Here is a 288,358-nt window from a genome sequence, read left to right on the forward strand (position 1 = left end):
TCAGGAAATAAAAATAAAATAAACAATGATCAAACTAAATTGAAAATCCTGAAAAATCTAAAACAGCATAATATTTTGAAAAGTCTGGATAAATTCTTATCCTGTGATGAAAGGATAGCAATACTGGGACCAATTAAACTTCATTTAAAAGGCATTTGATAGCTGGGGGCCACCACAGACATGGTATCATTCCTAATTCCTACAAAACAAGCTTTCTATAGTTAAAGAATTGTGACAAATAGGCTCATGGTACAGGAAGCGATGCCGATTCAAATTTGTGTAAACTAAACTGTTTAAGTAAATGTTAACAGCAACTCTTGGCTTCTAGACACACCCATATCAAAAACATTGATGGAAAACAATGCCGCATTGCTGACAAGGAGATGAAATGCATCTTCACACAGAGATATACACATTTCCAAGGCTTGTGAACAACCTCAGCAAAGATAAAATATTCACAGATTTGTTGGGGAAATGACTTGAAAGGTATGACAAAGGTTTGACATGTTTTTGGTTAAAAACGAGAATAGTGATACCAATGTCCCTTCTTTGTATGTACGTGCTTTCAAGTCACCTATTGAATTATGGCAACCCAATGAATATTATAAGGTTTTCTAAGCCAATGATACTCAAGTGGTTTGGACAGCTTCATCTTCTGAAATATAACTTACAACACCTGGAATTTCTTGATGATTTCCTGTCTAGCCAGGGCTGAGCCTGCTTAGCTTCCGGGATTCAATAGGTTCTAATGCCTTTAGGGTATTTAGACCCCAATGTCATAAATGATTCTTCCCTGATATCCTAATCTTTTTATGTCTGGAAATGTTACTATTGCAGGGCATCTATAATCTGCATGTACAGTATAAAGAATCCCCCACCCCACCAAAGAAAGGAGGGAAAAACATGGAGGACAAAGCAGCTTCAATAGAAGCAGAATCGAGTGGCCATGTAAAGCCTCCTATGGGGGAGGGAAAGGCAACACACCTAGATATGGAAGAAATGCTGACGAGATGGAGACAAATTATGAGGGATGAATTGGGAAAACATTCCCAAAGTCTTAACAAGGTAATGGAAGATAAGTTGGAGGAGGCAATTCAGAAAATGGAAGGAAAAATTCAAAAAATCACAGAGAATCATAGAATCATAGAATAGTAGAGTTGGAAGAGACCACATGGGCCATCTAGTCCAACCCCCTGCTAAGAAGCAGGAAATCGCATTCAAAGCACCCCCGACAGATGGCCATCCAGCCTCTGCTTAAAAGCCTCCAAGGAAGGAGCCTCCACCACAGCCCCGGGGAGAGAGTTCCACTGCCGAACAGCTCTCACAGTGAGGAAGTTCTTCCTGATGTTCAGGTGGAATCTCCTTTCCTGTAGTTTGAAGCCATTGTTCCGTGTCCTAGTCTGCAGGGCAGCAGAAAACAAGCTTGCTCCCTCTTCCCTATGACTTCCCTTCACATATTTGTACATGGCTATCATGTCTCCTCTCAGCCTTCTCTTCTGCAGGCTAAACATGCCCAGCTCTTTAAGCCACTCCTCATAGGGCTTGTTCTCCAGACCCTTAATCATTTTAGTCGCCCTCCTCTGGACGCTTTCCAGCTTGTCAACATCTCCCTTCATCTGCGGTGCCCAAAATTGGACACAGTATTCCAGGTGTGGTCTGACCAAGGCAGAATAGAGGGGGAGCATAACTTCCCTGGATCTAGACGCTATTCCCCTATTGATGCAGGCCAGAATCCCATTGGCTTTTTTATCAGCCGCATCACATTGTTGGCTCATGTTTAACTTGTTGTCCACGAGGACTCCAAGGTCTTTTTCGCACACACTGCTGTCAAGCCAGGCGTCCCCCATTCTGTATCTTTGATTTCCATTTTTTCTGCCGAAGTGAAGTATCTTGCATTTGTCCCTGTTGAACTTCATTTTGTTAGTTTCTGCCCATCTCTCTAGTCTGTCAAGATCGTTTTGAATTCTGCTCCTGTCTTCTGGAGTGTTAGCTATCCCTCCCAGTTTTGTGTCGTCTGCAAACTTGATGATCGTGCCTTCTAACCCTTCGTCTAAGTCGTTAATAAAGATGTTGAACAGAACCGGGCCCAGGACGGAGCCCTGCGGCACTCCACTTGTCACTTCTTTCCATGATGAAGACGACGCATTGGTGAGCACCTTTGGGTTCGTTCGCTTAGCCAATTACAGATATTCAAAGCAGGCGGGAAGAGAAGCTGGAAGAGAAGATAGAGGCAAAATATAAAGCCAATAGTGAGAAAATTGAGGAGCTGAATGGGAAGATCTTGGAAATACAGAAGGAGGTGCAAGCTATACATCTAGAACATGGGACTTATAAAGAGAAACAGCAAGAAAAACACAAAAATCAAAAAGCTAAATTCACAGAGTTTGAAAAAAAATGATATATTTAGAGGACTCACAAAGACGCAATAACATAGTAGTGAAGTATTTTCCAGAGAAACAAAGAAAAGAACAAAAAGTTAATTTAAAGGAAGAAATACTGAAATGGCTACAGGACATTGCTCCAGCACAGCAATGGATAAAAGAAGACCTAGAAAGAGTTCACAGATTATCAGATGGAGGAGGGAAAATCATACCCAGGGATACAATAATAAAGATAACACAATATGACAAGAAGGAGCAACTGATGTACTTTTTGAGGAAAAATCCAAACAAACTGGAATATAGAGGCGTCAAACTGCAAGTATTTAATGACTTATGCACACAAACAAAGGTATGGAGACAAACAATGAAAGTATGCACTATTCTTCTTCTGAAAAAAGGAATTAGGTATTCCTGGGGATACCCAGTCTGCCTGAGATTTCAGTGGGCTGGAAGAAGATACAAGATCGACTCGGTTGAACAAGGCCTTCAATTACTAAGGGAACTAGGGATCCACGAGGATAGAAAAGAAGGGACCGGACTGAGCAATGAAACATCTTAAGGAGGAAAAGAAATATTAGAAGTGGTACAGGGAGAGTAAAAGAAAGAACTATTTGAAGAGGATGAGGCAAGGGATGGGAAAGAAGAAGAAGTAAAGTAGAAGACAGATAGAAGAATCCATAGATCAAGTTAAAGAAGAATTTGACATTTTGTTATATGAGCACTCGGGGGGAGGGAGAACAGCGGGCCTGGGATTACCACTCCACCGCTCTCCACAAGTTGGCCTATGGGGCCAGGGCTGGGACGTAGTGTCTCAGAAGTGGAGAGGAAGAAAGAAGAAAGGGGGAGGGTAAGGGGACAAGGGGGAAAATGGGATGGGGACTTTGGGGGTGGAATGCACATAAGAAAGCCAATAACAGAAATTAATATTGAATATAATGTCTAGTAAACTGAAAATAGTGACACTGAATGTTAGAGGTCTGGGAACAATATGTAAAACTAAAAGAATTGGAAATTTATTGAAAAAGGAACAAGCACATATCATTTTTTAACAAGAAACTCACCAGAAAAAAAGGGGGGGGGTTTGAATGAAATAAAGGCAAATTGGATTAAAGATTAGGAAAAAGCATATGGAAGTTCCAAGTCAAATGGGGTAGCAGTAATTATAACAAACAAATGTAATTTTGAAATTAAGAGTGTAACAAAGGATGATGATGGGAGATATATTATTATAGAAGGGGAAATTGGGGGAGATAAATATGTATTGGTAAATGTGTATGCCCCAAATGAAAATCAAGGAGAATTTTATGAAAAAATATTAGGAGAAATAAAGAATTGGTAGCAACATTTTGTGATTGTGGGAGGGGACTTTAATATGCCTATGGATAGGATGAAGGATAAATCAAACCCAACAGTAAAGGATAAAAATAACAACATAACTGAATTAAATAGAATTATGAATAAATGGGGACTAAAAGATTCATGGAGACTATTAAAGGGAGATGAAAGAAAATATACATATTATTCAGCAGTACATGAAACATATACCAGAATAGATAACCTTTTTGTCTCAAAAATATGATAGATAAATTATTCAATTCTGAAATAGGAATAATAAGAATATCAGACCATGCAATAGTAAATTTAGAAATTATAAATAAACAAGATTATGAACAAACAAGAAGATAGAGATTAAATTCCAATATATTAAATTATGAGGAAATTATTAGAAGAATAGGATTAAATTGACAAGAAATATGGGATATAAATGACAATAATGTATCAAGAAATATATTATGGGACACTATGAAGGCAGTGGCAAGAGGATTATGCATAAAAGAAACCTATAATCTCAAAAAGAGACAAGAAGAAAGGAAAAACAAATTGGAAAAGGACATAGAAAAATTAGAAAAACAATATATAATAGAAAAAACAACACAAATATATAATGAATTGAGAGCAAAGAAAGAAGAACTAGATAAGATAGAAATAGATGAGGTTCAAAATAACTCAATATATTTGAAAAGGGAATTCTTCGAATATAGCAATAAAAACTCAAAAATGTTAGCCAGAACCGCACAAAAGAAAAAAGAAAAGAAAAATGAGATAACGCAGTGAGAGATAAATCTGGAAACATTTGTAGGTCAATGAAAGACAAATTAAAGATATTTGAAGAATTTTATAAAGAACTCTATCAGGCTGGGAAATGCTCAAAGGATAAAATTCATAAATATGTGGAAGCTAATTGGACAGTAAAAATAGAAGAAACAGATAGAGAGTTATTAGAAGCACCCATTAAGAAAGAAGAAATAGAACAAGTAATTAGGAAATTAAAAATTGGGAAAGCACCTGGACCTGATGGGCTGGGCCCAGAATATTATAAAACATTTGAAGCAATGATAACTCCAAAATTATTAGAATTATTCAATGCAATAATGAATGGAGAACGAATACCAGGATCATGGAAACAATCATTAACAATACTATTACCCAAACCAAAAAAAGACTTGACAGACCCTGGTTCTTACAGACCAATATCATTAATTAATCAAGATGCCAAAATTTTAACAGCAATTATTACCAACAGAATGAGCAACTTTATGTATAAATATATAAAACAAGATCAATGTGGGTTTGTTAAAGGGAGACAAATGTCCAACCTGATAGGAAGAGTAATAAATAAAATACAAACAATAGAAGAAAAAAACAAAGCGGGGATTCTAGCACTGGATATATTTAAAGCCTTTGATAGTGTGGAATGGCCAACTATTCAAACAATAATGAACAAATTTGGATTAGAAAATAGGATCAAAAATATAATGAGCCAATTGTATTCAGATAATTATACAAAGATAATACTAAATGATGGAATCACAGGAGAGATAAAAGTAACACGAGGTACAAGGCAAGGATGCCTTATTTCGCCTATACTATTGGCAATGGTAATTACTGGCTAATGTAATAAGAAAAGACAAGGAATTAGAAGGCATAGGAACAAAGTTAGAAAAAAATAGCTTATTTGTGGATGATACATTGATAACAATTAAGGAGATAATGAAGAAAATGGAAATAATTAAGAAACATTTAACAGAATTTGAATGGGCAACTGGATTGAAGATAAATTGGAATAAATCAGAAGCAATGTTATTTAATTATACCAAGCAGGAAGAAGAGGAGTTTAAAAAGCAGATGGATATAAAAGACATGAGAATATGTGTAAAAGAAAATATAAAATACCTTGGAATAACCATAACCAAAGATCTAAAATCCATAGAAAGGAAAAACCTAGAAGAATTAAGAAAACACATGGAGGGGAAGTTAAAGGATTACAATAATCTAGTAAAAATGAAAGTCTTACCCAAAATAAATTTCTTGTTCAGAATGATACCATTAATCATTTCAGAAAAGGAAATAAATGGCAACAAATGATAAACAAATATTGCAATAATGGTAAAAAGAACAGATTAAACAAACAAATTTGGTACAACCTCCCAAAAGAAGGAGGATTGAGCCTTCCGAATATAAAAAAAATATTATGAGGCAAACCAATTAAGATATGTAGTAGAGAAGATGATGGATGGAGAAGGTTTGGAATGGATGGAATCAGGGAATAAGGCAGTTGAGTGGAGAAAGGATAACATATTCTTTAAGAAAATCTCAAAGAAAGAGATAAAAAAATTGGAAATATATCATTAAGAAATATAATGGAAATATGGAGTAAATATAAAGGACAATTAATTAATAAGAATTCAGTTTTAATGCCAATAATAATGGGAAAAGATTTCCCAAAGGAACTAAAAGGAACACTAGATAAAGAATTAGAAAAAAGGGAACTAAAAAGGGTAGGAAATTGGATAGAACAAAAAATTGAAAAGGTAAAAATGAGAAAAGAATTGAGAGGAATAAACATTTCTAGAAAAATTATTGGAAAAAGAAGATGGGAATTTACCTCCAAATGAAGAATTGAACCTTTGGTGGGACTACAGAAGAAGAGATGGCTCTGGGGAAGGGGAGCACAGGGGTGAATCTAAGTAAAAGAGGGGGAAATGTATAGAATATGTTTATATAATTGTAACTTTTTCTCATATAATAATAACAATAAAAGTGTATTGTGAAAAAAAGAAAATAATCTGCATTATTATTATTACCCCGCTTTATCTCTCTCGAAGGGGACTCAAAATGGCTTAAGATAAAAGCATTAGTACACAGTGTAAAATATACAAACATACAAACATTAAAACAGAATTAAATGTAAACAGTATTAAAATCCACCGTTAAAAACCATTCAAACATATTCAATACATACTCAAAGTTTAAACCACAGCACTCTCTGAATTGAATTATGAAACAAACATCCCTTCCAGGCCCGATAGCAACTTGGAACATCTTGTTTGGTTATAGAACTTTAATGTGTTTGTGTCATAAAGTCTATTGATTAAGGAACCTTGCAATCTATCGTTCTGGGTCAAGCAGGAGACATGAAATCCTTATGAGTTGTGGCCTGCTTCTCTTTTTGTAAAATCTTTGCTATGGGCTATTACTTAATACTTTTGAAACTATTTGGGTTTCAGCCTCAGGGAAAAGAAAAGATATAAATAAATACAGCTTGATTACCCCTTATGCAAAATGTTTGAGACCAAAAATATTCCATACTTCATATGTTTTTCAGATTTTGGAAATGGGATCAAGATCTAAACACAAATGCATTTAGATTTCATATATGCCTTAGGTAATTTTATATACAATATTTTGAAAAAATGTGCATGAAACATCTGTGTACATTGAACCATCAGAAAGCAAAGTTGTCCCTATCTCAGCCCCCTATGGGGACAATTTACAATTTTGGAATTCTGAATAAGAGATACTCATTTTGTACAAGAAATAAATAATACAGGTTTGCAATTGTTTGGGATGCAAAGTTGTCATTTAATCCTGCTCTCTATGTCTATAAGAATGTGGGCTTGTGATACTCTATCAGGAGAATTCTTGATGATAGTGCATGAAAAAATGTTTTCATGCAGAGGAGACATATTTTGGTTTATGTAATAGGTTCTATAAAATCTGTCACAAACCAGCTGCCTCAGTGTCACCTACCTTTGGGGATATAAATATTTTTCCACTGCAAATAACAGGGGCAATTGGAGACAGTGGTAATAATTCACACAAATAAAACAAACCCCAAACCTCCCAATGTCCTGAAATGAAAGGAAATACAAAAGCCTATAGTCAACACTGCACTCTCCATAAAAACTAGAATAACGTGTTAAATCAGCAGCTGAAGTGTTGTATATATAAAACATTATTACCTTATTTAGTCACAGACTTTTTTAAAAAAAACCCTCCTTAAGTGGCTTTTCATTAAAATAAAAATCTGGTATCAATTTTCACATCCCTCTGTGTGCTTTGGGCTGAGATTTAACTTTGTAGATGTTGTTGCTCTTAACGCCTCACAGTCCCACCTCCTGCCTCAGGCCAGGTCCCTTTTTCTTCTCAATAAAGTCTGATCTGAAAGAAGGATTTGCAGGGATACGGTGCTGCTAATTTACAAAATCTCTGCCTTTTTGGAGATTATTCTTGTCAAAATTAGTGTAAGCATCAGTGATCCAAGATAAGAAAAAAGAGTGCTAGCCTGCTAATATGTTTCTTCTGAAGTTTGAAAACCTAATTTAGACTCTAAATGTAACATGATTTAAGGACTCCAGCAGCATTATTGGAAACTTCATTTTTAAGAAACTAAATTATCAAAGAGTTCATAAATTAAGACCTCCTTCACCACCACCTTGGTCTGTCAAATCAAAAGATTGAAGCTGATGGGTAACAGGTGGTTGCAGTCATTGGCAAAACATGGCAACCATTTCAGAAGGCAGGTGTTGTCTGGAGGGCCAAAAGCAGAGACTGTGTTTCACAAGGACTCTCATAGAGTTACTTGTTGGAGACTTTTAGGTGGGTGTGGTGAGATGAATTTAGCTCACATAGTTCTGAGTTGCCTTCTCCTATCCTGGAACAGCTCTACCTGAGCCCCTTATCCTAGGCCAATCCGGAGTGGCAAATCCTGAATTGCTCCAGGGAAAGAAGGAATCCCAGGCACTAGGATTTGGTGCTGCTTTGTGGCCACCCTTACTATATATCCTTTTTTTTTGTGGCAGCCAGCAGAAGCGACATAGGATGTGCCAGTTGCTTGTAGCTTGAAGTGACTCAGAAATGGGAGGGAGGAATTGCCTCCTCTTTTCTCCAATCATCTCATTGATTTGTCCAACATCAGTCCAAATGACAAACAGTTGGCAGGATCAATGTTGTGCCTGCTGGCTACCACAACAAGGAAAATGGGGTGGAGGGGAGGGATTGGTAAGTGCCATTCCATGTCCCTAGGCTGCCTGACCTCAGGGTATACAGAATGGCCATGTAAATAAATGCTTACACACAGGCCCAAAGTCATGGTTTGCTCTGAATTCCTTGAGTTGAACACAATCCACCATGAAGTGAATTTGGGATAATTGGTTAGTGTACATATGCCCTCAACTAGAATGGGAAAGAGGGTTCCAGTAGCAGACTGGGAAGGCAGTTTTCTATTGAATTCTGGGTCAAGAGGTGGAGGACAGCTTTCTAAGCTTCCATCTGGTTTCCTGAAAGTCTTCTTCACCATTTGATTATAGTATCCTTGGATGGAATTGAGCGATAATGGGACATGGCCGGTTCTCTAACTACTACCATTTTCAGTTTTAAGTCACTATTAGCTAAAAATACAGAAAGGCAGGGTCCATTTTGTTTCTTGCTAAACAACCAGACCCAAAAATTACTGCATATTTTGCTCTGTATATCTGATCCTACAGGGGAGAGATTTGGTTTTTTTAAAATAAAAAAAACTTATGCAAGCTCTAGTGAAGAAAATGAAGGCATGAACAGTGTCACAGTGAGCTGCTGAGCACTGGGAGGTCCTTGTGGGTTTATCAACTGTATGGAGTTGAGAAATACTTTTTCAGAAAGAAAAAGGACAGATACAAGCCCCTCAAGACTCAAAGTATTGCATCTTCCCCACTGAAACAAGTGAATGGGAGAGAAGAGGGGGAGACACCACGTACCCCAGTGAAATTGTCATGCAAACATATGCAGACAGAAACAGCTTTGATTCACCTTTTAAAATACTATATTTATACAAGGTCTAAAAGAATGAACTAAAAGATGCCCTTTAGTCTGCTGTAAATTTACCAACTTTGTGGGCAAAAACATCTCTGAGAGGTAAACCATTGGAGATTGTAGAGATAAAAAAGGACTTTAAAATCCAATTAGTGGAACTTTTGTTCAAGAATGTTTAAGCCTGCTGGATGAAACTATCTGGTGAGACCAACTACAAAGGGTGAAAGTGAATTAATTTGTTAAAGATTATGCTATAACAACTGTGGGAATTAAAATTGTTTAACATATCTAAGAACTCGATAGCCATAACATTCTGGGACCACATGGAACATCTAGATTAATTCCAAACAGAAAATATGGCAGGAAGTAACCATAGAGAGGAACCATAGAGAAAACCATAGAGCTTGAACTACATCTTGAAATACAGAAAAAAAGGAAATCAACTATGGGCCCTTTCCATACAGCCCTATAACCCAAAATATAGGGGCCGGGCTGTGGCGCAGCTGTTGAGCAGCTGCCTTAAATCACTCTGACCATGAGGTCATGAGTTCGAGGCCAGCCCATGGCGGGGTGAGCACCCGTCAATTAAAAATAAAAAAATAGCCCCTGCTCGTTGCTGACCTAGCAACCCGAAAGATAGTTGCATCTATCAAGTAGGAGATAAGGTACCACTAAAGTGGGGAGGCAAGATTAACTAATTTACGACCTGGAATGAGGAAGTGAGGAAGTGCCGTCAGTGTGGATGATGAAGCAGCTGCTCCCCCCTGTGGCCAGAATCGAACATCCCCTCAGAAGAAGGTTAACTTGCCTCTGCGTGTGTCTCTCAGTCTCTGTTTGATGTGTTTATGGGCATTGAATGTTTGCCCTATGTGTGTTATAATGTGATCCGCCCTGAGTCCCCTTCGGGGTGACAAGGGCGGAATATAAATACTGTAAAAAAATATATATATCAAGGCAGATAATCCACAATATCTGCTTTGAACTGGGTTATCTGAGTCCACACTTCCATATAATCCAGTTCAATGTGGATTTTATACAGCTGTGTAGAAGGGATGTGTTATTGCCCTTACCTTATTTTCCATCTTCATCACTATGATACGTCACCTTGTTGATGGGAAGCTTCCCACCAGAGTGGAAATCATCTATCGGACAGATGGCAAGCTATTCAACCTCAGCAGACTGAAAGCCAAAACCAAGGTCACCACATCTGTTATAGAACTTCAATATGCCGATGACAACGTAGTCTGTGCAGACTCAGAAGAAGACCTACAAACCACTCTAAACACCTTCGCAGAAGCATACGAGAAGCTCGGCCTCTCACTGAACATCGAGAAAACCAAAGTGCTCTTCCAACAGGCACCAGCTAACCCCTCTGCAATGCCAGGAATACAGCTTAATGGTGTAACATTAGAAAATGTTGACCATTTCCGCTACCTTGGCAGCCACCTCTCCACAAAAGTCAACATCGACACTGAAATACAACACCGCCTGAGCTCTGCGAGTGCAGCATTTTTCCATATGAAGCAGAGAGTGTTTGATGACCGGGACATCCGTAGAGATACCAAGGGGCTTGTTTACAAAGCCATTTTCCTCCCAATCCTGCTCTACGCCTGCGAAATATGGACGGTCTACAGACATCACACCCAACTCCTGAGCGTTGCCTCAGAAAAATCCTGCAAATCTCTTGGGAAGACAGGCGGACAAATGTCAGCGTGCTTGAGGAAGCAAAGACCACCAGTATTGAAGCGATGCTCCTACGCCATCAACTTCGCTGGACTGGGCATGTTGTCTGAATGCTCGATCACAGTCTCCCAAAGCAGCTACTCTACTCCGAACTCAAGAACGGGAAATGTAATGTTGGTGGGCAGGAAAAGAGATTTAAAGATGGGCTTAAAGCCAGCCTTAAAAACTGTGGCATAGACACTGAGAACTGGGAAGCCCTGGCCCTTGAGCGCTCTAATTGGAAGTCAGCTGTGACCAGCAGTGCTGCGGAGTTCAAAGAGGCACAAATGGAGGGCTTAAGGGAGAAACGTGCCAAGAGGAAGGCCCATCAAGCCAACCCTGACCGAGACCACCTTCCACCTGAAAACCGTTGTCCTCACTGCAGGAGAACATGCAGATCAAGAATAGGTCTCTTCAGCCATCTACGGATCCATCCCCAAGATAGTGAAGACGGAGGACCATCATCCTTGAACTACGAGGGACCGCCTAAGTAAGTAAGTAAGTAGAAGGGGCCTAAATGGGCTGTAAGGTACTACAACAAATCTCCAAAAATTAGATGTCTGTTTTTTTTTAAAGACAGTTTGACCACAGAAATGACTGCAATGCCAACAAACTCAAAATTCAAAGAGGAGAAAAAAGCTTCCAGGAGAGGCTCTCCTCCACAGGAAGAAGATTCAATAAGATTTCTTTGACCCAATTAAGAACCATTATAGATTGAAAATTTGGAGGTAGGGATTGACAAGAGAATTACACAGCATGAAAATTATTTACATAAATGTCAGAAGAAAGATATGCAACAGATGGCAGAAACAATGAGTGGAATTTTGAAGCAGCAGGAACAGCAAAAACAGAAAATAAAGATAATTGAAGAGGCAAATGGATTTCCAAAGAGATTCAACCCAACTCAAAATATTAGAATATTTGCAAAAAGAATACTAATTGAGGTTGAGAGGAATACCGGAATCTGTACAGGAACTTGATATAGCAATAACCAAAGTTGTGGCTGGAATCCTTGGTAAACCAGAGCAAGTGGTTGAGACTCAAATTGACAGGTCCTTTAAGGTGCAGTCCCAACATGCAATAAGGAATAAACTTCCAAGTAATGTGATTGTGTTGTTTTCAAGAATAAAAGTATGAGACCAAGTTTTGTAAACTCCCGTCAAAGATTCCATTGAAATAGGAAATACAATACCTGGATTGCAGTATTAAGAGAACTTCCATCTCAAACAATAAAGAAGAGATTACTTTTTCCTGACAGATAAATTTAAGAAGAAAGGCAATAGATTCAGATGGGGAAATCCAAAAGGAGTGATGGTATCTGTCAAGGTCAGACGCCAGCCAATGGATGGAAATACAATTTATTGCATAAAACAACTCAAAAAAGCTCATAAAACAAACAGAGGAGCTTGCAACACTTGAACTTCAGTGTGAAAAAGACATTTAAACTGAAAAAACTCCAAATAACCAAACCGGAGTATAATCCGGATTATCCAGAGATATAATCCGGATTAAAACAAAACTGCTTAGATTCAGCTCAAAATTGCAGGATGACTTGAAGAAGGCAAAACAAACTGCGGTCCGAATTCCCAAGGGTCCAAAAAAACAAACAAAACAAAACAAAACAAAAAAACCAGAATCCCAGCTGGGTTACAAAATAGAGTTTTGAGGATCAAAACAAACAATGTCCCAAACCGGGCCAAACCTTGCCGCCGGAGACAGCGCAAACAAACCGGTGCCAGAAACAAAGTAACAAAAGGCAAATAGTTACTGCAGGGTTAGAAGCCAAGCCAGTGGCCAGTAACGTAACGTAACTGCAGAACCAGGAGTCAAATGGAATTGGGAGCAGAGTGTTACTTCGGGGTCAGGAACGAAGCCAGCGGTTGGTAACGGAGAGTAGTTACAGGGTTGAGAACGAAGCCAAGCTGGAATAGGGAGCGAAGAGTAATGCCAAAACCATGTCCAGTCCAAGGTCCAAGATGAGAAGTCGTCACAGCAAAGTCCTCGTCAATGGGTTGACATAAGTAGCCAAAACGATGGAGGCGAACTAATGCAGACAGTAATCACAATGCAGTCTAAGGAAAACCCACACAGTTCCAGCCCCTGTCGTAGAAGTAACCCGGAATAAACTTACATCGGTTGCACAGTCCCAAGCCAGTCTTCAGGAACACGAACACGAAACCCAATGGTGCCCAACAACCACCTTGCCACACGCAAGGGCCCTATGGCCAAATGCCCTCAATCAGGGCCGGCCCAAGGTAATTTTCAAGTGTAAGCGAACAGAATTTTGGCGCCCCCCCAAAACAATCGGATATCGAATTGTTGGCAGTTGTGAGGCTACCCTGAGTCCTCTTCAGGGTGAGAAGGGCGGGACACAAGTATGGGAAATAAATAAATAAATAAATAAAATCAGGACAGTAAAAAAGAACACTCAAAAACAGGGGAATTCCAGACATGAAACAATCAGGGCCAGCTAACACCACCCAACAAAGATTCCCTCAGGCAGGAAGCAGCCAGGTTTTGAATATGTGAGGGACATTCAATGCTAATCAAGGTGGCCAACTGCAACATTCACACTTGCCTCAAAGAGTTCTTTATCCCACCCTGGACATCATTCCACAGATATATAAACCCCACTTGCCTAATTTCCAACAGACCTCACAACCTCTGAGGATGCCTGCCATAGATGTGGGTGAAATGTCAGGAGAGAATGCTTCTGGAGCATGGCCAGACAGCCCAGAAAACGCACAGCAACTCAATAATGATAATGATAATGATAATTTTATTTCTTACCCGCTCAAGACGGTTGACAACATTGCTAGAACACATAATAATTTAAAAACACTCCGTAAAATATACATATGGAAACACATTTCCATAAAATACACAAAACAAAAAGGAGCCCCGGTAGCGAAGTGTGTTAAAGCACTGAGCTGCTGAACTTGCAGACCGAAAGGTCCCAGGTTCAAATCCCGGGAGCGAAATGAGCGCCCGCTGTTAGCTCCAGCTTTTGCCAACCTAGTAGTTCGAAAACATGCCAATGTGAGTAGATCAATAGGTACCACTTCCGGCGGGAAGGTAACGGTGCTCCAGGCAGTCATGCTGGCCACATGACCTTGGAGGTGTCTACGGACAACACTGGCTCTTTGGCTTAGAAATGGAGATGAGCACCAACCCCCAGAGTCAGACATGACTGGACTTAACGTCAGGGGAAACCTTTACCTTTACCTTACACAAAACAAAAATTAGACATAGAGTGGAAGTTTAAACAATATCATGAAAAGGGCGAGAAATCTGCCCCTCTCCATATGGTATGAATCAGGGGTCCCCAAACTAAGGCCCGGGGGCCGGATGCGGCCCATCGAAGCCATTTATCCAGCCCCACGGCACAAGGGCAGAAGGGGGTTGGGCTAAGTAACCCAAGGGGTCTCTTCTTCTCTTACAACCATTATTATTATTATTATTATTATTATTATTATTATTATTATTATTATTATTGAGGCTGGGTGGCCATCTATCAGGGATGCTTTGCTTGTGCTTTTGGTGCACAGAGGCAGAAGGTAGTTGGACTAAATGGCCCAAGGGGTCTCTTCCAATCCTATTATTATTATTATTATTATTATTATTATTATTATTATTATTGAGGCTGGGTGGCCATCTATCAGGGATGCTTTGCTTGTGCTTTTGGTGCACACAGGCAGAAGGGGGTTGAACTAAATGGCCCAAGGGGTCTCTTCCAATCCTATTATTATTATTATTATTATTATTATTATTATTATTATTATTATTATTATTATTATTGAGGCTGGGTGGCCATCTATCAGGGATGCTTTGCTTGTGCTTTTGGTGCACACAGGCAGAAGGGGGTTGGACTAAATGGCCCTAGGGGTCTCTTCCAAACCTCTTTCTTCTTCTTCTTCTTCTTCTTCTTCTTCTTCTTCTTCTTCTTCTTCACATTGACGCTGGGTGATCATCTGTCAGGGGTGCTTTGCTTGTGCTTTCGATGCACAAAGCAGAAGGGGATTGGTGACTCTGGGGGTTGGTGCTCATCTCAATTTCTAAGCCAATGGCCCAAAGGGTGTCTTCCAACCCTCTTTTTTATTGTTATTATTATTTATTTATATATTTATTTATTATTGCTCAGTGGCCAACTATAGTCTGGCCCTCCAACGGTCCGAAGGATCGTGAACTGGCCCCCTGTTTAAAAAGTTTGGGGGCCCCTGGTATGAATAAAGAAATCCACTGGACTTAACTGGCACTTGTATCTTTATTTCTCCATTGGAAGAAGTGAGGCACCGTGGAATTAACATAGTTTGGCTCCACTTTCACTGCCACGGCTCAATGCTATGGAATCCTGGGAGTTATAGTTCGGTGAGGCATCTAAACTATTTGGCAGAGAAGGTTTAAAGACCTTATAAAACTACAATTCCCAGGGTTTCATAGCATTGAGCCATGGCAATGAAATTGGAGTCAAACTGCATTAATTCCAAAGTGCAGCTGCCCTTTGGTGAGATATATGCATCCCTCTGAAGTACTACACTACAATATACTCTTAGGCCCTTTCTGTATTGCCATATAAAATGCAGGTTATCTGCTTTGAACTGGATTATATGGCAGTGTAGACTCAGATAACCCAGTTCAAGGCAGATAATGTGGATTATCTGCGTTGATAATCTGAATTATATGGTTATGTAGAAGAACCCATACCCTGCCATATAAGATCCAGACTATCTGCTTTGAACTGGATTATATGGCTGTGTAGATGCATATAATCCGGTTCAGTGCATATGACCTGGATTATCTGCCTTCATAATCTCAATTATATGGTTATGTAGAAGAACCCATACCCTGCCATATAAAATCCAGACTATCTGCTCTGAACTGGATTATATGGCTGTGTGGATGCATATAATCTGGTTCAAAGCAGAAAATGTGGATTATCTGCCTTGATAATCTGTTTTCTATGGCTGTGAAGAAGGGGCCTTGGGAAACTATAAATCCTAGGAGTAGGCCCACATGTCCCAGCTTCTGGAACATGGCCAGGCAGCTGAAAAACCTGCAGCAACCCAGCCTCAGGCCCCTCCATTTCCCCCTCAGTTGCCAAGTTGGCCCAGGCCTGCCCTGGAGACATGCCTGGCGAAATGCTGGGAACAGGGATGGGTTCCTACCTGCCCCGTCTTCATGGCTGAGAGGGTCCCCAAGGAGGTGCATGGCAGGGGCACAGGCCTGCTCGACCTGCCAGAGCTCCTTCCAGCCACAGAGGGCTGCCGGGCGTTGCGAGAGGAATCCAGGAAGGGTGCAGGTGGAGCAGCAGGCCCAGAGGCCTGGCCTCAGGTCTTGTTCAGGGGCAAGAGGGCTGCAAGGGCGAGAGGGCCGAGTGCGAGAGAGGCGTGAGTGGGCCGAGTGCGAGAGGGGCGTGAGTGGGCCGAGTGCGAGAGAGGCGTGAGTGGGCCGAGTGCGAGAGAGGCGTGAGTGGGCCGAGTGTGAGAGGGGCATGAGTGGGCCGAGTGCAAGAGGGGTGTGAGTGGACCGATTGTGAGAGAGGCGCGAGTGGGCCGAGTGAGAGAGAGGTGCGAGTGGGCCGAGTGCGAGAGGGGCGTGAGTGGGCCGAGTGCGAGAGGGGCGTGAGTGGGCCGAGTGCGAGAGAGGCGTGAGTGGGCCGAGTGCTAGAGGGGCATGAGTGGGCCGAGTGCAAGAGGGGTGTGAGTGGGCCGAGTGAGAGAGAGGCGCGAGTGGGCCGAGTGCGAGAGAGGTGCGAGTGGGCCGAGTGCGAGAGAGGCGTGAGTGGGCCGAGTGCGAGAGGGGCGTGAGTGGGCCGAGTGCGAGAGGGGCATAAGTGGGCCGAGTGCAAGAGGGGTGTGAGTGGGCCGAGTGCGAGAGAGGCGCGAGTGGGCCGAGTGAGAGAGAGCTGCGAGTGGGCCGAGTGCGAGAGAGGCGTGAGTGGGCCGAGTGCGAGAGAGGCGTGAGTGGGCCGAGTGCGAGAGGGGCGTGAGTGGGCCGAGTGCGAGAAAGGCGTGAGTGGGCCGAGTGCGAGAGGGGCATGAGTGGGCCGAGTGCAAGAGGGGTGTGAGTGGGCCGAGTGCGAGAGAGGCGCGAGTGGGCCGAGTGAGAGAGAGGCGCGAGTGGGCCGAGTGCGAGAGAGGCGTGAGTGGGCCGAGTGCGAGAGGGGCGTGAGTGGGCCGAGTGAGAGAGATGCGTGAGTGGGCCGAGTGCGAGAGGGGCGCGAGTGGGCCGAGTGCGAGAGAGGCGTGAGTGGGCCGAGTGAGAGAGAGGTGCGAGTGGGCCGAGTGCGAGAGAGGTGTGAGTGGGCCGAGTGCGAGAGGGGCGTGAGTGGGCCGAGTGCGAGAAAGGCGTGAGTGGGCCGAGTGCGAGAGGGGCATGAGTGGGCCGAGTGCAAGAGGGGTGTGAGTGGGCCGAGTGCGAGAGAGGCGCGAGTGGGCCGAGTGAGAGAGAGGTGCGAGTGGGCCGAGTGCGAGAGAGGCGAGAGTGGGCCGAGTGCGAGAGGGGCGTGAGTGGGCCGAGTGAGAGAGATGCGTGAGTGGGCCGAGTGCGAGAGGGGCGCGAGTGGGCCGAGTGAGAGAGATGCGTGAGTGGGCCGAGTGCGAGAGAGGCGTGAGTGGGCCGAGTGCGAGAGAGGCGTGAGTGGGCCGAGTGAGAGAGAGGTGCGAGTGGGCCGAGTGCGAGAGAGGCGTGAGTGGGCCGAGTGCGAGAGGGGCGTGAGTGGGCCGAGTGAGAGAGATGCGTGAGTGGGCCGAGTGCGAGAGAGGCGTGAGTGGGCCGAGTGAGAGAGAGGTGCGAGTGGGCCGAGTGCGAGAGAGGCGTGAGTGGGCCGAGTGCGAGAGGGGCGTGAGTGGGCCGAGTGCGAGAGAGGCGTGAGTGGGCCGAGTGAGAGAGGGGCGTGAGTGGGCCGAGTGAGAGAGAGGCGTGAGTGGGCCGAGTGCGAGAGAGGCGTGAGTGGGCCGAGTGAGAGAGAGGTGCGAGTGGGCCGAGTGCGAGAGAGGCGTGAGTGGGCCGAGTGCGAGAGGGGCGTGAGTGGGCCGAGTGCGAGAGAGGCGTGAGTGGGCCGAGTGAGAGAGGGGCATGAGTGGGCCGAGTGCAAGAGGGGTGTGAGTGGGCCGAGTGCGAGAGAGGCGCGAGTGGGCCGAGTGAGAGAGAGGTGCGAGTGGGCCGAGTGAGAGAGATGCGTGAGTGGGCCGAGTGCGAGAGGGGCGCGAGTGGGCCGAGTGAGAGAGATGCGTGAGTGGGCCGAGTGCGAGAGAGGCGTGAGTGGGCCGAGTGCGAGAGAGGCGTGAGTGGGCCGAGTGAGAGAGAGGTGCGAGTGGGCCGAGTGCGAGAGAGGCGTGAGTGGGCCGAGTGCGAGAGGGGCGTGAGTGGGCCGAGTGAGAGAGATGCGTGAGTGGGCCGAGTGCGAGAGAGGCGTGAGTGGGCCGAGTGAGAGAGAGGTGCGAGTGGGCCGAGTGCGAGAGAGGCGTGAGTGGGCCGAGTGCGAGAGGGGCGTGAGTGGGCCGAGTGCGAGAGAGGCGTGAGTGGGCCGAGTGCGAGAGGGGCGTGAGTGGGCCGAGTGAGAGAGAGGCGTGAGTGGGCCGAGTGCGAGAGAGGCGTGAGTGGGCCGAGTGAGAGAGAGGTGCGAGTGGGCCGAGTGCGAGAGAGGCGTGAGTGGGCCGAGTGCGAGAGGGGCGTGAGTGGGCCGAGTGCGAGAGAGGCGTGAGTGGGCCGAGTGAGAGAGGGGCATGAGTGGGCCGAGTGCAAGAGGGGTGTGAGTGGGCCGAGTGCGAGAGAGGCGCGAGTGGGCCGAGTGAGAGAGAGGTGCGAGTGGGCCGAGTGCGAGAGAGGTGTGAGTGGGCCGAGTGCGAGAGGGGCGTGAGTGGGCCGAGTGAGAGAGATGCGTGAGTGGGCCGAGTGCGAGAGGGGCGCGAGTGGGCCGAGTGAGAGAGATGCGTGAGTGGGCCGAGTGCGAGAGAGGCGTGAGTGGGCCGAGTGCGAGAGGGGCGCAATTGAGCCGAGTGCGAGAGGGCCGCGAGTGGGCCGAGTGCGAGAGATGCGCGAGTGGGCCGAGGAGTGCGAGAGGGAGCCTCAACAGCGCCCCCCTTGACGTGCGCCCGAAGCGGCCGCTTAAACGGTCTCCATTGTTGGACCAGCCCTGCCCTCAATTTATTTACAACTCGTCTTCAGAACTCTAGCCGGGCACCGCCCTTCCCACAGGTTGCTCCCATTCTTCATCTGAGCTGGAACCATCCTGCCGATGCCCAGACCTACCCGCAGCTGTGGAACTACCCCCACTCCTCCAATTAGACCACCTAGGGTCTGATCCTGAAGGACCCCATGTTTCCTCAGCGTCCCCACTACCAGTGAGCCCAGTCTCCCCATCACAACCCTCTGGAGCATGTGTCCAGTCCATGCCATCCTCTTCTGCACGTACCACATCTACAACGTCCATTTCAAGCCCATAATCCCCTTCAAAACCCTCAAATGAATCCTCATCTGTTGATTCCTCAAATATCTCTCTAATCCTCTTTCTCTGTAACTCCTCAAATGAGTCTTGCTCCCAAGGAGTCTTTCTTCTTTTCCTGCTACTATCAGTAGTATCATTGACCCCAGAAGGCTCATTCACGACAGTATCTTACAAAAGACAAAGGTGTTGGTTAACATCAGTCATGAGGGCCCAGGACTTTTATGAGAAATTCAAAAAATACCTAGATTTAAAAGAAAGATCAGAAACAAAGGAGAAAGATAGCACTCAAAAAGGCAAGAAAGATGGAAACCTCAATAGATTCTTGATAAGGAAGAGATTTGACAACAGCAACAAGCCACTCCACATGATGAAGAATTGGATGATCATCTACTATCTCAGGAATGAGGACCCTAAAGATCAAAGATAATGGTAAAGGTTTCCCGCTGACATTAAGTCTAGTCATGTCTGACTCTGAGGCTTGGTGCTCATCTCCATTTCTAAGCTGCCGTTACCTTCCTGCTGGAGCGATACCTATCAATCTACTCACATTTGCATGTTTTTGAACTGCTATGTTGGATAAAGCTGGGGCTCTGATAGCGGGAGCTCACTCCACTCCCCAGATTCAAACCTCTAACTATTCAGTCAGCAAGTTCAGCAGCTCAAAATATAAATTGACTAAATTTTCCAAACAAGAGCAGAAGAGCTTTTCATTATTTATGATTGCCAGAAATAAGAAGAAATTCCCATTCAATATTTATGAATTACAAAAATAATGGATCTGGCAGAAATGGAGAAATTAATCAGGTCTATACAATCACCAGACTTTTCCAAATTTGAAGAAGAAATCTAATACTGTAATAATTAGAGATGGGAAAATAGACTAGGCTTATGCAATCATCAGCTCCTTCAAAATCTGAAGAAGAATGACAGTGTTTTATAGACTACTTAAAATGAAAATATTGGGTTTTCTATAGTATCAAGGGAAAATTAGTAGTACAGGGATGTAAATACAACAAGAAAAGTATGTGATAAGAATAACAAGATCCCCAACAATATCCATGGGATCCTGAAATGTTAATCTACCAGAGATAAAATATTTATGACAAAAGAATAGAGTTTTTGATTATGAAGAAGACAGCAGAGACAGGGTAGGAAGCATTAGTTAGAGCTTTCTAATTTCCATTTCTCGACTTTTCTGTCTCCTTTGTTTCAAAACACTGTACACCTACTTTTCTATCCTTCAGTTTTAGATTAGAATAGAAATATTTTTTTCTCATTTTCTTTTTTAAAATCATAGAAATCTTTTTTTTTTTTTGCATTAGATAAGAATGGAAGAAGATGAAGATGTAAGATGTTTTAAATGCCCCTGTTCTGTATCCACTCTGGTACCCTTCTCCATTCCTCATATATTTATATAAAAATTATATGAAAAAAACTCATGCAAGTTTGGAGTCTGGATGAGATAGGTAATTGGCGGTATCTCTAGAAACTGAGTGAAATCTAATCACCAGGATGGTGTGACAACCCTAGCGGAATCCTACTGGTTTGTACAACTGGGCTTCTTCACTGAATCAAGTACAGAATGCTGGGTAAATCTCATGGATTCATCAAGTCAAAGTGAGTTGAGAATAACATTAGGATACAGATCAATGTTTCTTGAGTCCTGTACTAGCACTCTAACAAAAAATGTATCATGTTAGTGTTTTAAAAATTACAACATCCAAATACTTTGTTTTCTGTGCTCATCCACCAAAACATATTCCAAACATGTTCCAAATGCAAGGATGGTAATTATGATAGTTGGATTTATCATTTAATTCCTTGCCTTTTTTACCTCAAGCATCTTCTCCCTTTTCTTCTAATTCATTATCCCTGTATATCTCCAGCAAGTATTGCTTTAGTACATGCCAAATAAGCTGTTAATTCTGCCTTTTATTAGAAAACATGATCCACTGCTACAGAAACCCCCCAGTTTTACATTTATAGACATACAGACAGAATAAACTGTTCATAGCAAGTTTCTTGTGATATTTATTTCCCACTCAAATACTTTTATTTATTTTTGTAGCACACATTAAGTTATACAACGTATAATAAAATAATACACATATAATTTCTCTGCTTCAAAGATACAAATCATTCATGCTTTTCATTATGTTTTGCCAAAAAGTTGAAAAGTGCGTAAACATGCTAGCTTGATTCTACATGTTTAATATCTTCTTTGAAAAATAAAACTTTTCTTTATAATCTTTAATCAACTGTGTATTAATAAAATTAGGTCTTCCTCATTAGCCCATAGCAAGAAAGACAGAAAGGGCAAAATGTTCTTCACTTACATTCATGTGGTTACAGTTTTCCTATGCACGATTGGTCATTTGGTTTATGTCGGCATAAAACCTTCCCAGAATGTATCTGCTTCCTGTCATGGTAATTACAATAATTTAGCTCTCATCTTATATACATCTATCTGCTGTTACAGGTTTAGTTAAAAAAAAAAAAAGGATACCCTGGTAGTGCCATTTAATATGTTGGGGATGAGCTACAGAAATGGCTGGATTATGACTGATGTGAATGATCCCATACTTGCAGCCTTCTGTCAACACTTTCCTAATGCTAGTAGAAGTACTAGCATCAGCAACATGTCCTGATGCTAGTAGAAGTATGATGCAGCTTGGTTCACTTTCAATGGTTTAGCAACAAATTTTGAAATGTAGGTCCTGATTATGCAAGGCCATGTTGACAGAGCTCTAACAGGAGACAAAAAATAAGCAACTATGTTCATCCACTACAAGGAACCTGTTCTAGTCATTGCAATCTCCATCACGGACAGATCTTTTGCAAAGCTGTAATATCTTAATAATTCAGTACCAAACTTTCATAAAATAACTTACACAACAATATTGCAGTATATATTATCCCATTCCCTCCTTCAGCAACTGTAAGGAATGTTCCTAACTGTCCCTTACCCAACCCTTGCCTTCTTTGCCCTGTGACATTAAAGGGGCCCCAAACCCAATCTTAGTTATTGGTATCCAGTATAAATTTGTCAAGAACAAATCCTGCCAAACAAATCTTATATCTTTTTTTAAATGGGAGTCTCGTTTAGAGGATGCTGTTTGTCTGGATTTCAGCAAAGCATTCGATAATACCCCACGTGATTTTTTTGATTAGAAAATTGATTAATTGTGAAATATAAGATAACACTTTCAGATGGATCCCAAGTGGCTGAATAACTGTGTTCAAAGAATTACCATCAATGGATGTACTTCAATCTGGAGGGAAGTCTTGAATAAAATAAGTATATGTTGATGTTGTTTGTTTGACTGTCTATGATTTGATGTGTTTTGTTATGTTTTTCATGGCATTGAATGTTTGAAAATTTTTGTTGTAAGCCCTCCTGAGTCCCTTTTGGGAGATAGGGCGGGATAGAAATAAAGGTGATGATAATGATGATTATTCCAAAGTGTTTGCTATGCCCAAAATGTGCTTGGCATCTAGACAAATCACAACAATTTGGGAGAATGCAGGACTTGGGAGAAAATATAAGTACCACCAGTTCGTATAAATATTTTGGGGCAGCACATACTGGCATCTAACATGTTGTTGACTTAACCTAGAGTTATGGGGGGGAAAAAACACTTCACAGATACTTCTGACCTCCAGCATGTTAATCTTATCCATTGAATGTTTACATATAATTTTTCCTGTCTAACCTCCCTGAGAGCATTCATAAAAGTAGAAGTGAGGGCAACTCTTTTCAGATTTCTTCCATTCCCATGGTGACAATGCACTGGTTAAATGTAACTGTGACACCTGTGCTACCTTATCAGCAGTCTGTACATTAAAGAAATGAGAAAAGAGTTTTGTATCTCTGTATAGGTGCACACACATGATTACAGTTCAAATTGATTCTTAAATCAGTCTTGAATGTGAGCATAAACTGTTGAAAAGCTTGAAAAAGTTCCCTTAATTAATCCCTTGGAGAATAATTAGTGTAGCTGAAAATATAAAATTTAAACCTCCCAGGTGGCATTCTTTATAACAGTCTCATGGAACACTAATAAAACTACTACACTTCCTACGAACTAATGCACTCGTAAAATGACCAGAGCATAAAATATTTGTGTAATAATCCAAAGAAATGGAGTAGGAAGCAAGAAGCTCATTTAAATAAACACAGCAACTATCAAGAAAAATGAGGATTCTTTTCTATGTATTAATATCCCCCCCCTTTTTCCTCCTTCACTTTCATGAATGTCTCTCCCTCCTCCCTTCTCCTTTCTGCAATGTGACCACTTATTTGTAGGGGACGAGAATGCATTTATTTGAGGTTAGAAGTGATCTACTATATGTTTTCATTTGTGCAGAACTGGATGCAGCCAAGGCTGCATGTACAGTGTAGAATGAATGCAGCTTGGCACCACTTTAACTCCTGTAGCTCAATGCTATGAAATCATGGGAGTTATAGTTTTCTATCAATGAGTGCTGATGCCTCACCAAATTGTCAATCCCAAGATTCCATGACATTGTAGATAGTGTCAAACTACACCCATCCTTTCCTCACACTTTCCAAGAGAGATACAGTTTGTATAGTATTGTGCTGAAAATTTCTTCTACTTTCTCTCCCTACACCATTTTGATTTAATTTGATGGAAAATGAACTGCTTCCAGAATTTTTACAAAAGAAGAAACCACTGGTGATATTTTTATGGATTAAGTATTGGTTTATTGAGCTTTTCCCCATGACAATGTACCCAAGGGATTGTGTGTACGTGTGCTGTCTTTCACTGTAGATTCATCTTTCTACTAGTCGGCTGCTTCCCTAGCTTCTTGCCCTTCAATTAAAGTTGATGGGAAGATGTCAATACATAATTCCTCCAGTGGGACTTTTTCAAACCAGAGAGTGGTGGCAGCTGGGGTGCTGCAGGATGCTGCAGAAATGTGTAAGAACAGCAAAGAAAAACACAGGACTCTTGCCTCTCCACAAACTCTGCAAACTTAAAAACAATCCCAAATGCAATATAAAAAGAAAATATTACCCTCCCTGGGAATGAAATAGCAAAACAGAAGCTAGTTTTATGGGGAAAGTAAACCTTACAGAAATGCAGTGGGTAGATTTTGGCACCACACTAACAGTGTATGGCTTAAGGGAGTGTATGTGGTGCCTAACAGTGTTTGGCACCACACTAACAGTGCATGGCTTAAGGGAGAAACGTGCTAAGAGGAAGACCTGTCAAGCCAACCCTGAACGGGACCGCCTTCCACCTGGAAACCGATGTCCTCACTGCGGGAGAACATGCGGGTCAAGAATAGGTCTCTTCAGCCACCTAAGAACCCACCCCAAGACACCAGAGATGGAAGACAATCTTCCTCAAACTACAAGGGATCGCCTAAGTAAGTAAGTATGTGTGAACTCATCCCCCATATCCTGAATGCCTGGAGGGTCTGGGATGTTCAAGGAAAGGGATAACAGAAAGTTGGTTCACATGGAAAATAAATGTAAATGGAATATCTTTCCTGAGATAGCAGCATTTCAAAATGTATTTCAAGCTTCTTCTATTGGGAGGTGGGATCTTCAACACAGAAAAGGCCATGCAGGTTAGCTAAGACAGAAGATTTCCACTGCTGCACTTTATTTGCATCGGCAAGCAGTATGCTGAAACCAGTCTATCTAAATAGCAGTTTTGGCTGTAAAACAGGAACATGATGCTCATCAACCATGGTCTTTTCTTTCTCTCTGGGATAGTTAATGCCAAGGTCTCCTACAACTACCATGCTATGACTTAAGACAAGGCAAAACTAAACAAAACTATGAACATTGAAGAATATCACATTATCATTACAAAGTGGAGGGACTTGTTTCCCTGTCACCCAGTTTGTTTGTGCAGAATTCTGGGAAATGTAGTTTAGGTCATGGCCTTTGAAATTCTCAGCAGAAGTAGTCCCTGGGTTCCCTAAACTACATTTCCCAGAATTCTGAAGAGGGAAATGATTGCCTTCCCAACAACAAGGTGTAGAATCATGAAAAATAAGGTTGGGGCAATAACGTATCTGATTGACACCTGATTCCGCCTTATATGGGTTACTTTGGAAGCCACTGCTGTCCAAGACTACTGCTGTCATGGAGGAGCTACAAGATGTTCACAAATTTATCAGGGCATCCCATTTTTAATAGGATGACCCAGAGAACATCGTCATTCACTGTGTCAAATACCTTTGCAAGATCAATGAAAGTAATGTACAGAGGCTGCAACCATTACCACTTGCTGATTAATATGGGACTTTTGTTGGTTTTCTTTTCTTTTTGTTTGAAAATGCCTGTGTGTTAATTTGTTTTATGTATGAAAATCAGTGTACACCTGATCAACACACAGTCTTCACAGAAAGAGGTTCAGATCCAGTGGTGTGGTTAATCTGATGACTGGTGGCCCCTCATATGTTGCGGCCTTCTTCCATCTTCACAGCTGTTGTAACACGTACCATGTTATTGTCCTCCTGCTCTGCCATTGAGGACTTTAGATCGTGCTTGGTCTGGTTCCTCCCCTATGACCTTGCTGCCCTGGGATCCTCCCCCTGGGAGGAGATGACTCTAATGGCTTCACCCGCAGATTCAGTGGAGCACACAAACCATGACAAGGTAACAATAGAAAAAGGGAGGGGACATGGACAAAGATGGGAAATGTACAGATTGAGAGGAGTTATGTTCTTGAAATGGTTCTTGAAATGAGCTTTTTCAAAGTATTTTCAATACTGGACTATAAAATAACATTATCAACTAGGCTCCTAAAATGAATTTTGCTGTCACAAACCTGTGCTACTTGAGACTAGAACATGCCTGCCTAGCCCTATTTCTTATCATACCAAACCGATTGAAAATACTATGAGAATAGCAAACTCCAAGAGTTCAGCAGTTAGAAGTAGCACACCTCTGTACTTCTGGGTTTTCAAAGTATTGAAGCACCATCCTTTGCAAACACTTAAAATATTAATTCAATATAAAAGAGCATTTTGCAATTAGTTGGATTTTCATGTTGTGTTTATTCTATATTTTTGAATTTAAAACTTTTGTTAGCAATGCCAAGCTGTGGAAGAGTAGGGAATTCTGAAAAATGTTATTGTGAAATGTTTAATTAAGAGGGAAAATTCATATTAGAGGCTTGGTGCAGCCACAGACTTCATATATTTTTAAAAGAAAGTAATCAGGGATGATCAGGTAGAAAGTATTAACTTACTGCTTTTCAGGAGAGAGAAGAACTACCGCACTACACACCCACAATAGACATCACTACTCACAAAATCACTGCAAAAGCAGATTGACTGTAGTGCATGAAAGAAATTGTTCTGGAAAACTGTTTGAATGGACATTCAGAAGACTTCAAATGGAATGTAACATTTTCATAACATTGTCCTTAAAGAACTGGATTACACAGCCGATCCTCTGCATGAACGAGTGGAAAATTGGAATAAAAATCTATCAACTGCCTTAGATATAGTTGCCCCTAAATGGGCTTTTCGACCCCGCCAGAATAGATCTCCGTGGTTCACGGATGCATTACGTCAGATGAAACTTGAGCGGAAGAGATTAGAATGTAAATGGCGCAAGAAACCTGATGAAACATCGAATTTGGCTCTCGAAACACATCAGAAAATCTACGAAGCAGCCACCAGAGAGGCCAAAAAAGAATATAATTCCTCACTGATAGCTTCTGCCAGATCTCGACCTGCTCAAATATTTAAAATTGTTCGCAACATCATAAATCCAACCCATCCAGCCAAAGATATGGCCAGTCAAGATATTACAGCAGAGACCTTTCAGAGCTACTTCATAAATGAGATCAATCTGCTTCGTGAAGGGCTACCTCCCACAGAGGACACATTGAGGGAACTAGAAGCTTTCTGGCCATCTAGTGACAAACTTCTAGAACTTTTTGTGCCATTAGAAATCGAAGATCTGGAAAAGACTCTAGCTGCAGCAAGTCCAACTACCTGCTCCCTCGACCCTTGCCCCTCCTGGTTGGTTAAGGGGTGCTGGGAGGGACTACGAGATCCCTTAAGGGACATCATTAACAGCTACTTGGAACAAGGAATTTTCCCAGAGTGTCTTAAAGAAGCAATGGTTCACCCTCTTCTGAAAAAAACAAGTCTAGACGCCACCATACCTAGTAACTACCGCCCAGTTTCAAACGTTCCGTTTTTGAGCAAGGTGATTGAACGGACAGTGGCGGGACAGCTATAGCAATTCTTAGATGAGACTGCGGGCTTAGACCCCTTCCAATCAGGCTTTCGTTCAGGTCATGGGACAGAGACTGTCTTGGTAGCTATTACTGATGTAATTTTTCGTCAGTTAGACCGGGGCGGATCAGCGCTATTGGTACTCTTGGACCTTACAGCTGCATTCGACACCATGGACCATGACTTGCTGATCCATCGATTGGCTATGTCTGGTATACAAGGTTTAGCTCTTCAATGGTTCAATTCGTTTCTCCGGGACCGGAGACAGAGGGTGGAGTGGTCAGGCCAAAGCTCTGAGAGCTCCTGCCTTTGCTGTGGAGTTCCCCAGGGTGCTCTCCTTTCACCCCTGTTATTTAACATCTACATCCGACCACTTGCTGGACTAGTGCGGAGCTTTGGCATAGAGTGCTACCAGTATGCAGATGATACCCAGCTACTCTTGCATCTCGAACCTGGGACAACCACGATTCCTGAGAACTTTAAGCTGTGTTTGGAAGCAGTGATGAGTTGGCTGCGAGCGAGTAGACTAAAAGTGAATCCCGCAAAAACTGAGATACTCTGGCCTGGCCAGCCACCAGAGTTAATCCAGTCACTGCCTGATCTCGATGGGGAAGTTCTGGTTCCGTCTGCTACTGTTAAAAGCCTTGGGGTTGTGTTGAACTCATCACTGACAATGGAGGCCCAGATCACTGCCATAAGTAAGCAGGCCTTTTTTCATCTTCGTCAGGCAAGGAAATTGGCATCCTACCTTTCGACAGAAGCATTGGCAACGGTAATCCATGCAACAGTCACCACTAGGTTGGATTATTGTAATGCCTTATATGCCGGCCTTCCGAAGACAAAAACCCAGAAGATCCAAATGGTCCAAAATGCGGCGGCCAGGCTGCTCGCGAGACCATCTATAAGATCCCATATTACACTGATTCTGAAACAACTGCATTGGCTACCAATAGAACATTGGATCCCTTACAAGACACTGATCCTGACATTTAGAGCTCAAAATGGCCAAGGACCATTCCTTTTTTCCATCAGTGGTCACCTCGATCCTCCCAGGAAAATCTCCTATACGTACCGGGCCCAAGGGAGGTACACCTGGAAGCTACAAGGCGTAGAGCCTTTTCGACCTATGCTCCAATTCTGTGGAACTCATTGCCTCCATATGTTAGAGCAATGTCGGAGTTGCGACCTTTTGTAAAAGCGCTCAAGACTTGGCTGTTTGGTTGTGCATTTAAGTAAATCAGATCTAATTTGCCAAATAGTCACTGTTGAATGTTTTTATGTTGAATGTTTTTATGTTGAATGTTTTTATGTTGAATGTTTTTTATATTGTGAAATATTTTAAATTGTAAGTCGCTCAGAGCACTCTGGTGGAGAGCGACTAATTAAGAAATAAAGTGAAGTGAAGTGAAGTGAGGTGATAAAGTAGATCTTCAATGCATTTTGAAAATTGGTTTGCAATGGCTTTAGGATGATGTCATGTGCCGGTAATTTTTTTCATTCATGCCTAGGGAACCTCCAGCCTCATATGGTAACATCTGTAGTTTCACTTTTTGGAGGTACTCTATAGCTGGCCATTCACCAACCACTGGATCTGAAGTTGAATTTCTGCAGCTATCCTCCCTCATGACTAATCCATGGCTGGTGAAGGAGGCAGGTGATTTGGGAAACACCAGCCCTTGCCTCTCTAGTGCAGTGGTTCCTCCAGGTGGGCCGTACCCAGATGGTGGAGCTGGGGGACTCCTGTTCAACTCCCTGTCCCCAGTGCTGATTAACATTTACATGAGACTGCTGCGAGAGATCATCCAGAATGTTGGTGTTAAATTTACACCGATGACAATCCAACTCTATTACTCCTTTCGATCTAAAACCAAGGATGACGTCCTGCCCCTAAACTGGTGCTTATCATTAGTGGTTGACTGGATAAGGGCTAATAAGTTGAAGGAAAATCCAGACAAAACAGAGGTACTCCTGGTCAGTCAGAAGCTGGATCAGGGTATGGGGCTACAGCCTGTGCTGAATGGAGTTACACGCTCCCTGAAGACACAGGTTTGCAGCTTGGGGGTGACCCCGGACTCATTGCTGACCCTGGAGGCCCAGCTGTCAGCAGTGGCCAGGAGTGCCTTTACACAATTAAAACTTGTGCACCAACTGTGCCCTTACCTTGAGATGCCAGATCTGGCTACTGTAATCCACACCTTAGTTACGGTCCATCTGGACTACTGCAATGCTCTCTATGTGGGGCTGCCTTTGAAGATAGTTTGGAAGCTTAAACTGGTTCAAAGATTAGTGGCCAGATTACTAACAGGAATGCTGTACATGGAGAGAAACACCCCCCCCCCCAGCTCCACTGGCTACCGGTCTGCTTCCGAGTGAAATACAAAGTGCTGGTTATTACCTATAAAGTCCTGAACAGTTCAGGCCCAGAGTATTTGACTAACTGCATCTCCATATATAAACCAGCCCGGGCACTACGGCCTGTGGAGGAGGCCTTGGTCTCAGTCCCACCCTGTCTCAAGCATCATTGTTGGGAATGAGAGAGGAGGCCTTCTCTGTGATCATTCCCTGCCTCTTGAACTCCCTCCCTAAAGAAGGCCTTCTCTCCTTTAAAAAACTGCTTGAAACATATTTTTGTTTTTTAGCTTGCGGAGAGGAGGATAGAATATTATGTTTTACAACCCTGACTAGAACACAGCACCTTATTCTGGCTTGTTGGCGAAAGACAAATAATATAACAATGTTATTTAAACTGTTTTAATTATTTTTAAACTGATTAGTTTTGTTACTTTGTAGGTTTAATAGATGTATACGTTTTATTTAATTATTTAAACTTTGTAAGTAGTTGTTATAATTTGTTACAGATGATTTATTCATTGGGCTATTTTGAATGTTTGCCATCCTTTATTGGAAACCGCTCTGAGTCTCCTCGGGAAAATAGGACAGCTTATAAATAAAATAATCCTCCTCCTCCTCCTCCTCCTCCCTCTTCTTCCATGGAGATAACTATCAGGAAAGCTTGAAAAACTCAGGGAGCAATATCATAAGGACTCGTGCTTATTTCCATCAGTCTGGAAGATAAATGTTACAATATCCCTTATACTGTAACTGTGCCTGTCTGTTCATCTTAGTCCATTGAGTTGTGGTGCTTCCTCTGAGTATTCTTTGCCTAAGGACAACCTCTGTAAGTAATGGGGTTGCCAATGTCATATGTTGAAAGCTACTTGAAGGCACATACACAACCAGATGGATTTAGCAAGAAATCTTCCAAACTTTGATTAGTTACAGAGCTATCCTGTCTCTTAGCACCTTCATACAGAAATTGAGGTGTTGATATTTTTGCAGGGAACAATATTTCATCACAGGCATTAGATAGTGGATAAATAACCTTTCTAAGACATTCTGAATGGAGTGGGTTCCCAGAATTTGGAGAGAATTATCTTTTGATCCATGCAGACAAGTACCTTTTAAAAAAAGAAACGACCATATATTTGTTTGCCCTCAGCTAAACCGCTTTTAAAAGCATATCATTAAAGGAGAAAAGCTAATATATCATCTAGAAGTTCCATGGCATGCTTGCTGTATTGCTTAAAAACAGTCTGTTGCTCCACCAAGTCCTGCTGCAGCTTTGCTAAAACCAAGGGAGGCACATAGGGAAGGAATTTAGATCAATAGGCTCATATTGACACAAACTAATGCTTATATATCTGTCATTAAAGCAATGACCCTTTAAACTGAAACTCTGTGTACTTAGCAGTCGCTGGAATCAGATGCATACAACTAAAGTTTAAAAAGTTGAATGCTGCTACAACAAAATTGAAGGAAAGAAACTGACCACCACCAGCAGCAACAAAAAATGTTGGTAACTTTGATCTACTCAATAGAAATATTAAACCCACGCATTCTCAGAAGCCACTCTCAGAAACCACTCTGCACAGTGACATCAACAGGCAATTATGGGCCAGTAAATCTTCACTTTAGAGTGTAAACTGACCTTCAACTCTTACTCATTCCTCTGATTAAGTGGACATATTTACCCATGATGCAAGGTTGCCCTAAGCTTTGTTTAACCTCTTTTTTCCTATTCATTATGCCATCTATCTTGGGGAAAGGGAGGCTTTAAAGCAGAGATGGGGTGGGAATTGTGTTACCTTCTAGATGTTGTTGAACTGTATGCCCAAACATTCCTCATGACTGACTTTACTGGCTAAAGTTGATGGGAATCAGAATTCAATAAGTCACATAATTCCCACCCTTGCTTTAAAGCAGTGGTTCCCAACCTTTGGGCCTCCAGGTATTTTGGACTTCATCTCCCACAGTTCCTAACAGCTGGTAAGCTGTCTGGGATTTCTGGGAGTTGAGGTCCAAAACACCTGGAGGCCCAAAGGTTGGGAACCACTGCTTTAAAGGAATGGGGAATGCCTGTAGCATTTACCAACATATAATTACATATGAATGCTGAGATGGGCCAGAGAATAATCAGGAAGCATTTGAGGTCCAGTATGGAAACTAAATTAGAGTGCATCCATACTGTAGAATGAATACTGTTTAACACCACTTTTAACTGCCACTGCTCAATGAAAGGATGTCATGAGGAATGTTTGTGCATACAGTTCAACAACATCTAGAACAGGGGTCCCCAAACTAAGGCCCGGGGGCCAGATGCGGCCCTCCAAGGTCATTTACCTGGCCCCCAGCCTCAGTTTTATAATATATTTTTATATCAGTTTTAATAATATAATATATTGTATATACATATAATATTGATACTAATATTATGTTACACAATATAATACTAATAATAATACCATATAATAATATTAATTCTATATTACATATAATATTACAGTATAGTGGTATAGTTCAATATAGTAATATATAATGCTAATATTCTGTTATGCTAATAATATAATATATTGTATGTACATACAGCTGCTCTGAGTCCCCTTCGGGGTGAGAAGGGTGGGATATAAATGTAGTAAATAAATGTAGTAAATAAATAATTAATTTTAGACTTAGGCTCGGCCAAACTCTAAAATGACTTGAAGGCACACAACAACAACAATCCTAATTAACTTGGCTATCTCATTGGCCAGAAGCAGGCCCACATTTTCCATTGAAATCCTGATAGGTTTATGTTGGTTAAAATTGTTTTCATTTTAAAATATTGTACTGTTCTTTCATTGTTGTTGTTGCTGTTTTGCACTATAAAAAATAAGACATGTGCAGTGTGCATAGGAATTTGTTCGTTTTTTTTTTTTTTAAATGATAATTCGGCCCCTCAACTGTCTGAAGGATTGTGGACCGGCCCTCTGATTCAAAAGTTTGAGGACCCCTGATCTAGAAGGTAACACAATTCCCACTCCATCTCTGCTTTAAAGCCTTCCCCATTCCAAGATGTCATAAGGGGAGGGAGCAAGTTTGTTTTCTGCTGTCCTTGAAACTAGTACTAGGAGCAATGGGTTCAAGCTACAGGAAAAGAGATTCCACCTGAACATGAGGAAGAACTTCCTAACTGTGAGAGTTGTTCAGCAGTGGAACTCTCTGCTCCAGAATGTGGTGGAAACTTCTTTGGAGGCTTTTAAGCAGAGGCTGGATGGCCATCTGTCAGGGATGATTGAATATGATTTTCCTGCTTCTTGGCAGAGGGTTGGATTGGATGGCCCACGAGATCTCTTCCAACTCTATGATTCTATGAAAATATTCATAGCGATTTTATTTGGCATATCTATAGTGAAATGGCCACCCCACATGATGCATTATAAAGAACACTACAAAGAATCCTTCTTTGGAGGCTTTTAAACAAAAGCTGGATGGTTATCTGACAGGGATACTTTGATTGTGCTTTTCCTGCATGGCAGGGGTTGGACTAGATGGCCCATGTGGTCTCTTCCCACTCTATTATTCTCTGATTCTCTGATGGAAGGTATACATTAAGTGCCAGCTGCTGAAATCGGTTCTGTTATTACAGAGACATTTTAAAAAAACATCGTTAGTAAAACCACATAAATAAACTTGAGCATTAAAGCTGGCAGCAATCCTAACAAACAAGCCACACCACAGACTTTTAATAATGCAAGTGTAAAATGGATTTCTTCTTGCACACACATAGCTAAGCATTACAGAAATGCTAGATATTATTATTAGTGAGTATGTGATATGGGTATTTCTAGCTTTCAGCATGGAAAATAATTAAAAGTGAAGAATAATTGATAAAAAACACACTCCCAAAGAAAGTAATTCATAGTTTGCACTGTGTGTTGAAATAGCTGTAAGATCATGTACCTGCAAACAACAAACTCTTGCATATCACTGGGACTTGTCCAACATGTGAAGGACAAGATACTCTCCTATAGAAGAAGCCATTTGGACTGATGATTGAATCATACTTCAGTGCTGTCAAATGGACAAGGTCCTCTATCACATCTAAGACTCTTCACTGTCATTTAATGTGAGTTTAAACTGCATTATTTGGCAAAATAGAGCCACTCTTAAGACAGAATACCTGAGACATGTGATCTAACTAATTTTTTTAGTGCATCTACTGTAGAATTAATGCAGTTTGACTCTGCTTTAACTGCTAAGGCTTAGTGCTATGGCATTCTGGAAGTTGTAGTTTGGCTAAGCACTAGCAATCTTTGGTGGAAAAGATTAAATATTCCATAGTACTCATCCAAGTCATCCATGGATTCTGTGACTGGGACCCCTCTTGTCACTCCTGGAGTTGAGGGTATTGAGGTTCCTTTGAAGTCTCTGGGCTTTGATAGATTCATCTTTGGATCACCATATGTCAGAAATTTGTATGAACATTTGTATGAAATTTGTATGCACATTTGTATGAAATCGCTTACCGTTCCTGTTTGTTTCATTTGTATGGCTCCATTTCTGTTTCCGTCTGCCGCTTATGAAATGGGTGCCTATATAAATGAGCTTTTCTTTCCAAGGTCCAAAAAACCCAAAAAGTTTTCAGGCCTTGGGTGGCAAAGTGCCAGGCCCAGCAGCCAGGGCCTACAATTGAGTGCTCGATGCTCATAGGCCTGGCTTGCAGGGCCTACAGCCGAGCACTGAATGCTCAATGCTCATAGGCCCGAGTGCTCAGTGTTTGATTGTAGGTTCTGTGAGCTGGGTCTATGATTATCAAGCGCTCGATGGCTCATAGGCCCTGGCTGCCAGGCCTAGCATTGAGCGCTCGACCATAGGCCCTGCAAGCTGGGTCTATGAGCATTGAGCACTTGATGTTTCCTAGACCCGGCTCACAGGGCCTACAGGCAAGTGCTGAGCGCTCGATGCTCGTAGGCCCTGCGAGCCAGGCCTATGAGCATTGAGCGTTCAGTGCTCGACTGTAGGCCCTGCGAGCCAGGCTTATGAGCATTGAGCGTTCAGTGCTCGACTGTTGGCCCTGCGAGCCAGACCTATGAGCATTGAGCGTTCAGTGCTCGACTGTAGGCCCTGCGAGCCAGGCTTATGAGCATTGAGCGTTCAGTGCTCAACTGTAGGCCCTGCGAGCCAGGCCTATGAGCATTGAGCGTTCAGTGCTCAACTGTAGGCCCTGCGAGCCAGGCCTATGAGACATTGATAGTTCGATGTTCGTAGACCTGGCAAGCAGGGCCTATGAGCATTGGGCACCTGGCGCTTGGCTGAAGGCCCTGCGAGCCAGGGCCTACAGCCAATCAACTAAAATCAGCTAACCAAATGGATACCATTCCCTTCTGTCTTTTGTTTCACTGTTTCCTTTGTTCCTGTGGGGTTGTACCGTTCCGTGCAATCTGAATGGACAAAACAGTACAAAATCACAAAAGAAACAGATGAAATAGGATTCAAGCCCAACCCTACTGTAAGGAGAATGCAGATGATGGAGCTGATGAACAGGCTAAAAACACAGTCCCAATCAGTTTACTTAAATGTAGGCCTCATTGAAGCTCATACTTAAATTAGGATATGTATGTTTGAACCCTAAAGAAAGAAAATAGCAACCAAGGAAATGATTTTGAAATGATTATGTAGAAAGCCAGTTCCAAATATTTGCAAATGTCTGTGCCAATGAAATCCTTGTTTACTGCCTCATACATTCTGTTTATGTTTAGCTTGTCTTAAAAACAAAAATGCTTTAATCATATCAATATACAGTATATCCTTTTCACTGTAGATTTTAAATCTGATTTACAGATGGGAAAATGAAGAGAAAAAAAGCAATTATGCATAAAGCAATTCAAGTGTCAAGTTGTGGCTGATGGCCACACTGTGGAAATTATCCGATTTTTACTTAATGTCACACTGTAGCGGAACCAAACAGCTACGATTCGTGCGAGCGCACCGGGAGAGATTGAAGACGGACAACTGGAGTCTTTCCAAGAATACAGATTTATTGGCAAACGGCCGTAGGGGTTCCCCCATGCACAACACGGTGCTTTCCAAGGGAGAACCCCGAGCAAAAGTCAAGTGGCTATTTATACAAATTACAGGGTTCGGGTTAAGCCCACCCTTACAGTGCCTATTGGCAGAAAAATATGGCGCAGCAATAATATAGTCCAATCAGCATTTAGCAATGGCGGATAGTGGTCCGGGAGCAAAAGTTTGACCCGTGTGCAACCTTATATAACCAATCTCTACTGCGACTGCGCACGCATGCTCAGTTCTTACATTTTTAGCGTTCGTTTCTCCAAAAACATGTGATTTCCCCGAAATCATGTGATTCGGGCTCCCTATGCACCCGACCCGCTAGCCGCCGCCATGTTTAACCATATATAGCATTTCCGGGGGTTTAGCCTCCCGCCTCACTCCCCCATTTTCTTTTTGCGAAGCATGTTTACAGAAGCAGAGCATAGCATCATGGTTCTGTCCAATCTCGTTTAGCTTGCAGCAATATCATCTTGTCAGCAGGGAGGGATTGGGAGATACACCTAGTACACATTTGCATCATAATTGGAGCGCAGCACATCACAATGAAAACAATAAACAGTCCCAGAATTCCCACCAATAGAATTTCCTTTAACCATCCTACCGAGGGCAGCCAGCTGGTCAACCAGGAGAAGGGAGTCCAACCTCCTTCCTCCTGGACATTATTATAAATCAACTTTTGCAATGACTCAATATCATCTTCAATAGTACTGTTCAGGTTATGAAATTTTACTACACAACGTCCTTTAACCATGGCACACAACCCTCCCCTGGCCGCTAACAGGTAGTCCAGGGCCAATTTATGCTGTAAGGCCATCTGACTGATTTCTTCTACCTCAGACTGGATCTCCCTGAATATTTTCCCAGTAGCATTTATGGATTTCTCAAGGCGGCAAGTCAGGCCCAGAACACTCCTACGATTTGCTTGAGCTACAATCCCTGGGTAAGCACCCAGGGTCAACAAGCCTGTGATCAGGCCTCCTCCTACATGGGAGGCTTCTGAACCCAACAGGGCCTTGTTAATAATGACCTCATCCGAACATTCTGGTCCTAGAGGACCTGTTTGTACAATGTCCCGTTTCAGGCGCTGACGCCTTTGGTGTAAGACCCGGACTGGGAATGTCAGATAACCCACGCCTGCACACTGGTAGTTGCCGGGGTGATAATTTGTGGCCCATTTATCAAAGAAGAACCATAGATTTGGATCCCTGATTTGCCATAACGGACAGAGGCTTTGACATAGGCTTAGTTGGGTTAATTGTTGCAGTATGTTCATGTAAGATTTTAGGCCCTCAATAGAATCATTCACACTAAATGTGGGATAATCTGGATACATGCTGGCCCATTCAGTTGCTGTTAGGTTTAATCGTGAGACATAAGATGTATTAAATCGTCCATGTAGATAGAACCGGTCTCGACAATGGGAGTAATTGCCTAATCGGGAAAAGAACGCTTGCCTAGTTCCCCAGTGTCTCCACTCAGAATTCCATATTCCCGATCCTCCGCAACAGAAGCACAAACCTCTGGTGGAGGCATGGTATCTAAGCCGTCGGAACCGAGTCTGATTTATTTCTTGTGGTATGCTAGAAAACACGGTAGGTGGACCCTCCTGAGCCTTGGACAATCCCTCCAACACAATCTGTGGTTCATCAATCAAATCGGGAAGAAATGAAAAATCTCCTATGGTGAGGGGGTGTTCATATATTAATGCTACCTCTTTCCCGTGCTGCTCAAACATATAATTGGCATGTCTTTTTATCCAATTGCCATGTACCCCTTTCAAAGAAGAAATAAAACTTAACACAAACAATATGCCAAACACAGTATGCTTTCCTCCCCCCCTCATAACTTGTCTCCCACTTTTTCCTCTCAAAATGTTCAGCCACCATCTCCCGGAGAGCGCTTTCGGTGCGCCACGCTGCGACATACTTGACCACCGACGCTCCGTTGCACCCGAAGAGATCAGCTTCATGGCCTTGTTGACCCCTCAGGGAGTTTCCGGATGATCCTGAGTCTCAGGTCCTCCCCAGGAACTTGCTCCGTCCGCCACTCCTCTGGTGCTAGATTTACACGGGTGTAATGTATCCACGGCTTAATCTCCTTCACCTTCACTGTAGTGGGGGTAGACAGGAGCACAACATATGGTCCTCGCCACTTGGGTCCCAATGGCTCAGTCTTCCAATCCTTAACCAGAACCTCGTCACCTGGTGAAAAACAATGTAGAGGTGTGGTAGGGAATGGTGGGTTCAATTCAGAAGTGTATTTATCTATCTGCTGCACCTGTTTGCCCAAAGCTTGAACCTGAGCCAATGTCTGCTTTTCCCCTATGAGATGTTGCTCAGCTCCTGTCTCCAAGGCTCCCTTCAAGTTTAAAGGGGGTCGTCCATAGAGCCTTTCAAAAGGGGAGAGTCCTATCCGTTTGTGTGGTGTACATCGAATTCCTAACAATGCCATGGGCAGAACCACTGTCCACGACAATCCTGTCTCCTGACAAAGTTTTCCAAGCTGTGCCTTTAATGTCCTATTCATTCTTTCCACTTTTCCAGAAGACTGGGGCCTATATGCACAATGGAGTTTCCATTTGATGCCCAAAATTCTACACAGTCCTTGCACAGCCTGCTGAACGAAGGCTGGGCCGTTATCTGATCCAATTTCCAAGGGTATACCAAATCTAGGAATAACATCTTTCATCAGGGCCCTCGAAACCTCCACTGCCTTCTCAGTCTTTGTAGGGTACGCCTCTACCCATCCTGTGTAGGTGTCCACAAACACCAGTAAATATTTGTATCCTTTGCATGGGGGCATTTCTGTAAAGTCAGTAACTAGAGCTTCAAAAGGCATCCCACCAACATGTTGGACTCCTGGTGGTTTAAGGGGTCCTTCTCTGGGATTATTCTTGATACACGTCCAACACCTTCGGGCTGCTGCTGCTGTTAGACTATGTAGTCCATCGATATACAATAGCCGTCCTAGCAAACTTGCCAGTGCCGTCTTGCCTAAATGTGTGTTTTGGTGCATATGTTGGACTATGTGCCATGCCAAGTCCTTAGGGACGTAGACACGGGTGTCTGGCATCACTATGAGTCCTCCTGACCACTGACCCTTCTCTTTTAAGGCCCATTCCTCTTCCTCTGGTGTATATGTAACATTATGTTCAGTTAATTCTACCTGTAGGGCCATTACCTGATATTCATCATGGGGCAGCCTAGCTGCCTCTTTGGCTGCCAAATCAGCCTGCCTGTTTCCTTGCACTACGGGATCGTCTCCACATTGGTGCCCTTTACAATGCATCACAGCCACCTGCCTTGGCTTCCAAACCGCCTCCAGGAGATCCACAATCTCTCCAGCATGTTTCACGCACTTCCCTCCGGACGTAAGGAGCCCGCGCTCCTTATACAATGCCCCGTGTGCATGGAGGGTAGTGAAGGCGTATTTTGAGTCTGTGTAGATGTTTACCCGCTTTCCGTTTGCTAATTCCAGCGCTCGGGTCAGGGCAATCAATTCGGCCTTCTGGGCAGAAGTCCCCGGGGGCAGCGATCCTGCCTCCAGCGTCTCTCCCCCCCTCCGGACCACCGCATAGCCCGAGCGTCTTTGACCATCTTCTATAAAGGAACTTCCGTCTGTGAACAGGGTATCATCCACCTTCGTCAGTGGTACATCCTTCAAATCCGGTCGGCTGGAAAATACCTCGTCCATAACCTGGGCACACTGATGGATTGTGGTGTCTCCCGGAGTCGGGAGCAGGGTGGCCGGATTCAAAGTGGAGCAAGTCTCCAGGGTTACCAACGGGTTGTCGCACAACAGTCCCTCGTATTTCATCAACCTCTCGCTCGTGAGCCAGCGCGGTCCCTTAGTGTCTAACAGTGCCTTAACGCTGTGGGGTACCTTAACTGTCAGTGGCTGTCCTAAGGTCAATTTATTCGCCTCCTTGATTAAATCTACTGCCGCCGCCACCGCCTTCAGGCAAGGTGGCAGCCCACGAGCCACTGTGTCTAACTGTTTTGACAAGTAGGCGACTGGTCTTTGCCATGAACCTAATGGTTGAGTTAATACTCCAACCGCAGTTCCTTCTCTTTCCGCAGCAAACAGAGTGAATGGTTTTTCCAGATCGGGCAATCCCAGTGCTGGGGACGACATCAATGCTTCCTTCAATGCCTTAAATGCCCGTTGACATTCTTCCGTCCACTCAAATGGATCTTCTCTTCCACCTCTCGTGGCCTGGTACAGTGGCTTAGCCAACACGGCGTAATTGGGGATCCACTGTCTACAATATCCCGCCGATCCCAAAAATTCCCGCACCTGTCGCCGGGTGCTGGGAATGGGAATTGCGCAAACAACCTCCTTTCTCTCAGTCCCCAGCATCTTTTTTCCTTCGGTCAGATGGAACCCCAAATACTTCACCGTGGGGCAACACAACTGGGCCTTCTTTCTTGACACTTTATAACCCTTCTCCTCTAATTCTTTGAGCAGCCTTAAGGTATGTTCCTTGCAGCCTTCCCGCGTTCGACAGGCCAAAAGGAGGTCATCTACGTACTGGAGCCAAACTCCTTCCCCTTTGGGTATTTCAAAATCTTGCAGGTCCTTTGCCAGGGCTTGACCAAAAATGGTCGGGCTGTTCTGGAATCCTTGAGGAAGGCGGGTCCAAGTATATTGGGCCCTCTGTCCTGGATGTTGGGATTCCCACTGGAAGGCAAAAATCGGTTGGGACACAGGGGCCAACCGAATGCAAAAGAATGCATCCTTTAAGTCCAATACAGTAAACCATTTGGCAAATGCTGGCACTAGGCTCATCATGATGTATGGATTAGGCACTACTGGGGTTAGGGAAACAGTGGCTTAATTCACGGCATGCAAATCCTGAACCGGGCGATATCCTCCTTGTCCTCCAGGCTTCTTGACAGGGAGCAGGGGTGTATTCCACGGGGAACTGCATGGTACCAATATCCCATGCTGCAAAAGTCGCTCCAAATGTTTTCTGATCCCCTGCGCTGCCTCTCGGCTAACGGGATATTGTGGCTTACATATGGGCCCCATTCCTCTTTTTACTTCCACTACCACTGGTGGAACATATTTAGCCAGTCCTGGAGGATTGTCTTCTGCCCATACTATAGGAGTCTCATGCCATGGCCACTGTATTTCCTCAGAGAAAACCTTAACTTGAAACAATCTCCATTCCTCCTCCATGGGAAATGATAGTTCCATTTGTCCATTCTTCATGAACTGAATCTGTGCTTGCAATTTTGATAAAATATCTCTTCCCAATAAAGGGACTGGGCAGTCTGGAAGATACAACATCTTGTGTCGGACTTGATGTCCAGCTAGGTTACAGGTACGTTCCTTAAGGAGGGGGCACTTCTGGGTCCGTCCAGATACCCCTATTACTTTTGTAGTCTCTCGAGTTGGTGGGCTAATTTTTGTATTTACTACTTATTTTTCCGCACCTGTGTCCACTAAAAAGTTCAATTGTTGGTCCCCGATTTCAAGTGTGACCATCGGCTCCCCGGGGTCCAACAAAACAAGAGCCTGGCTTCCTCATTCCTCATCTTCATCCACATCCTCCCATTCTTCTTCCATCACGGCTGCTGCTGCCACCACTTCTCTGGCGGGAAAAGGCACGTAACTCCCGCGTCCGTGCCCGTGTCCTCTTCCCCTTCCTGGGTTCCTTCCTCTCTCGGGTCTTCCTTGTCCCCTCAATCCTTCTTGACTTCCCTCTTTTCCTTCTGGGCATTCACCTTTCCAGTGTCCAAATTTTCTACAAATCGCACACTGATTTCTTCCTAGGCCCTGAGAGGGGCCTCCTCGTCCATTTCCCCCTCTCTTCCCTCTATTGAATCCTGCTCGTCCGCGCTGTCCACATGCACTTTGTTCCATCATGGTTACGAGGGCTTGGTACCCCTGTTTTTTCTTACGATCCTTCTTTTCTTCTTCTACTTGGTCTCTGGCCATATACACCTGATCTGCCAATGCCAACAGTTCATTCATATTTTTGCCCAAGAACCCAGGCTGCTTCTGAATTTTCCTCCGGATGTCGGGCGCCGCCTGACTAATAAAAGACTGCTGGATTGCCCTCCGACCATTTTCGTCCTCCAAATTATACAGGCTATATTTTCTATATGCCGCCTCCAACCTTTCCAAGAAAGCAGTGGGTGACTCAGATTTCTCTTGCACTATTCCTTGAATTTTAATAATATTGACTGGTCTGGGCGGTCCCCGCTTAACCGCATCCACCAGAATGCTCTGGAATTGTCTCAATCTTTGGCGGTGTTCTTGGTCTCTCGGCTCCCACTGAGGGTCTACTTCTACCGGGAACCGTCGGGCTTCCCAATCCGTGGCGTCTTCTCCTTGCGGTGCCCCCATCTGAGCTATATTTATCCCGTTGTTGAGTACGGCCCTCCGTTCCTCTGATGTAAACAACATGTTCAATAGCTGCCTGCAGTCCTGCCAAGTGGGATTGTGGGTGGCCATAATTCCCTCCAGAAGTCGGGCCATGGCCTACGGTTCTTCACTATAAGGTGGGGTGTTATTCTTCCAATTTAACAGATCACCTCTACTGAACGGAACGGCTTGATATGCTTGCACAATTTCATTCCTGTTATTCATTACTGGCACTTCTCGCACAGGCAACTGGAGAACAGGGCCGGCCTCAGGTGGAGTCCTAATAGGCACCATCAGACTGCCTTGACTCCGAGTCTGTGCTGGAGAGGCATCACTAGGCATACGGTTGGACTTCTTTTTCCTCTCGTCTTCTTCCAGAAAATCTTCCAGCCTAGGGTATTGTTTCCTAATTGCTCCTGTTGTTGTTGGGGAATAAGGTGGGGGATTTTCCACTGCCGCAGGGGCGGTGGGAACTACTGCCTGGGGCGGCTCTTGTAATGGTGGGGATGGTGGAGGGAGTAATTCCTGTTGCCTGGCCAATATAGCTTGTTGCAAGTCTGGATACTCTGCCTCATCTGACTGTAGGATCTTTCCTTTTCTTGCTTCTTTCTTCAACACCAGGCACTTCCCATCTTTACACCGCCGAATCCAATCTGGGTCTTCTCTGACTACTCGTTCCCAGGTCGCAATGTAGACCCACTGGTTTGGATGACCCACAGCACAGTATTCTTCTACTGCTCGGATCAGTTTCAGATCCCACGTCCCCTCCTCTTTCCATCCAAGGCCAAAAGTCGGCCACTCACCCTGACACAGGTTCCTCAATCTAAAATCCCTCAAATCCCTAGGATTCCCTGCCACTGCTCTACTAGCAAACGAACTAAAATTGTCTAACATACATTGGAGAGGAGTGGGGTTTTTAGAACTCTTCCCTCCCATCCTGCCTATTGTAGAGGACCATCCTGGCCTGGGCACCCGGACACTCAACGGTATGCGTCAGGAACCGCAAGACGGAACCTCTTTCTACCTCCCTGGGAGCCTTCGTGTATCCCTCCCGGCGCCGGTGTATGTGTTCCCTAGTGTCTTACTTGACCACTATACTTGCCAGATTGCTGTAGACGTCGGAACAACCTCCGCCCCTGGACTTTTTCTGGATCCTTCTCCTCCCAGCTGATTTCTGTGGGACCCCGCCGTTGTTGCAGCCTCTCTCGTCGGTCGGCGTTGGCTGTAGAGGCAAGCACCGCAGCCGGTCTTGTTCAGGGGCCCCTTTCTCATCTCACGGTAGTTGTCTCCGGCCCCCGCCGCCGAGTCAGGACAGTCCCGCCAATGGGATCCGTTGTCAAAATCTCCCCGGCTCGTCTTACAGCAGATATCACGTCGGGGTCATCAGAAAAATGTAGCGGAACCAAACAGCTACGATTCGTGCGAGCGCACCGGGAGAGATTGAAGACGGACAACTGGAGTCTTTCCAAGAATACAGATTTATTGGCAAAGGGCCGTAGGGGTTCCCCCATGCACAACACGGTGCTTTCCAAGGGAGAACCCCAAGCAAAAGTCAAGTGGCTATTTATACAAATTACAGGGTTCGGGTTAAGCCCGCCCTTACAGTGCCTATTGGCAGAAAAATGTGGCGCAGCAATAATATAGTCCAATCAGCATTTAGCAATGGCGGATAGTGGTCCGGGAGCAAAAGTTTGACCCGTGTGCAACCTTATATAACCAATCTCTACTGCGACTGCGCACGCATGCTCAGTTCTTACATTTTTAGCGTTCGTTTCTCCAAAAACATGTGATTTCCCCGAAATCATGTGATTCGGGCTCCCTATGCACCCGACCCGCCAGCCGCCGCCATGTTTAACCATATATAGCATTTCCGGGGGTTTAGCCTCCCGCCTCAACACATCAATGCAAAAGGAATGCATGTTGGGAGGGATTAAGAAATGTTTGAAAAGCTCTTCATGTTGTGAAAGAGCCTTTAAAAACATGGGATGTGACAGTTTATACAAGTGACTTTCTAACTGAGCTTCAAAAAGAAGTACACCTTTCCTTAAGACCTCACCATCAATAAAAATGACATTTTCTCAAAAATCCAGTTTTGTAAATGAATTAAATATTGGTAATGCTTATCATGTAACCTGATTATGTCTAATGCTTTAATTGTGTTTCCCAATGATGGCAAACAACTTTATCTTTTGTAGGAACTTTTCTGTCAGAATTTTAAAGGTAATGCATGTTCATGTTAAAGGTTTATCCCTCTTCTATGGCAGAATCTGTCAATCTCCTTCTTGAAAAGGTTACTTGCCTAGTTGCTTGGCTGAATTATAATTTAAAACATCTGTATTCACTTCTTCATGAATTAAGACTCTAATATGGGGAGGGAATCTGTTCCAAGTAATTCCTATGTATAAAAATAAGTCCTTTGTTGAACGGTGAACTGGATGAAGAAAAATGGAAACAGGAAAACATTAGCTTTATTTGCTGCTTTCCCACTTTTACATTTAAACTCATTCTCTTGGTTTGCAGTTGTTAGTGGCCAATATGATTTCCAAAGATTTCTCGGCCTTTCTACTGTGACACTTTTGCTGCAAGTGTGAAGTGAGCTATAATGGCTTAAACTATTTTCTTAGCTGTTGTGCTGGCTCATAATTGTTCTTCTAGATTCCCCAGGATCTGGTGGCTGAGCAGTTCTGTTTCTCTTCTGTTTCTATTTTCCAGTTAGTCTTAAAGATGCTACCACTTTTCTTTTCTCCTTCTCCCATCTGACTTTTTTATGCTGGTAGAGACTTACCTGGCTAGTTCTTTGGAAACTATCATATTAGGGAAGGGAAGAAATCATTTAACAAGAATATTGGGGGTGGAGGATGTCCTTACTGTCACCTTAGAAGACAGTTTCAAGCTCATCTTGGCTGAAACTGGCACACTACGAATGGTGCTCTGCATGGGCTGAACATTGAAGACAGGAACTCCATTCCTAATTAAATTTGGTTGCTATGAGTGTGTTACTCAGATACTTCAAAAATGTGCTTTAGAGTTGGAATGAATTTCTTATAGTTTTTTTTAAAATTTGGATTTTTAAAATATCAGCATTGTGAAGCTACCTCATTTGAAGCTTGACATTGAGAGCATTGTTACATGTCAAAGCAATAGCTTTCATCTTGTTGAATTTAAATATTTTTCATCTTAAACAATACGCATTAGTGATAATTTTGTGAATTTAAATGCAAAATGAGCATAGGATATTACTTTAAAAAACCCACCTTTTAGGGTTTTTTTTTAATGTGGCAGTTTAACTACCATGCAGAAGTTACAAAAATCTTGGCCTTGTATTTGATGAAGTGCTTACAATATCTGCTTCCATGATCTTATTCACTCCCCTGAGCTCTAGAGCTTACTATCAGAGAATAAATATTTTTGTTGTTAAATGTGGTCAAGTTGGTTTCAACTTATGGTAACCCTATGAATAGTAAAACACAAGGTAATACTATCCATCTTGAGGATAATATCATCAACAGTCTTGTTCAGGTCTTGTAGACTCAAGACTGTGGCATGCCTGATTGCGTGTATCCTTTTGCAGTGTGGTCTTCCCATTTTCCTACTTCTTTCCATCTTGTCAAACTTTTTTTGTCTTTCCCAGGCCTCATCTGTACCAGGCAGGTTATCCAAGTGAAAAAATAGGTCTGGGGCCATTGTCAGGTGCCCTGAGACTGATTTGGCCCCATTGGCTTGTTAGCTCCTCTAGGTTGCTGCTGTTGCTTCTCCTAGCCAGCATGGGACTGTATCCGAGTGCCTGGGCATTGTGGCTGCATTTGCAGATGTCAGTATGTGATTCATGCACCCACCTACAAGAAGGAGAAGATTATCAATTCCTTTTCCCTGTACTAATTAGCACAGTAAAAATGATAGTGGTGGTGTCTTTCTGGGCAGCAGATCAGGCTGAATCAGACTCTATCCAACTGTCCAAACTGACTCAGTGTCCTAGGATATTCCAGAAAACTCTGGAGTATCCCACAATTTTTCTTATAAAATTGAGCAGATTCAGAGTATAACCCAAAATCCTCATGAAACTCATCAGAAGCTGTTATCATAATGAAGACAGTCCATTTACAGTGATTACAGGTTCTTTGTCCCATGTAGACAAGATCCTAGTGAGCCATGTCTTCTCATGATATGATCAAAGTACAACAGCTTCAGTTCATCTTGGTTTCTAGGGGAAGTTCAGGGCTGACTAGGGTCCATTTATTTGTCTTTTTAGAACACAGAATCATTAGTTCTCCTGCATCACATTTCAAGTGAGCAGATTGTCTTCCTGTTACTTTTCTTCATTCTTCAGGTTCTACAACCAGATAGAGAAATTGAAAACATGATAGCAGAAAAAAATCTTAGCTCTAATATTCAGTGATATATTTTCTTCTGATTTCTTGACTGCAGGTATGGAATCTCTTTTTCAGTGTATTCATAATTTACTTAAAAATTATCTGTATCATTACACCTGCCCTGGTCTTATTTTTTCAATGAGCAAAAAGAGGCTTCTTCAAATTATGTAGTCTATTTGATTTCTGGTTTGGCTGTCAGGTGATGTCCATATATACAGTCACTTCTTGGGTTACTTGAAGAATCATTTGTTCATGATGAATAAATGGTTAGTCTCCCTGAATTAAATCAATCACTTTCGTGTTTCATTTCTTGATCTTAGATCAATTTTTCCTACAGTTTTCAATTCTGCTTTGTTTTCTACTTTTCATTAAAATATCTGTGATAAATAACAAATTCTGCTTTGCTGTGTGATCAATTTTCTTCTGGACTGGAATCTCTCAATTTTCTCTTCTTTTGCCCCTGTAGTTGGAGCACAAACTTTGATTACATTTAGATGGATGAGTTTTTCTTGAAGTCTTATTGATATCATTTGGTCAGATTTTACATTATACTCCTTGACTCTTGCTACATCTCACCTCACTATTCATATCACCCCCTTTCTTTCAATTTTATTAATAAAACACTCTTTCAGGATCCTACATCATGACTATTTTGACCATGTCTAAGAAAATGTATTTCAAATATTCATTAGTACTCAGCATATACCTAGATGTAAATCTATGTTGATACATATTTCTAAATTATCTATCTCTCTGTCTCTCTTCCTTACGTATAGACATAACGTAGTTTGCCGATATGTCCCATCTGGGGTATGCCAAATCCACTTTGGCAATCTGAAGAAATGAATTGAGCAGACCAGGCTGACATTAAAGAAAAAAAAAAGTATTTTGCATAAACTTCAATACTCATAATCCAAGGCGGGGAGGAAAGAAATAATGTCTTCCAGATGACAACTTCCTGCATGGGAGCCTGAAGCTTTAAGCGAGATATTTTTTTTCTTCCCATTAACATTCAGATTACATGTCATTTTGATTCACACTCTCTAAGGAAGCTAATTTGGATTGCAGCCAGCCTTACAGTGTGATGACAACCCAACATGTTCCCCCACCTTTCCCTTATTGCTAATGATTCCTTGAATGGCAGCTGTGGTCTCTGAGCTCAGCATGACACTTCACCCACCAATGTCAGAGCTTCTCTGTGCTTCGCCGTAGTCTTATACTGCTGGCCTTGTGCACCTCCTCCTGCCATGTATATGAATTGCCCTCCACACCCATGTTTCCAAGGCTTATTTGATGCTTGCTATATCACAATCTGGGTGCTGTTACACACAGATTCCTTGCTATGCTAGTTCTCTAAAACATTCTGTCAATGTCTAGGAAAAGAATGATGGTGCCTCACACAGAGGAAAGCAGTACAAACCATTCTCACTCTGCATTCCCTGGTACTCAGTTTTCAAAATGTCATCCCAGGACTTCCAAAGCAGCTGTCCTGTCCTCTGGTAGCAGTGCCTAGGAATTTCTGGAATTAAATCACTACAACACACATAACTGACAAGATAGTACAGACAATTAGTATACAGTCATATACTCTAAGAGGGCACATCTACGGTGACACTATAATGCCATTTGGAACCCGTTTGGGAGGAACTGGTTTTGCTGAGTGGGTGATTAGAATGACAGGTCTGGATCTGGTTTGAGGATAGGAAAGTGATTGGATCAACCATGGATTCTGGCCTTAAATTACTGGGTTTTTTTTTTCATTTCTAGGAAATATGTGCACCAGCACTCCAGAGGCTTAAGGAAAAAAAGGACAAAGGTCATTTAAGAGTGGAGGTATTCGATTACCTTTCCCAGGGGGTCAATTAGCCCCCTGCTAGCAAGCCATGCCCAAAAGGCACTTTAGCAAAGGTGGATGTCTACAATGCACTCCACACTTTGTGAAACCTAATTTGCCCTGTGATCTCGGATATATTGGGATCTGCTGCAGTGCATCAAAGAACCACTCAGACTTTGTTGTAAGTTTCTTCATTGCACTATATAATCTTTCATTTGTGTGGCAGGATTCATTAGCAGCATGCATTTTTTGGCTTTTGCAGTTTTGAGTCAGCTTACTCTTAGCATTAAATGCTAAGAATAGATGAACTCAAAGATAAAGAAATATCAAACTGAACTCAAATGTTCTCTTGTATGGACTCCAGAAGCACAGGTTTGTTATCTGCTGTTGATCAGAGACTCTATGTTAACTACGACTTATGGCAGTGGTGGCAAATCTATAGCATGCGTGCCAGAAAGGGCACACAGCGCTCTCTCTCCTAGCACATGGGCTGTCACCTGCCCCCTGTTCACCTGCCCGTTCACCATCCTGCCCCCACTTCCTCACCAGCTCACCATCCTAGCCCACACCCACTTCCCCCACCCTCTGCTTGCTTGACTACTCCCTTGCTTGCACACCCCTTCTTGCCCACTCGCTTGCTCACCCACCTGCCCTGCTTACTGTCCTACCCTCACTCACTTGTCTGCTTGCCTACTGCCCTCACTTACTAGCCCTCCTTGCAATCCCCCTTGCTTGCCCTTGCTCACCCCCTTGCTCACCCCTACCCCGAGTAAAGCTATAAATATTTTCCACTTTCCCATTTTAAAATGGAAGGCAGAAAGGTACAGACATACACACACACACACACACACACACACACACACACACGCATGCACACACACTATAGAGAAGGGATGCCAGGGAGACAGACATACATGTGCATGTGGGAGAGAAGGAAAGGTGAGTACAACATACAGGCTCCTTCTACACTGCCATTTAATCCAGATTATAAAAGCAGATAATCCACATTATCTGCTTTAAACTGGATTATATGAGTCTACACTGCCATATAATACACTTCAAAGGAGATAATCTGATTTTTTTTTTATGGATGTGTAGAAGGGGCCACAGATACAGCTGCCCCATTTAGGGGTCCAAGAAGTTGTGATGTTGAGAAACATTGGGCAGATTGGGAGGAGTCATCCGTCATCTGTGTGATAAATCAAATGCATATTATTTTATTAGATACGGAAAAGAGAGAAGTTGGTGGTAATGTATCCAGTCCTCATATAGCCTTCATAAACCATGGGTTGCCTAATTAAACGGCATTTTCTGTGGTATATGTGATAAGGTCCATATTTTCTCTTCCTTGTTATTTCCACAGTTTTGTTTCTCTTGTTCTACATGTGTGGGGTAAAAGACAATGTGATCATGACCAGTAGTAAGGCTGGGAGGACATTGAATGACTTTATAATAATGACACCCCTAGGGTAGTGGAAGAAGATAAAGAATTAAGTTGGACATTCAACAATTCAAGGTGGTCTCAGAGGTAGTCTGTGTCTTTCTGAGGCAAGTATTTGTTGCTGTGGGTGAATCTTCACATGCTTCCTTGATGCTTTCTGCATCATTAATATTAGGAGTTGGTTTAATTTTGCTGATCCTCTCATGCTCCTTTTTCATGTAAATGACCATAAGCCTTTTTCTGTGTGAACAAGAATTTTTACATAATAAAAGCACCAGGGTGAATCTGTGGTTACTGGCACAGAGCAAAAAATTCATCCATTTTATATCAGGATTTAATTTTAAAGTCTGGATTACTTAGAATGCATTTATTACATCTGACCTACTTTTTAAATCTTTAATATTCCAATTTGATTTCTTCACAACATGGTGCTTGAAGATATGCTTGCTTTAGCCAGCTGTATTTTTGTGCAGCGGGAAAAGGAAGGTTGCTTTACAATAACACGGTTCATGTGTGTGTGTGTGTGTGTGTGTGTGTGTGTGTGTGTGTAAGGGGGGGAGCACAAGAACTGCACACTTTTGAAATGCCATGGTTCTGATACACAAAATCACATTTTTGTGTCAAAAAGTTATGATTTCAAGGAGAGACTTGTCACAACTAATTAATGAGTCGAAATTCTTTGGTTTAAGAAAGAAACATTTGCTCTTGCAAAGAGCTTTTAGCTGCTAATGAAGCTGGTCCAGGGCTTCACATCTATGTTTAATCTTTCCTCTATCTCAGCACACTGGAAGCTGCTTTATATGTCTTAATTATTTTAATCTACAAAATAAAATGAGCCTGCAAGCTGTAGAAATTTGAGAGCTAGGCTAGTAAACCAGAATTTGAATCCCTACTCAGACATAAAAACTCACAGGATGGATATGGGCAATTCATACTTTCTCAGCCTAAGAAGAAAGTTATGACAAATCCCTTCTGAATAAATCTATGAAGGGTTGCCTTGCCATAAATCAAAGTCTGAACACATCTCAAAATGAGGACTTCTGAGATTAGCCCAAGGATTGTGTGAGATAGGACCAAGAGAAGGGTTTCCAATCTTGCTGTGCTAATACTAGTCCAATGGGTTGGGATGTGCTGCACTTTTGTTAATACATGTTGCAGACAGACTCATGTGAATATTTAAACTGCAACGTTTAACTACATGCAGATTGTGTGGCTGGGGGAGTTTTCTGTGTTCCTTGCCATGACTATTCTTAAGGGAACAGTCTCTTGCCTTCTTTAATGTAACAGGCTTTGGGGAGAGCAAAGGATCCCACTGAAAGGAGAGTTTTTAAAATTGCATAGCTCATTTTTAGTCTTCAATCTATTGTTGTGTTGTCGGTTGCTTTATTTGAATTTGCGTTGTATTCTGTTAATTACGTTATTTTATGTTATTTGGTATTGCTCATTGATTTAGACAAACTTTTGTTGCATTTTATGTATTCTGTATTATACTTTTGTTGCCATGTAAGCTGCCTCGAGTCCCTTCAGGGAGATGGTGGTGGGATATAAATAAAGTTAATTATTATTATTAATAATATTAATATTATTAAAATTGTGTCCCGCCTCCTTTAATGTAAGGGGCTTTGGGGAGAGCAAGGGATTACATGCAAAGGTGAGTTTTAAAAATGATGTCCTGCTTCCCTTAATGTAAGGGACTTTGGGCAGGGTAAGAGTGGTGTCTCAAAAAGGATGCCTGTTGGTAACCTTGAAATGGGAGGAGACATTGTTCACCTGTGTGATGCGGATTAAGCAGATGTTTGATCTAGAAAGGGGAGTGATGGCAATGAGAAAATTCTCCATCTTCTTTAATGACAGAACCCCATGAAATATATAATACTACTACTACTACTACTACTAGTAGTAGTAGTAATAATAATAATAATAATAATAATAATAATAATAATGACAACACTTTTATTTATATTCCGCCCTATCTCCCTAAGGGGATTCAGGGAGGAGCACAGTACACATACATGGCAAACATTCAATGCTGTTTTTGGACAGACAGAACAGAACAGATAGAAGGAGGTATGTTGTGTTTTGAAGTCCAGCTTTGGTGCCTTGGAGGTTGTGCTCGGAGGTTGTGCCTTGGAGGTTATGCTTGGATCCAGCCCTTAGGGGGTGCTCTTGCTCCATTCTCAATGACAAAGAGCCATCAGATCTTCGTCCTTCCTTTTGATCACTGATCACTGGCATTTTATGGTGTCGTAAAATACCCCCCCCCCCCCCCCGCTAAATTAGCAGTATCTAATTTCTCTACTTACAGCTCAGCTGTTTTCAAACTACTTAGGTAAACAGTGAGCAGGGCTTGACAGTCGAGTGCTCACCACAATCGGGCTTTGAACTGGCCACCTTTCCGTTGGCATATAAAGGAGAAGATTCCATCCCCCCTCCACCCCAAATGGGATGAAATCCTCCAGAAGTGAGGCTCTGTTCTCTTTCAGAAAAATGAAACATGTGGCGAAACAACATCAGATTGTCAATGTGGCAAAATGATGAAGAACATACCAACTAGGAGAGGCTATAGCAGTTTGTTTTTCCTTGACTCTACTGGGAAGACCAAAATTCTGCCTCCCCCTCTCTTCTCCGCTCCTTGGGCTGAGTACATATTATTTTTGCACTTTGAACTCAGTTTGCAGCAACAGAAGTAAGTTAAAGACAAAGAGTAAAAGTGTGAAGAGGACAGACACACTGGTAAATTTTAAAAGCAGCTGAAAAAGTGGGAAGCCCAAGGATTAATTGAGGTCATACCTATGGATAGGAATAGGTGGAGGGCAATGGTCTCAGCAACGTGGCCATTTCACAAGGCCTAGAGGGAGGGAAGTGAGGCTAAATGGAACAAAATATGATGTAGGGCAGCAGACTTGTATGTACTGTGCTTTTAGATCCAGCTAACCTTCACATGTTGTACACACTTTTAATCAACACCTATATATATATATATATATATATATATATATATATATATATATATAGAGAGAGAGAGAGAGAGAGAGAGAGAGAGAGAGAGAGAGAGAGAGAGAGGGGGGATTCAGGGAGTACAAGCCTGACCATCTCCACTACCAGGAAAAGGGATTGAGGCTTACATGACTTGGACATTACATCTTTATGCATATAAATTTTGTCTTATGTCCTGTTTGGAAATATAAAATGAGCTCAGGCCTAAAGTAACCTGAGTGATAATGCATTGCATTTATTTTTGTGGATATATGCAAAGCTACTTTTCAGTAGGAAAAAAGCCTATTGCTGAAGCAGATGAGGCACAAAAACATAAAAAGAAATCCAAATAACTGCTAAAGAAATAAGATTTTTTTAAAGATCATGTAAAGACCTGGCTTATATGAAGCTAGCCAGGTAGAATGCCACACACATAGACATTTTTATCCTACTTGGTATCAGGTGGATGTCCAGCTTAGCTCTACTGTGGATGCAACTTTGTATCCAAGATGGGTCAGTAACTTTTTAGGAACAGCAAAACTAGATTCTGATCCAATTAAGACCTTTATCCCCACATCTTCATACCATACAAGGATAGGTAGGCCTTCAAGGTGATTCCAAATGTGAAACACATGGGTGAATTTGCAGGAGCAATATCAACATCTTAAAATGCATGAAAAAGGGAATGGCATATCCATAATTCATGTTGGTCTAGCAGAAATAAACAATGAAGCAAAGAAACTCTCAGGAACCATGTCAGTGTTTGAATAGCTAGCAAGTGAGACAGTTTTGACATTTATCATGACATTTATCACACCTAGTCAGACACTAGTTTAGTTCCCAAGAGGGCACCTGTGCCTCTCAAAGTGAAGCATGATCATCTCACTTTCTTCACTTCCTGGCAATGCATCCTTGGTGGGTGGGTAGATACAAGTTAAAACTGGGATTCAGTGCTTCAAAATCCAGTCCATGAAATCTCATATTTAAATTAGGCAGATTGTAGGGAAGTTACGTTTTGTTTTGCCCTGCTGTTTATCTTTTAAAAGAGCAGAGAAGAGACAACAGAGACATTTATTTGCAAATGTATATATATTTATAAACCAATTTATTTATACAATTATTTAAATTGATTTTTTTTACAATATTTAATTGTAATCAAAATTACATATATATTGCAGATCCTATGAGGCAATACAGCAGGAATAGGAAGTATTGTCATCCAGGTATTGTTGGATTGCATCCCCAATGATCAGAAAGAGCTGTTTTACCGTGGAATTATATTGCAAGGCAGCAAACTCTCCTTCTTTGAAAGTGTATGAACAGAGCTTGGTGGGCCACCTGTCAGAGATTCTTTAGGTGTGGATGTCCACATTGGCAAGGAATTGGAGTTCATCACATTTGGAGTCACTTTCAGCTCTATGATTTCTCTATTGATAGCCCAGTAGTAATCATGTATAGAGATTTTTTTTTTCCATGTCAGGAGCGACTTGAGAAACTGTAAGTCGCTTTGGGTGTGAGAGAATTGGCAGTCTGCAAGGACGTTGCCCAGGGGATGCCTGGATATTTTACCATCCTGTGGGAGGCTTCTCTCATGTCCCCATATGGGAAGCTAGAGCTGACAGACGGGAGCATACCCCACTCCACAACGGTTTATAATCATAATCATAATCATAATCATCATAATAAACACAATCCAGAGCAGAAGAGAAAATTGGCAAAAGAAGGCTCTCCGTGGACAGTTGCTGGGAAAAATCGAGAGGCAAATTGACAAAGAAAAAACATGGCTGTGGCTCACAAATGGAACTTTGAAAAAGGAGGGCCTGGTTCTGGCAGCCCAAGAACAAGCCATTAAAACCAATGTCATCAAAGCCAAAATTGAAAAGTCGATGACAGATCCCAAATGTAGACTCTGCAAGGAAGCAGATGAAACAATAGATCACATCCTCAGCTGCTGCAAGAAGATTGCACAGACAGACTACAAGCAGAGGCATAACACCGTTGCTCAGATGATTCATTGGAACTTGTGCCACAAATACCATCTGCTTGTGACAAAGAACTGGTGGAATCACAAGCCGGAAAAAGTTACAGAGAATGAACATGTCAAGCTACTCTGGGACTTCCAAATTCAGACAGACAGAATGTTGGAGCACAATACTCCTGACCTCACGATTGTGTTAAAAAACAAAGTATGGATTGTCGATGTTGCAATCCCAGATGACAGCAGGATTGAAGAGAAACAACTGGAAAAGCTGGCATGATATGAGGATTTAAAGATCGAATTGCAAAGACTGTGGCACAAGCCAAATTACCATCTGCCAGCTGCAGAAGGCCACCTTGCTGGGATCTGTACACATTATTCGCTGATACATCACACAGCTTAGACACTTGGGAAGTGTCTGGCATGTGATCCAGTACAACAGCCAGCAGAGTGTCTGCTGTGGACTCATCTTGTTGTGTTTCAAATAATGATAACAACAACAACAACAACAACAACAACAACAACTTTATTCTTAGCCCCATCTCCCCGAAGGGACTCGGGGTGGCTCACATGGGGACCAAGCCCAAAATACAGCATAAAATATAACAGCAAAATGCTCTAGAGGTGGGCCAGAATAAAGTGCAATCACTGGGTATAGGTGGAGGTAAAAGGACAGCGTCAATTGTGCCGAATCAGTCAAATGCACATTGAAATAGCCAGGTTTTCAGCTCTTTCCAGAATGTGACCAAAGTGGGGGCTAATCTAATTTCCCTCGGGAGGGAGTTCCATAGCCGGGGGGCTACCGCAGAGAGGGCCCTTTCTCTCGTCCCCATCAGCTGTGTTTGAGACGGCAGTGGGAGCAAAAGGAGGGCCTCCCCAACAGATCTCAGGGATCTTGCAGGTTCATAGTAGGAAATGCAATCACAAAGATAAGCTGGACCTCAACCATTTAGGGCTTTATAGGTGATAACCAGTACCTTGAATTGGGACCAGAAAGTTACTGGTATTCAGTGGAGCTGTTTTAATAGGAGGTTTGTCCGCTCTCTATAATTCGCCTATTGCACCATTGGGGACTCCATGTATAGGGATGATCAAAGACCAACAATATTTTGAGGGACATATTTTTCCCACCTCTAGAATATAGCATTAACTAGAAGGAGCAGATTGCATGAAAGCACTCACGTTTCCAATCAAATTGGAAGCTGCAGCTAGTGCAAAAAGGAACAAAAAGGCAACTATAAAACCACAAAAATAAAACTAATCTTAAAGGGCTTCCAATTTTCTTTTGCTATGAATGGGGACATTCAAAACACTTGACTCTTGAGGAGAACCTCCCCTTACATCCCAGGTCCTCTCAGAGGAGCATATCTTGCAAAAAAAACAAACAAAAAAAACCCAAAAAACACCATGAGGGTCTTTTCTGTCATGGCACTCCATTTGTGGAATACCTGACTCTGGGTCCTGGTCTCAAGTAAAAAACACAGCTTTCAGTGCATTTGTCTTTTAATTGTACATAACCTGGTATTAACTGCTTTAACTTTTCAAGTTGTTTTGACTGCTTGGCCTGCTTCATACATTTGTATACTTTATTATATTTATGTCCAATTGTTTAACTTGTTTTATTTGTATGCTGCCCAGAGATCCCTTAACAAGGGAGTTAAGGATGGATGGGAGTTTTTCAAAAGTGAAATACTCAAGGCGCAAATGCAAACAGTGCCAACAAAGAAGAAAAATAAGACAAGTGCAAAGAAGCCAGAATGGATGTCCAAAGAACTTCTAACTGAGCTAAAGCTCAAAAGTGACATGCACAAGAAGTGGAAAAGGGGAGAAATCACCAAAGAAGAATTCAAACGTATAGCCAACACCTGTAGGGAAAAGGTTCGCAAGGCTAAAGCGCAAAATGAGCTCAGGCTTGCCAGGGACATAAAAAACAACAAAAAAGGCTTTTTTGCTTACGTTGGTAGAAAAAGGAAGAAAAAGGAGGCGATAGGGCCATTGCAAGGAGAAGATGGGGTGATGGCGACAGGGGCCAGGGAAAAGGCAGAACTACTTAATGCCTTCTTTGCCTCGGTCTTCTCACAAAAAGAAAGCCATCTTCAACCTCAGCAACATGGAATGGACGAAGGATTGGGGGAAATCCAACCCCAAATAGGGAAACAAGTTGTCCAGGAACACCTGGCCACTCTAAACGAATTCAAGTCCCCAGGGCCAGACCAGCTACATCCAAGAGTACTGAAAGAACTAGCGGAAGTTATTTCAGAACCACTGGCAATTATCTTCGAGAGTTCTTGGAGAACGGGAGAAGTCCCAGCAGATTGGAGGAGGGCGAATGTGGTCCCTATCTTCAAGAAGGGAAAAAAGAACGACCCAAACAATTACCGTCCGGTCAGCCTCACATCAATACCAGGCAAAATTCTGGAAAAGATCATTAAGGAAGTGGTCTGCGAACACTTAGAAACAAATGCGGTCATTGCTAATAGTCAACACGGATTTACCAAAAACAAGTCATGCCAGACTAATCTGATCTCTTTTTTCGATAGAGTTACGAGTTGGGTCGATACAGGGAATGCCGTGGATGTAGCGTACCTGGATTTCAGTAAGGCCTTCGACAAAGTCCCCCACGACCTTCTGGCAAACAAACTAGTAAAATGTGGGCTAGACAAAACTATGGTTAGGTGGATCTGTAATTGGCTAAGCGAACGAACCCAAAGGGTGCTCACCAATGCGTCGTCTTCATCATGGAAAGAAGTGACAAGTGGAGTGCCGCAGGGCTCCGTCCTGGGCCCGGTTCTGTTCAACATCTTTATTAACGACTTAGACGAAGGGTTAGAAGGCACGATCATCAAGTTTGCAGACGACACAAAACTGGGAGGGATAGCTAACACTCCAGAAGACAGGAGCAGAATTCAAAACGATCTTGACAGACTAGAGAGATGGGCCGAAACTAACAAAATGAAGTTCAACAGGGACAAATGCAAGATACTTCACTTCGGCAGAAAAAATGGAAATCAAAGATACAGAATGGGGGACGCCTGGCTTGACAGCAGTGTGAGTGAAAAAGACCTTGGAGTCCTTGTGGACAACAAGTTAAACATGAGCCAACAATGTGATGCGGCTGCTAAAAAAGCCAATGGAATTCTGGCCTGCATCAATAGGGGAATAGCGTCTAGATCCAGGGAAGTTATGCTCCCCCTCTATTCTGCCTTGGTCAGACCACACCTGGAATACTGTGTCCAATTTTGGGCACCACAGTTGAAGGGAGATGTTGACAAGCTGGAAAGCGTCCAGAGGAGGGCGACTAAAATGATTAAGGGTCTGGAGAACAAGCCCTATGAGGAGCGGCTTAAAGAGCTGGGCATGTTTAGCCTGCAGAAGAGAAGGCTGAGAGGAGACATGATAGCCATGTACAAATACGTGAAGGGAAGTCAAAGGGAGGAGGGAGCAAGCTTGTTTTCTGCTGCCCTGCAGACTAGGACACGGAACAATGGCTTCAAACTACAGGAAAGGAGATTCCACTTGAACATCAGGAAGAACTTCCTCACTGTGAGAGCTGTTCGACAGTGGAACTCTCTCCCCGGGGACGTGGTGGAGGCTCCTTCTTTGGAGGCTTTTAAGCAGAGGCTGGATGGCCATCTGTCGGGGGTGCTTTGAATGCGATTTCCTGCTTCTTAGCAGGGGGTTGGACTGGATGGCCCATGTGGTCTCTTCCAACTCTACTATTCTATGATTCTATGATTCTAGATCCTACAATAAAATGCAGATTATATATTGATAAATAGATAAATAGGTATCTAAAGCAGCTTAAAAGAAATCACACTGTTCAGATATTTCATTGTCAATTTGTTCAAGGAACCCAAGCAGGGCATCAATGGTTGGTATTGTCTTGATGATTCATGTTGGAATAAGCCTCTGTTATGCCAGCATAAGGCACATATTGGAATCATGTGCAGCAACAGCAGTGGGGACAAAATATAAATCCAACTTTTTGCCAGCAAAATCTGCTTTGCCAGCAACTTAGGAGATCAGAAACTGGCAGGGCAGATTTCTCTATTGACACAGATGACTTTCTATGCCACCCCTCCCATTGCCATGGAAATGGCAGCTTTTTTACCCCTGCTGCTGTGCCGCCTTGTCCGTCACTAATCCTACTTGTGCTGTCATAGTTAATCCAACGAACAGGATCATTGCCAGAATGCGCTCCTCAAACTGTCCCTGCACAACTGGGAATCTGGAGTTGGATTTTGGCCTACATTGTGAAACTGTCAGTCCCAGTACCTTTCCTATATGCTTTTGATTTTTTCCAGTGCAAATGAATTGAATTTAGTTTGTAAAAATAGAAATATATGTATCCTAATACCATGGTAAGAGAAGCAAACATGAGGGGGCAGGATGAGACAACAGCTATTTTAGCATGTTTTTTCCTTGGCTGTCTCGCCAGAGAGACAGGTAATCTCTCTGGGTAAAGTTTAGTCCTAATTAGAGTAATGTCAGTGGAACAGTTATTGTCACAATCAGGGGCACAGCAGACAGGTGGTGGGTAGGAACATGCTATAAAGGATATGTTTCACGTAATAAAGTCCCTGGAGATTAGGATGATCTTAGTGCTCTTTCAAAAATTGCCCTTTTCATTGACAATCAGCTCCCAAACTCATCTCTTTCTCTCTCCTCCTGCTCTTTTTCATTTTCTCTCTTTCTCCCTCACTATATCACTATATAAAAAGGAGGTGAACAGAAAGTCACCTTTAATGAGTTAATATATAGCACTTTTTCCCTTAATGCATAGGATATGATAAATACATGTTGATTCTCCCTTATCTGAACTGCGTGGGACCAGAGGTGATTTGGATTCTTAAAATTTTGGAATACCTGTATTTATATATGTGCACATAATGAGACATTTGGAATATGGGACACAAATGTAAACACTTGTGTTGCATATACATCTTATAAACATAGCTTGAAGGTATTTTCATACAATAGTAAGATGCATGAAACAAAATGTGTATACATTGAAGCAAAGACGTCACTATCTCAGCCCAATCATGTGGATAATTTTGGATTTTGGAGTATTTCAAATTTCTGGATAAAGAATGCTTCATTTGTATACTGAAAAAAAAAGAAAATATATTTGTTACCTGTTCTATTGTGCCAATGTTGTTTGGACAAGATGGGAAGACTCACATAAAAAAAAGAGAACTGAACCAATCAATGTATAATCACAGGGGGATCATTATTCACGTCTTTATCCGTGTTACCCTGTAATTCCTTGAAAAAAGGAATGTCTAAACCTACTAAAAATTAAATCCAGATTCTATCCTGTAGACTACCAACAATTTCCTGTATAAAAGTTTATTAACTGGACCATTTGAGCTTCAGTGGTGCAATAGGTTAAATCCTTGTGCTGGCTGAACTGCTGACCAGAAGGTTGGGTTGCTGACCTGAAAGTTGCCAGTTTGAATCCACGAGATGGAGTGAGCTCCTGTCTGTCTTCTCTAGCTTGCTGAACATAAGAGAAGTCTCCCAGCAGGATGGTAACACATCAGGGCATCCCCTGGACAACGTCTCTGTAGATGGCTAATTCTCTCACACCAGAAGCAACTTTCAGTATGTTTTCAAGTCACTTCTGAGACAATTAAAAAAACTGTCACTACTGTGGTTACATCCCCAAATTTTAGAACAAAACTGATGGTCCTTCAAAGGGTGACCTAACCATGTTTTTGTTGACGAATGAAACTAATACTGGCATTAGTCAGGCCTCCAAGGGGAAGGCATTCTACAATTATGTTGACATAATTGAGAAGGTCCCCCTCCCCGTGTCCTTTCAGTGTGCATTGACCTCACTTGTCCAAAAAGTCACCTGTTCATAGAGAGGGAGCATCTACCCCTGATTTGGGGAAGTGAAATATGGGGAGATATAGCTTTCAAAGCTATATCCCCCCATATCTCACTTCCCGAAATCAGCTTTGTGGTATAACAGATATGTTGTGTGCAGAACGTTGATTCTCAGGTAACTCCAGGAATGAAAATGCAATGTCCTTGCATGAATTGTCCATTAGCTACTGCCAGACACTACAGTCAAAGTAGGGAATACTGTGCAGTTTTTTTCAGGCTGCCCTGAAGGCTATTTTGTGGCATCCCAGATCTTCCATCTCTTTGAAGTCCATCCCAGACCATGTTTAATTAAAGAAGACAAACTTGTTTTCTTATTCTGGAAGCATTCAGATTTCCTATAACCTGAGTACACACCAAAATGTTAAAACAAACCAACAAATAACTTTCAGCCACTGCTGGTTTTATTTATTAGCATTTCCAGGCCTGGTGCAGTCCTGAAGGTGTGAACAACAAACCTGGACCATTCAAAATTGCCCAGCCCTGATGCAGACCATACTACACATTTTTGTAAATAGCCTGTCTCAGTAAAAGAAAGCTTCCTCTATCTGAACCTTTCCTTCCCTTATTTAACTTAGCTAACTCACCAATGCCTGCATTATTTTTCATGGGGGAGGGAGACAGGAGGGGGATCTTTTTCTTGCAAATGAGTGGCAAGGAGATCTTTAATGGGATATGGAACCATCAACAATTTTTCTAAGGAATGCTATCTTTCATTGTTCTTTGTAACAATGGCAAACCTCAGAAGACTCCTCAGAACCTAATGTATGAGTGAAATATGCTGTACTTTTGAATTTTGGAACAAAAACATTTGCCATCAGCCCAGCAGCTTCCATGATTTCCGCCTCCTTTTTGCACTCTCATTTGCCTCCACCTGTTGCTTCTGTTTCTGAACTCTATGACTCAGATTATAAATGGAAGGAACTGGTCATCCTTCTTCTACTTTGATTTTAAGCACTTGGGAGTTGATAATGCATGGGTTTTTATTTTAGGACTAAAGACCCTTCAAACTTCATATTTAGGATCATCAACTTGGGATGGCATCTCTATGGGCCAAAAAATGGGACATTAATTACATAAAACAATTAAAATGAGAATTTTGAAATATTGAAATAGTTTTACGAATTCTTCTTGAGCACAATTGGGACCAAGAAGACAGAGAAAAGATAGCCCTCCCCCATCATTCCATATTGTGAGCCTAATGAAGCTATACTTCACTTCTGCACAGATGGCAACTGAGAAATTTTTCACTGAAATGTTTAGTCATGGACAGATTGGGTGGTCAGTCATTCGGATAACAACATGATAAAAATATCTTGCTTGTAGGATTGCGTACAATACCCAAAAACTATACCATTTTCAGTTCCATTTTCAGCTGCCCTTCCATTCCATTTTCTGGGAAATTCCTGAAATTGGGAAGGTGGTGTCATTTTCATTCTAGTAAAATTTGGCTCTTTGGCACCAATGGGGAAACTTTAGAAGCTTGGTTTCCTGTCATTTTTAGGCCTATCAGGATGAAACTTGACTGACTTGTAGGTCAAATTTACAACTCCAAGCTTGTTATGTTTTGGAATGTTTCATCAATCCACTGATTTTTGGGGAAAAAATTTAAATGTTTACTATAACATTAAAAAAACACACAAGAGAGAGTTCTGGGAATTGAAGCCCCAACCAGCACCCACCACAAGAGGGGAGAAGAATGGATACAGTCAACCAGGCATCTGATTGCCTGAGAAAGAAATGTGAGAAACAGACAGAGAAACCTCAATGGCCATTTTGCCCCTGGAGGCAGTGCAGAGGCTCCTTCAATGCCCGCACCATGTAAAGTGCTGCTGGAAAAGCAAGTTCCCAGTAGGGCCATCTCTTGAGGAAAGGCCTAGGGAAGACTTTCCTACCTTTTCCTCTCTCTCTCTCTCTCTCTCTCTCTCTCTCAATCTCTCTCTCTTTCAGGCCTTATTTTCCTTAAGTGGATGCTCCATGGGGGGGGGGGGGGGGGACTACAGGAAGGGATGGAAGAGGCTGCGGGGGGAAGAAAGGAGAGGAGGAGCTGCTGTTGCCAGGAACTCGCTCTTGCTTGATTTGTTAGACCTCCTCCTCAGGTAAAGTGCTGCTCAGCCCCATCACCCCCATTAATGAAAAGATCCAGCTGCTCTTGATCCATTCTGGTTAAGTCTTCAGCTGAATCCTGCCCTGTCAATTTTTGTTTATCCAGCTGCCAGATTTCTGAATTGTCCCAAATCCTGAATCACCAAACAGAATTCTGCACACCCCTATTGCCCTGGAAATTGTTGCAAATATGTAAGTCCTGGAGAAGATTACTTTTTAGAACTACAATCTACCATAACTATGCATTTTAAAAGTTGTAGTACTAAAAAGTATCGTTTTCTAGCTCTAGTTAATTGCTTTCATAGACAGTTTTGTTGGGACATAATTACTTTCAGCTGTACAATGTAAACCAGCACAGGCAGAAATCAGTACATCTGTTTAATAAACTGGACATAAAGTGGGTTAACATTAGAAAAAACTTCAGCTCTCCTAATAAAAACAAACCTTCTTTGGTACCCAGAACCACCCTACACATTGCAAGTCTTATATTTTTATTTATATGAATTTTGAGTTTAGCCACCTGGCTGTAGTGGTCTTCATTCACAGGCATTCTATACAAGCTGGCACACAAAGGAGAGCTTTCCTGAAAACACTGAGCAGATCTGTTGTTTCTATTGGAAGCCATAAACTCAATAGATTGTTTTAAGATGAGGTTTTGTTTTCTTAAACCTATATCTTTGGAACATAGCCCTTGTGGAAGTTATAAATTTTAACTGCAAGTATAGCAACACAGAGAGGAAGCAAATAAGGAGGATACAGAAAAGGCTCTTCCATTTTCTTCAGATAGTGCTTCGTTTTATTAGGGAAAAACTCCAACTACACATCACATTAGTTGAACAAAACTTACTCTTTTCTTCTGAAATGAAAAGGCATTTAAAAATTAGGCTGGTGTAACAAGCTGAAGTCAGGAACAAAATGGTTGATTTCTTAATGACATGTTATATATATGACTAGCTTGGGGACCCGGCAATGCCCGGGTCATTTGAGAATGGTATTATTTGTCTTTTAATGTTATGTATTCTGTTTGGAGTGGGTGAACTACAATTCCTAGAATCGTGGCTGAATCCTCCCCAAACCCTGCCAGTATTATAAGTTGGCCATTTTGGGCGTGTGTACCAGGTGTGCTGCAGTACTCTCTGGATAGGGGTGAACTATTGCAACTTCCAGATTCCCAGGGCAATTGCCCCCAAATATCTATCAGTATCCACAGCAGGCAATATTCAGTCTGTGTGCCAAGTTTGGTCTAGATTCGTCATTGGTTGGGTTCAGTGGTCTTTGGATGGAGGTGAAGTACAACTCCCAAAATCAAGGCCCCTTCCCAGAAATACCTGCAATATGTTCAGTAGGTCATGAGGCTTTTTTTGTGTGAAGTGTGGTCCTAGTGCATTGTCGGTGGGGGTCAGTGTTTATCTGGTTGCAAACTATAACAACCTGTTTCCTAAACTTGTCCAATATGTTGTATTGGTTCTGGGGGCTCTGTGTGCCAAGTGTGATGCTCATTCATTGCAGGTGAACTATAAATCCCAGTACCTACTACTCAATTTCCAGGCCAGTTCCCCTCCAAACCCACCAGTAGTCAAATCTGGGCATATCGGGTCTGCATGGCAAGTTTGGCTGAGAGCCATCATTATTTGGGTTCATAGCGTTCTGGGTGTAGGTGAACTACAACTCCTCTATATTCCACAGTAGGAGTGACAGTGCTCTGACTTGATGCACGGTGAACTACAACTTCCACCATGTGGAGTCAATCCCTAAACTCCTCCAGTAAGTTTAGTTGCAGCTCAGTTCTGCTCTGTTTGTTATGCAGAGAGATTGGAAAGGAAAGGGCAGTGGGCGGGGCCATGCAAATTCCACAGCAATGGAGAACCCTGGGATGCCTGCCTGTGGTGGAAGAAAAAGCAAAATCTAGGATGAAATGGTTCCCAAACGAAAGCATTCCTTGGGTGATGGGCTGTAGTGTTTGGGAAGGACATTGGCAGGGGTTGGGCTGCATGTTCACTTTTTTTTCTAACCATATGAACTGGACACATCTCAACAGCCCAATGTGAAATAGTTTTTAAAAAAATAAAATAAAATAAAAATAAAAACCTTCCTAAGGATAGAAAGAATATTCAAAATATTTGAAATGTGGTGAAAAACATGTTTCTTGAGTGTCAAGAAAATCTGGACTGATGACAATATTCACACTTCAGGACTTTTTTGACACAAAATTTGCACATGGGGGTTTGGCATAGGAAACAGTTTTCGATAGAAAAAAAAGTGTGGATATTGTTCGGAATAAATCATAAACTTAGAATAGACTTTGGGAAATGCAGTTTCCAGAGATTTTCTCACAGTGGGGAAAATCCTAAAATTCTTTGTTGCTTCCTTTGAGGACAAAATGAGATACACAATAAAAGAGAGAGTGGGAGTAAGAGGGAACACAGAAAGTGAAGAATTTCATCCCTGTTTTCCACAGGCAAGACAGCAGTTTCAAAACATAAAATCCTCTTTTCACAAGATAAGAAAGAACTGTCTCTGACTCACACATGGTTGATTCAGTTTCTAATGTGTGGTTGCTTTGGTATGTCACAATGCTTTGAAAGCATTTTTAGTGTGCAAAATTCCCACTGAACTGGTTCTGGAATGTTGTTAGTTTAGCATTAGTGAGTAAGCCTGAGAGTCACCAATTCTTCATGCTACGGGAAGGTGACGAGATTTATTTTCATCATGGATGATGAGGTGAGTGCTTACTCAGTGACTGGGTTTATAGGACTATTCAAGCAGGGGGAATATTGCTGTGGCCTGAGCTCCCACTTGCCACAGGGTAAATGAGTAGAAATTATCACAACTGCTGCTATTTCTTCCATGAATCTTTTATCTTGAAGATTGGCAAGTGAGAAGGGAAGACAGTATCTTTGAATTGTGGCTCAAGTACAACTAAATATTAATTCTTGTCCAGTCAGTAGGTTCAAGCTGTTTCTCTGGGAGAGCAGAAATTGCTGTGAAAGGCCACGGGGATGTATAATCCTTCAGGAATGTCTCCTGTACAAACCTCACTGAAGGGGATGGGCATTATGAAAGGGCCTATTTGTGCATTCCATTCCACTCAGCCAGGCTTTCAGCAAATTCTCAAACAGATTGTGTCCGTTGTCTGCCAAAAGGACTTGCAGTGATATGTCTGCATGTCAGTATGATCTCTGTCAGAAATTTAAAATTCCATATTTTATTTAAAGAATTGTATGTGGTGGAGAAGGAGGATGAGGTAACAATTAGTTGGTATATACAAGAATACAAGTTAGAATCTCAGTTCTGTTTTACAGATTCAGTTCTGTTTACTCTTTACTTTTTACACAACGACTAACTGCAACATGGATATTTAAGTTGTGGATGCTTATGTGATGTTGACATGCCACATATCCACTTTGCCCATCGAAATCAGTGAAGCATTAGATTACTTTAGTTCAGTCCATTATTCCTCCCCATTAAAGCTGTTTCATGGCAACAAAATCTAGCATATTCCAGGAACTTTTAAAAACAAATAAATATTTTATCTTTAGATGATGACAACTAAGAAGAGCACTATAGTAACCTTGGATTTATCTGGTATGACCCAAGTACAGTTAAATCTCCATTTCTCTTCAATCAGTAGGCTCAAAGTTACTGAGCTACTGGGGAAGAGGCAGAGGGTCAATGCTGCTTATTGTGGCTGGTATATTGGCCACTGGTTGCACAGACTGAATGTATGCTACTACAGTAAACCTGGACTTACTGGATTATAATACCGCACAGAGCAATGGGTAATATGCTCATGCATCCATCCACTGTACAATAGTTAATCCAATTCTTCACTGACCAAGGCCTTGATTTACACAACCTCCCCAAAATTGCTTCAGGGTGACAAGGATTCCATAATTTTAAACAGAATACCCCCTGTATGGGAAATCCAGAAAAAGGTTTTCCCAGTTTATCAGGATCCATATTTGCATTCTGAGCATGTTTGCATCTCAGGGACTCATAGGTTTTTCCATACTTCAGGAATTAATATGCAAGCCAGCTGAGTGGGATGAAATGCTTTTCTAATTTTGTTCTCAAAGGAATCAACAAGAAGCAAAATAGCAAAGCCATTTCTTCTACCGAAACTCCTGTCAAACTGTAATTTGTCATCTGGTTTGCAGAAAATTCTGCACTTGGGAATTTATTCTGCAAAAAAAAATCACAGGTGTTTTTTTTAAAAAAAGAAGAAAAAAAAGAAGAAGTTTCAGCACAATTTGCAAATGTAACAGCATTTTCTGGGCAGAAACTTTCCTGTGTAAAATATGTTTATAAATTTTGCACAGAATAAGTTCCAAACTGAGGTATTTTTCTCAGTCTAGGATGTTCTCCTCATCAGGATTTCCCCTAACCAAGATTTCAATAATATTTTCAACCACTTTTTTTCTAAACATTTTTGAAAAAAATCTTTCTTGAGTGTCAGCAAACCCTGATGACAAGAATCTTGGATTAAGAAGATTTTCAGGAGTTCAGGACTCATTCTGTATAAAATTTCCAAACACTTTTGCACAGAAAACAACATTTTCTACACAGACAATACGGCTACCTCTGCAAAAAGTGCCATTTTCCATAGAAATAAATAAATAAACCCATGTGAATTTTTTTTGTAAAATAAAGTCCCAACTGCAGAATTTTTCACACAAAAATACAATGTGCAAATGAAGTATTGAACTGCACATTTTGATAGGAATTCCAGCAGAAGAAATATTCTTTCTCCTATTACTAATCAGACATAATTTGCTTGCCAGATTCAAGTGACAATGGGGAGCAGAGGAGGCTTTACTCTGTTCAGCTTCCTTGGTGATATAAAGAAGGCAATTTTCACACTAAGAGTCATTTGGCTCTTAAGCATATGGGTCTACTTTACTCCCAGGTATCAAGAGGACTACATAATGGCTTCTACCTCAGTGGAGACCTACAGCTGTCATGCCTGAATATCCCAGCCTATCGGCTGGGAGAGTTGATTTCCAGTTGGCCAACATATGGGTTGACTAATGTCTGTCTGAACCATACTCTGACAAACCTTTTAAGCTGAAACCAACAAAGTTGAAATTTTCTCCAAGAAAAGTTAATCTATTATGGAATGAAGTCCCACTCCCACTGCTGAGTGCAACCACTTCATAATAACATTTTGTTAACATGAAAACACAGTAGGATTTCACTCATTTAAACAAGAGGTATTTGTCATTTATCTGAATTACATAAAAATAGAGCAAAGAAGCACCACTTCAGAAATCTTCTATGGCTTTCATTTAACTTGGTGCAAACAGTCCCTATTACTCTGAGAACAATGGCATGGGTTTCAGTGAAAATATCACACAAGTTCTGGCTTTGTCAGTGTCTCCTTCACCACTCGGAGAAAAGTGCTAGCAACCTTTCAAAAAGAATTACTGCAACATTTGTACTTCATGGAAGTCCAGCTGGGAGTTAGTTATTTAAGCCTCAGACACAGAATAAAAGATGACACTCAGAGATATATTATTCTACGAGGTCAAGTATTGGGAACATAGTAGGACAGATGACAGGAAAGCTATCAGTCAGGATGGGAAAGTGAATTGCAATAGCCAGGTAATAAAAGCACTAGTAAATTGAATGCACAGGAGAGTCCTTTCCCATCAGCCCTGTGGTCTGGCAATGTGTGAAGTCCACAAAACAGCTTGTGGGTGAGGAAATGTGTTTGAACAAATGATTTGATTTTTCACCTCTCTTTGGATGCAATAATTGTATTATACATTTAGATATTGTTTTGGTAGGATGGAAAGAACTCTACATTCATAGCCCTATACTGATGTAACAGTGGCAACCTTCTGTGAGTGGTCTGTCTTCATAAAACAATGTTATGCAGCACTGCAAATTCACACATAGGTGTGGCTTCTTTTATGTGAAGGGCGAGAATAGTAGTTTTTTCCGCTCTTTCTTTGATTCTTTTTATGCAGATGAGGGCTGCCAACTGGCATGAATTTGCAATATCTGGGATGTTGGGGTCAGCACCAAATCTTGGCTCATCTCAGAAGGGCAAGATTGAGTCACCCACATTCTGAGTTTTGGCAACCAATTCTTAGTTCAATAATGGGAACTGTTATATGTTTGCCCATGAGGCAAGTACCAATATATTTCTGTTGAGTTATAGACCTCCCTCCCTCCTTGACTCTCTTACACACAATTTCAAAAAGGAACATCTATAGCTTGAACTCAAACATTTGTCAAAAGACATAACAAAATAAGTAATGTATGCAAAGAAGCTATATAATGCCAGGTATCAATTAAAATGCTCATAAATCTCCTTATGTTCCAGTGCTGGGGTTTTAATCAGTTCCATATGCTGCTGTCAGTCAGTTGTACATACACTCATTTATATACTATATGTACATAAAGTATGCTGTAGACTCAGTTATACCAAATCATATCCAATAAGCAATGGAATAGCCTACAGTGAGAGAATGAGTTCTACCTCCTGCTTGTAGATTATTGTAGCCTCCCTAAATCTGCTTATATAGAATGGATTTGACAGGTAAAAAAGGCATAAGGGAATTGTAGAAGGGTAACACCAGTGCAAAAGTACTCTTGGTCACTGCTGACACCTGGGCCTCCAGGTTCAGAGCTGAATCCAGGAGTACCCCCAAACTGTGAACCTGCGTTTTAAGGGGGAATGTGACCCCCATCTAACACGGGCAGACTCCCTATACCCAGATATGTTTTATGACTGACCAGGAACATCTCTGTCTGGATTAAGCTTCAATTCGTTCACCTTCATTCAGTCCATTACAGCTGCCAGGCACCAATTTAGCACAGGAACAGCTTCCTTGGAATTAGGTGGAAAGGAGAGAGCTGGGTGTAATCTGTGTATAGATGGCACTGTACTCCAAAACTCCATATGACTTCTCTCTGCTGTTTCATGTATATGTTGAACTGCATGGGTGACAACACAGAGCCCCGAGGGATCCCATAGGCCAGTGGCCAAGGAGTTGAACAGGAAGAAACAGAGCCACTGAAGAACAGCACTTCCAGGCCCCATTACAGAAAGGCGACTCAGAAGGATTCCATGGTCGATGGTATTGAAGCCACTGAAAGATCCAGGAGAACCAACAGGGACACATTCCCCCTGTGTAGTTCTTTGCATAGGTCATCCAACAAGGCGACCAAAGCTGGCTCTGTCTCATAAACAGGCCTGAAAAGAGACTCATTCAGGAACCCTTGGAGTTATTTATTTATTTATTGCATTTCTACATCGCTTTTCTCACTCCTGGGGGGAGTCAGAGCAGTCTACAACATATCAAATGGCAAAAATTCAATGCCCAACATACAAATAAAAGCATAGATATCATAATTAAATCAATAACCTATAAATATAAATTAAAACCATTACAAATTAAACAAAAGAGATGGGCATGTTTAGCCTGCAGAAGAGAAGGCTGAGAGGAGACATGATAGCCATGTACAAATACGTGAAGGGAAGTCATAGGGAGGAGGGAGCAAGCTTGTTTGCTGCTGCCCTGCCAAGGATGTAGAGCAATGGCTTCAAACTACAGGAATGAAGATTCCACCTGAACATTAGGAAGAACTTCCTCACTGTGAGAGCTGTTCGGCAGTGGAACTCTCTACCCCCGAGTGTGGTGGAGGCGCCTTCTTTGGAGGCTTTTAAGCAGAGGCTTTGATTGAGATTTTCCTGCTTCTTGCAGGGGGTTGGACTGGATGGCCCGTGAGGTCTCTTCCAACTCTACGATTCTATGATTCTAAAAGACATCATACCATAAATACCAAAATAATCTCCTTTCTGCTACTTGCCTGTAGACTTTGGGAAAAATCCAAGCAGGGTGAATATCTTCCTAAGTGTGCATGAATTTTAATTTTAATGAATTTTAATGCATTTTAATTTGCAATTCACATAACAAATGTACACAACTGAAATAAAGGAGTATCCATTATTAGAGTCTTGCACAACCTGCAGCCCTCCAGCTGCTCTGGCATCCAACTCCCAGAAGCCCTAGTAGGCAGCTTGTCCAATGGCCAGGAATTCTAGGAGTTGGAGGCCAAAACAACTGGAGGGCTGCAGGTTGTGCATTATTGTGTACTGACATCATCAGTAGGTTTGTCATAGTATCGCTGTTGTCATATGCTCTCAGATCACATCTGACTTTTTAGGGTTCATGGTAACCCTAATGGAAGGAGAAAAATGGTGTATCAGCAGAATGCTAAACCTGACCTGAGTTGCTCCAGTACCTTGCCTAAAAATGGAAGATTGGAGATTGGTCTGTAGTTGTCCAGTACAGTGGGGCCAAGGGAAGGTTTTTTTTTAGAAGTGGTCTTACCACAGCCTCCTTGAGGTTCGCTGGAACCCTGCCAGATTATTAGGGATGGGGACAGTTTTGAGGTGACCAGCACCCTGTTTTTAACTTTGCCCATTAGGCAATATGCCTGCCCCCCCCCCCATTTCCATATCTCCCTCTCCCCTATATAACTTGGATAGTTGCTCCCTGAAGGCCATGGCTCCTCCCTGCCTTGGGGTAAGACCCACCTCTCCTAACCTCTGGATTTTCTACAGCATAAAGTTCCCTTCACAAGTAGAGGGGCTTTCCTGGGCTTTTTCTTGTTGTCTGTGATCAGCTTGGAGATGGAGTGTCCCAACAGAGATTGTGAGGAGAAGTTTTTATACTGTAGGCCAGAAAGTAGGTAGAGCAAGAATGCTGGGTGTAAAAACTCTAACCTCCCAGGTTGTTTCTGCAACCAAACAAAACAGGTTCTTGTAGATTTTTGTGGTCTTGCTTTTTGCTACTGCTTTGGAAGTTAAAAGCTGAGTAGTCTAGGCAGCAGTTACAAAGCAGCCATGCCCAGTTTTCTGGCTAAGATGGTTCTAAACAGAAGTTCTCATATTGAAGACCAGAAGGTAAGCAAAGCAGGAACATTGGATGTAAAAGCTCTAACCTTCTGCAACCAAGCAGTACAAGCTCCCTTAGGCTTCTGTGGTCTCCCTTTTTGCTGCTGTTCTCCAGCTCTGGGAGTAAGGAGGGAAGGGGGTGGGGATACTGACATTTCCATTCACACCTGGACTAGGGGTTCTGGTATTATTCACAATTTCCTCTGGCTGAAGGGGAAATTGCAGGTAAATTTTCACTTACAGCAATTTGTTACAGTGAGCCATTCCTGTTGTAATGCAAACTATGTTGTGGTTAAGAACAAAACTGCTAGATTGGGTTAACTGATGTGGACTGAAAAAGCTGTTTGCATTTTTGGACTCTCCTTGGTGGCATGTCATAAAAAACCCTTCTTCTTCAGAATTCATCACTACATCACTATTCCAGGTGAATGGGACTATCATAAGAAGCAAAATAATTGGGTTGTTGTATGTCTTTTGGGCTGTGTGGCCATGTTCCAGAAGTATTCTCTCCTGACGTTTCGCCCACATCTATGGCAGGCATCCTCAGAGGTTGTGAGGTATGGATAAATTAAGTAAGGAAAGGAAAGAATATATATCTGTGTATAGTCCAAGGTGTGGCAAGAGTTCTTTGTCACTGGGAGCCAGCATTAATGTTTCAGTTAATCACCCTAATTGGCATTGGAAATGTTTTGTTCCTTGCCTGGGGGGCATCCTTTGTTCAGTCAAGTCCTTATTGTGTTGGTTCCCATCTACTGTTTTGATTTTGGAGTTTTGTAATACTGGTAGCCAGATTTTGTTCATTTTCATGGTTTCTTCCACAAGCATGTGGACAACTTCAACAGAAAGGAAGAAACCATGAAAATGAACAAAATCTGGCTACCAGTATTACAAAACTCCAAAATCAAAACAGTAGATGGGAACCAACACAATAAGGACTTGACTGAACAAAGGATGCCCCCCAGGCAAGGGACAAAACATTTCCAATGCCAATTAGGGTGATTAACTGAAACATTAATGCTGGCTCCCAGTGACAAAGAACTCTTGCCACACCTTGGACTATACACAGATATATATTCTTTCCTTTCCTTACTTAATTTATCCATACCTCACAACCTCTGAGGATGCCTGCCATAGATGTGGGCGAAGCGTCAGGAGAGAATACTTCTGGAACATGGCCACACAGCCCGAAAGACATACAACAACCCTGTGATCCCGGCCATGAAAGCCTTCGACAACACAGCAAAATAATTGTTGATAAGATTAGTTAGGGTACAGGATGCTTTCATACATCCTTAATTATGTGGATCCTTTTCATCTATGGCTCATAATTATTATTTGGATAAACGTTTCATGTATACTTCTTATAATTAACCATAAGTGGACTTTGTTTTCCATCAACTTCCTGCTAAATGTAAATCAAAGTTTAAAAGTAAACAGAACATGTTTTTCCACATCATCATGATAGGGTAATTGGGTGCTGAAATACCTGAAAAGCATCAGAACCCATCTGATCTTGGAAAATAAGCACAGTCAGCCCTTGTTAGAATTTGGATGAGATACTGTAAATGGATACTTAATGCTGTATTTCAAATGAAGGAACTGGCAAAATCACTTCTGGGATTTGCTGAGAAACCCCTATGACATTCATGTGCCATAGGTGATAAGTGACTTGAAGTCACACATACATATTCAAGGCAATAAAAATAATCAATGAACTGCATAATGACTGTTTAACAAAACCAGAAAACATAGAACAGGTAGCTTTATAGAAGTTATTAGACCTTTCAGTTAGCCCTTATTTCTCAAAAGAGTCATAGTTTTCAGGTACATAACTGGTAAGAAAACATTTCTAGTAGACATCAGGAGGTTTTAGGTTCAGGCTGACTCAAGAATAGAATGTGAATTCTTGCACTGTACATGATCATGTCTCTTTTTCAGATGAATGTTTCACTGCATTCCTTGTCTTTCATGCCAGATGGGTTTGTATTGTGATTAAATGAAATCATTTTGAAAAGCAGCAGCTATATATACTTTTTGAATGCCATCCAGGCATTGACTGAAGAAGCTGCCTGCAGCCAAGATATTATTATTCATATTATTATTAATTTTATTTTATAGAAACTCTTTGTGTTTCTTCTGCTTCTCTGAATTCTCAAATCCCTCTCCAATGAGGTCAGATATGATGGGATTAGTTTAGTTTTCCTAGATGTCTCTCCAGATGCCTTTTAGACCAATGATCTCACTCCACGTGGCTAGGCATTAGGAATGTGTAGTCACCATCCTGCCAGTAAGAGCCAACTATTCTGAAATGCTTTAAGAAAATATGGAGTCAGCTGATGTTGTATAACATAAGAAATACAGTGGTGGTGTAATGTTTCTGAGGTGTCTTTCATGATTCTGCAAAAGCACTGGGTTTTAGGAATCATCAAATCTATTTGGAATTTGCTTTTGACTCATTGTGGTATTTCAAATGGCATTAGCTCATCCCACACTGTTCCTTTTTTTAAAGGTGATAATGTTATAGAATTAGAGATCTTTTTGTTGTCATACTGGAGATATTAAGCAATTACTACAGAATTTTGGTCTGTTCAATTTGTGAAGAAGATTTGGCAATGCATTTTTCTTGGAAAATACTTGGTAGAGATCAGAAAAATAAACATTTAGACTGCAGCTCTTAGAATCCTGCAGCTAATATGCCCACTTGCCATGTGAGGGATTCTGGGAACCACATGATAAGTGGCCACACCAGGAGCCAAAAAGTTGGTTTTTTGAGGTGTGGTCTTCAATATATGCAAGATTCCCTACCGCACTGTATAATCTATCCATTGCATTGATTACTGGAATGAAGGTGCTGGTATAAGCATTGCTTTTGGACAAAGCATTCATTCATTCATTGCCTCTTTCAGACACGTTTGTAGAGTCCCTCACAGAAAGAAATTGATTTTAAAGTGATTTTAATGTCTAATGGAGATAACTGTTGCTTTCATTTAAAAGCTTTTTTAAAACTTCAAATCTTTTTTAGCTAAAATATGAATCTGTTCATTTTGACTAATTAAAAACAAAAAACTGATGTCCTGCCTAGATAATAGTTTTGTTCCATCCTGCCTTGCAGATATTAAGAAGGTGAGGCTTTCAGAAAAAGCAAGTTGGCAACCCTAATTGAGCACTGTCGGGCCTTAAGTCATTGAAATCTGCTTTGTATTCTAACCCCACAGTATAGTGTATTTCAAAAATCTGCCAGAAATAGAAATTTAGGCTTTCACCATTGGAATAGCCCAGAAGTAACATACCACAAAAATCCAAAAACAGGAACCATAACATTTGTTCAAATCACTAACTTCTTGTGTGGCACAGTATCATATAACCTATTTCATCACTGCCTAAAATTAGTATAGTATGGAGCGAAAATTCCTAACAGTCTCAGTGGAAGAGATGAGAAAGAGGTTATAAACAAAAGAAATATCCCAACTGGGCATCTTTCAGATAAGATTAGTTGATTGGCTCCATTTTAAACTAGTTGCTTGATTTTGTTAACTTACCATAATGAGTACTATCATGTTATAACTGGAGGTGACAATTTGAAATTTCATTAGGAACAAGAACGTTCTCTGCTGTGCATAGAACTGGGCTAATAGTTTGTGTTATCTTTTGAATTTTTCTTTAGGTGTTGCATGTAAAATTAGCGTGGAGGAGGGTAGAATTTGTCTTTCTGTAGTTAACAGCTTCCCAGAAAATATTTGACAATTTATTTGGCATAAATCAGAAGGTGAAAATAAACAGTAAGATACGAGGCCTGTGTGATCAATGAAAAAAATGTTTCAATACTCATTATAAAATTATGGGGTGGGGAAAATCATTTTTAACATGTTTCCAAAATCAGGCAGGGTCTGTATCATAACTATAAAGAGTTAACTACTTTTTCATTACTTTTCATTAAGTAATTAATTGTGCCAACGGGGAAACTTCAGGGACTCCTTTCTCCCTTGTTTTTGCAGCTAATGATATGAAACTTGCTACAATTATAGAATGCATTTACCACAGTTAGCCCATCAAGTTTCAGAATGTTTCCCTCATCCACAGATTATTGGGGAATTTTCAATTTTTTTATAAGCAACAATAAAAAACTACAAGAACTATCTCCTTGAATTTTTGATAGAATGACACAAGATAATAGGGATAATTCCCCCAAAGTTTCAGAAATATTCATACATCTACTGATTTTGGGGAATTTTAAAAAAGTGTTGATGAAAACTTTTTTAAAAAACAGTGACAATGGCTATCTCATTCAATATCTCTCATATTAACCAATAGAACAATTTAGTGATTTCTTCCCAGTCCATTACTGATTTACTTACTTGTATTGAAGGATCAGTCAGTCCTGCTCTTTGCAGATTCAACAATTTATTGGAACTCTGGCTGCTGCTAGAAGAGACAGATCTCTCCCCTATCCTAATTGGGACTTTCTGATGCTGAGCAGAATTTTGGAAAATGTAGTTTAGAGCAGGACCTTTTGAATTCTCTGGCATAGGGCTCCTTGCCTTCCCAAATTACATTTCCCAGAATTCTGTGCACTCTCAATCTTGTTCATTCAGTATGTCCTGCCCTGCTACTTTCCTCTTCTCGTGGTGATAGGCCATTAATTTAAAGAGGAATCGCAACCTTTTTGGCTTCCCTTGCTTGCACTGAAAATGAAACTGACTTTGATAGGCTTCCATGCTTTACAGAATTGAAACAAAAAATATTGGGTGAGTTTTTATTCTTAAGTTTTTGTGTAGGCATCCCCCCACAGTGTTTCTTAATATCTACTTGTATGTATCAAACCTACAAATTAGATATGACTTACTCATTAAAAATTAAATCATGCACAGCCTTATAAGACACTCCATCTAATTGTTCTAATTATTACAGCTTATGATTCTCAATCAATTTGAGGTAGGTTTCTTGCAGATAGGCCTAAAAATGCCAGAGGATTGAGACTTTAAATTTTCCCATTGGGCCGAATATTTGCCAACTGAAAACGACAACACCCCTTCCCATTAAAGTAACTTTCTGGTAAACAGAAGGAGGGGTCAGCCAACAATGGACCCCAAAATGGCATGCCTTTTGGCCGAATTGCACACCTCTAGTAGGTAGGCTCAGACATCTACAATAGAATTCCATTCTATCACAGCTCAAGTTTTACTGCATCTTTTAATGAAGAAATTTGGCTACAACCTGTTACTGAAAATCTGTTTTTTGCAAGTCTTCTTTCATAATCCCAAAGTCGATGCTGCTCAAAAGCCTCCAGTTCTTTCCCCCAGAGGCTTTGTTCACAGAGATATGCCATTAATTGAAAGAAGGGATTTAAATTCAATTTGCACTTTCATAACCTAATAGTTCCCATCTTCCTATTGTCACAAATATGATGATGCCAATGATGATGGTTGCATGAAATCTGATTTTGAATACATTTCATACACAGAGGACCCTGAGAAAATGCTCTTATTATGTCTGCTAAACTTCTTTTGATATGATCTGACTTCCACTGAAACATGGGAGAACTACTATCCGAGATTAAAGATTGCAGTGCCTAAAACATTTTTTCCATCATTACTAACTTCCTGTCTCCCAATTTTAATCAACATGTAATTTCTCCCACCAATAACAGCTAAAATAAAATAAATGAACTAAGCAAATGTTATGGTTTTGGTAATGTAGTCTGAACTGGGCAAGTAGTGTGCCCAGCCTGACATTGGCCCCATTCAGCCGGTTATTGTCCCTGCACCTGCTTTGCCAGGGGCACCTGCCTTGCCAGAGGACTCTGGGTTAGGGCCTGAGATGAAGTCAGAGCCTCCAGAGGACTCTGGGTTTGGGCCTGAGATGCAGGCAAAGCCTAAGATTCAGAGTTTGTCCCAATGGATTCTGGGACCAGAGATAGAATATTTGCAAGCAGGCATTTTGAATCACATTCCTCACAGCAGTCAAGGTTGGATCTCCAGGTGCCAGATGGACATTCTAGTTTGGATGTGGGAGCTGATACAGTGAAGAGAGATGATAAGTTTGACAGGAAGACAGCGATAAGTCACCAGAGGAGGGAAAGGGAGTTTTTGAGAAGGAGCAGACAGTTGCTTTTGAAGCAAAATAATGAGAAATCTTCTCATGGGAAAAAGACCTTGAATTTCCCTTTAAAATGTTTGTTTTCCCTGACACAGCCAGAGGTGGTAATGATGCTAATTCAAGAGAGGAAGATCTTTGTTCCATGTTCCTGTGTATTCCTGCAGCCGTGTATCCTGCTTCAAGTTCCAGCCTCTTTTGGCCTCTGAATCCAGTTGGATAATGACTTTGCCATTTGATTTCTATTCTAGTCAAGACTCTTGCCTTGTGTTTCAGCATTGACTTCATACCTTGGACTATCTTGGAGTTTAATCCTGCTTTCTAGTCTTGTTTTCTGTGGTTATCGTTTGACTCATGGCTTGGAATTAATCTTGTTTGGACTATTCTTGATACCTTTCTTGGGAATTCTTTGATATCCAGGTTTGGGCTATGTTCTTTGAGTGACTTTTATAGACTTTTGCTTCAAGATTTCCAAGTACCTTGCTCTTGTGGATTTAAACCTATTTACCGACTCTGAACTTTGTTTTGCTATTGCTTGCATATAACCTTCAATAAACAGCTCGCTTGCTTATATTCTGGGGCTCAAGTGTGGTTTTGAGGTGCCTACATAGCCTAGGGGGTTCAACAGTTCACCACCTCTCAAAAGCACCTCGAGACCCAAACCCCAGAATTGATGATGTGGGAGTGGCTGGCACTGGAGCTTCTGGCCCCCAGGTCCAGATTTCCCAGGATGAATACCAGCGTATGCGGGACACAATTCAGAATCAGGAGGGCGAAATCCAAGGACTGAGGACACAAGTTGGGGTGCGCTCTCCCCCCTTGGCTTTACCAGCAAAGTGTTCTGGAAAAGTCCAGGTTTTTAATCACCAATGTTTGGCTTATTTGGACACACGTAGAGCAGATTTTCCCCATGAAGAATTAAAGGTGTTGATGGTATATAGCCTCCTGGAAGGCCCTGCAGCAGTGTGGGCTACAGCCCTTTATGAAACCCAGTCAACCATGCTGAATACAGCTCAAGAGTTTTTGGATCACATTCAAGCTACTTGGGGAAGTCAAATCACGCAGGACATGGCTGCCCATAAGCTCCGGCACTTGTTCCAGCGAGAGAAAACTTGGGCTCAGTACATTGCTGATTTCTGATAATGATAAGGAGATCAAAGATTTGGGGGTCTCACTGGAAATGGAGACCTGTGCTAGACCCAGAAGGAGGGTTGCACAACACCTGGTGAGCATGCGAGAAGCAAATATTTCCCTATTCCCAATAAAAGGCTCACCAAGTTTTAAGCAGAGGTCACCAAGTTTATTCTGGTCCAGCTGGAGTAGGATGATGGCAGCAATAAGTTGCAAGAAGAACCAGCATACCATTACACAGAAAAATACACACTTTATACTTTTGCATTTTGAATTTCCCACTCCCGCCCACCCAACTGGCTCCTCGCTGATTGGTCAGGAGAGTCCCTGATGTCAGGAGCCAGGAGGAGTGTTCTGGAAGCTCACGTGCCTCAGCCAATGACATCTCTCCCTGGCTGCCCAATGGGGGAGATGGAAGCGTAGTAACAGGAGAAACAAAGGCAATCATATGTTGATGACATGATTAATGAGTGACCCTATATTGGGTCCTTTATCAAACAGTACAGCGAGTGTCCCAGGGCCCTGCTAACCGGACCTGTCTATTTCTATACTATTGAAATAACAAGTCCCTTGGATGGGAGTCTGACACCTGAGTGTCAGCTCTATTGTCAAAGGAGCAGCAACATCAGAAATCTTGATGGGATTAAGAGGAAGGGAGATGGCTTTGTCTTGACAGCAGCGGCTTACCCTTGCCTCCCCACAGAGGAGGTAAGCCATTTAGGTGAATGGTTGGAATGTCCAAAGGTTGATTCATTCTCAAATGGCCTGTCATCGCCCTCCGAAGTTTGAGAAAGAGTCCATTGTTTTATTTCTTGATGGTGGTCATGGTAATCCATATTTGTGGAATATGGCCTGAGACAGCCTGGTGGTTCTCAGGTCAGGATGTTGTGCTGGTCCAAAGTTCACATCAGGGTCACAGTGCTTCTTTCATAAGGGGCAAGTTATTATAAGGAATAATAATAATAATAATAATAATAATAATAATAATAATAATAATAAAATTGATAGGAAACACATGTGGGATTCACAATGGGGGAGAAACATGAGATCCAGCATCCCCATGTGTTGGGAGACAAATGCAGGTAGACTTGTGAGGCTTTCAGAGGGCTTTGATATCCCCTGTGTTTCCCATGAGGGACAAAGAGAGGAATCCCAGAGGTTCTCCAGCAGCCCATCAGGCAAAAAGGCTTTTGGGGTTCCCCTAGAATTGGGAGACAGCACAAGGGATACAAGGGGTTCATGCAGGAGAGGGCAAAAGGGGTCCCTGATACCTAAGGAGTTCATAAGAAGACATAAAAGGACATTTCAGATCGCATTGCCCATGCTCATTCATAAAAAAGGCAACTCATTCATGAAAAGGAAATTCATTTGTCAATAGGTGAATCGTGGCCATTGTGGCAAAAAGTGAAATAGCAGTTTAGTTTAGAAAGTGTCCCAGAGTGAAATGGAATTGGTCCAGAGTGAATCTGTTGAGTTGCGGATACAGGGACCCATATCCGCGGTTGAAAAGACTGCATTTCCTTGTTCCCAAAGTGGTTCTGCACCACCTCGGCCAAGCCGGCAGAGAGCCACAGCTTGGAAAAGAGTTTATTGTTAATTTTTGAGTTGAGGAAAGAGCCTGCAAAAGGAGCTGTTATGCAGGCTGGGAAGTGAAAGTGAACAGCGGACACAATTTATCACTCTTGGTTAATGTGTAGCAAAGGACAATGGAACCTCAATGGTTCCCTGCAGTTTTTCAGCTGCTGTAGCAGTTCTGAAGGGAGGAAACAGTGTTTCTGTTTGACTGAAGCCTATCTGGATGGGAAACTCAGGGTTCCTGCTAGCCTGTGGAACTTCTGGCAGAAATCAACTGTGTGTCAAAACAATGAGAGTGCGGGGGGCTTATGTGCTTGACATCAATTACTCCATAAGAAAATATAAAGCAGTGCTCATACAGAGTCTTTTATTGTGGGAACAGACAAAACATGCCCACACTTGCTTACCCACACATAAGCATCTCTTCAGAACCCAGTTAAAACTTCTGACTAGCAGAACATTTGATTTTGGTTCACGTAGGGCAAGACCTGCTTCATTTGAGACTTATAGCAGGCTCACTTCAGTTTTCCAAAGCTTTGTATTTCCTCTGACACAGAAAGTATTTGTGCAGTACTAGCAATTCTGATTAAGGAGCAACAGCAGCAATGCCGGAAGAATAATATGCTTTCCATTAAAAATAAGAAAGCTCTCAATGAGCTCTCAACCTCAAAACTAAGATAGTTTCACTTTTAGAATTGAGAGGAAATAACAAGTCCCTTGGATGGGAGTCTGACACCTGAGTGTCAGCTCTATTGTCAAAGGAGCAGCAACATCAGAAATCTTGATGGGATTAAGAGGAAGGGAGATGGCTTTGTCTTGACAGCAGCGGCTTACCCTTGCCTCCCCACAGAGGAGGTAAGCCATTTAGGTGAATGGTTGGAATGTCCAAAGAAGCTGGAAAGAGAAGAAATAGAAAGGTCCCTAAGAATATAACTTTGCATCTCAGAGAGGTTAGAATGAGTGGCTAAGACATTATGAAATATCATGTTTCTTGAAACTACTTAACCATATCATTGTGATTCCTTCTAGGATATATTTACCTATTGAAGTGAAATTGACTGTTGTTGCTTTTCTAAAATTCTCACTAAGGACTTTATCACAGCAACCTGTTATTCTGCTACAGTCATGTTAGTTTAGACAACAGATGCATATATCTCCCTAGAATTGGAGGATCTGGAATTGGCAGTGCATGCACTGGTAGCCTCAAGGCTAGACTTCTGCAGTGTACTTTACATTGGGAAATTTCTGTACCTAGTTCGGAAACTCCAATTAGTTCAAAACACGACAGCCAGACTAGTTACAGGAACTTCCATGAGTGAGCATATCACAACCATTAGAGTTGTTCATGGAGGCTTTACTGTTTCTACTGTTTCTTTCATGTCTTCCATTTCTTCAGGAGCATGAAACGAGAAGCCCCCCCCACACACACACACCAAAATCTGCTTGACACGAAAGCAGGCTTTTGTCTGCATCCGAACTTGCCTCCTTGCCTTGGAAAGAGTGTGTGTGTGTGTGGCGGGGTGGGCAGGCAGGCCCGGAGTGCACTTGCAGCTGAGCATCTCTTATTCTAGAGCAAGAGGCACTTGGCTGCAAGCACTGGCAGGTGTGCATGCTTTCTGGGCCTGCTTGCACCATGGCACACACACTCTTTCTATACAAGGAGAGAGTGTGTGTAGTGTGGTGTGCAGGCAGACCTGAAAAGCGTATGCACCTGCCAATGCCTGCAGCCGAGCACCTCTTACTCTAGAGTAGAAACAGCAGGTGTCAGGTAAGAAGAATGGAAGCTTCCTTAAAAGCACATGCTGGGAAAGGGAGTGAGTGGGTGGGAAGCTTCCCCCCCCCCCCATAATGGTCTGAATTTTGGGGCCCCAAACCAAAACAAATATCTAATTTTGGGAGGCTCCCAACAAAAGCCGGGACACGAAACAGAGCAAGATTTACTCTGAAAGCACAACCCTACCAGCCATACTAAATTCACTCCACTGGTTTCCAATTGATTTTCAGGCAAAATATAGAGTGTTTAAATCCCTACATGATACAGTTCCAGGGTGCCTACAGGATCACCTTTTCCCATCAATCTGCCCTGAACACTTAGGTCCTCTGCGGGGTGGCTACTCATTGGCTGCCCCAAAACTGTGGAAATATCTGCTGAAAGAGCTTTGAGAGCAAAATCAGCTATCAGAATGTAAGACACAATTGAAGAACCATCCCTTCTGGCAAGCCTAACCAGTCAATTTTAAGTTGGGAATTTTGATCAGTGGATTTTACCTTTCATTTTAACACTGTGTATCTTGTATGTCTTTTAATAGTGATTTGTTTATTTTTTAAACAAAGGTATAGCCCACCTTGACTCATAGAGAGAGGCAGGTATTATTATTATTATTATTATTATTATTATTATTATTATTATTATTATTATTAATTCCACATTGAGCACCTTCAATATTGCAGTCTCTTCAGTAGCTCAACTGCATCAATTCGCACATCATCACAACCCCACCTTCCTGACCTACTATGGTTCTTTTTAAAATAAAATAATTTTTGAGCAATTGACTTATTTCATCATGAAAAACAAAAAGTTCTCTCTGTATATATAATAAAAGGAAAACAGCCAGCATGGGAATAGGGAGGGAGATGAGGAGAATCCCAACCCTGGACATCATGCTACAGCCATCATGCTGGCACAGAAATTGAAGTCACCCATTGCACTACGATGGATGATGGGAATGTAAGTAGGATGGTGAGCTGTTGATGGGCTTTACCTATCAATAATTATGACAGGAGAAAAAAAAGAGGAATTGCACTCCTGAAAGTGGCTGAAGGAAGCATGTCTCAACTTGAAGCATGCCATTTTGAGAAAGACAAAATGAGAAGACTATATATTCTGAAAACATTAATTTGTTAACCTGTTTACAGTAGTTTAAAAGCAGTAGACTTTTTTTAGATTCTAAATCGGCAGATTTTAACTGGTCCTCATACTTTAAGGATGTTCAGAATTTCTGTTGTTTTTTTTAGTTGAAGAAATTTTCATTATCTGATTACTTAGTGTCATCATTATTTTGTTTAACTATTTAGTTGGGGTCTATGGTGGTGATGGGGAACAAAGTCACACCTTTTAACAGAATGTTGACAGAGCTGTGATAGTTCTTGGCCTGCAAAACAGTGGATTAACTTAACCCAGCTAATAAGAAATGCTTTTGAAAAAGCAAAATCCTGGACAAAGCTGCTTTTTGAGTATGTTCCACCTGCAATTCTTGTTAAGAGATTCAGAAGAAAAAAAATTGAGATATCATAGTGACAAAATCTTTTTCTCTCTCTTGTAGGTTTTTCCTCTTGTGGGTGTACACAGTTATTGAAGTAAAAATTCTATATCATTTGGAAAGTGCAAGATTAACCAAAAAGAATGAAGCGAAAACTCATGAATTTTAAACGAGGTTGTACAACACTTTACGTTAATTTATTAAATAATCTTTAACTGCCATTGCTTATACTATAGAATCGCAGGAGCTGTAGTTTTACAAGGTCTTTAGTTTTCTCTGCCAAAGAGTGTTGGTGCTTCACCAAACTACAAATCCCAGGAAAGCATAGCAGTTAAAATTGGGTCAACCTGTATTAACTCTACCATGTAGATGCACCACAGCACTCAAACCATTACACCACACTGGCTCTTTACATGATACTTTCTCTTCATTTCTGGATACATAAAAATGTAGATCTCTGAACTAAAAGCATCCTCACCTCTAGTTTTATGGATTTCTCCCTTTCCTCCTGCTAATACTGCAATCTTATTTTGGGATACAGCAGGAAATAAAAATGAGGTAGGCAATAAGCATCCTTGTTTCTGAGAATTGAAAAAAGAATATGAATGCAGATGCCTTACAGTACATGTCATTCACACTTTAGAACGTGGATAAATATCTCAAGTAACATTTATTTATTTATTTATTTATTTATTTATTTACTTATATTCTGCCCTTCTCACCCCAAAGGGGACTCAGGGTGGATCACATTGCACACACATAAGGCAAACATTCAATGCCATAACATAGAACAGAGACAGACACAAACGCAGGCATGGGCTGGCCTCGAACTCATGACCTCTTGGTCAGAGTGATTTGTTGTAGCTGGCTGCTAATCAGCCTGCACCACAGCCCATCAGAGTGTATTTCTTCAAATCACTGCATGATTGTGCCAAAATATATGAAGATAACTGTCAATCCATTTGGTGGCATCCAAATTGTAGCCCTTTGGCCAAGTAGCATCAATAGTTCCGAACAGTGAAACTGGAACAGGAAATCTAATGGCTGCACAGTTAAAAACTAATGTCTCGCCTGGGGAAATAGTGCAAATTGAGGCAAACCCAGGAGCCAAGCACTTCAGAAATATGAACCAGGTCTCATGATATCGCTATCTGATGCTCAACAGATTAACTGCAATCTGTTACACAAGTTGGCCATTTCCTGTGTAAAAAGAGTTAAAAAGCAACAACATGGGATTCTGAGGCTGCCTTTATCAAAATCTTCCCCACAGGCATCTTTTCTGTCTTGTGTTGCCCGTTTCTCAAAGCTCCTGCTTTCAGCTCCCTCAGGCCAAACTCTCTTTATGAATCATTACACTGCTTTTCTCTAAGCCCAAGAAGAGGGGCTAAATCAGCAGTTGCAAGATGACTCATTCTCTCTTTTATTGCCTTACTAAATATAGGTCTGGTGGTTGTGTTTACTCTGGTTTCTTCTAAGATTTTACCCTGCTAATCCCAAAGTCTTGAGGGTTTTTTTGTGGTGGGGTATAGCAGGAAATTGAGAGGAGGCAGAATGTTTGTGTGTGAGTGCATTTTAGGACTGAGGTGGAGAAGGGAGGGAAGAAGGTGAGTGCAGGGACATCGAAAGGGCGTGAGAGAAAAGAGACCAGCAAGAGGCAAACAACCCTGATCAGATAATGAGTAACAGGAAATTTGAGTTGGTAGATAGTGGTAGAGTTAGCTGTTATCTACAGGTGGCTGCTGAGCAAAGCTTTACTGCTCCAGATGAATCAACAGTGCTAGAAACAAATGAGGTAGTGCTAAAACACGTGATACAAAGAAGGTATATTTTCTCATGCATTTGGAATGAAGAACAAAAAGTCTCCTGCCCCCAAATAATAGCAAATAGCTACCAAGGGTATGTCAATAGTCCAGGTTAACATTTACAACTCTCATAAACACCCACTCTGGGCTTATTCTTTAAAGTTTCAGGGAGTTCTTTGTGCCAGAGGCATGGCCTTTGGAAAGGTCTCTTTGTTTACAGCATGTCTTGCTAGAAATCCAGTCTGTTGTGGTGTCAGGGCAAGAATATGGTGGTAGACTCAGAAGTACCCCACAAGTTACAGTTGGTTTTCTATATTTTAAAGAAAATGAGATGATATACATTATTATTCAAAGACGTCCCTAGGGTGAGACCATTTTGCCCAGAATTGAAAGTCCAAGGTGCATCTACACTGTAGAATGTATGCAGTTTGGCACCACTTTAACTGCCATGGTTCAATGCTATGTAGTTTGGTGAAGCATCAGCACTCTTTGACAGAGAAGGCTACATACTTGTAAAGCCACACCACCCAAGTTTTCGTAGCAATGAAACATGACAATTACAGTGCATTAACTACAGTGTAGATGCATCCTAAGAAAACCCCCTCCTCTACAGTCAGATCCATGGTGTCATCCTGCATCAAACGTCTCAGAAAAACAGAATTGGGATTTCACGATGCTGGAGTGAGGAAGTTAAGGCCCCTTTTACACAGGCCTTAAATTCAGCAAGAAATTGAGATAAAGGGGTGGGTGGGGGTGGGGTGACATGGCGTGGCTAGATGACGCTCAACTAAACGTATGTTGGATCAGCTAAAAAGCATATGTTAAAAGATGCTCTTTAAATTCATGATTGACCAAACAATGCACTGCTTTGGTGGACTGTAGACCCCTGTAGTTAAAAAACAAACAAACACAAGACTTGGTTGTAATACACTGGTGTGGACTGCTCTAATCCTCATTTATAATCCCAAAGCTGATGAGCGAGACAAACAAAAGCCACGGACACATAGGTGGCTGAATGGAAGCATGAGAGGAAAGCAATTCGCACGAGAACTCTCTCCAACCATCTCTTTGTTCTCATATTTTTGAAATTAAACAGAGCTTTAAATTATACAGTGGGCACTAGCATGGCAGGCAAGTGACTCCAAAGGCAAATGGGGTTCAAGAGGGCAAATATAAAAGCAGCAGGAAGGTGAGGAGAGATAATGACAAAAAAATCTGCTTTTGTGCACATTCTTATATGCACATCTTTGAGGTCCAGCACATCTTAGAGAGTCAATAAAAAAGAAAGAAAAAGAAAACTTCAGGCAGATGTCAAGTGTCCATTTTGAAAAATCTGCTATAACCAAGCCTTTCAGGATGACAGGAGTCCACTTACCAGGACTGAGAGATTTGTCTGAACTTTCTGCCCCACTTTATCCCAGATTAAGAGGCTGCCTGGAAGGGCCCTAAGACATCTAATAGAAAGACATCTATTCTTAGATTTACTTCCCAAAAATCTCTCCAGGAATACCCAAAAATGGAATCAATAATGTGAGTGAAACAAGGTGACGGCTGTCCCTTTTTTTGCACTACAAACAAAATACGTGCAGTGTGCATAGGATTTTTTCCATTTTTCAGTTAGTTCACACAAATATTCTATAGCCATCCACCACTGACCTGGCCCATTTGTCAAAATTTAAAATGGGTCCAAAAGTTTATTGGGACTCCACAATAAAAATTTCCTTCAAAAAAGTCTCTATGGCTTTAATAGTTTGAGAACCCCTGCTCCAGATCCTAGAATGCCATAAAGTACCCAAAAACACACACCTTTATCTCCTTTGAGATTCACATGAAAGCAACCTAGAAGAGAAAGTGGAAGAAATTATTTATTTTATATCAAAAGCATTGCATAAATTAGTATAAAACTGATAAAAATAGAAGGAGCACAAGCAGCTAAACATCTTTTGACCAAAAACGGGCAACAACGACCGCATTGCAGTGGAAGAAATGAAAGCAATTATTTGTCTTCTAAGAAGATATATCAAAATGACTGAGCTATATAATCTGAACTGTGGTTCTCAACTTTTGGTTCTGCAGATATTTGGCATTTCAGCTTCCCTAATCCAAAGGCAATATTCCGTAATTATGGGAAATGAAGTCCAACTCCTTCTGAAGTATATAGGTTGAGGGCTACTGAGTGAAGTAACATCCCCAGATTGGGAAAGGCTAACAGATGCAGTAAATTCAGTAGCAAGGTTTTGTCCATTTGATTTTTTTAAAGTCTTGCTAACCACTTCCTCCCCATTAATGTTTGCTCTGTCTTGTGTTGCTCTTTTACTATTCTTGGCAATTGATGTCATCAAGGGCATTTGAAGGGACTCATGTTGAGGCGTCTCCAAAACACTGACTCTCTTGTTTGTTGCTTTTCTCCAGAGTTTCTGGTAAATTCTATCAGTACAATGTCTATGCTATTTCTCTGACTTCCTTTTTGTCTCCTCCCATTCCCACTTCCCCAAAAATACTCCTCTATAATAGATAAATTCTTATGGCTAGTTTTGTCAAACTAAGTCTAGAGTTTCTTCCAACCTGGTTGAGAAATGACTTCAGTGCACAATAAAAAAAATTGAGAGACAGACATTTCAAGGGGTTGTTTGAGGGTAAACATTAACAAACAAACAAAAAATTAACCAGAAGTGCCAAATTTATTCTTAATGATACTCAAATGAAAGTATAAGGTAATACTAATTATGTGTGAACTGCCTCCATGTCATTTATTTGGGTTAGGTAAACAAACCTATTTATACACCTCCCATTATGAAATTTGGAAATGCTGTTGATAAACTTTGAATGGCATATTTTTTCTAAAACAGATGAGTCTGGCCTTCTATCCTGCCTCCCATGACTCTTCAGACATTTCCTCAGGCTCCTCAAACCTAATCTTCCCAGTTATCTGGCTTGTTGATAACAGGTCAAAGGTGGGGAATCTATTGCACCATCTCAAGTGGTAGTTTTCATTGATGTCTGGCATAATATCAGGTGCCCTGATTCCTCAGTATCTGAGGTGAAGATACAGTGGTCCAACAGGAATCACAAGACCGGCTACTGAATGTAGTACTTTATGAAATGGCCTCCATCTTACAGCTTTGGAGGGAGAATCGGGATGGGGTGTGTTCAAGGTTCAGAACATCTTACTGACAGGTTTTCAGCAATTTAATTTTACCTGCATGTCAGGTTATGATGAGGACCTGTTCTAATGCTGCTTCTCAAGGGAAGTAGGTATAGTCTCTTCACAGACGTTGTTTCAAATATTTATAGAAGCGGCTTCCTTCTTAAGCTGTCTTTTGTCTATCTGACCATCTACTCAATTTCCTTTATGAGTTTCTTGTGTATTATGGGAGAGCTCAGACAGCTCTAGATAAGTTTTTTATGTGGGAGAGTACAGATGTCTGATGATCCTTACCAGGAGGGTCATCCACCAGACAAATACCACCTGCACATTCCAAGCTGCTTTACACTAACTGGAATGCCCGTGATTTACTTCTTGGGCTTCTCTTGCAGTTCTCGACAAATATGTGAGTCACGGTGCATTCACTTGCACACACAAACACCTCTTTGACTCCTTGAAAGATGAGATGTGATGTGTTTTAATGAGGGTTTCAGTTCTTTTGCCATTTGCCATTTTTTTTGTTCCTCCAATTTCCTCCTTAAGACATTTCATTTTTGTTTTTCAGGTGCAGCAGTGGTGGCATTAAAGGTGTTGACTTATCCATCAGGATAGGGATGGTGAATTAAGCCTTTCAATCTACATTGTGTCATATGTCTATGGACCCTTCCACACAGCTGAATAAAATTTCACATCTGCTTTGAACTGGGATATATGGCAGTGTGGACTCAGATAACCTCAGAGAAGATATTGTGGGAATTTCTGCCTTGATATTCTGGGATATAGGGCTGTGTGGACGGACCCTATGTTGTCTATGTCCCCTTTCCCCTTGTATTTCTTATAGTGGAGTGACAGATAAGAGTTTGTCCAGCTGCATTGTTAAATTTAGATGTTAAGCAGTTTAGATTATTTTGATGTTCATTCAAATACAGTCAGACATCTCTTCCTTCTCAGAGGCACAATTAATCTGACTATCAAAAGATGATATGAAACCTCTCCCCAGGGCTCCATCCATTAGTTCAGAACAGCAAGGGAGACTGATCCAAGGGTAATGATTTTGGCATGTCTGGTTTCAGAGTGTCAGGATGGGTATTTGGTATAATTTCTGCCTTCACACTCCAAGAACTTGCCAGCTGGCAAAGTGTGCTAGTAGTCTGTTGCTCATTCTGTTACACCTTCTGCAGTCTGCCACCTTATTTCCTGGAATCAGAAAATCAGCCTATTAGTGTGTTCCCTAAAAATCATCACCAGAACTTTAATAAACATTTGAAGATTTGCAACCCACTGCCTAAATGCTGGGTTAATGGTGTGGCAGCATACTGTTTCCTAATTCAGTTGTGTTGCAAATATCAAGCAAAGTGGTGATGGCAGCTGATGTTTTCTTCATTTAGAGAACAACCATAGCTCAATGGCAGGTAAATAACACATACTTTAGACGATGTAGTATGATGGTAATTATTACTCAGACCAAATAGTATGGAATGGGAAAGACTTCTGCCTAATATTCTAGAAAGCAGCTCCCAATCAGAAGACACCACATTGCTCTCCATTTATAAATCCATACAAAATTTAAGCAACTATGGCCCAACTTACTTTTATACCTGTGGAATCTTGTGCTGAGTTTTAAAGAGAATTCTTTCTAGCGGCAGAAAAGGGACAGATCACCCTTGTTGATTCCCACTTGCTCAGCCTCCTCCAGTGCCTTCCTGTTTCAGAGGATCTTACAGTCCCATGGAGCACATTTCTGAAGGAGAAAAAGGAACTACAGGGGGAAAAGGAATCAAAATGATGATGTCCTTTGCTGGATTGGAAACCTTCCACTGTCCTCTCCAAACAATATTTTTTACCTTCTTAGAATCATAGAAGCATACAGTTGAAAGAGATCATATGAAAGCAAATGTAAAATGGTCAGATTAGAGCTTTCCTAGAGACCGACAGCCAGAATGCTTTTGGGAGGCCTTTTTGGAAGTAACTTTACAAGTACAGGTATGTATCCCTTTCCATCTTCTCTTGATGCATGGCCCATGGCTTAAGCAGGTACGATGTTGGAGGATGACATCAGCAATGTGGTCATTCTAGCCTTTTATGGTTTTGAGTATGGATCTTGCTGAAGATATCAGTTGATGGTGTGTGAGATTTCATCTTTTATGCCTACTAAACACAAAACTATTTTACCATTAGGCTTAACTTTCGGGGGGGGGGGGGGTCACATTTAAAATGTGCATGCTGGCATTTTTTGAAATGTTAGCTCAAATTGTAAAGTGTGAAGTGAAAGTTTCTGTTTTAAGCCCTGATTAGCACAAAGGCTAACCAGGAGTGGGAAAGGAACTGAGACATCGTTGTGAAACATCTGCTGCCTTAAACAACAATGAAACCATCATACAGGCACATGTTTGCCCATGAAACCCTGTGCTGCTGTTCTCATGGGATCATTCTAAGGCCCCTTCTACACTGCTATATAATCCAGATTATCAAATCAGATAATCCACATTATCTGTTTTGAACAGGATTATATGAGTCTAGACTGCCATATAATCAAGTTCAAAACAGATAATCTGGATTTTATATGGCAGTGTAGATCCAGCCTGAGTGACAGTCATTCTTCTTATTCCAGAAAAGCAAGACAAGATGAGTTACATTAAAATAGAATCAAATGTGTGAGTTCGGTAGTCAGGAGCCCATCTCTCCTGGCAAAGAAGTAGGAAGACAACTCCTGTGCAACAGTCATGCACAGCTGGAAAGTTCCAGGAAACCCATTTTCTATTCCAAAACCAAATAATGCAAATATTCTTTCCTCTTGATTGTACAGGAAGCAGCACTGACAAACTACTTCTGAAAATTCTATGAGATAATGCAAAAGATAGAAGACAAGCATCTCATTTTGGAAAACACTAAATGAACTACCAGGGAAGAGCAGAGGATGAGAAGCAACACTATAGTCCTAACTATGGAAGGTTTCACAGATATGGAAAGTGGTTGTGTTTCTAAAACTCCCACAACCATCCTCATCTCCTATCAGTTCTGGATTGGTTGCAGTACTCCCCATTTCCATCTTCCTATTTGAAAATTAATTTTGATCTGCAGTTCCCCTATTATATGCATGACTTTGCATTTTGTTAAATGTGCAATTTTTCTTAATGTGTTTTCTTATTGGCTCAAGTGTTTGCATTCTTAAACTGTACACATTTTCACAATCCATTTGCTTGTGCATCATTAAAAAGGAAAAGAATAAACTGGCTATTACAGTCTCCCTCAATGATAGGAAACCAAAAGAAGCTCCCACCCTTTCATCAATAGATTTACAGGCCACAAATTGGATAAATTTATAAAACAAAAATATCCTACTCTTTTAATGTCTATGCCTTTTCCATCGCTAATCACACATTCCCCATTCCTCCCTTATTAATGGCTTTGCTGAATGTTAACATGTTAAATGTTGATCTGTTACTGCTTTCTATCTGCTCTTTACTTGTGAAATTCTTGTGAACTTACTTTTTAAGAGCCCCTTTATAGGTTGATGAATGGGACACAAACAAACAAATAACTCTTAATTATAAGTAATAGATGGTGAGGTAGACATATTGGCTCATTTGAAGGAAGCAGGAAATAATTTTTGCCTCCTTAAATCTAGCAAACCACATATGTTCAATGAGGGACAAGATTTTATGGGCATTCCTAGCTGGATAGACAATTGCCCATGTTCTGAATTTGAATAAAACAACAGGTTTCTTTCACCATCAAGAGCTGTTCAACAGGGTTAAAGCTGTGAGTGCATATGCTGTTGAATCAAAGTTCAGGTTTCCAATTTGCCTGCTTATAATGATTTTGGTGATGGTTCTGATATTCTGGTTTGACTATCGGATTGAACATCTGAGATATATGTGTGTATATGTGTGTATGTGTATTGATACATGTGTATGTGACCATATGCACATAAAGAAATGTTACATCTATGATATATAATTTTAAATCTACCCCACTCTTAGGTCTTCTATATAGGCATACTCTGAAACTTCATCATTGTGTAGAGGTGGTTTTGTGAAAACTATTGCCATATCTATTTCTACCAAGCTGGTAAGACTTCAAATACAGTCTTGTAATTCATATTTGTGAGCTAAGAAACAGCTTAACTGAAAAGAGAAAGTTTTTCACTGCGTAACTGTCCATGAAAGATCCACAGCAACTATGAACACAACTGTAAGGCGTAACTGCAGCCTGTATGCAGGGATGGTTTACTCACAACACTGAAATCATGGTGTACTGACTGAATGTAGACATAATTAACTTTGCAAGTGCAATAGCAAGGACCAACATTTCTCATAGTAAACCCAATAATCTAAGTTAAGATGTATTGTGAGTGAATAGATGTGGGCGATCAGGAGAGAATGCTTCTGGAACAGGGCCATACAGCCCAGAAAACACACAACAACCCTAAGATGTATTGTGTTCAAAGCTAGCCAAGATATTTTGGTGTACAATACAGAAAATCCCAAAAAACTATCTTTCTGCACTGAAAATGTAAGTACTAGGAATTTTATGATGTGGCTGCCTGAGTCTGCCTAGTGATAGGGCTGGCCTTGGTGCTTAAATGAATAGAAACAGCTCAGAGTAAGTAGCTGGTTGAGTTTTTTTTATTATTGAACAAGAAATCTGCAGCAGTAAAGGGAGTAAAACAGAGTGACCTGGACTTTTTTATCCTAACCAGTTGATCCAAGATGGCATTCCTTTTAGAATTAAGAGTGAAGCCAGCCTATGTACCCTCTGAAATTGACTGAATTTCAAGCAATATTAATCAATGCTTCTTAGCACACAAAACATTCAAAACAGCATGATTAAAATCAATCAAACTAAACATTTTGGGGATACATGTTTGCCAAATCATAACTTTCTGCATTTTTCTTCATCAAGCTTTTGGATGATTTCCCTCTTACATTTTATCTGAAATTCTGTAATTGCACCATAACCTGTGCATACTGTTTCTTTGTAATAAACAAATAAATATAGTTAATTCTGTGTAATGCATTGTACATAGGCTTGGGTTGTAAAATGTAGCACCTTTTAGGTGTGCTGTTTTGCTTGAAGAGCTTGGCTGGAAATACTCTAATATTTTGCTTGGCCAGATGGACAATGTGGCCATCTAAAAAATGGCACCATATATATGAATTTAATTAAAAAGTAATTTGACAAACACTTGTTTCATTGTTTATATTAGCCTGTAAAAAGAATACTGATTTGTTTCCGAAATAACATAGCCATGTTTATTACTGAGCAACTGTATTTTGATCAAAATCTGACAATGAAATAGTGGAAGAGCAGGTGAATTTGAAAGCAATGCAATCTGACACTATAGTATCAAAATATCTAGTGCTGTGGGCTAGGTCAAATTTAGACTAGGACCACGGATATGGAGGATCCGTGCCCAGTGAGTGTTTACGCTAAAGCCTGAACTTCCTGATTAAAGAACATACTCACCAGGTGAATTCAACCACAAAGGTTTATTAGCAATCTGGTCAGAAAGAATACAAGTAGGGCTGATACCAAAAATGTACAAGCATAACATGTAATACAGGGACATGAGGTTTTATACAGTTGACAGCTCTATCCACTTCCCTCCCTGATTGGCCAGCAGAGAGGCCGGCCTGAAGCAGTGCCCTGATTGACTAGTGCTTCTGTGACATGGCCGCCTCTCTTGCGAAGGGGAGGAGATAGAGGAATACTGGTCTGGGGATGGCCAATCAGCTGTTGAGTGGTGGCTCTTCTGGAGGGAGGTGAACCTCAGAAAGTCCATATCTATATCTGGAAATGTAAATGAGTCTTGGCTTAATTGTCTTAGTGCATTTTAATTGCCCTCCTCTGGACACTTTCCAGCTTGTCAACATCTCCCTTCAATTGTGGTGCCCACAATTGGACACAGTATTCCAGGTGTGGTCTGACCAAGGCAGAATAGAGGGGGAGCATGACTTCCCTGGATCTAGACACTATATTCCTATTGATGCAGGCCAAAATCCTGTTGGCTTTTTTTTTGCTACCGTATCACATTGTTGACTCATGTTTAACTTGTTGTCCATGAGGACTCCAAGATCTTTTTCACACATACTGCTGTCGAGCCAGGCATCGTCCCCCATTCTGTATCTTTGCATTCCATTTTTTTCTGCCTAAGTAGAGTATCTTGCATTTGTCCCTGTTGAACTTCATTTTGTTAATTTCGGCCCATCTCTCTAGTCTGTTAAGATTGTTTTGAATTCTGCTTCTGTCTTCTGGAGTGTTAGCTATCCCTCCCAGTTTGGTGTCATCTGCAAACTTGATGATCGTGCCTTCTAGCCCTTCGTCTAAGTCGTTAATAAAGATGTTAAACAGAACTGGGCCCAGGACAGAACCCTGAGGCACTCCACTTGTCACTACCTTCCAAGATGAAGACATCACATTGGTGAGCAACCTTTGGGTTTGTTCGCTTGGCCAATTACAAATCCATCTAACTGTAGTTTTGTCTAGCCCACATTTTACTAGTTTGTTTGCCAGAAGGTCATGGGGGACCTTGTTGAAGGCCTTACTGAAATCCAGGTACGCTACATCCAAGGCATTCCCTGTATCGACCCAGCTTGTAACTCTATCAAAAAAAAAGAGATCAGATTAGTCTGGCATGACTTGTTTTTGGTAAATCCATGTTGTCTATTAGCGATGACCGCATTTGTTTCTAAGTGTTCGCAGACCACTTCCTTAATGATCTTTTCCAGAATCATCATCATCATCATCTTTATTTCTACCCCACCACCATCTCCCTGAAGGGACAGCTAACAAAATACAGCAAAGTGCTGCATATAGACAATACATAAATCTAAAACGAAAAAAACACAGAATTACAATCATACACATACATTAATTACAATGTAAAACATAATGGACCTTGATTGTCACCTTTGCCTAAGGATTTTGCCCAGCCCCAGATATCCAGGAAATTTTACAGTGGGGTCAGCAAAGGGTGATGACACCTGTGGTTTGCTTAGGCAGAAATCATATTATAAAAATAGATTTGATACATAAAGGTAAGGCAAGGAGCAAGAGATATTAAAGTATATAAAAGTTATCAGAAAAGAATACATTTTATGAAAGGGTTGGGAAAGGATAGAGTCTTTGTATGAGATTAGCCGTTGCAGATCTGGTCCTCACATGCACTGATATTTATCAGTGCATATTTGTGGAGCTTTAATAATAATATATGAAATAAAAAACAGACTTTTGTGGGAGGCTGCTGGTCCATCTATCAATCTGGGTCTAAGGTTGGGACTATGAGAGTCCTGTGGAAAAGGGAAAAAAAGTATTTATTTCATTTGGGCGAACTATAAATCATAGGGGTGAGGGTGCTGGATTCGACAATATGGGCACTTCTGTTCCTGAATGTTCCAGATAAATGCACTCAACTTCCATTTTCTTCCAGTGAAACTTTGGCCCCCTTCTACACTGCCATATAAAATCCATATTATCTGCTTTGAATTAGATTATCTGGCAGTGTAGACTCATATAACCCAGTTCAAAGCAGATAATTTGGATTATCTACTTTGATAATCTGGATTATATGGCAGTGTAGAAGAGATGTACGTGTCTTCCTGAATATGCAAGACCATTCCCAAATTTAGTTTGTACAAATAATTGTTAGAAATAATATCCATAAACAGTAAAATAGAACATTAAGGCCCAAATTCAAGGTCTGGCAGATATATTCTGTTGAAATAAAGAAAATAGCTTTTGATATCTTAGCACTTTCTGCATTTGTGTCTGATTGAGCAGGGAATTCCAAGACTTGAATTCTATTGATGATCCCAACTGGAGTAGAGCTACCAAATCAATGTGATTTATCTACATATTGATTCACCCTTAAACACTTGATTCAATGATCTGGTATTAACTGTCAAGAGGAGTTAGAGTTTGGGCTGTGATTCTGGCATTCATGGAAAGAAGGATAACCAATGGCATACATTTATTTTTTAAAAAATTCACTTTTCAAAAACAGAGATTATCAAAAAGAAGAACTGACTTTGGATATCCCTCTTGGTTTCCATGGAAACTGTGCCAGGGTAATGCCTTTTGTTGAGAAGAAAGGCAGGTGGATCAAGAAGGTGTGATTTTAAAGCCTGTAGATCAGTGGTCCTCAACCTGTGGGTCCCCAGATGTTTTGGCCTTCAACTCCCAGAAATCCTAACAGCTGATAAACTGGCTGGGATTTCTGGGAGTTGTAGGCCAAAACACCTGGGAACCCACAGGTTGAGAACCATTGGTGTAGATCCTCAGCCCTTCCATGCCAACAAACCAGAGGATAAACTATGCAATACATTGAGGACTGGATGGCTCTGTCAACTTTGGGCTTTAAAAAAAGATACTTAAGCTAAATTTGAACTTAATAAATAAACCACTTTTTACTATAATGGTATCATCTTGTCTGTGATGGGGACAAGAGAAAATTCTGGAAGATCTTGATTGTAGGTTCATCTGTTTCAATTAGTGGAGCCCACGGTGGAGTAGTGGGTTAAAGCCTTGTGACTTGAAGGTTGGGCTGCTGATCTGCAAGCTGCCAGGTTCGAATCCCACCCGGGGAGAGCGTGGATGAGCTCCCTCTATCAGCTCCAGCTCCATGCAGGGACATGAGAGAAGCCTCCCACAAGGATGGTAAAACATCAAAACATCCGGGCATCCCCTGGGCAACGTCCTTGCAGACGGCCAATTCTCCCACTTCAGAAGCGACTTGCAGTTTCTCAAGTCGCTCCTGACACGAAAAAAAAATCTGTTTCAATTTGTCCTGTACATTGATAAATACAGATTTAGATGAAATGTTTGTGGAATCTGTTCTATGAAATCTATGAATTAACATGATTTGGATGTAGAGTACACCCTAGACTACTGGCTTTTTACTGCCCCAATGGTCCAAAAAATATCAAGTTCTATACTTGAACCATCTTTTTGGTATCATGTTACATCATTTTTAGTTGCCCAGACATTTTAAATTATTATAATACAAAAATGCTTCATAAAATGTTTATTTTGTTGTCTTTTATTTCATTATGAAACATAATGGGCATAGTGGTTTTGAGTTCTGGAGTAGAACTCCAGATACCTGGTTTTGAATCCCTACTGGACTTGTGTACTTTTTTGCAGTAGGATGCCCTTGGGCAAATCAGAATTTCTTGGCCATGAAATACAACCTCCGCTATACAACTCTTGCAGAGAAAATCATGTGATAGGGTCATCTTAGGGTTGGAAGTCAGTAATGACTTGAAGACCCAGAAAAAAACAACAAGGAATAGGCTTATACATAATTAACTTACTATGCTGATTTTTGATCCAATAACGAAAAATCTAGAAATGTTTTAAATCAAAGTTAGCCATGGAGTTTCATGTGGAAAAGCGACTGGAGCTATATGTGGACACATTAGGAAATGATATAGGACAAAAATAGATGAATTTGCCCAACCCCTGTTTGTGATAATGTGGGGAGAGTTAACCCCATGGCAGGCTTTAAATTAAAATGCTTCCTGAGATGAACTTTTCTCATAGGCACTTAATTTCCAATGTTCATCTTTGCCCTGATCATGTTAGAACAAGGGCCAGATGGTCATGCATAGATTTGCTGCAAAAAGGAGTTGTGACTCAAATTTTAATGAGGTCTTTTTTTTGTTGTTTTTTTTAAATGTCTTTCAAACAAAAGATACATGGCTGGATTTATTTCTGAGTTTTAATAAATTGAAATAATAGTTTTAAACATGAGGTCCAAAATAAATATTGCAAAATACTTCTGTTTCTCTGTTTCTTTTCTATGGTTCAAGAAGAAGAAAAAAATTGATATGGCAATGAACTCACTGGTCTCTTCATCAAAAGCACTACTCAGCCATTGCAAAGTGTCCATCCATGTGGAAGAGAAACACATTAAGGAAACAATCTCCCTGAAGTCCTGGGGAGCGGGTATTGCTAGGATACTCTGAAGGGAATTTGACTCGGCACTGAAAATCTGGGATTCAGCCTTTGTCTACTCAGCATGTATGCAAACCAAGCGCTAGAGACCTATTCCCTTGGCTCCAAACACATGCATATATTGGGATAGTTGAGTCAGTAAATCAAAGACTGGCTGGATAAAATTTACATTCTGCATACTAGATTTGTCAGATCAACAGCATCCTGAGATTTCACAATTAAAAACCCAAGACCAGAGGTCATAGATGTGGAACAGAAAAGGATTATGAAGACAGATGCTTCTGAAATAGGCACGAGGACAAGCTGAGAGTAAGGGTCCAGCAAGTGGGGAAAGGTGCCAATCTAGAGCCAGGAAGGAAAATAACTTTTTTTTCAATTGCAAGTCAAAGGAAAAATGGACTAACTAACTAAGGACTTCATCACACAGGCAAATTTGCCTGTTCTATGACACTTTCACCATAGTTCGGGGACAGAGTCCACGGGATCCCATCAAATAACGTAGAGCTTCTTCCAGTGGGGCTCCATTCTCAAACTGGGGTGAAAATACTGTAGGATGGGGCAACGAGAACATAGGAGGCTTCCTGTGTTCTTTCTGCCAGCAACGGGGAGAGCATGGGGGGAAGCCGGGCATTTCCTCCGTGAGATGTTGGCGATGTGGGGTAAGGGGTGACAGATTCCCCTCTGCCTGCTGGATTTGCCATGCTGCCTGGGGAATCCCCACATTGTCACTCGCGTTAGGTGACTTTATGTGATGCGATAATAAATTAGGGACCACCGTTCCTTTTGAGCTCTCATATTATTTAGTCTTAAGTAGAAAATACCTTTTTTCAGCCTTGCAGGAGCCTTCAACAGTGTATATGTTTTGGGATGGGATGTTAACTGCTGCTTCTAAGACTTATAAAACAAGTAGGTTCATGGTTTGCAATGATTGTGCTATGCTCTTGCTTTGATCCAAATGGTGTAAAGGCCCCAAACAAATGCATTCAACATCTCTCCCTCCAGTCCTTTCCCATTTCTCCTAGCTTTTTGATACATTGATGCTGTAAACCAGATCATATATATTTCAGCATTTGACACCGAGTCAGAGAACCCTAGCACCAGCTGGTAATATCCCTTCTCTAAACCATAGCTTATGAAACTGTGGGTCCAAGCCACAAATGGAGTCCCCCTAGCTCAATATTAAGGTCACAACAATTGGAGATAGTAAAAGGTTTCTAAACTCAACCCAAACACTTACACAAATCTGTTAGCATCAACATGCAGTGTTTACAATGGATTATACAGAAAGTGCTTCAGCAAATGCAGTGAATATTTTATACCTGTTTTATATACTACCTGGAGATGCTTAAAATATTCTCAGATAGAATGGGGTTGCTAGTGGAAAAGGTCTAAGAAGTACTGCTCTAGACTACATGCTAACTATGTTCTCTAGGGTTTTATTGCAATCTACATAGAATCATAGAATCGTAGAGTTGGAAGAGACCTCATGGGCCATCCAGTCCAACCCCCTGCCAAGAAGCAGGAAATCGCATTCAAAGCACCCCCGACAGATGGCCATCCAGCCTCTGCTTAAAAGCCTCCAAAGAAGGAACCTCCACCACAGTCTGGGGCAGAGAGTTCCACTGCCGAACAGCTCTCACAGTGAGGAAGTTCTTCCTGATGTTCAGGTGGAATCCTTTTTCCTGTAGTTTGAAGCACTTGTTCCGCGTCCTAGTCTGCAGGGCAGCAGAAAACAAGCTTGCTCCCTCCTCCCTATGACTTCCTGTCAAGTATTTGTACATGGCTATCATGTCTCCTCTCAGCCTTCTCTTCTGCAGGCTAAACATGCCCAGTTCTTTAAGCCGCTCCTCATAGGGCTTGTTCTCCAGACCCTTGATCATTTTAGTCGCCCTCCTCTGGACGCTTTCCAGTTTGTCAACATCTCCCTTCAATTGCGGTGCCCAGAATTGGACACAGTAATCCAGGTGTGGTCTGACCAAGGCAGAATAGAGGGGGAGCATGACTTCCCTGGATCTAGATGCTATACCCCTATTTATGCAGGCCAGAATCCCGTTGGCTTTTTTAGCAGTCGCATCACATTGTAGGCTCATATTTAACATTGTCCATGAGGACTCCAAGATCTTTTTCACACGTACTGCTGTCGAGCCAGGCATCGTCCCCCATTCTGTATCTTTGCATTCCATTTTTTCTGCCTAAGTGGAGTATCTTGCATTTTTAGGTCTGGCTGTTTTTCATAGGGACACAGAAGAGCTTTCTTAAACATCCTGTTTTCGATAGCAGTATGGCTTTAAGTTGACAAAGGACCTTATCACCTTGGAATATACTTTATATGTTTATATCGGTATGCATCCTAGATCTTTTTAGGACTGGATACATACTGTATTAAGATGGGGTGCGTACTGATCCCATCACACCTGATTCTTAGGTTTTGAAAATACCGTGTTTTGACTCATTGCACCATGAAAGGTTAGCTCTTTCCAATCCATTCAAATGCCTACCTATGTATTTTTTTAATTAAAAAAATTCAAATATTGCACAGTGACATAGCCTGGAAATCTTGAACTACTGTTCTCACAAGAGTTTATCTGATGGATTGCATACTTTTACAATCACACGTAAAAAGAGTGCCTTAAAATTATATTACATCAAAAAACACAGTTAGAATCCTGTGGGACAAACGTCATGTGATAGGACCTGTTCAGAATTGCATTCAAAGTCTCAGAAACAGCGTATATCCTAATGTGATAAGGTCCAAACAAGGAGATGAGTGGGTATAGTTTTGAATTCAGGGGGTTCACCTATGGATGGGCATTATTACAGCTTTCTCTGTGGAATTTGCTATATAGGGAGATATTTTAGGGCCCTTGAATTAGCAAATATTATCCATATTCTGCCTCTTTACTTAACTAGTACAACTCTATTATCTTGTAGGAAAACTAAAAGGTCATTTCTTGAAATTGCCATGACACTCCTCCTCCATTCTTCCAAACTTTAAAAAAGTACTTTTAACATATGTCATCTGTTTCCATCCTGCAATTTGTTTGGAAATAATCCTTTTAAATTGGCTTGAGGCTTACCTGTCAAAAAGAACAGAGTCTATCAGTAATATTGTGCCTATGCGAGATATATTGCTGGAATGTATTAAGTTCTCTAGACTGAATACAAAAAAAGCGATGTTCATATAATCCATTTTGGAGACACAGGTCTCCACCACTCCTTTAACAGGAAAGCCTTGAGGCATATGGGGCACAAAGCTCTCTGTTCTGATTGATATCCTGAAAACAGTCTTTTGAATGTGAGGTCTTAACCATGCTCCCTGATCAGTGTGGAAAGTTACTTTGAAAAGTAGTTGCAGTTGCAAGATCTTGTGAAGCAAATAATTTTAGTTGCATTTTTTTTTTAAAAAAAAACCTCTTTCCTTTGTTGCTCTTTAAAAACATTTTAGTTAAATTTTAGTTACATTTTAAAGCACTAAGTTGGTACAAGTTGCTGGCCATTGATACAAAATTTATTTAAGGAAGCTTCACACATCCTTATAAAACTATAAACATAAAAGCAATAAAATCATTGTTTAAATCACAAAGGAATGAAGTTATCCCTTATTAACCTATAAGTACAAGTCAATTTAAATTCAATACCTGACTCTGAGGTCTGGCCCATATGTTTGATTATTGAAAGTCACACATACACAAAAGGAATTTTTTTAAAAAAAAATATACATACAAATAAAAATATGAAAGAAAGATATTCTAAACAGCATTTAGAAAACTATCTGGATGAAATCATGGCCCTCATTCTTTTGATTCTAGTGGCCATCACTGCAGCAGAGTCAACACTCTACTGCAGTGATGTCCACTAGAATAAAAAAATATGGGGGCCATGATTTCATCCAAATAGTTTTCTGAATGCAGCAGTTTTTTTTATGGAATCTGGAGAATGCCTCCTTTTCTACTCTGAATAGACAATTGCCTACTGATCTTGGAAGCATTACCACACACATGGGTAATGTTTGGATGGAAAATCATTACACTGCTGATTATTATTACAGTGAACCCTTGGTATCCAACCTGATTTAGTTCCAGGTCCCCTATGAATATCAACATTTGTGGATGTTTGAATTGTGGTGTGGTAAAATGGTCTCTTACTTAAAATGGTGAAATCGAGGTTTGTTTTTTTGGATTTTTGCGGAAAGCAGGATATTTTCAAGCAATTGATGTTTGAGTTCATGGATAGAGAATCTGTGGATTCAGAGACCTAGCAATAGTGACATTTTTTAATTACTAGTAACACGTTCTAATTGCTAGTAATAAGTCCTCACTATTAGCAATAAATTCTTATTACTACATTGTTTAAGCTGTTAACTGCCTTAATTTCAATTAATAAATAACTATTTGAAGGCATAAATAGTCTACATAATCTTCATTAACAAAATGAATGAGAGCAAGAAGAGGCGTTCCTTTTTTGGCTTCCAGAGGCAGCAGCTACAGCTTATTCAGGCATCTTGGTTGGTGGCTTTCACTGATTGTAGTGGGGATTATTATTATGGAGATTGTAGACCAAAGTAGCTTTCCCAAGTTCCCTTCCCTCCCTCAACTCAATCAAGACAAGAGGCATTAAAAACCCCTATGCATCTTAATTGGAAAGCTAAGAGCCAGCAGTCTATCTCTGCTGCTGCTGCTGCTGTTGTTTCCCTCTGCATTGGTTTCAGGCTTGCTGGGAGAGCACTGCTGAGCTTATCCTCTGCTGTTCCGTGGGTTTCCAGCATGGATTTTTTTAAAGGCACACAGCATCTTGTCATAGGGATTCAGATCTGGAAATCCTTTGGAACGTTATAATTGCTTTGGACTCTCATGTCATCTGCAGAAATATTTTTAATGATCAATAGAGCATAAAGCCACAGTACTTTCATGTGATGTCTCTCATCAACAAATTGATTCCACATTTCCATATGATTAAAGATACAAGGCTTTCCCACACCAAGGAAATTGCTTTTAATCCTAGGCAGAAGTGGGCAAAGAAGCTAGAAATTGCCACTGCTGTGAAGAATCAGCTTAAAATGGGCTTGCAAAGTTATATTTTTGAGACCATGAAAAAAATGGATTAATACTCGCTTTTAAAGTAGGGGGTGCTGGCACTTCATTTCTCAAGTCATTTCCAATTTTTTTGAACCAAAACTTTGGAACTTTCCGAAAATTCGGAATATTCGGAATTGATTCATTAATGGTGGACACGCATGCACTGTCGCGAAAAAACAACATGGGGCAGGAGGTTTACAGGACTCTCCCACCCTCATTTTTTGAGCTATCCTGATCACATTTGGTACAGTGGTAGAACACATTCAACCCTACTCGCTCACCAAATTGCAGAATGTTTCCCTTATCCTCTGATTTTTGGAGAATTTTCATAGCTTATATAAGAAACCATTTTTTAAAAATTGCAAAATCTGTTCCTGCTTTGAAAGTCTTATTTCCTGTTCCATTGGGTTTTCTTCTCTTTGAAAGTCCTTCTTCTACTTGGGAAAATTTGTTTTTGTGGGCAGAACTCTGTGAAATTGGTGGACATTGGTGGACAGGACACACTTTGCTTCCGCAATGTGCAATGTGCTGCCGCAGGCATCCAGGAGTGGGCAGCCTCAGTGCATGTGTAAAGTTCACAGTGTGAATCCCTGGCTGCATAGCAATGGCTCCAGATGTTTTCGGATGGCAAGGGTCAACTTCCTCACAACCTCCTGGACCTGTGGTTCAGCGGCCCAGCCAGGGTGTCGAGTGTGCACCCACCCCCGAGCATATCCAGGTGCCTCTTCAGCCCCAAGACCAGAGGCAACCCCTAGCTGAGAAGGGCACTCTGGGTGGAAAGGGTCTTGGTGGCATCTTTAAATGGCCTCAGAACTTCAACCAGCTGGGATATGGTGTCCCATTCTTGTTTGCTTGGCACCAGCTTGCTTACGGGCATAACCAAGGAAAGGGAGATGCCATGGACCACCTTCTACTGCTCCACCATTCGAGCCAGCATCTTGTAGGTGGAATTTCACCTGGTGGAGACGTCCTGCAGCAGCTTGTGTTGCAGGAGACCTTCCAAGTTCTGCCGCAGTTCTTGGGCTGCCTTGATGCTTCGATGAAAAAAGCCGGCGATCTTACGGCAGTGCTCTATCAGCGGGCTGATGTGTGTGGGGTTGCTGTGTTGTTCCTCTGTGCTCTTGAAACCATCTTTGACGGTGTTGTGGAGCAAGTGGGCCAGACAGGTGACGTTAGTAAATCCTGCGCTTTCCACCGCTCTGATCATATTTTTTTCTGGCATTGGTGACATGAACCCCATCTTCATAGTCTCCAGCCCACGCTGCATCCACTCTGCCATCATGGTTTCTAGGTACAGTAGAGTCTCACTTATCCAACATAAACGGGCCGGCAGAATGTTGGATAAGCGAATATGTTGGATAATAAGGAGGGATTAAGGAAAAGCCTATTAAACATCAAATTAGGTTATGATTTTACAAATTAAGCACTAAAACATCATGTTATAAAACAAATTTGACAGAAAAAGTAGTTCAGTACGCAGTAATGCTATGTAGTAATTACTGTATTTATGAATTTAGCACCAAAATATCATGATGTATTGAAAAGATTGACTACAAAAATGCGTTGGATAATCCAAAATGTTGGATAAGTGAGAATCTACTGTACTTGCAAATAGTTTCTGCCTTGTGGTCCCTATCTATTACCTCTATTGTGAGGAGGGCCCAGTGATGGCCTGTCTCCGGGCTTCCTTCTTTCTCCCACCAATGAGCTGTTAGAGAGAGGTAGGAATGGCCTCCACCTAAGCTGGACCAAATGGCGGAAGTGAAATGGATGTGGCCTCCCATGGCGCTCTGCATCATCTTGACAACTCGTTCCTTGCAGCCCTCATACATATCACAGTTCGAGAAAAGGTGTAGCAAGATGGCATTTTGTAGTGGGGACACACGAGTTGCATCAAATGAATGAAGCCTTCCTGCTCCACCATTTTGAAGGCCTGGTGGTCGAGGGCCAGCATCTCTCCCACATGCTGAGTGATCTGCTGGCAGGTGGCTGGCGTTTCCCCCATTCTCTTCCTGCCAACAGGATGGCCCCAATCAACCAAAGTTGCCTGATTTCCCCCCCCACCCCCCGCCCTGGACAGAAGGTGAAGTGGGAGTGCTTTGGCTGCTGCTGCTGAGGGGTTCTCCCCCCCATGGAATCGTTGGGTGATGCCTCTTCATGTGGACCCTCAAGGCCACATGAAGAGGCCAGATGCCTCAAGTCTTTCCCTCTGCTGATGTTGGTACCACAGTGCCTGGGCACACACTGGGCATTGACAGTAAAATGGTGTCACGACCCGGCTGCAGGGCACCAATAACCATACACAGAGGCCAGAATCTATCTAATATCTTTATTGAAGGAGTATATAAAGTTAATAAAAACAAGTGTAGAAAATAGTCCAGAATTAGACCTTTCAGGAAAGGTCAAAATTAGTCCAAAGAAACAATGTCCAATATAAAATATTAAGGTCCAAAGTTGTAATCCAATAACCGAAACACTCACTTTGCCAGGCAAAGTGAGGGGAGATGACAAGGTCCTTTAGTCCAAGAACTTGAACGAGGCTAGGAAATAACTTGACTCTCGGAAAAACAAGGCTTGAATACAAGACAGCAAGGAACGAGAAACAAGAACAAGATCCGTGGTGTTTACTTGGCAAAATCCGGGAAACAAGGCAAGGCTGGGTCTTGGAAAGCAAGGCAAAATCCGTGGAAGAACAAGGCTGGAAAACGAAGGCTTGAATCAGGAACAAAGGCTTGGAAGCGGAGTAGCTGTCCACACACACTACTCCAGTTGCTGACGAATTGACTCCGCAAGATCCCTCCGGGAGCAAGGAACCTAAATAGGCCTTGTTTTCCCCACCAGAGAACACTTCTCTGGGGAACCAGAACCGAAAGTCAATCTCTGTGTCCAGATGTATGACTCCCTAAAATTTCTCATGGGAACAGGCTTAATCATCTGAATGCTTTGCTGCTATTCTCAAACTCCTGCGATTAGCCTGTTGCACTCCTTTCTGCTGGAGAATGTAATTACGGCGCGAAAAAGGGGGAGAACTCGACTCCGGGCTTGTTTGGGAGATTTCTGGAAGACAAACCTCCTGCAGGTGCAAAGGCTCAATTTCTGGCTGAAATGGTTCCCTTTCTGGCTGAAATGGAGGAAAACCCAAGTTCTCCTCTTCGTCAGTCACAACAGCACTAGGAATGGGACTACAATGCCCATGAGTCATCACAAATGGTCCCAGAGGAAAGACTTTGGCCTTCCCAACGGTGCTGCGCCCCGGGGCCTCCGCGGGGAGTTAACGGGGCTGGGGGAACTGGTAGCGGTTTGGCCGGAACTTGGACACCCTGACCCGCCTTCACCCAAATGCTTCATGTTACGTTCACCCCAGAACCTGGTGAGGAAGGAGGCAAAGTTCTTGGACTTGTTGCCAGCAGGGAGCTGGCAAGTGGGTATTTGACATGGTGAGAGACAACAGATGGGATGCCCCACAACCTGCTGCGGACAGAGGTACGGTTGGCAATGTAGTAGTTCTTCAGGCATGCAAGCAGTACAGCACCAACAGTGAGTGAGTAGTTCGCCCCAACACCCTGTGAAGAAGGAGGCAAAGGTCTGGGACTTGTTGGCAGCAGGGAGCTGGCAGGCAGGGATTTGATGTCGTGGGAGGCAACAGACAGGATGCCCCCCACACTTGCTCAGTTGGCAATGTAGTCCTTCAGGCATGCAAAAAGTGGAGCAGAAATAGTGAGTGAGTGAGTTCTCCCCAAACCCCAGTGAGGAAGGAGGCAAAGCTCTGGGATTTGGTGCCAGCAGGGAGCAGGCAGGCGGGGATTTGACATGGTGAGGAAGGAGGCAAAGCAACAGAGTAATTGAGTTCTGAGATTAAATATTTCTAAAGAAAAACCCTTCCATTTTTGCAAGCCCTTAGCCCTTTCCCTTGCTTTCAATGCCAACCCAGGTAAAAAGAAGCCTTATAATTTCTGAGAAGTGGAGTGTTTGTTTATAATTCTTCTAAAGAAACACCCTTCAATTTTTGCAAGCCCTTAGCCCTTTCCCCTTGCCTTCAATGCCAACCCAGGAAAAAAAAAGAAGCCTTATAATTTCTGAGAAATAGAATGTTTGTTTTTAATTCTTCTAAGGAATAACCCTTCAATGCCTTGCCATGAGCATCAACCCAGCCAGCCAACCCAGGAAAAAAGCCTTAAGTTCAGAGAAATAGATTGTTTGTTTATAATTCTTCTAAAGAAACACCCATCAATTTTTGCAAGCCCTTAGCCCTTTCCCCTTGCCTTCAATGCCAACCCAGGAAAAAAAAGAAGCCTTATAATTTCTGAGAAATAAAGTGTGTTTTTAATTCTTCTAAGGAATAACCCTTCAATTTTTGCAAGCCGGTAGCCTTTTCCCTTGCCTTCAATGCTTGCTATTATTAGACCAGCTATGCAAAAGCCAGGCACTTGGAGCCATCCGCTAGCCTTTTCCCCTATTAGCCCAGCTCTGCAAAAGCCAGGCACTTGCAGCCAGCCGGAGCCCAAGAGCAAGCCAAGCCACCCACTCACGCACTCACCCAAACACGAAATGCCACGAGGCGCTCCAAGTCCAGCTTTTTTTTTAATAAAAGACACCTAAGGAGGCACGCAGAAGACATACAACCCCTCCCCCTTACATCAACGTGCACTGTGATTGGTCAGGTAGGCAAGGCCATGCTAGGCTGTGCTCCACTTCCAAACAAGTTTGGTTGCATTAAAAATATATATTTAAAAATATTTTTTAAAATTAATTTTTAAAAATTTTTTTAAAAAAAATTCCGATTAAATTTTGAAGCCATTTAGAACATTGGGCTACAACGCTTTGAAATCATGGGTTAGATGCAACATGATAACCTGTGTCAGAAACATATTTGCAATGCGGATTATATCAGATTTTAATCTGAATTAAGAATTATTACGAAGATTTGCCCATGCCTAGAGACTATACCTCCTGGAACCTGCCAGGTAGCATGACCAGAAACACTTGTGGTTGGGAGATTCTGGGAGTTCTAATTCAAAACATAACAAAACAACACACTTTCAAAGGTTCTAACCACTTCATCACATTCATTAAATTCTACTGAGCCACCCACTTAAGAAACTGCAACCTACTTTGTTCATCACATGACGTAGGCTTCAAATGTAGGGTTGAGATGTATTGTGTTTTAAAGGGTTATCTTCTCAGAAGCTTTCTAAGCTGGCTGGCAAGCGACTTTTTCACATAGAGATGGGCAAAATGGCCAATTTTGTCATGTGATGAATTCCTCCTGTTCTCCACTTTAAAATGAAATGGTTATGCAATTTGTGGAAGGAGCTGAAATGTCATTTTGAGAAAAAGCTCGGCCATTACCTTTTGCTCACCTTTGGTCAAGGAGAAAGAGATGCATTCCCTTCTTCCTTCTACCCCTTCTGTCCCTCCTGCATCCCTTCTTCCATCCTTGTATCCCTTCTCACATCTTTCTACCTGGCTGGATCCCACAACAGTACCATTCCAGGCATTCTCTTGTGCTTTCTTTTAAAAATATACACATTGATTCACTTGAGCCTTTCCATTGTCATTGTGTTGCATCTGTGAGCTTTGGTTGCTATACAGAGAAAGACCTGAAGTTTAAAAGGAGCTTCAGGAGCTGAATTCAGAACAAGGATTGACCCAATGTAGGTCTAAGGAGAGAAGGAAAGAGGGGGTCAAACAGAGGCTTCTTGGGGCCATAAATGGATCCCACCTCACTGAGTGAGGACAGAACTCCTTGGAACAGCTTCCACTTGTCTGGAAGTGATTGGGGGCAGGGACGGGCTCCTTTCCTAGGTAGACCCCTCTTTCCCAAGAAGGGAACTCTAGCGAGTACACTGAACTTTAATTAAACTCTTGAAAATGTTTCAAAACTTTAAGTCCATCAATACAATACAATAATTACAATATAATTTTTTTTAAAAATAATCTTTATTGAAAATTTTTATACAGTTTGATAAAATCAATAAGTGATGGGTATAGGAGATTGGGGAAGTGGAGAGGGGGAAATGGGGAAAGGGAAGGAGAGGGTCCACAAGAGAAAAAAGAAAAAAGAGAAAAAAAAAGGGAATAAGGATCCAAGAGGAATAAAAAAAAACAAGATGGGGGGGAGAGAGAAAAAGAAAAAAAAACAAAAAAAGAAAAAAAACATATTTTTGTTTCAATGCCTCCCAATCCTAAGAAATCAGAAGAATTTTATAAATTGGAACAAAGATATAAGTAAATTCATCTGGAATGGGAAGAAACCCCGAATCAAATTAAAAAATTTGGCAGACGATAAGAGGCGAGGGGGCTTCTCCCTACCCAACCTGAAGTTATATTACGAAGCAAGCAATTTATTATGGATAAAGGATTGGATACAATTAAAAAATAAGAAGATACTAAACTTAGAAGGATTTGATCTGCGTACAGGCTGGCATTCATACCTATGGTATGACAAAATTAAAATAGAAAAAAACTTTGGTAATCACTTAATCAGATCGGCCTTGCTAAAAACGTGGGATAAATACAAAATGAGAATGTATAGTAAAACACCAAGATGGATATCGCCCCTGGAAGCCCCGCAAAGAAGACTACTAGGATGGTCAAACTGGCCTAAATACGAGGATTTAATTAAAAAACAAGGACAGGAAGATATACTAATGACACAACAAGAAATAAAAATAAAATACCCAAATTTAAATTGGCTACAATATGGACAACTAAAAGAATCTTTTAAAAAAGACAAAATATTGGGATTCATGGAAAAAAATAATAGATGGGACAGAATTTTAGAATTGAATAGAAAAATAATATCGAAAATATATAAAGTATTACTTGAATGGGACACAGAGACGGAGATAGTCAAAGAAAGCATGACCAAATGGGCAAAAGATCTAGGGAGAGTGATACACATGGACGAATGGGAGTCAGGCTGGAACAGAAAATTAAAATTAACATATTCATATGATTTAAAAGAAAATTGGATGAAGATGCTATACAGGTGGCATATAACACCAAAAAAATTAGGCTTGATAAATAAAAGTAGGAACACAAAATGCTGGAAGTGTGGTGAGGAAGAGGGCACGTATTTCCACATATGGTGGAAATGCAGAAAAGCTAAAGAATTCTGGTCAAATATACATCAAAGTGTAACAAAGATCTTAGAAAAAAGACTTAACAAACTTCCAGAAACATATCTGTTAGGATTCTCCAACCTACCCCCAGGCTCAAACGAAGAAAAAATAGTGACATATTTAACAGCAGCGGCCAGAATTACCTATGGAAGATACTGGAGACAGAAAGAAATTCCCAGCAAAACAGAATGGTTAATCAAAGTCGCAGAGATAAAAAATTCGGATAGACTAACTTTTTTACTGGCTAAACAGCAGGGAAAACCAAGAAAAGAGACAAATTGGCAACAAGTAGACAACTATATAAATAGAAAGGAGAAAAACAAAAATAAGAAATAAGTAAATAAGAAAATAAGATATTATATCAAGGTAAACGATAATAGAACACCAGGTAAACATAGAAATATAAAATATATAGATAAGTTGATAGACAGAAACAGATAGCTAGATAAGAACACACCAACATACTAAGAAGTAGGAGAAAAAAAAAAAGGAAACGAATGAAGAAAAGAAGAAGGCAACAAAGGAAAAGCATCTCACCGGGAAAGCTGGGAAGCCCCAGATGTGTTTTGAATAATTACAATATAATTGATATAATACAATATAGTAATTTAAAGCTTGTATTGTACTATGCTAATAATATAATGTAGCATATGTAAATATAATTTGTAAGTCACTCTGAGTCCCCTTCAGGGTGAGAAGGGCAGGATATAAATGTAGTAAATAAATAAATAAATAAATATTCTTAAATTATTTGCATGAAAACATGACTGCTGAAATTATGTGGAACTATTTGCATGCATAGCATGCAGACTGGGACTACCAAATGGAAAGAAGGGACATTTGAAATAGTCAGTGGATAAGGACAGCAAAGTGACTCTGGTGATTTGCCACAATGCTGGAGGAATTCCAAAGATATTTCAGCTAAAACCATAATATTAAAACAGTGGTTGTGCAACCAAGTAAAGGGAAACTGTGTTGTTGTATGTTTTCCGGGCTGTATGGCCATGTTCCAGAAGTATTCCCTCCTGACATTTCGCCCACATCTATGGAAGGCATCCTCAGAGGTTGTGAGGTATGGAGAAACTAAGCAAGTAAGGTTTATATATCTGTGGAAAGTCCAGGGTGAAAGAAGATCTCTTGTCAGTGGAGGCCAGTGTGAATGTTGTAATTAATCACTAATTAGCATTGAATAGCTTCATCTCCTGGCTTCTTCCTGCCTGGAGGGATCCTTTGTTCAGAATCGTTAGCTGCACCTGATCGATTCATGTCTGGAACTCCTTTGTTTTCAGAGTGCTGCTTTTTATTTACTGTTCTGATTTTTGAGGTTTTTTTTAATACTGGTAGCCAGAGTTTATTCATTTTCATGGTTTCCTCCTTTCGGTTGAAGTTGTCCACATGCTTGTGGATTTCAATGGCTTCTCTGTGTAGTCTGACATGATAGTTGTTGGAGTGGCCAAGCATTTCTGTGTTCTCAGATAATATACTGTGTCCAGGTTGGTTCATCAGGTGCTCTGCTATGGTTGATTTCTCTGGTTGAGTGAGTCTGCAGTGCCTTTCATGTTCCTTGATTCCTATCTGGGCAATGCTGCGTTTGGTGGTCCCTATGTAGACTTGTCCACAACTGCATGGTATACAGTAGACTCCTGCAGAGGTGAGAGGATCCATCTTGTCCTTCGCTGAATGTAGCATCTGCTGGAGTTAGCACTGCAGACTAACTCAACTCAAAGACCTATTTTCTTATTGTGAGCACTTGGATGCTCTCCATTCAGATTTTAATCAACTATTTGATGATACTTTGAAAATGAACATACCTGATTGGATTTTGGATCCCTTTTCAAGTGCAAACACAGAAGAATATCCACAGATACAAGAAGAACTGATGGAAGTCACTACAAATGATGAATTGAAATTTAAATTCAAAAGTGGCTACCAACAATTCTGGCTGCAAAAGGAGATCCCTACGGTTTATCCTGAAATATGGGCTGTAATTTAAAAGTTCTTAATTGCATTTCCTTCATCATATTTAGTGGAATGTGGATTCAGTGCGGTAACCAATTTATTAACAAAAAAAGAAACCGATTGCAAATAGTCAATCACAGTGATTTAAGATTACTGACAAAAGTAGAGCCAAGGATTACTAAATTGATAGCAGCATATCAGGTTCATCCTTCTCATTAAGATGATTTCAAATGATTTAACTTTTTTTGTATTACCTTTCTATTCTGAGTTCAAAAAATAGTTTCATAATTTCAGACTTCAATGTTTCTAATTTACACCTTTCTTTACTATATTTTATGAAAAAGATAGAAACATTAATACATATATGTAAAGATGTCACGATCATTGTGTTTTATTCATGATTGCTATGTTTAGGTTGACTGTTTAAAGTTATATATTTCAGCTATTCTTATACAGAAGCTGGGAGCCTCTAAGGCATGGCCAGGAAAAGGGGCGTGGCTTCACCTTGTTGGTGGAAGCCTTAGAATTCAAAATTTAGCAGTTGGATTTGGGCAGTTGGAGTTTGTCGGTTGAGCAGAGCAGTTGGTTCTGTTCAGTGAGAAAGGAGGGTGATCGAAAAAAAGAGATTGTGGGAGGAAGTTGAGCAGCTAGAGAGTTTTAGCGGAGAAGGGCTAAAATTAAAGTTGCTGAGCCTTTAGTAGAGATAATTAAAGAGCTGAGGCTGCATCCCTAAGTCAAGGAAGACTAGGGTTAACCAGTTAAACTCCCCAGTCCAAGTTTGATCGGGTACAGATCAACTAAGTTCAAGAAGGACAGTATTCCTAACTGAAAGAAACAAGTAATATAAAGCTGATACCATACTAAGCTCAGTGAAACTATTGAGAAGTCTTGCAACACTTACTGTACAGAAGTAACATCGTTCAACTTAAGATATAACATTCTTGCAACCATCAAGCTTTGTGCTATAAATAAACAAGTTACTGTTTCTTCAAATGTTGCTTATTATTTGAGCAAAGCATCTTTCAAAGGTGGTGGCAGCGACAACATTGAAAAGTAGGATACATAGAGGTAGAAGTTGAATCCTTCGCAATTTGGTGGCAGAGGTGGGATCCAAAAAGATTCCATCCCTGTCATCACATCAAGTCTTCACAATATATATTTCTGTTTAATTGCTATTAAAATTTTAAAAAAATTGATTTTCAGGGGGCACTGAGTATTTTTTTTTCTAGAAAGGGGGCAGTAGGCCAAATAAGTTTGGGAACCACTGCTTTAAATGTAGTTTTTCCTGCTTTTTGGCAGGGGGTTGGACTGGATGGCCCCCAAGGTCTCTTCCAACTCTATGATTCTGTGATTCTATGGATCGATGCTAAGGGCTTTTAAATATTTGTAATGGTACACAATTTTCCATAATAGTAGCTATCTTTTACTGTCAACAATTTTCTTTAGTTTTTTCCACAAAGAAAATGGGAGAGGGACAGTAGACGAGGACAAATCTCATGGCAAACCAGTGGAGGACTTCTGGTTAAAATGGATAGATTGAAAAGTGTGTGGTGAAGGTAGGAAAATCATCCATTTAATTTCAAAACAGAATATGCCTAAGCTGAATGGTAAACCACCCTTCCAAACACTTTACCTGTTCAGTGGGATGAAGTCATAAATTGATGTTTATGGTGCAATGAGATAAAGGAACCAGTCGTTTATTGTCTTACTTACCAACATTAACCAGTTAATCCCGCTCATTACAAAATCTTTCTTTTAAAACTGCATTCAAATTTGTTCTTGTTGTCATAGAATCATAATATTCTGACACTGCAAAGTTGTTAATGTCTCATTCATTTCTAAACTTATGGAAGCACTTAACCTTTTTGTCTAATGTACAACATCCAAACACCAGTTTAAATTCATGGAAACAAAGTGACACAGGAGGTGCCATTGCACATGCAGATGTGCATTCTTAGATGATGTGTGTCCATCTGCTTGTGCTAAAATTGACTGTAGTCCCCCTTCAGTTGTGCTATTGGTTGACATCAGCACAGGGTTTATGTAGAACAATAAATGTATAACTATGCATTCAGAGATTTCCACCACATAATTGTTTGGTAAGATCTTTCCTTGAAACAACATGCTATTTGCACCCTAATTTTTTTGGTACATTCAAGTTGCCGAAAAGGGGAGTCATATGTACAGATGGAGAATCTGTCCACAAAAGGATTTTTCCAGAGTATAATTCTGTGATAATTTCAATGAAAAAGGATACAGGCAGTCCCCAAGTTATGAACAAGATAAGTTCTGTAGGTTTGTTCTTAAGCTGAATTTGCATGTAAGCCAGAACAAGTATATTTTTAAATGTAACTCCAGCCAAAATAGATTTGTTAAGCTTGGGATAACATAGTGAAGGGTTAACACCCCTGTGGTGTTTGTTTTGCTTTCTGTGCCCCTGTTCAGAAGATTTTACTTCCCTTTCTGTCCCTGTGATCATTGGATTTTGAAAAAAAAAATGGCTTGTTGTGCAAACAAGGATTGGTGATGAAGTTTCAATTGAGACCTCAATTCCTGTTGTGTCAGCCCCATTCTTAAGTATGAGTCATTTGTAAGTTGGAAGTTTGTAACTTGGGGTCTGCTTGTCCCCAAATTACAAACACTGATCTACACTAAGGTCCACAGTGAAGCAAGTACCTCAGGTGGCAAATGGGGGGAGGGAAAAAAATAGCAGCTGGAAGAAGGTTCCAAGTAGTTTCTCTTAAGTCCACTGTCACTTCCTGCTCTTTAAAAATAAAGGTTTGTGTCACCACAGACTGTCCAGCAAGCCTAGACCTCATTTTGCCATTTTGCTCCAAGGAGCTCCTAGCCTTTATGGGGGCATCCTTGCTGCCCCCTCTTTCTCCCCGGATGCCCTGCCATGGCAAGGAACTCTCTCTGGTGTTCTCCACTTCTAGTTTATGATACCAGTTATGGGTTGAATAGGATAACATAACACTGCAAGACATATTACTGTTATTAGTATATTGTCTTTCAAGCTGCCCTGAGATATTTTTTCAAGAAGGATGGGGTAGGAAGATTTTAATAAATAATACATGAAATATATTAATGTCATGAGTGTTCCTTTTGTTACTGTTCATATTGTCATCACTATTGTTATATTCGTTGTTGATGTGTGCAATACGTCTGCTGGGAGAGCGCTGAAAAATAAGTGGCTCATAATTGCTGGCAGGATTCACCAAACTTTATCTAACCCAGGGGATGGATAATTATTCTTTAGAAATAATGTTCATTTCTTAAAATAACAGGCAAAGTAGCTTCTGCACAAATGCCTGCCTACCTGACCTGTCAGGAATAAGTATGCAGGTTCTCATGCATGTAATTTAGCTACCTGATTCATTAACATTTAAACAGACTGTTAGGCTATGACCACCAATTAGATGCTTTTGCAGAGCTTTGGCAGAAAGTGTGTTTAACAGCTCCTGGCATAGTAGCACCTTGTCAGGGAGAATAATATAACAAATGTCTGGGTTTAAGGTATTTAGAATTTGCATTTTTTTTAAAGGATGTCACTTTCTTTTGCTTTTATTTGCAATGTGACATTTGGGCAGCTTTCCAGGAACACTGTTCACACTAGCTGCAAATAAATTATTATTGAAGAAGAATTGTTAACATTATTATTGCAGAAAGCCAGTGAGTTTAATCCAGAACCATGGATGAGTGGATTGCATCAACAATGTCAGTCTTGCTTCAGTCTTCAGATGAAACTACTGCTACAACTATCATGAAAATAGGTTCAGCACTTTAGACAGCTCCTTTAAGGCTCAAATTAAAACCTGGAATGCATTCACTATCCCACTGACTTGGAAGCCCCAAGTCCCAAAGAAGAAATGGTGCTACTATAGGATGATGAGGTCCCATCACTTCCATATAATGCAGTTTCAGATATGCCATACAATCCAATTTCATACTGCAATATATGTCAGTATAGATGGGGCCTGGGAAAGGAAATATAAGGAGTAATGCAGAGCTCTGTGTTTCTGGTAAACATGAACTTGTGAAACTTTACAAGAAGTCAGAGTGAAGTTCTAAGAGAGATCTACAGGAATAGAGCACTAGACGAAATTTGAAGAAATATACACTATGACCTGCAACAAGACTGAAGTTTGTGATTTTATTCACACTTGTTGTTATATCCCAGCTACCTTTGGCCCCTGTACCTGACCCTGGGTTTGCCTTTGACCAGGATGAAGAATATGTTGATATTTCTCCGAGTCAGCAAGACCTGATGAATTTGCAGCTGCCACTTGTTGACGATACACAGCCAGCTCTAATTGAAAGGGAGAGTGTTGTGGATAACTCTACTCCCTTGCCAGGTGTCTCTAGTTCACCGGAGTCTGTGTCCTTCAACCGGAGAGAGTATCTAAACAAGCAGAGATCTGACAAACAAGCACGGAGGAGAAGTGCCCGCTTGGCTGAGCATGGAGACTCTCTCTAGAAGCCTTTCCCTTGGGAACTTTGGGGAGGAAGGCCCCCCTTTTTGGGGAGATTCTACGCTCCAATAAAAGTTTTGCTCCCAGTAGTTTCCCTTGAGGTGTCAACATTGCTTACCTCTAAGAAGATACATCGTCTCCAGTTTCCAGCCCCTTGACTCAAGCGGCTAGCAGCTACTGTGACTCACGAGTAGACCCGGATTTAAGTCTACTTTCCTGTCATTTCATGAACCAAGATTTATTTCCACGATCTCAAGTTCCTGCCTTGCTTCTAAGAACTATTCTTGAACATATGGACCCCGTTCATCTGCTTAGCTTGTTGGTTTGATTCCCCACTCAAAGGCTATCATCAGTTTTGAGTGTGTTTCGGTTTCTGGACTTTGGACTCTAATACTGGACATATTCCTTGACATTTTTGGACTATCTTATTCCTTTTCTTAAAGGGCTATTGCTTGCTCACCCTTCCCACCATTTCATTTTTGGATTATTATTTGCTTTAATAAAGATATTAAAAGATTATTTGTCTCTGTGTTGGTTTTCAGTGCTCTTGCTGCCTGGACTGCAACACTTGTCCAACAAAATGCATTTTCTAGGTCCTCCAGCACAACTTCATCATATTCTTGGGCCAGAAGTCCGTCATTTCAATAAGGTTCATCATTAGCCATGGTTACTTGTAGCCATACAAAGTCCAATAATGTATTCCATGTAGATATGAAGATTATACAGTTGTAATGCTTTACCTAAAGACATCTTGAAAGGAACGGGATAAACCAAGAGTGAAGAAGCAAAAAACCAGTACGTATTAGGGATGTGCGACTGATAAAAAATGTTTCAATAGTCATTACAAAATGGGGGGAGGTGCTGGTGCTTTATTTCTAAAGTGAACTTGGGAATTTTCAAAATTTTCATAAACAACATTTTTTTAAAAAAACTACAAGAGCTATCTCTTTGAATTTTCTGTACAATGACCCAAGATAACAGGGGATTATTCCCCCCAACTTTCAGAAAGATTCATATGTCTACTGATTTTAGGGATTTTTTAGTTTTGACAAAAACCATTTTTTAAAAGCCACATTGAATGTCTCTCATACTAAAAATTAGAAGAAACCAATATTAACCAATCCAACATTTTCATAGAATCCTAGAGTTGGAGGGGATCCCAAGGGCCATTTAGTCCAACTCCTTTCTTCCAGGTAGAAGGGCACCATCAAAACTCTCCTGACAGATGGCCATCCAGCCTGTAAATTCACCTAGCACAATTAATTCCATGGGTGGGAAAAGCTCATCAGGTATAATATTAAATGGTGTATTTCTGGATTTGGCTAAACGAGCCAATGTACTAATTTATCCAGACGTTTAAAAGGATTAATAAAGCAGGTAACTGAATTAAATGATATAAGTAAATCAGAAGAAAAGAGCAAATAATGCTGACAAGAAGCTGATATATTTATTAAGGTAAGGCAGCTCTTGTTTTACAATTTATACGCCATCATCATCACATTGTTTTCTGTTTTCCCTATGGGTCATCTCTCTCTTTTGAGAGTTTGCAAAATCCCTCTTTAATAAAAAATAGTAATTGAAAGAACTGAACTGCAGCATTATTTCACAGAATTATTTTATTATTATTCATCTGACTTTTTGAAGAGGAAGGACATATTTAGTGGCAATTGTCTTAAATGACATTTGGGTAGAGGACTCTATTGTCTTGTTTCTAAACTCTGGAATATATTCACTTTAAAAATGAATATTTTCTTCGGTGCTAAATTGCTTTGTTGTCTACATTTTAAAACATACATGTTTCAACCATTTGTGTACTTTGGCACAGATTTTAAAGCACATTAAAACAATTTTTCTTTTATAATGGTATTCTTGGGTACATAATAACTTTCCTGTCTAAACAGTATGTCATACCCTAGGAAAGAAGAAAACCAAATGCACAAACTCTTTTGTGCTTACTATATCCAACAAGAATATTTGCAGTTTTGCATGCACCCTACATACAGAAGAATGCTATTGGCTGAGTGGCAGTAAAAATGGTCAGTCTGGAAGCCTCCATGTTATATATAAAAACTAAGGCTGACGTAGGTCATGCTGGGTTATTTCATTGAGTTTTATTTTCACTTAACATTCCATATGAAATTGAAATTAGCAACCAGGACTGATATTTTAAAAAACTGAAAAGACAAAAACAACAGCGAAAGCTTTCTAGGCAATAGGTATCTGAGCATCACTATGACTAAATTACACCGAGTGGAGGTTTTTGTATTGTTTGTTTTAGTTTGATGAACACTGTTCCTGGTGCCTCAAACCAAGAGTTACATATTAAGATAAAAAATTGAATGTCTCCAACTTTCATTTTTTCTAACCACTGTGGCTAAGGGTAGGAAATGATTAAAGTTCTAACTCAACATTCTTTGAAATACAGATTCTCCACCTAGTGCATTAGAGGGTAGTCAGATAGTAGGGGTCAGGGGGATACACCTGTATGTTTCCAACTCTAAAGGGGTCAAGAATCTCTACTTTAATAGCCTTAAAGTAGAGAATTGTCCCTCGTAGACAGCATACTGTGCATTCTCTTTTGCTTTCATGGTGCCAAAACAAAATAGTCATGACAAAACGAATAATCAATATTATAATTAGGAGATTCATTATTGGGGCTGGTATGTATGATCCCCCTCAATGGATTGTCACCTTGCCGTGGTGAGGGGGCTTGCATGTTCCGATGAACCTGTGGGCACAACCACTGGAGTCATGCATTCCCAGAAGTGGCCGCAGAGGAGATTCCAGACCAAGCACAATCCGAAGACCCAAAGACCTCAACGGCGGAGCAGGCGGAGGATAACATGGTACATGTTACAACGGCTGTGTAGGCGGAAGAAGGCTGCAACAGACTGAGAAGCCATTCTCGTTGTATAATCACACAACTGCTGGGACCTCATTCTGTGAAAACTGTGTGTCGACTGGCCGTGCACCGACTTCCACACATTAAAAAAATCACACACAGGTGTCCTCCAAGAAAAATAAAAACAAACCTACAAAAGTCCCATGGCGATCAGTGAGTGCGACGGGGCAGGACTGTGAAATCTGGAAGCCCTAGTCACATACTGGCACATGGGCGGTGGATATGGACTCAGTCGCTCTACCTCAAGGTTCGAGGCAGTTGAGTAGTTCGGGAGCTGTATCCATGACTGAGCAGCCCTTTTTAGGATCCGCTCTGCTCACCCCACATGGGGAAGGGACTAGAAAAGGTGCCCTAAACATAGTCTGCCTCTCTTATCCCTGACTGGACTGGGGTCACCACTCTTGTGGCCAAAAAAGAGAAATGAACTTTGGAACATGGAATGTACGGACACTGTTGGATAACACTGACAGCGAATGCCCCGAACGCAGGACTGCTATCACTGTAAGGGAGCTGGGACGCTTTATGATCAACATAGCAGCCCTTCAGGAGACTCGGAGAGCAGGAGAGGGACAGCTGAAAGAAGAAAAAGGAGGCTACACCTTCTTCTGGAAGGATCTGCCTGAATAAGAGCAAAGAATACACAGAGTTGGCTTTGCTATCAGAAATAACCTGGTGAAGCACCTGACTGAGGCAGCCACTGGCATCAATGAATGACTCTCAACCCTCTGAATTAACCTAGCCAAAAACCAACAGGCAACCATCATATGTGCCTATGCACCAACACTAGATGCTGATGAAGACATCAGAACACCCCAAAAATGTTGAGGAACATTGGAACAAACTGAAGACCTCCATCATCACAGCCTGCGAAGAAACCATTGGATACCAAACTAAGAAACATCAAGACTGGTTTGACAATAACGACAAAGAGATGCAACACCTAATTGATAACAAAAGGAAAGCCTTCCAAACATGGCAGAGAGACACCAACTGTGCTGCCAAGAAAAAGATCTATGCTAGTGCAAAAGCTGAGGTCCAAAGAAGGACCAAAGAACTCAAGAACATCTGGTGGACAAAGAAGGCTGAAGAAATCCAACACCTTGCAGATACCCATGACGCTCAGGGATTTTTCAAAGCCACAAAGATCATTTACGGACAAAGAAACCATGGCATACAGCCCCTACGCTCATCAGATGGAACCAAAATTCTGAAGGACAAAACATCAATTGCACTCCATTGGAAAGAGCACTACCAGAACCTGCTGAATCGCAGCTCCAATGTGGCCGAAGAGACCCTCTCACAAATCCCGCAACAACAAACCAGCGATGGGCTTGCAGCACTGCCTAGTTTGGAAGAAGTTAGCAATGCCATCAGCCAACAAAAAAACAACAAAGCCAGCAGACCTGATCTTCAAAGCGGGTGGACCTAAGCTGATACAACAACTCCACCAGCTCATTGAAAAGGTGTGGGTGACCGAGAAAATCCCAGCAGACTTCAAGGATGCCACCATCATCATCCTTTTCAAGAAAGGGTACAGAACAGACTTCGGGAACTATCGCGGTATCTCCCTTCTAACCTCTGCTGAGAAAATCCTTGCAAGAATCCTTGCAAACCACCTTCTCCCTGTCTCAGAAGACACCCTCCCAGAATCCCAGAATGGCTTCCGTCCCTCCAGAGGAACAGTGGACATGATCTTCACTGCATGACAGCTCCAAGAAAAATGCAGGGAACAAAAATCAACCTCTGTACATGGCATTCATTGACCTTGCAAAGGCATTCGACACAGTGAATCGCAGCACTCTCTGGACCATCCTCCAAAATATCCGGTGCCCTGACAAATTTGTGAACATCCTTCAGCTCCTCCATGATGACATGATGGCAACAGTCTTGGACAGCAACGGCTCCCAAAGTGACCCATTTAAGGTGGAATCAGGTGTCAAGCAGGGATGTGTTATTGCCCCTACTTTATTTTCCATCTTCATCGCTATGATACTTCACCTTGTTGATGGGAAGCTTCCCACTGGAGTGGAAATCATCTATCGGACAGATGGCAAGCTATTTAACTTCAGCAGACTGAAAGCCTAAACCAAGGTCACCACAACATCTGTTATAAAACTCCAATATGCCAATGGCAACGTAGTCTGTGCACATTCAGAAGACCTACAAGCCACTCTAAACACCTTCGCAGAAGCATACGAGAAGCTCGGCCTCTCATTGAACATCGAGAAAACCAAAGTGCTCTTCCAACAGGCACCAGCTAATCCCTCTGCAATGCCAGGAATATTTATTTATTTACAGTATTTATATTCCGCCCTTCTCACCCCAAAGGGGACTCAGTGTGGATCACATTATACACAAATAGGGCAAACATTCAATGCCCATAAACACATCAAACAGAGACCGAGACAGACAGACACAGAGGCAGTTTAACCTTCTCCTGAGGGGATGTTCGATTCTGGCCACAGGGGGGAGCAGCTGCTTCATCATCCACTCTGACGGCACTTCCTCATTCCAGGTCGTAAATTAGTTAAACTTGCCTCCCCACTTTTTTTTTTATAAGTGGTACCTTATTTCCTACTTGATAGATGCAACTATCTTTCGGGTTGCTAGGTCAGCAACGAGCAGGGGCTATTTTTTATTTTTAATTGACGGGTGCTCACCCCGCCACAGGCTGGCCTCGAACTCATGACCTCATGGTCAGAGTGATTTATTGCAGCTGCTCAACAGCCTGCGCCACAGCCCGGAAATGTTGACCATTTCCACTACCTTGGCAGCCACCTCTCCACAAAAGTCAACATCGAAATTGAAATACAACACCACCTGAAATCTGCGAGTGCAGCATTTTTCTGTATGAAGAAGAGAGTGTTTGATGACCGGGACATCCGTAGAGATACCAAGGGGCTTGTTTATAAAGCCATTGTCCTCCCAACCCTGCTCTATGCCTGCAAAACGTGGACGGTCTACAAACATCAAACCAAACTCCTGGAGCGTTTCCATCAGCGTTGCCTCAGAAAAATCCTGCAAATCTCTTGGGAAGACAGGCGGACAAATGTCAGCGTGCTTGAGGAAGCAAAGACCACCAGCATTGAAACGATGCTCCTACGCCATCAACTTCACTGGACTGGCCACGTTGTCCGAATGCCCGATCACCATCTCCCAAAGCAGCTACTCTACTCTGAACTCAAGAACGGGAAGGGTAATGTTGGTGGGCAGGAAAAGAGATTTAAAGATGGGCTTAAAGCCAACCTTAAAAACTGTGGCATAGACACTGAGAACTGGGAAGCCCTGGCCCTTGAGTGCTCTAGCTGGAGGTCAGCTGTGACCAGCAGTCTGCGGAGTTCAAAGAGGCACGAATGGAGGGCTTAAGGCAGAAACATGCCAAGAGGAAGGCCCATCAAGCCAACTCTGACCGAGACCGTCTTCCACCTGGAAACCGATGTCCTCACTGCGGGAGAACATGCAGATCAAGAATAGGTCTCTTTAGCCATCTACGGATCCATCCCCAAGATAGCGAAGACGGAGGACCATCATCCTCGAACTACAAGGGATCTCCTAAGTAAGTAAGTAAAGTAAGTAAGTTTGATACTGTAATATATATTCTGGCTGCTCTCACATTATGCCTTTTAAAATGAAATTGTATTAGCTTTAGTCCACTTTAATAGTGCTTCCTATAATACAGTAATTATTTGGTGCACTCTGGGGTTTGTATGCAAACTTTTCTCAGCACTTGTACAAAAAACTTTCAAGGTGATGCCCTGGGGAAATAATGAGCCATAATTCTTTGGCTAAGTATTCAAGAGTGGCAGAAATGGATTTGAAATAAATGATTAGCATTTCCGTTACCTCTTTACTTCCTCATATATTGTAATTACACTATTGATTACTGCTTTAAGATTAGTCTATGACCAAATGAATGTAACCCATCCGACTGGTTAAATCAGTGAACGAGAACACAGTATTGATTGCTAGCATTTTGTACCAATTAGTAATTAGGAACTAACTTACAAAAAAAACCTCTTAGTATTTCTGGATTTACGGATACATGCTTCAGAAGCAAAATCTTTCCTTCTCAATGGCAGCTTACATATTTCCGAATAAAGACTGAATTTCTATTTTGTTTTGTTTTTGTTGAAAAGTCCACTATATATGGAAACACTAAAGCATACCATCAATTAATGGGTGCCATTATTACTGCATGCTGTTAATAGAAAATTGAGGCATTGTTTCACCATGGGAAATAAGCTCCACAAATAGTTCAATTCAGTGATGTTCTGTGCCAGTAAAATGAATGACACTAAATCAATGAAGATCTAGAGTTAACACAGTCATCGGTAAAAGCTGAACATAGGGAGCAATAATTTTTGCCAATAAACCACAACCAAGAAAATAAATAAAATAAAGGGGTGCACAATTTTTAAATTTTCCATTTCAGATTTCAGGAATCTATATTGATGGGCAGAATATTTCAGTTTCTTTGTTGGACACATGCAGAAATGAACCGATTTATTTTCCATTTGGAAATATCATAAAGATTAGCTGCTTAGCAGGTTAATCCTCATACTCTTGATGAGACATTGATGACCAAATATGAAATAAAAAGACTGGATACAGAGGATTGAATTAAATGGCCACTTTTTAAAACTATAATCTGTTTGACAACCTTGTAACACATCAGTCGGAATTGCAAACCCTCCACCTCCCAGGTTACAGGACCTAAAGAGGCCATTCCAGAGCCCCAATCTTCATCAAAAGGTGTAAAGCAAACTTATACATCCCCCCATCCACGATATCTTCCACTATGCTACAAGGACGCACCATACAGCCCTCGCGTTCTGTTGGAAATTCCCCAGGAACAACTTACTACCCTATTTTGGAAGACGAACCCCACAACACTTTTAGAGTTCAGGTCATCAGAAAATTATGGCAGGATGCAGGCGAATTACACTAAGTCTCTGTTTAGCACCTTTCATATTTTTAATGGGATTTGGGATCCCCCTCACTCCACCATATTTGGTATAGAAAATAGTGGACCAGAAAATGTTTATGCATTCTGAATAAAGCAAAAATCATACTAAGCCCCTGAAATGTGGAATTCACCTTCCACAAATATGCCATTTATCAAGGCCATCATTGACACAATTTCAGACGTGGTTCTGCAGTGTATCAGAAGATCCCAAATGTTCATGGGAGCTCATGCACGTAAGAGTTGGAGCTGAACCAAAAAATGGATCATATAACATGAAAACAATATTAATATATGCAAGCAGATATATCATAGGATGAGTATGGAGAGAAATTCTATGTTTAGATTCACCCAGACAACTTTGGACCTAAATGCCATGAGAAATTGTGGTAGGATCTGAAAGAAGCTTACAAATGTTACTCAGTTGAAGCAGTTCTGTAACGAGTGGATCAAAATTCCTCAACACTCTTCACGGTAAGTGTCTGCATGGTATGATTTTGCCTTGATTCTCTGTGTTCAGTTCTGCTATCTTGGCAGCTTTAGATTTATATTCTAGTGAATAAAAAGTGAAATATTTATACGATCTGAAGAGAAACTTGTTTTATGATTCCTATAACATCAATGTAACTTGAAATCATGCATTTGAAATCACTGCTACTCTATGGTTTTCACCAAATATTAAATCTAAAGGCTCAGAATTTTTATACACACATACATATATGGAGTGCATTTCCAAAAGGTGCCAAAAAAAATGAAAAATTAGTTATAGGTGGCAGCACATTGTTGGCTAGGAGTATTATGTACAGATCATACCTATCAAAATTATCAAATCCTTATGGATATGGACAGATTAACATTTTTACTGAAAAAAGCACAGAAGGTAACATCAGAATTACAGACTGGAGACTTTTTAAAGAATATATGAAAATATAAAGAAAGGAAGATCCAATAGAAAAAATGAAGAATAGATAGATAAAGAAGAATAAAGAACTGACTGGCTGAGAATTTAAATACTGCAAAGAAGAAGAATGGAAGTACAGTTTATCCCCATTGCTATCCCTACCTTGAGGTTCCTGATTTTTTTTCACTTCTCTTTCTTTTCTTACCCTCTTTTCCTACTTTTCTTTACCTAAAGTACTCTCCCACTTTTTATGTAGTCAAAATTTTCTTTATAATAAAAATTATTTTTTTAAAATATCAAACCATTGATACAGGGCTTGGGAAATTGCATTTTATCACAAAAGAATGCATATAATCATTACGTTTTTTGATTCTTGTAAAATTTGTTCAGATAGATTTGGTACATTTTGCAAACAAACTTCACATATTGAACATGTATGTTTTTGCCATTTTTTTTAAAAAAGTGAGTTTTCTATCAGCCTTTGGATCATGGAGTTATATAAACATCCAATAACATTTTTGGTTGGATAAACAAGACACCTTTCTTTACCACTAACTATATATGAACCATACCACAGATTGTGCACCTGACCCTGTATATTTATTATTTTAAATAATATGAAAAAATACTGCATATGTACATTGTTCATCAAAAGTGTGAAAGTTACTTCAAATGGAATATGAAGTAAGACTTCATATGATTGAAAAAGGTTAAGGCTATGCCCACAATAACCCTCACCTAGGGTGCTAAATAGAATTTTCTTTCTGGCCCACTGAGCCAAGGCAATACATATTGAAGTGGAGCTTTATAAAATCACCTGGACAATGGTAAAGGCAGTTCATCAATTTACAGGTGCCATATTGTTTTGCTACCTCTTCACATGGGGCATTTTTGCCCTGTTTTGCTGCTTTGCTTCATGGCAAGGACTGGGCCTGCTGTGTGCCATCACATGATGCATGGCAGGCCCCACCCACTTTCCTCCCAAAGTCAAGAGGAAATGTCAGAAATATTCATACATCTATGGGGAGGAAAGTGTATTTTCCTTCTATTTCCCAGTGTGATAACAGAAAGGGGGGGGCAACACACGTTACCATGCATTGTTGTCCTTTTTGCCATTTGATGGGGGAAGGAAAGGGCTGTGTGAAGAGGTCCTTGGTTACATGGAGCATCCTGGAGGCCAGGGTGTTTAAACTGAAATATGGATGGCCTTCTTGCCTCATTCCTGTCACCTTTCTCCACTTATGTGAGCATGGAAAGTTTAGAATCATTCAAGCAACAGTACATTACATGAGCAGTTTTCCTCTGTTGTTCTTGGGCTTTGGGTGAGATGCAATAATGCAATGCTATTTATGGTACATGTCTGCATAGTTATGACTTCTCTTAGATTCTCTGTGTTCACTGTTGTCATCTTGGCAGCTTTGAATCTGTATCCTAGTCAATAGATATGTTTTATGTTTCTAACACCCGTATTTATAATGCAGGAGGACTTAGAAGCCAAGATTTGCATCCCGCTCTTTCCTCCAAATAGCTTATAGTCACAATAAAAATGATAAATGAAATATCAGCAGGTATGAATATTGTACTACCTAAGCTCAACAGAGTAGGGATGTGAGTGAAGCTGTACTTTCCAGTGCAACAATTTATTTCCAGAAAAAAAATGTCATTTGTCTCTGAGTAAAAAAAACCTCCACACAATTCCACTAGACACTTGTGTTTATAGCATTCAGAATGGAAGCATGGAGAGGAGGAGCTCGTATGTCTGAATGTCATTCTATATCCAAAGCATAGTGAATGTTAGAAGGCATGGTTTAAACTAGTGATTTCAATTTTTCAACCATTAAACCCTTTCCTTATAATGTCCCTTAATTTTGGCTGTAAATAACATTCTTTTTGAAAGGCTAACTTTTGCTGATGTGAAAATGTTCTGTATTTTCATTGCTGTTGTATACCTTCAAGATCTTTCTTACTATGCTTACCTGTCTCTTTGGTTATGTTTAGTTTTGACATATTGAATATTAGGCCCAGCAATCATCTCTTGCCTGAAGGCTAAAATAAAATGGCACTTCCTTCTATTTCACACATGGACAATGGAACTGTCTCTTCCAACACAAGCTGGCTATGGTTGTACAAAATAGATTCCATAGCTCAGTTTTCCAATAGTTTATTGCTGCTCCCCTGCCATCCAGCTTCTATGTAGAATACAGTGTTTGTTTCTCAAACTATTTTTTTCAATATACAGATTCCGCAGGACAAGGTCACCCTAAAGTTAAGTTGTTAGAAAACCACACATTTCAGTGGGACAATTAAACAAATATTTAAATCTTTCCAATTCAATTCAACTTGATTTCTGATACAAAATCGGGATTTACTTATGTCTTCTACTCTACATACTATTAAAGTCTTGCTTTTAATAAATAACTAACGTGCTTAGTCTGCCAAGTTTAATACTTAACAGTTTTAGATTAAGTTGTTGATTATGATATAGCATTCCCATTTATGGAAGACTGTTGACAAGGGTTTTAAAGTCAAAAAGTGAACACAACAAAAGATATTCATAAAAACATAAAGTATAACCCAAAGTATCTAATTGTAATCAAACCCAGCAGCCTATATCCCTCTTTACTAAAGTTGGTACTCACGATAATCCAAAAGACAGAGATTTCCTGTTCCTCATAAAGAAAGGCAATATGATAACATCTCTTGGACTTATTCACTGTTACAGTCTTCATCTTCAGCTGCCAACTGTAACTGCAGAGGTCACCAGAGATATAAGAAACTGCAGCCTTTCCATTATACGTACACAAACCAGCTGTGCCCTGTTAATTTTCCATCTGTTGAACAGAACTACCATCTATTGAACTTTACAACCAAGGATTGGTGTCTCAGCCTGATTTTGCCTTTTTCCTGTGGATCATTTTTCTTTTGCATCATATATTTTAGAATATAGGACTGTGGGGAGATGACGTCTAGCATCTCACCCAAACTACTGGTAACACCCTCTTTGGAGGAGGATCTAGAGCATTGGTTCTCAAACTTTGGGTCCCCTGGTGTTTTTGGCCTACAACTCCCAGAAATCCCAGCCAGTTTACTAGCTGCCTGGGAGTTGAAGGCCAAAATATCTGGGGACTTACAGGTTGAGAACCACTGATCTAGAGCCTTCAAAGCCAGACAACATGGAGGACCACACTGTCTCTGAAGACTCTGGACCCTCAAGGGATGAAGTGACAGGGTGCCCAAGGCATAGAGTCATATAAGAGACCACATAGAAGAGACCACATGGGCCATCTAGTCCAACTTCCTGCCATGCAGGAAAAGCACAATCAAGTCAGGAATTTTCAAATTTTTTACAAACAACACTTAAAAAAACTACAAGACTTATCTCATTGAATTTTCTATACAATGACACAAGATAACACGGGGTTATTTTCCCCAAGTGTCAGATGTTTTTATACATTTACTAAGTTTAGGGATTTAAAAAAAGTTTTGACAAAAATATTTTTTTAAAGTCACAAAAATTATCTTATTGAATGTCTTTAACCAATAGAACTTCAATTTAGGGATTTCTTCCTAGCCCAGCACAGATTTATTTACTAGTATTGAAGTATCAGTCAGAATTATAAAGTGTATGGCTGGCTGGCTGGTGCTACGGATGGAAAATAATTCTCCCCTATTGTCATTGGGGCTTTCTGATGCTGAGCAGAATTCTGAGAAATGTAATTTAGGGCAGGGCCTTTTGAATTCTCTGCCATAGGACTTCTCACCTTTTCAAACTATATTTCCCAGAATTCTGTGCTCTCTCAGTCTCTTTCCCATCTCACTCAGCTTGACTTGCCCTACTGCTTTCCTCTCCTCATGGTGAGAGGCAACTTAGCTCCTTAATTTAAGGAGGAATGGCAGCCTTTTTGGCTTGGTCTCGCTTGTGCTGAAAATGAAACTGACTTCCGAGCATTACAGAATTCAATGAAAATGAAAACGTATTGTGTGAGTTTAGATTCTTAAGTTTTTGCGTGGGTGCCCCCCATGATTCTTAATATCTGTTTGAATATACAAAACTTACGAATTACATATGACTTTCATTTTAAAAATGAAGATTTGCACACCCCTATGCAGGACTTTCATGCTACCAGCTAAGGATACACAGCACCAGAGATATGTTGAAATTACAGGGAAATCTGGCATATCAGAAGGAACAAGTTATTTTGCTGTGTTATGGCACTAACATAAAAGGAGGGATTTTTCAGCAATCTCTGGGAGAACAAGTGTTGAAAACAAGCATGATGTGAAACAGTATGAATCAGAAAGGTATTTTGGGCCAGGTGTGACTGCTCTGCATAGAAAAGAATTTAGAAATCTCCATTGTGGGCAATACAAATAAGACTAATAATAGGACTACGATAGTAACTGAATTAGCAAATCAATCAGGAAAGAAGTAGTTCAAGGACAAATAATGTTTGAAAAATCCCTTCTTTCCTTTCCTTTCCCCATGTTGATCCTTGGAATTATTTTAACCTTTACTAAGAATTGGTAAAAATTGCTGGCATAATCTTGATTGTTTTCTGTCCAGTCTATTTACAAATATATGTAATGGTTCTGTTTTAAGTTCTAGAGTTTATCATGTTTTTTCTTACTAGAGTATAAGTCTTGCCTGACCAGTCAATTGATATTCCTATGTTAACGTGGCTGAGCAGCTTGCAAAAAGTTAGTTTCAACTGACAGAATGGCATCCCCTGGTGGTTCCTGCATGCATTTTTGCATCAAATGCAAACACTATTTGCAAGACAGTGCTACGTCAGGCCTGGGCTAGCACCAGAAAGCATCATGCTAGTTCTTCTGGCTTTCATGCAGAATTTTACCAACCCACATTTTAGCAATTTCACCAGTTTTAGTGTTATCGAGAATGGAGATGTAGAATGGAGATTTGTCACAGTGCCACATTTTGAGACACCTTCCCTAAAGAGGCCCACTAAGCATTGTCTTTCTTGCCTATTCATTTTAATATTGACATGCCCTGTGATGCACTTTTCTGAATTCTCGTAGTTGATTTTTGAGAAGAGTTATTGAATTGTTTTATTTGGATAAGTGCTTAGCATTTTTAGATTTGTTTTGTATTTTATTTTATACTCAGTTTATGATTGTATCAGTCATTAAAGGAGAATCCTCTAATGGAAGAAATACATAAACAAAAGGAATATCTATACTGTAGAATTAAGGTAGTTCAACACCACTTTAACTTCCATGGCTCAATGCTATGGAATCTTGGGATTTATAGTTTGGCGATGCACTAGCATTCTTTTGTAGAGAGGCTTAAAGGATTGGTAAAGCTACATAATATATGTATGTAGCATGTAGCATCGAGCCATACCCTGTTTCCCCTAAAATAAGACATCCCCAGAAAATAAGACCTAGTAGAGGTTTTGCTGAATTGCAAAATATAAGGCCTCCCCCAAAAGTAATACCTAGCAAAGTTTTTGTTTGAAAGCATGCCCGCCGAACAGAACACCAGAACATGCAGGATCAGTAAATGTAGTACCATAAAGTGTTGTACATGGAAATATTGGTAGTAACAAGAAATTCTTGATAGGATTCAAAGTTTGTCTGGTTATGCTGGTTTATGATGACAACTACTGTACAGTATATAATAAATGTTCATTTTTTTGTTCAACAATAAATGTGAATTCTTCTTCATGGAAAAATAAGGCATCCCCTGAAAATAAGACCTAGAGCATCTTTGGGAGCAAAAATTAATATAAGACACTGTCTTATTTTTGGGGAAACACTAGCAGTTAGAGTGGTGTCAAACTGCATTAATTCTACAGTGTAGATGCACCCGTAAGTTTTTGTTGTCAACATCATGGTATACAAGGCTTTCCTCTGAGTCATAAAGGAATAATACTACCCCTAAGGATGGAAGTCTGTAATTTTCATTACAAATTGACCTGATCTACTCTTTCTGGACTAAAATGGAAAGTTTAACTTGATATCTACCAATTTTGCAACTAGTACAATGCTATTTCTAATATTCCACCACAGATCTTGGCCTAAAAAAGCAACAAGATATTTTCAAAGTACTTATTTTCAGAGTGAAACACATGTACATTTAGAAATTATTTCTCTCTGATGCTTTAGCTATAACTAGGATTGGTCTCTGAAGCATCAGTAGTCTGTGTTTCTGTTTGTGCAACATCAATTAAAAATAGAGCTTGTTTTATTAAAAAAAATTAGGACCTCATCATACAGAGAAGGGAAAGCGGGTGGAAATATCTTCTTCACATGGCATTCTGTGATGTTACATCTTTAAAAAAGACAGACAATTTATTAACTTCCATCACACAGGACCACCTCCTCCCATTTCTAGCTCAACTATCCGCTTCATTTCCCATCACATGAAATGGTGTTGTTTCCTCTATTTCAAGGATACCTTTAAACCACTTCTTTCAAAGATCTGCCCATCCTCTTTAAACCTCTACTCTTAAGGAGACCAGCACACTTTTAAACCACTTCTTTCAATGAGACTCATACCACCTTTAAACCACTAATTGTGACAAAATGAGTCATTAGCAGACCACCCACATGAACACCCACACTGAAATGTCACAAAACAAATTTAGCCCACCCCAAGGGAAAATATCAATTTTAAAGCACTTCTACATGTTGGGAGAGTAGTGGAGTCAATTCCTGTACATCTGTAAAATCCTCCCATTTTTACATGCTGTGGAGACAAAATCCTACAGGCAAACCACAGAAAGGATTGTGTGTCACTTGATGGGATCCATGGGATTCCATCTTTGAAGTGTGTAAAAAGGAATGAAACCTTCCATCTGATGAGGTCTTAAAAGGGAGATATTTAGAGACACAATTGGTTTTTGTTTCTTTATTTTAATTTTTGATTATTTTAATTACAAGGAATGAGTAAAAGGAATGGAAAAATCTTTAGGAAGAAAAGATGAGGCGGGGGGGGGGGGGGGAGGCTTATCACTAGTTAGAATACAAATTGGGAAGTCTTGAGTGGACAAGGAAATGAGCTGCCCTTAAAGAAGTTGGGATAATTTTTCTTCTCCCGTCCCCCTCCCCCTCCTCATTTTCAAAGAAAGCTTGACAACAAGGCTCCAAGGTGGGAAGGCCAGATGCCACATTCGAAAATAGGGAAAGATAAATAATACATCAAGGCACTAAGGTGATGCGAATACCATTTAGAAAACAAATAGCTGCCAGTGCTGAATTTAGAATGAGGAAAGATGGAAACCAGAGATGGTGTCTCTCCGCTGTAGCCAATGTAGCCCAAGGGGCTGCGAGGGGAAAGATAGGACTGAACTTGTCCCATACAGGACAGCAAATCAAATTCTGGTGCATTTTCATCAGCTGTCAGGACTAGACAGATATTTCTAAGGGGCCAGGCAGGAAACCAGGCTATTAAATTACAGCTTTTATTCTCATATTCTCTCTTCTCTCTCTCAGCTCTTGTCATTCGCCTCTCCTTTTACTACATATGTTCTATCAAAGCAAGTCATTGTAGCCATTTATCTTTCCAAACTTGAAATACCTTCTCTCCCTAACTATTCCCCCCTCCTCAGCACTTGAGGTCTTTGTACTCTTGTGTCTTGCTTCCCTGATCTTGTATGGATCTAAGATTAATTTGCACCAGCTAGGAGTTCAACAACAAAATCAATTTCAATTGGGTCAGCTGGGGTCACCGGCAGCTCAGTAGTGTGAGGAGAGAAATAGATTATCATTCTGGAAACACACTCCTATGCTTTGGTGTATACACACACACACACACACACACACACACACACAAAACATAGGGCAGAAAAGGAATGCTTATAAAAGGGGCTTACAATTATTTAAAAATCTGAAATGCTAAGTTACTATACTCGGCATGAATGCAGACAGCCACACTTCTCTTTATTTTATTTGAATGGCCCCAGAAAAGGTTGGAATCAGAATTATTATTGGACGGATGCCGTGTTGCTACCAAAAACCTGGCACTGTCGGCCTGCTGTAGCAGTACATTTGATAAATCCTTTTTATACTCCTAGCACGTAGCAGGTGTAAATTAAACAGCATTCTGTGTCTATTAGAGATTCTGTGTCACAAAAGGATGACTAGGGTTAGGCTTAAAGGACCAGTGCCCTTGGAAATGCCACAAAAACATGGAATGGTTTGGGCTTCAAAGTGTGAAAATTAATAAGATGAATTGCTCATTGGGGTGGGGGGTGTCAGTTGTTATCCACAATATGAAACCATTGTATATATGGATCCTTTAGGAGCATTCAGTAAACAAGATGCTGTATTTTATGTGTACCAACATATCTCTCTCTCCCTCCCCCTTTTGTGTTTTTATTGTTTGTTCTCCATTACAACTAATTCTATGATACAAGAATAACCCTAATGTTGAATGTGCGTGTTTGGAGCGGGGATGGAGATTATGCATGGGAAAAATAAATACAGTTTATAACAACTTAGTTCTTTTTATTCCATTTCAGTGTGATTATTTATTCCCTAGGAAATGGTCTAGCATATATGCTAGGCCTTGCCTTAGTCTTTAGACAGTTCACATTTTCATGCAGATGGATCAAAGAACTACTCTGTAAATAATCAGCTTTGTTGTATAAATTGGAACTTGTCCTTTGCTATTTTTGGATTATTATACATCAGAATTTAGGGGTGCAAACCCCTTTGATGAAAATGGGGGCATTTGTTTTTCTTGGAGGCCAAATTGTAGACATCATTGAAATAAAATGGTGGAAAATCCTCTTCCTAATCTATTAGGGAGTAAATCTGGTTGATTAATTAGCAAGAACTTTGGAATGCTTCAGCATAACCAGGCTATTAAAATATTCTGGGCCAATTTAAATCCCTAAATCATCTTTCTGGGAGCCAGAGGAATGATTGATTTGGCCCAGTGAACTTCTATTACCCTGTCTGATAATCCTGACTGCAAGGATTCAAACATGTTAAATTAGTTAATCCTAGCAGCTATTTCTTATATCTTGGGCAAGTTATTTCATTTATACTGAGATGTGGCCATGTATGGAGGCACATTTAATTAAATATTTAGAAGACACCCATTAGCTCAAGCACACAACAAGGTTTTGTTCCTCATTACCTGTTTTCTTGTTTCTCCTCATGAGAGTACTTAAAAATATGTTCCTGAACATCAGTCACAATCTCAGCTCCTCTATTTTTTTATGAAGCTGCTACTATAGAACAGCTAATCCTTTGAATCCTTTAGTCAAACTGTCTTTTACTGCATAATATTAAACAAATCCCTCTTCTTCCCCGTTGGAGTTGGACTTCTGTGGCATGGGATAAAGTTCAAATGCTTAACCCTTCCATGTCAATAAGATGGGCCTTCTGTGAGTGAACTATTTTTCTGTTCTGATGAAGCCAAGAAAGAATATTATAGCTTATTTGTGTTAAAAGGGAGACAGTGGAAATCTAGTATGTGTGGTGATGAGATGCCATCTGAGTATTAAATAGATTACTCCAGTGTTTCTCAAACTCTGCTCCTCCAGATGTTTTGGACTTCAGCTCCCATAATTCCTAACAGCTGGCTAGGATTTCTGAGAGCTGAAGTCCAAAACACCTGAGGAGCAAAGTTTGAGAAACGTTGGATTATTCATTTTGCACTTCTGATATAACATTTGGCAGGCCACTTGTGCATCATGCATATGAGTGTATGGCAATCATTTCTCACCTTTTAAAGGTCAAAACTGGGTTATCTTATGTGGGGGCCAGCACTTTCCCCCTTAATGTATCAAAGTTTGGGACTATATTTGTTCTCATTGTCTAAAATAGGTTTTTTTCTTTCCTGGAAACTAACTAGGGACCAGCAATCAATGGGTCTGTCATTGCTCTAAGAACTAACGTGTTGAGTAGCATTGATTTTTAAACTGTGGGTCCTGACCCTCAATGGGGTCCTGAAAAATTTGGCAGCAGTAAAAAAAATTCAGAAAGTCCCAAGGTTGCTGTTTTGGACAGTTTCATGAATTTGTTGTGCAGTGTTTACAGTGGACTCTGCAAAAGATGCTTCAGCTGTACTTCATAAAAAGAAAAATCAGTCTGTTTATCAAACCTTGTAAATACTGGTCTGTTATCAGTAAATGTTTGATTTCTATACCTGTTTTGTATACCTGAGGTTATGTAAATAATACTTTTCAGGTCAAAAGGGGTTCTGAGTGGAAACATTCAAGAAACCCTGTTTTAGAGCATACACATGAACAGGACATCTTCAAAGTAAATGCACAAAAGACAGGAGTGAGAAAACTCTGGCCCGTCAACTCCATATTCTGAGGGCTTTTCTACACATTTCCCTTATTTTTAAAGTTAAAATGCAGTCCTGGAAGCCCCCTAAAGCATGATCTGGTTTTTAAAAACAAGGCAGTAGCACCCTATTCATGTGATTTTAGAAGGAATTTGCTAGTATTAAATCAACAATGTGGTAGAGAGTCAGGTTGCAGATTTCAATGGCTTCATGATATGCATGTCAAAGCAGATGCATATCCCCAAAGATCCATCCTGATATAAGTACCAGGGGGACATGGGTCTCTTGGGGTATCCACCATTGACCACATGTTCATTGGACAGTATGTATTTACTTCCATATGTGTAGCTAATTTATTATATTATAGGCTTTGCACAGATGCCACCTTAGTCCATATTCACTGCAATTAGGGGCACAGCCCCTGTAAAGATGAAAATCTCTGAATGAAGAAACTGCTATTTATTTTACCTGAAATAATAGTTTTCTAGGAATGTCTGGGTCTTTCAGCATGACTCTGTGATTGACATCTGAAAGCTGACCACAGAATTACAATAGAAGACTTAAAGATTCTTATAGGGGTGTTCTCTCTAGAAATCTCTAGGCCCTTCAACATGATTGGAAAAAGGTGACTATAGTCTCATTGGAGGACCTAGAGATTCCTATGATTTTATTCCACTTTAATTTCCTCCTGTTTTCTTACCATCTTTGTATGCTGGCAAAATGGAGTCCTATGGAGGCCATCCCATGATGCACAGCCAATTCAGGTAGTTGTGCATGGAAGTCCATCTTGCCAGAGTGTAAAGATAGAAGATTTCATTTTCAGGAGTGGGGTGTTGAAGACTGTGGCAGGAAGCGGATGAAAGCCACAAGAGGATGGAGAAACGTTGTGTGATGGCTGGCCATCCCCAAAGACAGACTTTGCAAGGTTAAGTCGGGTCCCCACTCTTAAGGATGCTTTCCCCCATTGTATAAATATTTAAACAATTGTATAAATATATATAAAATTCATGAAAAGCATCTAATTCCACTGCTGATTCCATTGCATTCTACACAAGTGACCTTATCATAAAGACCAGGTGAAGCATCCTGCTTCGCCTGACTCTGCAGATGTGGGAAGCATTGCCCTTTTGGGAAGGATCTGTGCTGGCCCCATTGAAGCCAGGACAACACAGAAAACCTCCCATGTTTTGATGGAAGTGTCCAAGAGTGCTTCCACCCTGGCTGGGAAAGGAACCTTTGCCAAAAGTCACAAAAAATCACGTGATCGCTGGTGTGGGGATCTGTCCCCCAAACAGTTGGAAATGTCCTAGGACACTGAATTTGGTGAGTGTGATGGTGAACAATGGTGAACAATATACTCCAATGATTGCTGTCAGTTTTTCGGGCTATATGGCTATGTTCTAGCAGCATTCTCTTCTGACGTTTCACCTGCATCTGTGGCTTACATCTTCAGATGCTCTGTTGGCAGTGAAGAAAGTGGAATGTATATGTATCTGTGGAGTGTCCAGAGTGAGAGAAATAACCACTGTCTGTTTAAAGAAACTGTGAATGTTGCAGTTAGGAAGTTTGAAAGCACAAGAAGCCATGAAGCTGCAAAATCAATCAGTGAGGGTATCTGCACAGAGGTGGCCTGCCCTCTGTTGCCTGAAGCCATCCTCTGTTTGGGCAGTGTTAACTGGTACATGATCGTTTGCTGTTTGGAGTTCTCTTTCTGAGTGGTTTTCCTTATTTACTGTCTTGATTCTGGTGTTTTTAATACTGGTAACCATATTTTGTTTATTTTCATTGCTCCTTCATTTCTGTTGAAATTGTTGACGTGTTTGTGGACTGCAATGGCTTCTCTTTATAGTCTGACATAATGGTTTTCAGAGTGGTCTAGAATTTCTGTGTTCTCAAATAATATTCTGTGTCCAGGTTGGTTCATCAAGTGCTCTGTTACAGCTGACTTCTCTGGTTGAATTAGCCTGCAGTGTCTTCCTTGATATATGATGCCTCTCTATTTGAATCAAAACACACCTGGTGTTTAAGTGTTAAATAACTGTTTGACATGGAAAATCAGTCCTCTTCCTACTGGGTGCATTATAGTCACTGCAAAACCTGGCCATCTTTTCTTTATTTTGGGATTCATGGGAGACATGGTCACTTGTCACCACTTCTGACAACACCTGGTTTTGTTATATGTCCAGTTTCAACACTTTGCCAAAGGCTGCACACATCCTGAACTGTTTAGTGTACTACAGTACACTGGCTGGAGTAAAAGTGAGTGGTATGCCCTCATCAAGATATGTTGGGTAGGATGGATCCCTTGTCTAACTGCATTTATAGCCTCTTCCAGTTGTCCAAGTCATGGTGAATGTTTTTGTCAATAAAAATTAATATAAAAATGTTCCTCTTAGTTTGGAAGGTATGGTCTTTCCTGTCATGGAGATTTTCAGTATGATCTTGCCTGAAGTGAAAATTTTAGTTCAGAGCTCCTAGAAAGCAAGGGAAAACTGCACACTTCCTACTCCACGGTGTTCTTGTATGATATGGAGGAGGTCATCTGTGAGTAGGGTTGTAAATTTGGACAAAACGTATAGAGCTTTATTGCCCAAACCAGTCCCTTTCCCCCAAAAAACAGTCATAGCACCCAAAAGGCATGAGAGCTTATAGAATGTATTTATTTATTGTGTCAGAAGTGAACCAAGGGTACAGTTGTAATGTATTTAAAACACAAAGTTAAAAACTTAGCTTTATACTAAATGTCCTCTGACCAGTAGCTGGCCACTTGGTGTGCCTCTGGTGTTGCTATAAGAAGGTCCTCCACTGTGCATGTGGCAGGGCTCAGACTGCATTGTAATAGGTGGTCTGTGGTTTGCTCTTTTTCACACTCGCATATTGTGGTTTTCACTTTGTGGCCCCATGTCTTAAGGTTGGCTGTGTATCTTGTCTATTCAGCCCCTTCCAAGTTGCCCAGTCTTCTGTGTCGCCCAGAAGGGAGTCTCTTATTCAGTATCAGCCATGGCTTGAGTTTCCGGATTTTCGTCTACCACTTTTTGACTCTCACTTGCTGAGGTGTTCCTGCGAGCTTTTAGAATGACTTCTGGGGAGAGTACAATGTTTGTGTGTATCAAAAGTACAAAATAAAAGTATAATTGTATTGATAATTCTAAATACTACATGGGAAAACTTATAGCATAGGATTGTATTGGTATAAAGTAGATATCGGTAAGTTTGTGCCCATTTTATACTCACATAAGATTCTGCCTCTATGACCCTAGACCAGGAATCATGATAGTTGTTGTCTATGATTATAGGATATTATGTTCTCTATTTAAGCCAAAAAGACATACTAGGCTCAGAATATCCTGTTAGCAGGCATATATTTTCATAAATTTAATGTCCTGCTCTATCACTCTTTTAAATATTCTCTACTGTGACTGTATGAACATGTCAATCCCTCTTGGTTTTTGTGATTTCCAGTAGAGTGTGGAATCAGTTGACTGGGTAGATTACAATCCGTTTCAGACTGAAACTGAGATTTGGTGAATTATTCAAAGGGCTTTGTTCATTCAAACATAATACAGGTTATTGTTCAGGAGTTTGATAAAAGCTATCTTTTGAGGACAATGGGAAAGGTGACGGAGGTTTCTACACACTTCTGAGGCATGTACAATCTATTTCTGTGTTTTACTTTTGAGATGTTTTGCCAAGTGCTTTTTCATTAATCTTATAGAAATACTAACTTTCAAGTTACCATGACACGATGGCTGCCACTTGACAACATGATCTCCTAGATTGTTCTGTTAAAAAAATAAGACTTCTACTAGTGGTTTTGATTTTCTTCCAAGTGTATAAAACATCTCTTTAACCATATCTCCCCTTTACTGGAGTTTGATTTGCAGCTGAGATCAAAGGCAGTCCCATTGTTTTTCTCAGTGGAACAAATTATTTGAGGGGCAGATCCTCCACTCTAGCAAATCAGTTTAGCCTCACTGGATCCTGTAACTGAGATACCTGGTTCCTAACATATTAAGTGTCCCTTGTTTACACAAGAAGAAAAAACATTCCAATTAGTCTAGCTGTTTGATCTACTCTCAAATTTATTTATTTAGTATTAATATTTTATGGTGCGATATTGTTTCCTGCTTTGCTTGTCTTATGTTAAGTATGCTGGACTTCTGTTTGAAACCACATTTATATAACAGGCAGCGATGTTAACATTTATAACAGGGAAAATAAATGGTTATTCTTTTATTGTATTAAGTGAACAAATGATTTCTAGCATGGATAAGTATCCCAGAGAGTAAACATTTTCTGTGGTGGCTGGTGACACAGAGAGCATGCCAAAACAGGAATGGAATGAACAAGAACAATAATTTTATAGTTCAACATGTTGCGAAGAAGAAGAGGAGGAGGAGGAGGAGGAGGAGGAGGAGGAGGAGGAGGAGGAGGAGGAGGAGGAGGAGAAGGAGAAGGAGGAGGAGGAGGAGGAGGAGGAGGAGGAGAAGGAGAAGGAGAAGGAGAAGGAGAAGGAGAAGGAGAAGGAGAAGGAGAAGGAGAAGGAGAAGGAGAAGGATTACAGATTCTTCAGGCCAATGCTGGAGTAAAAAATATTTCTGATAAGTTTGTGTGTGTCTGAGAGAGGCAGGAACATCTATTCAATGATGATTTTTAAAAGAAAAATCTTTTTTAAAGAATGAAACTATGTGGCTACACCATGGTCTAAGTCAAATGTATACTGTCACAATTAACTTTTTGGATTGCTACAGAAGTCAAAATTCTTTATTGATTGTGCACTGACCACCACACCAAAACTATTACTAGTGATACAGCTTTCAAATGTGGGCATTTTTATGCCTTTGAGGAGTGTGGAATCAATGTTAAATCCAGTTGTTTTCCTGTATCTGGTTGTAATGCAAAAATATAATCTGCAGAGATGTCTTGAAGACTCTGAAGGTCATTGCAAATGCTGGTTGCAGCATGTTTAGCTAGAAGAAAATAGCTCTGCTCTCCTATGACATGGAAATAGCTGTATTTTGGGGAAGTGGATAGCACCACACAGTATATAGCTAGATGCTGAATGTATGCAGAATTCCAGCTCTTACTTCTATATAAAGAACAGTTGAAAGCTCATATTTGTTGGAGGAAACAACTTTCTCATGCCTCCTCTATTTGATGTTTGTTTGGTTTATATTGTGTCAATTTATATCCTGAAAAATATGTCTATTTTGTTTGCAGTTGCCTCATCTCTATATACCTAAAGCATTGGGAGGCATTGCAGGTCATGTGACTGACTCATTGATGGTTTAGAATGTTCAGTTTTAAAAGTATGTCAGTTAGAGAAGTCAGTTGAGCCTTGAGCCTGTTAGAAGTCGGTGTTGAGGCTTGAGTCAGCTTGAGTATAGTAAGACTGTTAGAGTGCAGAGGCAGCGTTAGAAGCTAGAACGCTTGAGGCTTGTGTTTTCTTTGAAAGTAAACTGTTATTAAGAGAACTTTACAAAGCAACATGCTTTATGAAGAGACTGTAAAGTTTATCAGTATAAGATACCAACTCTCTAAACGTTTTGAAGTTTTTAACCTGATAAAGAAACGTGCCTGTATCTTTAAATACATGAAGTTATCAGTAAACAATCTTGTTACAGTAGAGTCTTGCTTATCCGTCATAAACTAGCGGGTAGAATGATGGTTAAGTGAAACTGACGAATAACAGGGTGGGTGCTTGCTCGCCCACCCTCCCTCCCTCGCTCACTTACCAGGCTGGGTCCAAGCAGTGGTCCCGGTGGCACCGAGGCCTGGCCTGGTGAAGGAGCGAGTGAGCAAGTGAGTGAGGGCCTTTGCTGCCCTCCTTCACTCGCCCGCCAACCGTCCCTCAGCTCCTTCACCACGCCGGGTCTCGGCGGCACCAGGGCCCAGCCTGGTGAAAGAGTGAGCGAGCAAAGGAGGGCCTTTGCCTCCCTCCTTCACTTGCCTGCTAGCCACCCAACAGCTCCTTCGCCATGTTGGATCTCGGCGGCACCGGGTCCCAGCCTGGCAAAGGTGCGAGCCAGTGAGCGAGGGAGGGCCTTTGCTGCCCTCCTTCACTTGCCCACCCACCGTCCCTCAGCTCCTTCACCATGCGGGGTCCTGGAGGCACCGGGGCCCAGCCTGGTAAAGGAGCGAGCCAGCGAGCGAGTGAGGGCCTTTGCTGCCCTCCTTCACTCACCCGCCCTCCATCCCTCACTCACTCACCCGGCTGGGTTCCGGCAGCACCAGGACCCGGAGGGGAGAGTGAGTGAGTGTGAGAGAGAGAGCGGGGGAGGACATTTGCCTCGGATAATACGGAGTGTCGGATAAGCGGAACCCAGAGAAGCAGGATTCTACTGTACTTTAAAAGAAGTCTGCTTGCATTATTGTCTCTTGAAAGCATGTAATAGAAACAAAATATCTACGTGCCCAGCGATCATTCTTTATGAAATAAAGTCTGCTATCCCATTAGGTCCTAGTAGTTCATAATCTATACCCCGATGGGTTGTGATCCTAACAGGTCTAATCCAGTCAATTCCCAATAAGAATAATATACATAGTTATGGGATTCCTGTGCTGTTATTATTATGTTCCTTCAAGTCAACTCTGGCTTTTGAAGTCCTTATCAATTGGTTTTGTTAGTAAGCTTTATTCAGAAACAGCTGTTGCTGTGAGGGTGAGGGTGCATGATTTGCCAGTGGCTAAACAGGTATTCAAATCCTGGATTCCCAGTATCTTAAGCCAATACTAAAAATACTGCTACACCATAAGCACGATCAAAGCACCTGCAACAGATGGCCATCCAGCTTTTGTAATAATAATAGTAATAGGAGCAATTCCAGGGGCCACCCAGTTCAACTCCCTTCTGCCATACAGACAATACAATTTCAGCAATATGACCAATTATTTTATACTCAGAAGGAATGTCTAGCCTTCTGTCTCCCCTTGAACCTTATGACAGATTGGGAAATTGAACATTTATGTGTTCCTCGATAGTTCAGTCACTATGTGGAGGTAGGTGACGAAAGATTCAAACTGACACATTGAGTAAGATTAAATAGGAGTGATATAATTTAATATTAAGCCTGTTTTCTTCATTTTAATTGAAGATAGCCCAGAACACCCACAATAAGTATACCAAAGGATGTATGCCATGCAGGTATCAAGGGGTGGTCAAAGCATCACTCACCAGGTAATAATAGTGATTCCTGTTTCCATTATACTTTTCCACGAGAATAGGTAAATACATACAAGAGAACAATGTAGAATAGTGATTTGAGTGGTGAACCATAGAAGACCAGGGTTCAAATCACCCTTGAGTAACCTTGGGCAAATCACATTCTTTCAGCATCAGAAGAGAATGGCTACCCCCCTCTGAACAAATCATGCCAAGAAAACTCCATGACTATGGGGTGGCCATAGGTTAGAAGTAATCTGAAGGCACACAAGAAAAAAAAATCATACATGCATATTCTTAATACATATTAAGATGAGGGGACAGACATGTCTGTGATATGAAATATACTTGCTGGTGTAATATGATTGTTTAATACTTATAGAAGTGAAATCTTTGACACCTCTTATACTGAAAATAAGGAAGAATTTGAAACAAAACCTACTAGTATTTTTGTGTGGTTAACAATCTCTCATATCTTCTTTGTCCTTTCCTGTTTAGCATCTAATAATATTGGCCATGATACTGTAATATTCCTTTATATTGGTGGGGAGTAGCTAGGTATAATGAAACAGCCAAAGATATTTTAACTGCTTTTTTCTTATAGAGATGCATAAGGTAAAGGTAAAGGTTTCCCCTGACGTTAAGTCCAGTCGTGACGGACTCTGGGGGTTGGTGCTCATCTCCATTTCTAAGCCGAAGAGCCGGCATTGTCCATAGACACCTCCAAGGTCATGTAGCTGGCATGACTGCATGGAGTGCTGTTACCTTCCCGCTGGAGAGGTACCTATTGATCTACTCACATTTGCATGTTTTCGAACTGCTAGGTTGGCAGGAGCTGGGGTTAACAGTGGGTGCTCATTTAACTCCTGGGATTTTTGAACCTGGGACCTTTTGGTCCGCAAGTTTAGCAGCTCAGCGCTTTAACATACTGTGCCACTAGGGGCCCTGTAGAGATGCATAAAGATGTGCAAATAGTAAAATGTGCTGTAAGTGTCTCTTTCCCATTTAGCTCAACTTCTCAGAGAAGCAGCTGTCCTTGTGTTAAAGCAAAGTCTGATCTGCTGGCTGAGCTCTGGAAAAAAGCCAGGCTGAAATCCTCTCAGGGAATCATGGCCTTCTATCTCAACCCAACTTTTGATCTCTCTGTGCTCTTAAGGAATACCAAATTCCTAATATACTCAACTACATGTTCAAGGGGCCTAGTGAGGATTATTAAATACCCCCTCCTACTTTGCATTCCTGTATATTTTAAGTAAGCCTTGGGTTTTTGTTTGGGACAAAAGCCTGAGGTTCATGCTGGCTTATGAGGTTTTCCAACTCAATTGTGCCAAAAATGCATCTCTTCTCAGTTGCAGTTGCTGGCTACCATGTGGCTACACTCACATTTCTCCTGCCTTCATTAAAAAGGTTGAGCAGCGGCCAAGAAATTGTCTATTTTAGAACTGCACTACATATGAGGAAGTCAGAATATCATCTGCTCCCTCCCTCCCCCCCTTGCAGCATTTAGAAAAATAATTCCCTCATCTAAGAAGAATGTTAAGCTTCCTTTCCCCTTGGCTACTTTTTGGGACCACCACTATAGGAAAGAGAAGAAAGGCTTGAGAAAACTGAGGCCACTGTTACTTTCCATGGATGAGAATGCTTTTTATCTTTTGCCTTGCCAGTGTGTTATGTGTCTCTATACATTATTTCAGGCTCATGGGGCTGTCATTTTTGAGTTTAATTTGCATGGGTATTCTAAGAGACCTATACTAACTTTTATTAGAAAGTGGCTGTGTCTTACTGGGTAGCTCTAAATAGAGTATAATTAGTAAGACTTACAAATATTGGTTGATTCTTCAGCCAACATATGTAAATCATATTATCAAATGTAGCTGGTCGGAATGTATTAAGAGCAATAGCTCCTTTCAAGACTCTAGGATTAAAATTTACTGAAGCAGTTACAAATGCATAATTCAAGTTACGCATTTGTGACTTCCATATTCACAATACCTATTTATTCCCTAGTTTAGGATTACACATGGACTAAAACTTCTACAATCCCTACTTACCACCACTAGCCATTGTGATTGATGGGGATCTGTTCCCTTGTAGATCAGGAAGCAACTGACTAATGTCGCCTACCCGTATATCCACAAGTAATCTCTGGTGCCAGGGAGAATCACAAGAGGGCTCTTATTTTTGTCTGTTACATTGGAGATTACTCACAGGATGGTTGGGGAAATCAGTCAGCTGCTTCCGGATCCACCAGAGATCAGACCCCAACTGTCCAGGAAGCAGGAATTGGGGAGTCATGACTGATTTTAATGGCTCCTGTTATAACTGGTCAAGATGGTTGAAAGACATCTGATGCTGTTTCATATGAATCCAACTATTCCTGGCCTAAAGATATTAGAACTTGTTTAGGACTGCCTTTGGTGATGTCCTGTGTGGGAAAACATTTGGATCTCACATGATGCTCGTTATTCTCTGCTGTGTTTTGGTTCTTCTGCCAGCAAATCATACCTGGGAGAGCAGTTCTCATGGCAGGATGCTCTGTAAGCAGAAGAAAAGGATTTCTTCCAGCCAAATAGATGTATATATAATCCTACACTCTTTGCCCAGCAAAATAATAATAATAATAATAATAATAATAATAATAATAATAATAATAAGTGGGAAGTGTCCGATGTGTTATCCAATACAACAGCCAGCAGAATGTCTGCTGTGGACTCATCTTGTTGAGTTTCAAATAATAATAATAATAATAATAATAATAATAATAATAATAATAATAATAATATAGTTTCTTTATAACCCGCTCTCTCTCCTCAAAGGGACTCAGGATGCTCTGATTTTTTTCTTGCTGTCTTTCACTAGGAATTTCATAACATGAAGAAATGTAAGCATCCTAAAATGTTTCTGCCCTAGTTGAGCGATGGAGTCCCACACCGCCCATAACATGATGAAGCCTGACTTCCATCAGGACTCTCAACTGGGGCGGCAGCACCAGCAACACAATAGCCTCCCCATGTTCCATTAGGAACAACAGGGCCACTGTAATGGTGGGGAAGTGTCGCTGCCAGCTGGGTGGGCATGAGGTGCTGGGATTGCCCCACTGCCCAGCCACTTCACCACATTGATGAGGTCTTTAATGAAAATGTTTGAGAAGCTGCAATATTTTGTGGGGAGGTAAACAACCCTGTAGTGAGCTGTTTTGGTCTGTATACACAAAAAAACCAACTAGTGGATGTCTATTAGCAAGGAGGGGAAAATAAGTTTGGGTAAGTATGAAATCCTTAGTTCCTTGTTACTGTGTATCCTCTTATTCTCGACATCATCTATTATGTTCCCCTTCATATTTTCCAAACTGAATTTTACAACATTTGAGAGGTGGTTTCAAGATGCAAATTGTGCTGCTGGGCAGTTGGAGGAGAATTGCTCCCCGTCTGGTTCAAACTGATAGAAGCAGTTCCATCAGTCAAGCCAACTCAATGGATCATGGACATTGTACAGGGAGAGTCATTTATTTGAAATGCTCAAGTCTGGAAGTGTTTAGGATTTGGAGGTATTTGCATATACATAACAAGCTGTCTTAGAGATGGGAACCACATTTCAATGCAAAATTTCTGATGTTTCATATACATCATATGCCCATAGCTTGAAAATGACATTATACTATTTTTAATTATGTTATACTTGAAACAGATTTTGCATTCATTGAACCGTTAGAAAGCAAAGGTTCCACTTCCACAGCCACCCATGTGGAAAAATTTGGATTTTGGAGCAATCTGGATTTCAGATTTCTGGATAAGGGATACTCAACCTGTACAGTATAGCAAAGATACAGCAACTGGACCTGAGCTGTTCTGGTCTAATGAAAGCATTTGTGTGGCTGGTCTCCCTCTCAGGTAAATCTGTTTTTATTGCTCTGTTGGTTTTATGAGACTGTGTCATTATTTCCCTGATCTCCCCTCAGTCATCAAGATCCAACTCAATGTATTCCCTATAAAGGGCTATATTTTGACAGACTGCCAGCTCATATTCCCTTGAGCAAATAGATACAATGACAGGGCAAAAGAATAGGACTAAACAGAAATATCTTGTTGGGGGTAGATAACCAACAGATCATTTTCAAGATGCTTTTCGGATGAATTACAGCAATGCTTATGAAGAAACCCCTTTTTCAGAGTTTGACCCAGTCCATGCTTTCCTTTTGCTTTTCCTGGAACGCTTAACATATGAGTCTTTTGTCTCCTTGGTATAACAAGTAATTGCAAGTCAGTAGTGGTTGACCCTGATATGTAACCTTTGCGATCATGACCGGGGTCAAATGATGGGCTGGGCAATAACGTTTTCATCTTTTTTTATAAGCATGTTTGCGTGACAGGCCCATATTACAGCTGACATGTCTCGAGGCTCTAACACTGCAACAGGCACCGATCTGAGTAATATTCTTGTAAAGCTAAGTAAATTGGCAGTTACCAAGATGGAAGAATGTGAGCTCTAGCACATGTTGTGTCAGGCCCTTTCCGCACAGTTGTATAAAATCCACATTGAACTGGATTATATGGCTGTGTGGACTCAGATAAACCAATTCGAAGCAGATATTGTGGATTATTTGCCTTGATATTCTGGGTTATGTGGCTGTGTGGAAGGGCCCTTAATACCATGAATGCAACCAATTTTTATTACAATAGCTTCTGTATATACAAAGAAATGGGAAAGCTTTGTTTCTTTCCAGTGTAAACAATGGCACCCCTCCCCTGCATCTTTATTTATTCACTTTTAATATGACTAAATAAAAGATTCATCAATGGTATATGTAGTTGTATTTATCTCTTCTTAAAACATTCAGCCTGTTACACAGTTCAGCTGCATATGTATGTGAATTCAGTTTTCATAAACAGGAAACTTTTTTTGCCTAGAGCATGAATCTTCCAGGGGAGGAGAAAAAAGAAAGAAGGCTAAGGCTTGTTCAGTGTGAGAGTTCAACTGAAGGCCAATAATCCAATATATATGTTTTCCAGGGTTGAAGGCACAGGGTGAGGGGAACGATACAAATCCTGCCTTTCACAGAAGAAGAGAAATAAAAATAGCTATGAATGTTATTGCTTTCAAATGGTTCCTAGGCATGAGGAGACGTGATCCAAATAACAAGCGACAAGCTACATGCATACGTTGGTGCGAGATAAAGACCCTACATTGGAATTTGATTAAGCACTATCAGGCACCAAATAAAAAAGAGATGGCAAGCAGCCAAGTGAGCATTCTGTTTTCTGTCCATCTGCATGCCTCTGGCTCCTTGCTTATGCAGGTTGTCATAAAAACTAATCTGCAACCCGTGCTGCATAGCAGGTAACAGAGTGAGCATTTTCTCCAGAAGGGCTTGTTTTAAACATCATTTCCAATATTGCTGAGGGAAGAGATGCTCTAGTTGCATCCACTTGCTGACTTTTTAATTGTACGCTGACAACCTAGGAAACATTGATGCTGGCTTTCTCTTAAGGCAGTTAAAAGTATCTGCAGCTCACATGGATGGCTGTCATCTAAAATTGGGGAACTTAGTTATATATCCATCACTCTGTTAGTTTCGAGCTTTTTTAAAGCAAAAAAGTCTCTGTTTACTATGTTATTTAATTTATTATTTTGTCCCCCAAGGGAATACAATGATGCAATGTAGTCATACAGTTTGTGATTCTGACAGCAACATGGAAGACCAAGAATGCATCTACACTGTAGAATTTATGCAGCGTAACAACATTTTAATAGCTATGGCTCAATGATATACACTCATGGTAGTTTTACAAGGCCTTTTCTGCCAAAGAATGCCAGTGCCTCATTAAACTACAACTCCCAGAATTCCATAGCATTGATCCTCACAGTTAAAGTGGCATCAACCTTCTTTAATTCTACAGTGTAGATACAGCCATAGAGACATTGCTGTAAAATTGGGTGAAATCCGGGACCTTGGGATCTGTTCAGCAGAACTGATGGATGCAACTTTACTTGGACAAAATGCAAGTGTGGTTGTGGTGGATAGTGGTTGTGAAAAACAGTAATGGAAAAAGGAGGAGGTAGGAGGTTTTCATATGTGCCTTCAAAAATGGGTTCTGCCATGGTAAAACCATCTTGCAGTTGAGAAGGATAGGTCACAACATGCCCACAATGGATGTCACCCCCGAAACTCATTGTAGGACCAGATTCACCTCACCACCTTGTAGAAACTGCTGTCTAAAGTGCTTTGAACACATGCTTAGAAACTGAAAGTTGAGGAAAGATGGGGTGGGGGGGGCATTTTTATTAACTACAACCTTAACATAGGTTTGAGGTGGCTTTAGGATTATGTATGGTAGTAAGCTTTTTTATTCATGTCTAGGGAGCTTCCAATGTGGCTTGCAGCCTTGTGGGTTCATCTCCTTAAGGCTGGGCTGAAAAGATTCACTCAACTTACAAATTTGTGGTAGCATTCTAATGTTATGGTATAACCTTTCCATTAGCTCTCTTTGGGAGCATCCCAGAGTGCTCTTAGCTTTGTTGTAAAGCAGCCACCTGTGCTGCTTTTTGTGATTTAGAGAAATTTGGGAAAGGAGATTGTTGTCTGCAGTTTCAAGGTGATGGAAAACAGATGCAGAGATAGTGGGCTATGGAGGAAAGATTTGGCCCCAGGCCCAGTTTATTATTTTAAAATTGGAGGAAAATATCTTCCCAAATAATCTTCTGGATTTTGGAGTGTACATTGAAGTCGGAGTAGTTGGCCTCTCCTTTAATGATAACATTATGCATTATTTCCAAGCTCTACTCATGTTCTTTCACAATTTAGCCATGTACCTAATACCACTACATATTATTTATGCCGCACCATTATTTCTCCAGTGTTAAATTTAGCTTGTGAATTCCACTTGTAGTGATGGAAAAGAATGTCAGCCATTCTTGACAGAAGTGTGTTCACACCTCACATGCATAATTTGCACATTAACACAGCTTATGGGGCACTTCAGAGTGTACACAAAACTATGCATCCATTTTAAATTACATTTGGCTAATTTGAGCAAAATTGAAAACACACACACGGAAACATGGTTTAGGTAAAATGTACAACACTAGGAAAAATACATTGAAAAAATGCAACAGTGTCCAAAAGACCTACAGAATTATAGAAAGTTTTGGAAAAACACAACAAAATTGATTTGGACAGCTTCTTCATAGCTCAATCCGCAGAACACATGCTGTCCCCTTCTACTCTAAAATCACCATGCATGCTGATGGTGCAAATAAAGAAATATAATTGTTAATATTGTTAAAAATTATTAAGAACAGGAGGGAACCACTTCTTCAAAAACTCAGGAAATAATTAAATATACACCCTATACACAACAAAATAACTTCTTATTTAAAGCCCAAAAGGCGTGGGAGAATGAAAAGGAGACAGACATGTGCAAAGAGCAGATGGGGACTGCTAATAAATAGGGAGAATTTTATTTCCATTTATTTTTAACATATTGGCTGGCATTCTGTTAGTGACTTGCCATGGCATAACTTGGGCTTATGTCACTCTATGTCACTTTTTCTGCTGAAGGGATTACATTGCTAAATGCTCACACAATGTTTTGTACTGGCCAGTGGAGATTTGAGGGAGGACAAGACTGAGGAGGATCAATCACCAGGGTCCTGGAAGATGATATGATTGCTCTGCTTCCACTTATCAGAATATGGTTGGACGTGTCTCTGCTGTTGTTCCTCTCCTTGTCTGTGTTGGGGAGAAGGGGTTGCAGGAAAAAAAATTAAGTGAGGAAGTCAGAGAACACAGAATGGAATTTTACCATTGTATAGCCCTTCTTCTGAAGTGTTTTCGCCATAGTAAACAGCTTTTTTTTCTCCACAGCAAATAATATTCCCATGTAGATACATTATTTACAACACAGAAAAATTATGTTTCCAGTGCAGAAGAATGCTGAGGCTTCCACAGAAATGACCACATGGAAATTGTGGCACTTTAAGATTCTCATCACTTTACTATTCTTCTTGCCAGGGGTTCTTGGCCCATGAACAAATATTTCTAAACCATTTTAAAATATTTGTGAACATTCTCCTATTTCGATTTGAATAGGACAAAATGGTCACGAAATGCTGCTTTGCTTTATATGTCTACTGAAGGTGGTGTAGTTATTATTGCTCATGGAATTCTCCACCACATAAATGCATTTGTCTTACTAACTTCACAGTGCTCTGAGTGCCTCATATAGAAGATGTGACAAATAAGAATAAATACATATAAAATTCCACCTGAACATTAGGAAGAACTTCCTAACTGTGAGAGCTGTTCGGCAGTGGAACTCTCTGCCCCAGAGTGTGGTGGAGGCTCCTTCTTTGGAGGCTTTTAAGCAGAGGCTGGATGGCCATCTGTTGGGGGTGCTTTGAATGCAATTTCCTGCTTCTTGGCAGGGGGTTGGACTGGATGGCCCATGAGGTCTCTTCCAACTCTATTATTCTATGATTCTATGTCACTGCCTGTAAGTGAAAAGACAATTCTGTTAATCCATTGGTAGAATTCCTAAAGTGTCATTTTATAACCTACTAGCTTGGGGGCCCAGCAGTGCCCAGGTGATTTGAGAAAGGCATTGTTTGCCTATGTTCCAAGTCTAGTCTCAATGCAATGTCAGCTGGAGTGGTGTGGATGAACTACAGCTCCCATCTGCAAGTCCCATCATCCATGGTCTATCCCCTGCCAAATAGTGCCAGGATGTAGAGTGAGGCTCTGTGTACCAAGTTTGGGCCTTATTTGTCATTGCTGAGGGTGGCAGTGGTGTCGGGAAGTGAGTGAAGATACTGCAAATGCCATCATCCATGGTCGGTTGTCCCCCAAACCACAGCAGCATTTAAAGTGAGTCATTTGGGCCACATTGCTTCTTTGTTCCAAGTCTGGTGGAGTTCCGTCACTCGTGAGCATGGCAGTGATCTGTGGGAGCTGTGTAGGCTGAAGCCTGTTAGAGTTAGTGTACCAAAGCTAGTGTCACTCTGAGGAGAGAGAGTAGGCTGAAGCCTATTGGTGGTAGTTTTTGCCTCAGGGATCCCAGTGGCCAGAGAAAGTGGCGGCCAATCAGAAAGTTGGCACATATTCCGCCCGGCCAATCAGAAAGCTGATACATATTCTGCCTGGCCAGTCAAAAAGCTGCCACAAACATATATACAAACATTCACTATTATATACTAGCTTGGGGACCCGGCGGTGCCTGGGTTATTTGAGAACGGAATTGTTTGCCTTTGTTCCAAGTTTAGTCTCAATCCAGTGTCAGTTGGCTTTAGTTGATGTGGGTGAACTACAACTCCCATAAGCAAGTCCATGGTCCATCCCCCTCCAAACAGCTCCAGGATGTAAAGTAGGTCATGGGGAGTCGATGTATCAAGTTTGGTCTTGATCAGACATTGGTGGGGGTCTCAGTGGTCTGGGGAAGTGAGTGAAGGTACTGTAAATCCCATCATCCATGGTCCATTGTTCCTCAAACCGCATCAGGACATAAAGTGGCTGATGGGGGGTATGTGTGCCAAGTTTGATCTTGATCACTGGTTGGTGTGGGTTGCAGTGGTCTGAGGAAGTGAGTGAAGGTACTGGAAATCCCATCTTCCCTGGTCTGTTGTTCCCTCAAAGGACAGGAAGATGTAAAGTGGGCCACATTGCACCTATATGTCAAGTTTGGTACAGTTTCATCATTCATGGGCATCACAGTGGTCTGTGGGAGGTAAATTGGATGAAGGTACTGGAAATCCCACCATCCTTGGTGCATTCTCCTGCAAGCCACACCAGGACATAAATTGTGTCACACTGCACCTGTGTGTCAAGTATGGTACAGTTTCGTCTTTCATGGGTATCACAGTGGTCCGTGGGAGGTGAATTGGGTGAGGGTACTGCAAATCCCATCATCCATGGTCCATCCTGCACCAAACCGATCAGGACATAAAGGGGGCCACATTGCACCTGTGTATCAAGTTTGGTACAGTTTTGTCATTCATGGGAGGTGAATTCACTTGTGGGAGGTGAATTGGATGAAGATACTGCAAATCCCATCGTCCTTGGTCCATCCTCCCCCAAACTGCTGCAGCATATAAAGTGTGTCATTTGGAATATATATACCACATTTGGTTCAGTTCTGTCATTTGTAGCAGTTGCTGTGGTCTCAAGAAGCGAGTGAAGGTACTGCATGTCCCATCATCCTTGGTCTATCCTCCCTCAAACTGCCCCAGGACTTAAAGGACTTCATGGGAGTTGTGCGTGCCAAGTTTGGTCCAGTTCCGTCACTGGTGGGTATCGCAGTGGCCTGTGGGAATCGTAGTGATTGAAAGTACTACATATCCCATCACCCATGGTCCATCATCCCGCAAACGGCACCAGGACATAAAACGCATAATGGGGTAGGCTGTCTGGAATTGTGGGTGTTGGAGTCCAAAACACCTGGAGGGCCCAAGTTGGTCCGTGCCTCGTTTAAAGGCTTTCATAGTATCCTAGAGTTAGAAGGGGCGCCCAGAGGCCATCTAGTCGAACCCCCTTCTGCCATAGAGGAAGACACCATCCAAGCCTTCCTGACAGATGGCTATCCAGTCATAAATACGATTGGGAGTCCTAGATTTGAAAGGGGTCTCTGAAGGTCATCCAGTCCAGCCCCTTTTGCTGTAAAGGAAGACACCATCCAAGCCCTCCTGATAGATGACCATCCAAGCCCTCCTGATAGATGACCATCCAGTCATAAATATGATTGGGAGATTTGAAAGGGGTCTCTGAAGGTCATCCAGTCCATCCCCGTCTGCCAGAAAGGAAGACACCATACAAGCCCTCCCGACAGGAGGTCATTCCAACCATACATATTATTGAGACATTTATTTATTTATTTATTTATTTGATTCTGATATTTCTCCCCCACCTTTCTGCAATGGACCCAAAGTGGCTTGCAAGGTCATTAAGCCACGTGCTAACATTCACTATATAAATAAAACATAAAAGCAACGTCAAGCAATAGTATAAGACATAAAAGTAGAAGAAGCTGCCTTCTTTGGAGCAATCTTGAGGAGGCAAGATGGCGTCCTCTTTGGGGCCTAGGAGGAAAAAGCCAGCCTGGAAGGCCTTAAACATGTCAGCAGAGGGGCCAAAGGGGGCCAGTGGTGGGTGGGTAAGGTGGGGGGGGGGAATAAAAGTTTTCATAAAGACAGCCAAAAGCATCCTTAAAAGGAAAGATTAAAAAGACTTTTTTCCTCTTCAGTCTGTTGTGGAAAGTAGATATAGTAATGTAAATCTAAAGTTTTTTTATTATCAGTATGCACAGTTGGCCATGTTGGGTGTATTGGGTGAGGGGGGAGAAGTTTTGGCCATGTTGGGTGAGGTGAGGGGGGAGAAGTTTTCATAAACATACCCGCAATCATTGTTTAAAAGGAAGCATTAAAACATAATTATTTTCCATCATTAGTTGGATTCAGAATGCTGTGAATGTGTGAGTGAACTGTAATTCCTAGCACCCAAAGTTTTTTATTATCAGTATGCACAGTTGGCCATGTTGGGTCTATTCGGTCCAGATCTGTTGTCAGTGGGTTCATGGATCCTAGGGGTTATGTGTGTCAAGTTTGGTCCAGGTCCAGCCTTTCTGGTGGTGGCAGTGGTGTTTTTGATTACCAAAGTGTAGGCCGAAGGCTGTTAAGTGTACCAAAGCTAGCGTCGTTCTGAGGAGAGAGAGTAGGCCGAACGAAGCCAGTTGGTAGTAGTTTTTGCCTCAGCGGTCCCAGTGGCCTGTGAAAGTGGAGGCCAATCAGAAAGCTGGCCCATATTCCAGCCGGCCAATCAGAAAGCTGACCCATATTCTGGCCGGCCAATCAGACAGCTGTCCCATATTCCGCCAGGCCAATCAAAACGCGAGCACATACTCGCATACAAACATTCACTTTTATTATATACCCTGTTTCCCCTAAAATAAGACATCCCCAGAAAATAAGACCTAGTAGGGGTTTTGCTGAAATGCTAAATATAAGGCCTCCCCCGAAAGTAAGACCTAGCAAAATTTTTGTTTGGAAGCATGCTTGCTGAACAGAACACCAGAGCATGCAGGATCGGTAAATATACGTACTGTAGAGTGTTGGACATGGAATTAATGGTAGTAACAAGAAATTCTTGATAGGATTCACAGTTTGTCTGGTCATGCTGGTTTGTGATGACAACTAATGTACAGTATATAATAAATGTTCATTTTTTTGTTCAACAATTAATGTGAATTCTTCTTCATGGAAAAGTAAGACATCCCCTGAAAATAAGACCTAGAGCATCTTTGGGAGCAAAAATTAATATAAGACACTGTCTTATTTTTGGGGAAACACAGTATATAGATATAGATATAGATGTCTGAATAGCATCAACGGAGCCCCCAGATGGCGTAGTGGACTAAGTGACTTGAAGGTTGGGTTGCTGACCTGAAAGCTGCCAGGTTCGAATCCCACCTGGGGAGAGTGTGGATGAGCTCCCTCTATCAGCTCCAGCTCCATGCGGGGACATGAGAGAAGCCTCCCACAAGGTTGGTAAAAACATCAAAACATCCGGGCGTCCCCTGGGCAACGTCCTTGCAGACGGCCAATTCTCTCACTCCAGAAGCAACTCTGGTTGCTCCTGACACGAAAAAAAAAAAATAGCATCAACAGCTTTCCAAGGAAAGTCCACATTGGCACTTAAAACTGGTGTCAGGGTGAGTCTGTTGAAGTTGTGGGTCAGAGAGTGAATTTCTCTTTCTAGAACCACTACAGAATCCTGCTATCTTTTCTGCCCAAACAGTACTGTTGGTTTGACCTGTGTGGATAAGGCACTTCCAGCAGCCATCACAAAAATGTCAAAACAGTTACAATGACCACCACAGACTCCCCTGTCTTTGTATTTACTGAGCAGGGTTTAAATAAGAAAAAGCCATAGTATTGGGACACTGCACGTGGATAAGAAAGTCTCCAGGAACTACTTTTCTGAAAATCACCCTCCTAAGGAAGGCAAGTAAATGCCTCTCTTGGTGAAATGAGAAACTTTCCTCATGTGTTTCTCTCTCATTTGCAGGAAAGGATTTCAGAAACAAGTTTTGAATCCCTTTAAAGACCTCATCAGAAAACCCTGGTGAGAAAAGTGGGAGCAGCAGATTAAATCTGTCACCCGATGCGCAGCTCCCTCACAGTGATGCCTTCCTCATCACATGGGGAAAGTGTCACCATTGTGGACAGGCTCCACTGGAGCCAACACATCATGGGAAGCCTCCTGTGTTGGGGTGGAACTCTCAGGAGATACTTTCACCCCGGTTGGGGGTGTGGTCTACGCCAGATGTCACACAATATCGTGTGATGACCAGAGTCGGTCTTTGTCCCCCAGATGGTGAAAGTGTCTTGGGATGCTAAAACCACCCTGTCCGAAGAGGCTGACAAAGTGAGCCACTTTGTCAACCACCAGGGCATTGTATACACCAGTTGCATGTCTGAATTAGTCAACAAGACTTTTCCACTGCTGCCTTCCCATTCTCACAGTTGTAGGAGAGTGGGAATTCCCACTCTCACATGGAGCAAGGTTTCTTTGCAGAACTAGTGGGTGAGGGAGGATTGCTCCCAAAGCCGCTGGAGGAGAAAGAGCAACAGCAAGCCCCTTTGCCAACCAATTCTGAGGGGCAGCTGGTGCCTAGACTTGCAGAGTTGGTTGGCAAAGGGGATCACTGCTGCTCACCACCCTCTCCCCCAATGCTTCAGGAAAAGTGAAAAAACACTACTCTCTTCTCCCCTTTGGATCTGTGGGATACAAAGGTAAAGTATTATTATTATTATTATTATTATTATTATTATTATTATTATTATTATTATTATTATTACATAAACCAAAACAAAATAAAATGAATTCCATCATAAAACACTATATATCATTATTATTAACTGTAACAGGTTGATTATGTCAGTCTCTGGCAATCAACTGGGAAGTCCCTCATTATGCTGAGAAGTAGCTTGGCTCTGCATATAGAGAAAACCTCTGCTGGTGGCAGGAAAAACTGGCAGAGAAAGAAATGAAGAGGAACCACTAGACAACTTCTCTCTTGGTGTGTTTGCTGTTCATTTCTAGATATCTCTCTTCAGATCAGCTAATTTTCCCAAACAAATTGGAGAGAGAAGAAGTGAAGAAAAGAGAGACCATCAAAGATGAAACAAAAAAAAAGACCAGTTGTTCTTCCTTCCCTTCCCTGTGTGTCTACAGACTCCTCTAGCTTCCTTTCCCAGTTATCAAAGAGTTTTCAACAGATGGAGGCAAAGGGGAGGGTAATGTGTAGTCTAGCTCTGAATATCAGAAAATTATGTCTTGCAGTAGCATGTTGTATTTCCTGCTACAGTGACAGCTGTTAGAAGATCTTCTGTTACAGGCAATTTTCCAAAGAAAACCCAATGTACAAATGAACATTTAACTATTTAATGGCCTATAACAGGGTGGCAACTTATGAATAATTGTAGTTGTGCTTGGTGACATCTGGTTTACAGCTGTGTCTATGTTGAACAGGGAAAATGTATCTAAATGTAAAGTCTAAAAGTATGAACAGTTATCAATATATTATATATGCAACATATAAAAAACAGATGTTTTCCTTCTCTTCTTTTCTTAAATGTACAGATTCTCTAGGTATTGTAAATCCCACCCAGCTTATTGTCTCTGATTGCATTTTTAATCCTTCATTGCACTTGGAATGAAAGTTTATTCTTCTAGTTCAGTTTGTATTCTTACCTTGATATAATGTGAAAGGGACCAGATCTTGCCAGTTGGAACACATAGCTCACAATATTTGGCTAATTAAAAATGCATGAAAAATGTATTTTTTCTTAACTGAGATAATTCAACGCCCCCTGGTGGCACAGTGGGTAAGCTGTTGAACTGCTGAACTTGCTGATCAAAAAGTCGGCGGTTCGAATCTGGGGAACAGGGTGAGCTCTTGCTGTTAGGTCCAGCTTCTGCCAACCTAGCAGTTTGAACAAATGCAAATGTGAGTAGGTCAATAAGTACTGCTTCAGTGGGAAGGCAATGGTGCTCCATGCAGTCATGCCGGCCACATGACCTAGGAGGTGTCTATGGACAATGCCAGCTCTTCGGTTTAGAAATGGAGATGAGCATCAACCCCCAGAGTCGGGCACAACTAGACTTCATGTCAGGAGAAAACCTTTACCTTTACCTTTACTAAGATAATTCAGTCTGTTTTCTTAGGCTGGAAGTCCTTTAGTGCAATAAAGTTTGCTATCATCCATGGTTTCACATATCCATGTGAAGTCAAGGAACATATCCCCCATGAATACATTGGTTGTACTGTACACCACATGTGGATGAATGATATGGGGATTTGAGTATTGATCTAGGGCTCCAAGATACTTGATTTGAGCATTGATCTTGGGCTTTGAATCTCTGCTCAGCCATGTAAACCCACTAGATCATCTTGGGCAAGTCGCATTCTCTTAGTCACAGAGAAAGACAAAGTCAAAAACCAATCATCATAAGTCAAAACTATTTGAAGGCACACAACAACAACAACAATACACAGTCTTTACATTTTCTTAAGTACATTTTGCTAGCCTCCATCTGAAGATTCCTAAATGTTACATTTGTTTAACTTCTCCTTTTAAATTTATATTTAAACATACTTAATGCGGATTGATGTGTACATACCCCAAATATTTTATTAAAGAATAATGATAATGATAACAGATAGTTTGACACTTTTAGCCAGGCTAAATCTTTGTAACTTTGCTAAAAGCTTAGGAAAATGCTTTATGGAAAAGTTAGGAAGTGTGCTCAGATCAATGCACCTGAAACATCTGGGAATCCTGCCAGATGAATACAGAATTATCCAAATTAGGCTTCCACTTTACTTCTTTATCAATCAACAAATGACAAAACTGACCTTATAAGGTTTTAATGTGGTTCATATGTGCCTTTAGAAGGATTTGCTGGAAAGCTTCCTCCTTCTTACGTTTTGAAAAAAGCAGGGAGAAGGTACTCTAGCAAACTATTTCTTCTCCAGTTCAATATGTAGTTTGTAATAGAATTCAGATGGCTAAATAACAGAGCCAAGCCATGTATTTGGGAGGAAGTCAATCCCTTTCTGCAAATCTGACCAGGCAAAGTTTTATTCTAACAGAGCTTGGAAAAACATACTTTGCTGGACAATGGTGTCCAAAATCCGTGGTCGGATAGGCCGCTGGGGGATTATAGGAGTTTAACTTAAAAATTAAACCACTGCAAAGTCTGGATATGATGATCACAAAGTCATTAGGGGTCTCAGGAAGCTAATTACGGAGATAAACACAATCAAATTATCAGGAAAATCTGCACTTCACAAAGATTTAGCTATACAAATTGATTGAATGATTTGTGCTCTACTTTCCCACCCCCATGATAGTCAGGAAAAGTACCAACAAAAAAAAACAAACAAAGTAAAATAAATAGCATAGCACAGATTAATCAAAGCAAAAACTATATTAAAACACTAAAATACATCAGCAAGAGAAAAGAAAGATAGTTGTTTCTGCAACAATCCCGGGCTGTGGTGCAGCTGGTTAGTAGCCAGCTGCAATAAAACACTATGGACTGAGAAATCATGAGTTCGAAGCCAGCCCGGATCAGAGTAAGCTCCCGACCAATAATAGTCTAGCTTGCTGTTGACCTATGTAGCCGAAAGACAGGTGCATTTGTCAAGTAGAAATTTAGGTAACGCTTATGCCTGGAGGCTAATTTAAGTAATTTATGACACCATAAAATCTCCAGCAGCATGCAGAAGATCAGGAAGTACTCCATCAAGGACTCAGTGTCACAGTGGATGATGAAGCTAGAAGTTAGAATGTGAAATTGCCTCTGTGTCTGTCTATATGTGGTTGTCTATATCTGTCGTTTGTCTAATTACATTGAATGTTTGCCATGTAAATGTACATTGTGATGCGCCCTGAGTCCCCTTCGGGATGAGAAGGGCGGAATATAAATACTGTAAATAAATAAATAAATACATCCAGAGGCTGGATGGCCATCTGTCGGGGGTGCTTTGAATGCGATTTCCTGCTTCTTAGCGGGGGGTTGGACTAGATGGCCCTTGAGGTCTCTTCCAACTCTACTATTCTATGATTCTATGATTCTATGATTCTACTATGAAACCTATGAAAGGCAATGTTGTGTCTTGGTCAGCCAGGTCAGGACTATCCCACATACTGAAATTTCAAGATTACAATCTGATACCCTGTTTCCCCGAAAATAAGACAGGGTCTTATATTAATTTTTGCTCCCAAATATGCACTAGGTCTTATTTTCAGGGGATGTCTTATTTTTCCATGAAGAAGAGCTCACATTTATAACAACAAAATGAACATTTATTATATACTGTAAAGTAGTTGTCATCACAAACCAGCATAACCAGACAAACTATGAATCCTATCAAGAATTTCTTGTTATTACCATTATTTACATGTACAACAATCTATGGTACCTCTTGCAATTTAGGTTTCACAAGGTTTCCACGCTGATTTCTCTCTATTCTAGTTTCAATGTAGTCATGAATGATGAATAATATAATATACTATAATAATAATATGATAATATAATAATAATATAATGATATACAATATATTAATGAGATAATATAATATAGAATATAATAATAACAGAAAATGATAATAATATGGTATTAATAGGATAATATAATTAATGGGATATAATAACAGAATAGCATAATAATATAATAATAATAGGATAATATAATAGAATAATAGAATGGAATAGAATGATATAAAATATATTAATAGGATAATATAAAATGGAATATAATAATAACAGAATATGCTAATAATAATAAAATAATAATATGATAATATAATAGAATAATAGTATAGAATATAATGATATAAAATATATTAATAGGGTAATATAAAATGGAATTTAATAATAACAGAATAATAATATAATAATATGAAAATATAATATAATAATAATATAATGATATAATAATAATAGAAAAATATAATATAATGATTTAAAATATATTAATAGGATAATATAATAATAGGATATAAAAATAGTAACAGAATATGATGATAATAATATGGCAATAGAATAATAGTATAAAATAATCAGTTTCATGGCATAGGATAGGAAGATGAGAGGATAATCCAATGCATCTTGTACCTTTAAGGGCAGAAGCAGCAGGACGAAAGCCCTCTTCCTTCCCTCCCTCCCACCCTCCCTTGCCTGGGCTCCAGGAGCCAATCAGAAGCCTCCGGGAAGAAGAGAGCATGGCCAGCATGGCCAGGACGGAGAAGGAAGAAACGGCAGCACAGGCAGCAGCCACGGAAGGTTTTTCAAGCCTCGGCTGGGGGAACAGGAAAGGCAAGGCAGGCAGGGAGGGAGGGAGGCACAGAAAGCAAGCACTTTCCCTCCCTCCCTCCAGTGTATGAATGAGTGCTGGTTCTGCCCGGCAGCCATGCTTCCCAATGGAACTCTGCTGCAGCCTTAGTTGCTAGGTCTTACTTTCAGGGGAGGCCTTATATTTGGCAATCCCCCCAGAACCCTGCTAGGTCTTATTCTTTGGGGAGGTCTTATTTTCGGGGAAACACGGTAGCTAGGGGCAGCTACTTATGATGATGTCACAGGAGTGGGTCTTTGTAAGGTCATTCAGCATGATCAATAGCAGTTGCGCATTGTAGATCATTCAACTGAAGAACTCCAACAAAGTGGGGGGCAAACACACACATACATACACATTTTCCAAGGTTCTCTTTGGAGACAGCAGAGCCTACCAATGTCTCCTGTGATTTTCCTCCCTTGTCTTGAGAAGAAGAGGAGAGGGCCGAGGAAACTCAACTAGTATAGGAGAACCCAGTCCTCCAATTTACTTTTAAATGCTATAGGTGATTCTAACAAGTAAATTACATCTTATCTGAAATTCTCTGAAATCAATCTCTCAGGTTCATCTTTCACAAATGATATTCATATTATCCGAAATGTTCTATACCTTTTGCTTTGCTTTGGGAATGAAATCACATGAATGTGTTGGGTATTGCACAATTTGTAATTTGTTATCCATCCTTCTCTAGGTATGTGTATATGTAAACACATATCTTTTATATTGTACTAATTTGGCAGTAACCACTGGGCTTTTTCACTGTAAAGTATCATGCATATTTGAAGGTGCAACACAAATAATAATAATAGACACTTGGGAAGTGTCCGACATGTGATCCAATACAACAGCCAGCAGTGTCTGCTGTGGACTCATCTTGTTGTGTTAATAATAATAATACTAATAATAATAATAATAATAATAATAATAATAATAATAATAATAATATCAGGTCATCCATGTACATCAAATGTGAAATTTTGTGAGAATTCTTAGATATTTGATAGCAAAAAACAAATCTCGGCTATCAAATATCTAAGAATTCTCACAAAATTTCACATTTGATGTACATGGATGACCTGAAGCTATATGGGAAAACGGAAACTGAAATCCAGTCTCTGACCAACACTGTCCGAATTTTTAGCACTGATATCAACATGGAGTTTGGTTTGGACAAATGTTCGACAGTGGCATTGAAGAAGGGAAAAATCATTGAAAGTGAGGGCATAAATATGCCTAATGGCCAAACAATAAAGTGTCACCAGCCAGAGGCCTATAAATATCTGGGCATACTACAGCTGGACAACATCAAGCATGAACATGTGAAAACTGTGGTCAGCAAAGAATACACACAAAGGGTCAGAAAAATTCTCAAAAGCAAGCTCAATGGAGGCAACACCATCAAGGCCATAAACACCTGGGCCATACCTGTCATAAGATATACTGCTGGCATTATAAATTGGACACAGGTGGAACTGGACAATTTGGACAGAAAAACAAGAAAACTCATGACCATTCATCATTCACTGCACCCTCGCAGTGATGTTGACCGGCTATATCTGCCTAGAAGATCAGGGGGCAGAGGACTCTTACAAGTAAAGCAAGCAGTCAAAGAAGAAGAACATGCCCTGGCAGAATATGTCAAGCAAAGTGAAGAACCTGCTTTGATTGAAGTCAAAAATCAGAAACTCCTCAAAACACAGCAGACAAAAAACCAGTACAAGAAAACCGCACTACAAACTAGAGCTGACAGCTGGCACAACAAAACACTGCATGGAAAGTTCCTTGACAAAATTGAAGGAAAAGCTGATAAGGAGAAGACCTGGCTCTGGCTCACGAATGGGACCCTGAAGAAGGAGACAGAAGGCCTGATCCTTGCAGCCCAGGAGCAAGCCATCAGAACAAATGCAATTAAGGCCAAGATCGAAAAATCAGCTGATGACCCAAAGTGCAGACTGTGCAAGGAAACCGACGAAACCATTGATCATATCCTCAGCTGCTGTAAGAAAATCGCACAGACAGACTACAAACAGAGGCACAACTATGTGGCCCAAATGATTCATTGGAACTTATGCCTCAAGTACCACCTCCCAGCAGCAAAGAACTGGTGGGATCACAAACCTGCAAAAGTATTGGAAAATGAACATGCAAAGATACTGTGGGACTTCCGAATCCAGACTGACAATGTTCTGGAACACAACACACCAGACATCACAGTTGTGGAAAAGAAAAAGGTTTGGATCATTGATGTTGCCATCCCAGGTGACAGTCGCATTGACGAAAAACAACAGGAAAAACTCAGCCGCTATCAGGACCTCAAGATTGAACTTCAAAGACTCTGGCAGAAACCAGTACAGGTGGTCCCGGTGGTGATGGGCACACTGGGTGCTGTGCCAAAAGATCTCAGCCGGCATTTGGAAACAATAGACATTGACAAAATCACCATCTGCCAACTGCAAAAGGCCACCCTACTGGGATCTGCACACATCATCAGAAAATACATCACACAGTCCTAGACACTTGGGAAGTGTTCGACTTGTGGTTTTGCGAAATGAAATCCAGCATATCTATCTTGTTTGCTGTGCCATACAACATCGTTGTGTTGATAATAATAATAATAATATTTTGGGTGCCATGCCAAAAGATCTCAGCCGGCATTTGGAAACAATAGACATTGACAAAATTACATTCTACCAACTGCAAAAGGCCACCCTACTGGGATCTGCACGCATCATGCGAAAATACATCACACAGTCCTAAATGCTTGGGAAGTGTTCAACTTGTGATTTTGTGGTATGAAATCCAGCATGTCTATCTTGTTTGCTGTGTCATACAATAAAATAATAATAATAATAATAATAATAATAATAATAATAATAATAATAATAATAATAATAATTTGCTCTCAGCCACAGGTGCATTCCCATGCATACCAGAATGGCACTCTCATCTACAACTAGTACAGTCATCACATATAACTTATGCACAGCAAAAGCTCAATAAGGGTCAATAGAAATAAAACAAAATAATTGTGTTTTATGTAGCATTTTTCATAGTGGTCTATGTGCATGTGTTCGTTAAATATATAGATTTGTTCTTCATCACTTTTCAAGTTGTTTATGTGAATGTGCAGCATGACATCTGAGCAAAGTGGAATACAAACTGTTGTAATTGGAAATATTGTTTCTGTATTTGCTTGTAAAACACATTAAAGAAAATGCATCAGCCCCAAGCTGTTATATGCATCCATTTGTGTGTTTTCTTTCTGTAAGAGAAAGATATTATTTAGCAAGGTGGGTGAATATGTAAAGCTTTTCCACTTATGTTTATGGGGTTTTGTATTTTTTTCTTCTTAAGATATACATGGAAAATGCATGGGAGAGCTTAAAATAATCTTGCTTTTCTGAACAATGTTTCCATAGGTATATGTGCCCAGGTAGTTTATTAAGAGAACAGCTCTCAATTGTTCACTTACAGAACATGTGAGTGGGGCAGGCATTTGGGGGAGGTTTTGAGTTTTAAATGTAATTTTAAAATCCATATAGTTTAACTGTATTTTAACCATATTCACACAATACTATTTAATTCTGTTTTAATTTTTGTATTTGCTATGTTGTAAACTGTGATCAGATTGTGTGATTGTTAGCTGACTTATTACCCCCCCCCCCCCCCCGGAGAGAGATGGAGTATAAATAAAGCAAATAAATAATTTCTGATGGATAAGATTAATTGTGGGTTTTTCAATCTCTTTCCAAGAAAGGAAGGCAGTGCAATATTTTTTTGGCTAAAAATTATTTTGAATACCAAAAAACTACTAGAGAAGGCTTAATTATATTTAGGAAGTTTTAAAAATTATTTGATCAGCAATTCAAAGAATAATATGCATTATATGTGGTCAAGGAGATTGCTGAGAATAAATTAGTCGATAGTTGTGGTCTTCTTGGTTGTTTAAATGAAGTGCTCCAAATATTAAGGGTTTTTTTTGTGTGTGTGTCAGGAACAACTTGAGAAACTGAAAGTCACTTCTGGTGTGAGAGAATTGGCCGTCTGCAAGGACATTGCCATTGCGCCACCGGGGACTCCACTATTAAGGGTAAAACCATGATGAATATCACATGAAACTGCCTGATACCAAGTCAAGTTATTTATTTTGATTTGCAAATCCTCAGGCTGAGATGTACTAACTCATTACTATATGGGATCCTTTCCAATGAAAACCAGTCAGAAGGATACTCATGCCTGATCCTGTGACCTTCAGCATGTAAAGCATTGTTGTATTTCTGACTTGGTGACAACACCACTTAAAGTTTTTTTAAAAATACATTCTTGTGAATCATGAGAATTGAAACCAGGGTTGTGAAGCCATAAAATCAAAATGTGTCTGCTTTGGAGTCACTGCTGAAAACGGAATTCTTCAGAACCATAAAATGTGGAAAATTCTTCCCCAAGCCTCACCTTTTCAGTCTAGAAGTTCCCTCCTTCCATCAATGCCATAGCCATAACACCACCACTCAGGAACTTTCAGGGACTTCCAGAAGGCCTCTAGGAATTCTTTTTTCTGTGGTTATAACTAAAGGAAAATTGCTAGGCACAGCTCTTTTGCTCCCTCTGCTCTCTCTCTCTCTCTCTCTCTCTCTCTCTCTCTCTCTCTCTCTCTCTCTCTCTCTATATATATATATATATATATATATATATAATAACTATGTGCCAGATAAAAATTTTAGGATGTAAAAACTAGGATGAAGCTAGTTTCTCCAACTTTTTTGAGCAGTCCCACAGACTGCAAAGAGGAAAAGGAATGGATGGGAAAAGTTGGGGACATGCTAATCTGAAAAATCAGATATTTTTCTCTAGTGGGAGCATCATTGATATTGACAAGCTGGAATGTGTCCAGAGGAAGGTGACTAAGGATCTCCTCACACTGAAGCAGAGAAGCACGCAGTCCCCTGGAGCCTAACATATGACATAGGGCTACTTCTGGCAGGGCACCATGGGGCACTGTGCTGGCAGTTGGCTGTACACACACCTGACTCCTCATGCAAGAAAGCTGGAGGAGGCAAAGAGGAAGTGGGGACAGCAGGGAAATGTCATGGGAAGGGATACCACGACCCCAAATGGTAATAGAATGTAACATGACACTGCCCCATGTTTCCCCCCACTCTCCCCCAGCTTTGTAAAGGCCATCTAATCAGTTCCTTAAATCATCAAAGGTCTGGAGACCATGCTATATGAGGAGTGGATTAAAGAGCTGGGTATATTTAGCTTGCAGAAGAGAAGGAGACATGATCACATGTTTAAAATATGTGAAAGGATGTCATAAGGAAGAGTGAGTAGGCTTGCTCTCTGCTGCCTTGGAGATTAGGACTCAGAGCAATAGTTTCAAATGACAGGAAAGGAAGAACTTTCTGACTGTAAGAGCTGTTCATCAGTGGAACTCTCTGTCTCATAGTGTGATGGAAGCTCCTTCCTTGGAGGCTTTTAATCAGAGGCTGGATGATTATCTGTCAAGGGTGCTTTGACTGTACTTTTCCTTCATGGCAGAATGGGGTTGGACTGGATGGCCTATTAAGAATATATTCATAACCTGTTAGGATTATGATACCAATGTGGTTAGATATTGGTACAGAGTAGCAAAAACACAGAAGACTAGGGGTTTATGTGAGCAGAAGTGAGAAAAAGCAAAAATAGCCAGCCTCCCTTTCCCTTTAAAAAGTCATGTGCATAAAATAAGCATCAGAGACATCAAAAGTAAAATAGTAAAAATATGTTTACTCACAATCTTGTATGATGATGGTCATACAGATAAAACATTTTAGTTCCAAAAGAATACAGTTCAGGATACTGCATATCTCTTAATAAAATAGTAACATCAGCATGGCATGGCTGGATCAAGAAAACAGGAAGAGCAGAGAGAGAGCAGGAAGAGAGTCTCCCCTTTTTATGCCTCAAATTGTAAAGATGTACATCCCTGTGTGTCCCCAGAAAGGATACTCCCCTTTTTCACTTCACATGCGCAACCCTTAAAATGGTGTCATCAACTTTGGAATGCAGCTTGGCTCAGGTTACTAAGCAACAAACAAAACTAACTACATAAACCATCCCACACTGAAAATGCATGCTTGATTGCTAGATAACCCAACATGGCCCTTGGTGTTTTTTAAACAACTCTATTCTAGATAATTCTATGATTCAATCTCAATTTCCATTACATCATAGCACAGTGAGAACAGGAAACATTGCTTTCACTCAGGTTTAGTTTTGGACAGCACATTTCCAAATTAGAACTAGTTGGAGAGAGCCAATATTCAAGTAATATTATATTGTGATGGTGTACTATACCCAAAGAGATCAAGTTCTTTCTTTCACTTTAAGAAGGAACACTGTTAAACTATGCCAATGTTACTTCAAATGGAGGACCAATGCCTTTATTGTCTTCTGGATGGGACTATGGAACGGATGGGAGCTTGCTGCATCTTCAGAAGTCCATTCTGAATATGTACATTAGAATTTGACAAAGTCCCAAAAGATATGAATTTTCAAATTCCATTTTCACATTATCATCCAAAATCAATGAAAATACCTCAGTTGAATTGTTTGACCTAACACAAAAGCCAGAACTCACTGGCTGGCTCTCACTTTTATGCAGCCAAAGCTGATAGACCTGTTCTCAATTTGGAATGATTTTCTATATAAGCATTTGGGCAGCTTGTTATCTGTGCTTTCATTTATTTATTTTTGAACCAGAGGCAGTATCTTTTTCTCCCCTTTAGCAATCTATTCAAGTGAGGAAAATGTGTTTGTGTTTATCTCATCATTGCATTAATGAGCAGTTGAACTGTGTGAGTGTGTGTGTGTGGTGGGTCTTTCAAATATGAAATGAAAACCAATAGAACAGCTGTGATTTTCTCCTAATTTGCATAATGCTGTATATAATGATAGGTCATTAGACTGCATTGTTGGAGAAAAAAGCCATGCTCATTTCAGACAATTTGATCACTTGTATATGATTTAGATCATGCTTTCTTGGTTGTTGTTGATTTTCTCTGGTTAATTTGTTTTAAGTTTCTGCCTTTGTAGATGTTGGATAAAAATTATGTGATTTTTGTGCCCCCTCGGAAATACACATTGTTTGTAATCATAGGAAAGGACTACAGCTGTTTTCATCACTCAGTGTGTGTAAGTGAATCTTGAATGAGATAGAGCACAGCAGCTTTCATCACTTTTGTATCTATGAATAGCTATGAACTGAGAAAATAGAAGAGCAGTGGATGAACGATATGTAAAAAAAGCCCTTGTTTGATGAAGTCATGGGCTAGCAAACTGCTAGCATATTTATTAGGCGTAATTCTAGCAGATGGATTTTTCTGCCCATTGTGTGTGGAATAATTCAACACCGCTCCTATTCTCTTTCTTCCTTCCTTCCTTCCTTCCTTCCTTCCTTCCTTCCTTCCTTCCTTCCTTCCTTCCTTCCTTATTATTTATTATTTTATTATTTACCCTATTTATATCCCATCTTTCTCTACCCCAAAGGGGACTCAAAGCGGCTTATATATGGCAATTACTCAATGCCTTAAAAACACATATAAAACATAAGCTTAAAATATTTGCAAATTAAAAAATTCATACAGATTGACAATTAAAACCAGCTGTTAGGATTTCGGGTGTTGAAAGTCAAAAACATTTGGGGACCCCAGATTGAGAACCACTGTATTAGATTCTATTCTATCCCTTTCTTCCAGATACTACATAGCTATCTGGGGTGCAACAGTGTTGAAATGAAAGTTTTCTTGCATGAGGTGATATGGAAGGGGGTGTAATTTCACCCAAGTGAAACCTTTTATTATAAGGTGCACAAGCTTTTAATGAGTAATACGATAACGTTGACATGGTTCGATTGAAGGCTAAAGCATGAGGTTTTTAGACAAATGGATCTAATTTACATATGTTTTAATTGTTATAATGTATTTTAATGATGTATTTTTTATAGTTTTAATTTATGATATGTACTGTTTTTGTTTTATTATTATGTTCTTGGCATTAAATGTTGCCAACTGTTGTAAGCCGCCCTGAGTCCCCCCGGGTGAGAAGGGCGGGGTATAAATGCTGGAAATAAATAAATAAATAAATAAATAAATTTATTTTTATACCCCGCCCCATCTTCCCGAAGGGACTCAGGGTGGCTTACATGGGGCCAAGCCCAGGCTAAACAGGCAATGTAAAAACACAACAATAAAACAAATCAATCAACAATAAAACAGATCATAAAACTAATAAGGTCACATAAAATAGACATACTTTGATAAAATCCTGGGTTGGCTCCTAAAAGGAACTGGGCCAAAGAAAGTGTCAGTAGTGTCAGATACAATCGGGGGGAGGACAATACCAGAACTATTGTCCCAATTAAAGTGCTGGGGAAGGCATAAACAAGAAAAACTATGGCCAGCTAAAGGAATAACGTGCAGTAAGATAAAATAGGCAACAGGTCAGTCCTTTACTATGGAAGTCAGTCACCAAAGGCCTGTTGGAAGAGCCAAGTTTTTAGGCTCTTCCAAAAAGTAGGGAGGGTAGAGGCCTGCCTGATCTCCCTGGGGAGAGAGTTTCAGAGCCGGGGGGCCACGACGGAGAAGGCCCTCTCCCTCGTCCCCACCAACCACGACTGTGAGCGTGCTGGGAGTGAGAGGATGGCCTCCCCCAATGATCATAGAGACCGTCCAGGTTCATAGGGGGAAATGTGGTCACGAAGGTAGGTAGGTCCTAAACCATTTAGGGCTTTGTAGGTAATCACCTGCACCTTGAATTGGGCTCGGAAAATAAACGGCAGCCAATGGAGCTCCTTGAACAGGGGGGTTGAGCGCACCCTGTAATTCGCTCCAGTTAGAAGCCTGGCTGCCGAGTGCTGGACTAATTGCAGTTTCCGGGCTGTCTTCAAGGGCAGCCCCACATAGAGCGCATTGCAATAATCCAGTCTAGAGGTAACTAAGGCATGGACCACCATGGTCAGATCCGACTTCTCGAGGTACGGTCGCAGCTGGCACACAAGTTTTAATTGTGCAAAGGCCCTCCTGGCCGCTGCCGACACCTGAGCATCAAGTGTCAGCACTGAGGACCCCCAAGCTGCGGACCTGTGCCTTCAGGGGGAGTGCGACCCCATCAAGCACAGGTTGCCACCCTGTGCCCCGATCAGATGTACAACTGACCTGGAGGGCCTCTGTCTTGTCAGGATTAAGCTTCAGCTTGTTTACCCTCATCCAGACCAACACAGCAGCCAGACACTGGTCCAGTATCCAAGGGGCTTCCTTGGAATTCGGTGGAAAAGTGTAGTAGAGTTGGGTGTCATCTGCGTAGAGATGGCACCGAACTCCAAAACTCCAGATGACCTCACCCAGCGGTTTCATGTAGATATTAAAAAGCATGGGGGACAGAATAGAACCTTGCGGGACCCCACAGGTCAATGGCCAGGGGTCCGAGCAGGTGTCCCCCAGCTTCACCAACTAGGAACAGCCCTCCAGAAAGGCCCAATCCAGAGAGTCATCCCAGAAGGATACCATGGTCGATGGTATCGAAGGGCGCTGAGATGTCAAAGAGAAACAGCAGGGTCACACTCCCCCTGTCCAGTTCTCTGTGGAGGTCATCCACCAAGGCGACCAAAGCCCTCTCGGTACTGTACCCAGGTCTGAAGCCAGACTGCGATTGGTCCAGAAAACCGGTGTCTTCCAAGAATCCCTGGAACTGAGAGGCAACCACTCGCTCCAAGACCTTGCCCAAAAAAGGGAGGTTAGAGATTGATCTGAAGTTACTTAGAATGGTGGAATCTAAGGAAGCCTTCTTCAGAACTGACCTCAATATGGCATGTTTAAGGCAAGTTGGGAATTTGCCCTGTTCCAAAGAGGCATGCCTCTTTTATGCCTCATCTTTTGTTGTAGGAAATACCATGTAATTCTTCCATTGACACATGGCACATTCTGAACACTTTATATTTTCTTCTCCTCTCCCCTTACCTTCTGCCTATAATCATTCTTGGTACTACTTTGAAAGTATACATAGCAATCTTTTCCTCTCTTTCACAATCCTCCAACTGCTATTCTTAAGAACAATGAGAAGATACTCATTTTCAAAGTTTTGATGGTGAACAACCAGCAGAAAATACAGAGAAAGTTAAAGTTAACCAAGTTAAAGGGAGCAGTTTCCCCAAGGGTAAGGCGTTTCAGAACATAAATAGATTTTGTTAATTTAATATTTTGATGCTTGGCTCTGGGATCTTATGGAATTGTTTAAGGCACGGTTAAGGGATGTCACCGGAACTGGGGACCAGTTTTCCTCTTATCCCTGTTGCAGGATACTCAACATCGCATATGCGTGCCAATTATACCAGGATACACCCGTAAAAGGAGGTATAAGGGGAGTTGAGATATAGATGAGTTTTTTTGGTGTTTTTGCTGGACTTTGGGTGGACTTTTTGGGTAAAAAAAGTCACTCAAAAATCAGATTAAGCTTATTCGGAAATGAGGTGAAGCTTTGTAGGGCTGACAGAGGGGTATTTAGGCACTGCAAAAATAAAATTTAGGAGTTCCATGCTACTCCCAGCCCACCCAGTGTAATATCACCCCCCCCCCCCCAATAGATTAATATATAGTTGAACATGGAAATCCTTCAGACATCAGGGCCAGTGGTTGTGCCCAATGACGAATTCTGGATGCTGTAGTCCACAAAGGTACATGCTTCCAAGCTATAGTGAAGGCAGGTTGTGTCTTGTCCTGCTGGTCTCAGTGAATCACACTGAACCAAGAATTAACTGGCTTTGTTCACTTTTCCCAAACACCTTTCATTTTCCCAGCCACAGTGGATGGTAGATTCTGTTGGATGCTGCAAAATAGATTAAAAGTCATACATTTTGCTTGTCTATGGTAGAGATGGATATGTAGTTCCCGTATTTTGCTAGTGATGTCACCTTACCTTGATGCTTTACAACAAACAATGTGTAGGAAATCTTCACCATCAAGGGTTGGGTTTGGGGGGGAGGCTGGTTATGCAATCTGCATTCTATGGAACAGAATGTAGGCCATTTAAGAACATGGCAAATATAGGAAGTTCAGATATTTGTTGTATGATATGTATATGATAAAGAATGTAAAGTATCATTATAAAGTAAAATGCTTCTTTCATACCCAACAGAGAAGTATTATTTTTCTTGGAAGAAGAATTTGAGCAATAGAGGCAGCTTTAGCTTTTGACACTTATACCTTTTGAAGGAATAGCAAGATAATATTTTTTAAAAAGTAGAGTTTGCATAATTTGAGCACAGTGGTTGTGAATATGCATGGGTATGTGCTTGCGATAAGAGGTCAACATTGTTATTGCAAATTATGCAACCTCAAGCAATTATTTTATGAACATTTGCCACAGTTTTATTAAGATGCCTTTTCTGTAATTCACAGCTGTGCTTCTATGGGTTTCCAAAATTTCATTTCCGCTTATGCTAACAATCCCAATGTGTTTCATTAATCTTGTGTGTACTCTGAGTGGAGACTGAAAGTTCAGCTATTAAAATTCTACCTTTAGCTCAAAAGCAAGCCAAGGGATGACATATCTGCAATTCTAGAGATCCTTCAGGCATTTCAGACTTAAAGTTGTCTTAGTTGTTTAGGGCTGGCTCACACTGGTTGAGGAAATGATAATGCAAATGGCAACAGAAAAATATGCACCCACAATGCCAGTGTCTACTGATGATGACAGTGTTTCCATAAAGTCCAAATGGAAATATTTCTAGAGACAGTGATGCAGCAAAACCTCTCCTGTTATGGTTGCCATGTGACAGACTAATAATAAAGGAGAAACCTCAGAAATTACCAGTATCTAATGTGGCCATGGAGATCGTTTTACTGCTTAAGGTAAAGGTTTCCCCTGATGTTAAGTCCAGTCATGTCTGACTCTGGGGGGTTGGTGCTCATCTCCATTTCTAAGCCGAAGAGCCAGCGTTGTCTGTAGACACCTCCAAGGTCATGTGGCCAGCATGACTGCATGGAGCACCGTTAGGGCTCTTTTTACTGCTTAATAAATGATTAATGTATAGGAATGCTTAGATCAGTTTAGGTCAAAAGTAAACCACAAGCCAGAAAAAGTTCTGCCTGATATATTTTTGAGGAGTTCCTGATAGAGATAAAAAATAGCAATTTTTCGCATCCTTGGTGAGAATTTTAGCACACTGAGACACAATTTCAAGAAAGTGGTTGAATGCTATCAGATTTTTGTAGAAAACCATCAGTCAAAAACATGGTTTTTGTGCAAAAGCCTGCTGGTTTTGTATGAAAGCAAAGGTTTTGTACATACAAAAATTGTGTTCTTTGTAAAAACAGACTGCATTCTGTGCAAAACTTTGATTTTATCATTGCTTTCTCACAAAAAGGCCAAATATGTGAAAAATAATAGGAATGTGCAGAAAACTTGCAAAATTCTTCTGATGTTCAAGACCACAATATTCTAAGATTCATATTTTAGTAACTAATTGAACTATGCAAAATGATCCCTGATGCTAGAAATTTTGGAACTGAAAAAAATTATATGGGAGTTGAAGCAGATTTTTTTATGTTGGGGTCTTTTCATTTTGCCCCTCACCACATCTGCATCCTTGGTTGGAGTATTACATTAAGCAGAGGGGTGAATCGTCAGGCAACACCCACATCAGGCTCTTACCAGCCCACACAGCAGCCTGGCTGTCCCTGGGTTGATTCCACACTGTCCCTGGATTACTCTATGAGAACACATCCATGTTCACAGTACTGGCACCTAGCATGCTGCCAAAATGCAGCGTGCACGGAGCAGCATGGAGCCCCACCAGAAGTAGATATATGTCATGTGGATTTTATGCTGGCTGTGTCTTGGCAGCATCCTAGGATGGGGCTTGAAGTCCCTGTGATGAGGTCCTAAATCCAAAACACTAAGAAGAAGATCAGAGTTTGGAAAATACTGGTCTACCCTAATAATTCAGTTTGTTAAACTATGTGTAGAGTGGCTTAATTCAGCATTAGAGCTTTAGCTATTTAGCAAAAGCAAAGCAAAAGAAAAGAAACTAAGCCAAATCTAAAGCACAGAGCTCAAAGCATAACAACAAACTTTGCTTTTCAGACCAAGGATCAATCCAGTAAAGTGGACCCAATTCCAGATGCTAATAGATTGACCCATTTGTTGACCCAGCTGGGAGAAGAAATTCTAAAAGTGTATTAGATGCCTATAAAGTAGGCAGCAGCTGGCCATTCCAGCACTAAATGGGAAGTAGAAGTATTTCTGAAGTGCTTCAATCAAGTAAAGAAAATTAAAGTCATGAAGCAACCAATGACAAAAAAATACAGAGGAAAACTCAAATGACAATATAAAATCTCTAACCTTTTTGGAAAGATAGTAATAACATGAAAGATTGCCCAGCAACAAATTAGGCAACCTCTCAGCCAACTACTCAGAAATATTTTAAATGAAAAAAACAAACAAAAAACAGCGTAGGGTTTGGTAGAAAACCATTTTACTGGAAACGTGTTTGACAAACCACGATAATTGAGGAAGGGAAATTCCTCTTTCCTGGAGAAAGTTGGATATATCTGGAGTTCTGCGGCAAGAAGATGGTTATGAAAGTAAAACACTTGTTAAGTCCTTGACTGAGATAAGAATTGAATACGGGAACATAAGAAAACTAGAGATAGAGCAAAACAAAGCCTCCCTACACTAATCTTTTCTTCTGACTGTTGTTAGATGACTCCAGGAAGCTCATAAGCAGAATAAGAGCACAATCCTGAATGGTGCTCTCCAGTAGCTGGATTGCACTGAAATGTATATGGCTGACGTGATCAGTAGCCACTGATGTCCCCCCTTCCATGAATTTATCCAATGATGACAGCCATCATGAGATTGTATGGTGGCAAATTCCTCTATTTAACCTTAAGTAGTGCTTTCATAGATCACCATTCTGCAAGTATTCTACAAGTATTCAAATTCATCTACAATTGGAGAATGAGAACACTTCCTCTATCAATTTTTCCCACAATATGCACAACTGCGCAACCAGTGGTGCAGTGGGTTAAACTCTTGTGCTGGCAGGACTGATGACTTGAAGGTTGGGTTCCTGACCTGAAGGTTGCTGGTTCGAATCCAACCCAGGAAGAGTGCGGATGAGCTCCCTCTATCAGCTCCAGTTCTGTGTGGGGACATGAGAGAAGCCTCCCACAAGGATGGTAAAACATCAAAAACATTCAGGTGTCCCCTGGGTAATGTCCTTGCAGACAGTCAATTCTCTCAAACCAGAAGTGTCTAGCAGTTTCTCAAGTTGCTTCTGACACAAAAAAAAAAATCCCTTACATTTTTTATAATGGCTTACTCACTGTAACTCAGGCCTGTAGTTCAACCCCCCCCCCCCCCCGGCACCGAATTTTTTTTCTGGCTATGACCCTGCTGTAACTTCATAAGGAATGAAGCTGGGAGACTTTCACACTACAAAATTATTTTACTATGATTTACAACTATATGCGTATCCCATGGAATCCTGGGTTTGTAGTGTGATTGGGAGCCTAGAGAAGCTCTTTGGTTGAGAAGCCTAAGCCCTATCGACTCTGCCATATAATGTAGTTTCAAACTGCATTATATAGTGAGTGTAGATAGAACCTAAATGGCTCTTCCATAAACTGCAAATCCTAAGATCTATTAATTGCAGCCATGGCTGTTAATGTGGAATCATAGTACTATAATGTATAGTGTGAAAGGGATCCTGATATGCCAGACACTCTGAGTGTATCTACATTGTAGAATTAATGAAGTTTGTCATGAATTGAATTTTTATGGCTCACTGCTATGGAATCATGGTAACTATAGTTTTATGAGGCTTTTAGTCTTTTCTGCCAAAGGTTCTAGTACTTCAGCAAACCAAGAAACATCTGTAGGTAACATAGCGCTGGTAGGTTAACTGATGGTTGGTTCATTGAGGATGGCCAGTATATAGCAAAAATCCTGGGGGACTGGTTGGAGGCACACATTGGCTAGCATTCTGTTAGTGATAGACACATGTGTCAGTCAAGCAAAATTTTCTGGATGAATTGCCATAGTGTATATTCATATTTTTAGTTGTGCATGAAATGGAGTTGTACGTATGGCGATGTTACTCATTGTGCTTCCACATTGTGGTTGCATATTGCACAGCAAAATCCAGTCATTGGCATATTCTGACAATATTATTTTTCTGCTTGAGGATGGGTACAGGGTAGTGTACAGGGTAGTTCATATGGCAATATTTAAACTATGCTGAGTTCAAACTGTATTGCAGCTGTTATATTCCCAACTACCTATAGAGGAATCATGTCAGTCACAGACAGACCTCCTAGAAACTAGAACAACTATTTAACAGCAATGTATGGAATGAGGGATTTGAAAGATAGAAGTGGAAGGTGTGAATAAATCCTATTCCTCTTTATAATTCATATCCAACACTTTAAAAAACCTTTTAGTCAAATTTATTTCTGGTCTGATGGCAGAAGAAAAAAGAAAAGCTAAAGGAGGTATTATTGGAAAATTGCTCAATTGCTGGGGAAATTCCCCCATCAACCAATGCTCCAATCCCTATAAGCCAATAAGCCACAGTTGTGAATCATTTTTATGCGCCAAGAGTGGGACTAAGGGCCAATATTCCAGGTTTATCTCATAAAATTGTTCTGTCCTTATCTACACAGTCAGATATTGTAGTCTATTCTGGATATGTTGCAAATGTCATTTTGCAGTATTGTACAAACCTGGATTCAGAGCAGCTATCAGTAATAGTGCTAAATGATGCAAGCCTAACAGAATAAAACTTCTTTTTAAATGTACACATTCAGTTTAGCCATTCATTTTTCAAATTGGTCTAAGCATGTTTCATGTGTAATGTTTGTGAGCATGAAGGGTTTGGTAAACAGAAATTTTCTTCCATTATAATTATACATACACACCACACAAAATGTTTTCTGTATACATAAAACATAGTCTTCTTTTATTTATTGTATTGATGTGGTTCAATGAATTTTAGGAAAATATGCACAACTTGAATTGGTATAATTCATTAAACTTCCATAAACCAGTGTGATTGTGTTCATTCAATCTTTATTAGTATTGAAGCTCATTTTGTTATTCATTAATGGTAATTCTTCATGCTGTATAGTTTGTTTTTATCAATGATTTATCCTGATTGATATTTGTGGCTCACATGCATTACTTTGTATTCAATAAAATGATTACTCAAACAACAGTTTGGTCAATACAAAGAATCTAGCTTGCTGCATTGCCTATTTCAAAACCAAAAACAAATGTCATCAGTATGAGATTGCTGTTGTGTGCTTTCAAGTAATTTGCAACTCATGGCAATCCCTAGAAAAGCCTATAAAAGGGTTCCTTGGCAAGATTCATTCAAAGGGGTTTTGCTTTGCATTCTTCTGAGGCTCAAATCATCATACTACACTAGCACTGAAAAACCATGAGACAGGTGATTAGAAAATTGAGTCAAATATTTCTGATTGACAGAAACATAACTAGACTAGAAGCTTCTGGATCTGGCCTCTTGAAATCTTCTATTTTAGTTGAAATACCTAGTCAAGTGGTTCTCAACCTGTGGGTCCCCAGATGTTTTGGCCCTTAACTCCCAGAAGTCCTAACAGCTGGTAAACTGGCTGAGATTTCTGGGAGTTGTAGACCAAAACACCTGTGGACCCACATGTTGAGAACCACTGACCTAGAAAGGAGAGCATTTGTCCAGGAAGGGGAAATTGTCCTGCACTTTTTTAGGGATGTGGCTCAACATCAGTGATGCAGATCCTTTCTATCTGTACTCAATATTTTTCTTTGTTGTTCTTGCTTCTAGTATAAGAACCAACTGCTGCAACTGTCTTCGCTATCTGACCACCATTTTGCATCTTCCATAACACCCAGATATTATTTCAGAGAAATGGAAGTGAAATGTTGAAGACTATTTAGACAAAAGTTTGAACATCCCAGAGTGTAAGAAAAAGAAAGATGTCATCCATTCTCTGTGGAAGAAATAACGAATTCTGATTATTGGATTACTGTGATTTTTTCAGGCTGTATGGCCATGTTCCAATTCTGATTATGTTGGTTCAGCTGTAGGATGAGATTCAAAGAGACCAGCAGCTAGAGACAGTCATAGTTAAGTTAATTTGTTAGCTCCCTTCAAAAGTTACTTCTCAATGCATTGAAAAACAATTCAGAAGCAGAATGGGACTGCATTTGGCTGAAATAACAACAACAACAACAACAACAACACAACAACAACAACAACTTTATTTGTATTCTGCCTTACCTCCCCAAGGGGACTCAGGATGGATTCCAACATATAAAGATAAACATTCAATGCCTCCCTGAACAAACAAATATTGACATAAACTCCCACATAAACCCCACATATAAAAATAATCTTAAAACTTAACATCAAATTAAGCCTATTGGGCTGGTGTGGACTAGGAAGGTTCAAATATGATATAGTTCTCAGCCAGCCAAATAGGCTTAATTTGATGTTAGGTTTTATATTTTTATATGTGGGGTTTATGTGGGAGTTTATATCAGTATTTGAGCAAGGTTTCTCAGAAAGAAAAGAGAGAGAGAGAGAGATTCCCAACCACAGTGCTTAGGCATTTTGCCATGCCTATATTCTAAGATGACTGCTTAAAGTAACTACAAAAGCCATTTTTCTGATGAGAATTGTCAAGCATTCACCAGAGTCAAACCACCTGCAGATAAACTAGACAGGTTTATGGTGGTTTCTATGCCACTTTTCATTTTGGAAAAAAAAATCCTCAAAGAGTTTAAAAATTAAAATACAGTGTTCCCTCACTTATTGCTGGGGTTAGGTTCCAGAACCACCTGCAATAAGTGAAAATCCGTGAAGTAGGGACACTATATTTATTTTAATATTTATACATTATTTTAGTAGTTATACACTATTTTAAGTCTTTATCAACCAATCGTGAGTTGATAAATCGCCTCCTTCTCCTCCCGTTGCTGCTTGGGCTCCTTTTCTCTCCCTTTGGCTTCTCCTTCCTCCCTTCCTTAGGCTGTAAATGGTAAATTTTATGATTTATAATAGTCTTTTAGAGTTTATGGAAAAACCGCGAAACAGCGAATCCGCGAAAAGTGAACTGCGAACTAGTGAGGGAACACTGTACAGTAAAATCATTAATTAAAATGATAGCATACTAGAAAAATGGAAATAATAAATCAATGTTTCTTTTCATTAGAATGTGGGGTAACTGTTACCATTCAATTAGGAAAAAAATATGGAATTTGCCTGAGTAAATTCAAAGATGATGTTGGAAATAGCCAACACAGACAGATGTCATAACAGAAAAGGGCCTCCTTTTGCCACAAAACATCTAACTAAATCACAGTATGGTAACTGGAATACTGCACACAAAATGTACAGATTAGGACCTTCTAAAATAAGAGCTACACACACCTTTTCAGGCTTCAAAGTTCTCTCCAAAAAAATCCTTCTAGCATCTATTTTGACATCACAGGTTGATTATCCATTATCCAAAATGCTTAAGGGCAAAAGTATTTTAGATTTTGGAATAGCTGTATTGGCACAGACATCCCTAATGAAATATCTTGGAGATGGGACAAATGTTTAAACACAATACTCACTTCCATTTCACATACATCCCATAAACATAGTAATTTTATTTTTAATACTTTCCATAATTTTGATCATTAAACTAAGTTAGTGTATCATCGGAAAGCAAAGATGTCACTACTTCAACCAGCCATGTGAACAGTTTGGGAATGTGAAGTATTTTGAATTTAGGAATTCTGGATAAGGGATGGTCAAGCTATATTTAAAAAATAGAATTAGACAACTGTCTTTCTTTCCTGGGCAAATATTTTAAATTTATCATGCTGCCTAGTTCAGTATTGTGCATTGCCCAAGTGATGAATTGTCTCCTTTCGTAAATACTACTTAGCAAAAATTAAGCTTGTGATCAATAAATGTTTTATTGAGGAAGGTAACCCACAAGAGTGATGTTTTCTCATTAAGAAGCTGACAGAAAATGAAATGAATGTATATCAAAGCAGTAAGATGTTCCCCATGGATATTGCTCTGTGATTTGTACAAAGTTCAGTATACCAGGCTTCTAAATATTTTATTGTTCTTTACCTGATCATTTGTTAATTTCTTAGCCTGAGTTTATCTGAGGTGAAATGGGTTGCATTTATTACCCAGTGGATTACACTAATTTATTATCCAGTGCTTTCTCTCTCATATGAAAGGGTATTTCCATACGGAGGATAGCTTTCACTGGGCTGATCCACTGGACAATCATAGGGAGAGATGATAATTCAACAGTCACTTAGTTGGTCTGGGTGCCAACACTAGGCTCCCAAAGGAGCCAATTAACACTAATTTTAATACGTTTTTTATGTTGTGTGGACATCTGTTCACAGGGAAGCAAATTTGGACCCATCAATTCTGCAGGATAAAATACAACTCAGCTGCTTACATTTTAAGGTGCTTTATACCTGTAGCAAGTAGCTTAAAATATTAACCTTTTTAATGATGTATCTAAATATAGGCGTCAGTTAAATTGGTGCCCTTGGCTCAGTGCAAACAGAGCCACTGGACTTTGACTTGGATGTGGGATTTATTTCAAAATAATTTTAAAACATTATGAACTGCCTTATGGAAGAAGGGTTGTGCAACATTTGGTAAGATCTTCACTGTACCATGATAAATGCAATATTTCAGCATCCGGAGAGAATGTAAAATGGAAGATCCTTGAAAACCTACTTGTCATTTTTCGAAAACTAAAAAAGTGGCAAAGCTGCATGGGCACAGACCTTTACCCATAGTTTGCTCATTCTACAGACAACATGTAACATTGTTGGTAACCTACTTTGAACTGTGGACTTATCTGAGAATCTGCTATTCCACTGCAATTTCTGTATCCCTGATAGCCAATACATAATGATATCAATAACAACAACAACAACAACAACAACAACAGCAACAGCAATAATAATGATAATAAGAACATCAACAATTTTATTCTTGTATCCTGCCCCATCATGGCTAAGGAATGCAAGCAGCAGTTAAGCAGTGAGGCATTGTATCTTCTGGTTAGCTCCATGGTAGAACTGCACAAGTTGTGCTGAAATTCTTGCTGCTCATAAACAGTGATAATTATTTCATCTACCAACATGCTTTATAACAGGCAAAGATTGGAATCCTTCTTATCATCCATCCCCTCACATCTCTTTTTAAATATTTATCTTCACTCTTCTCTGCATCTGGGTTGCTTAGAGGTTTATTTCAACAAGAATCCCAGGGAGCCAATACAACAGGTTACATTTAAGGAGATTGACCATAATGACAAGGCTGAAGCCATTCAAGACTATGGCAATATTCACATATTGTCCTTCTTAAAGGCTCTGCAATAATATTCAGACTGCTTGTTTTGCAGGCCTGGAAAAACTAGAAGTGCTGAATGTTTAGTTTACATTTTTCTGATCAATTGTGTGCTCGGTGCATGTGCCTTTTCCTTAATAAAGGGGAAAACAGACTGGTTTTCTTGGGAAGCTTTTTTTGCAGGAATTTTGAGGAAGGCAAAGTACTAATGAACATGTAAAATACTCAGGATGGTTACTGTTTTTTCAACAGAATGTCTCATAGCTTTGAAACACCATTTTTCATAAAGAACAGTAACAGTCTAGCTACTGTCATTCAAACCAATGAAAGATAACACATGACATTAAGCACATCTGAGGAAGTAGACATACTTCTTGAGGTGCATTTGCAGTGTAGAATGAATGCAGTTTGTCATCACTTTAATTGTCATGGCACAATAGAATTGAATCATGGGAATTGCAGTTTTACAAGATCTTTAGCTTTCTCTGCCAAAGTGTGCAGATATTTCACCAAACTATAACTTCCAGGATTCCATAGCATTGAGCCAGGGCAGTGATGTGGTGTCAGACTGCATTGGGTTGTCACTGTGAATGCACTTTAGGAAAGCTTATGCTGTCTTTGAATTCTACATTCAGGGCTGTCTTTTTCAACCAGTCAATGTCCGTTTTAGAATTGAATTATATTGATGGGAGTTAGTGGATTCAAATGCTGACCAAAGATCTTTTACAGTTAGTGCCAAGGAAACCAAATGTGCAGAAGTAAACATAAACATAAGTGCATTTGTCAGTCAGTATGTGTTTTGTTTTATTCTACTGAGTTCAACTTAAAGTTCATTTAAATGCCATATTCTATGTTTTTGGGGAAATTAGATGTTTTGGAGATCACAACGAATAGTATTGCAAACACTTCCTTTCTCCTTAGATTCAAAGGTCATTCATTCATTGTAGTTCATATCTGATTGCGAGGCTCTTTGGTGCCCCAGGGACTAAGAGCCTTGACCACCTTTGCTGACAGAATAAAAGCTGTATCCAGTATATTTCATTCAAGTGACCTTCTGAAAAGCACCTCACAACTTGGCCATATAGCAACTGTGTCACTCAGTTTGACTATCCCGAATTGAATTCTTTACATAGCCATATTTTGAAGGTGCCTGGGTCCTACTTACTGCAGCATGGACACACACACACTCTCTTTCTGCTCTAGTCTATTGGCCATTGAGATAATACGCAAAAATGACTGAGTTATAATTGTTGAATATTGCTCACCAAACACTGAATCTGTACAATTAGTACAGGTAGTATGAGGCATTTTTATTTTCTATTTTTATTTAGTTATATTGGGGGTGAGGGGGTGGGGGGGGGCTATTCAGCAAAACCAGCATGTTGAGTATTCATCCCCTTTGTAATCTTTAAATTTCACACTAGCTTCCACCTAATTAAATCCATTATGGTTAATTATTCTATGGATTTTAGTCCATTCTTTGTTGTTTTTACTACATAAAATAATGTTCCATAACGGAAACTTGTTTTCTGCCAAGAAAATGCTATTTTTCAGTACAAATTGAGAATAAACCACAAATTGCAAAGATTCATCTCCATATAGGATTCACTTTATTAGAATTTCCTGGTACTCAAGAAATTTGTTTTTGACCTGCCCCCATTGTATTTTAATATTTTTTCCATGTCTAAATAATAATAGCAGGAATACTGCCTTCTATTATACTCAAGAAACCCTGGATTGGGAGGAAATGTCTGTAATGAAATATTCTACTGAGGAATTCAGTTGGGACCACTGCTTTTGCATCTTTAAGGAGAACTGTTTCAGCACCCACACTTGACAGCAGCATTCTCCCTGCATCCAAATGGCCCTGTTTAGCACTTCAATTGAAGTGAAGATCATATTCCATTTTGTTGCGACTGAAAATGCAAAATGATTCTGGCTTTGGTTAAAAATAGCCTGACATTTTCACATTTCTTAGTATCCACCAATACTTCTAGTGTTTCAGCCACACATTCGAATTTATGTAAATATTGAAATGTCAGAACTTCCCAGATGTGACAGAATTTCTGTTTTGAGCAGTTTGAAGTAGCTGCATACTGTCAAACCTTAATGCTGGGAGTCAGAAACATAATCATTTTTCACTGGGATGACATATGAACTATTCATGACATTATTATTAATATGTTTATGTTTATTAATTATTGCCTTTATTTAGACCCCATCTTTCCCCCGTGGGGACTCAGGGTGGCTAACAATCTCATACTTTGGTCATAGTTTTAACAAGTGTAAAAAAACCCCCAAAAAACCAAAAACAAAATAATACAGTGTGGATTAAGGCAAAAAAAAAACCAACCAGATTCAGATGTGAATTATTATTATTATTATTATTATTATTATTATTATTATTATTATTATTATTACCTGCTTCTTCTCATGGCTCAAGGAGGGTTACAACATAATTAAAACTCATAAACATTGTAAAAATTCTGTATATATATATATATTAAGATGTATTTCTTTTAAAATATGCATTAAAACATATTTCTATAAAATGCATATTAAAATGCACAAAACAGAGATTAAACACAAGACACTAGTTTAAAATTCATGCTTAAAACTGGCTGGACAGGCCAGCTGGAAGAGATAGATCTTTAGATGGTTTTTAAATACCAACAGCTGATCTAGCTGTTGAAGCTCTTCCGGCAGGTTGTCTCACAAAATTGGGATGGCTGACGAAAAGGTCCTCTGGGTGACAGTTGCCAGTCAGGTTCTGGTAGGCTGGAGCAGACGCCCCCCAGATGACCTAAGTGTGTGGGATGGGTTGTGTGTGAGAAGGTGATCCTGTAGGTAACCTGAAATGCTTGCATATTTGTTTGTTTGTTTGTTTGTTAATTTATTTACATCACTTCTATCTCACCTTTCTCACCCGAGGGGATTCAAGGCAGCTTACAAATCTGGCAATATTCAATGCCGATAAACAACACTACAGTAAAATAGAACATAAAGCAATTTAAAACAATTAGCAATAACCATAAAACAATATACAAATTTAAAAACATATAAAGTGCTTAAAACCATTAATCCGAAAAACCTTGCACAAAAATCTTGATCCAGACCGAGACGAAGCCATCAGAGCTTATTCTTTAAACACTTGCGCACATTTCTTCAATTTCTTTCTGAACTCCTGAAGGGATGGAGCCTGCTCGATGTCACTAGAGAGGGAATTCCACAGCTGAAGAGCCACCATTGAGAAGGCCCTGTCTCTCCTGCTTGTAAGGCAGGTGCGACTGCGAGCAGGGCCTCCCCAGATGATCTTAAAGTTCTTGTGGGCTCATAGGATGAGATATGTTCAGACAGGTAAGTTGGTACAGAACTTTTTAGGGCTTTGTAAGTCAAGACCAGCACTTTGAATTGGGCTCAGTAGCATATTGGCAGCCAGTGGAGATAATCATAGAATCATAGAATAGTAGAGTTGGAAGAGACTTCATGGGCCATCCAGTCCAACCCCCTGACAAGAAGCAGGAAATCACATTCAAAGCACCCCTGACAGATGGCCATCCACCTCTGCTTAAAAGCCTCCAAAGAAGGAGCCTCCACCACAGTCCAGGGCACAGAGTTCCACTGCCAAACAGCCCTCACAGTGAGGAGGTTATAAGCCTGGCTGCCACCCGTTGTACTAACTTCTGGGCCATCTTCAAAGGCAGCCCCACGTAGAGCGTGTTGTACTAATCCAAGCAGGATATAACAAGAGCATGGACCACCGTGGCCAAGTCAGACTTTCCAAGGTACGGGTGCAGCTGGCGCACAAATCTTAGTTGTGTAAATGCTCCCCGGTTACTGCCGAGATCTGATGTTCCAGGCTCAGCAATGAATCCAGGAGAACACCCAAGCTGCAAACCTGTGTCTTCAATAGGAGTGTGACCCCGTCCAACACAGCCTGTAACCTTATGCCCTGTTCATTCTTACGACTGACCAGGAGGACCTCTGTCTTGTCTGGATTCAATTTCAGTTTGTTCGCCCTCATCCAGTCCGACACAGAGGCCAATCACCAGTTCAGGACCTGAACAGCCTCCTTAGTAACAGGTGGGAAGGAGTGACAGAGTTTGACATCATCTGGGTAGAGATGACACCATACCCCGAAACTCCAGATGATCTCTCCCAGCATCTTCATGTATATGTTAAGCAACATGGGGGACAGTACTGAACCCTACGGGACCCCACAAGACAATGGTTGCAGGGCCGATTAGGTGTCCCCCAGTGACACCTTCTGGGAACAACCCTCCAGAAAGGACCGGAGCCATGGAAAATAATACCTCCGAGCCCCATTTTAGCCAGGCGTCCCAGAAGAATACAGCGGTTTACAGTATTAAAGGCTACTGAGAGGTCCAGCAGAACTAACAGGGCCACACTCTCCCTGTCCAGTTCCCGGCATAGATCATCTACTATGGCGACCAAGGCTGTCTTGGTACCATGTTCTGGCCTAAAGCCAGACTGTGCCAGATCTAGAAAATCAGTTTCTACCAAGAATGCCTGGAGTTGCGAAGTCACCACACGTTTCACGACCTTGCCTAAAAAGGGGAGATTGGAAATTGGCCAATCTCTAATTCTAATCACATTCTAATCTCTAATCTCTAATCACAGCCATTTTGAGGCTCGCTGGAAATTTGCCTTCCCGAAGGGAGGTATTCACCTTCACGCACTCTGCCAAACCCCCTCTGGCTTCCTTTACCAGCCAGGATGGGCAGGGGTCTAGGATGCATGTGGTAGCCCTCGTCTCTCCAAGCATCTTGTCCACATCCTCGAGCTGACCCAATTGAAAAGAATCCATCAAAACTGGACAAGCTGGTGCTCATGTTACATTCTTGGAAAGCTGCCATTAATATGGTGTCAAAGCCGGAGTGGATCACAGAGACTTTGTCTGCAAAGAACCAAGGAAATGCTTCACAGCGGGCTGCCGAGTTGTCAGGGATCCCATCTTGAGGGACAGGATTTAACAAACCTCTGACAATTCAAAACAGCTCCACTGGACAATTTTTTTGCGGACACAATATTAGCTGCAAAGAAAGCATTCTTTGCAGCATCTATTGCTGTGGCATATGCCCTTAGATGGGAACATAGCCGTGTTCGATCTGATTCGTTACATAATAGATACCTTGGAGATGTTGCCCAAGTGCAAACATGAATTATATATTTATGTTTCATATACACCTTATACACACCATTCATTGTTGCCTCATTTATACATTATACCCATTTTATATACAATATTTTAATGTGCTTGTAACAAAGGTTCTATGCATCAAACCATCTGAAAGCAAAGGTGTTACTATCTCATCCATCCATAGATGATTGTGGAGTATTCAGAATTCTAGAGAAAGGAATAGTCACACATTATAAGATTTGAGAAATGGCTAGATCACTTTGCATTATCAACGCCAACATGTTTCCATTGCATGCTCATGCTAGCTAGCTCATGGTGGGATGGTGAATCTACTCTAAATTTTCATCTGAATTTTAAAGGAGCTATCCAATGTGCTGAGCTCATTTTAAAAGTCCGAGTTCAGTATCTTGGATAACTCTTTGAAATACTAAAATGGATTCACCATCCCACTGACATGGAAGTTTCCAGCATTGTGTGCTTCCTAGACCTATCTTTTTGTATAAAATCTTTCTTGGGATGAGATGAGAGAATGCTACCAGTAATCCCAGTCTATGCACAAACCACTGAATATATTATTGTCATCTTGAAACTCATTTTTGAAAGAAACTGGCATGAAAGATGAAATTACCGACCTGTGGTTTCACCAATGTGTTATTACCAAAGGGTCATTTGGGAAAATTAAAATGTACATAGATATAAACAAATAATCTGGTGCAAATGTTCTCTCTCTGAGGCTGTTCTGGTTGGAGTATTTTACAGGCTTCTTTTGCCTGACCTCTGACTAACCCTAGTTCAATGAAAGGGTAGTAAGTCTGTCTTCTTTGCTAAACTCCATGAGGCATGGATAATGTCAAGAGACAAATTGTATTAACTGCCCATATCTATTAATGACTAACACACATGCAAATCTTTAGAATCGTTCTGAAATACACACATATATACAAATCAGGAATATTTTGACCTCAGCTTCTTCTTTAACAATCTTTAAGTATTTATAGCCTTAAGAATTGAAAAGGGTGTCTCATCCATATTTAAATCAGCAGCAATGTCTTAATTGCCCTCTTGTTTGTGTGGTGCTCACATGCTGTGATACATTGTAGCTGCATTTGATATCTTGAAATCCCTTGTGTGGCATAGGGTGCCCATCTGTTCCCTGATTTACAGTGGCATTGTAGATCACCTTTATATGCATAGATTGCTCCTATTCAAAACCAAGGTACCAAAGAGCCCAGAGGGGCGAGTAAGCAGCAGAAGGAGAAAGGCATGTATAGCTTTCCTTCATTGCCTTGAGAGTACTCACAAGAGTGACATTTTAGGAAAGATTTGCATAAGATGGTTTAGTAAGAGTAGGGACAAATCAGTGATGCTAAACTGCTCTATTACTGTTATTATATAATATATTCATTAGAATCTTTTCAAACTCCCCCCCCCCAAATATCTTATGATTAAGACTTCAAAGGTTAGAAAGAGTAAAAAGAGAAAACATACAGCTAAAACTGTACTTTCACTCACCAACAAATTATAAGGATGACGAATTGTATCACTGTTTCTTTTACATCCTGTACTGCCAGATCCAGGCGTGTAACTAGGATAGAAAGGATATTCAAAAACATTTTAAAATGGTTTTACAAGTTGAGAATCCATAATAAAAAGAATCCTGGACTGGAAAGTTTTCACAGTTCAGGATGTATTCTGCACACATTTCAGATGTGCTTGTTTTGCACAGAAAACAGCATTTTCTGCACATGAAACAACATTTCATAGTCATTGAGCCATAATGTCACAAATCTGGAAGGGGTCCTATGGACCATTAAGTCCAAACCCCTGCTTAATGAAAGATCTCGAGGTAAAAAACCAGGGCCGGCCCCACTCATGCGGCAGCTGACGCCGCCGCCTCGGGCGCAGGCCCGGGGGGGGCGCCGTCAGGCTGGGCGGGAGGCGGGGCACCGCCCTGACGGTGCCCCGCCTCCCGCCCAGTGCGCCCTGGCCCGTCTGGCCTGCTAGAAAAGGCCAGACGGGCGAGCGGGAGTAGCGTGGGAGGCGGGGCCAGCTCTGACGCCGCTCCCCCCCCCCGCCCAGCGTGCCTTGGCCCTGCCTCCCACGCAGCGTGGGAGGCGGGGCCAAGGCACACTGGGCGGGGGGGGGAGCGGCGTCAGAGCTGGCCCCGCCTCCCACGCTACTCCCGCTCGCCCGTCTGGCCTTTTGTAGCAGGCCAGACTCAGCGGAGGTTTCTCCAGGCCGCGATTGCGGCCTGGAGGAACCTCCGCTAAGTCTGGCCTGCTACACAAGGCCAGACGGGCGAGCGGGGATAACGTGGGAGGCGGGGCCAGCTCTGACGCCGCCCCCCCCGCCCAGCGTGCCCTGGCCCCGCCTCCCACGCTGCGTGGGAGGCAGGGCCAAGGCACGCTGGGCGGGGGGGGGGGAGCGGCGTCAGAGCTGGCCCCGCCTCCCACGTTACCCCCGCTCGCCCGTCTGGCCTTGTGTAGCAGGCCAGACTTAGCGGAGGTTCCTCCAGGCCGCAATCGCGGCCTGGAGAAACCTCCGCTAAGTCTGGCCTGCTACACAAGGCCAGACGGGCGAGCGGGTGTAACGTGGGAGGCGGGGCCAGCTCTGACGCCGCCCCCCCGCCCAGCGTGCCCTGGCCCCGCCTCCCACGTTGCGTGGGAGGCAGGGCCAAGGCACGCTGGGCGGGGGGGGGGAGCGGCGTCAGAGCTGGCCCCGCCTCCCACGTTACCCCCGCTCGCCCGTCTGGCCTTGTGTAGCAGGCCAGACTGAGTCTGGCCTGCTACAAAAGGCCAGACGGGCGAGCGGGGGTAGCGTGGGAGGCGGGGCCAACTCTGGCCCCGCCCCCCCGCCCAGCGTGCCCTGGCCCCGCCTCCCACGCTGCGTGGGAGGCGGGGCCAGGGCACGGGGGGCGGGGCCAACTCTGGCCCCGCCCCCTCACTATTCGCCCTGGCCCCGCCTCCCACGCAGCGTGGGAGGCGGGGCCAGGGCACGGGGGGCGGGGCCAACTCTGGCCCCGCCCCCTCACTATTCGCCCTGGCCCCGCCTCCCACGCAGCGTGGGAGGCGGGGCCAGGGCACGCTGGGCGGGGCCAGGGCGCCGGTGGCGGGGGCGCTTTTCAGCACCCCCGCTTTACATAAAAAAATATCTCCGGCCGGCCCTGTAAAAAACCCACAGCAGGTTGCTATCCAGAATCATTTTGAAGACCTCAATGGAAACATCTTCCATCGTCTCTCTACGTTGCTGTGTAGTTCCTTCTAATGTTCATTTGAAATTACGCCCCTGTATCTATAAACCATTAGACTTGGTCCTATTTCTGTGACAGCAAATAATAAGTCCCTTCTTTATGTGATAGCCCCTGAGATATTTAAAATGTATCATCTTGCTACTCCTCACTCCTTTTCTTCATCAGGTTGACCATGCTCAGCTCCTTCAATCTTCCTCATATGTTTTGTTCTCCATATCTATCATCCTTGTTGCCCATTTTTGAACCTGTGCCATCTTGTCTATATCCTTCTTACAATTCACATCATTCTGTTTAAAGTTTGACTTTGTACTGATTACTGACTTATCATTTCCAACACATCAATGATTTAGTTTAAAACCCTCTTGAACAAACTGCCATGCTACTGCTAAAGGTATTCTTCGAAGTCAGTAGTTCTCAATCTGTGGGGCCCCAGATGTTTTGGCCTTCAACTCCCAGAAAGCCTAACAACTGGTAAACTGGCTGGCATTTCTGGGAGTTGTGGGCCAAAACACCTGGAGACCCACAGGTTGAGAACCACCATTCTAAGTCATTCTGAGGTGCAACCTATTTTTGGCCAGTAGTCCTCTATCTAAAAGGTGAAGACCATGGTCCCAAAAGCCAAACTTCTCACAGTTATTCTTTCTTTCTCTGTTTAGTCCTCTATACTGGCAGCAGTGATAACAATACCCCTTGTGCTTCTATTCCCTTGAGCTTCCTGACCAATGATTCATAGACAGAGGTGGAATGCTCTTGGCCATGTCATTGGTACCCACATGAATAAGGAGAGAGTGGTAGTGATCTCCTTTCTTGATGAGTTAGGTCAAGTTGTCAGTGACATCCTGGATATGTGTGCCAGGATGACAGCCCATTTTCCAATTCAACTTTGCAGGCTGACACAGATACCTTTATACCAGTGGTTCTTAACCTGGGATCCCAGGTGTTTTGGGCCTTCAGCTCCCAGAAATTCTAATAGCTGTTAAACTTGCTGGGATTTCTGGGAGTTGTAGGCCAAAAACATCTGGGGACTCCAGGTTGATAACCACTGCTCTATACCATGGGTGGGGTACCTTTTTTTCTGCCAAGGGTCATTTGGATAAGTGTTCTCCACACCTGCTCTATACCCTTGAGCAATAAGTCCCCAATCATCAGCATGTTTTTTTTCTCTTCCTGTTGTAGTCAATGGTTACTTTGCATGCAGTAACCTTAGTTGCTGATTTCTTGTTTGAGACTCTTCATTGTTAATATCCTCCTGAAGATGTAGGGAATTATTGCTTAGTTTGAGAAGTTCTGAATCCATTCTGCTCCTGACTATGATTTTCCTTTAAAATCCTTTTTTCTAAAGCAAGCTCCATCGTTCTAATGAATTTTAGCAGCATTGACCCAATTGGTCCAGAGTTACCTGAGTATCACCTCCAGGGTAGGAAGGGATCTGAATTCTTCAACTGATACCATTGCTGTGCTAATGGCAGAGGTCATACTGGTGGAGATGATTATGGCAATGGGCTGAGACCAAGACTGCTCTCTGTCTCCTCTCCCTCTGCCACCCACCACTTACTTTACTGTTGCTATTGCCTGCAGGCTATCATAACTCTATATTTATCCCCTTTGACATCGAACATGGCATGTGCTGAAGAAGTAATTTTCAATACTTTCAGATAATTGGGTTTTGGTTTTTTTTTTTTGCATTGCATCACTTTTTGTGTTCAAAGTGCATCTTTCCTCCTCGCTATGGATCCTCCTGCCCCCCCCCCCCACTCTCTACAGAGTCACACTGCTTCTTGGTTTTTCCTGTGTCCTTTTAAACTTCCTTCCACAGCAACCCCATCGGTTCTGTGAGTTTTAGCAGCATTGATCCAATTTTTTGAGGGCTGCCAAAGCATCAACTCTGAACAAGGCAGAGACCTACACTCTCTGACAGCCACTATTGTCATTCTCAGGCTGCATTGGCCTTGATATATCTAAGTATGGAGTTTTCTGCAAAGATAAAGGGAGTCAGGGGGTGATGGAAAAATGGATGAAAAGCTGTTTGCCTCAACCATTGATTCCACAAATTAGTCACTAGACTCCCACTCTCTTCCCATCAAATGTTTTCTATGCAGGAAATTTTATATTTGGGGAATTATCCTGTGCAAAATTGGCACGTGGGTAATTTTGCATAAAGAAACACTTATTTTATCTGAAAGAAAATGCTTTCTCTGTGCAGGAATTAATGTTTCTTCATAGAAGTATAATTTTCTGAATGAAAATACTATTTTTCTGTGCAGAAGAACCATGTGTGAATTTTCCATATAATAAAGTTCTAACTTTTCAATAGACTTCAAAAACCTTGAAGTGGGAAGAAAATTGGTAAAATTATTTGTTGCTTCCTTTGAGATGAAACTTATTGGAGAATTACATCCCTTATGTGTCAGCAACACATATGTGCTTGTGTGTGTATGACAACTTGCAAAATGAAAATGGCATGGAGGAATTAACTCTTCTTGCCCTACACTTGCTAATTGCTTGAATAGTGTCATGTTTAGTTAAGACCTAAGCTTACTGGATAAAATGAAAATTAAAGTAATAAAGAATACTTATAAGATCTGTGGACTGCCAGATTTTTATGTAAGAAGCATTTGACATGCCCTCTGGGTTAATATCCTGTAATACAGTAAGAGGGAATCCTTGTAAAATTCAAACGTCCAGATCTTCTCAGGGCAGAGCTGGAAACTCACATCTGAAAGCATATTTATACATTAGGCTTAAAAATGGCTATTATCAAAAGTGTTTTCACTGTATGATCTAGGTACATCTACACTGACTACCTGGTATAAAAGGCACCTGAATCACCTCTGTGGTGTCTACACATCACTTAGAGTTGATCCAAGTTAATGCAAAGCTGCTTAATGTACTTTTGAATCATGTTAGCCAAAGTTGCAGATTGCTTCAAATTCTGCCCCAGAATACAGACTGACCTGTGATTTTGGGCCCATGTAAATAAATAGCTAGGCTGGTTCCAAACAGAACCAGCTGCAAATGTTTTTACGGCCATGTCCCCAGGCTCAGGTGGTGTAGGAATATGTGATGACACTCACTGTCCCCTTCCATTATCCTTGTTTTGCAACACATGGTTTTGTTGGTTATCATCACCTAGACAGATGTTGGCCAGGCTAATCAGGGGAAAGAGGTTATAGAGGAGGAGTATATTCTTCCTCTTCCTCTTCCACTTCTCCTCCCTCATAGCTCTGGAGCCCTGGCCAACATTACTCCAGGCAAAGAGTGACAAGCAGGATTCATGTTGTACCCAGAGACCACAGTGACAAGGAGAACATGAGGAGAATGTAAGGGTGGCCATCTGGTAGCACTGAACCAGATTAAGTGCTGCTGGACAGTCAGGACTCCATCCCATCTCTAAGACAGCTGGAATGTGTGTGTGTGTGTGTGGGGGGGGGGTATGTAAACTATCCAGGAGTGATCCAGTGTATACCGTGCCAGATCAGCCAGAGGATAAGAATTTAGTGTAGATCTGCCCCTAGTCATCTTATCAAATCAATGCTAATCATGAGGGACGAGCTTGAAGTGAGAGGAATCAGGACCCTGTCTTTATGGTGACCTATAGATGATGGAAGAATGCAGGTTCTGCTGATGCTTCCCTGACCTAATGCTTTTTAAATAGTATATATTTTAATTTGTTTTAATTTCTTTTATGATTTAATTATCCTTTAACTTTTATGTGGCTATCAACTGTGTGCTTTTACCTGCTTTTACCTGCTTTTATCACTTTAAATGTGAGCTATCTGTAGTTTTGAGATCAAGTTCAGCAACGACCCTACATTTCAGTGATTTAGTTTAGAACAGATCTTTAAAGTATGTGATGTTGGGGGCTGGCAGGATTCGCCCCCCCCCCCCCCCAAAAAAGTCTATAAGCCAACAGCATATACGGATTCAGTGTAATTACCTGTTCCTTTCTGTACTGGAGACTGGCAGCCAATGGTTTACCGACTGGCACCTCTCCATGTTCCATCATTTTGAGTAACACTGTCTTCAATGCGAGCAGACTTCCCTTCTTTGAATAAAGATTTCAGGAAACACCCATTTCAGCTAATAGCATTTGTGTCATTACTGTGATTTGACCTTTAATGATTCACATAATTTAATTGCATGCTTGGACTGACTGTATTTGATTCTTTATGAAGTCAATGGAGAGTAACATTTCTCTCCCCAATGTTTACCTTCCAGGACAGGCAAGTGATCTACCAACAGTGCCTCTGGTATGTCTCAATTGAATTTCACCCAGTCTTTTTTATTGTTCCCAAATGTTATTGCAACACTTCTGACTCAGGTGGCAAAGATAACCTGCTGTTAGCATATTGAAAATACCTAATTCCCAAACAGTCATCATGAACCTTATGTAAATATTGCATAACATGTTTATGTTTCATGGTTTATAGTTTTAATGGTTTAATTTATAGTCCTATGTTATTGTTTTAGATGTGTGATAATACTGTTTTTATCGTATGTGGGGCATTGAATTTTTGCCATTTATTTGATGTAACCTGCTTTGAGTCCCCCCAGGGGTGAGAAAAACGGTATATAAATGAAATAAATAAATAATAAATAAATAAATCTCATACTGAGAAAAAGGTGGGATGATGATGATAGCATGGCTTTTAATCTTACAGTGTACTGTGTCAATTACTATCCTACTTTTAAAAGCCTTATTATTTAGAAATATTTTACCTAGGGGAGAAATACAAAGGACGGGGAAACTTTCCATTAAACTATGAGCATTTGACAGATACAGACTTGAGAATAGATACTGAAACTTCAGGATATTATATTCTTCAAATACTTGCTAAGTGGCAATCGTTGAGAAAGAGCCTACAGTTTTGTTGAATTTCTACTGTCCTGCTCACTTCAAAGGATCAGTCTGAACGCAGATCAGAGATGGCTGCTCTCAAATCCAATCTTTATTGAAGAACACATGACTTTGGAAAAGTCAGGAATGACCCAATGTTTACATACAACTATTTTTATAACTTTTGATGCTACGTAACACCACACGTAAATATCATCATCAAGTCCCACCCCCAATATCACATTACTACCATTTTCACACACTAGACCAATTATAATTGTTTATACTTTCGGCCCCAAGTTCCCAGGCATATTCTATCTTCTTCTGCCAGGTGCTCCTGGGATTGTTTATGTTATGACTCCCAGTTACAGGGCTGAATTACCAAAGCCCTGTAACTGGGTTCCATGACATGGTGCCCTCCTTTTCTTCGTCCTCCTCTTCGGTTCTTCTTTCATCACCAGCCTGAAACAAAACAATAATTCTATGTGTCCATTTTGTCCAAAGTACCCATATATTTTTTCAGTAAGCTACGATGGAATACAGGGTGTATTTTCCCTAAGCTTTTTGGCAATGCCAACTGGAAAGTCACCTCGTTGATAACACCCTGTATTCTAAATGGTCCAATATATTTAGGGCCCAATTTTTTCGAAGGTAGCCCCAGTTTGATGTTTTGGGTACTTAGCCACACTAAATCTCCTTTCTCCAATTTATCACCTTCCACCCTCTTTCTGTCTGCGAATACTTTATACTTTTTATGTGCTTCTTTTAAGGATGCAGTCACTTGACTCCAGCATTCCATCATTTGCGCTTTCCATTTCCCTGCCTCTGTTCCCTCATTCTCTGTCCATCTCGGCAGCTGGGGCAGAGGCTGTATTTCATACCCGTAAACTACTTCAAAGGGGGTTTTATTTGTTGCTGAATGTATAGTCGAATTAAAAGCTAGTTCTGCAAAAGCCAACCACCGAGACCAGTCATTTTGTCTCATGTTAGAGTACATTTGAAGGAACTGCCCAAGTGTTTGCTGAGTACGTTCTACCGGCCCATTTGTCATGGGGTGAAAAGCAGAACTTAAACTCCTTTCTGCTCCTAGCATTTCCAGGAATTTTTCCCAAAATTTTGCTGTGAATTGTACTCCTCTGTCACTGACCACTCTACTGGGACATCCATGCAGTTTGTAAATATGGTTTATGTACAATTCAGCTAGTTTCTCGGCTGATGGTAGTTTCGTCAGTGCTATAAAGTGGGCCTGTTTAGAAAACAGGTCCAATACTGTCCAAATATAACGATGTCCTTTGCTAACCGGTAGTTCCCCCACAAAGTCCATAGCTACACATTCCCAAGGTCTGGTAGGTTCTGCTACTGTTTGTAATAATCCCATTGGCTTCCCTCCTCTCGATTTATTTCTGGCACAATCATCACATTGAACAACATAATTTTTTATGTCCTTCCTCATCCCTGGCCACCAGCAATGTTTTGCTATTGCTTTTGTTGTTTTTGTAATTCCTGTATGACCAGCGCTCTGGTTGTTGTGAAAACGATGCAAAATCTTGATCCTTAATGTTGCTGGGATATACAGTTTCTTGTTCACAAACCAAAATCCCCCCTTCTGCTCCCCCTGTTCTGCATTGGATGCGATCCACTGGTCTCCTTCATAAGACTGTTTCAGCTCGTTTCCCCAATTATCTTTTCCGTCGAGTTCAACCATAGCAGTGTTCTCCTTTTGGGTTTGTGCTCTTGTTCTGACAGCTAAACCCCATTGTTTGTCAGAGAATATTGTTCCCTCTTTTGCTGTGGGTATTCCTTCGTGTTGAGGCATGCGTGAAAGAGCATCTGCCAAGACATTCTGCTTCCCCTGAAAAAACTTTAATTGGAAATCGAACCTGCTGAAGTATTGTGCCCATCTAATCTGTTTGGGGGACAATTTTCGAGGGGACTTTAAATACTGGAGGTTCTTATGGTCAGACCAAATTTCAAATGGAATTCCGCTTCCTTCGAGAAAGTGTCGCCAGCATTCTAAGGCTTTTAATATGGCTAGTGCCTCTTTTTCCCATATCGGCCAACATTTTTCAGTTTCGCTGAACTTCCGGGACAAATATCCACAGGGTTTTAAGTTCCCATTTTGATCCTTTTGCAATAATACCGCCCCATACGCACAGTCTGAGGCATCGCAATGGATTATGAAAGGGCTCCTGATATCGGGGTGTTTTAGAATGGGTCCTTCTGTGAAGCATTCTTTTAGGGTTTCAAATGCCTTTTGGCATTCTGGCGTCCAACTTAGTTTGGCGCCAGGAGCTTTTACTTTTGCTGTCTCTCCTTTCCCTTTTGTTTTTAAAAGTTCAGTAAGGGGTGCAGTTATTTGCGCGAAGCCTTTTATGAAGGATCTATAAAAATTTGCAAACCCCAGAAACGATTGCAATTGCCTCCTTGTTTGAGGCACTCCCCATTCTTTTACATCTGATACTTTAGCTGGATCCATAGCTAACCCTTCTGGAGATATCCGATACCCCAGAAAGTCAATTTGAGTTTTATTAAATTCACATTTGGACAGTTTTGCGTACAGCTTTGCTTCTCTTAGTCTCTGCAAAACTTCCCGGACCAATTTCACGTGCTTTTCCTTATCTTCAGTCACAATCAAGATATCATCAAGAAATATGAATACCCCTCTGTACAACAATGGGTGCAGTATTTCATTTATAAGCTGCATAAAGCACCCGCCTCCATTTTTTAAACCGAAAGGTAAAATTTTATATTCAAAATGGCCGAATGCGCAGGAAAATGCAGTTTTCCAAGTATCTTCCGGTTTGATCCTTAATTTATGATATGCTTCAATTAAATCAAGTTTAGTAAATATGCTCCCTTTTTTCAATACGGTAATTAAATCCTTTACTAAGGGCATAGGGTATTTATTGTCCTTAGTAATTGCATTCAAATTTCGATAATCAATGCACAATCTTAGGGAGTTGTCTTTCTTTCTCCTGAATAACACTGGGGCCCCGAGAGGAGAATTGGATGGCTTAATGAAGCCCCGCGCCAGGTTTTTATCAATGTATTTCCTCAATTCCTCCTTCTCCTGCACAGACATGGGATACACTTTTGGTTTTGGTAAGTTTGCTCCGGGGGTTATTTCAATTTCTACTTCTATATTCCTTTTGGGAGGTAATTTACTTGCCTCTTTCTGATTGAACACATCCACAAAGTCTCTGTATTCAGGTGGCAATAGCAGTGGGTCTATTTCACCTTCTTCATCTCCCTCGTCCTCCTCTTCTGCAATCTTGCTTATCTCCCATTGCGTCTGCTGTTCTTTAAATGCTAGGCTCTTTCCTCTCCAATCTACTTCGGGATTTGCCTGTTCGAGCCATGGTATCCCTAATATTACGTGGTATGTGGCAATAGGGGCTATCACAAAGGATATTCTTCCTTCCCATTTGCCTATTTTACATGGGACCTCCCGTATTTCCTTTGTAGATACTTCCCCAGTAGCAACTGATCCGTCTAGCTGCGAAAATGCAATTGGGGAGTCAAGCGCCATCTGCTGGCATTTCAACGCTCCTGCTAACTCTGGAGTTATAATATTCCTGGAACAACCACAATCCACAAATGCCTTGCAGGTGGCCCGATTCTCTAGCCCCGAGAGGCAGATTGGCACTACTATCATGCGTTTGTCCCGACTCAACAATTTTTCTGAAGATTCTGGGGCTTGCACCTCCTCCTCCGCACGCCTCCCGGTTGCTGGCTTGGGCTTTGAGGGTTTTGGCGGCTCCCCCTTCCGTGCCCAGCATTCTGCTGCTCGATGGCCCGTCTTCCCACATACAAAGCATCCCGGTTTAGGTTTGTTGTCGTCTCCTCTGGAGGGAATCCCCGGCCTCCCTCCAGGTCTTTCCTGCTTCCTCGTTTCTCCTCGACCTCTCGCCACCGGTCTTTGCTGGCCGCCGCTGCTCCTGAAGCGCTTTACTTGGGCCAGGGTGGATTCAACGCGCCCCGCTAGTTGAATCCATCCCTGGAGCGTTTCGGGGTCATCTCTGTGCGCTGCCCAGCTGAAAATCTCGGGGCGCAGTCCCTCTTTAAATAACTCCACTTTGGTCACTTCAGACCACTCTGGTACCCTTTCCGCGAGGTGTAGGAATTCCTCTGCGTACTCGGGCACTGTTTTGTCCCTCTGCTTTATTCCTTTCAGCTGGTCTCGAGCCCTCAATTGCTCTAGCCGGTCTCTGAATCGGTTTTCCAGTGCGGCGAGGAAGCGGGGCACTGACCTCAGGCATGGGTCGTGTCTGGCATGGAGTTGCACGTACCAGCTGGCTGCTCCTCGCTTTAGTGTGTTGCCGATGGCTCGAACCCTGCTTGCTTCGGAGGGGAATGTGTGTGCATTGTCTTCCATGTATCCTCTGATGCTAATTAGAAAAAAGTTCAGTTCATCTGATTCCCCTCCGTATTCCAGTTTGAGATCTTCTCTTCTTGGCATCCATTCTGCGGCCCGTTGATGCTGTCTGGGAGGCATGGGGAAGGGTTGCATCAGGTTCCCTCGGGCGGCTCCTTGGAACACGCCGCGCCCCACTCCGGTGGTCATTCTGCGCGGCTCCCGAAAGTCTGCCGCCGCTGTCGGCCCTTCCGCCCATCCGCATACTGGCCTCGCTGTAGCCCCCTCATCTCGCCTTTCCTCGTCGTACGGCACATCCTCCTCCTCTTCCTGGATCCCCCGCTCCTCTCCGCCTTCGTCTGCAAATCCACTGGACCCGATCCCTGGCCCCAGTGGCCTTTCTACTCCGACGCCCATTCGGGGGGTTGGGAGCTCTGTTGGGGTTGGCGGCCTCAGAGTTCCCAGAGCTTGCTGGCGCTCCACTTCGCGCGCCATTCTGTCCCGGAACTCCAGCTCTTGCCAATATTCCTCGTCTCCCTCGTCCCTTGCCGCCGCGGGACTCTGCGTGGAAGCTCGCTGTCCCCTCTGGCTCCAATCGCCTCCTTTGCTTGGCTCTCTCTCGGCGCCATATCGGATGTGCTCTTTTTGGAGATTCTCTTCCAATATTGGCACTATTCTCCCCACGGTATCCGACAGCCTGGATAAATGAGTTTCCAGGATGGATAACCGCAGGGCCACGGTCTCCGGCATGCTTCCTCCAGATCCCCAACTGGTTTCTGCCGCCGCCGGAACGCCTCTTCCCCCTCTGGGAATCCTCTGGGTCACGCCGTCCGGCTTGGGGTACCCCGTAGAGGAAGCTATGGCTTGCAATGTCTCTTCTGCCAACGGCAGAGCTCCCAGCGGAGGCCCCTTTGCTCCGTCATGGCTTTGATCTCCTTCCCTGCTCATTATCACTTCACTGCAAATTTGCAGGAGGGTGAGAACTGGATTCCTGACTTAATTGTCCTGCTCACTTCAAAGGATCAGTCTGAACGCAGATCAGAGATGGCTGCTCTCAAATCCAATCTTTATTGAAGAACACATGACTTTGGAAAAGTCAGGAATGACCCAATGTTTACATACAACTATTTTTATAACTTTTGATGCTACGTAACACCACACGTAAATATCATCATCAAGTCCCACCCCCAATATCACATTACTACCATTTTCACACACTAGACCAATTATAATTGTTTATACTTTCGGCCCCAAGTTCCCAGGCATATTCTATCTTCTTCTGCCAGGTGCTCCTGGGATTGTTTATGTTATGACTCCCAGTTACAGGGCTGAATTACCAAAGCCCTGTAACTGGGTTCCATGACATTCTACTATGTCACATACTTGGCCCTTTCAGTTTGGTTGCAAATAAGCTATAGTGGGAAGCTAAAAGAGGATGAACACATCTGGGATTCTGAACTTGATATTGGTTTAATCAACAGCAATGTTAATTAATAAGACTTATATAATTTGAGGATCAATTAGGATCACTGTTGAAATGATTCTGAGAGAAATTCTTTGAGCTTCTCTTTGGGGAAACATGTAGGTGGCAGATGCTTATGAATCATGCAATTCTGTGATGTTGTCTGAGATCAAGCTCAAAGGCCCACACTTCTGCTGATATATTGGTGTTTTGATATTATGCTGCCTTTGATAAGTGTGAAATGAGATTCCTAAGACTAAAAAGCTCATGGGGGAAAATCAAGAGAAATAAGAAGGATAGACAGGATGGAAAAATTGTCCACACTAAACTGCTGCTACTAGCCTTATTGCCATCTCTATATAATAATGGCCTTCCTGGGGTGAGGGAAATAAAAAAAATGCATTGTCTACTGTCAACTGCTACTTGCACTTTTATTTTATTTTCCAACTCTTTTCCTTATGCTGTTTATGTAACAGAATTTTAAATTTTTTTTGAAGGAAGTCAGCATGGGAATTGCTTTCCTCTAGTACAGTGGTTCTCAACCTGGGGTCCCCAGATGTTTTTGGCCTTCTGCTCCCAGAAATCCTAACAGCCGGTAAACTGGCTGGGATTTCTGGGAGTTGTAGGTCAAAAACATCTGGGGACCCCAGGTTGAGAACCACTGCTCTAGTGCTTCCATTTAGCCACCTCTGTGTTCATGGCTCTATTTATTTACATCCCTCCATCAGCTGTTTTGGAATTTTGATAAGAGAATAAGCACTGGAGGAGTCTATACCAGCAAAGCACAATGAACTCTCATTTTATTGAGAGTTCTGGGACATACCATGCTCTGTAGCAGTGCATTTTTCTACCCAATATTGAATTATACGAGAAACTTTTTATCACATGCTTTTCATACACATTATGGATGTGTGTTTTGTAACCACCCCTCCCTTTCAATCCCACTTTTTTACTGGGTTTTCAGGCCTGTGTAAATGGGGTCCCTTGTTTCACAAACACACCCTCTGAATTGTTAGGGATAGTTCAGCCTCATCGGTTCAGCCACTGGACATCTGAAGAGGTCGTAAGCCAAATAGCTGACTCTTAGTGACCACTGATGGCCTTTGAATGGGGAGCAGATACAGCCAATTCCTCTGAATTCACAGCTTATCAGATGCTGGATTGTTGCACCTTCATCACATATTTTGATCAGTTACCTATGGGAAAATGACCTCAGCTTGTTGAAGAGTAAGATACTTATCCTTCAGGCTCTTCATGGCTTCAGTCTCCAGAATAGATGGCCAGGAATAATATTGATATAGTCAGCTATTTTGCCTTGCCATGTTTGACAGAGTGAGGGTGATCTATTCAAAATGCTTAGGTCACTTTCTCCTGCATGCCATTATAGTTTTTCAATGGTGCAAGCTCTACTGAGCTGATGGTATCCATTTATTGGAGGAAGGTAATATGTTGCTCCTGAGGGATTTGCAAAGAGAGTGAGGGCCATACTGACTAGCCTGGTTTGGGATCAACAATAGAGAATATAAACACTTAGAAAGCAAAAAAAAGAAGGTTTATGTTGTTAACAAGTGGAGATCTTTGAGTTTGACTCTTATTAAAGATAATGATAGCAATTTTTTATATTTTATACAAAGGGGTTTCTCTCATAAGACTTGTGAGCCAGCTACCTCAATTACGACAGGCAGATCTTTGAAAACAACTTTAGTATACAGCATATTATCCAAAGCTCTGATAAAGGTTCTGAATGTCAGGCCATCTCTTCTGTTGGAATAGCAAAAAAAAAATAAAATCAGAATCCCACATTCTTAAGCTGACAATGCTTCTGGAGAATATATTTTTCCCTTTGAGGTGTTCACAATAGACATTGATTGCTGGGTACCCATTCTTGCAAGATTATTTGCATATATTAACTCAACTGGCAACCTTCCCCCAGGGTGGCAATCTAGTATTGTCATGCCAATCCTCAAAAAAGGAGACACCTCAGATCCTTCTAATTAAGGCCCATCAGTCTTTCAGATGTGGCTTCTAAACTCTATGCAATTTATCTTTTAAACAAGGTCCTGAAACAGGTTAGTAATCAATCTATTATCTATGAAGAACAAGCATATTGCAGGAAAGGTAGAAGTACTACCGAGCAGGTCTTATATGTCAATTTACCACTAGGTCAAATCAGTTTATTTATAGAGCTTTTGTAGATTTCTCATCATTTGATTTGATAAACAGGTACCCTTTATGGCATACATTGGCTAAAGCAAACATTGATTAATGCCAATGGTTTGTTTTTGCTTAAAACATTGTTAACCAAATTAGGGGGACTCTATAAAGAGCAATCTTTCTGTCAACTATTCTAAAAATGAGAACATGGTTTTGGAGAGGTGTAAACCTGAGTATATTTGGATACTCATTGGACATAATGTGAAACAGGGGTGCTGATTTAAATAGCAAGGACTGCACTGTAATGAGAAACCTTATTGGAAACAACATTTAAAAACCACCAACATCTGAAGATCTATTGGGTAACTCAAAAACTTTTTCTGTTCTACAAGGGGCAGTTGATAAGTTGTATCTCCAATGGTCCCACAGCAAATATTTAAAAAGTTGGGGAGAAGATGGCACGTCTGATTTGGAAATTTTGCAAAATAAATTCATGCAATAGATTTGGGACTTCCCCAAGGAATTCCTGTGGCTTATCATAGATAATAGAATTGATCTGTCTTTTTTGAGATTTTGGCACAGATAAATGGATTGTTCCCTGAGCAAAGTTTGCTGATTGGAAAAACTAAGGTTTGAAGATGCCAAGACAAGTTAAAGATTTACAGCCCTACCACTAAAATTGTCTAAGGGAGCATCAACAGTCTACAGTCTACATGAGGGGTCCTCAAACTTTTAAAGCCTAGGACTGGCTCACAGTTCCTCAGACTGTTGTGGGGGGGGGGGGGGAGAAAAACTATAGTGTGAACAAAACATGAACAAATTCCTATGAACACTGCACAGATCTTATTTGTAGTGCAAAAGAAAATCCCATAAAAGAATAATACAATATTTGAAATGAAGAACAATGTTAACGCACAAAAACTTAACAGGATTCCAATGCTTTTGGCTGATGAGATAGTCAAGTTAATTAGGATTATTATTGTTGTATGCCTTCAAGTCATTTCAGACTTAGGGTGACCCTAAGCTTAAAGTTTAGGGTGGGAGCTGGGTAAATAATCTTGGAGGGCTTCATCTGCCCCACAGGCCTTAGTTTGGGGATCCCTGGTCTACTTTAACTTACTTAGGTGATCCCTCGTAGGCCCAGGATGATGGTCCTCCCATTCTGGTGTCTTGGGGGTGTGTCTGTAGGTGGCTGAAGAGACCTACTATTGATCCTCATGTTCTTCCACAGTGAGGAAATTGGTTTCCAGGTGGAAGGCGGTACTGATCAGGGTTGGCTTTATTGCGCCAAAATGCTAATGTGTATGTGTGTGTGTAAAGAAATCCTTGCAAAAGTTAGTTTGCAAGGGAACTCTGCAGAGGAGCTCTTTTGCAGAGGCAAGGCCATGCCTAAAACAATGTATCTGTTTCTGACAGGTGTCAGGGAATGTCAGTTGGGATTTGAGCTTGCTGGAGAACACAGGAAAAAGAAGGCTCTCTAATAGCTATGGTCAAGTAGCTGATTTAATATGCTATGCTGTATGTATATATTGATGCTGATTGATTAGTTATTGATCTTATGCAACTACATGGACATTATATGATTGCAGAACTGTTTTGTATTTCAACTCAACAAGCAAGAGTAAAGTTTCCTTTGTTCATTTAAATTCCTCTGCCTGGTCTGAGTCTTTTGCACATAGTGTTATCTGGATGCTACTGATTCCACTATACTCTCACCTGGCAACAGGTTATGGGCCCAGTTTAACCCAGTACAAACCAGTTTAACCCATTATTTTTGCAAAGACTTTAGGAGAGGAATCTATTTTTGGACTTTACTTTTTTGTGAGTCTGGACTCTGAAGAATGGATCCAGGAGTGAACATTGCAGCATTCCCTATCACCAGGTTGAATGGCGGGAACTACTCCGTGTGGAAGATTTGCATGGAGAGTTACCTGAGGAGGGAATCTCTATGGGACTATGTCGTGAACCCACCACCACAGGAACCATCAGCGGAACAGCATAGGGCCTTGGACAAGGCAAAAGCAAGTCTCATCATCGGGGTGGACAATGACCAACTCATCCATGTAAGCAGTTTGCCCACTGCACATGCAATTTGGGAGAGGCTGAAGGAGGTGCATGTTTCGGACTCTGCAGCAAATGTGGCTGTACTAGTCAGGAGGCTATACAGGAAGCGTCTCCAGAGAGGAGAGGAGCTGAGAGACCATCTGCAGACATTGCAAACCTTATTTGTGGAGCTGGAGCAAAGAGGCTTCATGCTCACAGAAGCAAATAAGTGTTTTATTTTGTTATCCCCCATGGACAATTCTTTTGATGGAATTGTGAATTCCTTAGAATCACTCCCACAAGCGCAGCTGAACCTGCAGTACATTTCTTCTCGTCTTCTTGCGGATTGGCAAAGAAGAAAGGATTGGCTTTTGGAGACCACGAGAGTGACCAGTCGGGTCCAACAAACGCGGCCAGCTGGGGAGACAGTGGAGCAAGAAAGAGAGACAGTTTGTGCCGTGAGAAGGTGTTTTATTTCCAATTCTCCAAAGCACTTAAAGAAGAACTGTCCAAGACTACAGACAGCTGGACAGGGTCGCACTCCCCCTGAAATCACAGGTCCGCAGTTTGGGGGTCCTCCTGGACTCAGCGCTGACGCTTGAGGCGCAGGTGTCGGCGGTGGCCGGGAGGGCCTTCGCACAACTCAAGCTTGTGCGCCAACTGCGACCATACCTCATGAAGTCTGACTTGACCATGGTGGTGCATGCCTTAGTTACCTCTAGACTGGACTACTGTAATGCGCTCTATGTGGGGCTTCCCTTGAAGACGGCCCAGAAACTACAATTGGTCCAGCGCTCGGCTGCCAGGTTAATTACGGGGACGAGTTACAGGGAGAGATCTACTCCCCTGTTCAAGGAGCTCCACTGGCTGCCTTTTATTTTCCGGTCCCAATTCAAGGTGTATACCATCATATATATAAAGCCCTAAACGGTTTGGGACCCACCTACCTTCGTGACCGTATCTCCTATCACAAGCCTACACGATCCCTTCGCTCATCAGGGGAAGCTCTCCTGTCCCCACTCCCGATATCCCAGACCCGCCTTGTGGGAACAAGGGAGAGGGCCTTTTCTGCTGTGGCCCCCCGATTGTGGAATTCTCTGCCCGCGGAGATTAGGCAAGCCCCCACACTAGCAGCCTTCAAGAAAGACTTGAAAACATGGCTCTTTCGCTGCGCTTTTGGAGAGTAACCATTTTATATTTCTTTTCCGTTGCTCCCCCTAATATCTATCCTCCAGAATACCCCACTCCCTTATGACCCTGTTCGCTGTGGTTTTTATTTTTATGTCTTTCTCACCCCGAGTTTTAACTTAATGTTCATGTGGTCTGCCCTTGTTTTTATTGTCTCCTTGTTTTATTTTGTAATGGGTATTATTTACTGTATTGTTTATTGTATTGTGTTCTGCTGTTCTTTTATATGCTGTTTACATTGTATTGTTTTGGGCGTGGCCCCATGTAAGCCACCCCGAGTCCCCATTGGGGAGATGGTGGCGGGGTATAAATAAAGTTTTATTATTATTATTATTATTATTATTATTATTATTATTATTATTATTATTACGGGTCAAGCCGAAGAAGGAGCAGCTTCATCAGAGGAAGGATCCTGCGCATGTAAGGGTTGTACAAGCCAGCACAAGCCCAGAACTGAAAGGGGACTTTCAAATTGACTCAGGGAGTTCACAACATATTGTTAATGACAAGACTTTATTTAGAACATTTAGTAAGCAGAATGGCTTTAGTGTGACACTTGCTGATGGGAAACACTACCCGGTTCAAGGAAAGGGAGAAGTTTTTGTAAAGGGTTTGGGAGAAACCTTGCAAAATGTGTATTATGTTCCAGAAATTGATTTTAATCTCATATCAGTGGCGAAACTGGATAGTGAGGGGTTTGATGTCTTATTTTCGGGAGGTAAGGTTAAAATCCTGAAAGGGACTAATTTGTATGGAACAGGGTCAATACAGAAAGGCATGTATGTGCTAGATCCAAAGGATGCAAGTAATGTAAACTTAGTGAGCAAGAATACTCCATTGCATCACAGGTGCATCCATGAATTACATAGAGTTCTAGGGCATCCAAGTTTTAAAGTGCTGTGCAAGATGCAGGAGTACAGTGAAGGTCTGGAATTGGAAGATTGCAAACTTTTTCTAGATTGTACAGTTTGCAAAGGTACAAAGGCACAGTCTGCACCAGTGAGTAAGAAAAGCTTGAGGAATTCAGAGAAGCCTTTTCAGTTGGTGCATGCAGATTTGATTGATCCATTCCATCCTAGCAAAGGAGGGGCAATTTATTGTTTATGTATTCTTGATGACCATTGCAATTTTGCATGGAGCTTTTTGTTAAAGAATAAGAGTGAAGTTTTTGAAATTTTTAAGAACTGGGTTGCTTATGTGAAAAGACAGTTCGGAGCTGATGTAAAGGCCTTGCAGACAGACAGGGGAGGTGAATTTACATCACACAATTTGCAAAGATTCTTGCAAAGTCAAGGAATCAAACATAGGAAAACATGCCCATACCAAAGTGCTGAGAATGGTAAAATAGAGAGGTTTGTGAGGAAAATCCAAACGGTTAAGGACTCTCTTTTAAAAGACTCTGGACTTGCCAGGGATTTGTGGGGTGAGGCAATGATCACAGCAAATTATTTGTTAAATAGAATATGGTCTGAACCTATTCAAAATACCCCATATTTTCTGTTGTATGGCAAGAAGCCACCCTTAGGACATTTGAGAGCATTTGGGACACAAGCGTGGGTTTTAGTGCCCAAAGCAATTAGGAGAAAAGAGCAGGAGAAGTCTAGGAATCTAGTCATGGTGGGATATGCTCAAGGAGCAAAGGCATGGAGATTTTTAGACAGGGACGTATCAATAGTAATTTCCAGATCTGCAAATTTTGCCTGTCCACAAAGTTGAGACAAAATTCATGCCAACCATGAGGTGTTTCTCCCAATGTTAAATGAGGGAACTCTAGGAAAAACACAAGCCTCGGAAGAAAGTGCTAGTGCAGCAACTCATATTTCTCCTCAACACATGAAGGGTCAAGAAACTAGAGAATTTAAGAAATCAGAGTCAGATGAGGATCAGTTAGAGTGACCAAGAAGATCCTGGGGAATGCACAAGTCAAGGCACAGAACTCAGGAGATCCACAAGGGTTAGGAGGATTCCTGAAAAATTGAGAGTTGGACATGTTAGATTCAAGTTCTGTTAGTTTATGTAAATGACCTAGGTTTTATTGTGAAGACTGATAAAGAGGTCAATCATTTTGCTGGGGACTTATACAGAAGTGTAATTGGTCAGTTACTGTACATAAGTAATTACACACGTGTTGATGTTGCTTTTTGTGTAAATTTCTTAAGCAGGTATGTAAGTAACCCGACCACAGCAGCATGGAACGGTCTCAAACGGTTGTTAAGATATTTGAAAGAGACCCAGAATTTCTGTTTAGTTTTGAATCCTGGTGATTCTTTAATTTTAGAGGGCTATGTAGATAGTGATTTTGGAAACAGCCCTGATAGAAAATCAACAACAGGAATGTTGTTTAAGCTAAGTGGCGCAGTCATTGACTGGAGATCTAAGAAGCAAAGTTTTGTGGCTCTGAGTTCGAGTGAAGCCAAATTTGGTGCTCTGTCTCAGACTTACACAGAGTCATGTGTCCTGGAGCAGCTCTTGAAAGACCTGCTGATTCCGGTGGAGGAACCAACTAATATTTTTGAGGACAACCAAACATGTATTTTAATGGCCACTCAGGCAAAGGGTAAAACAGAGAAGCAGATATTCTAACGAAGCCACTTGGGGCCCAGAAGCATAGTCAGTTCCGGAAAGACCTGGGAATATTTGAATTTCAGTTATAAAGATTTCTTTACACAAGGAGGGGTATTGCGCCAAAATGCTAATGTGTATGTGTGTGTGTAAAGAAATCCTTGCAAAAGTTAGTTTGCAAGGGAACTCTGCAGATGAGCTCTTTTGCAGAGGCAAGGCCACGCCTAAAACAATGTATCTGTTTCTGGCAGGTGTCAGAGAATGTCAGTTGGGATTTGAGTTTGCTGGAGAACACAGGAAAAAGAAGGCTCTCTAATAGCTATGGTCAAGTAGCTGATTTAATATGCTATGCTGTATGTATATATTGATGCTGATTGATTAGTTATTGATCTTATGCAACTACATGGACATTGTATGATTGCAGAACTGTTTTGTATTTCAACTCAACAAGCAAGAGTAAAGTTTCCTTTGTTCATTTAAATTCCTCTGCCTGGTCTGAGTCTTTTGCACATGGTGTTATCTGGATGCTACTGATTCCGCTATACTCTCACCTGGCAACAGGTTATGGGCCCAGTTTAACCCAGTACAAACCAGTACAGGTGTCTCTGATAGGACAGTGTCCAGCTGACAATAATTTTTTCCTTGATGTCTTCGTCAGCATCTAGTGTTTGTCCATAGGCACTTATGAGGGTTGCCTGTTGTTTTCTGGCAAGGTTAATTCAGAGGGTTGAGAGTCGTTTGTTAATGCCAATGGGTGCTTCAGTTAGGTGCTTCATCAGGTCATTTCTGATAGCAAAGCCAACTCCTTGTATTCTTTGTTCTCCTTCAGGCATTCCCTTCCAGAAGAAGGTGTAGCCTCCTTTTTCTTCCTTCAACTGTCCTTCTCCTGTTCTCCGGGTCTCCTGAAGCGCTACTATGTTGACGTTAAAGTGTCCCAGTTCCCTTGCAATGATAGCAGTCCTGCGTCGGGGCATACACTGTCAGTGTAGTCCAACAGTGTCCGCACGTTTGATGTCCCAAAGTTCATTTTTCTTTTTTGGCCGCAGGGTGGTGATCCCTCTGGACATGGCAGTCCACTCAGGGATAAGAGAGGCAGACTATGTTTAGGGCACCTTTTCTAGCCCCTTCCCCGTGTGGGGTGAGCAGAGCAGATCCTAAAAAGGGTTGCTCAGTCATGGATACAGCTGTCAGACTACTCAACTGCCTCAGACCTTGAGGTAGAACGACTAAGTCCATATCCACCGCCCATATGCCAGTCTGTGATTAGTGGCTTCCAGATTTCACAGTCCTGCCCCCGTTGCCACTCACTGATCGCCATGGGACTTTTGTTGGTTTGCTTTTATTTTTCTTGGAAGACGTCTGTGCGTGATTTTTTTCTAATGTGTGGAGGTCGTTGTGCGGCCGATCAACACAATCTTCACAGAGTGATGTCCCAGCCAGAGGCATGATTAACATGATGACGGTGGCTTCTCAGCCTGTTACAGCCTTCTTCCGCCTTCACAGCCGTTGTACCATGTACCATGTTATCCTCCGCCTGCTCCACCATTGAGGTTTTAGGGTCTTCGGATTGTTCTTGGTCTGGAACCTCCCCTGTGGCCCCTCTTAGGAGTACATGACTCCAGTGGTTGTGCCCAAAGGTTCATTGGAACACGCAAGCCCACACACCATGACAAGGTGAAAATCCATCGAGGGGGCTCCCTGTTATACATCATAGAATAAATGCAATCTTGTACCACCTTAACTTGTTATAGCTCAATACTGTGGAATCGTGAGGGCCTTGCCTTCTCTGCCGAAGAGTTTTGGTACCTCATTAAACTATAGTTTTCAGAATTTCATAGCATTGAACCATGGCCATTAAAGTGGTGTTGAAATCTATTTATTCTACCATGTACGTAGATGTACTCTAGGACCTCATAACCTTAAAAACTGGATTTTTGCTGATGCTTCTAGTCAAGACAGAACAACCATAGCTGGGCACTATTCTCCATTTGATACCCACAGATTCATATCAATTATTCAAAGGCAGAATAGGGAAATCATGACCTCTCCTCAGCTCAGAAGAGATTTTATGGAACTTAGATTACACAGACATCTTTTGCATATATTGAAGCAAAATTTCAAATGTGCATTTTATTGTAAACAGATTGATGAGGTAATTCATTATTTGTTCTGTCCTCTTTTATTCTACCACTAGAGAAATAGTTGTGTCACATACAATTCAGTTATAAAAGAACTGTACACCTTAGAAATTAGGAGTAGAATTGTTAGCTAATATGTAGATATTTTTCATATTTGTTTCATTAAGGGATATATTGTAGCCTACATATTATTTGTATTCTTTTTTATTTGTTTGTTTTACAGGAGGTTATAAAAATGTTTTCAAGTTATGTCTTATAGTTCCAGTACTTTCTTTTAAATTTTGTTTGTTTTATTCTGTATACACAGACCTTTGCCTATATACAAAAAAGTTTGTGATAAAAAGCTAAAATCTGCCAACAAATGTAGAAAACAAAAGAATTGGAAACACTCAGTATGGATTGCAGTCCCTGAGAAAGAGGAAAGGAGAGATCGCACTAGCCACCATAAGACCACTGCATTAACTTCTAATGCAAATAAAATGATACTTAAAATTCTATAACAAAAACTTTCAACATTTTTGAATAATACCAGAAGTCCATGTTTGGTTCAGAAAAGGAAGAGGAATTAAGGCTCATATTGCAAACATGAGTTTAATAATGGAGCACATCAAAGAATTTCAGAAGAAAATCAGCTAGTGTGATGACTCATGGGCCATGTAGTCCCGTTCCTAGTACTATTGTAGCAGATGAAGAGGAAGACTTGGGTTTCCCACCGTTTCAGCCAGAATTGGAGCCCTTGCACCTGCAAGATGTTTGCCCACAAGAAGTCAGCCAAACAAGCCTTGAGCAGAAATCTCCCCCATTTTCTCGCCGGGATTATTATAATCGAGATAGAGGCGCTAAGGAGGCGATTCGCAGAAGCGCCAGGATTGCTGCCAGACAATTAGCTGATTAAGCCTGTTTCCCTTGGGAAATTTTAAGGAGTCATGCATCTGGACACAGTATGGGTTTTGTTTCTTGTTTCCCAGGGAAAGTGTTCCTTGGCAGGAAAACAAGATCCTATATAGGTGTTTACCCGCAAAGAAATCCTTGCGGAGTCAATTCGTCACCTTGTGGAGTGAGATTGTGTGTGGACTACGCTACTCCAGTCCCTTGCCTCCAGGACCAAGTTCCAAGCCTTGTTTCACGGACCTCGTTCTTGCATCCAGCTTTCCTTGTTTCCACGGACCTCGCCACGGACCTTGTTTCTTGACTCTTGTTGCCACGTATCAAGCCTTCATCCTAAAATTTCAAAAACCTACATGCTGAAAGTAAAAATAAAATATTAAAAAACTCATTTCATTGTAGCTCCATCAGTAAAGGTGATGGCCAAGATTACAAGATGAACATGGCCAACTATAAAAGGGCTGGGCCAGGGATATTGCAACAATGTATCATAGGGCCAGGGAAGTGAATGAAGTGCAGGACAGAGTGCTATTTGGTTACCTAGGGACTGGGCCTAATAATTCTTGAAAATTTGCTGGAGCATCCAGGTTTGACTAATTTCCCTGGGGAGGTGGTTCCAGAGATGGGGGGCCACCACCCAGAAGTCTCTCTCCCTCATCGACACCAGCTGTGCTTATGACAGTGATGAAAGCAAGAGGAGAGCCTCCCTGGCAGATCTTGGAGCCCGTGCTGGTTCATAGGGGGAGATGAGATGCCAAAGATAGGTAGGGCCTGAACTCTTTAGGGCAGGGGTCCTCAAACTTTTTAAGCCAAGGGCCGGTCCACAATCCTTCAGACTGTTGAGGGGCCGGATTATCATTTGAAAAAAAATACAAACAAATTCCGATGCACACTGCATATGTCTTATTTGTAGTGCAAAAACAACAACAACAACAACAACAACAACAACAATGAAAGAACAATACAATATTTAAAAATAAAAACAATTTTAACCAACATACATTTATCATGATTTCAATGGGAAGTGTGGTCCTGCTTCTGGCCAATGAGATAGTCAAGTTAATTAGGGTTGTTGTTATTGTTGTTGTTGTTGTGTGCCTTCAAGTCATTTCAGACTTTCGGTGAAATGACTTATTTATTATATATTTACTGCATTTATTTACTACATTTGTATCACACCTTTCTCACCCCAAAGGGGACTCAGAGTGGCTTACAAATTATATGTACATACAGTATATATTATTAGCATAGCACAATATTAGCATTATATATTACTATGTTGAACTATACCACTATACTGTAATACTATTAGTAATATTATATGTAATATAGAATATATAATTAATATTATTATATGGTATTATTATTAGTGTTATATTGTATTACATTATAATATTATTATCAATATTATATGTATATACAATATATTATATTATAAAACTGAGGGCGGGGGCCAGGTAAATGACCTCGGAGGGCCGCATCCGGCCCCCGGGCCTTAGTTTGGGGACCCCTGCTTTAGGGCTTTGCAGTTTAAAACCTGCACCTTGAATTGGGACTGGAAACTTATTGGCAGCCAGTGGAGCTGCTTTAATAGAGACATTGTATGTTCTTTATAATTAGCTCCAGTTAGAAACCTAGCTGCCAACCTTTGTACTAGTTGCAGTTTCCAAGCCACCTTCAAATGCAGCCCCACATAGAATGCATTGCAATAATCCAATCTGGATGTCACAAAGGCATGTACCACCATGGTCAAGTCAGGCTTCTCTATATGCTTATAAGAGCATTTCTATGTATGTTTATGAAAGCTGGACAATGAAGAAATCTTATAGAAAGAAAAATGTCTCCTTTACATGTGGTCCTGGAGAAAAATTCTGTGGATATGGTGAACTACTAAAAAGGTAAATAAATTGGCCTCTGAGCTAATCAAGGATGGACCCTCCCTAAAAGCCAAGATGATTAAACTGAGACTATTGTACTTTGCCCATATCATGAGAGGACATGACTAGCTAGAAAATACAATAATATTTGATAAGGTAATGGGAAAATAGGAACACTACAGTCTGGGTGAGTAAGAAACCACAAAACCTGAGTAACACTGCTTGTGATAGGGTGACTTGGAGGTCTCTCATTCATAGTGTCACCATAAGTGCAAATCAACTTGACTACAGTTAATAGTAACAACTATATTTAGTACTTACTGCATTTTCATTTTAAGCTATTAAGAATATTCTTTGTATAGGCAAGTCACAGACACCTGACTTACATCTGGTTCATAGTTAAGAACAAAGGTGAGACAACAGGAAGTGAGAGAAATCTTCAGCTAGAAGATCCATGCCAGAAAGCATTACCATGGAGAAAAGGTGCTTCCAGTGTAGCTTTATCACCAATTGTTATTTCCACAACAACCCAAATTTTTCAAAATCCAGTTCTCTCAGGGACAGAAAGTGAGGCACAGATAGCAAAACAAACACTATGGGGAGGGGGCATGTTAACCATTCTCTATGCTATCCAAAGCTTTATATCAGTGGTTCTCAACCTTCCTAATGCCGCAACTCCTTAATATAGTTCCTCATGTTGTGGTGACCCCCAACCATCAAATTATTTTTGTTGCTACTTCATAATTGTAATTTCTATTGTTATGAATAGTAATGTAAATATCTGATATGCAGAATGTATTTTCATTCACAGGACCAAATTTGGCACAAATGCCCAATATGCTCAAATTTGAATACTGGTGGGGTTGAGGTGGATTGATTTTGTCATTTTGGGAGATGTAGTTGCTGGGATTTATAGTTAACCTACAATCAAAGAGCACTCTGAACCCAGCCCACAATGGATCTGCACCAAACTTGGCACACTACCTACATGGTCAACTTTAAATACTGGTGGGGTTGGAGGGGCTGTTTTTGAAATTCTGGGAGTTGTAGTTCATCAACACTCAAGAGAGCACTCTGTACCAAACAGGTGATGGACCTAGTAAACTTGCCACACATACACAACATGCCAAACCTTGAATACTGGTGGGGTTTTGAGGGGACTGACCACAGAGGTTGGGAGTTATAGTTCACCCACATCAATAGAGCAATGTGTATCCAACTGATGGATCCAGACCAAACTTGGCACAAATACCCATACTGGTGGGGGGGATGACCCAACATGATGGTAATTGTAGTTCTTCCTGCATCCAGAGAACCCTGTGACCCCCACCAATTATGGATTTGAACCAAACTTGGCAAACAGATTCAACATGGCAAACTGTGAATACTGGTAGAATTTGGGAGGATTGACCCACATTTTTGGGAGTTGTAGTTCATCCACATCCTTATGCATTTTTGAATTGGAGCATTAATTAAAAAAGAAAAGGAAAGACTGATTTTCCCCCTAATAAATAGTGTTAAAAATTACCTAAGTTGCTTCTGCTGCTGTGCCTCCTCCTGATGCTGCTGGGCTCCTCTCAGTCCCACGTCACATGGGTGCCTTCCCCCCAGCCATGAAGGCATTTGCTGGTGTGAGCTTCCCTCCAACCTTGTGAATTCTCCCTTGCCTGTGTATGTGCACCATGCTGCCATGCGCCCAGCACGTCTGCTCTCCTCTTTCCACTTTGAGATTTCTGGATGGGAGCAAAAGGCACCCATGTTTCTTAATTCTATAAGAAGGTCCAACTTTTCAGCAACTGTTTTTCCTGGTCCTTGGTTAATCTCATGGCTCTAGTGAAAAACAAAGTGGATCCTACAAGCTTATTGGTTACATGCCTCTTCTCTGATCCACTTTCAAAACTGCATAGACCATTCACTATCAGTTCACAATTATTTCTTGTAGTGAATTCCATACAGAAATAATTATAAAGAAGTGCTTTTTTTATCTGACCTGAATTTATTGCCAATCAATTTCATTGGGTTGACCCTAACTTCCAACTGTATGAAGGATAACTCCCCCTCCCTGCCCCAAATATGATCTCCAATCACTCTCTTTCAGGCATTCATTAGAAGCCCCTATCATTCCCAGCCTTCATTCATCTATCATCCAACTAAATGTCTCCCTTGTGCCCTACATGTGACCTTTCCAGACAGTTTTCCTCCGTCATCCCTTGTCATTTGTCCCTGACATTTTGCCGCCAGCTGCTTCTGAATAAAAAGATTCCACTTTTAGATGTCATAGCAAAGAGAGGGACAACAGAAGACTCAATGCATGAACTTCTGGTCCTAAAATGTGACCTACAATGGGTTGGGTGAATATTTCATGTCAATTTGACTTTGATAAGAATTTATCAAATGTCACAAATTTCTTCATGTTCAGGAAGGAAAGTTCTTGGGATTTAAAAGAACAGACAAGCAAGCAAATCTGACAAATATGTACATAAGGCCCAGAATGGTGAGTATTAAAGCTCTTCAGAGACTGGGTTCACATCTGAAGGAAGTTGAATGAGAGTTGTCTTTCCATCCACATTTTTAATAGTTATATGACATATGTGTATAACATGGCCCCTCCTCAGCTGGCAATAGTTTACCCATTGAATGGTCATTAGTGTAGGTGAGGGATACATTTTTACTACAGTAGAGTCTCACTTATCCAACATAAATGGGCCGGCAGAACGTTGGATAAGTGAACATGTTGGATAATAAGGAGGGATTAAGGAAAAGCCTATCACACATCAAATTAGGTTATGATTTTACAAATTAAGCACCAAAACATCATGTTTAACAACAAATTTGACAGAAAAAGTAGTTCAATATGCAATAATACTATGTAGTAATTACTGTATTTACGAATCAAGCACCAAAATATCATGATGTATTGAAAACATTGACTACAAAAATGCATTGGATAATCCAGAATGTTGGATAAGCGAGTGTTGGATAAGTGAGACTCTACTGTATTTGCCTTTGAAGAATTTGCCAATTTGACATATTGTATGGCCATGTTCTAGCATCATTTTCTCCTGATGTTTTGCCTGCATCTGTGGCTGGCATCTTCAGAGGATCCTCTGAAGATGCCAGCCACAGATGCAGGTGAAACATCTGGAGAAACTGCTGCTGGAACACAGCCATACAGCCCAGAAACACTCCAGTGATACAGCCCACACAACAGTCCAGTATTCTGGCCATGAAAGGCTTCAACAAGCCTTTCACTGTTTGGTAACAGGAAAGAACCAGAGAAGTTTTCTGTTTGGTTGTTTTGTTTTTTTAAATCAAACATGTAAGGTATTGGGCAGGTCTTCTCTTTCCTAATCTGCACAGCCAGCATGATTTATATATGCAGCTCCTTATCCAGCAAGCGATCTATGCACAAGCATCTGTATCGGCAGAAATATGGCTCTTTGGAGGTTTTGGGATAATGCACTGCAATTGCCGTTTTTGAAACTGCACATCAAATATCACACTGTATTTTGATTGTATCTTTCAATCAACAAGCAGTGGGGGCTAAACAGCCACAAGAGCAGGAGTCTCAGCCAGATCTTAAAATTCTGCTGGTGCATCAATTTCTCTGGTTACATTCTGGGAGTGGAATGCATCTTCAATGGTACTTCTGTAGTTCTAACGTAGCTGTGGAGGATTCAGGGACAATCTTCTTGTCCCTAGGACCCTCCAGGGGTTCGCATGGGCTACTCCTAATGCCAGTGTTTTTTATTGATTTCTTTTTTATTCCTCTTTTTTAAAAAAAAATATGCAAAAATTGAAATAGTGCATACAAGCCCTGTAACCTATTAAAATACTTCTTCATTAGGTTTCCAGGAGAGGAATTTTACACTGGGCATGAGCATGAAAGGTGTGCACTTTGCCCACCCCTCTTTTACATTTTTCTGTCTAGGTAATAATAGGAAATGTGGGTTGCACATACAAAGACCTCTTTGTATCTACTGGCATTTATTTCCAGGACTCTCCTGGACAACCCAAATCTGTTGATGCTCATGACAGTGTCCCTTATATGAGAGGGTGAACACTTCAAATGAGTGCCAAAAGATCTGTAAAACGATGAGAAGATACAATGGGATATGCCTATACAACTGCATTATGCTCTGCAGGTAGCATAATCAATGTTTGATTTTTTTCTGAATATTTGTGAGCTGTAGCTGATTGAATCCATGAATGTAGAGCCTATGAAAATGATGGGCTGACAATTTTTCCTTGTTGTGGAAAGGATGATTTCATTCACTTGGGAGCATTATTTAAATGCTCTAATATTTTTTCTTTGTGAGTCACAAAATAGTCATACATCTGTCTACTCTGAAGTAAATCGAATTGAGTTCAGTGGACTTATTCTCACTCAAGTGAATAGAAGATTGTAGCCCTAACCTAAGATGGAAGGAGTTCTTTGTCATTGCTTTTAATATATGATATGATTTTATATTATGGTAGCCTGGGCAAAAAAAAACTACACTGCCATATAATGCAGTTTCAAACAGAAATTGAGCCATTTTAGTTTGCATTATTGTTGTGGAAATGTACATGACAGATTTAGTGATCAGGAAGCAAAATATCAAATATGTAAATTCAAATTATACCATGACCTTGCTTACCTTTAGAAACTAAGTTGGAGAGAAAATCTAGTTTTTCCTACAACTTAAGATGCTTCCATTCATAACCTTCCTTGATTTGTATCTGAACTGGCATATGTCTTCTGCCCTTAAGCCAAGGGTCAATAACTAGGATAATGTGTTTACAAGTGTAATTCCATTTTACTACAATAATTAAATATGCATTATGATCCCCATAAATATTAGATATTTGTTTCAAGTAAAATCTAAATAGATCCTACGGTAACCAATTCCACAAGTTAATTATGCATTTTAAAATGTTTTCACATCTAGATTTGATGTCTCACACTGTCAATGAATAAACGTCACTCAATGTAATATTTCTTTACTTAAAAGAAGGGCCTATGATGTAGGGAAAGAACACAAGGCCCAGCCTGCCAACACTCATGCTAATTTCTTTCTCATCTTTTTCGCTGAAGAGGGGAATTGCCACAGTAGCAATTTGAATTTGCATGGGTAGTCGTTACTTAGATATATATCAGGCAGTTTCATTTTTATTATTGTGTAGTCCATTCGAAAGAGCTTCCCCATTCATTATTCAGATGGGGCTGAAGTGGATTCTTGGGATGACATTCTACCACAAGACTGGGCTGAAGCATTTTACTTCCTGAGATGAAAGACAAGGTGGTCCTCCCTTCCCGTTCCATCTTCAGAAATCAATTGGGCTGACTATTGATTTTCTTTTGACTATGAAGAAAAGTAGGGGATGGGAAAATCTGTCAGTTTTTACTTTCCCCCACATTCACACTCTTCTGAAAAGCTATTTCCTTCCATAATACTAAAAAATTGTGAGTTTTTATAAATTCTTCCATAACCAAATAAAATATCCCTATTCTGTTTTACACAGAAAAGTTCAACAGATCCAGCTATTTTCAAACTGTGTGCCATTAATGTTGTCAGGTTTTCAAAATAACAATAAGAAACAACTGAAATTCATGAAATGTAATGCTATCAGAAAAGCTTAGCTTGTATCAGGGTTACATCCTACCAAAATACCAAATGAAAATAATTTAGTGCAATTAGTTTAGATATGCATTTCTTTGTAAAATTAACATATTGTCTCCATGTTCATAAATTGCATGCATACGTTTCTATCTTTATGAAAAGCTCACATTTAAAAGTAAAGGAATTGGGGAATCTTGTTCAGTTTATATAAAAGGCAAAGCTTTCCAAACTTCAAACAGTGACATCTCTTGAAATAAAGGACACCTGTCAATTCTATAAGTGACAGGTGTCCCTTATTTCAAGGGATGACCCCTATTTGAAGTATAGAAAGCTTTGCTTTTTATATAAACCAAACAAGAAGAGAACTATTAGTCTGAAATGATGTACATCCTTTACAATAAGGGAGACCTGGCAACCTTACCTTCTACACATATTAAAGATGAAGAGCTTGCTAGGAGAAAAGAATCAGAACATGAACCTAGTTGAACACATAGGAAATTAAATGCACACTTTGAAGAGTGAGGCATTCAAAATCCTGGATCTACATGAAAAATTGTTTTTTGCTTTTGTTCTCTTCCCATCTCTTCCCATCTTTCAGTTTTTAAATCTTGAATAGTTTCTATTATTTCCTAATCATAAAGAAATCTGTGAATAATGCTACAGTCTTACTTTAAAAAATGGAAATAAAATATCTCTTTGTACAATTTCTGCAAAAGTACTAATGCTGCTGTAACTGTAATTTGTCGTGGCGGGGCCCAGCAAGTGGCATCGAGAACCCGTTGCCCCATGCCCTGCATCTCCCTTACCTCATCCCATGGAGGGAAGCACCAACCTTGACTCTGTTGATCCTAATGCAATACGGGAAGCCTCCCATGTTGCTGCTTATTGCATTCTGTCTTCACTTGTGCCATGGAGTCCTGCTGGAAGTAGAGCTACATCATGAGGTGGGAGCCGGTGGGCTCCGTGGCTGAAAAGCGGTGAAAGTAGCATAGGATGGGTAATTTTGACTGTATGATGAGGTTCTAAGACACAAACATGGTGCGTACAGTAGGGACCTTATCACGTGGAGGTCCTTGATGTGGGTGAATCCATAGGGCAGTAGGGCAAATTGTGGGGCAAATCTGTCTCCCCAGTGACAGATTTGCCCCAAATTGTGGGGCAAATTTGTCACCTCACATCACCTGCTTGACCATCAAATTGCCTTTTCATCTTGCTCCCACGCTGTCCCCAGCATTTTCAGTCTGAACATGGTTAGTCTCATATTCAGAGTTTCCTCTTGTTAGAACACTTTGCCAATTCAGCCAGCATGGAGCCACACTGAAAGCAGCTTTGCATCATATGATGAGATCCAGTGGGGTCCGTACTGCCTGTGTTAGCGAAGTGTTCTATGACTGGGAAATTTGGCAATGTGATGAGGTTGAAAGTCACATATATGGACTGAATGTTGCAATAATCATGTAATAATCAAACATTGTACAACAGAAATACCAAAAATATTTTGTTTTGGATAGTGAAATATTTTGCTTTTGCAATGAATTTCCATGAGTGTCATTATTCACTAACGTTTTCAAGGGCAGGGGTGGGGGAATGGGAGGAATCATTTTCTTTGTGTAGTGTTTCATTGGGTTCTGTCTTTAAGGAAGATGGAGAATTTACTCACCCCATCACACAAGGTTGAATCCTTAGCTCAACCATCTCAAGAATACCGGTACATTTTTTAAAAACAGGCATCTTTTTTGAAATACCTCTTTCCATGGGATCATTCCCCTTAAACTTCTACACCAAAGGAAACAGGCACACTTTTAAAAACATTTATTTCAGTGGGACTCACATGATCTTTAAACCACTAATGGAAACAGAAGGAGCATTAGCATATGAACACCCATACTGAAATGTCACAAAGTAATCTCACAAATCCCCCATTTCCCACCACTAGGAAAAATAACTGTTTTAAAAGCATTTGAAGGTGAAGGGAGAGTAGTGGAGTCAATTTGTGCTCATATTTGAAATCCTCTCATTTCTACATGCTGTGGAGATAGAGCCCCACAAGCAACCACAGGAAGCAGTCCTGCGCCATTTTATGGGGACTGTGGAACTCCATCTTTGAAGTGTGTAGAAACAGGTAGAAAGAAAGGAAAACTTCCATATGACGAGGTTCTAAGAGTTTTTAAATCAATCTGAAATTAAAAATGAACAGTTTGGAGAATTTTAGACTTTTTTCAAAGCCATCATTCTGTTAAAGGCTTCAACTATAGGAGGAAGGTTATATTACCAATGCAAGACGATAATTCTGTTCTAGAAATTCCTTGCAATAGTTTATTAGCAAAATGTGTTACTTATCTTTTGCTATGCCGGTTTTACACAAGGGCCTCCTTGATTGTTCAGAGTTTTCATTTTTTATGTGGGATCTTGCATTATTAATTGTTGGGGTGCATTAATTAAATTCTATATTTGTTTTGACATACAATAAATTCAGAAAGAAATCCATGGCTAACAGGGGAAATGCATTGCAGTAGGAAGTCTTACAATGTTAACATACAAGTTAAAATGCATTAGGCACCAAGGAATAATCTACTAAATCTTTAATGTTTTCCCAGATAAGCTTGTTAAAAATCTGGCCCAACTTAAAGCAGAGCTATAGAGAAATTTACAATTACTGTGACTTATAATGCTAGTATCATAGCTAGATAGTATCATCAGGAATTTAATAATGGTCTACTTAGGGATGCAATAGAATAGATTAATCTATTTAGTTCTATTTAGAATGAATAATAGATTATATTAATCAATTAAAGGATTTTGATTGATTAAAAGGGTAGCCTCAGTTTTTCAGACAGAAAATACAGCATTACTATTGCTAATAACAAAAATATCCAGCTTTACCTTGGTTCAAAGTTCATTATTCCACCCTAAAGTTATTTTCTCCTCCTTTCCCTTTCTTAACCATTGATCTTTACCATTCTCCAGGCAAGTGTTCATTCAAGCAAATACAGTTATAGTTTTTCATGGGTAGAAATCCCCTACTGATTCCCTCTTTCTTTCTGCCTGTTAACTTCTCTGCTCCCACCCTTGTTTTCTTGGTGACTGGCCTTTGTCTACCTCCTCTCTGCTGCTTGCTCAACTTTCCTCTCTCTAACTCTCCTCCCTACCCTTAGCAGCAGGCATCAGGAATATCTCTTGCTATATTTGAATTTTCCAGGATTCATCTTTGTAGACATTATAATGCAATTTGAAGCTGGCTCAAGGTCAGATTCCACAAACTCCTAGCACACATTTGAAATAGCACACTGTAGCACATACTAAACATGTTTAAAATAACTCACCAGAAAGTTCGGGAAAGCCAAAAAGTTTGCAGCAGTCCATTAGAGTATATCCCATAGAAGGCATAAATTTGAGACTCAAAAATGTGGAGCGCTTGTCAGGACCTCCCGAGCACTGACATACTTTTAAAGAATTCCAAATACAGCTGGATGGAAGGTAAACAAGCACCCCAAAGAGAGGAAATCACATCATTCCCATGGAAACTCTCAGTTTCTGCCTCTTTGTTTTCATTTCCTGTGCCTTGCAACAGTCTTTGCTCTCATTTCCTGTGCCCTGCAAACTCATCCCTGCCACATATCAGTGAACTGGGCAAGAAATTATATTCCTGAGCTCAGTTGCAGTCCACAAACAACAGATACTATGACCATTGTATAAGCCTTGAACTGGTTTCCTGGATGTTTGTGTATGGACAGCACAGCGAAATTGTCCAGCTGTGTTTAAATCTACTTCCAAACTGCATTATAGTCTCTGTGTAGACACAACCTCAAACCCAGGCATATTATTCAAACAGTTACTTCAACATGTAAATCGTGTGGTCCCATATTAGCCTCAGAGCTCCCTAGAAGTTATTTGGGGTAGGGGAGCATATATATGATTTGCCACTGAAATTCTATCAAAAACTGCTGGATATGTGACAGTCAATGAGAAAATGTACTGCAGTCAATGGAACAAGCTATACCAGGAGTCCTCAAATGTTTTAAGCAGAGGGCCGATTCATGGTCAGAGTGTTGAGAGGCTGGGCTATAGTTTGAAAACAACATGAATAAATTCCTATGCACACTGAACATATCTTATTTGTAGTGCAATACACAAACAAGCCCCCCCACCCACACACAATACAATATTTAAAATGAAAAAAAAAATTAACCAACATAAATGTACCAGTATTTCAGTGGGAAGTGTGGCCCTGCTTTTGGATGATGAGATAGTAGACCTTAAGTCTAACGTTTAGTGCACAGGTCAGGCAAATGACTTTGGAGGACCACATCCAAACCATGGGCCTTAGTTTGTGGACCCTTGGTCTATACCAGATATGGAAAAACCCAGGCCCGCCTTCACTTTATGCTTCCAAAAGTGAAGAAGAAGGGGAGGAAAGGGCAGGGAGGGACATGGGGAGAACCTCCTCCCTCCCAGAACATCGACCCCAATCGTGTCCACCATGTGGCCCTCATGTTAGAAAGTTTGCCCATGCCTGGTCTATACCATAGTATTATATCCACGTCAACATCTTGCTCAGTGTCATGTTGATTAAAATTATACTAATTAAATTAGATGTTAAGACAATTTTATTCTTAAAATGCTGGAAAATTTGAGTATAATTTATCTGAGAGAATTTGGGATTTCCCCAATTTAATATAAAGAAACCATCATTAATTTAATAATAGTAAGCTAAGAACATAGTTGTTGTGTGTTTTGTGGGCTGTATGGCCATGTTCCAGAAGTATTCTCTCCTGACATTTCACCCATATCTATGGCAGGCATCCTCAGATGTTGTAAGGTATATTGGAAAAACTAAGCAAGGGAGGTTTATATATCTGTAGAAGGTCCAGGGTGGGAGAAAGAACTCTTGTCTATTGCAGGCCAGTGTGAATGTTGTAATTAATCACCTTGATCAGCATTAATGGCCTTGCCAGATGTTCTGGCTTCTTTCTGCCTGGGGGAATCTTTCGTTCAGAGGTGTTAGCTACCCCTGATTGATTCATGTCTTGAATTCCTCTGTTTTCAGAGTGTTGTTCCTTATTTACTGTTCTGATTTTGGAGTTTTTTTTAATACTAGTAGCCAGATTTTGTTCATTTTCATGGTTTCCTCTTTTCTGTTGAAATTGTCCACATGCTTGTGGATTTTCAATGGCTTCTCTGTGTAGTCTGACATGATAGTTGTTAGAGTGGTCCAGCATTTCAACAGCCCTGTGATTCTGACCATGAAAGCCTTCGACAACAAACTAAGAACATATTGATTAACTTAGAGCATTTTGGGGTCTTTTTATTCATTTATCCCCAAATTTGTAATGAAAAATTTAAAAAATGATAGTGAATACTGCTGCTGTTGTACTTCTGATGCTTCCTGCAACATGTGTCCTTTGAGTACTGGACCAATTTGTAAAATGGACCCGAGTTTGGACCCCTCCATGATTGCCTTCAACCTCCTTGATGTCATCTTGCTCTTACTCAGTCGACATGGTCCAATTGAAGGCTGAAGCAAGAGGTTTTTAGACAAATGGATCTAATTTACATATGCTTTAATTTTTATAATGTATTTTAATGATGTATTTTTATAGTTTTAATTGATTATATGTACTGTTTTTGTTTTATTATTATGTTCTTGGCATTAAATGTTGCCAACTGTTGTAAGCCGCCCTGAGTCCCCCCGGGTGAGAAGGGCGGGGTATAAATTCTGGAAATAAATAAATTACTGAAGCATTTATTATACTTGAAGTGATGTCATTTAGAATATTGCTTCCAGGACTGTGGGTCTGATCCCAACTTCAGTCCTCCAAGCTCAGTGTTGATGTCCTGAAAAAAATGGCAAGAGTAAAAAAAAAAATACTGAGCATCACCTCTAGTGGCTATTTTAGACATTTACATGAATCTATTGTGCAGAGTTTGCAATGGACTCTGCGTAAGATGCTTCAGTTGTACTTCATAAAAAGAAAAATCAGCCTGTTTAGCAAGCCTTGCAAATGCTGGTTTGTTATCAGTATCTGTTTGGGTTTTAAACCTATTTTATTGCTGATATACTTGAGCTCATATAAACATTTCTCAGATAAAAAAGGGTCATGAGTAGAAAAGATTAAGATGCCTGATTTATCTATTGTCTATTGATTTGAATATTGGGCTAGAACTCAGAAGACCAGGGTTTGATCCCCTGTTCAGCCATGGAAATACATTGCAGGATATTGGTCAAGTCACACACAATGAGCCCTAGAAAACTCCTTTCATCTTACGCTTACTCGAAATGACTTGAAGGCACACAAAAACAACAACAACAACAACAACAACAACAACAGCAACAACAAAAATCATTCTATAACAGAAGAGTTGGCACAACTTAATATCTTTTTTATTATCCTTATATATTTTCCTGGTACAAGTAGGGAGGGACATTAGGGAGAAGCTGAAGGGAATTGGTGGGGGAATTGGTAAATCTTTTAAAATGAAAATGTAAAATGCATATTTACTTTTTCTGTTGGTCTGAATAACACTTCACTCAAATGAATTAGAGAGAGCTATATTGACACCGCAAGCTACATTTGCAGAATCACACTTTAGTCAATGGTGGTTGCATGTAGTCTAAGGAGAACAGAAGTGACAAGTTCTGTTTTTATTGTCAGACTAATCACTAACCTGTCACCGTAAATGTTGCTAAGAAATAAGGATGGTGAAACTCTGCTCCATGTGTAGAGATTATTTGCTGAGGGCCTCTCATATTTGCTGGTGTCTTTTTCTTGTCTAGAGCTTCAAGGGTTGTCTTTGCTTTCTCTCAAGGGTCTTTGACTGATCGTCATGAGGCATCTCTAGCAACTGCCTTCTTTAATATAGCTTAGAAATACAGCAGTACAATCTTGTACATGTTTCCTCTGAGGTAAATCCAGCCTGGCTCAATGGAGCTTGATCTTAGGATTGGAGTCTTCGTAATATGCGAAATATTTCAGTTTCAAGGTTTTCGGGGTTTACTATCAACTGTAGTAATATGACCAATGCTCAAAGGAAATCCATATACTACACCCCATTCCCTTGATTGCACATAGAGTAATTGTAGTCTTAGGGATGCACCCTGCAATGAGGCAGGAACCAGAAAAAAAAACAATTGCTATTTGAATCAAAAAGCAAGGTGAGAGATACAGAGCTGTGAGTAGCACTGAGATTTTAGATTACCAGCAGACTGGAGCATGATCTGTCTCTCTCAGAAGCTTGGTTGCAACAACAAAGTGGAAGCCCACCTTGCCCAAAAGACATATGATGACTTTTTTCTGTTTTGATTGGCTCAACAGCAGGGCTCACAGGTAAACCTTCATGAGGACACGTGGCTGCCTCTCTGTGCTCCATGTGTTGCTGAATGAAACCAAAAATAGCCATGGTCAATAGCTGAGTTATCTGTTGTGGCCAAAAAAAGATGATGGTTGTGGCAGTGCCATTATCGCTGACCAAAAGAACGGAAAGGGCCAAATCAGCCGGAGCCTGTTTTGAAAAATGGATTTGTGCACATCCCTACTACCTTGTGTCCTAATTCTGGGGAAAGGATGGAATAATAGTAAAATATCGTCATCATTCTTAATTAATCTTGCCCAGCCATTATCTAAGGACACATAAGGCCTTCCCTTTCCCCTGCTCTTGATCCAGAAAATTCTTACTCCTCTCAGAGCCTGGAAACATTATGATGGTGACTGGGAGATTTGGGGAGTTGTAATCTATAACAGTAACATTTCCAATATGTGGCTCTTCTTACCTAAAGGGGAAAAGCTTTTTTCGGTTCTCAGAGTGCTGCTTGAGTTAGCACAAACATTCATCCTTGGATCCAGAAAAGACGATTTTGGATGAGACTAGTAATTGAAAGAGCCCTGAATCCAAGAACAACTGACTTAGAAGGGGTGAAGAGTAATTAACATTTCCAATTACTGTTGAAATTTCTATTGCATGTACTGAATACCCAGCAGCTCAAGCAAATATGTTTTAAAGCTTTCACATATAATACATTTTAGTTCCTTACCCCACTTAATAGACTATACATTGAGCAGACCATTTGTTTGTAGCAAATTACACTTTGAAGTGGTTGAGTGTATGTTAATGTGAGAACTACTTTATAGCCTAACTGATTTTGCCATAGTATATGCAAATTCAAAACTGCCTGCAAGTGAACCAAACACCATATTGCGAAGAAAACCCACTTGTAATGTGCTGATAATTAAACTCCTCTGACAATTACATCATGCACTATCAGGCTTAGCCAGATCCATTACTCATGATCGGTGCCTTGGACAAAACAAAGCTGGTTCACTAGGGACTGTCAGCTGAGCAGATGCTCCCATAGAAGAAAGGAGCCAAGCAATGTTTATGTAATACAAGAAACCCAGTATGTTAAGGCAAGATACTGTTTCAGTGTGGAGAATGTTTGGGGCAGGATATAAAAGTGGGCCAAGGGACAAAAAGAAGAAAGATAGGAAGGTGGCATATTGATTACCCCACACGTGAAAATCATTCTGGGTGTGAATTTTGATTTTCGACACTTCCAAATATCCCTTCTACAACCCCCCCCTGGGTTTTTCAAATAAATAAATAAATTTGTAACTCATTTTTATATTCACTGTAAATATCACCAGATAAAGGATACTGGGGCGGGGGGGGGGGCACTTATTTCAGGACATAGAGCCCCTAAGTCTTCCAAATCAAATCACGTTTTATTGATTAGCCCATCGGCTGTATCAAAACATTTAACACATAGACATACATACAACATACAACCAGCGGTACAAAAGAAGTTAAAATTAACAAGCTGTTAACAAGATCCCATTCAGGTCAAATATCTTCATCACCTCCACAGTTTACCCCAATTGATTCTAAATATGTAATTCTCAGCTCTGTTGCTTTGAATAGGAAAAGGGCTGTTTTGTGTGTTTTGTGTCTTCCATGTTCACTGGTGTTATGACACTGCATCTCTACAAAAAGGAAAAAACAGAAAATAATCACATTACTTTTTTTAACCTCAGAGAACACCTATCTATGAATATCTAATTTCTCCATAGTACTTACATACTTAGGCAATCCCTCATACGTCGAGGACGGTCTTCCAGTTGTGGGGTCTCGGGGGTGTGTATGTAGGTGGCTGAAGAGGCCTATTCTAGATATTTCACTATGGAGAAATATCTATTTTCTCCATAGTGACTTCTGCCTGATAATACTGGATGACTTAGAGATTACTAGAGGGTATTTTCTCTAGGAACATCTAAATTCTCCAGCATGACTCTATGATCAATTGCCAGCAGAAGTTGACCATAAGCTGCACCGGAGAACCTAGAGATTCCTAGAGAAAACATTTTAATTATATCTGTGAATAATTTATTTTATTTATTTTATTTACAGTATTTATATTCCGCCCTTCTCACCCCAAAGGGGACTCAGGGCGGATCACATTATATACATATAGGGCAAACATTCAATGCCCATATACACATAGAACCAAGACAGAGACAGACGTAGAGGCAATTTAACCTTCTCCCGAGGGGATGTTCAATTCTGGCCACAGGGGGGGGAGCAGCTGCTTCATCATCCACTGTGATGGCACTTCCTCATTCCAATGTTGTAAATTAGTTAAATTTGCATCTCCACTTTATAAGTGGTTCCTTATTTCCTACTTGATAGATACAACTATCTTTCGGATTGCTAGGTCAGCAACAAGCAGGGCTATTTTTTTTTATTGACAGGTGCTCACCCCACCACGGGCTGGCCTCGAACTCATGACCTCATAGTCAGAGTGATTTATTGCAGCAGGCTGCTCACCAGCCTGCACCACAGCCTGGCCCCTGCACCACAGCCTGGCCCCAATCTCTTGACTATATGGCTCTGCTTAGTAAAACCAGGGAGGAAGGATAATGTTCAGCAGTTTAGAAACCTCTTCTGCATGTAATTTTATAAATGTACATTATTATTGGTAACTCAAACTAATGTAGGGCACTTCTGCCTAGGCACTGTAGCCCAATTTGAAGCCGTCTTGTGGTTGGGTTGTTATCAAATATATATGGTGTAACTTACATCCAGCCAGAGGTAATGTATTTTTAAAAAACTCAGCAGAAATTCTGAATCAAGCCATAAAATCCAATGAAATCTATCACTTCATATATCATGCATAGCAGAAATCCAAGACCAAAATGTGGAGCACTTGTCAGGACAGGGCTAGCGCTAAAGCATTTTTTAAAAAAGAAAAGAAGTGGATATGCACTTCAGCTGGAAGGTAAACAAACACCTCCCCCAAGAGGAAACAATAGCATTCCTGTGGAAATGTTCACTTTCACTTATATGCTTTGCCCCGATTCAGTCCAATGCTGATTCTCATCAGTCAGATTGGTTCTTATCAGCATAAAATATTATTTGGATTAGACCTATCCAGAATCAGCAGATCTTTGTAGCCACTGCCTCAGCTTGGAATTGGCTCCTGGAGTGCCTGTGTATATACTCTACAGAAAGTTGGTTTTCTTTAATTCATGTTGTGACGAAGATTAAATGTCAATGTGGACACAGCCACGGATCCACAGAATAAATTGGATTTATCAACCATTCAACCACTGATGCAATGGGGCATCCTCTGGAACTAATAGGATTTAGTCCTTTGGATGTCATAAATATGTATCTCCTGTAGAGTCAACTCTAGTTATGGCTACCACCAGGATTTAGGTTATCGTTTCATAGTATCTTTTTCAAATGTATGCATGTAGATAAAAACCTTTTTCTTTCTTTCATGGAATGCTTGGCATACAAATTTCCAACATAAATTGTCTACTATGTGCAGCTGGTAAGGTGTGGAATTGGGTTAATTCATACAATAATTTGGAAGACCAAATTTCTTGTATATTCCCTTATTATTTTCACAGATAATAGGCTTTGAGATGGCAAATACCTACTTGTCTTAATAGCGGGTGTGATGGGGTTTTCCTTTAAATGCCCCCTTCAGTTTAGTTAATCATACCTTGGTTCATTTAGTTATTTTTATAAATTCATAGTTACTATTATGCAATTTATTTAAATTATTTTTCTCTGTCTTAACTTCCAAATTGCTTTCAGTGAAAGTTTCAGCTGTTCTTCAACTTCTTGCAACTTCATATTTTCTTTCCAGCTGTTATATAATTGTTAGACCCTCTACTTTTTAAGGTATTTGACTTTGAGGTGTTTAGGATGTCACTATCCAGAATGTCTTTCCATTAACCATGCTGCTTGGGAATTTTGGGAGTGAAGGCCAAATAAATATAGAGGATCAAATACTAACAACCGCAGCTCAAGTATCAGATATATTTTATGTCAGGTAGATTTTAAAAAACACTCTAATACATGCATGTCTTTTTTAGAGACTTAACATTAGTGCTTCCCTTTATCCACACAGGACATTGTCATACAAAGTTGCTATTCCATGACCTGGGATAGTGACTATTTACCACCATTACCACCTTCCTCTTTATACTACTGCTGTTGTTACATGGCTGCAATACCTCAACAGTGTTGAAGCCACACCTTTGGGTGAGTGGCGTAACCCCACACTCCTCCTGTGCTACTTTGTCTCTTTTTAAGTTTTTAAAATTCCTTTTGGAATTATAAGGTATAAGGTTAAAAAAGCTTCACTGCAAGGAAAGGATTGCACAGAAGTGCCTTTACCTCAACACATCAAATATATTTCTCCATGCCATCAAAAATAGCCTCAGCTAAGGATAGTGTGTCTCTCCTGAATGAATGCCTGAAGGAGGGCTCAATGAGGAAAAACAAATTGGAACTGAAATCAGACAAGACAGAGGTGCATGCTATCAAGGGTCCTAACCTAGGGATGGAGGTGTATCAACAGTTCTGGATGAGGTTATATTGCCCCAAAAGACTGTGTTTGCAGCTTGGGAGTGCTCCTGAATTTGTCCCTCTAAATGTCAGCCCAGGTAGATGCGAAAGTCAGGAGATCTTACTATCAGCTTTGGCTGATATGCCATCTGCACCCCTTCTTAGATTTGGAAAACCTAAAGATGGCAGTGCATGCACTGGTAACCTAAAGGTTGGACTTTTGCAATACACTTTACATTGGGCTACCTTTGTACCAAGTTTAAAAACACCATTTGGTTCAAAATAGCAGCTAGATTAGTTACAGGAGCATCCAAGAGTGAACACATTACACCTATACTAAAGTCACTCAACTGGCTGCCAATTAGTTTCTGGGCAAAGCACAAAGTGTTGGTTTTGACCTTTAAAGCCCTACATGGTTTAGGCCCAGGTTATCTACAGGATCGCTTTCTCCCGTACAATTCACTCTGCACACAGAGGTCCTCTGGGGAGCAGCTATTCCAACCAGTCAGAACCTGACTGGCAACCATCACCCAGACAACCTTTTCATCAACCACCCCAAGACTGTGGAATGACCTGCTAGAAGAGTTCTGACAGCTAAATGAGCTGTAGAATTTAAAAACGATCTGAAGACCTATCTCTTCTGGCAGGCCTACTTAGTTTTAATAACAAATTTTAAACTTGTGTCTTATGTTTAATCTCTGTTCTGTGTAACTTAATATGCATTTTGTAGAAATATGTTTTAATATGTGTGTTTTGTAGAATGTTTTTAGATGATTGTGTGGTTTTTGTGATATTGTAACCCACCTTCAGCCATGAGGAGAGGCGGGTAAGTAATAATAATAATAATAATAATAATAATAATAATAAGAAGAAGAAGAAGAACTACAACAAAAACGCTGGGTGGATAAAGGAGTTTGAAGGAAAATTCTCACAGAACAAAATGGAACAGATGGAAATAACAACTGAAATGATCAGCAAACGAGTGCAAAAAGTCAAGAACTAGACATCGCCTGGTAGTGATCAACTTCATGGATTTTGGCTCAAACATCTGATTAGTTTACATGGAAAAATGGCCCAACAATTCAATGAGATGATGCAGAAAGGAAGTATCAGTGAATGGCTAACAACTGGAAGAACATACCTGATACAAAAGGATCCAGCAAAAGGAGCAGCACCAGGAAACTACAGGCCAATAACGTGTCTGCCCACTATGTTTAAACTACTGACTGGCATCATAGCTGACAGAATTCAAGACTATCTTGAAGAAAAAAACATCTTGCCAGATGAACAGAAAGGCAACAAACAGAAAAGCAGGGGCACAAAAGACCAGTTATTGATTGACAAAATGATTCTGGAGAACTGTAAAAGCCGAAAAGCTAATCTTCACATGACGTGGATTGACTACAAAAAAGCCTTTGACTCACTCCCACACAGCTGGATCATCAAGTGCCTGGATGCCATCGGGATTAGTAAAAACGTTGGCACCTTCATTGAAAACATTATGGAGCACTGGAAAACTGAACTGTTTGTTGGAAATGAAAGCTATGGACTTGTCAAAATCAGGAGAGGAATTTTCCAGGGAGACTCATTGTCCCCTCTGCTTTTCATTATTGCCATGATCCCTCTGTCAACAATCTTACAAAAAACAAATCTCGGCTATCAAACATCTAAGAATTCTCACAAAATTTCACATCTGATATCTATGGATGACCTGAAGCTGTATGGAAAAACGGAAACTGAAATCCAGTCTCTGACTAACACTGTCCGAATCTTTAGCACTGATATCAGCATGGAGTTTGGCTTGGACAAATGTTCGACAGTGGCATCGAAGAAGGGAAAAAATCATTGAAAGTGAGTTTTTTCTTTCTTTTTTCTATTTTTTTCTATCTTTTTTCTTACTCTCTCTCTCTTTATCCTGTTTTTCTCCCCATGTCTCTACACCTACTTTCCCCTCCCCACCTCTTCGCACTAGCCCCACCAATTTTGTTTTCCTCGCTTTCGCTGTATCTACACTTATAAACCAATAAAAATTATATATGTATATATATATATATATATATATATATATATATATATATATATGAAAGTGAGGGGAAGTGTTTGACTTGTGATATGAAATCCAGCATGTCTATCTTGTTTGCTGTGTCATACAATAAAATAATGATAATAATAATGTGAATCCTGGATTTGTGGCATGAGCAGAGGCTATTATCAGGTTTTGTTCATCAATAGCTGGGGACAGCTTTATCATGGAAAAATGGCAGCATGTCAATGGATTTTATATGGTGTTATGCAATAAGGACCATCTGTGACAGTCCTGCGTGTCATAAAGTTCACAGTGTGGAAAGAAGCCCTAGAAAAATGCTAATTTTCAATTAAAATTTGTTTGAGTTGAGATCAGTGTCAATGTTCTTTCCTGTTTTATCCTCCTCCTTCTCCCTGTAACTTCCATTTGACCTACTCTGACTGCTGCTATGAGAAAATGAAAACTAATCCATCTTCTATTCAAAATGGATTCATGACATTTGTTTTGTGACAAATGAAAAACTGAAGTGCTTGCACTGTTTCTTTAATAGCAACTAATTAAATGGTTGGAAACAGTCTTCCTACTTTTCACCTGTTACAAAAGAAGAGCACACACCTGAAAGCTTTGGTTTAGTATGATGTAAACATCGATACTTCAGTTTAATTCAAAATTGGTTATCAGCTTTTCCCTATTTGGCTCTTGGATTAGTCCACTGGGATATTTTTTTAAGTTGTTTATAAAGAACAAAGTAGAGGAGATTGAAAAGAACATGACATTAGCCACAGGGATACATTGCCTCTCACATGAATTTCATTCATTCTCTAAAGAAGTCCATTGTCCCAATAAGGGGTGATAGGGGTTGTAGGGGTGATACAGAAACATAATGTATATATTTAGTTTTACCATATTTATTTACTGAATTGTTATAAGTGTTTTATTTAACTTACTGTGTAGAGTGTAATCATGTTTTATTAAGTCTTTTTGTTTGGTTTGGTACTGTGATATGGCCTAAGGGCTAATCAATAAATTTACTACTCCAATAAGGACTGCAGCCTAAAGCAAAGTTTTACTTGGAAGCCAGATGGAGGTAACTATAGAATAGAGGTCACAAACGTGAACTGAGGTGAAACAATCCTACAACCATATTAGACTATTAGATAAACCCATGTATACTCTTTTATGACCTATTTTATTAGCCAGTATAATGATTATTCTTTTAGATTTTTTATGGCCCAGGCAATTAACTTTGCTTTTGGTAAAGAAATCCCTAGTTTTAAAGTATTCCATAGTTCTCAAGTGCTCAGTGAATTCACTGTGAACCCTAAGACAAGAAGAATGACTGGCTATCCTTTTTGCAGTATCAGGAGATTCATTTATTTATTTATATCTTGCATTTCAACCAAAAAGCATCCTGGAGTCCCCTGTAAGTTGTTGATTTGACAGTTCCCTATACTCACCCTTTACATAAGGGATAATTCACATGAGAAAGGAAATGAGAATTAAGTACAGCTGATGGTTTTTCTCTCCCTCCATGGCCAGGGCAGTGGTTGTTTGGGATGAAGGGATGACCTTTCAACTACTTTTGAGTCTTGGGATAATGGATGTGTGCCTGACTTCTTCTCTCCCTCTGATACCAGGGGAGTAGCAATTGTGATGGATGGATTACCTTTTATATGCTCCTGGGCTGAGGTATGATGGAGCTGTGCCTAACTCTTCTTCTCTCTCCAAAGCCAGGGCAGTGGCAGTTGGGATATAAAAGTAGCATTTTCTCAGCTGCTGGAGCCCAGGCACAATGGAGCTGTGTTCACTTGATCTTCTTTCCCTTTGAAGCCAGAGCAGCGGCAGATGCAATATCAGTAGCGTCTAATAGATTAGATGGACTTGTCTGTCTCTGTTTTGCTTCACTCCATACAAAACACTCAAATTTATTCTGTCAAATTTATGACGAGTTTTGTTCTGCACTGGACAAATACATTAAGTAAAATCGTTCCCAGTACAGAAAGGATTGTGTTATATCTGTTGAAAAAAGATGGAAAGACTAATTCAGTGTTTCAAACATAGTTATAGTGTCAAGGTTTCAAATAAAATCTTGTAAAAGCTAAACCTTCAAAATCTTAGGTCTAGAGAAGGGAACTTGTCAATTTCATTTTCCACATTACAGACTGGCACCCCAAAACATTAAACCTTGACACTTTCACATCCCATTGCTTCCCTTTTAGTTCCCAGTAGCTTTCCAAGCATAGCTGCAAGCTATGTCATATGGATTGCTTTTTCTGTTTCTGCCCTTTTTCAAACTCACCCACTGATCTTCATTTTCCACATCTTTTTAACTAACCTTTCCCAACAACAAAACATTTTGTTTAATTTTCTTACTTATGCCTTGGTGAGGCAGCTGGGGTCAAATATTAAGCAGTTTTATGACAATATGCTCATAACTTACTGCTCATAATGCAGGGATCATATGGCATAAAATAAAATATAATAATAGAATCCAGAGCTAATAAATATCTGCATCAGGTAGAAGAATTACTACCAGCAGTGCTACTGATTTCTTATCCATTTGGTTTTATTATACACACTGCAGTCTCTCTCTCTCTCTGGGAAATAGCCCTTGAGGGTGGCAAGTGCAGAAATGCAAGCTACTGTTAGGTAAAGAAAAGAAAGCTATTCTGTATCTAACAGTAGCTTGCATTTCTGCAAAAGAAGAGTATTTATAAAAATTAAGGCTGTGGTTTGGACAAAGAGTTTGAAATTACTGAGTAATGACTTGAAATAATTTTTTAAATAAAATTTTGTATAGATGGTACCTGACACCAGAAAAGTTTTCTAAGATGTATAAAAATAGTTACAGTGATTGTTGGAAATGTGGAGAAAAGGTGGTCAGGTCACTTTTTATCATATGTGGTGGTTATGTCAAATAGCCGAGAAATACTGGGCATAGATACATATATTTTAGAAGAAATGGTCAAAGTCACATTTGAAATGAAACCTGAACTATATCTGCTTGAAATGTTAGATGAACAACTCAATAGAAAATGTGAAAAGCCAATGCTATGTATGACAACGGCAGCAAGAATTACCTATGTTTATGGATAATGGAAAGACTCAATGACTCCCGTCACAAGACAACTGGCTTCTGAAAATAAGCAGACTTGCTGAAATTGATAAATTTACTACATTGATTAAGGAAAAATCTTTAACTAACTTGAAGAAAGACAGGGGCCCATTTATTGCATTCCTCCAGCAAAGATAGAGCCAAATCTCCATCACTGGCTTTTTAGACTAGATGTTGTGACTGCGCCTTCGGGGATTATGGTTGATGGTGATGGAATTCGAAGAGGAAGAAAAAACCCTCGTGATGAGGGTTCACTGGAGGAGTTGCGCAGGAAGCGACTTAGAGAGTGTGATGACTCATGGGCCATGTAGTCCCGTTCCTAGTACTATTGTGGCAGATGAAGAGGAAAACTTGGGTTTCCCACCGTTTCAGCCAGAATTGGAGCCCTTGCACCTGCAAGATGTTTGCCCACAAGAAGTCAGCCAAACAAGCCTTGAGCAGAAATCTCCCCCATTTTCTCGCCGGGATAATTATAATCGAGATAGAGGCGCTAGGGAGGCGAATCGCAGAAGCGCCAGGATTGCTGCCAGACAATTAGCTGATTAAGCCTGTTTCCCTTGGGAAATCTTAAGGAGTCATGCATCTGGACACAGTATGGGTTTCGTTTCTTGTTCCCCAGGGAAAGTGTTCCTTGGTGGGAAAACAAGATCCTATATAGGTGTTTACGTCAGCTTCGGGAGTGAGATCGTGTGTGGACTACGCTACTCCAGTTCCCTGTTCCCCGGACCTTGCCACGGACCTTGTTCTAGTTCCAAGCCTGCCTTGTCCCCGGATCTTGCCACGGACCTCATTCTTGCTTCTTGCCTCTTGTTGCCACGTATCAAGCCTTGTTTGCCAAGAATCTAGTTTGCTTCCAGCCTTGTTGTCAAGCTCCATTGGACTAAAGGACCCTGTCATTTCCCCACACTTTGCTTGGCAAAGTGTGTGTTCGGTTATTGGATTATAACTTTGGACTCTAATATCACATATTGGACATTGTTTTCCTGGACTATATTTGACCTTTCCTGAAAGGTCTACTTCTGAACTATATTCTTCACTTGTTTTTATTGACTTTATATATTCCTTTAATAAAGATATTAGATAGATTCTGGCCTCTGCGCATGGTTATTGGTGCTCTGCAGCCTGGGTCTTGACAGTTTGACTCCGCCAACTAAGCACCAATTAACCTAGACCAGAATGTCTACAGGAACCGGGGCGGAAGCCCAACCACTCAGCTACACCATTTCCAAGGATGAATTAGACAGAATCCGTGATACACTCCATATGCAGGAGGGAGAAATACGGGGCTTGAAGGAACGCGGAGCCCGTCTCCCTGCCCTAGCGCTACCAACCAAGTTTTCTGGAGAAGCTTCCAAGGTTCATGTTTTCCGTCGCCAATGCCAGGCGTACATAGAAGCCCGCCAAGCCGAGTTTCCCCAAGAAGAAGTCAAGGTGGCGTGGATTTACAGTCTCCTAGACGGGCCAGCGGCCAATTGGGCGACGGCGCTATTTGATGAAGCCTCCATGCACCTAAGTTCTGCTCAAAACTTCCTGAATCACCTTAAGGCGACTTGGGGGATCGAGGACAATCTAGAGGCGGCCGGCCATAAACTCCGGCGCCTTTTCCAAGGGGACAGGCCGTTGTCCCAGTACATAGCCGAGTTCCGAGTGCTGGCCCAAAACACCGGTTGGAATGATGTAGCCCTCAGAGGACAGTTTCGTGAGGGTCTCAACATCGAGATGCAGGAAGAAATCTCCAAGGTGGATCCTCCAAACTCTCTTGAGAGACTTATTGACCAATGTTTACGAGCCGAAGTCATGCTTGCCAACAGAAAACAGTGGCTCCGAGGCCAGAGTGGAAGAGCAGGAGTAAAACCTCCCGCTCCCATCAGTATTCAGCCACGTCCAGTGTGGAGACCCCCACCACCAGCCCCATACCCCAGAGGAAGCGAGGAGGAGCCGATGCAGTTGGGCAATGTGCATCCCAGATTAGATGTAGCCGAGAAGGCCCGCCGCCAACGTTTAAACCTCTGTTGGTACTGCGGGAACGGGGGCCACTTTGCCAGAGAATGTCCAGCCAAAAGAAAGCCCACCGCTCGCTTGGCGGCAGCGTCCTCCGCGGAGACGGAGACGGCCGAGGCGGCTGGCGCAAAGCCGGCGGGGGAAGCCAGCGACCGGGCGTAGAGAGGCTCGCCAACCCGGTCAAAAACCCCACTCAAGAGCCGCAAACCGGGGTCCTATTCCTCCTAGTGGTCACCTTGTGGTCAGCGAAAAAAGGACCCGTCATGATCCATGCCATGATAGACTCAGGAGCAACAAACAATTTCATCGATAGAGAGTATGCAGACTCTCTGGGATTACAATATCACGATTTCAAGAACGCCCGGGTGGTGCAAGCCATAGATGGCCGTCCCCTAAAGACAGGTCCAGTAAGCCAATGGACTGAACCCACCAGAATGTGGATAAGGGAACACATGGAGGAGATTTCCTTCTTTGTTACTGAGGTCCCTCACTTCCCTGTGATTTTGGGAATTCCATGGCTGACACTCCACGACCCCAACATCTCCTGGACCAACAGAGAACTGCAGTTTGCTTCTAAATATTGCCAAAACCATTGTCTTGTAGCCAAGGTCTGCCATGCCACAGACACTGAACCCATCATCACCTTGCCCAAGAAATACTCAGACTTTTGGGATGTTTTCAATGAAAAGGAAGCCGAAAAACTACCCCCGCATAGACCCGACGATTGTGCCATTGACTTGGTGGAGGGGGCCCCGATCCCGCGAGGACACCTCTACTCCCTGACCGAACCAGAGCAAGAAGCTCTCAGGGAGTTCATAGAGTCAAACCTCCGCAAGGGGTTCATCAGACCCTCTCAATCCCCAGCCGCTTCCCCAGTGATGTTTGTGAAAAAGAAGTCAGGGGACCTACGCTTGGTTTTGGACTATAGAGCATTGAACAATATCACAAAGCGGAACCGCTATCCCCTGCCTTTGATCTCGGACCTATTAGACCGGCTTCGAGGGGCCAAGGTTTACACCAAGCTGGATCTTCGGGGGGCTTACAATCTAGTTCGCATCAGGGAGGGGGACGAGTGGAAAACCGCCTTCCAGACTAAATTCGGATTATTCGAGTCCCTAGTCATGAATTTCGATTTATCCGGAGCTCCCGCAACGTTCCAGCACTTTGTCAATGATATTTTTCAGGATTATCTAGATCGGTTCTTGATCATCTACTTGGACAATTTTTTGGTGTTTTCTAGATCACAATCAGAACATGAGAAACACGTCAGAATGGTGTTACAACGATTACGGGATCATGGACTATATGCCAAGTTGGAAAAATGCGCTTTTGATCTACAAGAGGTAGATTTCCTGGGATACCGTGTCTCGCCACTAGGGCTCTCCATGGACCCGGCAAAGGTTTCAGCAGTATTGGAATGGCGGGCACCAACCAACAAGAAAGAGGTGCAGCGTTTCTTGGGGTTCGCGAACTACTACCGCAAGTTCATTCCAGACTTTGCCCGCTGGTCTGACCCAATCACCAGCTGCATCCGTGGAAAACAGCCTTTCCGCTGGACGGAGCAAGCAGAGGAAGGGTTCCAGCAACTAAAGAAGTTATTCACGTCCCAGCCAATTCTACAGCACCCTGATCCTAAAACCCCTTTTGTTGTGCAGGCTGACGCCTCCGATGTGGCAATTGGGTCTGTACTCATGCAACCAGTGGGAGAACATCTTCACCCTTGTGCCTTTTACTCCCGTCAACTAACAGCCCCAGAGAGAAATTACACTATTTGGGAGAAGGAACTTTTGGCCATAAAGGCAGCCTTTGAAAATTGGAGACATTGGTTAGAAGGGGCCAAATTTCCCATTGAGGTTCATACTGACCATCGTAATTTGGAACATCTAAGAACTGCTCGCAAGTTAAATCAGAGGCAGCAGCGCTGGGCTTTATTTTTTGAGCGTTTTGACTTCCAGATCCATTATGTAACCCCAGCTCAGACCAAGCAAGCAGATGCTCTATCACGGAAACCAGAGTATGCTGCAGGGCACAGAGAGACCTTCGAATCCCAATTGCTACAGCCTGAAAACTTTGCCACGCTCACAGTGGGAAACACCAAATCCACTGCAGTTGAACCAACTCCCTCTACTCCAGGACCCCTTTGTGCTCAAGAAATTAGAGCCAGTCAACAAGCGGATGCCTGGGCTCAAGATCAAATTCGCCAAGGACTACGTTTCCCTTTCTCACTTAAGGATGGGTTACTATGCTACAGAAATCATGTCTACATCCCTCCAGGACCAGGCAGAGAAAAGGCACTTCACCTATGTCATGACTGCAAGCCAGCAGGGCATTTTGGGCTATTTAAAACCATGCATTTGATCCTACGAGATTTTTGGTGGCCCAAGATCCGCAAGGATGTGGAAAAATATGTCAATACCTGCCCGGTATGCCAGCGTTCCAAGACAAGAAGGGAGAAGCCCTCAGGGCTACTGCATCCCCTTCCTACTCCATCTCGTCCATGGGAGATAATTTCTGCGGATTTTATCACCGACCTACCACCCTCCCTTGGATATACCACGATCCTAGTGGTGGTGGACCTTTTCACCAAGTTGGCCCACTTCATTCCTTGTGATGGCCTTCCCACGGCCAAACAGACTGCAGATTTATTTCTTCAGCATATTTTCCGGTTACATGGATTGCCCAAGAGTTTGGTCACTGACCGTGGATCTCAATTCACCTCTCGATTCTGGAAGGCACTACAAAAACTATTGGGCATAGACTCTCGTTTATCCTCAGCTCACCATCCCCAAACAGATGGGCAAACAGAGCGTACCAATGCCACTTTAGAACAATACCTTCGCTGTTATGTAAACTATCAACAGAACAATTGGGCTTCCCTATTACCTCTGTCAGAGTTTGCCTACAACAACGGTGTCCAGGCTTCAACCAAGGAAACCCCGTTCTTTGCAAACTACGGCTTCCATCCACGTTTCTTTCCTCCTGTCATTGAAACCTCAGAAGTCCCTGCAGCGGAGGACTGGCTGCAGGAACTCACAGCGGTGCAACAACTATTGCTACAGCAACTGGACCAAGCCAAGGAGGACTATAAACGCCACGCTGACAGTCATCGCCAGCCGGGCCCCGAAATCAAGGTAGGAGATCGGGTTCTGCTGTCCACTCGCCTTTTGCCCTCCCACCGTCCCTGCCGGAAGCTAGATGCCCGTTTCATTGGTCCCTACCCAGTGGTGGCGCAACTTAACCCCGTGACTTTCAAACTCCAACTTCCGCGCTCTATGTGCATCCATCCAGTGTTTTATCGCTCCCTGCTCCTTCCGGCGGATGGTGTCCGCTCTGATGCAGACCGACCGGCACCCACTCCTGTTTTGGTGGATGGGGAGGAGGAATTCGAGGTTCAGGACATTTTGGATTCTCGCTTCCACCGCCGCCGTCTTCAGTATCTCATTGACTGGGTGGGTTTTGGCCCCGAAGAACGCTCTTGAGAAGACGCTTCCACAGTCCATGCCCCCGATTTAGTCCGTCGCTTCCATCAGGCCTACCCTGCCAAGTCGCGGCCCCGCACCTCGGGAAGAGGGCCCGTTTTGGAGAGGGGCCTTGAGGAGGGGGATAGTGTGATGACTCATGGGCCATGTAGTCCCGTTCCTAGTACTATTGTGGCAAATGAAGAGGAAAACTTGGGTTTCCCACCGTTTCAGCCAGAATTGGAGCCCTTGCACCTGCAAGATGTTTGCCCACAAGAAGTCAGCCAAACAAGCCTTGAGCAGAAATCTCCCCCATTTTCTCGCTGGGATAATTATAATCGAGATAGAGGCGCTAGGGAGGCGAATCGCAGAAGCGCCAGGATTGCTGCCAGACAATTAGCTGATTAAGCCTGTTTCCCTTGGGAAATCTTAAGGAGTCATGCATCTGGACACAGTATGGGTTTCGTTTCTTGTTCCCCAGGGAATGTGTTCCTTGGTGGGAAAACAAGATCCTATATAGGTGTTTACCCACAAGGAAATCCTTGCGGAGTCAATTCGTCAGCTTCGGGAGTGAGATCGTGTGTGGACTACGCTACTCCAGTTCCCTGTTCCCCGGACCTTGCCACGGACCTTGTTCTAGTTCCAAGCCTGCCTTGTCCCCGGATCTTGCCACGGACCTCGTTCTTGCTTCTTGCCTCTTGTTGCCACGTATCAAGCCTTGTTTGCCAAGAATCTAGTTTGCTTCCAGCCTTGTTGTCAAGCTCCATTGGACTAAAGGACCCTGTCATTTCCCCACACTTTGCTTGGCAAAGTGTGTGTTCAGTTATTGGATTATAACTTTGGACTCTAATATCACATATTGGACATTGTTTTCCTGGACTATATTTGACCTTTCCTGAAAGGTCTACTTCTGAACTATATTCTTCACTTGTTTTTATTGACTTTATATATTCCTTTAATAAAGATATTAGATAGATTCTGGCCTCTGCGCATGGTTATTGGTGCTCTGCAGCCTGGGTCTTGACAGAGAGCTATATGGGGGATCTTCTGAGGAAGATTCAGATGGGGAGATGGATGCTGAGGAACAGGTGGTGGTCTGGGGATTTGGGGCTTATGGATACTTCTGAACCTGGGGTTTCTGCAGGAGCTGATCCCAATTGGGATGCTTGGAGAGGGGAGGATGGTTCTTTAAGTGTTCATGGGGCTAAGTGTGGGCAGGATGATTGGGACTCCGACGAATTGCTAGGTACTCCAGATCCACGAGCTCTAGCTGTGTGGAGTTCAGACTCTGAGTAGATTTGGGACACCTGGTGTTTGGGTGTGAGTGTTTGGTCACCCAGGAGGAAGGGGAATAAAATGGGAATTTTTGGCCACTGCACTTTGCGTGTGGCAAGGTGTTGCTGAGGCGCCATTGGGATCTCTGTGTTTCCATGAAGACTGGACTTGGACTATGATTTGAATCTGCTGTTATCACCTAGCTTGGCTCTCGCTGTGTCTTATCGTGGACCTGTTTTGGATGACTGCACCCTCTTCGGACTTTGGATTGAATTTGACCTGGCTTCCGTCTACTCCCTCTGACTGACGGCTACTCCCGGCTTCTGACTATTGGTTTGTCTTTCGGAATTTCTGCTGCCTCCTAACCTGACCTTGGATTCTTCTGACGATGGCTATTCATCATCCCTTTGAGGCTCTCGGCTTATCTGCACCATGGAAGCAGCCTTACTGCTTTTCTAGTTTGTTTATTTTCCAGCAATTAACTCTATTTGTTTTCCAAAGCTGAATTGAAGCGTTATTTAGTTTTTTATTGAATGCCACCATGGGAAATTAGCGTGGCTCGTTTTTGAGTTATTATTGTCCAATCTACTCTCGAAACACTGAAAAGTGAAGTGTTTCAAGGATATTTCCTGTGTTTATGTTATTTTTTGGCTTATCTTCGGAATAAACTCTGTTTTGTATGTTAACTGGCGTCTGACTCTTGACACTAGAAGTGTGTTATTATATGAAAAAGGATATACCAATGGTTCCTTTTCATTAAATTGGTGTAGAAAACTGAGATAATATAACCACCAGACAGAGAAAGTAAAGCCCTGAGATTAAATTGCATAGGTATTTGTAGTTATTGGGATTTTTTGATATTAAGGATGTACTGTAATAGTAGTATTCTAGAAAAGTATTTTTAATCTTTTGTTTTCGATGTTTTGTTTTTGTTGTTTTTTGCTATGTCTGTATGTAAGTTTTATTTTAATCTGTCTAAATAAAAATAAAAATAAACAAAACTAAAAAGAATGAAGGCTGCAGTGAACATTGTCCAATTTTCATATTCACCCTGGAAATAATGACTTTGGCTCTACTTTTGGAATGAATACCCATCACACATTTGTGTTGTCTCCTGTCTGGCCTCCTATATTTTTCTTTCAGCGGATATTTCTTTGCTTTCACAGTTCTTGGACCATCTGGAGGGCATTTCAATGAGATTGGTTGTTTGAATGTATTTTTATTGCACTCGTCAAGCTTTCCAGACTCCTTAAAATATGTTCAAATACAACATCCCCTCTCCTCAAGAAACAAGCCACACACTGGTTGAAATGATAGAAACTGTCGCCCACCATGTTGGAGAAGACTGTTCTAGAGTTTGGCTGTTCCTATTTGAAGTAACACGAGCTTTTCTTTTTTCTTTTCTTTTTTGCATTTTCCACAGTTTTTGAGGTCACTACAAAACTCTTTTCAATAATAAACATCTAAAGGGAAGGGACATTCCATGGAATATCCCTCAAATCTATTTTATCAGTTGCACTAAGAGACTTTCTCATCTTCGAAGCAAAAAGCATATAAAATTCTGATCAGTAATTTTCTGGAAATATAAATTAGTAATGACAATTTTCATTATGTATCTAAAGTGGATGAGACTCTTGAAATGCTTGTAGGCCTATACAACTAAACAACTTGTATAGTGGTTTGTACATTGATCTATGTCTTGGAGAAAAAGGAATCTGCTGAGGCAAAGAAACCCACTGGGTAACCTTGAGCAAGTCACAAAGAGAGAGACAATGGCACCTCCTCTCTGAACAAATCTTTCTAAAAAAAAAACCCAATGATGGGGTTACCTGAGTGTTACTACAAGCCAGAAATGACTTGAAGGCATGCTACAATAGTATGGACAGTACTCAGTCTCTGACCTTGAAGAACTTCTATTTTCATGACTGAGAGGCCTCAGAATCACTGTTTTTTCTCAGAATCAGTGTTCCAGCAATAACATGGGGATGAGTCTTAACGGAATGCAAACAACTAGTCAGTTCTTAGAACAAAAGCAGTGAGTGAAACGCATTCTTATTGGAGAAAAAAGGCAAATGTAGAAATGCTGTTCATTTCCTGAGCCGAATTTAAAAAGAAAAGAAAAATCCTCAGCCAGCATCTCATTGATCTTGGGTAGTGACTCAAGCAACATATGGTTTGATTGCAAATTCAGATGCATGTACATTTCCAAGACAACCCTATTCTTTCCTCTTATGTTCTGCAAAGCAGAGAGCATCTGTTTAGTCTTCTGCCTTTCGGTTCCTCTGCAGTGCTCTTTTATCTCTTGGTGTGTTACTTACACTCATTTTACACCTGACACACAATTTACGTGACTGGTGGAGCAGTGCCAAAGGCCTCCCTGGGATTTGCTGCCTGCCCCCTTATGCCCCGGAGTTCCCCAGTGTTCATCTGCCGAGGGCACGGCTGGCCATGATGTCATTTCCCTCCCCGTGTTAATCACAAAGCCGTCGGAGGATGTTTGGTTGTTTGGAGGGGGCAATTTTCATTTTATTGTTGTTCCTTAATTAAACAGAGAATGATGAATTGTTTGTGTCAATTGTGCAGTCTACAAATGGGCACTTCCTGGTTCATTATCATTATCATATGACACATGAAAAGAATAAGAAGAGATAGATTAATGGACCTGCGCGCTGATCACAGACTCTGCTGGGAAGCTCCAGATAGCTGTAATCTGAAAGCCATTCGTAAAGTCTGTGCCTGGGCTAATCAGATGAGCTGCAACTACTGAGCTATGACCAGCCAACCCAAGGCTGGGATGTTTGATTGCATCAAAATCGCTTTCAAACATTACATGCTAAAGAGATTATTGGTTATTGTCATGTTAAAAATAAGCAATAAATAATGAACAGTCTTTGTGTTTGATAGAAAAGGGGTTGGGAAAACCCACCATAGCACTTAATGAGAAACTAAGATGATTACTGGATATATATGTTTACAAATTAAAATCCTCATCTTCAAGGTTCACACCAGATTTGTTGGCAAAATACCATGTATATATGTGTAAAAGTGTAGATAAAAGACAATGCCAGTTAAGTTGTGCCTTTAATCAAAACTTTAGGAATCATTGAGTTTGATCATTAGATTAAATACAAAATGGATTTCAGATAGTGTGTCCTCATGGTTTACAATGACCATCTGTTATGTAAGTTATTTATTGTGATGGCTATATAGGAAGGAGCCACAGCTCATACTATGAACATTGAGAAAGTTATCTGCCTGGAATTCTGGAAAGCTGCTATTGACCCATTATTGACAGAGCCCAACATCAATAAACTGATTTCTGAAACTGTTGTAAATTAGAAAGCACTAGTTCTCCTGAGCCATTGGAAGTGATTCAAGTCAGCGGGGTGGTGCTTGTGATGGTGGCAGCCTTGTTGTTCATTTTTTAAAAGACTGATTTGAAGGACATTGCACACTTTCTCCTCCTCCAGGAAAAGTGTATAATACATATAATATTATCCTTCTTCTGAAGGCTAACTCACACAAGATATTCAACCTTGTGCACAAATGTCGAGCAGTTTTGTTGTTGTTTTAAAAGTTATGGGCACAAAAACAGTTCTGTTTCATGTAGAATCCATAGGGTTATTTTGGTAGCAAATTTTCAAACGTGAAGAATAATCCAAAATACTCAAAACTTCTCGTAATCTGAGCCAGAGCCAGTATTCTAAGGGAGGAGATTTTGTCTTTTGGTTCTTGCATGCAGTCTTGCATCACTATTGGGAAGAAGTGTAGAAAACATTGAGATCTATCTCCTTTGACCTGTCAAGCAACAAGTCTATAGAACATGAACATAGTTTGAAAGAGGTGACCTAACCTGGTAGGAAGAGGAAGAATGTTGTATCCCAGGCCATCATTCCACATCCAAGTAGCAATCCCTGCCATTTGTAAAGGACAGCTTGTCCCTGTTGGTTTAAAGCCTCTTGTTGGATCAGGGTGACTGTGGGTAGAGGATAGAGCTAGAATAGAAGTAGGATAGAGCTACCAATTCACATTATTCTTGTGAAAACAGAACAAATCATGATAACACAAGAGCTAGCTCTTGGCTCTCAGAATTCATGCTGTGTCCTCTGTCAACCAAGGTCAGTTCCTCCCCTGTTTCTTTAAAGGATGTACATGTCCCTTAGTCCTTCAAATAAATGAGATTGCACTCTGCTTGCAGTTACACTCTGAGCGTCCATTATACTGGGGAAAGGGGAAACCTTTCCTCAAAAGTATAAAGTTTATCATTTATTGAGGGGAAAGAGATAAGTGTTTTTGTTGAATAGCGTCTCTCTTCTTTCTTCTCCTGCTTTTACCCTTGGTTCTTCATTTCTTATGTTAGAGTAGCAATTTTCATTGTGTTGCTTCAGCAGACTAAAAACAAAAACAAAAAACAACCACCCGTTCTCAACGTTTTGCAGCGAAAACAAAACATTGTGCAAATAAATGAGCTTTTTTGAAAGAAGCATATTTTGGGGAAAATGCTTTTGGATCAAGATTCCCTGAACTAGGAAGTGTAAAGATTCAGGTAATGCCCTTGGCTGCATCACCTGAATCTTTATCAAATGTCGAGTGTCAACTATTTCAGCTAATGGATTATACTTACTATGAAGTGTGGGATTTTCTGGATAATGTGCTAAAATAACTAGGGCCCCTTTTACACAGCTGTATAAAATCCAGATTATTTGCTTTGAACGGGATTATCCGGCTGTGCAGAATCAGATAATCCAGTTCAAAGTAGAAAATGTGGAATAGCTGCCTTGATATTCTGGATTATATGGCAGTGTAGAAGGGCCCTTAGTTTACTTGATTAATATGAATGATTTGTTCTGCTCTGTTTTAGGCAGGGACATCCTTTTTTGCTCTGTTGCAGGTAGTAAAATATCTTAGGTGCGCCCTGACTGTGTTGAGTCTTTTGCCAATCTCAGGCTCCTTCCACACTGCCCTATATCCCAGGATTTGATCCCAGATTATCTTCTTATCCCAAATTATGTGGCATTGTAGACACATATAATCCAGCATAAAGCAGATAATCTGGGATACTGGGATATAAGGCAATGTATACCCAACCTTAGTGAGTGTTGTAGTTTGAAAGAAACACTGTGTGCCAATGTTATTGAAGCCCCTTCCACACATTGTACTGGATTATATGGCAGTGTGGACTCAGATAACCCAGTTCAAAGCAGGCATTGTGGGATTTTCTGCCTTGATATTCTGGGATATAGGGTTGTGTGGAAGGGCCCTGAGTGACATGATAATCCTTATAATTCACATGGATAGAGACTATAGGCCCTTCCACACAGCCCTATATCCAAGGATATCAAGGCAGAAAATCCCACGATGCCTGCTTTGAACTGGGTTATCTGGCCATGCCCACATGCCAGATATCATGTTGTAAGTACAAATTTAATGAATTTAAATTTAAAAGGTTATCTGTCTTCATATTCTCTATCACACCTGGTTTTGCCCTTCTAAGAGTAGGGACAACTCTTCAGGGATTGAAACAGGAGTTTTTCAAAGTGATCCTTAGAGATGCTGGGATTGGATCTGTGGATGGCTGGAGTACTAGGGATGAAATCTTTTATGTGCTGAGCACTTACTGAGTTAGAGTTTCCATTCCTTTAACACCCTATCTCACCCTCTCAATTGCCAAATAGTGAGGACAATGCTGACTTACTGGAAGATAGTGGCGGCAATGATGGTAGTGGTGAGAAGAAAAAGAGAAAGGATTTCATGAATGTTACCCTATTTGTCAATATGGGCCTTATAGTATAATAGATCAAGATGACCAATTAATGTATTGTATTTATTGCAGAAGCGTATATCATACGTTTTATTCTTGTCATCCAAGGCAATCAAGAAGGGCTGTGCGTGGAAGTATCATACCTGTTAGTTACCATTTGGCACATTGACAATCTCTTGGAAATGCACCATAACACAAAGACATCAGCGATAGAGCAACTAAATGTACCAAAACAGTACAAGATAGAATTATGTCCTTTGAGAATATCAGTGCCTTTTCTCCAATTCTGAGCTTGTTCAAAGAATGATCACAGCAGCATGTGGCTATGATATTAGCAAGAGTTCTAACTAATAGAAAACTGTGCATAGGATTTCACAGGAATTCAGTTTACTTTTCAACTTATATCTTCTTGTGATGCACACTGCATTTTAAGATTTCAATTATTTGACCAGATAGTTCCCTTGTCCTATATGTGATGATTTTGGTAACCTTTCTTAATAACTGGTAATACATTTAACATGGAAGACTGAAAGAAATGAGCCATTTTTAAATCAGAGGAGATAACTGTGCAGCAGCCAGCATTATTCACCATCATCCATGTCTCGTTTAAGGTTTCTGGGAGTTGCAATCCAATGACCTCTGCAGGGCTGCATAATTTCCTCCTCTGTTTCAGATGTTTCTGCACTGTAAGATGTTGATATCCCCACACATTTTTAAAGAATGTTGTAGATATTGTTGCAGTTCTCTCTCTTAGCACTTTCTCCCAAATACTCCTTTGCTTCTTTTGCTTTATTGCCCCAATGAATAAGTCATCAGGCAGTGTTAAAAAATACTACTTAACACACACACACACCCTAATCTCAAATATCAGCACATGCTGTGAACTCTCCCTGATTTTATACCATTGTTTCAATACCTGTTCTCAACATATCAGAGATTCAGGTTTCAGTAACTGCAATTCAGAAATAATGATTTTATGTTTACAAGAGGTGAACTAGAAACCTTTCAGTAAAGGGTTATAACATGTAAATGAATCTACCTATGCTATAGTGCTATCTGCCTATCTGTTTGGTCATCCATCATGTTATTCAACCAAGGGGAAATAAGAGAATTGGAGGTGTTGGGCAAATGCTTCAAATAGAGATTTTCTTTCCTCAAACAAAGCAGAAAAGCTATAAATTGTTCCTTTTGGGCGTAATGGATTTAACCACTACTGCTGATCATGACTGGCAGAAAGAGGCATCCTTGCAATGTGTTTAATTATGCATGGTGGAAGGGAAAATGTAGAGAAAATGTGTATGAGGAGTGAGTGAGGAGTTCACTGTTTCTTTTTCTACAGTTCATAATGTTATATCACTGAGCATCTAATCTTTTGTAAGCATCAGTTCATATTGTGATCTGACTAATGCATAGAGCAGTGGTTCCCAACCTTTTATTGTCTAAGTGTTTTGGACTTTAACTACCAGAAACCCCAGTTAGTTTGTCCAACATTCAGAAATTCTGGAAACTGAAGTTTAAACATCTGGAGGGCCAAAGGTTGGGAACCATTGACCTTGAGAATATTGATAGAACAAAAGAAATTCAAATGAAACGCAGAGATAGTCATGAGCTCTTTTGATTAGGATCTTGAAAACTAGACCTATACTTCTCATTTTGGAAAGTCTATGGGTGATTTCATAGTTTTGCCATCACCTCACCATCCAAAGACAGCTATACTGGGGACATGAAGTGGTATCAAGCTGAATTCAGTAGTGTAGATGCACCCTTTAACTGCCCTGGCTCAGTGCTATGGAATCAGGGGTTTTGTAGTTTTGTGAAGGAAAACCACAACTCCCAGGATTCCACAGCATTGAGTCATAGCAGTTAAAGTGGTATCAAACTACATTAATTCCACAATGTGAATGCACTCTGAGAGAGAGCAATGATGAAGGGCAAGTCAGTCTTGTTGCTACAGTACTTGCATTATCCTGTCTTGAGATGTGAAGGACTGCCCATCAACCTGAGAGACAGAGAACCAATTGAAAGAGTAGGCCTTTCTTTAAAATATATTCTTAAACTAATCCTTAGACATATATTTCTTATTGTTTTGAGCTTCAGGAAAATGTTCTGCTCATTCTGGAAAACACATTCTTAGAGCAAAAAGCTGGTGAGATATCTACAGTGATCCACACCAATGCCTTTGCATCCTTTGCAGAATCAAATTTACATGGAATAAAATTCTCTGTTGATATTTTCTACCAGCTGTATTATAAGCAATGCTTTAAAGCATGTCATAAAGATAAATGAAATATAAATTACTCTGAGAAGACAGCAGCACCATTAGCCATATAAATGATGTTAAAGCTTTATCCCACTCAAAACAGCCTTTGGGTGGACATAATCCTAAAATATACAACCCTGAAATCTATTTATTTCAAATAATTTATAATAAGGTGGCCTTCCAATGACTTCTGATTTTCACTCTTGGTTTTCTGCTAATTAAAGCATCCATTTCTATGGCTGTAGACCTATCACAGAGAAGACCACATTCTGAAGCTCTTTAATTACATTAATTGGTACAAGACTTTCTTTAATGTCACATATAAGATGAGAAGCATCTGAAGTTGCTTCTGCAAATATTTTCCCAACCAAGTTGATTTACTGTCTTCCAAGAATTCCCAAGAGCAGTATCACAAATTATAGAGCAACAAATCTAGGCTTGGAATAAAGAGCCACAACCAATTTTGTTTCTCTTATGAGCTTACTTAAACAATGGGGGTTGAAATACCTTCTTATCCATAATTTAAAGTAGACTCTTTTTAACCTATGTCATAGGATATTTTATATATAGTTACAGATATAACTGGATGGAATATTTTTATTTCCTAGAAACACGTTTTGGTTGGAGAACTTATACAGAACTATAGACTTGCTCTGATGTCTTCTTAACACATGGTGTCCAACAGAACTGAAATAAGGGTTTCGATACTACTTAAGTAGTACTTAAGTAAATACTACATTCTTTCCCTACTACGGCCATTTCTGTGTCATTGGAGAGTAGAATAATCAGGAGGGATGAGATGGTTACAACCAAAATTGTCCCAAGAATATTTTGTGCCCTTTTGATTTTTCTGTGCCTTACGACCTCATCAGATGGGCTGCTGGAATCACCATACTTCATAGTGAATCTGGCGCTGCCCATTCAGAATATGAGGAAATCACCACCCCATGTCCCGCATCACCCAATTTTCATCTTCCCCCAGGCTTCCCCCGCCTTCGGCTTGCCCCTGTTTACTTCTATTTAATACAGGACGTCTCTTAAGTTGAATTTGTATGTAAGTCAAAACAGATACATTTTTAAGTGCAACTCTACACACACACACACACACACACTTTGGATAGCACAGGGAAGGGTTAATACCCCTGTGGTGTTTGTTTTTCTTACTGTGGTTCTGCTCAGAAGAAGAGAATTGGATTTTGAAAAATGGGCTTGTTGTGGAAATAAGGCTTGGTAAGGAAGTTTCAGTGGAGACACCTTTTCCCCATGATAACTCTTTCAGGAGTGAAATTCCCTTCCTGGGTTAGGTTTCTCTCACCTCCAGTTGTCTCACTCAATTCTTAACTGAGTAGTTTGTACATCAAATGTTTGTAACTTGGGGACTTCTTGCACTCCAATGATACCTCTACTGCTATTTCACAATAGCTAGTCATTGAATTTAAGGTGGAATCAGGAGTCAAGCAGGGATGTGTTATTGCCCCTAACTTATTTTCCATATTCATTGCTATGATACTTCACCTTGTTGATGGGAAGCTTCTCACCGGAGTGGAAATCATGTATCGGACAGATGGCAAGCTATTTAACCTCAGCAGACTGAAAGCCAAAACCAAGATCACCACAACATCTATTATAGAACTCCAATATGCCGATGACAAAGTAATCTGTGTGCATTCAGAAGACCTACAAGCCACTCTAAACACATTCGCAGAAGCATACGAGAAGCTCAGCCTCTCATTGAACATCGAGAAAACCAAAGTGCTCTTCCAACAGGCACCAGCTAACCCCTCTGCAATGCCAGGAATACAGCTTAATGGTGTAACGTTAGAAAATGTTGACCATTTCCACTACCTTGGCAGCCACCTCTCCACAAAAGTCAACATTGACACTGAAATACAACACTGCTTGACTATGCAAGTGCAGCATTTTTCTGAATGAAGCAGAGAGTGTTTGATGATCGGGACATCCGTAGAGATACCAAGGTGCTTGTTTATAAAGCCATTGTCCTCCCAACCCTGCTCTATGCCTGCAAAACGTGGACGGTCTACAGATGTCACACTCAACTCCTGGAGCATTTTCATCTCTTGGGAAGACAGGCGGGCAAATGCCAGAGTGCTGGAAGAAGCAAAGACCACCAGCATTGAAGTGATGCTCCTACGGCATCAACTCCGCTGGACTGGCCATGTTGTTCGAATGCCCAATCACCATCTCCAAAAGCAGTTACTCTACTCCCAACTCAAGAATGGAAAACTGAATGTTGGTGGCCAGGAAAAGAGATTTAGAGATGGGCTCAAATCCAACCTTAAAAACTGTGGCATAGACACTGAGAAATGGGAAGCCCTGGCCCTTGAGCACTCTAATTGGAGGTCAGCTGTGACCAGTTGTGCTGTGGAGTTCAAAGAGACACAAATGGAGGGCTTAAGGGAGAAACGTGCCAAGAGGAAGGAGCATTAAGCCAACCCTGACCGGGACCGCCTTCTACCTGGAAACCAATGTCCTCATTGTGGGAGAACATGCATATCAAGAATAGGTCTCTTCAGCCACCTACTGACCCACCCCCAAGACCCCACAAATAGAGGACCATCATCCTCGGCCTATGAGGGATTGCCTAAGTAAAGTAAAAAGTCATTGAATGGGATCTGAAAATATCTCTGCTTATAGGGTTGAGGCCTTTGAGAGATCATAAGGCCACCATTTTAATCATAATGAATATATTATTTAGATTTGATAAAATAGGCTTACTCTTTTCTTTCCTAATATTTTTAAGCTTTCCATGTGGTCTGAAATTGAGGATGAACAATATGGTCCTGTTTACTGACTTGTGATGAACGGTGTCCAAAAACACTAGGATTTGTGTCTACCCCATCTGCTTGATTATGGCTGAAAGGAACAGTCTGTGCAATGGAACTGGATGAGAAAGAAATGAATCAGCTCAGAGCTGGCTGGAAAAGGTTGCTAAAAGGTCTCTTGTCTGCAAAAATATTTTCATATATATAAAGTCCTAGCTTGTATATATTGGGATGATGTACTAATACTATTTACTGAGAAGTATTGCTTTTACTTATTGTATATCTACCAAATTTCTACCTTTTTTATAAGCAGATATTTTTAGATGCTGCAAATAACCAAAATTTATAGCTGGCATCTTTGTTGCAGTTATAGATTTATAAGCTAGGTTTACAGGTTCATAACTGCTGTGTATATATCTGTGTTCTGCATTCATGATCATGGCACTGTCCCCAAATCCTACCTTAATTTTCAAAAAGCCACTGTTTATGATGGAGGCCTATGGGGGTGCTTCAGGATAATAAAATCAGTCTCTTTCTACCCATGAGCCACGGCACAGTGTTCTCCTCATGGAACAATTGGGAATTAATGGAGACTGGCTGTATCCTTCTGAGGTGCCCCACTTGATTGAATCCCAGACCTCTGTTGCATGGAGTGACTGTCTGAAATTTAATGTAGATTAGAGGGAACAAATCCTTAGGTAGCTAAGGCATTGTAGAATCTTGGCCAAAATTTTTGGTGCGAGAAAATTCAAAATGTTGGTGATGAATCCAAAACAGAAGGAGGCACAGGGCATATGCCATGATTTAATATAGAGTTCCCCAACATTGTGCTTTCTTAATGTACTGAACTATGGCTTCTACTATCCCCAGGCAGTGAGATTGAGTTATAGTACAAAAGTTCTGGAGGACAATTCCGACTGGCCCTGGATACTGCAGAGCTATTCTGACACTCTGACACTGAGCTGAGGTAGTGAGTCCAGACCATCCAATTGGGTCGAACACAGTTCGGCCCTACTAGATGGTAACACTTATCAAGACTGACATCCCTGTTTCAGCAGCAGCTGTGGAAAACTGTAGAGAGCTCCCAGAAATTGCCATCAGCAAGGAGGGGGCCCATGCAGGACCAGTGATAGCCAGGAGCTCTCCTGAGCTCCATGGTTGGCTGCCCTGGAAACAGAAACAATGCAGCCCTGGTCCATCCATTTTTTCCCTGTGGCATGCAAGGAAAAGTAGATAGTGGCACTGGACTGTGTGAACGGTGGACCAGTTGAAACTGGTGCTGGTTCGGTTGTCCACACTATCCCAAATTATGTCTTTAATTCTGCCCACTGCTGATATATAGTCCTGAAATGCTTTAAGATCTGGAATTTGGTTCCAAGATGAAAAGTGTTCCCCACCACTTCTCTGAATTCTCTCTCTCTCCCACTTCTCATTCTTCAAATCGCTCTCTCCCCCCTTCCTCTCCTCTCTCAATTCCTTTCCCATACTCCCTCACTTTCCATTTCCCTTGATCTTTTTATAGCCCACCAATTCCCCTCATGTCTCCCATTTGTTATCTCCTCTTCTCTGTTTACCTGTTTTCCCTTCCACTACCTTCCCCTGACATCCTGGGGCTACTGATTATGAGGTCTGAGACTATATGCTCATAGCGGCAACCAAATTCTTGTAAAACATCATGTACATCAGTAGCATAATAAAAAAGAACAACATCAGTGGCAGAAAATTTCCTAGTAGTAACACAGCCCCATCACCACATGTGTCAAAAATTGTGAAAATCTTTGAAGCGAGCCTTTCATTATTAAAAATAAACAAATATTTTTCCCCCTCAGAGATATGAAAAGCAAATATTTAGGCAGAAGGTAAGACGTTTTTAAATTATTCGGCATGAGATACACAGTCCTAACTTCCAAATACTCCAGTCTTCCAAACTAGCTATTTGATTTCATGTTTTAATTAAAATCTGTTTTACAGAGATTCTAACTGGGAGGAAAAAGGGGGAAAATCTTTGCACACCTCGTCCAGGGATTAGTGATTTATATTGCTTTGAGCGTCTCACAAAGACATTTTATGAGGAAATCTAGTGTTTGTTTTTTATTCCCTTTGAAATGAAGCTTTGATAATCATTATTAAAGCACTGCACAGCTTAATGGCTTAGCAGTAAAAAAATAAAGAGTACAGTGGAGAGGAAGAAAGAGATTTATTGGGACTATAATACAAATAAATAGATCATTACAATATTTAGACTATTATAAAGTATCAGTGTGATCATTTTACTGCCACAAGAAAAGGGAACCAATCCTTGGTAGTTAAACATATCCCAGTGAAAGAATAGGGCTTGGAGAAGACCCAAAGCCATGTGTGCAGGGGCTAATATAATTCTTGCCCATTTTCTCTCTTTTGCACAGATCAATCCTATGCATATATTCTCAATGAAAAACCTTCCAAACCCTCAAACTAGAGCCCTTGTTGCATACAGAACTTCCCCAGTCTGCAAACTAGAGCAGTTGTTACTTTCAAAGTAACCCCAGTCTTTGACAATGAATATCTTTCCTAACTACTTCCTGGCCTTTAAGTAGTATAATGAGAGCTATTAGTAGAGGAAACTTCATCACAAGCAAGATGCAAAATGCCGCAATTCCCACGTAGGTTGTGTTAGATTTCTGGGCCATAACTTCATCTCACTTTGCTAGGAGGGCTATAGTAGATAGGAGTGAATGGCAGCCAAGTGTTGCTCCAGTTTGAGGGTTGCCAAACTGGCATTCTTATAAAAAAAAGTACCCTTCCACAGTGCATATATGGGAAAGTACATCGTGGGAACACCTGGAAGTGAATTTGGAGTAAATACGGGTTTTCTTGCCTATGTAGACTTGCTCTAAGGTGGAACTTTTTAAATGTTTCACACTTTTTAGACATGCATTGTTTCATGACACAATAATCTAGTTTTAGGAACAAACAGTAGGTTAAACGAATGACCTCATCACGTGGGCCTCTAGCTCCGTCCTAGGACATTTCAAGGACAGAGCTCGCTGGAACCCTTCACACAACACAGGGCTACTTCTGTCAGGGTTCTGTCCTGGTTCCATCCCGGAAGCATTCTAGGAAGGAGTCCTGAGAACACAGGTGGTTACTCCTGTTCTCAAAGCTTACAGTGGGACAAGTGCGGGAGAAAGCCAGGCGGTGACGCTTTCCCTCATGTGATAGGGAAGGCTGCAATGTGGGGTGTTGGACTACGGTTTCCCCCACTGCCCCATAGATTTTCCACATTGCCCAGCAAATTCTCCCACTGATGCTTTTGTTAGGGACCTCAATATGAAGAGATTCCAAGACCCTACATAAGTTGTAATAATGAAATTTATGGGGCCAAAATATTTCTCATGAAAACTTTTCATTTATATTTTAAAAATATATGATTTGCAAAATCAAATGCATACAACTTGGTTTTGCTTATTTCACATAGACTTGTGATTTCTCATTACAATCACATGACACGCCTAGATAGCCTACACACTGCAGCTGACAAACTCACGTGTTGCGACACACAATTTGAAAAGCTCTGCTCCAAGGCTTGAAGGTTTTTTTCTGTCTGCAGTTCTGTCAATTGGAAAATTATGTTTTCATATTTATTTTATTTTTAATAAAAATTACAATTACATTTCTATAGATATAAATAAGGCGGCACACAACATAGCAAAACACTGGAAAGTAAAATGTGTGTGTGTGTGTGTGTGTATTTATACACATATATAAAAGACATAAAAAAATAAAAATTAAGCCAGTGGAAAAAAGGTTCTGGCCATTATACATTAGGTGGTTGTTTTATTTAAGTTCATTTTTTTAGCTGACTCAGCCAGAAACATTAAGCAGTCAGTCTCTTGTTTGTCTTGGACCTGTTTATTTTATTCCTTTCAGGAAGGGAGAGAGCAAATGCTTTTATGGATGTAAACCATTCCTCGCTCCATCTTTTGCAGTCACCCAAACTGTTCTGTAAGTAACTTTGGAGAGCTAATGAGTAATATAATATGTGGGCCTCCCATAGTGCTGATTTCAGTGAAGCCAAGGTGAAAGATCTCCTGACCCCAATTCTATAAACTGCTCCCATATTGTCTGACCTTATTGGTAGAAACAGACAGCATGTGTCTGTTCAATGTCATAAAACAACAATAGTCTGACAGATGTTAGTTTGGAAACTACTTCAGTAAGACAATCCACAGCGACTTTTCATTTTTGAAAATTTTCTCCTTTCCTCTTTAGCTAAAATAATCCAAAGCAGTCACCATCATTTTATAGAAGGATTTACCAAGGTTAGAATTATTCTGATTATTTTATCAAGTGCGTCTACTAGGCATGTGCAAGTCTTCATTTTAAAATCATAAATCATATTTAATTTGTATGTTTCATATATAGAAACATATTAAGAAACACGAGGCCAGGGGCACCCATGCAAAAACGTAAGAATCAAAAACCCACCCAGTACTTTTTTTGGTTGAATTCTGTAATGCTCTGAAATCAGTTTCATTTTCAGCACAAGGAAAGCCAAGCCAAAAAGGCTGGCATTCCCCTTTAAATTAAGGAGATAAGCTGCCTCTCACCAGTAGGGTGAGACTAGCTGAATGAGATGAGAAAGAGACTGAGAGAGCACAGAAGTCTGGGAAATGTAGTTTGAGAAGGCAAGGAGCCCTATGGCAGAGAATTCAAAAGGCCCTGCCCTAAATTACATTGCCCAGAATTCTGCTCAGCACTAGAAAGCTCCAATGAGGATAGGGCTATTTTCCCTTCATAGCAATAGCAAGCCAGCTACGCAGTTTACAATACTGCAAAGAGGACTGACTGATAATCTGTGCTGGGCTGGGAAGAAATCCCTAAATTCAACTTCTGTTAGTTAAAGACATTCAATGAGACAGCTGTTGTGGCTTTAAAAAATGTTTTTGCCAAAAGTTTAAAAAAATCCCTAAATTCAGTAGATGTATGAATATTTCTGAATGTTGGGTGGAATGATCCCCTGTTATCTTGTGTCACTGCATCAAAAATTCAAGGAGGCAGCTTTTGTAGTTTTTTAAAATGATGTTTGTAAAAACTTTGAAGATTCCTCAAAATACCTGAGGACAAGTGAAACATTATGAAACTTGATGGTCTAACAGTGGTAAATGTGTTCTATAATCGTAGCAAGTTTCATACCAATAGCTCTAACAATGAGGGAAATAAGCGCCCCTGAATTTTCCCCATTGGCACAATTACTTGACAAAAAGTAAATTAATTCATTATAGTTATGATACAGACTCTGTCAAATTTCATAAAAACTTTGGAAACAATTCCTCCCCACCCTCTGATTTTATAATGAGCATTGTTTTCATTATCACAGTGGCCTGGTGTCTACTCACCTCCGTTTGGGAAGATGAAAAGTTAGTGCTGAGCAACTTGTGGCCTTTAGATATTGTTGTATTGCAGCTCCTAGCCTCCTTGACTATGTTGGCTAGATATGGAAGCTGGAGTCAAATCTTTAGACAGTTGCCTACCTTCAGTACCATCACATAGGGTTGAACTTGATGCCAGAATCTTGCCTTCAAAATCCAAGGGTTTTGCTTCCTGCAACTAATGGGATTATAGTACAAAGTCTTTGGAAGGTACCTGGCTATAGAAGGCTGCTGTAAAATTATTCTTTCTACCAGCATCATCATTATTTCATGTAGTGCAACTACACTGTAGAATTAATATAGAATTAATGCAACTCTTAACTGCTGTGGCTCAGTACTATGGAATTTATCATAGATTAACCCATAGATTTTAGCTAGGCAGTTTTTAATTGTTCAAACCTAACAATCAATGAGAAGTTAAGCTTTCATGAAAGTAACAAAATTATACAAGAACATCTTCAAATGCTCATGGAATTTTTTTAGTTAAATGGCATATATATACTACCACTACACTGAATAACCTAAATCATCCAATATACCTACAAGTAGTGTCTTTTTTCTTATCCAGTTTTCTATCACAGAAATTATTTAACTTTGGAATCATAATGTTTAAATAATTACTTATCATAATTACTTGAGGCAATGAAAGATATTTATACCTTTTAAACATCTAATCTTTAATTAGCATATTTTCATTAATCAGGAAAAATGAATAATTTAAAAACTGGGTAACAGATGAACTAGTCGGAAGAGGGTTTCATCTGGAAATAATACATTATACAGATTCAGCATTGAATCTTGCTTGGATTAATCCCAAAAGCTATCTGTATAACCTGCCGCTCCCAAAAATCTTCTAACTCATGAGTAATCAAGATAATGTTTTTACTAATACATCAGCCACTATTGCTGTTCTGCAGCTAATGAATGTACTCTGTGTATGTATCTAAATTCTTAGGGATGCCCATGTTTCTTGTGCACAGGGACATGATCTTGGATTGCATCTGGCTGATTATTCAAAGTGGCCCTTGATATACTTAAGCATATCTCAACTCCATGCTTTGCTGGGAACATAGGAAAGAAAGGCAGCGCAGAAAGAATCATATAGAAAGAAAATTTTTCCACGAACTTTTACATTAAGTTAAGGAACTATCTACAGTGTAAAATTTATTCAGTTTGACACTGCTTTAACTCCCATGGTTTAATGCTATAGAATCCTGAAAGTTATTGTTTGGTGTGGCCCCAGCATCCATTGACAGAAAAGGCTGAAGACCTTGAAAGTGCAGTTGGTTTTTAAACATGTAATGGAAGCAGGTAGTACATTGTTCTTTTTCCTCAGGTAATAAAATGGATCTGGAGCAGACCTATTTCTGGCATTTTCTCCAAATATTTCTTTCTTGTCTCCTCCAGGGTATGGACCTACGCAAACTGTATTTGCCAAGATTCTTCACATCTGTTCTTGTTGCAACATTTAGATACAGAGTGGGGGGAAATCACTTTTTACTGTCTTTCATTGTGATAGCTTGATAAATTTAAGGTTGGCAATTATGAAATAATGAAAAATATCATCAAGTTCTTTGCAACAAGGTAAGATTGCAAAAATTGGTAGAATTTGAAGTTAAAGGCATGGTGCGATAACTTGAGCAATGGGCTATAACTCTGGAGACCAAGGTTCAAATTCCCACTGTGTCATAGAAACCCACTGGTTGATCTTGGGCAAGTCACAATTTCTCAGCCTCAGAGGAGGTCAAAGGCAATCCCCTCTCTGAACGAATCTTGCCAAAAAAACCCTGTGATAGGTTCACCAAGTCAGAAATTACTTGAAGGAATACAAGAACAACAAAGGAGGTTTAGATATCAACACTAATACATTTAACAAATTAAAAAACAGGGCAAATCAATCCAGTCCCCTGATATATTTCAACCAATATCACCAGTGATCAATAAATATGGTCAACATCTGGAGAATACAAGGTTGTTCACCTCTGAAAGCTTTAATTCATTCATAACACCGATTAAAGCAAATCTATTTTAATCTTTGCTTATTTAGATGAAAAAATACATCTAATACAAATTCTTGCTCAAAAATAAAATTATAGTCCTCATATGTATCTGTATTAGAAATAAAGAATATACCCTGTTTTCTCCAAAATAAGGCAGGGTTTTATATTAATTTTTGCTCCAAAAGATGCTTTAGACCTTGTTTTCAGGGGCTCGTGTTATTTTTCCAAATTGACGTTTAAATGAATTATATTTAGGGCTTATTTTTGAAATAGGGATTATATTTTGAGCATCCTCAGAAATGCTGAAAAATCATGATAGGTCTTATTTTTGGGATAGGTCTTATTTTGGGGGAAACAGGGTAGTTCAAGTTGCAGTGGAACTGGAGGTTTCCTACAGAGCAATAGTGAAAAAGGATAATGCTCAGATTCTCCCAGAAAAAAACCCAACGGTAAATTTGAAGACCTTGTAAAGGGTCTAATTGTGTCACCAATAAGGGAAAATAAAATAATTTATAGAACATATAGAACATAAGGACAATATACTTTTGGCAAAACTATGTGGGGAAATCACATCTGTTCAATATGCATAATATTTTGTGACAGAATGGATAAGATGTATGCAGCTGGATGCCTGAAATGGAAAGCCAAAGAATTTTGTCTGTTGATGTTCCGCTGATAATTAACAAAATGAGCTTTAAAAATGTAATCACTATTTCCCATTGTTCCATAGGAAGCCATTAAAAGATCATTATTAGTTGGAAGTATGAGAATGTCACTGTGGTTAACATTTTTTTAAAAAATGCTCCTTTGGTTGGTTTATAAAGAGTATAATTGATCTGATACTGTGCAAGAAAACCTATGCATCTTTGTATCTGAGAGAAAGGTTCCATCGACATTGCCAGATAATGCAGTGTAGATGGGACATTATCCTGGAGCATCCAAATAATGCACCAAACGAATGGGATTTAACCTGGGATAAACCTCTTAAACCAAGTTTATTCCAGTTTTTTAAAAAAAAACACCATCGAAGGTCCAGCTCATCCACAGAAATCCCATGCTCCCTGGGAAGGTGGGATGGCACTGCCACCCTTTCCTCCTTATGCCCTCTTCCAGCCCCAAAACAACAGAAACAATGTGCTTACTGATGCCAGAATGTCCTAAACATGATAGCAATCTGTTCATTCTATTTTTGTTCAAAAATTAGATTTACCATAAAGATGTAAACTGTAAAGTTGAGATATTAATTTCAAATGTGTAAAAATACTTTTTTCCTTCCTTCTAGGAGGCCTTCAACAATTTAAGTAGTTTAATAGTGAATTGTGCAAGGTATCAGGAAGGGCAGAGTATAAATACAATTTACCTTATAGGATGTAACAGAAGAGTTAAGACTATTTTTAGAGAAGTGATTTCCTGTACATTCTGCATATGTTATACTAGTTGCATATGGAAGTTAGAATGAGGCAGCAAATTAAAATGCATTTTATCATAAATAGAGCTCTTGTGTTCTTTTCTGTGAACTTAATAAATCTGCAAAGTAAGGATGCTGAGGGAGAAAATGATTCTTTTTATTTTCCTTGATTAAGAAATAAAGAGCAAGACATGCAAAATATGAAATATATCTCATCCCAACCCTGCTCTTCTCTTGCCTTTAGGTAAATAAGGTTTCACAAGTTTGAAGGAGCCCCTGATGGCGTAGTGGGTTAAAGCCTTGTGACTTGAAGGTTGGGTTGCTGACCTGAAGGCTGCCAGGTTCGAATCCCACCCGGGGAGAGCATGGATGAGCTCCCTCTATCAGCTCCAGCTCCATGCGGGGACATGAGAGAAGCCTCCCACAAGGATGGTCAAAACATCAAAACATCCAGGCGTCCCCTGGGCAACGTCCTTGCAGACGGCCAATTCTCTCACACCAGAAGTGACTCAGGTTGCTCCTGACACGGAAAAAAAAAAAAACAAGTTTGAAATTTATGAGTTAGTTTAATTATAGAAAAAACCCCATCAAATTCTCTATCCCTATTAACCATATTATAATCCATGGTGGTTGCAAAGTTACACTGCTCGTGACTTTGACATGAGGTGGATTTGCCCAAATTCGCAAATGGTTATATTGCTTAAAATAAATAGCAATTGCAATATAAGAAATGAGGTGGCAACAGCATCCATTCAATTCTTGATTTATTTTCTTGGCTGAGATTGTGAATCCTATTGAATAAAATAGATTGTACTACAATTTGATACAGTCTAACTGGGACTAACAATTATGAATTAGAACTGAGTGTTAATATTTTAATGTTTTAATATTTTAATATTTTATGATCTTCCAGATGATACTTGTTACCACATTTCCCTCAGCTAGAGCCAATAAAAAGGGATGATGGGAGAGGCAATCCAAAAACATTGGTAAGGCAGCCCTCCACTTGTTAAAGTTTCTGCTTAAGGCTCAGATGCATTGGAGGCTTACTAGCTGCAAATGAAAAGAACCTTACAATTGCAAGGCATTGTAGTAAACTTATTGCAAACCAGTTTTCAAGGTAGTCATACTCCAGTCTTAAGCAAGATGTGTTTATAATGGCAGAACCAATTTTAAGAGTCTTGTGTGATAAGATCCTAAGACTAGAACTTGGCTGTAAATCAGATAGAAGAGATCAATCTACGAATGACTCCAGACATTTTTCTGTCCAAAGCAAAGAAGCAAGAGGTGCTCCTTCTCAAATTGATCATGAAGAAGTTGACTGATGCCTGCCTCTGCCCCTTTTCCGCCTGAGTGGTCTCTGGCATGAGGAGGAATTGTAACAGGGGCCCTGCTGCCTGTCGCACCAGAGATCACTGAATGGGAATGTCAGTCAGAAGTATCTTGACTGACAAGGTACAGATCACCCCATTATTCACAATGTATGCTGTTTGGTTAGTGGGGATGGGGAGGTGGTTGTTGGACTTCCTGCATTGTGACATAAGTACACTTATCATGCATAATGCCCAATAGGATTTCTACCATATACATACATGTTGTTCCTTCTCCTCAACTGATCATCTGTATGTAGGTTGTGAAGTGTCTATCAAACAGCACCACTGGTTTTGGAAGGTGCATCTATACTGTAGAATTAATGCAATTTGATAACCCCTTAACTGCCATGACCCAATGCTATGGAATCATGGGGGGTATAGTTTCTAAAAAGTCTTTATTCTTCTTTGCCAAGATGCTGATGCTTCACCAAACTTCAAGTCCCAGGATGCCATAATATTAAGCCCTGGCAGTTAAAGTGGCATCAAACTGCATTAACTCTATGGTGTAGGTGCACCCTAAGATTTTCACCAGAATAGAGTTCAGGACTTACTACATAAAATCTCTAAACCATTTAAAGTGACACTAACTACTTTTGTGGGATCCTAACTTACTTTGTGAATAATTACCTATGCCTTTGCTAGAGATTGGTGTAATTGTCTTTGATCCTTCTACACCTTTAACCATGGACAGAATACGTGTAAAAAAATTAATATAAAAACTGCTGTCTATTCTTATTAGAAAATCTTCCTGCGCTATTGTCTTGATTTTCTCTGGTTTTCAAATAGATGTAATAGTTGTGCTGTTATATTTCCTTCTTATCTTAAGAACCTTCAGTGACAGGTGAAAGTAGCATTCTGTTAGGGTGCTTACAAATGGAGAGGTCTCAGCACTATCAGTTACAGGCACTGGGTAGGTACTCCATCTTTTCACCTCTCAACAGATTACTGTGCTATGAAGAAAAGACAGAAACAGCAGTGGAAAGGTACAGAAGAGTAACAAATGGAAATTCATGCCTTGAAGATTCTCCATAAATTCTGTAAGTGCAGCTGAATGAATGCACAATAAAGTTTTTGTCTGAAAGCACTTATCGTGAAATCTGTTGGGAAGTTACAAAAGCCTTATATTACTCAAAAAGTTTTATTCAAGTACAAGCTATCTGGCATACTGAAAAAGGACCTCTTCACATTTACTTCAAAGTTACTTCATTTCGCTGGCAGTTGCCAGCAAAATGGCAAACAAGCAGGGTGCCTCATGGCATCCTGTGTGCCCTCCCTCCCTCTCCCATCACAAGGAGGTAACGGGTCAAGGAGTGTTGGCATCCTGTCCTCATCAGATGGGGAAAGGGTGGCACCACACATTGCCATATTACCCTTTTCCCCATCAGATGGGGAAATAAGCCCAAAAATGTGGATAGCTCCATTAGAGTTGCCCACAAAACACCTCTTGGAGGGTCAATGGGGAGGGGCCTGCTGAGCTAAGCACTACACTGGTCTGGGTTAACTTGGGCCAAAGCTGCCACAGTATGGCCTTGTCCTGGCTTGTCCTGCCTGATGACACATAGAATGCTAGGAAACAGTTACGTACTGCGTCATGTCTAGGAACTGCTGTGAGGTTGTGAAAATTTTTATTCAATTTTAATGCTCACTTTTTGTATGTTTTTAATTGCCCTTTTAAATTGTAAGCCACTTTGAGTCCCAGTTTTTGGGGTGAACATGACGCAAGCAACAACAATTTTTGTGCTGTTGAAGAGCAAGGGGATCAGCTTGGATACATCCAGCTATCTTTGATGCTGAAGATGCTATCTTCAGGGACATCTTCCTGCAGATGCCTCTTTCAACACATTCAGATACAGGTAAACACAGTAAATGGATGCACCATCCCATCACTCTCTGACCATGTTGTGTGTGTGTGTGTGTGTGTGTGTGTGTGTGCATGCGTGCGCGTGTATGCACTGATTGCTTCATACATACATGGTACACATTTTATGAAATATCTTTCCTTCATCTAATTTTGAAATAGAAGCTTGCTAGATGCTCTCACTGACACCAGGTAAATTTGCTGTTAATGTCAACATCTGTGGTTGTCCAACTTAGAATCCAATTTTGAGTACTTCTGATTTTCTTTCATTGTCTTGGATTGCCTGGACAATATGGCTTTGTTTTTGAAGGCGTCTAAAATTCACAAACAAATGGCACTCTAGTGGGCAGACATGAAGGACTGTCTTAAGGAAGCAACAGCCAAATAGCATCCATCCCAGGTTGCTATTGGTGAGGCAGAACAGTGACATGTTTGAGGCATTGCTGGTGACATTGCCCACTGCTAATGAATGACAGTGCCAAAATCCCAGCACTTACCTTGTCACCGCCAAAGAGATACAATTAAATTGCCCCTTAAAAAACTGACAAGTGACGAAAGAGGTTCCAATGAAGGTCATGACTATCTAGGATTTCTATTCCCTTTGAGCTCTGCTGTAAATTCTGATTTCCCACAAAAGAAATCACAAGACAAATGTCCTCTCATAACCTAGAAGGTTTCCAGGAGAAATATTAGATTACAAAGGCAGAGTTTAGTATTGGAAGTGCAGAATGAAGACATGCTATATTGTGAAATCCACACGAATGTGCCACAGCTCTCCTTTTCTGTGTTTCCAAAGCCATGCTCTACCTGTTTATCTCTCAAAGAATATGCTTACCTTTAGTTTTTGAAAGTGGAAACTATCTACATTTATCTTTGTATTTACTCTATATAAAATCCATCAAGACTGTGTGGTATTGTCCCCCAAATGAAGGTTCACAAAAGAATTGATTGTTCTAATTCTTATCTTACCTTTTCACATGCCACAGTGTGAAGGTTTTGCATTGTTTTGCACAAACTGCAATCCTATTTCCAGCTTACACAATATGAACACCATTGCTTTTGAGGTGGAAAACTCTCTAACCTAGGGTCTGGTGGGGTATTTGTTATTGTTATGTTTTGTCTTAAGTTTTATCCATTGGTTTTTCCCTTTAGATCAATTTACTTATGCTAACAGATACTTTCATCTAGAATATCATTGAATTGACATTTAGGGAGGAAAATTGTTGGTGCAATATGATTACTTCTCTAGACAACAGACTAAATTAATTGGAAATACAGTCAAGAAAAGGGGATTGGTGTGTGTGTGTGTATGTGTGTGTGTGTGTTAGATTTATTTCAAGCACACAAGTGATAGGTAATAGCTAAGTGCTCACAGGGTGCTCCATGCCCAACAAGGAGCTGAGATTGTGACACAAGAACAGAGACAGCCCAGAATGGGGATGGGCTGGACCATCTGGATATTGACACTGGATTCAGAAGTTATATGCTGGCTCCAGGGCAACTCCAGGAAAGAAATACCCAAAAGTAATCTGATGATCAGTGTGTACATGACCATAGTTCCTCAACATTGCCAGAGGTCGTTTCCACACAGGACAAACTGTGATATGAACTGGCAATGAAAATGCTGCTTCATGCTGCATTTTGAGGCCACTCAAGGGGGTAAAACCCAACCTCATTGTGAGGGCATTGGCCATACATTCCTGTTGTGCCAATGCAGTGTTGCCATGGCCAGTGTCACCCTCCCCTTCTACCCCCAATTTCACTTACAAAACAGAGACACAGCTGCCTTACTATTCTTGGAGGATTCCTTATAGCTCCATTGCATTCAGTGATGATGTGACAAGGCTTTGGAGAGGGAAGGGTGGCACTGCCATTCTACCACCATGGGCTGTCTGAGCTTGAAAAGTGCAGGATGACTGTTGAAACAGACACTTGGGATTGTGGATGACCATCCCAGGCATTTGCCTCTAGAGCCCCTAGTAAAGGTAAAGGTTTCCCCTGACATTAAGTCCAGTCGTGACCGACTCTGGGGGTTGGTGCTCATCTCCATTTCTAAGCCTAAGAGCCGGTGTTGTCCATAGACATCTCCAGGTCATGTGGCTGGCATAACTGCATGAAGCGCCGTTACCTTCCCGCCGGAGTGGTACCTATTGATCTACTCACATTGGCATGTTTTCGAACTGCTAGGTTGGCAGAAGATAACAGCGGCCGCTCATGCCTCTCCCGGGGTTTGAACCTGGGACCTTTCGGTCTGCAAATTCAGCAGCTCAGTGCTTTAACACACTTCGCCACCGGGGCTCCTTACAGCCCCTATACCACCAAATATCCAGATCTTTAAGGAAAATTCAGATTTTTGAAGGTTTTTTTTTTAACCTGGGTGTAAACTGCAGGAGCCTGGGTGTGTTGTTTGGATATTCCAGGCTAATGAGACATCAACACTGCATTTTCTGGCATTGTAGATGAGCCCTGAATTAAACCAGTTGAGGAAATGTTGACTAGCAATCTCATCACATGAGGTACTTTCTGGCAGCAAGTCTGATGAGCTTGTTGAAGCAGCTTGTTCAGAAATCCTTTGCTTCCAGTGGCCCTTTGCTGCTGGTTTATTGAATAATTTACTCTGAGTTCCAGAGAACAACCTCAATAGTGAACTAGGTCTTTTCTCTGGAGTCATTTATTCTGAAAGCTCAGTATATGTAGAAAGTGATGCATGTCTCTAAATGTGACTACTCTTAATTCTAAAAATCTTACTCATTAATTTACATAATGAGATGTAATGAATATTTATAGAAGATTTTATCTATACCTATTAATTTGCCAAGATATGATACTGGTATCCCTTCTTGCTGAATTAATGACACTGGCAAGAGCAGGGGGTAGGGGGTGGAATGAAATGAAAAGCTGATTAAACTGAAGTCTTGCATTTTCAGTTTAAAAGAGTAATATGTTCTGTACAAATGGAGGTTTACTGGAAAATTCATTGAACCTCCCGAGGATGCTAAGTGATCTTCACTGCATATATCCATTATTACTTGCAAATATAATAATTCTCACTCTTCTAACTTGCTCCCTTTTCTCCAACAACCCCCATCCCAATAGATGTCTTTTTTCACTTTCTAGGAAGCAAATGTCTTCAGTTCTTTTAGTGACTGTAAGATCTTCAGTTGGATTAAAGATCAAAGTAAGGGCTCTGGTTGCTGCTTGTCATTTTCTCTGGAGCATGGAAGAAATATGAATTACTTTCAACTGCAGTTGACCCTCCATATCCACTGATTCTGAATCCACTGAAATGTCTCACATCACGAAAAGCACACACATAATGATTCAATTCATAAGGGGCTAAATTAAGGATGTTGATGTGTTTTGCCAAGTCCCAGTTAAAATAATAGCACAAAAGTCAAACAAATGCCTGAAATATAACATATAACCAAGTTAGAGTTCTTGGAGTCTAAAGCACACACCAAACACTGAGGGTAATGCAAGGTCCAAATTTCCAAGTCTGTGCCCCGGAGTTTGGTGAAGGCTCCTCCTTTGGAGGCTTTTAAGCAGAGGATGGATGGCCATCTGTCAGGGGTCCTTTGAATGTGATTTTCCTGCTTCTTGGCAGGGGGTTGGACTGAATGACCCATGAGGTCTCTTCGAACTCTATGATTCTATAAGTCCAAATACTGTGGTCATGCCAACAGTTCCATGCAACAAAGCCAGTCAGGTCAATGATAACAGAGTCCAAGGTTGAAGACAAGCTCCAAATGCAAAAACCGAGATACAGTCCACAATAAAAAAGCTGAATAATCCAAAGCATTCAGGGTTTCACTAAGAAGCAGGACATTGCTTTCAGCAACTGGTCTGCAAACATGATAACCTTTTATCTTATGTTCTCAAGTGTTGCTTGTGAAGAGCCCATTTTTCCACTAATTGTGTAGACATGTGATTAGCAGCACACTTCTGTCTAAATTGTAATAGGGGCAGAACATCTAACCCTTCCTCAGCCTGCCCTGCTTCTTCTGCTTACTCCTCCTGCTGGGAAGTGGCAACTTCTGTTGAAGGCTCTCCTCCTGCACTGACTAAAATAAGCTGGGAGGGCTGCTGAAGGCTGCTGGTCCCCAAATCCAACATTGGCTCTTATAGCAATCCCTCATCCTCTCTGTCAGAGCTGTCCAGGGCAGAAGTACCTTCCTGGAGTGTAATGGCAACACACATATTAAACAACTCCTGTTTTAAGTGATCCCCCTTTCTCCTGAATTACAATTCAGTTCATTCAGCAGGTTTCCCTGACACTCTGGGTAGTATTTTCAACAAACAGGAGAAGCATAGTTGAAGATGGAGGACAGAGCAAGGCAACAAAATGAGCTTCTGCCAACCCAGTTGCATGCCCTTTAAATCTAACCCATATTAGGGTTCTAAACTCTAGATCACACAAAGGGGAGCAATTTTTCTAAACATAGAAGTTATATCTGATCACATCCTGGTGAAGGAAAATAATTTATTCTGGATTGAAGAAGTAATGACTGCTCAAAAACATAGAAAATCCATCCCTCCGTGTTCTGTTATTTATTTATTTATTTATTTGCCATTTTTATATCCCACCCTTCTCACCCTGAAGGGGACTCAGAGCGATGCCATACAACACATATCCAGCAAATAAAATAGATACATTAAAACAACTGCTAAAATATTTCAACAGCTAAAATCATTAAAATTATGTAATCCAACATATTGGTCATTTTGGGGGTATTTGTCGAGTTTAGTCCAAATCCATCATCGGTGAGGGTCACAGGTTTCTCTGGAAGTGGGAGCCATCTCAGAAATCTCCCTAAAACATACACACCCACCCATATTTCACTTTTATTATATGATATAGATATAGATTGCGGGGATGTTGGACTATAACCTTGTGAACTTCATTGGTGAAATGAAGATTATATTGGGGAAAAATTAATCTTATAACATGGTTGACAGATGTATAGGCAGCATATTGTGTTTATATATCCAATATTTATGGCACATTATAATATTATATGCTTTATTATAATATTAATCAGTATTAAATTGTTGTTGATATTTGAATATATCTGTATTTTACCTCCCTGTTTACAGGAATAATTCCAACCATCTTTGTCAAATGTATATTCCAAAATTTATTTTCTTTAAGTAATTGATGGGTTCTCAATAACATTTTTAACAATTTTAACATTTTAACAATTGATATAAATACATTGGATCAGAATCCCTTTGGTTTCCAAGATCACTTGTGTCCTCTTACCACAAAGGTGCTCTTTGCCTACAACACACCAGAAAGTATTTTTGTCTTGTCTTAGTCATCTGTTGACCAGGAATGCTTGAGAAAAGAGCTAGATAAAATTCTAATAAGAAAGAAGTCACCAGTTAAATACCTCTTAGTTTCTGTCTACACAAAAGAATACAAACAAACCATTATTTCTATGGATTCTGCATCCACAAATTCATCATCCATGACTTCTAAATATTCAAAATAAATACAAAAACAACTTGACTTTGCTACATTATAAGGGACATCATTTTTTATACCACTGTATAAAACGGGACTTCAGCACCCATGGATACCTGGCACTAAGTTCCAATCAATGCCAAGGGTCTACTGCACAGTCATTTCTTATTTTATAATTTCTACTATCTGCAGCACATAAACAACACATGCACACAGACTAAAAATATCTCAATTGTAAGGCATTCCTAAGAAGGAAATACATCTGATTTAACTGAATCAATTGTCCAGTTGGGGCCTATCATTTGTGGTCTCTGTTTTGATCCATATAAGAAAGTATAAGGTGTCCATATCTTCAGTATCTGATATCCGCAGCTGTGGAACTCCTTGCCAAGGGAGATTAGGGAAGCCTGCTCACTCATGTCTTTTAGGAAGCAGCTGAAGCCCTGGATGTGGGACCAAGCTTTCAGCCCATCCTAGGATATGAGTTGATATGACCTGATGGATTCTGTGAATTAATATGAAGTCGAACACAGACTGGCTCTGACTTTGGCTCAATTCTACCCTCCCCTATTCTCACCAGAACTATTATCTTTAAAATACACACAGCCCAGGGTGAAGCATTTTCCCTGTCAGGTTATCAGAGAGACAGGATGATTTGTTTTATTGTATGTGTATGTTTCAATCTGTTTTATAATTTGAAATGTTATATTTGTGTATCATTACATTTTGTCATAATCTGTAAGCTGCTCTGAGTCCCCTTCAGGGTGAGAAGAGCGGGGTATAAATATAGTAAATAAATAAATAAATAAATAAATAAATAAATAAATAAATACTTTGTGTTAATTTCTCTGAAACAACTACATCCAAGATTCCTATGTACTGTGATCTGCAATGTGTCACTGTTTAGAAGCAAGCTGAGCTTTGCTTAATGTGTGTGCGCGTGTTTTGTTTTTTTTAAACTACCTGATCACCTGAAAAATAGTGTCATCTTTGTTAGGTTTTGCATATTATTCACCACTATGTGTATGTATGTATGTATGTATGTATGTGTATGTATGTGTGTGTGTGTGTCCAGGAACTTCTGAATCCCAACCAACACCACAATCCAGCTTCTGTCCTGCAATAATTTCTTTATAGAAAATTCTCTTTGAGATCTGACATGCTGACATCACAGTTCTGCTTGGAAAATCAACCAATGGCATGCTTGTGTCAATCATCTTATTCATATGCAACCAATTTAAAAAGAGCGGTGGTGCTGCCTGTTTCAGAGAGACACTTTTCACACTTGATTGACAAGGGACGAGCCCAAGGGGCAAACTTTGCCTCTGGAGAACAAAAGAGTTGTCCGGATCCTGAGCCCTGTGTTTACTAATCCTTAATCCTGAATGTCTTTGAACTGTGAGCCAAGAATATTTAATGAAGAAATGGCAATTTTCCATGAAGATCTCCACGCTTTGCTGTCTGTTGTGGCTTTACCTGGCATTCCTACATGGCGAGACAAGGGTTAATGGTGAACCCCCACGACACTGAAGCCTATGTCAGAGAATATGGGCAATTATAAGCATATACCTTCATTTAAAAATCTCCCCAAGATTGATTTGAAAATTAGACCCCAATAATGAGCGAAAGAGGGGGGAGGGGGATATCCTGTTGCTTAGGGAATGGGGGAAGAGAAAATTCCCTGCTTCTAACAGTGAATGCAATCATTTGAGAAGGAGGCAGGAGCTCTAAAATGAGGCATGCATACCATACAAAACAATGCCTTTGTAAATAATACTTTAATGAATGTTGCTGGTAGAAGGGAAAGTGTAATGACACAACTGCAAGGAAATACTGCACTTTGAGGGAGCCTTCGAAATAGGCTCTCTTCAGCAATGCACCAGTCCAGCAATTTCTATGTTTTCTCCCTGCTAATCTCCCATCACCAACATCAAGTCTGTCATATTGATTTCTTGCAGGGTGGGGGAAGGAGAAGGGGGTGAACGTTAAGGTGTCCTGCCATTGTCAATCCCAGCAACGGTTGCCAGGCAACAGGATGACCCGGCTCACTGGAGATGGTTGGAGTGGCCTGACTCAATGCCCCCATAGCCATCTGAGCATATATTTTTTTAAAAGAAAACCGTGGGTAACATTGAATTATTAATACAATAAACCAAGTGTTATGCTTCCTATTTGCCACGGACAAAAGACAACGTTAGAGAAAATTGGTAGTTTAATGTAAAAGACAAGGTGGCCGCCTTTGCACCAATTAAAAATAGGATGGTGTGTCCAGATGATGGACAGACAACACTCTCTTCCTTAATGAAATTGCTTGAAATATGTGCTGTGCCTGGTGGAGGAAGCAGGCTGTTGCTGGCACTTAAACACGCTCCACTGCCAGATGGGATGACCTCTCAGGCATGGCCTCCTGCCGTGGCAGCAGACGTGGTTGCCATCGTATCCCTTCTGAGAGAAGGGCAGCTACGTTACATGCAAGTATAGGAAGAGACATATTATGCATATAGTGTATGCTGGAAATGCATAGCTACCCATTTAGCATGCTGGCTGTAGATGTTGTTTTTTAGTTATTGGAACCTAGTCCATTATTGTAAGCTGACAACACTTGGACACCAAAGATAGAGACAATATTCTTATCTTGCATAGGGATTGTATTGTATAGGTAGGAAAGAAAAATATGGTTGTAACATTCATTACATGGCTTTTGGTTATAATGTATGGTAAATCTATTTTGAATTATATATGTACATACACAAACACATATATGTATGTTCTTATTTAATTTATTTTTCATTCCATTTACATTTTGTTTTCAGATCTATTTATAGAAAAACACCTCCAAATCCACAAAAAAAAATAACAACCCAACAACAACAATAATATTGCCCCCAGGATCCTACCACAACTGGTTATTCTGAAGTTGGAAATATACTGCAAGATGTCATTTCCCAGCATCTTCGATAGAGGCACTGCCAAGCTCTTAAAGTAAGTTTCTGTGGTTATATTCAGTAATTCAAGCCTGTAAGTGTTATGCTCCATGTGATCTCATATGATGATATCATAACTGCTGAAAAATATGCCAGCCTGTGTTTTTCAGCAAATCAATTTAACTATCTAGTTTATATTAACTGGAGAGTCGTTGGAAATCATTTATGTTTTTATGTCTTTGTGGGACAACAAAATGAGTTGTAGTGTAGGGGATAATACAAACTACTGCTACAACAAGAAAAATAACCTAAATAATAAAAACATATAATACAGAACAATGTCAAAAAAAGTGGAGGGATAACAGGACATAGCTTCCAACTATCCAGCTAGTGGGAAGAAATATTCCCTTATCAAATGTTTTAGATAACATATACTTCTACAGTAGAGTCTCACTTATCTAACACTCGCTTATCCAATGTTCTGGATTATCCAACACATTTTGTAGTCAATGTTTTCAATACATCACAGTGATATTTTGGTGCTAAATTCGTAAATACAGTAATTAATACTTATCATTACTGCATATTGAAATACTTTTTCTGTCAAATTTGTTGTATAACACGATGTTTTGGTGCTTAATTTGTAAAATCATAACCTAATTTATTGTTTAATAGGCTTTCCCTTAATCCCTCCTTATTATCCAACATATTCGCTTATCCAACGTTCTGCTGGCCCGTTTATGTTGGATAAGTGAGACTCTACTGTACTTATATAAATTGATCTGCTGCGCCTTCAAAACCAAATGCTGGTGACTTATTTATTTATTATTTATTTATTTACAGTGTTCTGCCCTTCACACCCCGAAGGGGACTCAGGGCGGATCAGAATGCAGATAAACATGGCAAACATTCAATGCCATTAGACATACGACATATAGACAGACACAGAGGCAATTTAACATTTTCCAGCTTCTGGCTTCATGAGGGTATGTTCGATTCCGACCACAGGGGGAGCTGCCACTTCATTGTCCACTTGTGACACCGAGTCCTTGATGGAGTACTTCCTTATTCCTTTCCACACACAGCTGGAAGTTTTTTATGGCGTCATAAATTAGTTAAATTATCCTCCCCGCATAAAGCGGTACCTAAATTTTCTGTTTGACAGATGCAAGTCTTTTGAGCCGTTTAGGTCAACAGCGAGCTAGGCTATTAATGGTCAGGAGCTTAATCAAACCCGGACTTTGATCTCATGGCCTCTCAGTCAGTAGTGATTTATTACAGCTGGCTACTAACCAGCTGCATCATAGCCTGACTTCCCCCAATAGTTTTCCCAAAATACAATTAAAGGTTGGCAATTTTAATCAATATCATCAGCTTACCCAGACATTTTCAGTAGCCAGTCTTCTTCCAATTTAATGGCCTTGTTTTTTCACCTTTGTGCATAGAGTAATCTACCCAATGTGATCTTATACGATTTGTTGGTGATGTGTAGTTATATGATGATTGGGTTTTATTGTCTTTTTTGTCAAGGAGAAATAAGTTCTTTAACATTCATGAGCCACCCCACCCTGGTTGTCCCAGGAACATTGTTTCTCAAAACCAGGCACAGTTCTCTGGCCACTGCTTCCATTTTGGGAATTTTAGAGAGTCCTTTGGAGGATTTCAGGGCCAGACATTGACTCATAAAATTGTGTAACCTGTCCTAAAATGTGGCTCATACACTTGTATAGAAAACAACAAATGTTTGCTTCTAAAAAGATATACAAAGCAACTTCACGTTGATTCATATAAACAAACAACATATGGCAAAATAGTGTGAAAAAGCAGCACAGGACAACACTGGTAGACTTGAAAAGATGTCTGAAACTGCAGTTCAAAATTAAACAATTTGGAAATCAATAGAATCTTAATGGCAGAAATAATAGAAGACTTCCATGTAGGAGAAATTCCAAAGTTGTGTTACTAAATTTTCTCTCTGACGATCATTTTTAACTGTAAAGTTCATGTGTTTTAATTCTTTTTCTTAAATCAAAAAAAGTATCACATTAGGAAACATAATAAACCTGATAGAAAGAATAACAGCTTCTATAAACTGGTGAATTTCATAAATAGTTATGACTTTATACGAAGTGGTGCACTTTCCAACCAAAATGAATTGAAATAGTTCAATGGCACATGCTTAATTCAGTAGGACTCCCTGCATTAAATAGGAGTCAACTTAACTTAAGTACATTTTTCGGGTGTAGAAATCTTTTGAATAGATCTTCACAAGTTCAAGAGCTCATCTCACTTGTCTTTTGTTGCATGCAAATGCATACCAAAATGCATTCCAAAATGAGATTTAAATCAATAGGATAATGCTTATTATTCACTAGCTGTCTGTCTCTCACTTACTGATCTTTCTATTCCTTTAAATCACCACCTTTGAAGGTAGAGAAGAATAAGGTACATCCCATCAGCTCCTGTTCCAAGGTTTTCTATTCTTTTCTGCTACCTATACAATTATTGTGACAGTCATGCACAATTGTTTCAGTAAGTGGCTGTGCTGTGCATACCTGTTAATTCACTGCATGGTGCAAAACAACAGTTCCTTTTATCCATTTATTCAACCTGGATACCTGTCAGTCAAGGGAAATGTATTTTACTAATCATTCTCTCTGTGTTTCCTCTATAGCAAAGATCTAGGAGAGGTATGAGATAATAAGGGCTACTCTGCTCCAAGGGTGACTAAATTCTGGTTAAACTTAATGTGGAGAGGGCTATTGTGCTCCAAGGATGAACAAGGGTTGGGGGTGGGAATAAAGATGTTTTGGTATGTTTCATATCCTGTATCGTCCCATGGTATGTTCTAAGCCAGAGGTAGGGAAGATACCTTTCCAGATCAACTGCAATCAATCCTTTGGACATAGCCAGAGGAAGCATGACAGAAAGTTGTCATCCAGTAAGGCCATAGGTTCCACTTCCCAGCACTGACAGGGAGACTCATGATCATAAAACTAATAATAAGAGAAGAAAGCTAACACTTCTTTGTTTGAAGAAGGGATGTTTGGGTGAAATTACACTGGATGCTAAAATGTGATTGCTTAAACAAGGCAAAAGAAATATGATTGCTCCTTAACATTTGTCTGAATGCATTTTCAATAGGAAGGTTGTTGTTTAGCATGCAAAATATGCTGACTTGGAAGAGGTTTCTTGATGCTAATATCTTCTTGTACAGCATTTAGCTATAAAATCAATAAATAACCATCTTGTGCTTTTCTCTCTTTAAAAATGCTTCTTATCACATAGTTACTAATGCTTTGGGAGCAGCTTGTATTTTTTGATACGACTTCAAATGGGATTGGCTTGCATTTTCAAAATGTTCAGACCTTGCCAGAAAAAAACCCCTAATTGGTAGATCTTTTATAATATGGATGATATTGTTGGTGAATATAGTACATGGCATTTGGACTAATAGGAGCCGTGGTGGCACAATGAGTTAAACCCTTTGTGCTGGATGAACTGCTGACCTAAAGGTTGGCGGTTTGAATCCGCGAGACAGAGTGATCTCTTTATCAGCCCCAGCTTCCCATGTGAGGACATGACAGAAGCCCCCTGCAGGATGGTAACACATCTGGGCATCCCCTAGGCAACGTCTCTGTAGACGGACAATTCTCTCATACCAGAAACGACTTGCAGTATGTTCTCAATTTGCTTCTGACATGATAAAAAAATTTTGGACTAATTATTTGATGTTTCTCTGAAGTCTTAAGATTGCAGTCAGGGCATGTTTAGTCACCAAAAGTAAAGTTCAAGAGGTGAAAGGTGCCAGACCTGTGATTGCTTTTCCCAATATCTGTTTTTGGATCTAAAAGAAGATACTACATTCAGTGTAGACTAGTGGTTTTGATATCAGTAGGACAATCAATTAATTTTTAACATGAGCTTTACAATGGCTGCACCATATCATCCCAAAATGAGGCCCAGAGAACTCTTTCAAAATTCAGGGAAAAAAGCCATAGCAGATTTGCCATACCATTGACATGCATCATACTCCAAACTCCTCTAGGCTACATGGGGTGACTATTAGGGCTGTACAAAGTTATCGTTAGTCCTTGTAAGTCGGATCAAATTTGTTAAATTCAGGCTTATGACATGATGTCTGACATGTGGGTGTGGCCTGCACCAAAAACTTAAGAATTGAAACTTGCCCAATACTTTTTCGTTTGAATTTTGAAAACTACAGAAGTCTCCCAAAGTCAGATTTATTTTCAGCACAGGAAAGCAAAGCAAAGCCAAAAGGTTACAATTCCTCTTTAAATTAATGTCCTCTCGCCATTAGGAGAGGGAAGCAGCAGGGAGAAAGCAGAATTTACTGGGAAAGAGACTGAGAAAGCACAGAATTCTGGGAAATGTAATTTAGGAAGAGGAATCCTATGTCAGAGAATTCAAAAGACCCTTTCCTAAACTACATTTTCCAGAATTCTGCTCAACATCAGAAAGCCTCAGTCAGGATGCACTATCTCCTTGATTTTTCTACAATGACACAAGATAACCAAGGCATCATTCCCCCCAAATTTCAGAAAAAATTGCACATCAACTGATTTTTGGGAAATTTTTAAAGCTTTAACAAAAACCTTTTTTTAAAAAGCCACAACAGGTCTCTATATGACACACAACATACCAAAGAACTTCAACTTTCCTCCCAGTCCAGCACAGATTTATTCTCGGTTCTCTTGGCAGATTCAATAACTCTAAACTGTGTGGTTGGCTGCTGCTAAGGACTGATAATAGCTCTCCCCTACCTCATTGAAGTTTTCTGGTGCAAGCAGAATTCTGGGAAATGTAGTTTATGGCAGGAGCTTTTGAATTCTATGCCACAGGAGTCCTCACCTTCCCAAACTACATTTCCCAGAAATTCTGTTCACATCAGAAAAAAGGGGCTGCCGGCTGCTTTCAAGCCTTAATGTGTCTCTCTCAGTCTCCCTCCCAGCTCACTTGCCCTCCCACAATGGCGACAGGCAACCTGGCTCTCCTTGATTTAAGGAGGAATGATCTCTTTTGCTTTGCTCCATTGATACAGTTTGCTTATGCTAAAAATGAAACTGACTTTGGGAGACTTACAAGGCTTACTGAACTGTAACAAAAAGTCATAGGTGAGCATTTTGATTCTTAAGTTTTTTTGTGTGTGTCCCTTGCTTTTCTTAATAGAGCCTTGTATGTACAGATCTTATGAAATAGATCTAACATATTAGGCAAAAACAACAGCCCTAATACACACACTCAAGCCCTGTACAGATCTGGGGAAAAAGTATGCCATCCCCCAGCACATATACAAACCATGACTTGAAAAACAAAAACATTTCAGGCTGATGCTGTTTATTATTAACTGAGAAAGCTAATAATAATGCGTAGGGATTATATTGTACTCACTTTGAACATTGCATGTACTTCGTGTACATTTGAAACTCAGCATCTGGAAATTTTGTAACAATATCTTGGTCGAAATTAGTCAGAATGAGCAGCCCAAACATTCCATTTGGAGACATGTCAAAATGCAATTCGTTTTGTTGCAGTGGCTGGTGGGCCATTACAAAATGGATTATATATTTTCAAATACAGTAGAGTCTCACTTATCCAAGCTAAATGGGCCCGGCAGAAGCTTGGATAAGTGAATATCTTGGATAATAAGGAGGGATTAAGGAAAAGCCAATTAAACATCAAATTAGGTTATGATTTTACAAATTAAGCAACAAAACTTCATGTTATACAACAAATTTGACAGAAAAAGTAGTTCAATATGCAGTAATGTTATGTTGTAATTACTGTATTTACGAATTTAGCACCAAAATATCATGATATATTGAAAACATTGACTACAAAAATGGCTTGGATTATCCAGAGGCTTGGATAAGTGAGGCTTGGATAAGTGAGACTCTACTGTATCTAAAACAGCAATCACGCTCTTGTTTAGATAAATAGGATCCTTATTGTGTAATGTGATGCTGCTATTTCCATAGGTTACTGCAATGACACTTTTTAAAGGGGTAAAATAGGCAACCTATGGCATCATGGTTTCCTACTTACCATGAAATATCAAATCTATAAATAAATACCAAATCTCATCATGTTAATATCAAGAGACATAGTGCAAAGCTCAACACAATGTTCAGTGTAAATCTCCTTCCTATAGCATATGAATCCTAAAGAGTACAGGAATTGATTATACAGAACAAAATCATTTTGAGAAAGGATTTTGGTCAACCATTTTTCTGGTTTAATGAACAGATGATGGATGGATGGTAGATAGATAGATAGATAGATAGATAGATAGATAGATAATAGAATTGCTGCTTTTTTAATGTAACGAGGATCCCCAGATACTGCTCACTTGTCTGCTGAAATTCCTTTGAGTAATGTAAATTAAAATGGTCTGCTGGATTATAAAATTAGTTCCAATGCAAATCTAGATGCAATGCAACAAATGACAACAAACAAATTAAAAGAGGACCATGCTTGCAAAAAATAAAATAACTCCCAAACCAAAACAAGAAGACTGGGTCTCGTTTAAAAACACTTCTTTCTCAATCCATAAAATAGGGATCTAGTGATAGATTCCAAGGTCATTTACAAATGAATTCCTACTGCAGAGTGGACTCATGTTTGTAGTAGTTGCCCTTCTGCTGATTACATTGGTACCAAAATACAAACTTATGATAAAAATTACCAAATACAGAGTTTTTTTTATTCCTTATACTCCTTTGAATGTCACTTTTTGCAGGGCTGTGAAAAAAATTTGTATCACTAGATGAAGTACAAAAAAGAGGATCTATAGTACTGTTGGTTTTAATAACAGTCCTATGTCTGTTGCAATAGCAGCTGGTGTCTTCCATGTGAGGAAGATGATGAATCTATTCTAGGGACCTCATCACATTTGCCTTTTTCACCATCCTAAGATGCTGCTAGGATGCCAGGAGGATGAAACCTGCTGCATCCTATCAGACAATGCTACTTCTGCTAGGGCTCTGTCCTCTCAGCACCCTGGCAGCATCCTAGGACGCTGCCTAGAGAATACTGGAGGCTTCCCCTGTTCTCATTGACAAGAACAAGGTGACTGTGGAGGTAAGCAGGGCAGTGACACTTTCCCCTGTGGGATGGGAAAAGTGCCAATGTGGGCAATGTGAGGCATAGGACAATGGTTTCCCCCTATTGTAAACCAGATTTGCCACGCTGCCTGGTGAAGCCCCCTACTATCACCTGCTTTTTGGATCTCAATGTGATCAGTCCTAGGTTTTAGTCTGAACCTTGTGGGAGCTGTTTAAAGTGTGGATCCCTTATCCATTAAAAAAAATCTCCAGTACCTTAGATTGCTGTTGCTGTTGTGTGCCTTCCATTCTTCCATTATGGTCACCCTAAGGAAGACGTATCATGGAGTTTTCAGGGGATGAGAATGTTTGACTTACCCAAGGACACCAAGCGAGTTTTCATGGCCAAGCAGACACTGTAGAAAACAAATTGGAAATTGTACTATTATTCTTCCCACGCATCTACGTCTATGACCACTAGGAATGCTTATGAAAATTGTAAATTTTCAAAAAAAAATTTATTTGAGTATTTCTTTGTGTAAAGAACAACGTTTTGCCTAAATGCATTACTGTATTTTCTTCTCAAAATACTGTCTTCTCCGTAAAAAATCACAATTTCCAGGAAAAGTCTGACAATATGAAACACACTGAGCTTCTCTTCCTCCACCACTATGAAAACACAAATTTCATTAAAGCTTCCCCAATGTGTAATCAATTTTTGATGGCATATCGTGATGTGTCAGGGCAATCTTTCCTATTAAGGGCAATATAATTTCTGAGCATTCTTGAATAGGAACAACTGGGCTTCCAAAAAGATGTGACAATTTTTACTTAAGTGCCAAACTACAGGAAAGGAGATTTCACCTGAACATTAGGTAGAACGTCCTCACTGTGAGAGCTGTTCAGCTGTGGAACTCTCTGCCCCGGACTGTGGTGGAGGCTCTTTCTTTGGAGGCTTTTAAGCAGAGGCTGGATGGCCATCTGTTGGGGGTGCTTTGAATGTGATTTCCTGCTTCTTGGCAGAATGGGGTTGGACTGGATGGCCCATGAGGTCTCTTTTGAAACAACATTTTTCTAAAACGCTAACAGAATGATGGCCATGCCTCTGCCTCCCTCCCTCTCCTGCTCTGATTGGCTTAGCACAAGGCCTCTGGGAAATTGAGTTTTATCCAGGCCATGTCTGCTGCTTGCTTCATTTCCACTTAAATAAATGGAGAAAATTCAGAGGCTTCGTTCTTCTGCTTTTTGAAAGCTTTTGGGATATAATTTGCCTCAATCAAAGCAAAAATTCACCATTCTTTGCCTATCAAGTTTCATAATGTTTAACCCATCCACTCATTTTTGGGGCATTTTGAAACAACATTTTAAAAAAAAACGCTAGCAGAATGATGGCCATGCCTCTCCCTCCCTCTTCCTTCTGCTCTGATTGGTTGAGAGGCATGCCAACATGGCTCCCCCTCTCAGAGGGGCTACAGCTACATCCGAAGACATCAGAAACAGATGAAAAAAGGTACTTTTTGATTCAAATTCGTAATATTAGGAAGGCAGTGAGCAGATGTTTCAAAAATCACTTCAAAAGTGCTTTCAAACCAAATTTTAAACAAATTTAACGGTCTAACGAAAAATTTGCTCAACCCTAATATCTACCCTGGGTTAAATCTAGCAACATAACCAGGTTCCTTGGAAATGAAACAGAATGAAAGCATCAAAGCAGTAGCAGAGTGTGACAAAATAAAGTAAGATTGTGGTCTTCAGTAGATGTTACAATGACATAAAATTATGGGAACCATGTGCTTCATGTAACAGTTTTGTTTTTGGTTCATGCATTTGTTAAATGTACTGATTCACCCTAGACTGCTTGGGTATCTGTGAGGTTTCTTTTGGAATTAGGACTGAATAAAGCATAACATTTGGACAGTTAAACTTTTTAATAGAGCCATAAAGTTGGAAGAGATCACATGAGCCACCCAGTCCATCCCCCTGCCATACAAGAAAAGCACAAGCAAAGCACCCCCAACAGATGGCCATCCCGTCTGTTTAAAAGCCTCCAAAGAACGAGCCTCCACCACACTCCAGGGTAGAAAGTTTTACTGTTGAACAGCTGTTATGATTATATGTCTGGTGTTAATGATGCCAAACATTGTTTTAAAGTTTAAAATAGTGGGCTTGTTTAGATACCACATATAATGTGTATAAGTGTTCAAAATTAAATTTATATTGTGGGGTATTATTGACACCTATAAATAATGTGTATGTGTGTAGAATTTATTTTAAAAGGAAGATCTTTATAAAGACATGTTTTCTAAAAAAGAAAAAAGACACAACTAGTATTATGTCTGATTAACTTGATCTGTAACATTACAATTATTTTTTAAATCATCTAATGTTTTTACTGACAGAATAAACTACCCCCTTCCCCCACCGCAGAGCTGGGGGAGGGAAGTGGCATTGCCCCCTCCCTCTGGAAGAGAGGGTTCTGAAAGGGGCGGGGCTTCTAGGAAGCAGCCAGCCCCCTTGTCACTTGCTTCTTGAACGTCGATCCACCGCTAACAGTATAACATGTTGGTCGCCTAGTAGGGCCAGGTAGGAATTTTTTCACTCTTATGTTCTAGGAGGGGTTTTCACCTAACCTATACTGTTTATAGTGGCAGATTGGGAGGTGTGGTCATTTAAATAGGGTTGCCATTGGAATTGATAGGGGAATCACATCATTTGGTGTACATCACAAGGCACCTCAGTTTTGGTGTAGGCCAGAAGCGGTAAACCTCGCCTAGGGTTCAAACAACCCTGGCGAGGGGCCTAGGAATGGGAGACTATGACCTTAATCTTCCTTGGGGCAGAACTCTACACCACATTCCCTTTTAGGTCATCCAGGTTTAGTTACACTGGGGACCTGGTGTTTCGCCCTAAATTCAGTTAAAGGGTTGGTCGGAAAGGACTACTAATATGGGCTTATGCCTCAACAAATACATAGATGACACTTGAGAGTTAGATTCAAGTTACAAATTTAAGATTTAATTAAGTAACATTTAATAAAGTTGCCTAGTTTAAACCCAAGCTTATTGTGTTGGCTCGTTATTTGGGGGGGGGGGGTGGAGGGCAAAATACCCTATTTCTATCCTATCTGTAAGAAGAAGTTTGACATTCATTGAGAAGATGTCAAGATCTATTTTTATTTCTACCTGGATTATTTTTTTTAAAATGAGAGGGCAAAATATACAGCACAATCACTGTATCAATGAATTATATGTTGTGTGGATTCATAAAATATGGATAAATACCAACCCCTTATTTAACAAATGATTTCCAGTCCAAGACTACTGGTTGACCTAATAGATCATATGTCTAAAGAGGCAACATTTTTTTTCAAACATGGATAAAAGAAATCATGGGTGCTTGTTGTGTGGATATTGACATTGTATTGTACATCTTGTTCTTTAGGAAATGAGACGTGTGCCAAATCCCTAGAAAAAGTATGCTTGAACTAACCCGACTTTGCAATGTCTTTGATTTGAATGGGAAAATAATACTTAATGCTCTCCCCACCATCACCCCCAAAAGGTGGAAACTGAATATTAGATATGGTTAGATCGTTAAATACTACTATATATTTCTTAGATGTCTATAAGGTGATAAATCCCATATGGACTTCAGTTTTTGACAGATATCTTCAAAGTGCCGAAACCTTTCCTCCCAATGGGTTCAACACCTTAAAGAGCTTCTTTACAGCTCAGACTGAAAATGAAGCTGGTTCGCTGCCTTATTCAAATGGGAGACACCAGCCACCACTGTATCTATCTTAATAACATATACAGTAGAGTCTCACTTATCCAAGCCTTGCTTATCCAAGCCTCTGGATAATCCAAGCCATTTTTGTAGTCAATGTTTTCAATATATCGTGATATTTTGGTGCTAAATTCGTAAATACAGTAATTACAACATAACATTACTGCATATTGAACTACTTTTTCTGTCAAATTTGTTGTATAACATGAAGTTTTGGTGCTTAATTTGTAAAATCATAACCTAATTTGATGTTTAATAGGTTTTTCCTTAATCCCTCCTTATTATCCAAGATATTCGCTTATCCAAGCTTCTGCGGGCCCGTTTAGCTTGGATAAGTGAGACTCTACTGTACAATAAAACTATTCTCAGCCCAGTTAACATCATTTTTTCTACACAGAATTCACCTACTCAATTTGATTCAATGAAAGTTTCACCAGTGTATTTTGCTTATTCTCTGTCCTTCTGCATATAGCTTTACCTACCTGCTGGCCTTACCTCCTGGCTTGAAACATTATGCTGGGAGTTCCAGCTCCCCCACCCACCCAGACAATTATTTGCTGACATGGAAAGTCTTAGAATGAAGGGATTAGTCCTCTTCAATAATCCTGTAAATCTATTACTACTGTGATCTGTAGGCAGAGGTTTACTGTCCTCTGCAGACTTGGTAATTATGGAGAGTGTGGGCTGCTTCAGAGAGAGGGCTTAACAAGGCAGAGAAATGAAGACTGATATCATATTTGCTGCTATATCCACCTGCCTCAGTTACAGTCCTGAAGATGATGGAAACCATCTTTGTGTGTTTGTGTGTACACATATGGATGAACCCAAACACAATCCTTTCCCTCTTATATATAGCAGGACAACCAGAGCTCCAAAAGAAATTAATAGTTGGAAGAGACTGGAATGTAGTTAGTTACAATTATAATATTGATGTAAATCCAATAGCCTGTCTGAAGTACAGCAAGGTTTCCTTTGAATCGATGAAATTTGCATAAATGTTGACAAGCCATTTGGCAATTGTCTTGATGGGTTTAATGGAGCTGGAATTTGTAAATGGATTTAGCCTATAGGATTTCAAAATGACTCTTTACTTTGCCATTTCTCAATGGGACTATGTTTCTGAAACCACCTGAATACTACTTGCTCAAATGCAGGCTATTACAGAACATAGTAGCTCATATGAACCAACCTGCATTCTGAAATCTTCTTGGGAGGTCCTTCTCTCTCCACTTTCACAAGTATATCTCATGGAAACACAGAAGAGGGACAGCTCTTGAGTGTACATCTATACTGCAGAATGAATGCAGTTTGACATCACTTTAAATGCCACCCCCTTTCCCTGAACCCATCAATGCAAGGGAAATGGTGACAATGATAGTGGAGCACGCCAATGTGTTCCATCAGCATGGAAATCATCTATTGGACAGATGGCAAGCTATTTAACCTAAGCAGACTGAAAACCAAAACCAAGCTCACAACAATATCTGTTATAGAACTCCAATATGTTGATGATAATGCAGTCTGTGCTCAGTCAGAAGAAGACCTACAAGTGCTCTATCAGCAGACACCAGCCAATCCCTCTGCAATGCCAGAAATACATCTTAATGGTATAACTTTAGAAAATGTTGACCACTTCAGCTATCTTGGCAGCCACCTCTCCACAAAAGTCAACATCAACACCAAAATACAGCAATCTGTGAGTGCAGCATTTTTGAATGAAGCAGAGAGTATTTGAGTATCAGGATATTCATAGGAATACCACAATTTTATAAAGCTATTATCCTCCCAACCTTGTTATATGCTTGCAAAACATGAACTGTCTACAAATGCCACTCTCAACCTTTGGAACAAGTTTATCAGCATTACCTCTGAAAACTCCTGAAAATCTGTTGTCGAAGGCTTTCATGGCCGGGATCACAGGGTTGTTTTATGTTTTCTGGGCTGTATGGCCATGTTCTAGAAGTATTCTCTCCTGACGTTTCGCTCACATCTATGGCAGGCATCCTCAGAGGTTGTGAGGTATGGAGAAACTAAGCAAGGAAGGTTTATATATATCTGTGGGAAGTCCAGGGTGAGGGAAGAACTCTTGTCAGTTGGAGGCCAGCATAAATGTTGCAGTTAATCACCCTAATTTGTATTGAATGGCTACATCTACTAGCTACTTTCTGCCTGGGGGCATCCTTTGTTAACTGCCCCTAGTTCCCATGTTTCAGAGTGTTGCTTCTTATTTACTGTTCTGATTTTTGAGTTTTTT

General features: G+C 40.8%; 1 protein-coding gene and 1 long non-coding RNA gene across 2 annotated transcripts; both read right to left on the reverse strand.

The window, feature by feature from the left end:
- Window positions 1-38,273: 38,273 nt before the first annotated feature.
- Window positions 38,274-41,613, reverse strand: LOC134299679 (uncharacterized). The gene is given in 1 exon segment (XM_062983328.1): window positions 38,274-41,613. A coding segment is annotated over 1 exon segment (3,327 nt). The 5' UTR covers window positions 41,602-41,613; the 3' UTR covers window position 38,274.
- A 170,881-nt stretch (window positions 41,614-212,494) lies between these two features.
- On the reverse strand, window positions 212,495-217,710 carry LOC134299681 (uncharacterized). The gene is made up of 2 exons (XR_010006944.1): window positions 216,213-217,710; window positions 212,495-213,166 (listed from the first exon to the last, which is right to left on the reverse strand). It is a non-coding gene; the product is annotated as an uncharacterized LOC134299681 (long non-coding RNA).
- Between the last annotated feature and the right edge of the window lie 70,648 nt (window positions 217,711-288,358).

Source organism: Anolis carolinensis, chromosome 1 (genome assembly GCF_035594765.1).
Source record: "Anolis carolinensis isolate JA03-04 chromosome 1, rAnoCar3.1.pri, whole genome shotgun sequence".
Classification (NCBI taxonomy): Eukaryota; Metazoa; Chordata; class Lepidosauria; order Squamata; family Dactyloidae; genus Anolis; species Anolis carolinensis.